Raw genomic sequence first — 255,538 nt, forward strand, 5'->3', positions numbered from 1 at the left:
TCCAGAGCAGCTTACATCGTGAGTGCATACAGAGCAACTTAAGTCGTGAGTGCATACAGAGCAACTTAAGTCGTGAGTGCATACAGAGCAACTTAAGTCGTGAGTGCATACAGAGCAACTTAAGTCGTGAGTGCATACAGAGCAACTTAAGTCGTGAGTGCATACAGAGCAACTTAAGTCGTGAGTGCATACAGAGCAACTTAAGTCGTGAGTGCATACAGAGCAACTTAAGTCGTGAGTGCATACAGAGCAACTTAAGTCGTGAGTGCATACAGAGCAACTTAAGTCGTGAGTGCATACAGAGCAACTTAAGTCGTGAGTGCATACAGAGCAACTTAAGTCGTGAGTGCATACATTTTCAAACTAGTCCTCCATGGGAATCTAACCCACAACCCTGGCATTGCAAGTGCCATGCTCTACCAACTGAGGCACAGTGGACATTATCAGTTATAGCAGTTGGTCAACGGGACAACATTAACAACAATAATCAAAGGTCAAAATAACCATACATATAACAATAATATACAGTGGCGCAAAAAAGTATTTAGTCAGCCACCAATTGTGCAAGTTTTCCCACTTAAAAAGAAGAGAGAGGCCTGTAATTTTCATCACAGGTACACTTCAACTATGACAGACAAAATGAGAAAAAAAATCCAGCAAATCACATTATAGGATTTTTAATTAATTAATTAGCTAATTATGGTGTAAAATAAATAAGCGATGGAATGTACTCCATGACTGGACATCTGAGTGTATTAAAGAGCCATCTGCAGTACAATCAGAAAGCTCCTGGAAGACAGATAAAGCAAACTAAAGGAATGCTACATTCAAGGAACATGCTGTGTTAGACCTTCACAATGTTCTATATGTGATGAGAAAGTGGCTGAATGTTAATGGTACTATATAAAGCTTAAATAAGACCTTAGCAAAGAGAAGGCCATTTCATGTACCTGTAGTTTCAGAGGGCTTGCATGTCTATTGAGACAGTACTTGTTTACGTGATGCCTCTAAATACTCCAAAGCTGTCCAATGCCCTGCCTCTCCTGGTAATGTGTAGAGGAAAAGGCCTCTACATTCATGTTCCCTCCTTTACCTTTGCCTCTCAAAAATATGGGATTGTTGTTTCTTATGGCGACGACTGCCGGACAGAGGAGATAGAATGTCTTAAGATGCTTCGTTTAATAAGAGGGCAATGCGAGGGGAGCAAGCGAAGGGACGACTAGTGTGAATAGGCGAATTAAGCCCACTATCGATTTGGGACAGCACTTTGTCTCCAGTGGACATTCCAGACCAGGAGCAGGGAAGATTTATCTTACGCCATCTGTTTCTAAATCCAACTCACAGAAGGCTAAACAAATGTAGACTGTGACTTAGCTCAGGTTTCCTCTCGTCCTAATGCTCTATTCTAGCTAGTAGCTAAATCCCTCCAGTCCTCCAGGTCCAGGGCATCGATAGGTGGTGGAGGCCCAGTCACCAGATCTCATGCAGAGCACACTGTGAATACCATGCACCATTCTGGTCTGGGTGAAAGCAGTGTCATATGGAAAGCTTTACATGTCTGAAACAAGCCCACTTGTTAGATGTCACATATCTGATATGTTGAAGAGATGAATCATCAGATCACCTGACTGGGTGTTCAGAAGAAGGTGTCTCCCTGATGACCGTACGGGTTTCCCTCCTGACGACAATCCTATCATGAGATCCAGTCTGTCTGTCGTTAAATGGAGCCTCTGTTTTAAGGGTCATATGCCACTCACACTAACAACCCCATCTCTCTGGAGTGTTGGGGTTACATCATGCACATGTCCATTTTCCTCCCAACTCTGTGACATGGTGGAGGCTTTTCTCGTTAGCCTATCTGCTTGTCCTGGTCAAATGTGATCTGGTACAATCAGTAAATGTCTCCGTGCTTGGCCAGGAAGAAGAAGTGCACGATGTCACAGGAAGGCCATAAAGATCATCAAGGACAACACCCCGCTATCATCCAGAAGGTGAGGTCAGTACAGGTGTATCAAAGCTGGGACCGAGAGACTGAAAAACAGCTTCTATCTCAAGGCCATCAGACTGTTAAACAGCCACCACTAACATTGAGTGGCTGCTGCCAACATACTGACTCAACTCCAGCCACTTTAATAATGGAAATTGATGTAAAAACGTGTCACTAGCCACTTTAAACAATGCCACTTAATATAATGTTCACATACCCTACATTACTCATCTCATATGTATATGTATATACAGTAATCTATATCATCTACTGCATATTTATGTAATACATGTATCACTAGCCACTAAACTATGCCACTTGTTTACATACCCTACATTACTCATCTCATATGTATATACTGTACTCGATACCATCTACTGCATCTTGCCTATGCCGTTCTGTACCATCACTCATTCATATATCTTTATGTACATATTCTTTATCCCTTTACACTTGTGTGTATAAGGTAGTAGTTGTGGAATTGTTAGGTTAGATTACTCGTTGGTTATTACTGCATTGTCGGAACTAGAAGCAAAGCATTTCGCTACACTCGCATTAACATCTGCAAACCATGTGTATGTGATAAATAAAATTTGATTTGATTTTGAAAAAGAAAAAAAGGTGTGTGTTAGTGTTTTTTGTGTGATGCTTGTCCTCCTCTTAGCAGTGTGATGTGTTGTTGTTTTCATGTGAAGCATTTAGAAGTCTCATGTTGCTACTCTGATGGAGTGTTGAACCTTCAACTAATGCTGTTGTATCGTGTGGGCGGGGGAGTTTGAGATGCTGGCAAACGCTGATGCATCTCCTGGCAAACACTGATGCATCTCCTGGCAGACACTGATGCATCTCCTGGCAAACGCTGATGCATCTCCTGGCAAACACTAATGCATCTCCTGGCAAACACTGACGCATCTCCTGGCAGACACTGATGCATCTCCTGGCAGACACTGATGCATCTCCTGGCAGACACTGATGCATCTCCTGGCAGACACTGATGCATCTCCTGGCAGACACTGATGCATCTCCTGGCAGACACTGATGCATCTCCTGGCAGACACTGATGCATCTCCTGGCAGACACTGATGCATCTCCTGGCAGACACTGATGCATCTCCTGGCAGACACTGATGCATCTCCTGGCAAACACTGATGCATCTCCTGGCAAACACTGACGCATCTCCTGGCAAACACTGATGCATCTCCTGGCAAACACTGATGCATCTCCTGGCAAACACTGATGCATCTCCTGGCAAACACTGATGCATCTCCTGGCAAACACTGATGCATCTCCTGGCAAACACTGATGCATCTCCTGGCAAACACTGATGCATCTCCTGGCAAACACTGATGCATCTCCTGGCAAACACTGACTCATCTCCTGGCAAACACTGATGCATCTCCTGGCAAACACTGACTCATCTCCTGGCAAACACTGATGCATCTCCTGGCAAACACTGACTCATCTCCTGGCAAACACTGACTCATCTCCTGGCAAACACTGATGCATCTCCTGGCAAACACTGACTCATCTCCTGGCAAACACTGATGCATCTCCTGGCAAACACTGACGCATCTCCTGGCAAACACTGATGCATCTCCTGGCAAACACTGACTCATCTCCTGGCAAACACTGACTCATCTCCTGGCAAACACTGATGCATCTCCTGGCAAACACTGACTCATCTCCTGGCAAACACTGATGCATCTCCTGGCAAACACTGATGCATCTCCTGGCAAACACTGATGCATCTCCTGGCAAACACTGATGCATCTCCAGATTGATACAGTTATATGAAATCCCATCAAATAGAATGGTTTTCTGTCTTTGTAACTAATTCTGATGAAGACCAGAATAAACTAATACATGGATTTTGTCTGTATTCCACAGGAATAACCTGCAGTACCATATTTCTGAGTTGGTTCAGTCAACAGCACATGATTTACATTGTTGTAGAGTCTTGGCCCCAAGCTGAGCTCCCTCTGTGGGCCAATGGGATCCCCTTTCTGTATAAATAGACAGAGGCTCATGCCAGTATCCATCAGCACGGTGATTGTGGGAGATTAAAGGAGATGAACAGTGCATTTCTGAGTCAAACAACATGATCCTTCAGATGAATAGATTGTTATGTAACTTTTACACACCATGATGATCACTCAGTCGTTGGCTTTTGACACAACACACACACAGGCAGTAAAAACTTGGCATGTCACATTAAGACAGGACCTCAAGGTGCAGTGTCCTTGGATGTTTCATTTGTAAGGTCACATAGGGAGTGTTTTTGTACTGAACAAAAATGCAACATGCAACAATTTCAAAGATTTTGCTGAGTTACAGTTCATATGAGGAAATCAGTCAATTGAAATTCATTCACTAGGCCCTAATCTATGTATTTCACATTACTGGGCAGGGGAGGAATAAGCATCTGCAGCTCATGCTCATTCTCCCTTCCCTCTGTACAGAAATCAGCAGCTATTGGACACAGTGACACTCCCCCTGGGAAGGCCTGAAACATGACACAGTAGGTTGAAAGGACATGAATGACTAGAATGAAACATTTTCAATGAAAACCAGTACATAATTTTCCGTAAGATATTGAGACATTGGAATGACATGGGGACAACTGTGTGATTGCACACCGTCTTGGGGTCGTGTGTGTGTGTGTGTGTGTGTGTGTGTGTGTGTGTGTGTGTGTGTGTGTGTGTGTGTGTGTGTGTGTGTGTGTGTGTGTGTGTGTGTGTGTGTGTGTGTGTGTGTGTGTGTGTGTGTGTGTGTGTGTGTGTGTGTGTGTGTGTGTGCAGCATCCAGAAGAAGACCAGCACCATGTCTCTGACCATCTCCAGCTCCTCCAAAGCAATCTCCTCTTCCTCATCCTCTTCCTCCACTGTGGTCCAGCAGCAGAGACACTCCAGCCTGGTGCAGCCCCTCTGCATCAGCCTCCAGAGGGTACCTAAACACACACATTCCACATACTCACCATACTCGTCACACGATATACACACTCAACAGCTTCAACTGCTCCTGATCAATATTGATGATGTCATGTACCCACAGACAGACAGCATATTGACAGTGCTACTTTGTATTTTGGTATCTACTGATTGTTGTTCCATCTTGTTTCTAGACACAGTCCATCCTACCCCAGACAGTATTCAGGAGGTGGTGGCGTGGCCCCAACTTTTGTCGAGGTAAATAAATACAGGATACATCTTTACCCCCATCTGGTGACTGAATATGGAACTGAAGGTTTAGGTTGGGTTGGCACTATATCCATTCCATGGAGGATCCTTCCTCCTTATATCAGTGTGTCCAGTGGCCTAATCCTTGCCATTCAAATGGATTTACACCTACTCTAGTTCCTTATGACGTCCTAGGCAGTTATCTGAATATGACATAGCTTTTCAGTCAAAATATGACAAAGACCATTGTCTTAATTGCTGTCAGAAGTCAAAAAATGTGTCAAAAGCATTCTTCTTGTCAGTTTGTTAACGATTGTTCCCTAAACAGCTATGAAAAAGTATGAAAATGTATGCACTCACTACAGTAAGTCTGGATAAGAGTGTCTATTAAATTACTAACAGCTGGGTACCCACTGTATGAGCAGTGGCTGAGATGAGGAGAGTGGTTGAGATTGGAGGAGCTTGGTGATGAAGGCATGTGGGTGTCAACAGCCATTAGCTTTGATCCACTTCTCTCCTGTGTCCAGCGTCTCCATAACATCAGCACGGTCAAGGGTCAGCTGGTGGCTCTTGAGTGCCGTATTCGTGGAACGCCACCACTGCAGATTCTGTGGTACCATGAGAACGAGCAGATAGTGGACTCAGCTGACTTCCACATCCTCAGAAAGAGTAAGTAGGAGTAGATCACAGTGTGAAATAGACCAAGAATGACCTTTGAGGCACTAAATAGAAATGCTCTTAACGTTCTTCTCCTTTTTCAGAGGCTACTTCTGCATCAGTGCCAGGTGAGTTGGAAAACATACCCAAGGCCCACTGTTGGCTATTGAAGGACACATTTACCCCAGTTTACCACTATAAGATGACCAATCAAACCTGATACATTGGTGCTGGTATGTCCTCCTCTCCTACCTCTACAGAGGAGCTGTGGACCCTTGTCATCACCGAGGCCTTCCCAGAGGACTCTGGGTTGTTCAAATGTATAGCTGGGAATCAGTTGGTGTACCTAAGTGAGCAGAGACTAGCTTCAGAACTGGTCAGACACAGGAGACTACTGTTGTGCTTCTGCACAGCTTTCTTCATCCACTGTAATCCAAATCAAATCAAATCAAATGTATTTATATAGCCCTTCGTACATCAGCTGATATCTCAAAGTGCTGTACAGAAACCCAGCCTAAAACCCCAAACAGCAAGCAATGCAGGTGCATACACATACAATCCTGAAATACATTCTGACATTGTGACCACGTCTGTGTCCAGACCTGGAAGAGCAGATGGAGAAAGAGACGCCCATGGATGAGCAGTCCTTAGAGTCTACTAGGCTGGAACCTTATGACTTTCCCTCTTTACTTCATGACATAGCAGGGATTCCCCCTCCAGAGTGGCCAGAGAGCCCAGTCTGTGAGATTGGTCACCCACTTGAAGAACAGTGAGTTCAACTATTCTAACATCCTGCAAAAACCCTCAAATTGAAAGATGAATGTCCAGTATGCTGTTCTGTGAGACAGTATTTTTTAAATTGTTTATCAAAATACCTATCAATAATGTAAATGTAAAATTTTGAGGAATTATTTTATAGGTCATCTTTGCTTTAGCAGGGATGAAGAGTTTAGAGAAATACAGTTTCCCTAATGTCATTTTGATTCAACTACCACAAGAGTGGGCTATTGCCTTGTTTGAAGTTGCTGGTAGGCTGCAACAGTTTTAAAAATTGTATGATCGAACTCTCTGTGTACATTAATTAATTAATTAGGACTTGATTAAGATAGGTATTACTTACAGCGCTGATAGTTTGGTTTTTGAAGATGGTTTATCATCTGATTATAATAACAGGGAGGGGATTATTTAGCCTATTTGTCCTTAAAAAAATCATGTTTATAAGTTTATACCATGTTATTAAATAGGAGATTATAAAGGATTGTGTGTATGCTAAAGGCACAACAAATGTGGGCGACTGTGACATGTAAATAAAAATAAATGCAGGTCAGGGGTCGCATTACAGCCGCGCTCTGAAATCACCTGTGAGTCGGCGCGCACGTCATTCTGCATACCCGATGTGGGTGTACACAAGTTACTACGGACCTGTTGCACTCCAACTCTTATCACAAACATTTAACTCTCCTCTGCGGTGAAGCCTTTATTGAAGTTGAAATAGCATACGATATTTAATCTAGGAACATTTATCCAGGTAAGCTTAATGCATTGTTTGATTAATTTGTCACAAGTGCAATTTATTATACACGTTTGTAATTGATTTATGTTTTTCTGTAATCAGTTGTGTGGTCGTGTTCTGAGTAAGTAAATGGAAATGACCTGTCCATGTTAGTGTTGACGTTCGTCTGCATATCATACCAGTGATTCAAGTGTTTAATTTACTAAGTGTCATGTCAAAGTGAGGTCTCTCTATCGGCAACTTGGATTACTATCATTTAATTTTGCATACCAAAGAGTTCAAGAAACGTTGGCTGCATGCACACAGGCAGCCCAATTCTGGTCTTTTTTACATTAATTGGTCTTTTGATCTATAGCATCAACTCTGAAAAAGATCTGCTGTAAAATAACTGATGTGATTGGTCAAAAGACCAATTAGTAGGAACAAAACATTAGAATTGGGATGCCTGTGTGTTGGTGCTGCTCTGTAGTGAATGTGTGATTTCTTTAGGGCATGGTATTTGAGGTAGTTTAACAATAAGGAAAATCCATGGTAACAGAAGGATGCTGACACTCACATTTGACAAAATCCCATTTACTTGAACAGTGCAGCAAAGTTTGGTAACAGAATGATGACAGAAAAAGCAGGAATTGTCACTCTGTTACCAAATGTTACACTGTTCAAGTAAATGGGCTTTAATTACATTTTAAGTGGAAGTTGTTAACAGTAGTCCTTGTGCGTAGAGTTGTGTGGTTTGTTTAACTTCGCAGTCCTTGTTTTTTGTTTGACATTTTAAAGTGAAAAATCTGAGTTGGCATCATTCTGTTACTGTGGAATTGCCTAATAGCTACAGTATTCTCAAATGCCTGTTTGTTTGACTAGGCAGGGACCGGACCCCTTTATACCCCCTGGTTTATTAAAAAATGGTACTTTCTGTCAGTGATGTGGTTCGCTAAGGTATAAGTCCCAAAATAGACCAATATTTCCCTAAGATTCTGAGTGCAGACTATTTGAGACTACTGTGATTACGTTTGTTTATGCCAACTTGTTAAAACAAAAAAAATAATGCAAAAAACCAGTCCACTCTTCTCCATTGGGCTCTCTACCTGTTCTGCTTAATAGGACAATATGTCTTTGAATAATGGCTTGCATCAATGGAATCAACAAAAACACTATTTACTTTTATTGATTTCCTTCAAACTGGAAAGATTGTTGGCCGCCACCCCTGCCCGGATTCAAATCAAATTGTATTGGTCACATGCACATGGTTAGCAGATGTTATTGCGAGTGTAGTGAAATACTCTTGAGTGGCCTGCCAGATTTCCACAAAAGGAAAACTGTCTGCATTCCAGGGAGAGGACCAAGAGCACTCCAATGGCATCTCTCGGTCTCCCCTGGATCACAGGTCATACCATTCCACTGTTCCCAAAGTACCCTGGCCCGTTACATAATGGAGAGAGACATCAGCTTGTGTGGTGTGCTGCTGCTCTCTCCATCTGTCAGAGATCGAGGGAATGTGTACTGACTATAAGGCTTGACACTAAAGAGCAGGGCTGTATTGAGTTGGAGCGATTAGAGTAAATCATGTGTAGAGGAGACAACTCCTTATTCTAAACCACAGATAATGATCTTGGTTTGATCATTTCTTTCTGAATGACCTTTTAGCATTGAGTAGAAATAAGTTGTGTTGTTTCTAGACCCTGCGTGATTCTGTTGATGATCGTTGGCGACGAAGTGTAGCCTGCTCTGCTCTTACCCACAATGCTCGTCACATGGGCCCGGGTGTCGGAGTTAGCTGAGCTGCACCTGCCAGCTAATGTCAGCCTCCTGATTTAGCCACTCACACGTTATTAGAAACATACAGCAACATGTGTCCACTTCTCTTGAAGGTCATGTGGACACTGTGTTCAATTAATGTTTATTTTACATGTGTAAGGCAAGACAAAAGGAATTGCACACAGATGAACTATTACTATGCAAAAAAGGGCAACTGAAAATGGACTTTCCACCTTTTTAAGAAGGCTGTGCATGGGTGGGTACTGGTGTAACAATTTTATTGTAGGGAGGAATGTTGCTTCTATGTAACAATTTTATTGTAGGAAGGAATGTTGCTTCTATGGTCACCACTTGTCCAGTTAACTTGAGTAATGCAGATGAAGTTACCAAAGTGTTTTCCCATTCAGGTGTCCAGATTCAGAGCTGCAGAGCTGCAGTGTGAGTGAAGAGGGTATCCACAGCTCAGAGAGTCAGAGGTCACATAAAGCCTGCAGAACCAAAAAAACAACCACCAAACTGTTCACTCCCAGCAAGCCCAGCTTCCAGAACTCAAGAGATTTTGGAGGCAGTAGCATGAGCAGCAGTGTGGCTGACCTGCCCACCTTCTCCCCCAGCCTTTTTGCCCCCAGTGCCTTCAACTATGCTCGGCCACGCCAGTTCATCCAGTCTCAGCCAGCCTTTCAGGCCGACAGCTACAATGTCGCCCAGGCTCTGCCTCAGCCCAGCGGGAACAGCAGCAAGGCCTCTCTTTCCTCTTCCAATCTGAGCTTCCCCATTTCCACCCCTGCATCCTCACAGCTGACGGTGTTCCCTCGTGATCCTCCTCCCTCCTCCGCTGCCCAGTCCATGTCCCCTCTTGCGCCCCCATGCGCTCCACTATCACCCTCACCCCCAGGGCCTACGCCAGTGTCCCAGCCCCACCTGAGCCCAAGTCCTCTCCAGCTGCCTTCCTCTGCTCTGTCCTGCCCTCTCAGTCCACCCCACATTACAAGCCTGCTCCCATGTCTATTCCTCAGCCTCTATCCCCAGCTCTCTCCCCAACCCCCCCCAACCCTCTGCCCAAGCCCAGGTTTGATGCCTCCCTGCACATGGGACAGGGACTGTCTCTCCCTACACAGAGCCTGCCTATGAGTCAGTTTCCCCACTCTCCACCCCCGCCCCCGGTTTCCATGCCACAGCCCCCCTTTCCTCCTCCCTCATGTGTGTCTCTGCCTTCTAGCTACAGAGGGACCCCAAACATGTGAGTTTCTATGTTTTTGAACAGTAAATAAAACGTCTAAATATTACTAGTATGTAATAGAATTACGTTTTTAGTGTTAATGGTTGTCTTCTGGCTATCCCGTTCTCGTTCCCTCCACAGCCTTCCCAAGCCCACCCTGAAGAAGGCTCCTGTTCCTAGGTCAGGGTCCCGCAACACGGATGAGGATATCCAGGGCTCCAAGGATGCCCTGATCCAGGATCTGGAGAAGAAGCTGCGTACCAAAGAGGCCCGTAGGCAAAACAGCCAGGTATCCCTTTTAACAAACTGACCTGGTGTCAGTGGGGAGGGAAATTGTTTTTGTGTGGATATACAGTATCAGTCAAGTTTGGACATACTCATTCATGGGTTTTTATTTATTTTTACTATTTTCTACATTTTAGAATAATAGTGAAGACATCAAAACTATGAAATAACACACATGAAATAAGGTAGTATATATTTTATATTTGAGATTCTTCAAAGTAGCCACCCTTTGCCTTGACAGCTTTGCACACTTGGCATTCTCTCAACCAGCTTCGCGAGGTAGTCACCTGGAATGCATTTCAATTAACAGGCATGCCATGTTAAAAGTTCATTTGTGGAATTTCTTTGTTGTGTTTGAGCCGATCAGTTGAGTTGTGACAAGGTAGGGGTGGTATACAGAAGATAGCCCTGTTTGGTAAAAGACCAAGTCCACATTATGGCAAGAATAGTTCAAATAAGCAGAGAGAAACTTTATTCCATCATTAATTTAAGACATGAAGCTCAGTTAAAATGGAACATTTCAAGGACTTTGAAGTTTCTTCAAGTTCTTCAAGGCAATCGCAAACACCATCAAGCGCTATGATGAAACTGGCTCTCATGAGGATCATCACAGGAAAGAAAGACCCAGAGTTACCTCTGCTGCAGAGGATAAGTTCACTAGAGTTACCAGCCTTAGAAATTGCAGCCCAAAGAAATGCTTCAGAGTTAAAGTAACAGACACATCTCAACATCAACTGTTCAGGGTAGGTGAACATATGATCTCCGCTTGTGTGGTTCCCACCGTGATGCATGTTGGGGTGTCTTTATTGGTGACACTGTTGGTGAGTTATTTAGAATTCAAGGCACACTTGACCAGCATGGATACCACAGCATTCTGCAGTGATATGCCATCCCATCTGGTTTGGGCTTAGTGGGACTATAATTTGTTTTTCAACAGGACAATGAACAAAAACACCTCCAGGCCTTGTAAGGGCTATTTGACCAAGAAAGAGAGCGATGGAGTGCTGTATCAGATGACCTGGTCTCCACAACTCAATTGAGATGATTTGGGATGAGTTGGACCTCGGTGAAGGAAAAGCAGGCAACAAGTCTCAGTATATGTGGGAACTCCTTCAAGATGGTTGGAAAAGCATTCCTCGTGAATGCTGGTTGAGAGAATACCAAGAGTGTGCAAAGCTGTCAAGGCAAAGGGTGGTTTCTTTTGAAGAATATAAAATATATTAGGATTTCTTTAACTTTTTTTTTTTGGTTACTACATGATTCCATATGTGTTATTTCACAGTTTTGATATCTTCACTATTATTCTACAATGTAAAAAATAAAGAAACCCTGGAATGAGTAGGTGTCAACTTCGGACTTGTATGTATGTGGATAGGGAAATGTAAAACATGTGAGTCAAGACAGATGCTACAATCTAAATGTTAGTTTATTCCCAAACCACATTAAATAAGTGTTTGTTTACTCCACTACCGTATGAATGCTGTACATGAAAATGTGTGGTTCCTATTTGATTTGAACCCATATCAGCGTACATCAGACCATTTAATACCACAATGTGGCCCTGGCAATTATGCAAGAGGAAAATATGGATTTAGTAATTTATCATTCTCTTGTAGCCTTCCTGTATTAATGTCATTCATGTCAAGGACACAATATCCTTGATGCCAGTTTCATTCTTCATTAGAAACCAACTTCCAATGAATGGAGGCTTCAGTGGAATCCCAGGGGCTTAGTGGACCAGTATAATATGATCAACACAAGGTAGCTGTTGTGTTGAAATAGACCCAATATCATTGGAGGCTGCTCTATGGACAGATTTACTGGCACAGCTGGTCCCAATTCACTCCCTACCCCTTCCATTTTTTGTAGATCTGAAGCATCTTAATAGGTAGAAAGATTTCAGTGGTGGAGTTTTCACCATATTGCTTCCAATTAACAAATTGGGACCTACTGGCATTTTGCAGTATACTGACTGAACAGTGGCTGGTTTCCTGTCTGTCTCTTGACAGAAGCTGTCCTATGAGGAGCGCATGGCTCGAAGGTTGCTGGGTCCAGATAACGCTGCCTCTGTCTTTGAGAATTCCTCTGACTCACAACCCGACCAGGTATAATCTACGCATATCACTTCTACATCATCCAGTACAGCCCATTTGGTTTGTAGGAAGGTTATTTAGGGAGGTACCTGCACTTAGACATTTACATTTGATATTTGAGTCATTTAGCAGACGCTGTTATCAGAGAGACTTCGTGCATTCATCTTAAGATAGCTAGGTGGGACAACCATATCACAGGCATAAAAGTACACTTTTCCTCAATACACTAGTTCACTTAGCTCAAGCCATTGTATATTTAAAAGATGCATCTTTTGCCATGCTACTGTATGTTTCCAGATGTTCTGATAATAGTTTGTCAGGCTGGGAGCCGTCGTTACTAATAGTATGTGGGTTTTAGGTTAGACTGGATGTTCCCTGTACCTTGTGTGTGACTAGTCCCCTGTCACTGTCCATCACCCTGAGTCCTCCTCACACAATGGGCCTGGCCTCTGTTGTCCTCTTCCGTCACAGGAGATAAGTCTACAGCCAATCCACAGCGCTCTTCAAAGAATGCAGCTAGAAATAGCAGGGGTGAAGATTGTGTGCCAAAGCAGCATTTTCCCAGGGATTTGTAGTGTAGGATGCTGGGAAGAGACCACCACACACACACACACACAGTAAAATACACGTGCCCACACCACAGGTATAGCCCTCTACATCCAACCATCCCCATTGTCCTAGGCAGAGTGGCAAGTACTTAGAAAGATTAGCAAGTCTCTGGTTATTTAAAAAGGTTTTTCAAAGTAATTCATTTCAGGAGAAGGTGCAGCCTTGAACCTAGACAACCTTTGCGGGTCAACTTTAGTGTTGGCTAGTTTAGAGGCAGAGATTAATTGCAGCCTATAAACAGTATAGGAATGGTTTTACACACAGATGGGTCCATTGCATACTTTTAATTCCCAAATCTCTGTCTTCTCTTGCAGCCAGAATCACCAGAGGGACGTAACACCGGAGGAATATGGTACCTTTTACCAACGGACGGCAAAAGCATGTGCATAAATTGATAGTACATTACATACTGGTATACAAATTTGCTGCTATGGAATGTGTACTGCATTACATAATGAAGCAGTAGGTGATGAGAGGAGACCTGAAAGAGGGGCGCAGTGCTCCACGTGAGGGTGAAGATGTGTGAATGAGGCTTGAGGTCTGGGATTGGGAGGCAGGTTGTCTGATCCGGGTTGGGTTTCCTGGCACTGCCGTGTGTTTGTGCCGTTTCCACCGTCTACCACGGGCTCCGGTTCCCCCCCTGGCCATGCCGTAATCAGGACAATTATAGACCATGTACTGAGCGTGCTGACATGTCTGTGTGGCTTCCTCACTGGGATTGCCTTGTCGTCCAATGATGATAAACTGTATGTAAAGGGCACATGCTGTGCTGCTTGAAGTGAGTTGGTTTAGGATCCATGGATGGACTTGTTGTTCATTTGCTTGTCAATGTTATGGGGTTTTCTGTACGGTTCAGCATGAATGGTGATGCAGCACAATTCATTAGTTCAATTAGCTCTCTGAAGCTGAAAAGATCTGTTTGCATGAGAACTCATTCAGCCATCAGAACAGTTATGAATGAAAGCACCTTTGTTCCTATCCTCTCTCCTTTTGCTTTCTCGCTCTTTCATTCTCTCTCGCTTTTTCTTATTTTTTTCAAGGGGCAAACACCACTCTGGTACTGATGTCAACGAGGGCTCAGCCATCCAGGAGAAGTGCTATGCCCCACGCTTCATCCAGGTCCCCCAGGACCTCACGGTGGAGGAGGGCAGGTTCTGTAGGATCCACTTCAAGGTACAGAACTGGATACGCTCTAATCAGTTTAGTAATGTATGTTGATAACTGGACTCATTCAACATTTATAGCTGGGATCCATTTCCTATGTAGGAACTTATTTCTGAGGGATCTTCTGTAAAGACCTTGTTGAACTATGACACTGACTCATGCAACACTTTTATTCAATCAAGTATAATGAAAGCCTCTAGTGACCAAACATGAAACCCAATAGCCCCTGTGACTAGAATAACCAGGTTGTAAAAGCTGCGCTATACTCCCTATCACCCCCCACTCTGGTCCCTTGCACTACGCCCCCTCATGACCCCCTAGTAGTCCACACTACAGTCCACACTCTCCCAGGGTCCTATTCATTGACACACACCGTAGCAATTTATTTTCTAATATGGCATTTCAGGTTGTCCCTCCCTGTTTGTCAGTTTTTTCCCCTAATGAATACACCTCTGGCTGTGCCTTCAGGTGGGGGGTCTGCCCACACCAGACGTGACCTGGTACCTGGATGGTAAAGTCATCCGTCCAGACGACTACCACAAGATGCTGGTGTGTGAGAAGGGCGTGCACTCCTTCATCATTGAGATCGTGACGGTGCATCACGCCGGAGTCTACGAGTGTATTGCCAGGAACCGTGCCGGGGAGAACCGCTTCTCCATGAAACTGGAGGTTATCGGTAAGGGCTGTTTTGACTACTGTCAAATAATTTCCCATCGCTTAGCATTGATGACACTGCTCCACCTTCACCCCAACCCCTCTCACCTCCTCTCCAGCCCAGGAGGTGCTTCGTCCCCCTACCTTCATCCAAAAGATGCTGAACTCTCGTGCCTTGGAGGGGGACACAGTGAGGTTAGAGTCTAAGGTGACTGCCTCCCCTCCACCAACGCTCTTCTGGAAGAAAGACAAAGACATGCTACGCATTGACCCCACCAGAATGAGGTGGGTGGAACTTCAATTCCATCACTTTCAGGGTGTTTGTATACCTTTTTAGAAGGAGAAATACTCACAGTAGAGATTGTCATTTCTTTCCCTTAGCTGAGTAGAATATATCTGAAGTGTACATGTGCTAATTAGCTGATATAGCTTTGCTAGGTAACGTGAACCTCTTAGCTGAAAGTGAAAGGTTCTATTGATTCCATAAGAGGTTAACCCAGGCCTGATGTTTGTCCCCCAGCCTGTACCAGGACAGCACAGGAAGTCAATGCCTGCTCATTGAGAGGCTGGTCAAATCTGATGCAGGCTGGTACACCCTGTCTGCCATCAATGAGGCCGGCATGTCCACCTGCAATGCCAGACTGGATGTAGGAAGTAAGTGGACCTTGTGCATTTGTGCATGGTTTGAAGTTAAGCACAGACTAGTGTTCAGTTCGGAGATAAATTGGCTGTTCCTTGTCCATGGTAGCTGTTTACAATTCACCTCATAAACACCACAAAGGCTTTGGCCATCAACCCCCTGTGGCCCTACACAGCTGTCCTCATGCTGACATCTGCACTAGTGGGACAAGTGGGGATTACAGCCGAGACAGACAGCGTTGTAACCTTGCACTCAGAATGTCTGCTTTGGCAGGGCAGTGAAATGGCAATGGCATACTGCACTATTGTACCATGAACTACCAGTGTTGTAGAATAACTTATGTACTGTAGCAGCAGGGGGAAATGTTCTGTTATTCAATATTCGTAGCACTTTCTCCTGTTAGAATGAAGCAGAGGGGCCTCTTTCTAGCTTGTGTTTCTCCAGTGTAAATGGAGGGTAATTCCCTGGAATGTATCCCTTGTCCTGCAAATGGTTGCCATGGCAGCGCAGGTTGTAAAGGCTGAATTAGAAACCCATAGTAGATATATTATTACTAGGGAAATGCGGGCCTGGCTGGCTATTGTATTTCCCCTTGATCACATAACATGCCATCTGTTACGCGGACTGAGAGCGGCCATGAGGTGAACCTCCATTCAGCCTAGCTCGCTGAAGTCGTCAAGTCTGTAATAGATCAGGTGAGAGTGCGTATTTTGCTCTGTCCACTCGGGCTTACTAAATGGAAAAACTGACGACTTTGCTCATATAATTGTCTCAGCTCTGTAATAATCAGGCTTCAACTGTGCAGTAACATTTGGCTGTGCACTCTGCTGACCAGAAGGAAAGCTTGTCTTTCGACCCCCAAGGGTTGAACCTGGAGCTGGGGCTTAATACATCTCTTATATAAGCTGTTATTTTAGGAAACTCTTAAGATAGCAACACATTCCTCCTGTGGATTAGGAGATCCAACCATTTCTCAGATTGTTTCAAATAATAGGTTGGTAACATTTATGACAATGACCGGCTTTATTTAAATGTTTTATTACCTGGCTCAAACACACTTCCTCTTATTGCATTAGAGGTTCAAGGGTTCTATTCTGAATATATCCTGACCTTTTCATTTCATTCTGTCTCTGCAGCACGCACCAACAAGCCTGCCCCCTACAGGCAAGCATTTTAAAGTCCCCCTACTCCGCCATCTCCCCATCCTGTTTCCAGACCCCCCCCAGCACACGGCCCCCCTGTACGAGAGTGAGGAGCTTTAGACGACACTAAACCAGCAGTATAATAACCTGTTGTACCGCTCTGCTCCACTTTATACTGGTCTGTCAGTCTGTCCACTGAGACTGTCATGTTGTCTGTGCCTGGGGGAGAAAATTAATCAAAGTTTTGAGGAAGCAGATATACCCACAGTGCCTCAGTCTCAAACAGGACACCTCACCAGTCCCCGCATTTGTCAAATGCACTTTTAGTTTGAGCCCTTCTGTAGTTTTCTTTAGGGTGGGCTGGTCAGATGGTTCTCAACATCATCCTCTAGTATGGTGAATCTTACCTGGCCTGAGCACAGACCTTTGTCAAATGCTGTCTCTGTGGTTTGCTGTTCTAGTTAGAGAATGAATCATGTATTGTCTCCAGATAACTCTTTTGAAGTTCCTTTACAAAAAGCAGCATTTATGACTGCAGCTTCAAGTGACTCTTTCTGGTTTTAAAAAGGTAACATTATTTTAATGTATAAAGTATTTATTGGACAATTCTGAAATGTAAATGGTTGCCTTCACACCCAAATGTACGACCTCTGTCTGATTCTGACCATAGAAAAACGTTTTGAAGTCTTATGTATGTGAATGAATGCGTAATAAAGTTTTACAATACAGGTAGTCTGATTTCACTTTCTAAATATCAAATTGAGTATTTATAGATTGGAAGCATTGTAGCCATGCAGTTTTCCTATTTATTTTATGAAAAAAAAGATCAAAACATTTGAACTTATTCAGATGACCGACCTCTGATCCCAGTGTGTGAAGTGAAAACTGGTAAATAAGTCAACGCCCTTTGGACCAAGGGAAAGTATTTTCCTCTTATCCTGTGCTGATGAATAAGGCCCAGATGTTTCATACACAATCATGCCCTCTGTTAATCTGGCTGTATTGGGCCCCTCTAGGCTGTCTTCAGGTGAATCAGAATGTGCCTTGACTCGCACTGCTGTTTATCCTGTTGCCTAGTCACATGTACACATCGACTGGGTACGGGTACCCTATGTATATAGCTGTTATCGTTACTCACTGTAAGTAAGCATTTCACTGTTAGTCTACACCTGTTTACGAAAAGTGAGGAATAACATTAAGTGCTTGACAATGTCCTCTACATACTCCATGATAGACATAGTAAAAAAAGGAATAAATGGTGGTCTCTCGCTGAGTATAGTATGGACATTGAATAGTCCATTTGTTGGGGAAAAGAAGTTTGGTCAACTGACTGCAGCCTTGATGGTTTCCCAATATCATGAGCAACCAGAGGGGAAAAGTCTGACATCTGAGCGTTCAAATCTCCACATCGCTCTCCTTGTCGTTGTCATGGTCACCATCGTAGAACTCATTGGCTGCTTCTGGCCTGTAAAGACAAGCTATTTAGTTCGAGACTATCACACACCATACCAATGTCAGTTGTTCACGCATACGATATACACGAAGGCTGGGATTCAATCCAATCGTGTTGCCGGTAATGTGCGTGCAGACACCACATCCACATCCACGGTAAATGCTGCATTTGTTGGCTCAATCAGAAATCAACTTTAAAAATGGCACATTTTCCAAATCTGCAATCAGATTGAATCCCGTCCTTAAACTGGTCCTATTGATTCCATTACCAACATGTATAATAGAACATATGCTCCTGTGTGTGTCAGAGCTGGGACGATAAAACAAATGACATTGACTTCTACTTACCGAGACATGTTGCTACACAACGCTCCTGTAGATTGTTCTAAAACAAATACTTGGTCAACCGTAATGGGCTTTGCATTATGTTGATTCCTGTTATGAAAGTATCTGCCTGTCCCTGTTTCGCTGCTGTGTGAGCGAGCCACTCCCTTCCCCCACTGTGACACCAAGGAGGGAGAGATGCATTCTGAGAAGCATGTGTAGGGTGTGTAGGCCATTGTAAATTAGAATTTGTTCTCAACTGACTTGCCGAGTTAAATAAAAATTAAGAAAATGACTGTTGCTCAAACTGCTATTGTGGGAAACATTTAAGCAACTACTGTTATAGCTACAGAGGAATTCTGTATAATTTCTCACCTCTTGATATCGAGTTCATGACACCACTTTAGAACCGCAGTAGACTAGTGTAATGGGCTGTGGTTTTGACGTGCCCGCAGAAAGTAATTTGCAGTGAATAGGCCTACAAATCAGCTGAGCAAGACAATCTGGACGCTCTTCCTAAAATTATCCGACGCCATTGTTGCAACCCCTATTACTAGTCTGTTCAACCTCTCGTATCGTCGAAGATCCCTAAAGATTGGAAAGCTGCCGCGGTCATTCCCCTCTTCAAAAGGGGGAGACACTCTAGACCCAAACTGTTACAGACCTATATCCATCCTGCCCTGCCTTTCTGGAGTCTTCGAAAGCCAAGTGAACAAACAGATCACTGACCATTTTGAATCCCACCGTACCTTCTCCGCTGTGCAATCTGGTTTCCGAGCTGGTCATGGGTGCACCTCAGCCACGTTCAAGGTCCTAAACGATATCATAACCGCCATCGATAAAAGACAGTACTGTGCAGACGTCTTCATCGACCTGGCAAAGGCTTTCGACTCTGTCAATCACCGTATTCTTATCGGCAGACTCAATAGCCTTGGTTTCTCAAATGACTGCCTCGCCTGGTTCAGTGTGTCAAATCGGAGGGCCTGTTGTCCGGACCTCTGGCAGTCTATGGGGGTACCACAGGGTTCAACATTCAGGCATATCTTATCTGTATATCTCAACGATGTCGCTCTTGCTGCGGGTGATTCCTTGATTCACCTCTAGGCAGACGACATCATTCTGTATACATCTGGCCCCTCTTTGGACACTGTGCCATACAACACTCCTTCTGTGGCCTCCAACTGCTCTTAAATGCTAATAAAACTAAGTGCATGCTCTTCAACCGATAGCCCAACTAGCATCACTACTCTGGACAGTTCTGACTTTGAAAATGTGGACAACTCCAAATACCTAGGCGTCTGGTTAGACTGTAAACTCTCCTTCCAGAATCGTATTAAGCATTTCCAATCCAGAAATTAAATCTAGAATCGGCTTCGTATTTCTCAAACAAAGCCTCTACTCATGCTGCCCAACATACCCTCATAAAACTGACTATCATACCGATCCTCGACTTTGGCGATGTCATTTACAAAATAGCCTCCAACACTCTACTCAGCAAACTGGATACAGTCTATCACAGTGCCATCTGTTTTGTCACCAAAGCCCCACTGCAACCTGTATGCTCTCGTCGACTGACCCTCGCTACAGGTGAAGTCGGAAGTTGATATATACCTTAGCCAAATACATTTAAACTCAATTTTTCACAATTCCTGATATTTAATCTTAGTAAAAATTCCCTGTCTTAGGTCAGTTAGGATCACCACTTTGTTTTAAGAATGTGAAATGTCAGAATAATAGTAGAGAATGATTTATTTCAGCTTTGATTTTTCATCACATTCCCGCTAGTATTTAGAGTTAGCAATCTAGTGTTTTGAGTTCCCACTTCCTCAGGTGGTGAATAATATTGTCAATATGCACAAAGATTTAGCAAATTCTCTGAAGTGTCATAAATAAAATCTAGATCATATTTTGACAGGTTGCACATCAATCATGCATTTCCTGTATTGTTTAGATTTTTTATAAAAAAATCAAACTTACTTTCTGAATCATAGGCTACCATCTCGGTTCTTACTTGGCACTGGAATTTTTTTTTTTGACTAGAGCCCTGCCGCTAATGCCAAGTAAATGCCAAGTCTGCTAAATGGCATATATATATATATATATAAGTAACTTTCTATTTTTAAAAAAATGTTATTTATTGCATAAACGTTAGATCTATCACAATTTGACGTTCATAACGCCTAGATCAAGCACCCCCCAAAAAATAATTTATTGCATATTCTTTTGTTAGCGCAAAAAATGTACATATGATGGACGATATGTACGATATGAATTCCCCCCCATATCGCCCAGCTCTAGCGTCACATAAGGCAGAGTGTGTTGACCTGGAATAGTTGTCCTCTGAACCCCTCTCATCTGGGTCTCCCTCGTCAGTGCGCTCGTAGCTCAGGATGTCCGAGGGCACATCGTGGATCTGGACACTGGGGGAATGGTTCAACATCTTCAAGTTCTCAAAGACCGTCGAACGGATCTGCTCCAGGTACTAAACAAGCACAAGATGGAGATAAATGACTTACACCATGGAGAGAATTATGTTTGAATTGTTAAAACAGTATGTAGACTGTGGTTCAGAAAGAGAGGGGGAGGACCGCATGCTGTTTGTCCTCAAACTGACCTGTCGGGAGTTCTGGTTCTCTATCCTGGTGCTGACATCTGGGTGGAGTGTGAAGTCTGGGGCAAAATACTCAAAGTACTCTGGAGGGGTGAGGAGAGAAAATTAGCAAATGGAAAAAAACAGTGGCAGAAGAGCTTAGGCTTGCTCGCTTACCGCTATAGGGCAGCTCATCACTAATTGGCTCATCAACCAGGAGGGAGGTCTCATAGGTCCTGGAATAGAAGAGCAACAGAGTTCATTCTTAAGTGGTTCCATATACACTGTGAGAATGTTCTCTTGGTCTCCATCAAAAACAACTGTCACCTAATCTCCCCACTATAGTCCAGTTACAGCACTGAGAGAAATGAGCCCTCACCAGCATCTGGCCACGTTGCGTACTGTGTACCCTCCTCCTCCCAGTACCAGCAGGGGAATCCTGAAGCTCTTCACAAACTCCACACACTCCCTATAGAAAGCATATACCCTGGGTGAGACAGTTTACCATAACCTGACTCCTGTGTTAACCAAATCCTGTACCAATTTCTCTATAATCCCTTAAATTTGCTCTCCTACCAACAGGTGGCAGTACATCCTCATAGAGTACATTGAATTCCATCCTCCAAACATGTATCCTTATCTCTATTAAGACACTTACCCATAAAGCTGTATTCAAAGGCCATTTAATACTGATGTAAGTGTTGGTGAGGGTTATAATGTATTATTTATTGAGCAAGACACCTACCCATGGCCTCGTATACTGAGGTTGAAGCACCCTAATCTGTCACAGCCCAGAGAGTCAGCCCCACACTGTCAATGACAAAAGGTGCATGTGAGTCCCATACTCAATACCACAATTCATGCAAAATACCGATCTCTGGCTGCCAAATTATCACCTGAAGAACGATACAGGTTGGCTGGTAGAAGTCCACCACTTGCTTGATGACTGGCTGAAAGAGTTGCCTGTAGCCTAAAACAAAGTGATATGTTAAGATATTGGACACATGGAAGAGAATTAATCCTTTCAATCATTTTAGATATTGACAAAGTGATATAATTGAACCCCTTTCAAACATAAGGAAACGTGTTGTTGGATATGATCCTGCATACTATCAGACCTTCTGAACTATAACAGCCATCAGATAGATGTAAATAGTTTAGAGTGCAGGTAAACTAACAGTCAGGCAGCATAACATCTGATAATAGCACTCCCCAGAGACATCTCAATGGCCTCAGTCTAATAGCATTATCAGAGTGGAGCACCAGAGAGCCAGCCTAAGTGGGAGATCCAGGAAGGACACTACTCACTCTGATCATCAATCCCATCCCGGAGAGGCACGTTCAGGCAATAGTACCGGCCACTCTCAGCCCCTACCTCATACATGTCACCTATGGGACAAAACAGACAAGATTTGTTTAACAAATAATAAGCTCATTAAGACAACCTCTATTGTCCCATAGAGATATTCAATCATTTAGTCATTAAGACAAACTCAAATCAAATTCTATTGGTCACATACACATGGTTAGCAGATGTTGATGTGTCTAGTTCAGACAGCGCAGTAATATCTAACAAGTAATCTAACAATTCCCCAACAACTACCTAATACACACAAATCTAAAGGGGTGAATGAGAATATGTACATATAAGTATATGGATGAGCGATGGCCAAGCGGCATAGGCAAGGTGCAATAGATGGTATAAAATACAGTATACACATGTGATATGAGTGATGTAAGATATGTAAACATGATTAAAGAGGCATTATTTAAAGCGGCATTGTTTAAAGTGACTAATGATCCATTTATTAAAGTGTCCAGTCATTGGGTCTCAATGTAGGCAGCAGTCTCTCTGAGTTAGAAATGGCTGTTTAGCAGTCTGGTGGCCTTGAGATACAGTGGGGCAAAAGAGTATTGAGTCAGCCACCAATTGTGCAAGTTCTCCCTCTTAAAAAGATGGGAGAGGCCTGTAAATTTCATCATAGGTACACTTCAACTATGACAGACAAAATGAGAAAAAAAAAAAGGTATGGCTAGGCCACTCCAGGACCTTGAAATGCTTCTTACGAAGCCACTCCTTCGTTGCCCAGGCGGTGTGTTTGGGATCATTGTCATGCTGAAAGACCCAGTCACGTTTCATCTTCAATGCCCTTGCTGATGGAAGGAGGTTTTCACTCAAAATCTCAAGATACATGGCCCCATTCATTCTTTCCTTTACACGGATCAGTCGTCCTGGTCCCTTTGCAGAAAAACAGCCCCAAAGCATGATGTTTCAACCCCCATACGTCACAGTAGGTATGGTGTTCTTTGGATGCAACTCAGCATTCTTTGTCCTCCAAACACGACGAGTTGACATTCTTCCAATCTTCTTCTGGATCATCCAAATGCTCTCTAGCAAACTTCAGACGGGCCTGGACCTGTACTGATTAGGCAGGGGGACACGTCTGGCACAGCAGGATTTGAGTCCCTGGCGGCGTAGTGTGTTACTGATGGTAGGCTTTGTTAATTTGGTCCCAGCTCTCTGCAGGTCATTCACTAGGTCCCCTCGTGTGGTTCTGGGATTTTTGCTCACCGTTCTTTTGACCCCACGGGGTGAGATCTTGCGTGGAGCCCCAGATCGAGGGAGATTATCAGTGGTCTTGTATGTCTTCCATTTCCTAATAATTGCTCCCACAGTTGATTTCTTCAAACCAAGCTGCTTACCTAATGCAGATTCAGTCTTCCCAGCCTGGTGCAGGTGTCTTTTATACTGATAACAAGTTCAAACAGGTGCCATTAATACAGGTAACGAGTGGAGGACAGAGGAGCCTCTTAAGAAGTTACAGGTCTGTGAGAGCCAGAAATCTTGCTTGTTTGTAGGTGACCAAATACTTATTTTCCACCATAATTTGCAAATAAATTCATTAAAAATCCTACAATGTGATTATCTTTATTTTTTTCTCTCTCATTTTGTCTGTCATAGTTGAAGTGTACCTATGATGAAAATTACAGGCCTCTCATCTTTTTAAGTGGGAGAACTTGCACAATTGGTGGCTGACTAAATACTTTTTTGCCCCACTGTAGAAGCTGTTTTTCAATCTCAACTGTATCTGTATTTCTGGTTTTAACAGATACTCATATGGCTTGTCTTACCTGTCCCTGGAAAGAAGTAGTTCCCGTACTTGTGGAAGGATACAGTCATGACCCGATCTGTCAGGTAGAAGGCTTCCTGCACCCCATCACCATGGTGAATGTCAATGTCTATGTACAACACACGCGGGTGGTACCTAAAGGGACATTTACATTATTAGTTGTTAGAGATCCTTAGCGGGACGTGAACCCCGAAATGGACAAAAACATAATAAAAGACTGTAGGGGTGCTTTGCTCTTACTTCAGAAGCTCCAGTATACTGATGACAATGTCATTCACATAGCAAAATCCAGAGGCCTGAAAACCAAAACAAATGAAATCATGATATCAAAGAGCTGTACATAAGCAGGTGACCAGAGGCCGTAGAAATAAATAGTCTTGACAAAGAAACAAATGTTGCATAATTCTTACCTCAAATTTCTTAGCATGATGAAGACCCCCGGCCCAGTTGATGGCGATGTCACATATCTGCAAAGCAACGGTCCCGATCATTGATCAAATATAAATCTGGTCAACAATTTACCTGGCTGTATAAATTGCTGAATGGGTCTTAATAAATATGTCCGATCCGTAAATAGAATACATTTAACAGAAAATAAGCTGACTGCTGGGGGGGGGGGCATACCTTGTGGTTTAGTTGTGTCGCTCCCTGTAGAGATGCTCCTGTATACCTGGAGCAGAACTCAAACAGGCCTGGGAATACAGGGCTGACAGAGGACACGTTACCTTTATACAGGCCACATAGATAGATCAACAGCTGCACATTACACTGATCATAATATTACATGAGTCAAAAGAACATCCTGCAGGGCCTCCTGGGTGGCGCAGTAGTCTAGGACACTGCATCGCAGTGCTAGCTGTGCCGCCAGAGACTCTGGGTTCGAGCCGGGAGGTCTATGGAGCGACGCATAATTGACCTAGTGTCGTCTGGGTTAGGGAGGGTTTGGTCGGTAGGGATATCCTTGTCTCATCGTGCACTAGCGACTCCTGTGGCGGGCCAGGCGCAGTGCACACTAACCAGGTCGCCAGGTGCATGGTGTTTTCTCCGACACATTGGTGCGAATGGCTTCCGCGTTTGGATGCGCGCTGTGTTAAGTAGCAGTGCGGCTTGGTTGGGTTTCGGAGGACATGGCTTTCAGCCTTCGTCTCTCCCGAGCCCATACGGGAGTTGTAGCGATGAGACAATTGGATACCACGAAAAGGGGGTAAAACATTTTTGAAAATAACATTCTGCACTTTGACAAATATATATTAAGCACAAAATATCTTATGAATCCAAATATACACCAGGCAGTAATGGAATACATTATAGAAGATAAGACATTCTCACCAGTCGTCCCCAACATTAAAGGTGTTGAGACTCTTTGTGAAACCCTGCATATTGTTGGGGCTGACCTTCTGCAGAAAGTCAATGTAATCTTCTGAGTGGAATCGGCACATGTCATGTTGTGAGGCTTTGTATGGTTTAAAAACCTGGGGAACAAGGACCAGTCAAATGAACATGGTGTCAAGAAGGACATGAACTTGTCTGGTTTAATCGGGGTGTATTCATTTAGCTGATTCTGTTGCAAAACGTTTCTTAAATGAAGCAAACAGACTTAAACAGGGAGGGACCAATAGAAACCCTTGTTTTAGTTGCAAAACTGTTTGGACTAATGATTACATCTCCAGCCTTCTCAGCATGTTGATCATCAGCAGGACTTACCTGCATCTTTTTGTAGAGGCCATAGTGCAAAACAAGGCTGTGCGTCAGCGAGAGACGATGGGGTTTCATAGGGTGACCAGCACCTTGATAAGGAAAGGAACACATGTGTCAGTGTGTTGTCATCTCATACGCAGTTATCAATGTCCGGATTTCTCCGTGGTTCTTCTGCGTGATGCTATCATTCATAACATGCCAGCTAAATATCTGTAGAATAAAGAAACTCTTGCAAACACACGACTAATAGCTTGTAACGTTAGCGAGATCAATTCACCTGATTGCTAGCAGAAATAAGAATCTAATACCAACGTTAGCTATCTAGATAATCACAAACTGAAGAGGAAACAGTAGGTAGACTAGCGGTTAAGAGCGTTGGGCCAGTTACCGAAAGGTCGTTGGTTCGAATCCCAGAGTTGACTAGCTGAAAAATCTGTTAATATGCCATTGAGCACTTAACTCTAATTACTTCTGTAAATCGCTCTGGATACGAGTGTCTACTAAATAACAACAATTTAAATAGTTAGCTAGCCGGCTTCTTAACATGCTAATCTGCTTCGTGCCTTTTGTAACCAAAATGAATCTTACCATAATGAAAGTTCCCCACATCCGGATCATAAAAATATGCTGTTCTGTTGGACATTGCAAAAGAGACTTCTTGGTTTTTCTACCGTTCGCTGGGTATTTGTTCGCTACTGTAAATGTATCTTTCCTTCATTTAGAAAGTGGTCGCCATTGTAAACAGCGAGTAAAACGTACGTCATTGTCCAGCGACAAGCGAAGTGGGCGGGCAAAGACAGTACCAAAGATTATGGATGGTGTACCCGATTTACCACCTATCACCCCATTAAAAAGGTGGAAACATTTTACCAATCACACAAATCATATATGGTGAATGTGGTACGCGTTACCTTTGAATAGTGATTCAGAACCACACATTGTACTGTGTGATACGCGACATTTTCAATGGTGATTTTAACTAAGTTAAGTGCGCATGTTCGTCATAGAAGCCAACCCCAAAACCTTTCCCGGGAGTTTGAATGGTGTGATTGGTAAAATGTTTCCACCTTTTTAATGGGGTGATTGGTGGCGAATCGGGTGAATATCCGCACTAACAATGGGAGTCGTTGACCACAAAGCGGTATGGCAGGCTGTCCTAGCGCCCATCTATGCATTCTTTGGATTGGTGGAATTGGATTTTTGTAACAAAGAATATAACCTTTATTTAGCCAGTTAGGCTAGTTGAGAACAAGTTCTCATTTACAACTGCGACCTGGCCAAGATAAAGCATAGCAGTATGAACAGACAACAACACAGAGTTACACATGGAGTAAACAATAAACAAGTCAATAACACAGTATAATTTTTTTTTAAGAGTCTATATACATTGTGTGCAAAAGGCATGAGGAGGTAGGTGAATAATTACGATTTTGCAGATTAACACTGGAGTGATAAATGATCAGATGGTCATGTTCAGGTAGAGATACTGGTGTGCAAAAGAGCAGAAAAGTAAATAAATAAAAACAGTATGGGGATGAGGTAGGTAAATTGGGTGGGCTATTTACCGATGGACTATGTACAGCTTCAGCGATCAGTTAGCTGCTCAGATAGCAGATGTTTAAAGTTGGTGAGGGAGATAGAAGTCTCCAACTTCAGAGATTTTTGCAATTCGTTCTGGGGAATGTCCTGGGAAATGTTCTTGTTACTTACAACCTCATGCTAATCACATTAGCCTACGTTAGCTCAACCTCAAGGGGGGAACCCACCAATCCTGTAGAGGTTAACTGACTTGCCTAGTTAAATAAAGGTGATTTTTAACATTTATTTTTATTAAATAGACATATGTCAGAAAGCTTTAATTCTTGTTAATCTAACTGCACTATCCAATTTACAGTAACTATTACAGTGAAAGACTACCATGCTATTGTTTGAGGAGAGTGAACTTAAACATGTATTAATAAACCAATTAGGCACATTTGGGCAGTCTTGATACAATATTTTGAACAGAAACTCAATGGTTTATTGGATCAGTCTAAAACTTTGCACATACACTGCTGCCATCTAGTGGCCAAAATCTAAATCGCGCATGGGCTGGAATAATACATTATGCCCTTTCTCTTGCATTTCAAAGATGATGGTACATATTTTATTATATTTTACCAGATCTAATGTGTTATATTCTCCTACATTCATTTCACATTTCCACAAACTTCAAAGTGTTTCCTTTCAAATGGTACCAATAATATGCATATCCTTGCTTCGGGGACTGAGCTACAGGCAGTTAGATTCAGGTATGTCATTTTAGGATAATTTTTTTTTAAAGGGGCTAATCCTTAAGAACAAATTCTTATTTAAGATGACAGCCTACACCAGCCAAACCCGGACGACGGGCCAATTGTACGCCGCCCTATGGGATTCCCAATCACGGCCGGTTGTGATACAGCCTGGATTCAAATCAGGGTGTCTTTAGTGACGCCTCTAGCACTGAGATGCCTTAGACCTCTGCGCCCCAAGGGAGCCAAATCAACCAATCAAATGTATTTATAAAGCAATTTTTACATCAGTAGATGTCACAGAGTGCTATACAGAAACCCAGCCTAAAACTACAAACAGCAAGCAATGTAGAAGCATAGTGGCTAGGAAAAACTCCCTAGAAAGGCAGGAACCTAGAGAGGAACCAGGCTGAGGGGTGGCCAGTCCTCTTCTGGCTGTGCTGGGTGGAGATTATAAGAGTATATGGCCATTAAGGCCAGATTGTTCTTCAAGATGTTCAAACATTCATAGATGACCAGCAGGGTCAAATAATAATCACAGGGGTTGTAGAGGATGCAACAGGTCAGTACCTCAGGATTAAATGTCAGTTGGTTTATCATAGCTGAGCATTCAGAGGTCGAAACAGCAGGTGTGGTAGAGAGAGAGAGTCGAAAACAGCAGGTCAGGTACAAGGTATCCCGTCCGGTGAAACAGGTCAGGGTTCCATAGCCGCAGGCAGAACAGTTGAAACTGGAGCAGCAGCACCAGCAGGTGGAATGGGGGCAGCCAGGAGTCATCAGGCCAGGTAGTCCTGAGGTTCAGATCCTCCGGGAGAGGAGAAAGAAAGGGAGAGTGAGAGAATTAGAGGGATCATACTTAAATTCACACAGGACACCAGATAAGACAGGAGAATTACACCAGATATAACAGACTGACCAAAGCCCCCCGGCACATAAACTATTGCAGCATAGATACTGAAGGCTGAGACAGGGTTGGGTCGGGGGACACAGTGGCCCCGGTTTGTTGCTCCAGTACCTTGCCGTTTACCTTCGCACCCCTGGGCCAGACTACACTCAATCATAGGACCTACTGAAGAGATGAGTCTTCAGTGAAGACTTAAAAATCAAGACCGAATATACGTCTCATAAAAATGTAGATCTGTAGGAGAAAGCTCTGCCTCCAGCTGTTTACTTAGAAATTCTAGGGACAATAAGGAGGCCTGAGTCTTGTGACCGTAGCGTACGTGTAGGTATGTGCGACAGGACCAAATTGGAGAGGTAGGTAGTAGCAAGCCCATGTAATGCTTTGTAGGTTAGCAGTAAAACCTTGAAATCAGCCCTAGCCTTAACAGGAAAACAGTGTAGAGAGGCTAGCACTGGAGTAATGTGATCAAATTTTGGGGTTCTAGTCAAGGTTCTAGCAGCCTGGTTTAGCACTAACTGAAGTTTATTTAGTGCTTTATCCTGGTATCCAGAGAGTAGAGCATTGCAGTAGTCTAATCAAGAAGTGACAAAGCATGGATTAGTTTATCTACTGTACATCAGTTTTGGACAAAAAGTTTCAGATTTTTGCAATGTTACGAAGATTGTAATCTAGTTTTAAATATTCAATTAGGGTTGTTGAGGTCAACCGCCTGTATTCAACGGAGACGCTATACTACTTGCCTCATGTCATGAATATGCATAGCCATCTCGAGAGAAGTCCGATATAACGTACTTTTTTCTCAAAGTTGCCGGGATGTCACGTGTACACTCAAAACAATTTAAGCATTACGAAACTTCTATTCGATCAAATAAACCTCACATAGCAAATAAGCCATTAATTGTTTTGTTTACCAAACTTGACACTCGCTTGGTGGTCGAAACAGCGAAAAAACGCCACCTGCTGGAGGGAGAAAGATTTTCTGCCGATTTGGGCCTCTCTCTTTCTCTTTTTTTAATATATATATTTTTTAAATTAACAACAAATCAATACATAAAGCACATAAGGGAACACAAGCATACATAGATTACAAACAATGGACAATCGAGCTAGGGGGTACAATATCACATTACAATTACACAAGGACCTTAAGGGACATGCATATACTTACAATTCTAACAGCTTTTTTGTTAGTAGAGCATTTAACCGTCTTAAAATACAGTTCAATTTCTTTCTGTAGGGTACGAAAATGTGGTTTTCTGTTTGTAAATTTACATTTGTGTATATGAAATTTGGCCAAAAGAATAATGAAATGAATTACATAAAAATGATTCCGCTTATTTCTATTGTATGTAACGCCAGGGTAGTGGGTTCGATTCCCGGGACCACCCATACGTAGAATGTATGCACACATGACTGTAAGTCGCTTTGGATAAAAGCGTCTGCTAAATGGCATATATTATTATTATTATATTATCTCTCCACAATAGTGTAAAATCTTCATAAATGTGTTCAATTATAAACCTACTGATGTCTTGCCACAGTTTTCTTACATGTATACAATGCCAAAAAAGATGCACAACTGTTTCTGGGTGGTCATTACAAATGGAGCAATTTGAGTTGATGTTTTCCTTAAACTTCTTCATATAGTGGTTGGCAGGATAATATTTATGAATAATTTTAAAGGAAACTTCCTTAATTTTGTTAACAAGTAGGTATGTGTGTGGCAACATCCAAACTTTTTTCCAACAGATATTATCAATAAATCCATTCCAATAAGGTATGACATAAGGTATAGATACAACATCCTGCTGAAACAAGGATCGTATCGCTCTGTTGTTGAATGGACCAAAAGAGAAACAAATCTTTCCTACTGATGAGTCAACAGAAGGTTGAAGGTTCAATAGAAGGTAGGCTCTGAGGGTCAGGTCTTGACATGTTCCTGAATAACATAGCAACACCTGAGGGAATGGCATCTAAAACAATTGCAAAATCTTTAGGTGTTACAGGGACCTTGTAAAGTGATAAGAATTCTTTATAACTGAGTAAAAGACCCTCTGCATTTACCAGTTGGCTCACCAATAGGATATTATTTCTGAACCAATATTCTAAAAACAGAGAGGTATTTTTATACAATATATCCCGATTATTCCATATATAATATCTGTGTGGAGAAAAATTGTGTTTATAAATTAAGGACCATGACAAGAAAACCTGCCGATGAAAAGCAGAACGTTTCACTGGAACTTTGTCAATATTATAATTGCAAAACAACATGAAGTTAAGGCCACCAAAAGTAGAGAAGACATGATGAAGCCTCTCTCTTTCTCTTCGTCTCTGGCAGTACCAAACAATACAGTCTGTGGGGCGGGGACAGAAAGAGGGGCTTGGGAAATGTACTACCAATCACAGCCGCTAGGAGCTAGGCTAATACTTTCTCCCTGGCTACGCATGGCAGTCCGGCTGTTTTTTAAATTATGGGTCAAATGTTGAGAAAGAAAAATGTCAGAGCTTAGTAACAAAAACTGTAGTTCACTTTTTATGATGAGTATGACTTATTGTAAGCAAATTTGATATAGATATTATGTGTTTACTAGCCTATATCCTTCACATAGCCTTCTGGTTATCCAAATTGTTTCCCCTTTATGTGGATAATGCATGGTGCTGACAAAACAAACTTGATATCACTTTAGTTTAATCATATCATGTGTAAACTTGTCCAGTTCCTCTTTAACTCTTCTGTTCTAAGGGGTGTGTTCTTCAAGAAACAACATATCACTGTAGTTATTGGATAAATGTCTAATGCACCCGTCTATGTAGATATTGTTGTTTATTTTTAACTGGACTACTAGAACAACTATTGAGTCAAACATCTTACAAATTTAAGCATTTGTAAGGATTGTGCAGGATTTTGAAATTAGTTAGTCAATGCTTCACTTTCAAATGTGGATTTTTTTTCAATTATCTACTTGTTAGCATCGATTAATTGGACCAATTGGATGAATTGTAAAAGTGTAACAGTCCATAAATCTGGCCTTAAAATAAAATAACGGCTACACAATATGTCGTTGCTCTTTTCCCTTTAAATAACTTGCAGAATCTCCTTCCCTCCGTTTGCTCCAGAGCAGCTCTCGTTTGGCCAGAAGAAAACTGTAGCGGATCTCAATGGATTTACTATATGAGATCACACACCTATCGGGATAGCATCCACATTTACTACGGGTTCATAATGTTTCTGAAAGAACGTAAGTAGGGTGCTTTGCAACTCGTTAAATAATGATAAAAGGGAACGGCTCATTATAGATGGGCGTATGGGCTGTTCAAGTCGGCAATTGAACCTGGGGAGCGTATGATGCAGCAAATGAATTGCTACAATGTTGTTTTTCACAGCGATTGGAACATTATTACTATGGGAATGATATTATAGGATTATAATTAATATATATATATATTTATAGTTTAGCGCAGCAGTGTGTCATTGATTAATTATGTAGACTGCTTGATTTAGTCACGATGATGGAGCTACAGTATCAGGCGCTCAAGTGCATCCTCGGTCAAGTTCCGACTCAGACAGATCCAGAGACTCAGCAAGAATATCTGGTTTTGTCATATTTGTCCTTGTCAAAATTCCATCACGTGTGCATGTCGTACAGTAGCTACTAGCGCATTTAAAATACCAAGGGCAGATGTGTCATCATGGGCCATGAGGCCGCCTGAAACTTGCAAAAGATGGAGTGCACTGCGGGGTGGTCACTCTGTTGTGGGTTTTCAATTTAGGCTACCGTTGTAGGTACGGGCCACCATGTCACGAATGTCACAATTCATTTTCGGACTTCACTAGTTTTTGTTAAAAGGATAGGCTTACAAAAGTAGAACTTGATCATTCCTACATGCTGTCCGACATAGGCACTATGATCAATGTATAAAGGTGTATTATAAACTGGGTGGTTCAAGCCCTGAATGCTGATTGGCTGATTGCCGTGGTATATCAGACCATATAACACAGGTATGACAAAACATTTATTTTTACTGCTCTAATTACGTTGGTAACGAGTTTATAATAGCAATAAGGCACCTCTGGTGTTTGTGATATATGGCTAATAGCCATGGTATATTGGCCATATACCACACCCCCTCGGGCTTTATTGCTTAAATAACTAAGGAATAGCCTAGTGAGCCTAAACTTTACAAAATCCAACTAAACTTGAAATAGCCTACAGTGTTTCCATATTTAACAAAGTATAGGAAGATAGATAGGTTAAGTATATCCTAAATAGAGTTTATGATTTTTTTTCAGGTGGCTCAACTGTCCCCTGCTTTACCAACAGGCTACAGTGGCCATTGTCCCATCGCCTAGAAGCTGTCTTGCCTGTCCACTGCTTGTCTTTAGTTTATAGTAGCCTAAATGGTGTACACCTGTAGCCTTCATGTAGGTCTAACTGTAATATGATTAGTAACATGTCAGGTAGTCATCACTGAGATCAAGGTCACTCATGTAGCCCTAAACTTGTACTTGAACTGAGACAATTAATGTTGATGCAGTTATGCAAATACTGTACAGCTGTACATTCTTCACAGTTGAAGATATAGTAAAGGTTATCTGAAAGGAAATGGCTATTCAAAACATAATGTATTTTTATGTCACTGAGGAGGGTCAGAATGTGGAAACAGTCAGCCATGGTGAGTAGAGGTCACGTATACAGCTGTGGGATCTTAATTTGATCACCCTGTTGAATGAGAACTTTTAATCTTGTAGTGTATTTGATGTTAAAAAGACTTCTGAAGTTTGTCATTTCCACTTTCTCTTACAAAAAATGTTTCAACCCCTACAAAAATGTCCATTAATTATAAAACACATAATAATTCACATTTTCTGTTGCTGCAGGATTATTTTCCTGCTGTAGCTAACTGTCTCAAATTAAGATCCTAAAACAGTATTTGATATGACAGACTACGAATTCAAATGGCCAGTTTGTAGTGAGTTTTGAAATGATCATATGTATCTCTAGGAAATAAAATGTGAAAAAGACAGCTGACAACTGCAGGCATCACATATAAAAATCAATGGCACAATTGAATCAAGTGACCCTTTCTATTCTTAGCAATGGATCACATTATTTTCCACTCTCTGAAAAACTCTGTTTGTAATGATATGAGTACAGAGCTTCCCGAAAATGACAGGGCCTTTAAAAACACAATCATCAATGTGTGTGTTCCTGATGGGGGGCATTATATTGCTGAGTCACCTCAATATTCTCTGTGCTTATGCTGATGCAGAGATATTCTGCTTCATATTTCAATTGGCTTGTGTCGATTCCTGACATTTTATTCTGCAAATACAATGTTAGCAAATTAGCTCATTGTAATTCAACAGATGTATTGATAATCTATATTATAAATTGATGTACTGTAAGTATGACAGAGCTGTATACAGGACTTGTCCTCTTGTGACAGTGACACTAGACCATTGACAACCATATTGGTGAGTGGCATAATTTAGAGGGACAGATAGACTGTACATTTCTGTTTCCTGAGACATTAGTTGCCATACATTTCCAATTCCACCCACATATTGTAAACATGTTAGGCTGAGAGAGTAGCCAGAATGGAATGTACTATATTTCTATGAGATACACAGGAAATATTATTTTACTGCTGCAAGGTGGATCTGCTTGGGAGTATATGTCTGAACTGCTGAGGTGAGGGGCTTTCTGGTTGTGGCTAGCCTAGAGGTCGACAGATTATAATTTTTCAACTCCGATACCGATAATTGGAGGACCAAAAATGCAGATACCGATTAATCAGACAATTTTTATTTATTTATTTTTAAAAATGACAATTGCAACAATACTGAATGAACACTTATTTTAACTTAATATAATACATCAATAAATCAATTTAGCCTCAAGTAAATAATAAAACATGTTCAATTTGGTTTAAATAATGCAAAAACAAAGTGTTGGAGAAGAAAGTAAAAGTGCAATATGTGCTATGTAAGAAAGCTAACGTTTCAGTTCCTTGCTCAGAACATGAGAACATATGAAAGCTGGTGGTTCCTTTTAACATGAGTCTTCAATATTCCCAGGTAAGAAGATTTAGGTTGTAGTTATTATAGGAATTATAGGACTATTTCCCTCTATACCATTTGTATTTCATTAACCTTTGACTATTGGATGTTCTTATAGGCACTTTAGTATTGCCAGTGTAACAGTATAGCTTCTGTCCCTCTCCCCGCTCCTCCCTGGGCTCGAACCAGGAACACAATGACAACAGCCACCATCGAAGCAGCGTTACCCATGCAGAGCCAGGGCAACAACTACTAGAAGGCTCAGAGCGAGTGACGTTTGAAATGCTATTAGCCCGCGCTAACTAGCTAGCCATTTCACTTCGGTTACACCAGCCTCATCTCGGGAGTTGATAGGCTTGAAGTCATAAACAGCGCAATGCTTGACGCACAACGAAGAGCTGCTGGCAAAACGCGCGAAAGTGCTGTTTGAATGAATGTTTACCAGCCTGCTTCTGCCTACCACCGCTCAGTCAGATCCTTAGATACTTGTATGCTTGTATGCTCAGTCAGATTATATGCAACGCAGAACACGCTAGATAATATCTAGTAATATGTGTAGTTAACTAGTGATTATGATTGATTGTTTTTTATAATATAAGTTTAATGCTAGCTAACAACTTACCTTGGCTTACTGCATTCGCGTAACAGGCAGTCTCCTTGTGGAGTGCAACGAGAGAGAGGCAAGTCGTTATTGCGTTGGACTAGTTAACTGTAAGGTTGCAAGATTGGGTCCCCCGGGCTGACAAGGTGAAAATCTGTTGTTCTGCCCCTGAACGAGGCAGTTAACCCACCGTTCCTAGGCCGTCATTGAAAATAAGAATGTACACAATCGGCACCCAAAAATACCAATTTGTAAGGTTGCAAGATTGAGTCCCCCGGGCTGACAAGGTGAAAATCTGTTGTTCTGCCCCTGAACGAGGCAGTTAACCCACCGTTCCTAGGCCGTCATTGAAAATAAGAATGTACACAATCGGCACCCAAAAATACCAATTTGTAAGGTTGCAAGATTGAGTCCCCCGGGCTGACAAGGTGAAAATCTCTTGTTCTGCCCCTGAACGAGGCAGTTAATCCACCGTTCCTAGGCCGTCATTGAAAATAAGAATGTGTTCTTAACTGACTTGCCCAGATAAATAAAGGTATAAATATATCTAAAAAATAATAATAATAATACAAATCGGCGCCCAAAAATACCGATTTCCGATTGTTATGAAAACTTGAAATCAGCCCTAATTAATCGGCCATTCCAATTAATCTGTTGACCTCAAGTCTAGGCCCTATACAGTTCATTCAGAAAGTATTTACACCCCTTGACTTTTTCCACATTTTGTTGTGTTACAGCCTGAATTTAAAATGTATTAAATTGAAATGTTGTATCACTGTCCAGTGGCCTACACACAATAATACCCCATAATGTCAAGGTGGAATTATGTTTTATTTGATGTATTCAACCCTTTTGTTATGGCCTAAATATGTTCAGGAGTAAAGATTTGCTTATCAAGTCACATAATAAATTGCATGGACTCTGTGTGCCTCGCAAAGAATGGCACCTAAGGGCCTCCCGGGTGGCGCAGTGGTCTAAGGCACCAGAGATTCTGGCTTCGCGGCTGGCTTCTGGGTTGGATGTGCATTGTGTCAAGAAGCAGTGCAGCTGGGCCTCCCGGGTGGCACAGTGGTTAAGGGCGCTGTACTGCAGCGCCAGCTGTGCCACCAGAGACCCTGGGTTCGCGCCCAGGCTCTGTCGTAACCGGCCGTGACCAGGAGGCACAATTGGCCTAGCGTCGTCCGGGTTAGCGAGGGCTTGGCCGGTAGGGATATCCTTGTCTCATCGCGCACCAGCGACTCCTGTGGCGGGCCGGGCGCAGTGCGCGCTAACCAAGGTTGCCAGGTGCACGCACTGTGTTTCCTCCGACACATTGGTGCAGGAGGATGCGCGCTGTATTATTAAGAAGCAGTGCGGCTTGGTTGGGTTGTGTATTGGAGGACGCATGACTTTCAACCTTCGTCTCTCCCGAGCCCGTATGGGAGTTGTAGCGATGAGACAAGATAGTAGCTACTAAAACAATTGGATGCCACAAAATTGGGGAGAAATTGGGGAGAAAGGGGTCAAATTCAAAAAACAAAACAAAAAAAAGAGGCAGTGCAGCTTGGTTGTGTTTGTGTTGTGTTGTGTTTCGGAGGACTCTCTGCCTCTTCCGAGGACCTTTGCCTCTCCTGAGTTGCGATCAATGCCGCTGAGTGGATCAAGAGTTGACATCTTCTGATAAGTGTGGGGGACCTCCTTCATGGTTACGTTACTGACCACAGGACATATGTGTGTACCCATTGGCTATACAGGACTACACTACAGATAGAGGGTGAGTGAAGACCCTTTTGAGGGATGACCGACCTGGAGGCATCGACAGTGGGGGAACCCCCTCCCCCGTATATGATCTTCCTCCTGGTTTTCTTCTTCTTCATCACTGGCCTCCTGGGCTTCCTGGTCTGCCACCTGCTGAAGAAGAAGGGCTACCGTTGCAGGACTGGGGAGGAGGAGGACGATGAGGAGTGTGAGCAGAAACTGGGACCAGACAAGAATGGTAGGTATCTACCAGGGTCTGTCAGAGTGTGTTTACATATACTGTATATTGGCTTTTGATCTATCCATTGATGTCAAATCAAATCAAATCTTATTGGTCACATACACACATTTAGCAGATGTTATGGCAGGTGTAGCGAAATGCTTGTGTTCTTAACTCCGACAGTGCTGTAGTATCTAACAATTCACAACAATACAAACATCTAAAATTATAAGAATGGAATTAAGAAATATATATATATATATATATATATATATATATATATATATATATATACAAAAAATGTTGGAGTTGCAATGATTAAAATACAGTAGAATAGAATACAGTATCCAGAGGTGGTATCATTGCCGACAACCTTCACACACACACACACACACACACACACACACACACACACACACACACACACACACACACACACACACACACACACACACACACACACACACACACACTGTGGTTACAGTAGGCTAACATATGTCAATGGCTTTAGGAACAGTAGTAACATCAGGCAGGATTTAGGCTACTAACTGCCTAGCCAGTTGTAGCTCAATCTTGGGTGCAATGATCACATTCCCACACTGACTGTGTGGAGGCTCATTGAATTAATGTTACGTTAGCCAACATGCTACACTAGCAAAGTTATGAATGATATAGCTGTCGGCTATATTAGCTACGACTTAGCGTTCTTTGTGCAGCTTCAAATGTCGAACAAAGTTGGAAGTTGTTGCGCCTCCGTCTGTCATTTTCTTCCCGCATGTTCTGCAAGTTGCAATATGTTTTTGTTATATCCAAAAATAATACTTTTTGGTGTCATCTTTCCAAGCGCTCCATCTGAATTCACCCGCCAACGTTCCTCTGCGCTGCCACGCGCAACTCTTTCTCAGCTGGCACAATTTGATTGGCTGCTGTCTGATTCAAACTGTAATCCGTTAAATGAAAAGTTGATGCGCTGCACTTTTTTTTAGTAGCATCATTTTTTATATTTGGGTTTGGGGAGGGTATCAAGTCAGTTCGAGTCAAAAGGCTCAAGTCCAAGTTAAGTCACGAGTCATTGGTGTTAAAGTCAAAGTCAAGTTGCAAGTCATGATATTTGTGACTTGAGTCTGACTCGAGTCCAAGTCATGTGACTCGATTCCACACCTCTGGTAATACATATGAAATGAGTAAAGCAGTATGTTAACATTATTAAAGTGACTAATATTCTAATATTAAAGTGACCAGTGATTCCATGTCAAAGTACATGGGGCAGCAGCCTCTAAGATGCAGGGTTGAGTAGCCAGGTGGTAGCCGTGAAGGCTATTTAACAGACTGATGGCCTTGAGATAGAAGCTGTCTTTCAGTCTCTAGGTCCCAGCTTTGATGCACCTGTACTGACCTCGCCTTCTAGATGGTAGTGGGGTGAACAGGCCTTGGCTCAGGTGGTTGTTGTCCTTGATTATCTTTTTGGCCTTCCTGTGACATCAGCTGCTGTAGGTGTCCTAGAGGGCAGGCAGTGTGCACACAGTGATGCGTTGTGCAGACCTCACTACCCTCTGGAAAGCCTTACAGTTGGGCGGTGCAGTTTGCGTACCAGGTGGTGATACAGCCTGACAGGATGCTCTCAATTGTGCATCTGTAAAAGTTTGTGAGGTTCTTAGGGGCCAAGACAAATTTCTTCAGCCTCCTGAGTTTGAAGAGCCGCTGTTGCGCCACCTTCACCACACTGTCTGTGTGGGTGGACCATTTCAGTTTGTCAGGGATGTGTATGCCGAGGAACTTGAAGCTTTCCACCTTCTCCACTGCGGTCCCGTCGATGTGGATAGGGGAGTGCTCCCTCTGCTGTTTCCTGAAGTCCACGATCAGCTCCTTCGTTTTGTTTACGTTGAGGGAGAAGATATTTTCCTGGCACCACTCCACCAGGGCCCTCACCTCCTCCCTGTAGGTTGTTTTGTCATTGTTGGTAATCAGGCCTGTCGTCTGCAAACTTGATGATTGAGTTGGAGGCGTGTGTGGCAATGCAGTCATAGGTGAACAGGGAGTACAGGAGGAGGCTTAGCATGCACCCTTGTGGGGCCCCTGTGTTGAGGATCTGCGAAGTGGAGGTGTTGTTTCCTTCCTTCACAACCTGGGGACAGGTCGTCAGGAAGTCCAGGACCCAGTTGCACAGGGCGGGGTTCAGACCCAGGGCCCCAAGCTTAATGATGAGCTTGGAGGGTACTATGGTGTTTAAGGCTAAGCTATAGTCAATGAACAGACCGAGAGCCCACAGTCCTTGGGACCAGTGGTACTGTGTTATCCTCAAAACGGGAAAATAAGGTGTTTAGCTTGTCCGGGGGCAAGACGTCAGGGTCCGCGACATGGCTGGTTTTCCCTTTGTAACCTGTGATTATCTATTGACCCTCACCACATACGTCTCGTGTCTGAGTCGTTGATTTGCGACTCTATGTACTAACGTTTTCCCTGTTTGATTGCCTTGTTTTTCGGACATGTCTGTCAGCAGGAAACTGTACTCTTTATGTTAGAGGATGTTATTTCAGCTTGAATTAAATTCAGTCCAATGTAACCACTGAACACTCACAAAGAAGTCATATTTCCCATATTGAATTAGTGTTTATTTAATGGGTACTTGAAAACCATTGGCCTCAGTGGAAGTAAACAACTTTAAAGGAAGTAGAATCTCGTGGAAGCATACAAACAAACAGAAATATGCTCCTTTCATTGAAGTAAGGAAAAACGGTCCAGGTCAATAACTTTGAGAATTTCCTTTAATAATCTTGAATGATGATGAAGCACGCTTGGGGGCAAGCTGCTTCGTCAGATAAGTTTTCATATATTACAGATGATGAAGAAGAGGAAAATCAAGACACCGTTGAACAAATCCTGAAGTGCATCATTGAAAATGAAGGCAATAACTTAATAGATACTACATTTTATCAATACCTTTGGCACTTAAATACTGCAATTTAAATTGTGCTTAGCAAAAGTGTGTAATGTTTGTGTTCTACCTTCTAGCTAACATGGAAGCCTTCAAGGATATGCTAGGAAAACAGGATATATGTCAACATCATGATCCTAGGTACGTATTGCTAAGATCAATTTTTATTTTACTTAGTTATAATGTATTTTTGTGTATGTAGATTTACATTCACCTTGTCTTACTCCAGCGTGTTATCACCTTTGGTGAAAGTATTTTAGTGCAGAGCTAAGGTTACTTCGTAACAGCACCAACTCCTCTCAAGTAATTATACTCCTACTTTATTTCTCTCTGGAACAAACCAGTATTTCTGTGGTACATAATGCATATGGTTTAAATGCAGGTCTCCTGTACTGTACTACAGGGATTCCACCTGCTTTAGGCTGTTGTGTTTTCAGAGAGGCCACAACAATGGGTGTAGCCTACATTTCTATGTGCCTGTGGCAGTCATGAAGTCAGTGTATTGTGTGGCTTGTATTTATGCTGGGACTAGCGGGTAGCTATGGAGTGGGGTGCCCAGCCCCTCTGTTCCTGCGCGATGCAGTGTGTCCTTGGGCTATCTGTCCCATGGGGTCACCTGGCTTAATGTTGTCTTGGTCTCAGCAGCTCTGTTATGGGATCTAGGCCCGTAACCACAAAGTGTCTCAGAGTAGGAGTGCTGATCTAGGATCTGTCCATACAATCTGATTTATTTTGAACTTAAACTCTTACTCTGAGACTCTTTGTGGATACAGGACCTGATCTTTACTGCCTTGTTGTGAGGCAAAGAGACAAATAGTCTCCCTCCATAGTATGCTGTTACTGCACTCAACCAACGTGCTTCTCCTTACATCCATATCAAGCATTCTAGGGAGAGCTGATCGAGGGCATTCTAGGTAGAGATGATCGAGGGCATTCTAGGTAGAGCTGATCGAGGGTATTCTAGAGAAACACACCCAGTGGTGTGCTGTGATAATATAACTGTGATGTGCTACTAGTATATTGGAGAGATTTATGCTTGTTAATTAGATCCATGTTCTTACTTGGCACCTCTAGGGTGAGGGTTTTAGTGTTCCTGTCTGTTTACCAAGATAGCGCTCTCAGACTGACAGCAGCCTACAGGGCCGTGGCGTTCGTTGGTATTCTTCCCACACTGTCCTCTCTCAGCCAGCTACAGCAGCAGTACAGCTACAGTACTCCCCAGAGATTCTGCAGTCCTGATGGGAGGGAGGTCACAGACAGAGGCGGCCAGAGAGGGGAACAGAGGGACTGATGGATCACACTAGAGACTCTTATTTCACAGGCAGACTACAACAAATATGCTACTATAAACCAGATGCTTAGAAATGACGTTTAGATGCTTAGAAAGATGTTTTTGGAAGTTTTTGCTTAGTCATGGTCTAGAGTGTTTCCCAGACACGCTCCTCGGGACCCCAAGGGGTGCATGGTTTTGTTTTTGCCCTAGCACTACACAGTTGATTCAAATAATCAACTAAACATTGAGCTTTGATTAATTGAATCAGCTGTGTAGCGCTAGGACAAAAACCTAGGACCCCTTGCGGTCTCCAGGACCGATTTTGGAAAAGGAATGGAAAATAAACATGCCTGACTGAATAGGTATTTCATTGTCTTTCCAAAAGATTACTGCGCAAAGAGAGCCTGGGGGGTATTCCACCTCATCACCACACAGTGCACTCTGGCGCCCAGCTCGACCATAAGTCCTGCACACTCTGTGTGCAAGGGCGGTCCAAGAAGGCCCGCCGCCTGAGCCGTGTGCCTCGGACCAATAAGCCCAGAACGCCAGGAGAGAGGAGAGAGTCCACAGTGTTCGCTGTGGGAAGGTGAGTCACACTGAACGGGTGTTTGACAACACAATACATTCATCTTTATTTATTTAATTAGTTTTTGCCTGGTAACCCATTAACACATTTGTAGTCTCTCTAGTTACACTACTTTGTGTTTTCTAATGTGATTTAGGATTCAGAGAATTCAGAGGCCTTTGTGTTTGTGTTTAAGTACTTTACATGTGTACGGTTATGCTATCTAGGGTTCTCATCGTGGTGATGTACAGTACTATCTGATGTCCGTATACCTACAGGTTCCGAGTCACCCACATGGACAAGAAGGATCAGGGGTCTGGCGACCAGTTGGACCAATCGGAGGCCCTGGATAGTGAGAAGGGGGATGAGGAGGACCCCCAGAGGAAGGAGGGGTACAACCTGCAGAGCATGTTCAAAGATGTCAAAACAGAGACCACAAATGGTGTGGTGGCCACCGCGGCCAAGCGGAAGAAGAGTCTAGTTCTGTTCTCGCTGCGCAGAGGCAGTGATCCAGTGGGGGTCAAAGTGTCACTGAGCCAGCCCGTGGTGGAAGAGGAACCCCTCTTCAATGATCCGTTGAAGACTGCTCCAGTGCAGACCTCCAGCCCTGTGAAGGCCCTGTCGTCCCAGCCCAGCATGGGCTCTGCTGCACCTGACGACACTGAGATGGCCCCTGTTAAGATGTCCCCCACTAGGGTCACTTTTATAGTGTCCCCCACAGAGGCTCCCGAACCGATCTCTCCCAACACGAGTCCAGCAGGAGTTTCCCCCCTAACGCCCCCGGTACAAGAATCCCCCATCACCACCCCAGTACAAGTCACCCCCGTGACCCCTGAAATATTCCCCCTTACCCCAGGCTCCCCTACTAACCTTGCCCCTAGCCCCTTAAATGTCTCCCCTGCCACTTCCCCTGTACAAGCCCACCCTACCCCTGTACAAGCCTCCCCTACCCCTGTAAAAGTCTCCCATACCCCTGTACAAGCCTCCCCTACCCCTGTACAAGCCTCCCCTACCCCTGTACAAGCCTCCCATACCCCTGTACAAGCCTCCCATACCCCTAACCCTGTACAAGCCTCCCCTAACCCTGTACAAGCCTCCCCTACCACTGCCCCCTTAAATCTCTCCCCTGCCCTGTCCTCCAGAATGGTGTCCCCCTCCCCTAACTCCTTAAATCTCTCCCCTTCCCTGTCCTCCAGAAAAGTGTCCTCCAATACTACTCCTTTAAATTTCTCCCCCACCCCTACCCCCACTCAAGTCTCCCCTGCCCTGTCCTCCAGAAAAGTGTCCTCCAATACTACTCCTTTAAATCTCTCCCCCACCCCTACCCCCACGCAAGTCTCCCCTGCCCTGTCCTCCAGAAAAGTGTCCTCCAATACTACTCCTTTAAATCTCTCCCCCACCCCTACCCCCACGCAAGTCTCCCCTGCCCTGTCCTCCAGAAAAGTGTCCTCCAATACTACTCCTTTAAATCTCTCCCCCACCCCTACCCCCACGCAAGTCTCCCCTGCCCTGTCCTCCAGAAAAGTGTCCTCTAATACTACTCCTTTAAATCTCTCCCCCACCCCTACCCCCACGCAAGTCTCCCCTGCCCTGTCCTCCAGAAAAGTGTCCTCCAATACTACTCCTTTAAATCTCTCCCCCACCCCTACCCCCATGCAAGTCTCCCTGCCCTGTCCTCCAGAAAAGTGTCCTCCAATACTACTCCTTTAAATCTCTCCCCCACCCCTACCCCCACGCAAGTCTCCCCTGCCCTGTCCTCCAGAAAAGTGTCCTCCAATACTACTCCTTTAAATCTCTCCCCCACCCCTACCCCCACGCAAGTCTCCCCTGCCCTGTCCTCCAGAAAAGTGTCCTCCAATACTACTCCTTTAAATCTCTCCCCCACCCCTACCCCCATGCAAGTATCCCCTGCCCTGTCCTCCAGAAATGCCTCCCCTGCCCTGTCCTCCAGAAAAGTCTCCCCTACCCCCTTAATGGTGTCCCCTATAGCTCCTCATAGCATTCTAAGTAATACTACTACTTTAGTCAAGGTGGAACAAACCTCACCCTCCTCCTCTCCGTTCACGACCTCAGCCACAGCCACCATGAAAGGGCCAGAACACAAGGCAGACAGCCTTGCTAGGTTTAAGGCCGACAAAGTCTCTCCCACTGTGGCCACTGTGAAAATCTCCCCCACCGTGGACCACATGAAAGTCTCCGCCACCATGACTCCAACAAAAGTCTGCCCCTCCAGTGGAAGCCCTCTCGAGAACAAGCTGGAGGTGGGTAGTGTTGCCATAGTCAACGCCAGTCCTGACAGTCAGCGGGAAGTCTCTGTGGTGTGTATGGCTGATGTGGTGAAGGGGGAGAAGGAGGACCCTGCTGTGGCCCAGAGCCCCCCAGAGGAGGAGAAGGAGGACGAGGTGGAGATGGAGGACATAAAGAACTGTCGGGTCAGCCAGGAGGAGGAGGGAGTGTCTCTGAAGGAGAAGAGGAGATCAGTACACAGTCAGCATAAGTGGTGAGAGAGAGAGAGAGAGAGAGAGAGAGAGAGAGAGAGAGAGAGAGAGAGAGAGAGAGAGAGAGAGAGAGAGAGAGAGAGAGAGAGAGAGAGAGAGAGAGAGAGAGAGAGAGAGAGAGAGAGAGAGAGAGAGAGAGAGAGAGAGAGAGAGAGAGAGAGAGAGAGAGAGAGAGAGAGAGACTGTCCACGCCCCACTGTGACAAGGACAAATGGATATATAGCAATACTACGGAGGTAAACCAACCAGGCCATGTCAAAACTCAACTGAGTACACCATGCCAGGCTGGCTGAGACTGTCTGGCACCAACTGTGAAGTGACATGGCTTCAAAATGACAAGGCTGTAATTCATCCAGATGGATTGATCTTAAACACTTGCATAATGTGACTAACAGCACGGCTATAATACTACTCCTTTTATAACCAGACAGTGCAAGCCCAGGCCTCACAGACTACACCAACAACAATCAACTATACCACCAACAACAATCAACTATACCCCCAACAACAATCAACTATACCCCCAACAACAATCAACTATATCCCCAACAACAATCAACTATATCCCCAACAACAATCAACTATATCCCCAACAACAATCAACTATATCCCCAACAACAATCAACTATACCGTATCGTAGAATGTATGCACACATGACTGTAAGTCGCTTTGGATAAAAGCGTCTGCTAAATGGCATATATATATATATACCCCCAACAACAATCAACTATATCCCCAACAACAATCAACTATATCCCCAACAACAATCAACTATATCCCCAACAACAATCAACTACACCCCCAACAACCATCAACTATACCCCCAACAACCATCAACTATACCACCAACAACAATCAACTATACCCCCAGCAACAATCAACTATACCCCCAACAACAATCAACTACACCCCCAGCAACAATCAACTATACCCCCAACAACAATCAACTACACCCCCAACAACCATCATCTATACCCCCAACAATCAACTACACCCCCAACAACCATCATCTATACCCCCAACAACAATCAACTATACCCCCAACAACAATCAACTATATCCCCAACAACAATCAACTATATCCCCAACAAGCATATATATATATATACCCCCCCAACAACAATCAACTATATCCCCAACAATCAACTATATCCCCAAAAACAATCAACTATATCCCCAACAACAATCAACTACACCCCCAACAACCATCAACTATACCAACAACCATCAACTATACCACCAACAATCAACTATACCCCCCCAACAACAATCAACAACACTACACCCCCAGCAACAATCAACTATACCCCCAACAACAATCAACTACACCCCCAACAACCATCATCTATACACCCCCAACAACCATCAATCTATACCCCCAACAACAATCAACTACACCCCCAACAACCATCATCTATACCCCCAACAACAATCAACTATACCCCCAACAACAATCAACTATACCCCCAACAACAATCAACTATACCCCCAACAACAATCAACTATATCCCCAACAACAATCAACTATATCCCCAACAACAATCAACTACACCCCCAACAACCATCAACTATACCCCCAGCAACAATCAACTATATCCCCAAAAACAATCAACTATATCCCCAACAACAATCAACTACACCCCCAACAACCATCAACTATATCCCCAACAACCATCAACTATACCCCCAACAACCATCATCTATACCCCCAACAACAATCAACTATACCCCCAACAACAATCAACTATACCCCCAACAACAATCAACTACACCCCCAACAACCATCAACTATATCCCCAACAACAATCAACTACACCCCCAACAACCATCAACTATACCCCCAACAACAATCAACTATACCCCCAACAACCATCATCTATACCCCCAACAACAATCAACTATACCCCCAGCAACAATCAACTATACCCCCAACAACAATCAACTACACCCCCAACAACAATCAGCTATACCCCCAACAACCATCAACTATACCCCTAACAACCATCAACTATACCCCCAACAACCATCAACTATACCCCCAACAACCATCAACTATACCCCCAACAACCACCGTGTAAGTCGACCAAGAGAAAACAATGGGTAATATCGGTGTAGCCTAGCTACTTGTCAGTCTGTTCTGTAACTCTACTACATACTATGGAATTAGAGGCAGAAACTGCCTCTGAGTAGGTTAACTCCAGGTTTTGATGTAGTCACCACTGGCTGTTTCTCTACCTATACAACCACATGCTTCCCAAGTCATCTTGCAAATCAGTGGACCCATTTTGGTCCGCTAAAATGTTACCAGGGGCTCGATTCAATCTATTTCAGCGAAGTTCAGGTAACAAAGTCGACAAATGCAGCCTTTACATTTAATTTGCGTTATAGCACTGAACTTCAGCAATACGGATTCAATTGAACCTTGTCCCAAGTGTCATTTAGGACATATTATCATCAAGGGTATTGATATAGCCCAAAATAATTAATCTATCTGAGCTTCTAGATTCTAGCATGTGGATACACTGTCTGTGTAGACTAATAGACTGAGAGACCAAAAGTCCGTCTTAGATCACTTTGAAACATCTATTCTTCCATTGACTCAGCTGTGTCCAATCTTATTAAGTTCTTCTGTGTACAGTGGGACAGAAGTTTCCCTGCCCTGAGAAATGTTGTGCTGGGTATGGTACAGTGGGACAGAAGTCTCCCTGCCCTGAGAAATGTTGTGCTGGGTATGGTACAGTGGGACAGAAGTCTCCCTGCCCTGAGAAATGTTGTGCTGGGTATGGTACAGTGGGACAGAAGTCTCCCTGCCCTGAGAAATGTTGTGCTGGGTATGGTACAGTGGGACAGAAGTCTCCCTGCCCTGAGAAATGTTGTGCTGGGTATGGTACAGTGGGACAGAAGTCTCCCTGCCCTGAGAAATGTTGTGCTGGGTATGGTACAGTAACGTGATACAGAGGATAGTTATGTCACTTTTCATATTCTCAGAGAAAACTAAAAAAACTAAAGCTAGTCCTTAACCAACCGTAAAAAATACTCCAAAATGTTACAGTCTGAATAGTGCTTTTAGCTACTGACTTTAGAATGTATGTTTACGGTACTGGAAAATGTTATGTTGTTTACTTGGAAGCATACAGTAGCAGCGTACACGCTTAAGTCTTATTCATATAGAAACCATAGGCCAGCACTGCAGTTAATAAATATACATCATTAGGATGGTATTTTATCTGTAGTGGTCATTTGTTTTGTGTCAGGATGGCTTCAATATACCCACTGGACTACATAATAATGTGTAGTCCTGGATAGAAACATATACTTCCAGGGTTGTATTTACTAGGAACCAAACAGAAGCAATTTGGTTGAAACAGGGAGGGACCTACCTGATTTGTCCAATAAGAAATGCTTGTTTTTGTTTTCTGTTGCAAAACATTTGCTATGGTGTATCATAATGAATAGGACCCTGATCCATAGTAGTGAACAGTGTTTCTCTCAAAGACATACAACACCTCTTCTCACTCGTTGACTCCAATTCATTATTGCTGCACTTCATCATTTTAACAAAGAACCAATGGGATTTCAGTGTGATATGATGTTCAATGTCAACAGGGCATTAAGGCTGTGTTAATTTTTTTGCACAACAGATATTTCCTTATTAGCCAGAGAATTCGGTTTTAGCCATACGATGACAATATTCCTGAGTTGAATTTGAATTATGGAAATGATGTGAAACTCTTGATACCAGATTATTTCATCTAGTTTTGCTTGAAACTGATCTGTTTTCATTTACTACAGATGCATAGCACTTTGAAAATGCTTTTTTATTTTTATTTAACTAGGCAGTTAAGAACAACTTATTATTTACAATGACGGCCTACTCCAGCCAAACCCTGACAACACTGGGCCAATTGTGCACCACCCTATGGGACTCCCAATTACGGCTGGATGTGATGTAGTCTGGATTCAAACCAGGTACTGCAGTGACATCTCTTGTACTGTGATGCAGTGTCTTAGACCACTGCGCCACTAGGGAGCCCCAACCTTGTAGAGATAGTATCAACATTGAAAATATTATAAAACGCAATAAAGAACAGCTAACAAAATGGCGTTTATATGCATTAGACATGTTTACTTTAATATACATCATAGATGTGAAATGGTCAAGAAATCAAAAGCTGACTACTGTATATATCTGACTGTATGTCACAGTCATAAATGTTTCACCAGCGAACAGTACTGTAACTCCATATGTGAATGGTACTATATCTGGTTATAGCTCTGCGAAGCACAGAATATGACTGATTTCAATGAAGATTTCATGTTTTCAAATTAACTGGCAAACAAAAGCACACCAAAGTATTCTTTTTGTGGATTCGAAGGAATCGTCACATACAGGAATCAAAGGAATCGTCACATACAGGAATCGAAGGAATCGTCACATACAGGAATCGAAGGAATCGTCACATACAGGAATCGAAGGAATCGTCACATACAGGAATCGAAGGAATCGTCACATACAGGAATCGAAGGAATCGTCACATACAGGAATCGAAGGAATCGTCACATACAGGAATCGAAGGAATCGTCACATACAGGAATCGAAGGAATCGTCACATACAGGAATCGAAGGAATCGTCACATACAGGAATCGAAGGAATCGTCACATACAGGAATTGTTTCCTGTATGTGTTACCAGGATGTGGTCTCCTCTGCTGGTCATGGCTGCTACATGCATTATCAGTTCACAGTAATGATCTAACTCCTTAGTCTTACACTGTGTCCATTGAGTGTAAAATATATTTAAATGTGTTTGTAATGGCCTTAGAATCATATATTGCATGTGTCTTCATTGACCGAAGCTGGAAATAACTCATGAGGAAAACATGTATATTATATGCATACTATTAATCAACAACCTGATGATTTGAGTCATCTCAAATGTGAAAATGCAGCTGTACAATGAACAATTCTTAAGGAATCAAACTAAGTATATATTAAAGCTATGCATTTGACCTTTGTTGTTCGTATGACTAATTGTTGAGGTGGACTTAACCCAATGTGGTACTGTTAGAGCATTTCGTTCTCATACTTCAACCATCCTGTCATTCTGAGGTAAGATATTAACAAGCACAAACACACCAGGAAGATTGTTTAATACATCTCAGTGTCCATGTTTGATTCTGGTTCTCATGGAAATAGAACATGACATGTAGAATATGGTTTACTACTGTATAATTAATACAGTGCATTATATGAGGTTTACTACTGTATAATTAATACAGTGCATTATATGAGGTTTACTACTGTATAATTAATACAGTGCATTATATGAGGTTTACTACTGTATAATTAATACAGTGCATTATATGAGGTTTACTACTGTATAATTAATACAGTGCATTATATGAGGTTTACTACTGTATAATTAATACAGTGCATTATATGAGGTTTTACTACTGCATTATATAGTTTACTACTGTATAATTAATACAGTGCTGTATAATTATACAGTGCATTATATGGTTTACTACTGTATAATTAATACAGTGCATTATATGAGGTTTACTACTGTATAATTAATACAGTGCATTATATGAGGTTTACTACTGTATAATTAATACAGTGCATTATATGAGGTTTACTACTCTAGAATTAATACAGTATATTATCATGCAAGCAAAAAAAAGCATCAGGCACAAGCTTATTTGAACTGCAATACTGAACATTTAATTCTACAGGATCTCAAATAACCCTGTATCTTATCATACGCAAATTATAAACATCACTTCCTACAAGATAGTTTAATACTTCTGGTGAATGATGTCCCTGAAGCTCAGAGACAGATGAATCCATGTTTTTTGACATATTATCACATAAACAATACAAGAATACTAACTTTCAAAAATAGTGTAGCCTGTCAGGAAGAGACAAAGCTCACCTGGTAGCTACATACTGTACAAGTCCCGGTGAGGGTGTGCACCACCAGACTCTCCTGTGGTGTCCACTCTGTCTCTTCTGAACACTCCCCCACACATGCTTCCTCAGGGCATGGGGGAGTGTCTCTGAGTCGGGGGAAGAGGGGGAGCCCTTGTCTGGGACAACAAAACAATGAATAAAGACAGACAAACAGATGAAACGCTTCAAAAGAGACTGAATGTGGTTATACAAAACATTCTAACTACAGTAATAGTGCATTTTGAGCTTTAGAGAGGGCATTCAGCAGATCAACTGAAAATATTTAAGAGCATGTTCACGCTTACGGAGCATAATATAATGGCTGAAAAACTGAGCCACCTCGCTTTATGCACCAAAATTCAATGAAGATGATAGGACACCACAAAAAAAGGATTTAAGAAAATGAGGAAGTGGCACAAACCCTGCCCAGCTCTACCCAGCCGTACCCAGCCCATCTCTACCCAGCCCTATCCAGCTCTGTCCTACCCAGCCACCCCACCCCTACCCATCTTTACCCATCCCTACCCCACCCAGCCCAGCACTGCCCTGCCACACCCCGCCCTGTCCTACCCAGCCCTGCCCAGACCTGCTCTACCCATCCCTACCCAGACCTACCTATATCTACCCAGCCCTAAGCATCTCTACCAAGCCCTGTCCAGACCTACACAGCCCTGTCCAGGCCTACACAGCCCTGTCCAGACCTACACAGCCCTGCCCAGGCCTACACAGCCCTGCCCATGCCTACACAGCCCTGCCCAGACCTACACAGCCCTGTCCAGACCTACACAGCCCTGTCCAGGCCTACACAGCCCTGCCCAGGCCTACACAGCCCTGCCCAGGCCTACACAGCCCTGCCCAGGCCTACACAGCCCTGCCCAGGCCTACACAGCCCTGTCCAGACCTACACAGCCCTGCCCAGGCCTACACAGCTCAGCCCCACCCAACCCTACCCAGCCCTGCCCAGCCCTACCCCGTCCTACCCAGTCCTACCCAACACTACCCAGTCCTACTCAAAACTACCCAGTCCTACCCAGTCTGACTCAAAACTACCCAGTACTACCCAAAACTACCCAGTCCTACCCCGCCCTAATCAACACTACCCAGTCCTACTAAACACTACCCAGTCCTACTAAACACTACCCAGTCCTACCCAGCCCTAATCAACACTACCCAGCCCTACTCAACACTACCCAGTCCTACCCAACACCACCCAGTCCTACCCAGCCCTACTCAAAACTACCCAGTCCTAATTAACACTACCCAGCCGAACCCATCCCTACCCAACACTACCCAGCCATACTCAACAGTACCCAGTCCTATCCATCCCTACCCAGTCCTACTCAACACTACCCAGTCCTAATCAACACTACCCAGTCCTAATCAACACTACCCAGCCGAACCCAGCCCTACCCAACCCTACCCCGTCCTACCCAGCCATACTCAACACTACCCAGACCTAACCAGCCCTACCCAGTCCTACTCAACACTAACCAGTCCTACTCAACACTGCCCAGCCCAACCTTACTCAGCCCTGCTCAACACTACCCAGTCCAACCCAGCCATACTCAACCCTACCCAGTCCTACCCAACACTACCCAGACCTACCGAGCCCTACTCAAAACTACCCAGTCCTAATCAACACTACCCAGCCCTACTCAACACTACCCAGTCCTACCCAGCCATACTCAACACTACCCATCCCTACCCAGCCCTACTCAACACTACCCAGTCCTACTCAACACTACCCAGCCCAACACTACCCAGCATTACTCAACACTACCAAGCCCTACCCAGCCCAACCCTACTCAAAGCTACCCAGTCCCACCCAGCCATACTCAAAACTACCCAGTCCTACCCAGCCATACTCAACACTACCCAGCCCAACCCTACTCAACCCTACCCAGCCCTACTCAACACTACCCAGCCCAACCCTACCCAGCCCTACTCAACACTACCCAGTCCTACCCAGCCATACTCAACACTACCCAGCCCTACTCAAAACTACCCAGTCCTAATTAACACTACCCAGCCAAACCCATACCTACCCAACACTACCCAGTCCTACCAAGCCCTACTCAACACTACCCAGTCCTACCCAGTCCAGTCCAACCCTACCCAGCCCTACTCAACACTACCCAGCCCTACTCAACACTACCCAGTCCTACCCAGCCCTACTCAACACTACCCAGTCCTACCCAGCCCTACTCAACACTACCCAGTCCTTCCCTACCCAGCCGTACCCAACACTACCCAGTCCCACCCAGCCCTACTCAACACTACCCAGTCCCACCCAGCCCTACTCAACACTACCCAGTCCTACCCAGCCTTACTCAACACTACCCAGCCCAACCCTACCCAGCCCTATCAAATCCTACTCAGCACTACCAATTCCTACACAGCCCTACCCAAACCTAACCAGACCTACCAGGTCTTACCCAGTTCTACCCATCCCTCCCCATCCCTGCCCTACCCACTCCTAACCAACCCTACCCAGCCCTATCCTGTCCTGCCCAGTCCTACCATTTCCTACACAGCCCTACCCAGCCCAAGCCAAATCTTCCCAGTCTTACCCAGTACTACCCATCCCTCCCCAGCTCTACCCTACTCACCCCTACCCAGCCCCTCCCTACCCATGCCTACCCACCCTACCCAGCCCAGCCCTACCCAGCCCAGACCTACCCAGCCCAGCCCTGACCTATCCAGCCCCTACCTAACCAGCCCTACCCAGCCCCTCCCTACCCACCCTACCCATTCCTACCCAGCCCCTCCCTACCCACCCTACCCAGCCCTGCCCTACCCAGCCCCTCCCTACCCACCCTACCCAGTCCTACCCTGCCCCTCCCTACCCAGTCCATCCCTACCCTGCCGAGCCCCTCCCTACCCACCCTGCCCAGCCCCTCCCTACCCAGCCCTGCCCTACCCAGCCCTAGTCCAGTCTACATACCGGTCGTATTCTTCCAGCTGAGAGGTCAGGTGAGCTGCGTGTGCTGCCTGCACTCTCTGAGAGGATGTGAGAGAAAACAAGGCCAGATACACAGTGTTCAGAGAAAAGAAAAGGAACAAAACAGTGCGTGTACTGTACATTGTTAATGAAGACTACTGTGTTTCTAACAGTGCGCTTACTGTACATTGTTAATGAAGACTACTGTGTTTCTAACAGTGTGTGTACTGTACATTGTTAATGAAGACTACTGTGTTTCTAACAGTGCGCTTACTGTACATTGTTAATGAAGACTACTGTGTTTCTAACAGTGTGTGTACTGTACATTGTTAATGAAGACTACTGTGTTTCTAACAGTGTGTGTACTGTACATTGTTAATGAATACTACTGTGTTTCTAACAGTGCGCTTACTGTACATTGTTAATGAAGACTACTGTGTTTCTAACAGTGCGCTTACTGTACATTGTTAATGAAGACTACTGTGTTTCTAACAGTGCGCTTACTGTACATTGTTAATGAAGACTACTGTGTTTCTAACAGTGCGTGTACTGTACATTGTTAATGAAGACTACTGTGTTTCTAACAGTGCGCTTACTGTACATTGTTAATGAAGACTACTGTGTTTCTAACAGTGCGTGTACTGTACATTGTTAATGAAGACTACTGTGTTTCTAACAGTGCGCTTACTGTACATTGTTAATGAAGACTACTGTGTTTCTAACAGTGCGTGTACTGTACATTGTTAATGAAGACTACTGTGTTTCTAACAGTGTGTGTACTGTACATTTTTTATGAAGACTACTGTGTTTCTAACAGTGAGTGTACTGTACATTGTTAATGAAGACTACTGTGTTTCTAACAGTGCGTGTACTGTACATTGGTTTTCTGTGATGACTGAGAGTTTATCCCCACCTGCCCTGCTGTCTGACAGGCTCTGTGATTTCAGTGAGAAAGAAGCCTGCAACCTGTCCTCCGGGTCCTTAGGGGGCGTACTGTTTACAGACCAGGACCCAGGGCCAGATGAGAAGCAGAGGAGACTGCAGGGGGTTCCAGAAATAGGGATGGGTGGAGAGAATGGAGGAAGAGTGGGGGTGGGAAGGCTCTGCAGAATTAAATGTAGAAACAATGGGAATTCAGATCATGAAAATAATAGTAATCCCCTTGAGAATGCAGAGTTTTTTTAACAGACTCCAAATTCTATCTGCAGAGTTGAATCTTCTATCACTTGACTAGTCTTATGGAATGTGTTGTACAGTATTATACCACAAGGTGGCACACTTCACAAATAGACCTCATCCATACTGTATGTTCAAAGCTTTCTTTCTCATCACTCCATGTATGTTTTGAGTCCAGGTACATTTGACAACAAAGTGTCATTCAGAGGGTAAACCAGATCTCTCACCTCCTCTTCCTCCTCTTTCTCCCCGTCCCCCAGCAGCTCCACCACCAGAGAAGGAAAGACCCCCAAGCGTCCGTCCAGCTCTCCCTCCCAGAAGCCGTCGTCAACCTCCCCCTGGCGGCAGCGCAGCAGCCTAATGACCGCCCCTTCTGGGAAGGACAGCTCCTCTGGACCCTGGCCCTGGTACTCAAACAGAGCCCGTGCCAGACCTACACCACAGAACAGACCAGACCAGAACCAAACACACAGACATCAGACTGGTATTCAAATAGAGCCCGTGCCAGACCTACACCACAGAACAGACCAGACCAGAACCAAACACACAGACATCAGACTGGTATTCAAATAGAGCCCGTGCCAGACATTCGTCACAGAACAGACTCAGACAAGTCAGTAATACATGGGTAAACATTGTCTACATTAATAATGATTAACAAGATGGCGACAGCATTACTAATAATTAACAAAATGGTGACACAGTTATATCAATGAGGGCTTGAACCTGGAATTTGGCCACTTGTCCAAATGGTATGAATCATGTCACAAACATTCAGAGGTGGGAGAGAAGCTTTCTGGTTAGTGATGATTCTTAAGACAGAAGAGCCCCTACTAACCCCCAGAGTGAGGGGAGCGGCCCTGCTGCCTCTTGGAATGTTCTGATGAGGAGCTGGAACTGTTGAAGGACCAGTCCAGCTGGGGACAAGGGAAGCCCTGCGCCAGGCAGACAGAGGAGCCCTCTCCTGGTGACCACAGGAACTGCAGGTACCTCTCAGGGACGTAGCCAACCTGGCCTGCTGCATTACGGGCCTGGAGTGGAGCACACAGTCAGTGAGTGTCAATAACATGGCTTTAGGGATGGTATATTCAGGGACAGTTGGACTTCATAGATGTGTTAAGAAGATAGCATTATAGCTATTCAATTATTGCGTCTCGTTGGGTCAATTATTGCGTCTCGTTGGGTCAATTATTGCGTCTCGTTGGGTCAATTATTGCGTCTCGTTGGGTCAATTATTGCGTCTCGTTGGGTCAATTATGGAGTCTCGTTGGGTCAATTATTGCGTCTCGTTGGGTCAATTATTGCGTCTCGTTGGGTCAATTATGGAGTCTCGTTGGGTCAATTACGGAGTCTAGTTAGGTAAATTATGGAGTCTCGTTGGGTCAATTATGGAGTCTCATTGGGTCAATTAAGGAGTCTCGTAACCAACAGGCTTAACGCGCAGCTGCAGGTTAGTGCTGGATTTCTTAAAAAGCTACTAACGGGAGATTACGTGCACCAGCGTGTTAAAACAAACTGCTTGCAACCAAAAAAACAATAATAAATCAGATCAGTTCATCTCCCGTTGTACTGTGTCAAATTAGTTAGATACCGCACAGCTGGGTTTAGCTTCACTACTCCAGGCCCCAATTAAATATCGATTATCAGGAACATTGAAAATAGCAAGGCTGGTAATTAATCAATATTTATTGTAAGAATATGCACTAGACAACACACATTATTGTTGTCTATCAACAATGACAAGCCACCGGGGTCTGACAATCTGGATGGAAAATTACTGAGGATAATAGCAGACGATATTGCTACTCCTATTTGCCACATCTTCAATTGAAGCCTACTAGAAAGTGTGTGCCCTCAGGCCTGGAGGGAAGCTAAAGTCATTCCGCTACCCAAGAATAGTAAAGACCCCTTTACTGGCTCAAATAGCTGACCAATCAGCCTGTTACCAACCCTTAGTAAACATCTGATTTTTTTTTGTTGACCAGATACAGTGCTATTTCACAGTAAATAAATTGACAACTGACTTTCAGCACACTTATAGGGAAGGACACTCAACAAGCACAGCACTTACACAAATGACTGATGAGAAATTGGCTGAGAGAAATTGATGATAAAATGATTGTGGGGGCTGTCTTGTTCGACTTCACTGCAGCTTTTGACATTATTGATCATTGTCTACTGCTGGAAAAACATGTGGATAAGTTACTTGTCTAACAGGTGTTCTTTAATAGAAGCCTCTCAAACATAATCCAGGTAGAATCAGGAATTCCCTAGTAGCGGTTTAGGCCCCTTGCTCTTTTACATTTTTACTAACGACATGCCACTGACTTTGAGTGAAGCCAGAGTGTCTACGTATGTGGATTACTTAACACTACACGTCAGCTACTACAGCAACTGAAATGAATGCAACACTTAACAAAGAGCTGCAGTAAGCTTCAGAGTGGGTGGCAAGGAATACATTAGCCCTAAATATTTCTAAAACTAAAAGCATTGTATTTGGGACAAATCATTCACTATACCCTAAATGTCAACTAAATATTGTAATAAATAATGTGGAAATGTATCAAGTTGAGATGACTAAACTGCTTGGAGTAACCCTGGATTGTAAACTGTCCTGATGACACTCTTCACACGGTGAGTACGAGGAGTTGGCAGAGGACATACTGGGCTGTGAAGGCGCACTGGAGACACGGTGCGTAGAACCGGCACACATTGTACCGGAATGATGACACTCTTCACATGGTGAGTACGAGGAGTTGACAGAGGACATACTGGGTGGTGAAGGCGCACTGGAGATCTTGTGCGTACTGCCGGCATCAATGGTACGGTTCGATAACACACTTCGCACAGCAAGTGCGAGGAGCAGGCACAGGTCGTACCGGGCTGTGGAAGCGCACTGGAGACACGGTCAATTGTTCCGGAACTTTAACACACTTCTCAGGATGAGTACGGGGAGCTGACTACGTAGTGCTCAAACACACTATACATAAACAATATCCCATAACCCAAAGGTGGAAAAAATGCTTAAGTATGATCCCCAATTAGAGACAACGATAACCAGAGGCCTCTAATTGGGAATCATACAAATCCCCAACATAGGAAATCAAACCTAGAACCCCACATAGAAGATATAAACTAGAACAAAAAACCCTAGTCACGCCCTGACCGACTCTACCATAGAAAATACAGGTTTTCAATATTCAGGTAGCTAAGATGGGAAGAAGTCCGTAATAAAGCGAGGCTTTGCCTTCTTTTTTAAAACTTTATTTAACTAGGCAAGTCAGTTAAGAACAAATTCTTATTTTCAATGACGGCCTAGGAACAGTGGGTTAACTGCCTTTTCAGGGGCAAAATGACAGATTTGTACTTTGTCAGCTCAGGGGTTTGAACTTGCAACCTTCCAGGTTACTAGTCCAACACTCTAACCACTAGGCTATGCTAACAACAATATCAATAAGGCAGGTCCTACACGCCCTAGTTTTGTTGCACCTTGACTACTGTTCAGTCGTGTGCTCAGGTGCCACAAAAAAATTGCAATTGATTCAGAACAGGTCAGCACGGCTGGCCTTTGGATGTACTCAGAGAGCTAATATCAATAACATGCATGTCAATCTCTCCTGGCTCAAAGTGGAGGAGAGATTGACTTCATCACTACTTGTATTTGTGAGAGGTATTGACATGTTGAACGCACCAATCTTTCTGTTTGAACTACTGGCACACAGCTCGGACACCCATGTATATCCCACAAGACATGTCACAAGAGGTCTCTTCACAGTCCCCAAGTCCAGAACAGACTATAGGAGACACACAGTACTACATAGAGCCATGACTACATTGAACTCTATTTCACATCAAGTAACTGATGCAAGCAGTAAAATTATATTTAAAAAACATATAATAAAACACCTTATGGAACAGCGGGGACTGTGAAGCAACACAAACATAGACACAGACTCATGCACACACACACACACACACACACACACACACACACACACACACACACACACACACACACACACACACACACACGATAACATACATACAGTACATAAAGCTAGCTGCCATTGGACTCTGGAGCAGTGGAAATGCATTCTCTGGAGTGATAAATCACGCTTCACCATCTGGCAGTCCGACGGACGAATCTGGGTTTGGCGGACGCCAGGAGAACACTTCCTGCCCGAATGCATGGTGCTGACTGTAAAGTTTGGTGAAGGAGGAATAATGGTCTGGGGCTGTTTTTCATGGTTCGGACTAGACCCCTCAGTTCCAGTGAAGGGAAATCTTAACGCTACAGCATACAATGACATTCTAGACGATTCTGTGCTTCTAACTTTGTGGCAACAGCTTGGGGGAAGGCCCTTTCCTTTTTCAGCATAACAATAACCGTGTGCACAAAACGGCCTTCCCCCAAGGCCAGTCAAGTTCTTCCACACCGATCTCGTCAAACCATTTCTGTACGAACCTCACTTTGTGCACAGGGGTACTGTAGAGTACAGTACAGTAAAGTACAATACAGTACATTATAGACATCTATGTTTGGGCAACATTATAATATAATTTGATTAGACTATAATTTTATGAAAACATATATTCTATTAACTCAATCATGATTGGCTTGATTTAGTTACCAATTTTAGAATGTGGATTGTTCAGGATACTTTATCTTCCGATAAAATGTGAATGTTAAATTGTCACAGTAAACGAGGAATGATTGTTAAATAGTCAAATCTGTGCTTAGTCTGCTCAAATAGAAGGTTTAATTTATTCTGAAGATAATACCCACCAGAGGGCTAAATAGTCTTGAAAAATGTTGCCAGTAACCATGACTTAAAGTTAACACTTTTAGGGAGCGGTAACATGGTGGCCAATAGTTGTTGCAGTTGAGATCAACTGTGTGGGATCTCATTAATGGTTTACAGAGAGCTCGCCTAATGTTGACAGTGCTTAATGTTGGTTGTAATTGACCCGTTATTTTTCACAACTGTTACGGATCAGTAAATATGAAGTTGAAGCGACATAAAGCCTCTCTTTCTCAAACAGGAAGACCGGCAGTTTGTTTACACTGTGCTTAGTAGAAACAGGAAGTGAGGAGACCGCAGGCATTTGGTAGAGTGGGCAAATGTGTGGGAACAACTGCCTGCTACAGTAAATAGCACTGTTCCATGAGACAAAAGTTGCATCCCAAATGGCACCCTATTCCCTACATAGTTCACTGCTTTTGACCAGAGCCCTATGGAGCCTAAATATGGAATAGGGTGCCATTTGGGATGCAGCCAGAGAGAAATCTGTCCTCATTTACCTTCAGCCAGTCCTCCATGTCTCCATCCTCTATCACCTGAAGCTCTTCTCCCTCTGTGATTGACAGCTCGTCTCCTTGGCAGGCCTGCAAGAAGATGGGCCAGAAAATTACACACAATAACACCTGAGAGGAAAATCCCATTCCTGTAATGTTGACATTTCTAAAATGTTAAGTCCTGATATTGTCACCTGATAGCTGTAGAGAACCATGCAAGCCAAGGGGTATCCACACGGCACCGAGCAGGAAGTTGAATCGATGAAAGTGTCACCATCTTCATCGTAGTCGTCGAAGTCTGTGAACTCAAACTCGTCCTCGGAGATATCTCCGTTGGACATGCGTGCCTCGCTCAGCCTCCTGTCCCTCTCCAGCTCCTCGTCTGCCTGGGTCATAGCACTGCTCACCCATGGCTCCACGTCCACCCCCGCCGACGCCAGCAGCGCCAGCCTGGACTCCGCCTTCACCCGGCTCACCTGGACACACACAAACACACACACACACCACTTACTACCTGTCACCCCTCCCACACGTCTCTCACAGGTACCTTGTACCAGATTACTTTTCCTCAATGTCATCCCTTTTACAGCCACAACTCAATGTAACACCTCAGACACTGCAACACCTCACACACTGTAACACCTCACACACTGTAACATCTCACACACTGTAACATCTCACACACTAACACCTCACACACTAACACCTCACACACTATAACACCTCACACACTGTAACACCTCAGACACTGTAACACCTCACACACTGTAACACCTCACACACTGTAACACCTCACACACTGTAACACCTCAGACACTGTAACAACTCAGACACTGTAACAACTCAGACACTGTAACATCTCAGACACTGTAACACCTCACACACTGTAACACCTCAGACACTAACACCTCACGCACTGTAACACCTCACGCATTGTAACACCTCACGCACTGTAACACCTCACGCACTGTAACACCTCACGCACTGTAACACCTCAGACACTGTAACACCTCACACACTGTAACACCTCACACACTGTAACACCTCACACACTGTAACACCTCAGACACTGTAGCACCTCAGACACTGTAACACCTCACACACTATAACACCTCAGACACTGCAACACCTCACACACTATAACACCTCACACACTGTAACACCTCACACACTGTAACAACTCACACACTGTAACACCTCACACACTGTAACACCTCACACTGCAACACCTCACACACTGTAACACCTCACACACTGTAACACCTCACATACTGTAACACCTCACACACTGTAACACCTCACACACTGTAACACCTCACACACTGTAACACATCACACACTGTAACACATCACACACTGTAACACCTCACGCACTGTAACACCTCACACTGCAACACCTCACACACTGTAACACCTCACACACTGTAACACCTCACATACTGTAACACCTCACACACTGTAACACCTCACACACTGTACCACCTCACACACTGTAACACCTCACACACTGTAACAACTCAGACACTGTAACACCTCAGACACTGTAACACCTCACACACTATAACAACTCAGACACTGTAACACCTCACACACTGTAACACCTCACACACTAACACCTCAGACACTGTAACACCTCACACACTAACACCTCACACACTGTAACACCTCACACACTGTAACACCTCACACACTGTAACAACTCACACACTAACACCTCAGACACTGTAACACCTCACACTCTGTAACACCTCACACACTGTAACACCTCACACACTGTAACACCTCACACACTGTAACACCTCACACACTGTAACACCTCAGATACTATAACACCTCAGACACTGTAACACCTCAGACACTGTAACACCTCAGACACTATAACACCTCACACACTAACACCTCACACACTAACACCTCAGACACTGTAACACCTCACACACTGTAACACCTCACACACTATAACAACTCAGACACTGTAACACCTCACACACTATAACAACTCACACACTGTAACACCTCAAACACTGTAACACCTCACACACTGTAACACCTCACACACTGTAACACCTCACACTCTGTAACACCTCAGACACTGTAACACCTCAGACACTGTAACACCTCACTCACTATAACACCTCACACACTATAACACCTCACACACTGTAACACCTCACACACTAACACCTCAGACACTGTAACACCTCAAACACTGTAACACCTCAGACACTGTAACACCTCAGACACTGTAACACCTCTGACACACTGTAACACCTTACACAGTAACACCTCAGACACTGTAACACCTCAGACACTGTAACACCTCAGACACTGTAACTCCTCAGACACTGTAACTCCTCAGACACTAACACCTCAGACACTGTAACACCTCAGACACTGTAACACCTCAGACACTGTAACACCTCAGACACTGTAACACCTCACGCACTGTAACACCTCAAGCACTGTAACACCTCACGCACTGTAACACCTCACACACTGTAACACCTCACACACTGTAACACCTCACACACTGTAACACCTCAGATACTATAACACCTCAGACACTGTAACAACTCAGACACTGCAACACCTCACACACTATAACACCTCACACACTATAACACCTCACACACTGTAACACCTCACACACTAACACCTCACACACTGTAACACCTCACACACTGTAACACCTCACACACTGTAACACCTCACACACTGTAACACCTCACACACTAACACCTCACACTGCAACACCTCAGACACTGTAACATCTCACACACTGTAACACCTCACACACTGTAACACCTCACACACTGTAACACCTCACACTGTCACGTAGAGTAGGCCAGAAGGCTAAACTGGATAACCTAACCTCTATCAAAATAAAAAGATGGCGGAACCGCAAAAGTTCTTCTGTGCAAAGGTGTTTATTTACAAGTGATTCCGGAACAAAAAAAACAACAGTACTGCCATCAACGTCTACCTTATGGGACAGCTTAAAAACAATGCTGCCCCATCCACAGCATAATCCAAAGTAACCCTTCTATGACTGAAAGAGAGGCTCCTTTTGTAGGGCTCGCCCCTCCCCTCAGAACAATTAACCCTAATTAATTCATCAATTAACAATACAAACCTACATTTTCCATGAACTAAACATACTAAAGGATATACATTGCAACACGGTTTTAAACAATATCACAACATAACATTTACAACATTACATCACTACTGACAATATCTTTCAATATGCCCATGGGACAGGCACTATAAAGCCAACCCAATTCCCTTAGCTCGGGTCCTTTTCCAGCATACCCGGAAGCTACAGAGATGGAGAGTAAGGAACAGAACAAACACACATTGCGCTCATCCACAACATTGATAAGTATAATAATTATTATATCTCTCAAATATGAACATTGACAAGTGTGAAATGCATGCACCAAGACAGAAGTTAATTTGTGTGTCGACCCACATTGTTAACTTATCTTACAATGGCGCAGGGAGGAGTGATGAATATGTGTGTGCGTTAGAAACCAAATGCTGCCCGCGGCCAGTGACGGACTTCTACGTCACAACACCTCACACTCTGTAACACCTCAGACACTGTAACACCTCAGACACGGTAACACCTCACACACTGTAACACCTCACACACTGTAACACCTCACACACTGTAACACCTCAGACACTGTAACACCTCAGACACTGTAACTCCTCAGACACTGTAACACCTCACGCACTGTAACACCTCACGCACTGTAACACCTCACACTGCAACACCTCACACACTGTAACACCTGACACACTGTAACACCTCACATACTGTAACACCTCACACACTGTAACACCTCACACACTGTACCACCTCACACACTGTAACACCTCACACACTGTAACAACTCAGACACTGTAACACCTCAGACACTGTAACACCTCACACACTATAACAACTCAGACACTGTAACACCTCACACACTGTAACACCTCACACACTAACACCTCAGACACTGTAACACCTCACACACTAACACCTCACACACTAACACCTAACACCTCACACACTGTAACACCTCACACACTGTAACACACTGTAACACCTCACACTGTAACAACTCACACACTAACACCTCAGACACTGTAACACCTCACACTCTGTCCAACAACACACTAACACTCACACTGTAACACCTCACACACTGTAACACCTCACACACTGTAACACCTCACACACTGTAACACCTCAGACACTGTAACACCTCAGACACTGTAACACCTCAGACACTGTAACACCTCAGACACTATAACACCTCACACACTAACACCTCACACACTAACACCTCAGACACTGTAACACACTGTAACACCTCACACACTGTAACACCTCAGACACTGTAACACCTACACTGTAACACCTCAGACACTGTAACACCTCACACTCTGTAACACCTCAGACACTGTAACACCTCACACACTGTAACACCTCACACACTACTGTAACACCTCACACACTATAACACCTCAGACACTGTAACACCTCACACACTAACACCTCAGACACTGTAACACCTCAAACACTGTAACACCTCACACACTGTAACACCTCAGACACTGTAACACCTCAGACACTGTAACACCTCACCTCAACACTGTAACACCTCAGACACTGTAACACCTCAGACACTGTAACACCTCAGACACTGTAACACCTCACACACTGTAACACCTCAGACACTGTAACACCTCAGACACTGTAACACCTCAGACACTGTAACACCTCAAACACTGACACTGTAACACCTCAGACACTGTAACACCTCAGACACTGTAACACCTCACACACTGTAACACCTCACACACTGTAACACCTAACACCTCACACACTGTAACACCTCACACACTGTAACACCTCAGACACTGTAACACCTCACACTGTAACACCTCAGACACTGTAACACCTCACACACTAACACCTCACACACTATAACACCTCAGACACTGTAACACCTCACACACTGTAACACCTCACACACTGTAACACCTCACACACTGTAACACCTCACACACTGTAACACCCTCACACTGTAACACCTCACACACTGTAACACCTCACACACTAACACCTCACACTGTAACACCTCAGACACTGTAACACCTCACACACTGTAACACCTCACACACTGTAACACCTCACACACTGTAACACCTCACACACACGTAACACCTCAGACTAAACTGTAACTAACACCTCACACATCAAAATAAACACTGTAACCTCAAACCTGTGCAAACACTGTAACACCGGAACAGACACTGTAACACCTCATGGGACACTGTAACACCTCACACTCTGTAAACCTCAGACACTGTAACAATTAACCTAATTAATTCACACTAACAAACAAACCTACATTTTCCATGAACTAAACATACTAAAGGATATCATTGCAACACTGTAACACAACATTACAGACACTGTAACACCTCAGACACTGTAACACTCACTGTAACACCTCAGACACTGTAACACCTCAGACACTGTAACACCTCAGACACTGTAACACCTCAGACACTGTAACACCTCACACACTGTAACACCTCACACACTGTAACACCTCACACACTGTAACACCTCACACACTGTAACACCTCAGACACTGTAACACCTCAGACACTATAACACCTCAGACACTGTAACACCTCAGACACTGTAACACCTCAGACACTGTAACAACTCACGCACTGTAACATCTCACGCACTGTAACACCTCAGATACTATAACACCTCAGACACTGTAACACCTCACGCACTGTAACACCTCACGCACTGTAACACGTCACGCACTGTAACACCTCAGATACTGTAACACCTCAGACACTGTAACACCTCAGACACTGTAACATCTCACACACTGTAACACCTCAGACACTATAACACCTCACACACTAACACCTCAGACACTGTAACACCTCACACACTATAACAACTCAGACACTGTAACACCTCAGACACTGTAACACCTCGCGCACTGTAACACCTCACGCACTGTAACACCTCAGACACTGTAACACCGCACGCACTGTAACACCTCACGCACTGTAACACCTCAAACACTGTAACACCTCAGACACTGTAACATCTCAGACACTGTAACATCTCAGACACTGTAACATCTCAGACACTGTAACATCTCAGACATAATAACTTAAACACACTACATATGAATAAGCAATAATACTAATAATATTCATTAAACAGCACAGCAAAATAAGCGTTGTTGTCATCAAGGACATCTGGGGTTGGCTGTAGCATCATATTAGGTTCATATTAACAGTACATTAACAGCATATTGGCTGCATTATGTTTCCTAAACCCAACTTCTTTCTTGTAAGTAAAGAAACATGGTTTTTCAGGCCAATACAATAGCTTGATTACATCACATAACACTTACTCTGAGCCCAAGACAACTGAATAAAGCAGGAGGAGGTCGTGGGTTGAATGAACAGTTCCAACTGACGCATGATGCCAGCAGCATTTGCATTTGTCCTTGTGGGAAGTAGGAAGTAGGCAGTGACACATATTCCATTCAGATCCAGATAGAGGGCATCCACCTGGCTCATCAATGAGCCAGGCAAAGTGGAGGAGAGAGCCCTGCCGTTAGCTCTACAAAGGCTCTAGTAGTAGAAAGCATCCTGCATCTGCAGAAGCATGGCTATAGGCCTAGAACACACGCAGCCTTGGTCTCATCACCCACCAGTAACTTAGCATTAAATAACTACATCCACCTCTACACTGCACCATAGGAGATACATTTGAAGATCCCTTTTTAGTTCCAGGTAGAACCCTTTGGGTTTCATGTAGAACCCTTTCCACAGAGGGGAACCAAAAAATATTATCTTATGGGGACAGCCAAAGAACCCTTTTGGAACCCTTTTTTCTAAGAGTGTAAAGAAGGCTAACACCAGCGTATCAAAGAGGAACTCTGATAAAGCCTGGTTAATGACTGCATGCCTTATCATTATCCATTTCCTGGTAGGGTGGAATAGTAGGAGGGTAATGTGAGGTCATTAACATTACGTTGGGCTTGTAGTAGCTAACAGTAACATTACGTTGGGCTAGTAGTAGTCCTACCTGTGCTTTCCTCACACTCTCCTTCACCCCCACCATCTTCTGTTCCACGCTGACTCCTGTGTCTCCTGACAGCAGTTTGAAACGCCTGTCCAGCATCTGCAGTGCCTATGAGGAAGGTAGACAGAGGTTACACAAGGTCAAGCTCCCGAACCAGAGGTAAACAGAGCTTTCGCCCACTACTCACCCTATCTCCGTGTGAGATGATCTTGTAGTCTTTGGCAGCCTTAGCAGACCACTTGCGGGCCTCCTTGTCCAAACAGCTCTCCCCCTCAGCACTGGAGATATGTTGCTTCAGAATGCACACCTTTTGAAAGAACAGGAGGTGAAGCTGGGATTATCTCACACACAAAATACTATATGGAAATTTCAACATTTTCACCTCAATCAGGGTTTTATTCAAACAGCTTTGTGGATATTAATTGTGATATAATGGTGTTTACATGGTAATCAAGAACAGTGGTACTACAGTGAGCCACACCTTGTCTTTAGGGGCAACCTGGAAGTGAAAGCCGGCTGTTCTGGTGAAGACCGGGAACTCCTGGAGGAAGATCTGGATGTTCCGTTCTCTAGACACCTATCAGAGAACCAAACAAACTGTCACGTCCTGACCTTAGTTCCTTTTTTATGTCTCTATTTTAGTTTGGTCAGGGCGTGAGTTGGGGTGGGCATTCTATGTTTTGTATTTCTGTTTTTTTTTTTTTTCACCTTTATTTAACCAGGTAGGCAAGTTGAGAACAAGTTCTCATTTACAATTGCGACCTGGCCAAGATAAAGCAAAGCAGTTCGACAGATACAACGACACAGAGTTACACATGGAGTAAAACAAACATACAATCAATAATACAGTATAAACAAGTCTATATACAATGTGAGCAAATTAGGTGAGAAGGGAGGTAAAGGCAAAAAAGGCCATGGTGGCAAAGTAAATACAATATAGCAAGTAATACACTGGAATGGTAGTTTTGCAATGGAAGAATGTGCAAAGTAGAAATAAAAATAATGGGGTGCAAAGGAGCAAAATAAATAAATTAATTAAATACAGTTGGGAAAGAGGTAGTTGTTTGGGCTAAATTATAGGTGGGCTATGTACAGGTGCAGTAATCTGTAAGATGCTCTGACAGTTGGTGCTTAAAGCTAGTGAGGGAGATAAGTGTTTCCAGTTTCAGAGATTTTTGTAGTTCGTTCCAGTCATTGGCAGCAGAGAACTGGAAGGAGAGGCGGCCAAAGAAAGAATTGGTTTTGGGGGTGACTAGAGAGATATACCTGCTGGAGCGTGTGCTACAGGTGGGAGATGCTATGGTGACCAGCGAGCTGAGATAAGGGGGACTTTACCTAGCAGGGTCTTGTAGATGACATGGAGCCAGTGGGTTTGGCGACGAGTATGAAGCGAGGGCCAGCCAACGAGAGCGTACAGGTCGCAATGGTGGGTAGTATATGGGGCTTTGGTGACAAAACGGATTGCACTGTGATAGACTGCATCCAATTTGTTGAGTAGGGTATTGGAGGCTATTTTGTAAATGACATCGCCAAAGTCGAGGATTGGTAGGATGGTCAGTTTTACAAGAGTATGTTTGGCAGCATGAGTGAAGGATGCTTTGTTGCGAAATAGGAAGCCAATTCTAGATTTAACTTTGGATTGGAGATGTTTGATATGGGTCTGGAAGGAGAGTTTACAGTCTAACCAGACACCTAAGTATTTGTAGTTGTCCACGTATTCTAAGTCAGAGCCGTCCAGAGTAGTGATGTTGGACAGGCGGGTAGGTGCAGGTAGCGATCGGTTGAAGAGCATGCATTTAGTTTTACTTGTATTTAAGAGCAATTGGAGGCCACGGAAGGAGAGTTGTATGTCATTGAAGCTTGCCTGGAGGGTTGTTAACACAGTGTCCAAAGAAGGGCCGGAAGTATACAGAATGGTGTCGTCTGCGTAGAGGTGGATCAGGGACTCACCAGCAGCAAGAGCGACCTCATTGATGTATACAGAGAAGAGAGACGGTCCAAGAATTGAACCCTGTGGCACCCCCATAGAGACTGCCAGAGGTCCGGACAGCAGACCCTCCGATTTGACACACTGAACTCTATGTTTTGGCCTAGTATGGTTCCCAATCAGAGGCAGCTGTCAATCGTTGTCTCTGATTGAGAACCATACTTAGGAAGCCTGTTTTCTCACTATGGGTTGTGGGTAGTTATTTTCTGTTTAGTGTGTTTTGCACCTGACAGAGCTGTTTTGGTTGTTTCTTTTATTCCTTGTTGTATTTAGTGTTCAGTTTATTAAAATAATGATGAACACTTACCACGCTGCATCTTGGTCCTCACCTTCTTCCATCAACGGTCATTACACAAACACTCATTACCTCCACATTGGCACATTATTTCTTACATAGTTCACTACTTTGGGCCAAAGCCCAAAGGTCAAAAGTAATGCAATATATTGTTATTTGGGACACAGACACTAGTTCACTTGTCTCCCATAGAACAGAACATCAGTCAGTGGTCTGTCTGGCCTCCATCAGCAATGCCCAGGTGAGGAATGTCACAGCTCTGGGTATTACAGTGGGGCTACTGTCTGTGGAAGGTTTTTACTGTGAAAAGGGCTTCAGTGGATCCCACGCACGGCCTCACCTTGGTGTAGTTCTCGCAGATCTTGCTAAAGTTACTATGCGTTGACCGGCAGGTGTCGATCTCTGTGCAGCACAAGAGAGTGAAGTGTTCTCGGATTTGCTCATACAGGTCACTGTCCAGTCTCTGTTGAGTAAACAACAGAGGTGAGAGCTGGGGTTATAGCCAAAGCCCTGATGCAAAACAAAATCAGAGGTGATTTGAGAAGGAAATGCCCTTTCCTTATTTTCCAATGTTTCAGTCATTCCAATGTTTCAGTCTGAGGGATTTGAATCAACTGATTCATAATGAATTACATGTGTTACTGCAATAACAAGAGTTGAGTCACTGAGTGATATTTCCCTTGATTGAGACATAGACACTTTCAGGAAGATTGTTGTGTTATGAATGTTCTGAGGGGGAAATATCCCTGAAATGAATGGTTTCTACTGAGCTGAACTTATGACTCACCTGATTACTTTGCAAAGGTAAAAAGACAAAAAGGAACATTTGAGGATTTCCTATTTGGATGAATTTCGGTGTAGTTTGTGCTCTCCACTCTACAGCTAAGACAACCACAATGGGACAGGAAATTATGTCAACTAGCAGTGACTCATCACAAACACAAAGGAAGTTTTTTTTCACTGACAGGAGGTACGTCTGAGGGGACGATGCAGTGTGTTCAGTCTTATGACAGACTCATGATGAGAATCCAGAGAGACAGTATGCCGTTAGGAGATGCCAGGTAGTCTTACCCTCATGATGGCAGGCAGCTCTGCAGTGTAGTAGTATTGGTGATGAGAGTTGACGGCAGACAGTGTTAGAAGGTACTCATTACGCACCTCTGTCAGTCTCTGGTCACACTCCCTCAGCCTGGTATTCAGCTGGACAATGGTTACAGGGAGGAGTGAGTTGAGGATAAAATATGTTTCATTATTACAATCAATTCTACTATCAAAATGTGTTTGATTTGATAGGTAATCAATAGGAAAAGTGCAAGGTGAATAAGAAGAGTAGAATATTCAATAGCGCAAATGCATTATTCCTACATGTTTTATTGAAGACATTTCTTCATAGTAAAGCATATAACGGATAAAACACGATTTGCCCTTTCAGAAATATGTATACTCTCTGTGTACTAACTAGCCAGGTAACACTTCTGTGTCGGTGGTGGGGTACTTCAGCCTATACAGACCTTCATGTGTGTCAGCCTACAGTAGCCTACCTTTGAACTCATTTTCTGCAAGCCTGTCCTAAAATGGAAAATTCCATGGTCACTCTTCTTGAATCTGAAAAAGGTCACATGGGCACATGATAGAAATAATCAAACCAAGACTCTTAATTACATTATTATAAATAATAATCGATAGACATAAAATATGCATCAACCACGTATCTGAACTAAAATGCAATGACTACAGGTTTACAGAACATTTAACATGCCACTCACTACCTGCTCTCTCTCAGATGATGAATAATTTAACTATGTTACAAGTAGCCTTAAAGGCCCACTTTCAGTCAAAAACTTGATATTCCTGTGTGTTCTATATATTTACATACTATGAGGTTGGAACAATACTATGAAATTGTGAAAATTATGATTATGCCCTTTTAGAGTAAGAGCTGTTTGAAAAGACCACCTGAAATTTCAGCCTGTTTTGGTGGGATGGAGTTTTGGTCTCCCATCGTGACATCACCAGGTGGTACAGTGCCTTGCAAAAGTATTCATCCCCCTTGGCATTTTTCCTATTTTGTTGCATTACAACCTGTAATTTAAATGGATTTAAATTGAACTCGTACAGAATTTCCACGTGGATGGGGATATTGGGGAAAAAAATGGTAGACTTTCAGGTACTCAACAAGAAGGTCTGATTTCAGTATTACTAAAACAGGAAGTAAGTAAGTAAGTATAAAGATCCAGTCCATTTAAAAAAATGGAGGCCTCTTACACTTCAATGTGGTGATGTGAAAATCCTGGCAAAATGCATAGCACATAGAATAAAAAAAGTTTGACCAGATATTGTTCATCCCGATACTAGTTTTTTACATGAACAATATATTGGAGATCATATACGACAATTACTTGAAACAACTGAATATTATGAAACATCAAAGATACCAGGTCTGGTCTACATAGCAGCTTTTGAAAAGGCGTTTGATAAAGTACAGCTACTTTAATTTCGGTGGATCTCTTACACAATAGGTTAAAGTTATGTACAGCAACCCCAGATGCAAAATAGTAAATAATTGTTTCTTCTCAGAAAGTATTGAGCTTTTAAGAGGAGTAAAACAAGGCTGTCCGTTGTCTCCATATCTATTTATATTGGCCATTGAATGCTAGCTATTAAAATTAGATCCAACAAAAACATCAAGGGGTTAGAAATCCAGGGGATAAAAACAAAAAAGTGTAAATTTATGCCGATGACTCAAGTTTTTTCTGAAGTCTGCAATCGGGATCCCTGCACATTGAAGATCTTGATCACTTTTTTAGCCTCTCTGGACTAAAACCTAATTATGACAAGTGTATAAAATGGGTGGATGGTGAAGTAGACATACTTTTCACATCTCAAAAAATATAAATGAACTTACCACAATCAATTTCAACAGAAAGTTCACAAAAATAGATAAGATTCTGCAGCCATGGAAAAATAGAAAAATATACCGGTTTCATTTGAGGACCAACATGTTGACAGCTGACCCATGCAGGTTGCAAAATAAATGGGAAGAGATTTTCGATTTACCGATTCCATGGCACATGGTTTATGAACTGGTACAAAAAAACAACACTTGATTCAACACTTAAGAGTTTTTCAATTTAAATTATTATACAAAATTCTTGCCGTCAACAGAAAGTATTAACTTTTTCCACATTTTGTTATGTTACAGCCTTCTTCTAAAATGGATTAAATGTAAATGCTTGGTCATTATGGGGTATGGTGTGTATATTGATGAGGGGGGAAAAAACTATTTAATCAATTTTAGAATAAGGCTGTAACCTAGGAAAATGTGGAAAAAGTCAAGGGTTCTGAATACTTTTCGGGGGCACTGAATATGGGGCATACAACAGTCTCAGCTTTGTAGATATTGCTGCGATGAGACAGAATCACTAGATCATTTATTCTAGTATTGCCCCTATGTAGCTTGTTGCTATTTTTGTTAATTATTCGCCATTTTAATAAAAAATGACCACATCTTCATTGTTACCCAGAAATAATTTGATATTGAGATAAAAAAACGTCTGCATTGGACCTTTAAGGCTGTCACATGGGAACAAAGCAGGGCTAGAGTAAAAGTATTACTGGACTTTTGTCTAACACAGGGATGGGCAACTTTGTTTGGGGTGGGAGCCACAAAAAAATGGAAGGGGCCACAGTGGCTGGTGGGTCTGCATACCCACATCCATAGCCCTTTACCAATCTAAAAGAAAGTTGCTGACATGGGCTAATTTAGTGACTGCTGATGCACAACCACATTTCGAAATTGCACCTTGAATATTATATTATTCTAACTCTCAACAGTAAGTTGAGACCCTGACTGTGTCCCCCCCTCCAAAAAAAAAATACATTTGACTTACTTCATCTTTTTAATTATCTACAAAAAGGGGGACCACGTGCCGCATGCCTCCAGTTGCCCATTCCTGGTATAACATACAGTAGTATATGGATGGATATTGCAGACTGATCGGAAAAACAGACAAACTCCATTCCAAATCAACCTATTTCCTACATAGTGCGCTACTTTTGACCAGGCTCACACTCACTTACTTGGCCTGTGCGTCAGCAGCTTTCTCCCTGGCCACGTTAGCCATGTGACTCAGCTGGTAGTATCTCTTCTTGACCTTGTGGAGCTCTCGTAGTGCATCCACTACCTCACCCTGTACTCTCTGCAGCTGCTCCAGACCCTGTAGGGCAACACAACGCATCATATTATTACAATGTAATAGAATAATATGCATGGGGCGGAACAGCATACAGGAGTGACTGAAGGAGGAACTCACTGCATTTAAACTACGTCAAACTGTCTCTAGATTGACAGATTTAACAAATCCAATAGATTCAATGCTGGTTACGTTGTGCAACAGGCAGGTTTTAAATGATAAATACTGTCCGTAGTTTAACAGTGCGTGTAGCATGTGGAGGTCAAGGCTGTACAAGTGTAAGGGTTTTTCCAGGGTTTTCCACTGCTTGAATAGTAACCTTTAGATCACAATATTTTCAACGCTAACAAGTGACTCACGTTCCTGCTTTGTTTGATTCTCTGTCATTAACAACAACTACCACAAAGTAGCATAAAAGTCGAGAGGAAGTCGTCAGTAAGTACTGGTGCCTTTCCTAATAAGGTATAGAGAAAATGAAAGGCTTTGGCTGTTTGTGTTAGATTGTCTTAGAATGTATTTCCCTCCTAAAAAAAAGTGAAAGTATGACGTGAGAAAACCTCTGGTGATGAGTTATGTGGTTTTGTGAATGGAAACATTGTGGGCTTCATGAAAACTCCACTCAAAAACTACCTAATATGTATTTTTTCATGATGATGTGGCAAGTGACGCTTCCTGAAAGACCAATCATCTAGAAAACTTGACTGCTGACATGCAAATCATTTTTAGTACTGTATCAAGAGAGGACTAATGGAGAACAAAAATATTGTTTTTGGAGTGGATTTCTTTCTTTAAAACAACATGCTCCGGTTACATAATTTAATCATTTTCATAAGGAGGAAGCTATCATAAGCTACACTCTCTTTTAACCTATATATGTGTCGGGGGGGGTAGGGTCAGTCTATTATATCTGGAGTATTTCTCCTGTCTTATCCAGCTGTCCTGTGTGAACTTAAGTATGCTCTCTCTAATTCTCTCTTTCCTTCTTTCTCACTCTTGGAGGACCTGAGCCCTAGGACCATGCCTCAGGACTACCTGGCATGATGACTCCTTGTTGTTCCCAGTCCACCTGGTCGTGCTGCTGCTCCAGTTTCAACTTTTCTTCTTTTCTTCCTTATGACCTGTTTGTTCACTGGGATTACTATTATTTGACCATGCTGGTCATTTATGAACATTTGAACATCTTGGCCATGTTCTGTTATAATCTCCACCCGGCACAGCCAGAAGAGAACTGGCCACCCCACATAGCCTGGTTCCTCTTTAGGTTTCTTCCTAGGTTTTGGCCTTTCTAGGGAGTTTTTCCTAGCCACCGTGCTTCTACACCTGCATTGTTTGCTGTTTGGGGTTTTAGGCTGGGTTTCTGTACAGCACTTTGATATATCAGCTGATGTAAGAAGGGCTATATAAATACATTTGATTTAGATTTATTTTAAATAAAGGCACCAAAAAAAAAAAAAAAATCTGAGTAGATTCATTCTAGTAGGCTTGATGTGAGTGTGTTCAAGCTGTAGATAAATCAAACAAGCTTTCACAGACTCCAAAACCATTTCTACACAATGGTCTCAGCTTAGTGAAGCCTGATGAAGAAAATGTACAGTTGTGAATAGATTATTTGTCTAAAAACATGCTTTTTCTTCTATCTGGTTACTCAGACTAGGCTGCACTGCAATGTGGATCATACATTATTTCAGTGCATCCTCCAATAAGCCACTGCACAGCTCAGCTCACCCTCTTGGCCTTCAGCTCCTTGGCTGCCCTCAGGCTCTTCAGAGCGTCGGCAGTGAGTGAGCGATATCCGTCGGCCGCCGTGAGACGACACACTCCACTCTGTGCCGTGGCCTCAATCAGAGACCTCCACACAGCAAACACACTCCTGGCAGTATACACACAGACAGAAAGAGAGCAGTGTTATTACACCAGCACTATGGCATCCCCCTGATGTTAGACTGTGTTATTAGGGACGGGAGCATCTTCAATCATGAATAATTACAGTATTTGACAGATATTTCCTTCATATATGTCTATGAAACTCTGAACGTAACTTGTTTTACAAAAATGGGGGTTGGAATGGCTGAGAGTAAAAAGGTCATTAACATGTAGCGGGATCAAACTATCAAGCTTATGATAGGTTACCCAGAGTTCAAAGAGTCTCCCTTGCCTCTTTGCCAGTCTTTCCTCTGGAACTGTATGGCCAGTCTCTGGAGGGCCTGAGAGAGAAGGATATGTTTTATTAAAGATGATAGGAAACACAATCAGGGTCCTTCTGTGGCTCAGTTGGTAGAGCATGGCGCTTGTAACGCCAGGGTAGTGGGTTCGATTCCCGGGACCACCCATACGTAGAATGTATGCACACATGACTGTAAGTCGCTTTGGATAAAAGCGTCAGCTAAATGGCATATATTATATTATTATATTATATATTATTTCATTACATTCACCTAATAAACCTTGTTGTAACCCATAAATATGAATTTGGTTGGAGTGCAAGTGCAGGACCCAGCCTAAAGTGAACACGTCTTGTTTTTCTGTACAGGATAACATGTAGATTTGGAGCGAAAAGCAGAGTTTTTTATCAATACTAAAAGCTCTGCACTCGAGGCTCCTGGTGGAACATCAACACCCCAGTGAAAACATCGCTATCCAGTGTTCACTTCCTGTTTCAGATTAACTCACTGCCGACTTCAGAGAAGTGATCCAGGAGCTTGGCTCAGAAACACACTAGCTCCTTCACACCAAGACATCAAATAGCAGAGCCGCTACGCGCCACCAGTAGTACTAAAGCCACAGACCACTTTTATTCTGAACTTTTCAGATGTGGAGGGATCGGCTCACAGGCCCTTATTTCACCATCGCCACCCTGCTACATTCCCCATGGTGCAAGGGTCTGAGGTGAAAACACTGGTCTGAGTGTGTAGGTTAGCATTATTACAACTGTTAGACCTACTCCATAGGTCCAATGTTAATGCATTGTTAACAACAAACAGAATCAAGGGACAGCACCACAGGACACTCATTTCACTACGGAAACTAACTAGAAACCACAATGGCCAGAGGCAAGTTCAAAGTCCACGGCAACAAGTGGATAGGAGACTCAATAGGAATGCTCTTATGTCAGACACTACAGGAAGTTACTACAGTAGATATAACCCAGGTAGGCATGTTAGAAAAGGAAAAGGGTCCGTTTAGTGTATCTAAAGCAGACATTTCCACAGCCATTTAATGAAGTTATCAGCTTATCAAACACCCTATTATGTAAATCTTCTCAGAATGACGTACACCATGGATAACTCCATCGGGAAACATCCAATGGGACATCAGCACTACAGTACAATATGGGACATAATTATCACTGTTGTTTCTGGTTCCTGTGACAGATGCATACTTTGTGTTGTATTCCCCTGCCTTGCTTATGGACAACACCAAGGTCCCTGAAATACTCACTAATATCTGAATCAATATCTGAATGCATTCCATTTCAAAACATTCAATATGAGTGCTTTGACTAATGCTTTTAATGTGGGGAGGAGGGTGGTAAGAGTGTTGCTTAAAATAGTTGTTGCGAGGATGCCACTAAAAACAGGTTAGTGTCCAAATACTCCAACCCCATTTCAGCTCAATGATACGCCACTCTACAAGATGTCCCAAGGTCGTATCACATGGTTTACTGCCCCCCATCACTGGAGAGGTGAACATAAGACACGGACATACACCCAACTGGGCACAGATGTCAATTCAACGTCAATTCCACGTTTCGCTGAAACAATGTTGACTCAACCAGTGTGTGCCCAGTGGGACCTGACCACGGCTTGTCAATCAGCATCAACATTATGGGAGGCCTCTCACCTGACTGTACTCTTGTTCTATGGCAGCACGCTGTTTACTGAAGGACCTGGACAGAGAAAAATAAACATCACATCTAGGATATGTCAGTGAACTGCATTTAGGCAGTAATTATATCATCTATCCATCTTTATATATATGTATATATCTCCGAGAGATAATTGTCAGAGAGCATTAGTCAGCATATACCTCTGTAAACACCCAGGAGGCCTGACCACATGCTAGACATCTGAAGATGTGTTCATAAATCATTCTGTCTCACTCAGCATCGTTAGTGTCTATTGGTTCTTGTTGTGATTACACTGGAGTCATACACACAATATTATCAAATATGTACAGTATGTATTATACAAACCCAGGCTTCTGTAGGATGGGGGGGACAAGCAGGAGCAGGGTAAAAACTTAGGGTAAATGGAGTAGGGGGTGGGACAGTGGGCCTTGGTGGGGTAGGGTGATGCAGGGTAAGTCAGGGTATAGCAGAAACAGGTAGGGAGGATGGGGCAGGGTTTGGACAGGATGGTCACACCTGATGTCCTCCAGCAGTTCTACCTCCTGCTGCTGTTTGCTCTGCAGCCGCCCCACTTGCTCCGCAAAGGCCATCTTCACCTGCTGGGTCTCCTTCACCTGTCAATCAAAACAGTGACACATACCTGTATCAGGACCGGCCAGCACCGGGACTAAATCAAATCTAAGTTTATTCGTCACGTGCACAGTGGATGTAAACAGTACAGTCTATCCAGTCAATAAAAATAAGTGATTATAATTTACAGTGAGGTCCAAAAGTATTGGGACAGATAAAATGTTTTTGTTGTTTTGTCTCTGTACTCCAGGACTTGGATTTGAAATTATACAATAACTATGAGGTAAAAGTGCAGACTGTCAGCTTTAATTTCAGGGTATTCTTATCCATATCTGGTGAACCGTTTAGAAATTACAGCACTTCTTCTATGTAGTATTAGACGGGGCAAGGACTCTTCAATGTGTCGAAATTGTTCCGCAGGGATGTTGGCCCATGTTGATTCCAATGCTTCCCACAGTTGTGTCAAGTTGGCTGAATGTCCCTTGGGTGGTGGACCATTTTTGATACACACAGGAAACTGTTGAGCATTAAAAACCTAGCGGCGTTGCAGTTCTTGACAGAAACCGGTGCACCTGGCACCTACTACCCTACCCCGTTCAAAGGCACTTCCATTGTTTTGTCTTGCCCATTGACCCTCTGAATGGCACACACACACAATCCATGTCTCAATTGTCTCAAGGCTTTAAAATATTTCTTTAACCCGTCTCCCCTGCATCTACACTGATTGAAGTGGATTTAACAAGTGATAATCCTGGTCAGTCTATGTCATGGAAAGTGTTCTTAATGTTTTGTATAATCAGTGTACAGTTGAAGTCGGAAGTTTACATACACTTAGTATACTTTTGTATATGCAGTGTACAGTTGAAGTTGGAAGTCTACATACACTTAGTCATTAAAACTTGTTTTTCAACCACTCTACAAATTTCTTGTTAACAAACTATAGTTTTGGCAAGTCTATTTTGTGCATGACACAAGTCATTTTTCCAACAATTGTTTACCAACAGATTATTTCACTTATAATTCACTGTATCATAATTCCAGTGGGTCAGGAGTTTACATACACTAAATATACTGTGCCTTTAAACAGCTTGAAAAATTCCAGAAAATGATGTCATGGCTTTAGAAGCTTCTGATAGGCTAATTGACATAATTTGAGTCAATTGGAGGTGTACCTGTGGATGTATTTCAAGGCCCACCTTCAAACTCAGTGCCTCTTTGCTTGACATCATGGGAAAATGCCAAGTTCTCAGAAAAAAAAATGTAGACCTCCACAAGTCTGGTTCATCTTTGGGAAAAATTTCCAAACGCCTGAAGGTACCACGTTCATTACATTTACATTTAAGTCATTTAGCAGACGCTCTTATCCAGAGCGACGTACAAATTGGTGCATTCACCTTATGACATCCAGTGGAACAGCCACTTTACAATAGTGCATCTAAATATTTTTGGGGGGGGTGAGAATGATTACTTATCCTATCCTAGGTATTCCAGCTGAACAAACAATAGTATGCAAGATAAAACACCATGGGACCACGTAGCCGTCATACCGCTCAGGAAAGAGACGCGTTCTGTCTCCTAGAGATGAACGTACTTTGGTGCGAAAAGTGCAAATCAATCCCGGAACAATAGCAAAGGACCTTGTGAAGATACTGGAGGAAACAGGTACGAGAGTATCTATTTCCACAGTAAAACGAGTCCTATATCGACATAACCTGAAAGGCTGCTCAGCAAGGAAGAAGCCACTGCTCCAAAACCGCCGTAAAAAAGCCAGACTATGGTTTGCAACTGCACATGGGGACAAAGATTGTACTTTTTGGAGAAATGTCCTCTGGTCTGATGAAACAAAAATATAACTGTTTGGCCATAATGACCATCGTTATGTTCGGAGGAAAAAGGGGGAGGCTTGCAAGCCGAAGAACACCATACCAACCATAAAGCACGAGGGTGGCAGCATCATGTTGTGGGGGTGCTTTGCTGCAGGAGGAACGAAAATTATGTGGATATATTAAAGCAACATCAGTCAGGAAGTTAAAGCTTGATCGCAAATGGGTCTTCCAAATGGACAATGACCCCAAGCATACTTCCAAAGTTGTGGCAAAATGGCTTAAGGACAGCAAAGTCAAGGTATTGGAGTAGCCATCACAAAGCCCTGACTCAACCCTGTAGAAAATGTGTGGGCAGAACTGAAAAAGTGTGTGGGAGCAAGGAGGCCTACAAACCTGACTCAGGTACACCAGCTCTGTCAGGAGGAATGGGACAAAATTCTAAAAACGTATTGTGGGAAACTTGTGGAACATTTTTACTAGGATTAAATGTCAGGAATTGTGAAAAACCGAGTTTAAATGTATTTGGCTAGGGTGTATGTAAACTTCCGACTTCAACTGAATATGTGTTTCAAAGTAGTCAAAAGTTGTATATCTGGTTCCATATTCATAGCATGAAATGACTACAACAAGCTTGTGACTCTACCAATGATGGGTCCATTTGCAGTTTGTTTTGGTTGTGTTTCAGATTATTTTGTGCCCAATAAAAATGAATGATACATAATGCACAGTGTTCTTTTGTAGTCACTTTTATTGTAAATAAGAATATGTTTCTAAACACTTCTACATTAATGTGGATGCTACCATGGTTAATGAATAATCATGACTGAAATGTGAATGATGAGTGAGAAAGTTACAGATGCACAAAGACCATTCCCCCAAGACATGCTAACCTCTCACCATTACCAATAACAGGGGAGGTTATAAAAAATGTTTTGGGGGGTATGATATTTATGGGGGTGAGTGCTGGATTTTTGTCCCAGTCCGCCTCTGGGTACATCAACTGAAGACTTCAGTCTGAAGGTCAGAGTCAGCAACATCAGCGAACTAGTTGCCACTTAGCTCCGACACGGTGCCTGTACATGCACTATGTTCATGAATTCATTAACTTTCTATCGCTCTCTCTATCGCTCTGTCTCTCTCACTTTCTCTCTGTGTTATTGTGAATTGTGGACATCAGAATATAAGCAATTGCAGAATGAATGGTGCAAAATGTGCGTTGAGCATCATAAGGATGCTGACATCATTACTTGGAACCTACGAAAATGCCACAAGTGAAAACGACCAAATTCAAATTAAGACTACTTCACAGGAGTATGACTTTTCTAAACATGTTCTACTAAACAGTTCACCTCTTGTGAAATAATTCGCAATAACAACTTGCATTTTCAGAATCTTTACAATTATGTCAAATGTACTGTGCCAAATGAAAATAGAATAGAGATGTCAGAGGTACTTTCAACGTATTTCAACCTCTCTATGGTATTGCCACTTGCCACAGTTAATTTCGTTTGACATAATTGTGAAGTTAAAAACATGTCAATTGTTATTGCAAATTCTTGTAAAATTCTTACCTTTCTGGGAGGAGGTTGCATTTTCGGATTATTTAGCGTCTCCTTTTTATTGAAGCGCAATAGCCTACTTCCCGAAAGCTTTTGACACACAAAAGCATCTCTCGGTAGGTGGAGCATTACTTTGGACTAGCTGTTTTACATGCTCCAAACCCCCCTAATGGAATAGTGCCACCTAGCGGGCACGTATAATGCTGTCCTCCAAGAGTTTCACTTTTGATCGCCAGGAGCCACATATACTGTTAAGTTTTTTTGTTGGAGAGCCTAGAAGAGCCCAGGAAGGTGGCATGAGAAGCTACCTAGGTATGAAGCCACATCAAACAACTCAAGTAGTCCAATGTCCAAAAACATCCAATGATTTCTTTATTGTTTATTACATTATTTGTATAATGTTGGTTTAGGATGAGATAGAAATTGTCTTTGTTTCTAACCACTAGAATTGAAAGATCAACACCAGAAAGTAAAGGTCAACCAACAATATGGCTCTAATATTCTTCAGACATTCAGACCTAGGCGATAGTATCTAATTTACTGGTCATTTCACAATCAGGTCAATACAGGGACAGCAAACGCAGTAGCAGATATGTCTTCCAGGTGTTAATCCAATTATTGGCAATACAATTTCAAATTGATAAATAGTTAATAAAGAAATGATAAAGAAAATAATATCGAATCAAATGTTGTTATAGTTGATCAGTTGGGTGTAGAGCGGAGGTGTTGATAAATTCGAACACTTGTTTCAGCTGCTGCAGGAACATCTTCGGAGACACCACTGGTTCACAGTGCAGGGCCAGTTGAAAGCCCTTCAATGACAGGGAATAACACATACACCTGGTAAGATCTTTGTAATTGTGAACAATGTAACAGTAATTTCATGGCTTTTCAGTTATCTCTGCCATGTCCAGAATGTCATTATAGTCTAAGAACAAATATTTTTTTAACCCCTTTTTTCAAGATATCCATTTGGTAGTTAGAGTCTTGTCCCATTGCTGCAACTCCCGTACGGATACGGGAGAGAGCCATGCGTCCTCCGAATCACGACCCTCTACACTGCTTCTTGACACAGTGCTCGCTTAACCCGGAAGCCAGCCACACCAATGTGTCAGAGGAAACACTGTACAACTGGTGACCATGTCAGCATGCATGCACCCAGCCCGCCACAGGAGTTGCTAGAGCGCATTGGGACAGGGACATCCCGGCCGGCCAAACCCTCCCCTAACCGCTAGGCCAATTGTGTGTCGTCTCATGGGTCTCCCAGTCGCGGCCAGCTGCGACACAGCCCGGGGTCGAACCCGGATCTGTAGTGACGTCTCAAGCACTGCAGTGCTTTAAACCGGTGCGCCACTCGGGGGGCCCATCTAAGAACAATTCATTGCATTTTGAACAATTCTGTGCATGTTGAGGGGAGATAACTTACCTTGGACCAATGAATCCCTAATCTTTTCTTCAGTAGGCCTGCGATACGATGCACACTCTGCAGTGACTCCAGTCCCTGTTTGAAGTAGTCTGCTGTGCATGTTCCCTATTCAAAGTAACAGAAGAAAAGGGTTACAAAGGTACACATTGCATGACATCCCACTGGGCACAGACGTCAATTCAATGTCTATTCCACGTTGGTTCAACGTAATTTCATTGAAATTGTGTGGAAGCCATGTTGATTCAACCAGTGTGTGCCCAGTGGGATGGCTCTACTTACTGTAACTCCAATTAACATTTTATGTTTCTCTTACCACTGATGTGATGGGGATTTGGAGACACTGGCATTTTAGATCCTACAGAGATAAGTAAATGTTAGAAAACACAGTTGACAGAATTGTTTAATATAACAATTGTACTGCAATACATACATCTAGGTTAACATTCCTTTGACAGAGACCAATCCATCACATGAGGAATTCATATACTGTGATATGTAGTGGCAGGTAGCCTAGTGATTAGAGCGTTGGACCAGTAATCAAAAGGTTGCTGGATCAAGCTGACAAGGTTGTTCCCCGGTAGACTGTCATTGTAAATAAGAATTTGTTCTTAACTGACTTGCCTCGTTCAATAAAGCCTTTTTTTTTTTACAAAAAATATAAATGAGACAACACAACCAGGTTTTGCGAATTGAAATGAGAAACCAAAGGAAGTTAGTGCAGCCTGTGGTAGGAGGCTATGTTGTATCTGTGTGTATTCTGATTGAGATAAGCAATGTCACAAGACAGATTAGAGATGCTCTAGCAGCTTTGCTTTTCAAAAAAAGTGTTTTATGAAGTGCACAGCGTACATAAGAATCAGACAGGCATGTCTAGCAGTGAGATGTGTTTAACCTAGAGTACATTGAAGTGAAGAATAGATTGAGACAATTATCCAAGATTGTTATGGACTCACCATTCCAGATGTGCTGCAGCCTTCAGGACAGTTCTGTGGTTCAGGACACAAAGGTAACATTGGTTACATTACTTTCATCTCTAAAAGTTGTCTGGACTTTTCAATTGTTGAAAATGTTTTTGTGCAATAATAACTGTCTTACCTTAAGTGCTCCATCAATATAAGATTTGATATCTTTAACATGCTCCAGAGATCTTCCTAGGCGTTGTACTGGAGATGAGGCGGCCAGGCAACTCATCATTGAGAGCAGCAGAAGTATTGTACCTTTGTGTATTGCCATTTTTCTATTGATGAACCCAAGTAGACGACTGGTACCTAATGACTTGGTTCTGGACCTGTGTGGCAGCATTTAAGACCCATTGTTGAAATTTCCAAGCTTTTGGGGAATCCCTGTTGCCAGTTTTCTCACTATAATTATTTGTCATACTATATTCTCCCACACAGGCAACTTTAGTTTGATGCCATGGCATGAGTCTATGTGCCACTGTTAACCACATATCACTGAAATCATTTGTGTCATTTCCTTGGGTGATCTTCCATCTTTCTGGCAGGAACTTAGTCATTATTTACTACTTAGTTTTATTATCTAAACTATTCATTCATTTACATAAAGAGCCTTTGTCAATCTTACAGACTAAGACAATCAGCACCCCATACATATTGACATATAATTTTAAATGGGCAATCAGCACCCCATACATATTGACATATCATTTTAAATGGGCAATCAGCGATTGGAACATCCATTTTTTTACTTAAAACTTAATTACACTACACGATCAATTTGATGTTATTTTAATGGACAATAAATGTTATTTTGTTTCAAAAACAAGGACATTTCTAAGTGACCCCAAACTTTCTAACGGTAGTGTATATAACAATATTATTGATATATTAATGATATATTCTTGTGTATTTTATTTTATTCCTCTTGTTACTATTTTATTTGTATTATTATTTGGGAAGGTCTCTAAAGCAAGCATTTCACGGTAAAGTCTACACAAGTTGTATTCAGCACATGTGACATATACAATTGGATTTGATTTGATATATACCCATTGATACTTGAATATTGTCAGAATGTGTGCATACTGGTAGCGAAGTCAGGTGCAGGAGAGCAGAGATTTGTGAACAGGTGCACACTTTATTTAGGCAAAGTGCAAAACAGTCACAAGAATTATGTTCAACAATAAACATCTTCGTGAAAAATAACACGGAAAAAACAAGCCAGTCTGGCGTGTCAACAACACAAACGTAACACAAATAATCTCACACAAAGAAATGGGGAACAGATGAATAAATACATGTAGATTGATTGGGGAATGAAAACCAGGTGTGCAGGGAAGAAGACAAAACAAATGGATACATGAAAAATGGAGCGGCGATAGCTAGAAAGCCGGTGACGTCGGCCGCCGAACGCCGCCCGAACAAGGAGAGGAGCCGACTTCAGCGGAAGTCGTGACAGTACCCCCCGACGCACGGCTCCAGCGGTGCGTCGACACCGGCCTTGGGGGACGACCCGGAGGGCGAGACGCAGGGCGATCCGGCCGGCGATGGTGGAATTCTCAGGGTAAAATACATCAGCCACCGGAAACCAGCACCTCTCCTCCGGACCGTACCCCTCCCACTCCACGAGGTACTGAAGGCCCCTTGCCCGATGCCTCGAATCCAGGATGGAATGGACGGAGTATGCCGGGGCCCCCTCGATGTCCAGAGGGGACGGAGGAACCTCCCGCACCTCAGACGCCTGGAGCGGACCAGCCAAGCTGTAACCTATAACATACCTTGTTCACTCTCCTCAGGACTTTGAATGGCCCCACAAACCGCGGGCCCAGCTTCCGGCAGGGCAGGCTTTGGGTCGAGAGCCAGACCCTGTCCCCCGGTGCAAACACCGGGGTCTCACTGCAGTGACGGTCAGCGCTGGTCTTTTGGCGCAGTGCAGCCTGCTGTAGGTGATCATGGGCGGCTTCCCAGGTCTCCTCCGCGCACCTGAACCAATCGTCCACCACAGGAGCCTCGGTCTGACTCTGATGCCACGGTGCCAGAACCGGCTGGACCAACCCAGCACCGACCAGCAGTGTGCCCTCTGCGGCCACAGATGGTGCACGTTAAGGCCCCTCCTCCAGCCTCCCTATGCGCAGCCCCTCCCAACTCCATGGGCACCGGAGCCGGAGTGCTGGGAGATGGAACTGACACAGCCCCCTCAGGATGTCCATGGATGACCAGGATGGACAGATCCACCAGTTGGTCAAAGGTGATGGTGGCATCCCAGCAGGCCAGCTCCCGTCGGACGTCCTCACGCAGGCTGCATCGATAGTGGTCAATGAGGGCCCTGTCGTTCCATCCTGCTCCAGCGGCCAAGGTCCGGAACTCCAGCGCTCCTCGTCTCCTGCCTTAAAGGGAAATGTCGTTCCCCCGCCGCTCTACCATTCGGACGCCGTGTCTTCCTCTCCCCACACGGCGTTAGCCTACTCCAGAGCTCCATGAGACGAGGGCGGATACTCTCTCCCTTCCTGAGTGAGCTGCTTGAATGGTGACCAGGTATAGGTCCAGTTATAAAAGGAACCCCTGGCACTGTGCAGCCGTCCCATCATACGCCCTGGGAAGGGAGAGACGCATCCCACTGGATCTGGATCCAGATGGGACGACTAGAGGTAACCCCGGTTGCGCTGGTCGAGGTGCTGGTGAAACTTCCTGCCTCTCCCAGCGGTCCATGGTCTGACAACGTGATCCATCATGGCACCGAGATGATTGCCGTGTGTTCCTGGAAGTGCTCCTCGACTCCTCTGACCGGGGTGCCTGCTCCTGTTGACTCCATGGTAGGTGTATGATTCTGGCAGGTGTGTGCATACTGGTAGCGAAGTCAGGTGCAGAAGAGCAGAGATTTGTGAACAGGCGCACACTTTATTTAGGCAAAGTGCAAAATGCGCAAAATAGTCACAAGAATGATGTTCAACAATAAACATCTTCATGAAAAATAACACAGAAAAAACAAGCCAGTCTGGCGCGTCAACAACACACACGTAACACAAACAATCTCACACAAAGACATGATGGGAAACAGAGGAATAAATACATGTAGATTGATTGGGGAATGAAAACCAGGTGTGCAGGGAACACGACCGCCAAACGTCGCCTGAACAAGGAGAGGAGCCTGGAGTCGTGGCAAATATAACTTACACATGCCTCATGACCTTAGTTCAACTGCAGCACCTCATCAGAACCCAAAAATAAAAGCTTGTTTTATTCCATTGTATTAAAAAAGTAAAACTCTCAACAGACACAATATAGCCTCAAAACATGGTAAAAAACTATATTTGTGATATCATTGTTGGTCAATCCTTGAATCCTTAGCTCTTTAAGAGTGGTTTGAGAGTGATTACATTTCTCCAATCCCATCCCCCAGCTATTTACTGAAACAGTGGTGGGGTGAACACTTGTATGAACTGCAGATTGCCCCTTGAACAAGAAATGCCAACCTTTGGTTATAAACAGATGCTATCTTTTACTATACAGCGATGCATGCTGATAGATGGTAAAATAGTTATCAATCAAACATTATTAACCACATCAAACACAACACTTGGCTTTCCCTGTGATGAGCCATTTACAGAAAATTCTGATGACCACACCAGCAACGTGCTTTTCAAAAAAGGTCACTCTACACCAGCAACGTGCTTTTCAAAAAAGGTCACTCTACACATCAACCTGAATTGCTGACATGCTAGGAAAAAGTGAAGATAAGAACTTGGGTTGAAGAGGTTATTTTCTTTGAAAGCAAATACCAACTGCTATGTCATTGTGCACAGACCAAATTTATTAAGGAACTGTCGTTGAAATAACGCTAAAAGGAGTCAAAAAATAACAATGAATTTAAAAACATCATAGCTGTTACAGTTATATCACAAATTGATATATTACACTGCATACAAGATGTTAATGGAATGGAATTGAACATACAGTAACATCAGTTAGTTTTCTTCCTCAGCTCAGTCTAGTTTAACAAAACACTGACCTTTTATTAAACAATAGTGAGCTATATTTTTTAGATCAGATAGTGAGCTATATTCTTTAGATTATACTATGGTGAGCTATATTCTTTAGATTAGACTATGGTGAGCTATATTCTTTAGATTAGATAGTGAGCTATATTCTTTAGATTAGATAGTGAGCTATATTCTTTAGATCAGATAGTGAGCTATATTCTTTAGATCAGATAGTGAGCTATATTCTTTAGATTAGACTATGGTGAGCTATATTCTTTAGATTAGACTATGGTGAGCTATATTCTTTAGATTAGATAGTGAGCTATATTCTTTAGATTAGATAGTGAGCTATTATTATATTATTTAGATAAGATTATGGTGAGCTATATTCTTTAGATCAGATAGTGAGCTATATTCTTTAGATTAGACTATGGTGAGCTATATACTTTAGATTAGACTATGGTGAGCTATATTCTTTAGATTAGACTATGGTGAGCTATATTCTTTAGATTAGACTATGGTGAGCTATATTCTTTAGATTAGACTATGGGGAGAGCAAAGAGTTAATTTCCTTAAATTCTACACATTTAGCCAAGAACGGAGACAAGATTTGGGCATTTTATAACTAACTGCATGCAATTCTACAAAATTTGCCATGAGATGAAGAGAAAAAAATGCAGTTTTATAGCTAACTCCCTGCAGTTCTACACATTTTGCCAAAGGGTGGAAAGAAAATGTTGCTGTTTTTAATATGAGACATGAGCAAGTGTGACTAACAAAATCAATGGGGGCCAGCCGGGCAATAATTGAACCATGATTAATACAAGTTCAGATAGCTGGCCGCTAGACTAATTTACCAATCTAAAAAATGTTCGCTGAAATGGGCTAATTGAGTGACTATCAGTGACTGACATAAACGAGAAAAAAAACTGCTTATGCACAACCAAAATGTTGAAATTTAACTTAATTGATCAGCGGGCCTACGAAAGGTGTGTCTGCGGGCCGCCAGTTGCCCATCCCTTCTATAGTGTAACATTTTATTTTACAAGATAGATCAAGTTGCCTGAATTCTAGGTCTAGTCCTGGACAATGTACCTCCACGAGGCACATAACACATAGCAGGGAATTGGTACTGGCTGAAGATCCAACATTGTTGACCATTATGACACAATATAGCTACTCCTCTACATCCTGTGTTGTGCTCTGTTGATGATGAAGGGGATCCAGAGTTGATATAGCTACTCCTCTACATCCTGTGTTGTGCTCTGTTGATGATGAAGGGGATCCAGAGTTGATATAGCTACTCCTCTACATCCTGTGTTGTGCTCTGTTGATGATGAAGGGGATCCAGAGTTGATATAGCTACTCCTCTACATCCTGTGTTGTGCTCTGTTGATGATGAAGGGGATCCAGAGTTGATATAGCTACTCCTCTACATCCTGTGTTGTGCTCTGTTGATGATGAAGGGGATCCAGAGTTGATATAGCTACTCCTCTACATCCTGTGTTGTGCTCTGTTGATGATGAAGGGGATCCAGAGTTGATATAGCTACTCCTCTACATCCTGTGTTGTGCTCTGTTGATGATGAGGGGATCCAGAGTTTTCCTTTTAACTGCGTGGTGCATGATGTCTGAGGGTTGAATGTTGATGTGCTGTAGATTTTTGACCCAATAAAGGAGATTTAAAACTGGTCTATTCATTCAAGGAACTCACTCTTCAGGCTCCCTTCACTGTCTGAGAAGTTCAGCAGCTCCTCCAGCTCATCCCCTGTGTCATCTTCCTCCTCCTCTGCCTCCCGGAACATCTGGGGCTTCCCCTCACCTTTCCCTCCCAACTCCAGGTAGCCCTTGGCTGTGGGGTTAGGCCCTCCGCTCCGTATACCAGCCTCTGCCTTAGCCTTGGTGCCTTGCATCGTAGACGTGTGCTCCTCCCAGACTGGTGTCCCCCCTGGACTGCCACCTCCTGGCCGGGTGCCTGCCTCTCCGCTGGGGGCTTCTGCACTGGGGGCCAGTGACACCGCAGACTTGCTGGTACACAGCCCCATGAAGGTCTGCTTTTCTTGTGCAAGCTTACCCTCACTATTTCTCTCACACACTCCCTAGACTAGTGATGCACTGTGCGTTCTTGATGAGACTGGCTAAAACTGGGCATTACTACTGGTGTCTGTGTTGCTTCCAAGAGAGGCAGAGGAGCACCCTATTCAGTATTTTCCATAACAGCCGTTTTGAACAGAAGCTTTTGTTCTTCGGGTTCAGCTGGGTTTCAGAGAGCCCTTGACTTAAGACTAGTATCAAGACAGCTTGCCAGGGAAGTCTGTTGGTCGCAGTTCACCTCAGCTCTCAGAGCACACACCTCATCTAAATCATAGCATCTCTATACTTATCATGCAGTGTTATTTAGACTATTTGTAAATGCTCTTTTTGAACAAAATTACTCTAAAAAGCTTCCAAAGGTGTGCTGTTAACATTTAATCCGTTTTAAATCAATAAATACATTGATAAAATTGAATAATAATTGTTGATGTAGAATTGAATTAATTACAATTATATGGATTAGGAGTCAGGTATAGTTTACAGCTATTAATGTCTCATGGACAAACACATGTAACAATTACATGAGATTATAATTCTGGGTTTCCAAGATTACACCACTACAAATGAGCTTTTTCTCTACTCATAATTATGTTTAAAAAGTGAATAATATACCTTTACCGTGTCATTTATTTTTCTCTGAAAGGAGAGAAGAGGTGCTTATCTAACAGGGGCATGACCACAGGTGAGCCTCGTTTACCAAATCACTTTGTTGAATTACCACCCTGTTTCAATCCCTCATTATATGGGGGGGAATCATTTCTCAAATATTATCTAGTGGGAAAGCCAAATCATCTTACTGTGATGTTAAAAGTTCTGGATCATTTACTATACAGGATAGTTATGTACAGTTGAGGTCGGAAGTCAGGTTGGAGTCATTAAAAGTCGTTTTTCAACCACTCCACAAATTTCTTGTTAACAAACTATAGTTTTGGCAAGTCGGTTAGGACATCTACTTCGTGCATAACACAAGTAATTTTTCCAACAATTGTTTACAGACACATTATTTCACTTATAATTCACTGTATCACAATTCCAGTGTGTCAGAAGTTTATGTAAACTAAGTTGACTGTGCCTTTAAACAGCTTGGAAAATTCCAGAAAATGACGCCATGGCTTTAGAAGCTTCTGATAGGCTAATTGACATCATTTGAGTCAATTGGAGGTGTACCTGTGGATGTATTTCAAGGCCTACCTTCAAACTCAGTGCCTCTTTGCTTGACATCATGGGAAAAATCAAAAGAAATCAGCCAAGTTCTCAGAAAAAAATTGTAGACCTCCACAAGTCTGGTCCAATACCTGAAGGTACCATGTTCCTCTGTACAAACAATAGTACGCAAGTATAATCACCATGGGACCACGCAGCCATCATACCGCTCAGGAAGAAGACGCGTTCTGTCTCCTAGAGATGAATGTACTTTGGTGCAAAAAGTGCAAATCAATCCCAGAACAACAGCAAAGGACATTGTGAAGATGCTGGAGGAAACCGGTACAAAATTATCTATATCCACAGGAAAACGAGTCCTATATTGGCGTAACCTGAAAGGCCGCTCAGCAAGGAAGAAGTTACTGCTCCAAAACCGCCATAAAAAACTGCACATGGGGACAAAGATCGTACTTTTTGGAGAAATGTCCTCTGGTCTGATGAAGCAAAAATAGAACTGTTTGGCCATAATGACCATCGTTATGTTTGGAGGGAAAAGGGGGAGGCTTGCAAGCCAAAGAACACCATCCCAACCGTGAAGCACGGGGGTGGCAGCATTATGTTGTGGGGGTGCTTTGCTGCAGGAGGGACTGGTGCACTTCACAAAATAGGTGACATCATGAGGAAGGGAAATTATTTGGATATATAGAAGCAGCATCTCAAGACATCAGTCAGGAAGTTAAAGCTTGGTCGCAAATGCGTCTTCCAAATGGACAATGACCCCAAGCATACTTCCAAAGTTGTGGCAAAAGTCCAGGTATTGGAGTGGCCATCACAAAGTCCTGACCTCAATCCCATAGAAATTTTGTTGGCAGAACTGAAAAAGTGTGTGCGAATAAGGAGACCCACATACCTGACTCAGTTACACCAGCTCTGTCAGGAGGAATGGGCCAACATTCACCCAACTTATTGTGGGAAGCTTGTGGAAGGCTACCCAAAACGTTTGACCCAAGTTAAACAATTTAAAGGCAATGCTACTAAATACTAATTGAGTGTACGTAAACTTCTGACCCACTGGGAATGTGATGAAAGAAATAAAAGCTGAAATAAATTATTTGCTCTACTATTATTCTGACATTTCACATTCTTAAAATAAAGTGGTGATCCTAACTGATCTAAGACAGGGAATTTTTACTTGGATTAAATGTCAGGAATTGTGAAAAACTGAGTTTAAATGTATTTGGCTAAGGTGTATGTAAACTTCTGACTTCAACTGTAGTTAGCCTACATAACGCCATCTCTTCAGGAAGCGTGTCCACACAAGACACATTGGTCACTTCCCTAGCTCCCTAGAATAGGGTGGTAATGTACCTCTAAACTAAACCACCGATACTGGGCCAGAGATTGTTTTAATCCACTTTGGGGCTAAGGTTAAGAATGGGGGTAGGCGATGGGAGTGTGATCCTAGATCTGTGGTTCGGGACAACTTCATTTGGTCTCACAGGTCTCATCGCATGCTGTTTGTGATTACAAAGTTTTGTCTGAGTTATAGCAGTCAGTGTGCAGGTTCCACCCTTTTCTCTGATGTTCTACAGGGGCAACCAAACGCCTGTGAGACTATGGAACACTTAGATACTGCTGAAAGGTGCAGTGTTTTTTCCCCTCATAGTATAAATGCTTAAAATCCTCAAATCTTTTAAAGGCAATGGTCAAGTAATACAGTAGATGTTTTCCTCTGCCCTAAGGACCCAATGCATTTAATCAGGAACAAGATTGAGAGAGAAGTTATCTCCCCTTGGATGCAGTGAATGGATGTGTCAATGACAGCCTAGGAACAGTGGGTTAACTGCCTTGTTCAGGGGCAGGACAACAGATTTGTACCTTGTCATCTCAGGGATTTAATCTTGCAACCTTTTGGTTACTAGTCCAACACTCTAACCACTAGGCTACACTGCCACCCCAATGATACTGGGGATCAGAAGTGTCCAGTGAGAGAAAGGGTCAGGGTCAGAGTAGTACAGAAGGTGTCATGTGCTGAGGCAGTGAAGAGAGTTGTAGAGGAGGAGGGATCCTAAGAGTGCTACAGTGCTTTTGTAAGGTTGGCTTCTCAGCGTTCATAGCCATGGTTATCAACTGTACTGCATAAATAGAACGTAAATCACAGAAAATAGATGTGATGGCAGCTGCAGAGAAGAACTTAGGTGAGACTTTACTGCAGAAGAGTTAGAAGGTGTGTTAAACTCTAGTGTCCCGTCTTCCCATGCTGCCAGTCTGGTATAGGACCAGACAGGGCCAAGTAGTGGAATGGGGTAGTGGGGTTTTAATAGGTAAAGAGTTGGTGTGGCAATTTTTTCTTCCATTTTCCCGGGCCTTTTGCCCCTTTTCATATCACAAAGTGCAAGAACTTCAAACTTACATACATGTTTAAATAATGTTTACATAATGCTTTACTAATTTCATGTGTATATACTGTTTTCTATGCCACTCCGACATTGCTTGACCTAATATATATATATATATTTTAATTACATTATTTTACTTTCAGATTAGTGTGTATTGTTGTGAACTATTAGATACTACTTCACTGTTGGAGCAAGCATCACAAGCATTTCGCTACACCCACAATAACGTCTGCTAAATTTGTGAACGTGACCAATAAAATTTGATTTGACCAATGCAGTAGATGGCGGTGTATGCACCTGTCAAATGGGTGCAATTCGCCAATACAAACAAGAAGAAGAACACCGCATGACGTGTGCATCATCTTGTGGTGTAAAAGTTGAACTACTAAAAAATGTCCAATGACGCTTTCTTGTAAGGGTTTAACATCTCTGGTTTCCGTAGGGTTTTTTGTTGCCAGTTGTGCCCACATCAGAGAGGGGGTAAATAATAGCCAGCTCTTCATTAATGCATGTTGATGAGCTGTGTTGTAAAGGGTGACACACATGAGAGTGTAAGGTAAAGTCCAATAGAGTCAAACAGATTAATAATATACAGAAATACAACATGTCGGCCGATCCCTTGATATGGTCATGCACTTTCATTAACGTTAAAAATGTAGTCACTTTATCCAAATGTGGTGATGTTTCATCAGACCAGACACCGGTAACCCTTTTTCAAAATGACCTTCATAAACCCCATGGTGTGTGATGGCCGCATCTGATCATGATTATGTTTTAGCAGAATGTATCATATAAAATAATCATACTGCACACTAAACATACATTCCTGGTGTTCTGTGAGTAGCTCGTCTGTGATAATTAAATATAATACATGGGGAAAGTATTTTTATTTCAAAATAAATAATTTGACTCAGGCAATCTTTGGGCTACTAAAAAGGGTCAGTTTCACAATGCATAGAGCGACCCATGTGTTGGATAATTCGAGATCGTAGTTTCAAGTCAACTGCGTTGCTGAATGAAGAGCAGTCGTGCTACCATACCGGGTCTGACAGGAGAAAGACAGTCCTCGTTTTACCTTGGGAATTGTATATTTCGTGATAAATAAGATATACAGAGAGCGGGGTTAATTTAAATTCAATATAAAGTCAACAACTTGGGTTTTAATTGGGGCTCCATTTTAAAGTCAGAATTGTCAAAATGTTGAGTGTTGCTTCAAGGTCTCTCCCCTCTCCAAACTGCTCAAGAAGTGTGTCCTCCTTGATAAAGAAGGTAAATCAGCCACAATTGACAAATAATGTTAATTTAAATGTTTCCAAGAGGTGTAATTGGACATGAAGGATGACTAATTCAAGGAGTAATGGCTAGTTCTAGCTAACGTTAGCTAACGTTAAATGTCGCAGCTAAAGTAGCTAGTTAACATCTTTTGCTACTAGCTGAGTACCATCTAATGGATAAAGCTGCCATCCCGAAAAAATACTAGTTAAATTAAACCTCTTAAGGATGGGCTCTTTTTTTTTCTTTTTCAATTTTTGCATAAAATGACACCCATACCCAAATCTAACTGCCTGTAGCAAGGACATGCATATTCTTGGTACAATTTGAATGGAAACACTGACGCTTGTGGAAATGTGAAAGGAATGTAGGATCATTTAACACATATCTGATAAAAGATAATACAAAGAACAAACCAAATGTTTTTCTTGTACCATCATCTTTGAAATGCAAAAGAAAGGCTATAATGTATTATTCCAGCCCAGGTGCAATTTAGAACGTTTAAGACTGATCCAATAAATTATTGCATTTTTGTTTAAAATGTTGTATCAAGACTGCCCAAATGTGCCTAATTTATTTATCAATAACTTTTCATTTTCAAAACTGTGCACTTTCCTCGAACAATAGCATGGCATTCTTTCACTGTAATAGCTACTGTAAATTGGACAGTTCAGTTAGATTAATCTTTCTGCCAATATCAGATATGTCTAAAGTCCTGGGAAATGTTCTTGTTACTTACAACTACATGCTAATCGCATTAGCCTCCGTTAGCTCAACCGTCCCGCAGGGGACCCACCAATGCTGAAGAAGTTTTAACAATAGTCATGTCGGAAAACTGTTAAAGAAGAGCTAGCCAGTTAATGTTAGCTTGGCAAGACGTGACTAGTTGTACTGTTAGTTAACTAGCTAACTTGCAGTAGCCAGCTTGCTAACTTTTCGCCAAGCCGGGGTTAGCCAGGATGCTTTCTTTAACTATATCATGTGTTGTTCTTCTGAATAGACATACCAAGTAATGTACATTAGCGACCATAGTGGGAGCTTACTAAGGGACAAGTAATGGCTCGCTAGTTAACGTTACCCGCTTGAAGTGATTGAATTGCAAGTGGTTTCAAACCCTTAAGCGGCTTGTTATTTTGTGTAAGATAAGTTAATGAAATGTGCAGGTCTTGTTATAAAGGGGGGCGTCATTAATCGTGAAAATAGCACCTGTGGCCATCACTGTGGTGTCCCAGGCATGATGTTCAAATGTCATAACCAAACATCATTTTAGACAAGCTATGGAGCTTTTTCATTCTTAACTGCCTTCATGTTGCTGGACCCCAGGAAGACACGGCAGTGGATAATGGGGTTCCTTAATAAATACAAGTACATTCATAGACAATGTTTTATACCACATTAGGATTATTGTGCATCCATGCCCTGTGTTTAATTTTAAAATATACCTGTTTGTTTTCATTTATTGGTTGAAAAGGGTTAAGGACAGATTTCACTAATAAGTAGTCATGATATGGTAGCTAACCAATATTTTCCCCATAGGCTTGCTGGAATGGATTTCAGCAAGATGCTCTCAGGTCTGTGGCCAGATGTAACTATTCGTGAGTATTCTTTCCTGGTGTTTCTTTCTTGAAGTTTCCCAAGTAAACTAATATGTAAACTAATTAATATCAATATAGCATCCAAGAACATCTCTGACCATTTGTGCTTACCTTGATTTACTTTGTTTTCCAGATCAGAGGCAATCAAAGGATCAGTGATTGGGATTGATCTGGGTACAACAAACTCCTGTGTGGCGGTTATGGAGGGAAAACAAGCAAAGGTCAGTTTATGTTTTGAGATGGCAGTGTTGTCACCCTCTGGCATGTTATCACATTTATTTATAAAGCCCTTATACGGAGTGCTAATACAGAAACCCAACCTAAAACCCTAAAGAGCAAGCAATGCAGATGTAGAAGCACAGGTTATCATTTCATCAGGGATTTAATTACGAATGTTTGACCTGTGTGATGAAGAGAATGTCTTTGAAATCATCTTTTGATAGTTGTTTTTTTAGACTGTTACTGACTAGTTTGTTGTGACAGGTACTGGAGAATGCAGAGGGAGCAAGGACAACACCTTCAGTGGTCGCCTTCACAGCTGATGGCGAGAGACTTGTTGGCATGCCAGCCAAAAGACAGGCAGTCACCAACCCTAACAACACCCTCTATGCCACCAAGCGTCTCATTGGTCGTCGTTACGACGATGCAGAGGTTCAGAAGGACATGTGAGTGTTTTACTATATATCTCTTATATACCTTACTAGCCATCGTAAGGCATCATTAGTTGGAAATGATTTTGAGGTGTAGATAAATTCATGACAGGTTTTTCTTTGTGGCTTCACAGGAAGAACGTGCCCTACAAGATTGTCCGTGCTTCCAATGGTGATGCCTGGGTCGAGGCCCATGGAAAGCTCTACTCCCCCAGCCAGGCTGGTGCCTTCGTGCTGATGAAGATGAAGGAGACAGCAGGTAATCTACCTATCAATTAGTGTTCATTGCCCCCGTAGGGGGAACTAGCATGCCAATTCTCTGTTACCAACTACCCCTGTCTGTGTGCTAAAAAAAAGCATGCACTCATTGTAACATTGTCCTGATTTTAGAGAACTACATGGGTCACAATGTGAAGAATGCAGTGGTCACCGTGCCAGCCTACTTCAATGACTCCCAGAGACAGGTATCAGCCTTACTTTATTTCTTCAACTTTGTCTGCTGAATCATTCATTACTGGCAAACACTGGTGACCGAAAGTCACTTTGTCACTAGCTATGTGGCATGGTAGCCTAGTGGTTAGGGCGTTGGACTAGTAACCGAAAGGTTGCAAGTTCAAATCCCTGAGCTGACAAGGTACAAATCTGTCGTTCTGCCCCTGAACAGGCATTTAACCCACTGTTCCTAGGCCGTCATTGAAAATAAGAATTTGTTCTTAACTGACTTGCCTAGTAAAATAAAGGTTTAAAAAAAAAATGCCTTTGCCATTGACTCACAGAATGGTGATCTATCAAGCCTCAACTTTGATCAGTGTATTTGTGTCTGGCTGCATTTACACAGGCAGCCCAATTCAGATTTTCTCTTTACAAATTGGGCTTCTTTTTTTTAAAGAGGTCAACCGATTAATTGGAATGGCAGATTTAACGTTTTCTTAAAAATAGGTAATCTGCATTTTTTGGATGCAGATTATATTGCAATCCACAAGGAGACTGGACCGGATTTGACCATATTAATGACCTACGGCTTGTATTTGTTTGTTTATTATAATTAAGTCTGATTTGATAGAGCAGTCTGACTGAGCGGTTATAGGCAGCAGCAGGCTCGTAAGCATTCATTCAAACTGCACTTTCCTCCGTTTGCCAGAAGCTTTTCGTAATGCTTCAAGCACAGCGCTGTTTATGACTTCAAACTCCCGAGATTAGGCTGGCAGTACTATAGTGCCTATAAGAACATCCAATAGTCAAAGGTATATGAAATACAAATGGTATAGAGAGAAATAGTCTTAGAATTCCTTCAACCTAAAACTTCTTAACTGGGAATATTGAAGACTCAAGTTAAAAGCAACCACCAGCTTTCTCATATTCTGAGAAAGGAACTTAAACATTAGTTTTTTTACATGGCACATATTGCACTTTTACTTTCTTCTCCAACACTGTTTTTGCATTATTTAAACCAAATTGAACATGTTTCATTATTTTTTTGAGACTAAATTGTTTTTATTGATGTATTATATTAAGTTAAAATAAGTGTTAATTCTTTATTGTTGTAATTGTCATTATTACAAATATATATAAAAACTGGCCTATTAATCGGTATCGGCTTTTTTCGGTCCTCCAATAATCGGTGTCTGTGTTGAAAAATCATAATCAGTCAGCCTCTACTTTTGACCAATCGGATCAGCTCTGAAAAAGATCTTTAACTCCCAGATTAGAAACATTTCTTGTGATATTGTGTAGAAAGACATGACTTTACAATTTCAATTACTAAAATGTCTTATTTTTTCATTTAACCTATTTTGACAGGAAAGACCTATTGAGACCTAGGTCTCTTTTCCAAAAGCGCCATGTATAATACAATATAAAATACATATTAAACACTATATACAGACCCAGTCAAAAGTTGACACACCTACTCATTCAAGGTTTTTACTTTATTTGTACGTTTTTCTACATGGTAGAATAATAGTGAAGATGTCAAAACTATGAAATAACACATGAAATCGTGAAGTAACCAAAAGAGTGTTAAACAAATCCAAATATATTTGAGATTCTTCAAAGTTGCCACCCTTTGCCTTGATGACAGCTTTGCTTTGCTTACAATGTCTCAAGTAGCTTCATGAAGAATACTTTTCCAACAGTCTTGAATTCCCACATATGCTGAGCACTTCTTGGCTGCAGTCCAACTCATCCCAAACCATCTCAACTGGGTTGAGGTTGGGTGATTTGTGGAGGCCAGGTCAACTGATGCAGCACTCCATCACTCTCCTTGGTCAAATAGCCCTTACACAGCCTTAAGTGTGTTGGGTCATTGTCCTGTTGAAAAACAAATGATAGTCCCACTAAGCACAAACCAGATGGCATGGCGTATTGCTGCAGAATGCTGTGGTAGCCATGCTGGTTAAGTGTGCCTTGAATTCTAAATAAATAACCAGGAAAGCACCATCACACCACCTCCTCCATGCTTCATGCTGGGAGCCACACATGCAGAGATCATCCGTTCACCTACTCTGCGTCGCAGAAAGACACGGTGGTTGGAACCAAAGATCTCACATTTGGACTCATCAGACCAAATGACCATCATATTTGGACCAGAATGCAACCACATCTGTATGTAATGTCAATATGCTTATGTCTCCGCCCTAACAATGGGAGCCGTTGTCCCAAAGGCAGGAAGGTAGGCGACAAGCTTAGGTCCAAAATAAGCCCATAGAAACGCAGTTAGCTTATTTTGGCAAGAGTGAAACTTCTCGCTTCGCCTCTAACTCTCTGCTGTGCTTCCCTGCCATCGTTCGCTTTGTGACTGACAGGCGCATGCCCTATCAATTGATCGCTAGAAGATGCATATGTTCATTCTAGCCGGAGGGGGCCCGACGGACTAACGAATTGAAACGTTAAATTAAAAGTAGCCTAAATAATATGAAGTGAAAAATAGCAGGCTTAAAATGAGTCTAACCGGCTGAATAGCCGACAGCCGGAACTAATGAAAAACGCTGTGTAATGAGTAGGTCATTTTGTTTACAGGCCACAAAGGATGCTGGTCAGATTGCTGGGCTGAATGTGCTGCGAGTCATCAATGAGCCCACTGCTGCTGCTCTGGCCTACGGTCTGGACAAGACTCAGGACAGAATGTAAGTATAACAACCCTACAAACTGCTGGAAAACCTCTACGACACCTAAGCAATGACCGTGACCTTATTTTTATCCGTGCTTTTAGCTCATGTTTCACACCTGTCCCTGACTTGCAGCATTGCCGTCTATGACCTGGGAGGTGGCACCTTTGACATCTCTGTCCTTGAGATCCAGAAGGGCGTGTTTGAGGTGAAGTCCACAAACGGAGACACCTTTTTGGGTGGAGAGGACTTTGACCAGCACCTACTGACCCACATTGTGAAGGAGTTCAAGAGGGAGGTGAGAAGGAGGAAGTATCCTGGATAAAGAACTATGTGATACCTTTATCTGACCAAGCACATCTGCCACATTCAAGCCAGCCATTTTTATCAAACCTTTGGTTTCTCCTTCCAGTCTGGAGTTGACCTGACCAAAGACAGCATGGCTCTGCAGAGAGTAAGGGAGGCAGCCGAGAAAGCCAAATGTGAACTGTCATCATCCCTGCAGGTGAGTTTCATCCCACAGCAGACATGTATTTCATTGCCAAGCTAATGATAAGATCTTGGTCAATAGAAACGACTTGCTTGTATTTTATACAGTCCCTTGACCCTCATGGTTTGTGTTGTAAGATCTGTAACCCCTAGCTGTACCCTCACACGGGGGCAGCTCTAGTAGAACAAACATCACTGCTCTGAGCTAGGCTGTCCATCCAAATGTAAGATAATTCAAGTATGGATGATGCAATATGTAAAACCTGTATATGTTACCTCCCTCTCAATCTTGATGTAAAACATTTTACGGAGACTTTTTCTCCCACAGACCGACATCAATCTGCCCTACCTGACCATGGATGCCTCTGGCCCCAAGCACTTGAACATGAAGTTGACCCGCTCCCAGTTTGAGGGCATTGTGTCTGACCTGATCCGCAGGACAGTGGCCCCCTGCCAGAAGGCCATGCAGGACGCTGAGGTCTCCAAGGGGGACATCGGAGAGGTGCTTCTGGTCGGTGGCATGTCCCGTATGCCCAAGGTGAGCAGATCTCCCAGTTTCTATCCCACCTCATCATGCTTTGCCCCTCTCTGACCCTCCATTCTACGGTCTCCTCCCAGGTCCAGCAGACAGTCCAAGACCTGTTTGGCCGTGCTCCCAGCAAGTCAGTCAACCCAGATGAGGCTGTGGCCATTGGAGCTGCCATCCAGGGAGGTGTTCTGGCTGGAGATGTTACTGATGTGCTCCTTCTGGATGTCACACCACTGTCTCTCGGTATCGAGACCCTCGGAGGGGTGTTCACCAAACTCATCAACAGGAACACAACCATTCCCACCAAGAAGGGCCAGGTGCGGGACAAAAATCCAAATTTGTTCTGGCTGGTGAAACCTAAATTAATTCTATATACTTCATTGTCTTACCTCATCAGTGGTACTGATGCATTCCTCCTCCTCGTTCAGGTGTTCTCAACAGCAGCTGATGGTCAGTCCCAGGTGGAGATCAAGGTGTGCCAAGGGGAGAGGGAGATGGCAGCAGACAACAAGATCCTGGGACAGTTCACTCTGGTAAGTGTCCTTCCTAGCTGATTCATACTAACTCAATTTAAATGGGATATCTTTAGATTCTCTGGTGTGTCTGATGTAAACAATGTCTTACTGATGTCTTGTTCATGCAGGTTGGAATCCCCCCTGCCCCACGTGGAGTACCCCAGATCGAGGTCTGCTTCGACATTGACGCCAATGGAATCGTCCACGTCTCTGCCAAAGACAAGGGCACAGGCCGCGAACAGCAGAGTAAGATCCTCAAACAACCTGCCCTTGAAATGCATGCTTTCTGTGTAGGGTGCTGTCTTTCGGATGGGACGTTAAACGGGTGTCCTGACTCTCTGAGGTCATTAAAGATCCCATGGCACTTATCGTAAGAGTAGGGGTGTTAACCCCGGTGTCCTGGCTAAACTCCCAATCTGGCCCTCAAACCATCACGGTCACCAAATAATCCCCAGTTTACAATTGGCTCATTCATCCCCTTCCTCTCCCCTGTAACTATTCCCCAGGTCGTGGCTGCAAATGAGAACGTGTTCTCAGTCAACTCACCTGGTAAAATAACTGATAAATAAAAGTAGGATTTCAGTAATGTATTTTTACTTTACACTGCTTCTCCTTCACTTCTCCAGTTGTTATCCAGTCCTCTGGTGGCCTCAGCAAGGACGACATTGAAAACATGGTTAAGAACGCAGAGAAGTACGCAGAGGAGGACCGGAGGCGAAAGGTAGGTTTGACATTCTCTTATCAGCTGTCCGTTTGAACTTTTATCAGTTACATCCCCAGCTGGAATTGGGCTGTGTTTTGAATAAGGTGTGACTGAATGCTGACAGTAATCCTTTGTGTCCTGTTTGTTTTTGCCTAGGACCGTGTTGAGGCTGTTAACCAGGCCGAGGGCATCGTCCATGACACTGAATCCAAGATGGAGGAGTTCAAGGATCAGCTCCCTACTGATGAGGTATGTGGGACATTTTATTATAATAATACATAGGATTTTTAAAGCTTTTTACAAAAACCCAAGGACACTGAACAGCAAAATGTACATAACTATGCCTCTGAAACATCCCAAACAATCCCAAATATCAGGAAATTCCAGTAGTCCTAGTATTTGAGTTTGTTTCCCATCTTTCAGTGCAACAAACTGAAGGAAGAGATTGCCAAAGTGAGAGACTTGCTGTCACGGAAGGATGAAGAGACTGGCGAAAACATCAAACAGGCTGCCACCACCCTTCAGCAGGCATCACTCAAACTCTTCGAAATGGCTTATAAGAAGGTAATTATTTCAGCACCCCAACATTGTCCAGTAGTTTTTTGTTTTTTTTTCACTTGCATTTGTAAAGGATTGTGGCCAGCCTGGAAGAAGCCTGGATTGGTTGCTTAGCTTGTCAATTAAGAGCCTAACATTCTATCACAATGGGTCAATTGATATATTGCTGTTATATTTATTAACCAGCTTTTCTCCATTTGGTCTCAGATGGCATCAGAGAGGGAAGGTAGCAACGGCGGCTCTGGATCGTCATCGTCAGAAGGTGGAACTGGAGAGAAGAAGGAAGGCCAGCAGTGAAACCTTTGCACTTGTGGTTGTCTGGAGACATGGACTGATGGGCTTGGAATTGTAGACCTGTTGTCCTGAGTGGCAGCTATGACTAGAATACAATTCTCACATGCTGTGTTTTTGCAGTAAAAAGTATACTGTATATGTCATTGAGTACATTTGCATGCACAGTAATAATTTGATATTAAACAGATTATGGCAGTAGGCAGATTACGCAATAGTCATGTAAACACCTTATTCTGCTTATCATAATCGGCGTAAGGTCAAAATCAAATTAAGCATACACTGATTAAAACACCAGGACATGTAAACATTTTGTAATCGGCGAAGTGAGAGTTCGGAAACAACTGAATGTATGCGTCATCGGAATCATATATGTGGTGGTAGAATGTTTTGATTGCCGATTTTCTGCATTTTTCAGAGTGCCATCGGGTAGCCTGATTTCATTTGTCCATGTAAACGTGATTATTAGGGAAATCGTTCTTCTTGCAAAGCTTGTAAATGTTAAAATTTAACTATTATATTAATCTGACTATCCAGAATAATCTCATTAGTGTGTGCATGTAACTATACTCAGTGTATGTTCCTCCACCCCTTTGTAATTTAATTGTGATAGACTATATATCCTGTCCATTTTAAGAAAAATTATTTGCATCTTGTGAAGTAGTGAACTGTTTATAGCAATTGTGTTAGTCTGACTGTGACGCCATTTTGGGTTTAATTTTTCAATGTTGCTCTGCTGGTCTAGACAACAGTGGAAATGCAATAGAAGAAGCTTGGCTTTTCTCTAGCTCCATCCTGTTTATCTGCTCTATGAAAACAGCATATGTACAGTGATATGAGTAGCGTGTGTGTGTGGTTAAAGATGTATAATACGACAATACAGCTGCAGGGTTTTATTTCTATTCTTTTGAATCTTTTTGTTATTCCATTCAGTACAGAAGAGCACTCATTCTTCTTGACTTTGTCATGGGTATAAGCTGAGAGAATGATTAGAAGCTACCATGCATACAAATAGATTTTGTTTTGCCAACTATTGTATGACGTTTGAGCTGCTGCCTATCTGACAGATATAATTGGCAGCAGTAGTCTGTGAAAATGAGAAAATAACCAGTCTGGTATGAGGTGGATTTATTGTCAAATTTTAGATTGATTTGGGTTCTCAATTACGGTTGCTAACTTTCCTAATAAAATTCTACATTTCAACAGTGGTTTTGGATATGAGAAATTGGCAATACATTCATTGTACTTTTGCTGGGACTGAGGCAGATGATGTGGAGTCAAGCCAAATGTATTTGTCACAGCCATTAACCAGGTTTCCATCCACCCTTTTTATGTGAATAAAATGTCAGATAAAAAATGTTTCCACCGAAATCGGTGAACTTTACAAAAATACACTCAATAATGTGGCAACTTTTTGTGGAGGTAAAATTCCCTATGCGAGAATTGTCGGTGGAAACCCTTTAATGCGCAAATATTTATTAATATTGATATAACAATCATATCCAGGCTATATTTTATTTATTTATTTCACCTTTATTTAACCAGGTAGGCAAGTTGAGAACAAGTTCTCATTTACAATTGCGACCTGGCCAAGATAAAGCAAAGCAGTTCGACAGATACAACAACACAGAGTTACACATGGAGTAAAACAAACATACAGTCAATAATACAGTATAAACAAGTCTATATACAATGTGAGCAAATTAGGTGAGAAGGGAGGTAAATGCAAAAAAGGCCATGGTGGCAAAGTAAATACAATATAGCAAGTAAAACACTGGAATGGTAGTTTTGCAATGGAAGAATGTGCAAAGTAGAAATAAAAATAATGGGGTGCAAAGGAGCAAAATAAATAAATAAATTAAATACAGTTGGGAAAGAGGTAGTTGTTTGGGCTAAATTATAGGTGGGCTATGTACAGGTGCAGTAATCTGTAAGATGCTCTGACAGTTGGTGCTTAAAGCTAGTGAGGGAGATAAGTGTTTCCAGTTTCAGAGATTTTTGTAGTTCGTTCCAGTCATTGGCAGCAGAGAACTGGAAGGAGAGGCGGCCAAAGAAAGAATTGGTTTTGGGGGTGACTAGAGAGATATCCCTGCTGGAGCGTGTGCTACAGGTGGGAGATGCTATGGTGACCAGCGAGCTGAGATAAGGGGGGACTTTACCTAGCAGGGTCTTGTAGATGACATGGAGCCAGTGGGTTTGGCGACGAGTATGAAGCGAGGGCCAGCCAACGAGAGCGTACAGGTCGCAATGGTGGGTAGTATATGGGGCTTTGGTGACAAAACGGATTGCACTGTGGTAGGCTGCATCCAATTTGTTGAGTAGGGTATTGGAGGCTATTTTGTAAATGACATAGCCAAAGTCGAGGATTGGTAGGATGGTCAGTTTTACAAGGGTATGTTTGGCAGCATGAGTGAAGGATGCTTTGCTGCGAAATAGGAAGCCAATTCTAAATTTAACTTTGGATTGGAGATGTTTGATATGGGTCTGGAAGGAGAGTTTACAGTCTAACCAGACACCTAAGTATTTGTAGTTGTCCACGTATTCTAAGTCAGAGCCGTCCAGAGTAGTGATGTTGGACAGGCGGGTAGGTGCAGGTAGCGATCGGTTGAAGAGCATGCATTTAGTTTTACTTGTATTTAAGAGCAATTGGAGGCCACGGAAGGAGAGTTGTATGTCATTGAAGCTTGCCTGGAGGGTTAACACAGTGTCCAAAGAAGGGCCGGAAGTATACAGAACGGTGTCGTCTGCGTAGAGGTGGATCAGGGACTCACCAGCAGCAAGAGCGACCTCATTGATGTATACAGAGAAGAGAGACGGTCCAAGAATTGAACCCTGTGGCACCCCCATAGAGACTGCCAGAGGTCCGGACAGCAGACCCTCCGATTTGACACACTGAACTCTATCAGAGAAGTAGTTGGTGAACCAGGCGAGGCAATCATTTGAGAAACCAAGGCTGTCGAGTCTGCCGATGAGGATGTGGTGGTTGACAGAGTCGAAAGCCTTGGCCAGATCAATGAATACGGCTGCACAGTCATGTTTCTTATCGATGGGGGTTAAGATATCATTTAGGACCTTGAGCGTGGCTGAGGTGCACCCATGACCAGCTCTGAAACCAGATTGCCTAGCAGAGAAGGTATGGTGAGATTCAAAATGGTCGGTAATCTGTTTGTTGACTTGGCTTTCGAAGACCTTAGAAAGGCATGGTAGGATAGATATAGGTCTGTAGCAGTTTGGGTCAAGAGTGCCCCCCCCTTTGAAGAGGGGGATGACCGCAGCTGCTTTCCCATCTTTGGGAATCTCAGACGACACGAAAGAGAGGTTGAACAGGCTAGTAATAGGGGTGGCAACAATTTCGGCAGATAATTTTAGAAAGAAAGGGTCCAGATTGTCTAGCCCGGCTGATTTGTAGGGGTCCAGATTGTTCAGCTCTTTCAGAACATCAGCTGAATGGATTTGGGAGAAGGAGAAATGGGGAAGGCTTGGGCGAGTTGCTGTTGGGGGTGCAGTGCTGGCCAGCCGTAGAAAAATGCTTCTTGAAATTCTCAATTATGGTGGATTTATCAGTGGTGACAGTGTTTCCTATCTTCAGTGCAGTGGGCAGCTGGGAGGAGGTGTTCTTATTCTCCATGGACTTTACAGTGTCCCAGAACTTTTTTGAGTTAGTGTTGCAGGAAGCAAATGTCTGCTTGAAAAAGCTAGCCTTGGCTTTTCTAACTGCCTGTGTATAAAGGTTTCTAGCTTCCCTGAACAGCTGCATATCACGGGGGCACAACCAGTCGTGAATATTTGTTAGCCCATAAGGCGGCGCACAATTGGTCGGGGTTTGGCCGGTGTAAATAAGAATTTGCTCTTAACGGACTTGCCTAGTTAAATAAAGGTTACGTTTAAAAAATAAATAATATCGCAGTAAACTGCGTCACGCGATTACGTGTGGTCCTCCCACTACCACTCGCCGGGAACGCGGGCAGTTTATTGCCGCGTTCAAGACAACTGGGAACTCGTAAATCTCCGATTTCAGTGTGTTCAAAACATCTCAGAACTCGGAAAAAAAATTTGAATGGTCATCCAACTCGGGCATTACCGCGTTCAAAACAACTGGGAAATTGGAAAAATAGATACCAGTGATCTTCAGGTCGGATAGTCGGCGCTCTAGGAGGCCCGAGATCCCGAGTTGGATGACTGTTACAATCGATTTCTCCCATTCGGACCCCCCTTCAATTAATACATTGAAGTCAGATATTCCTAAATTCCCAGTAGTTTTGAACGCGGCATAAGGTCACAGCGCCAACGTTTCTTTCTTGGAGGTATAGACCTATCCCACAATTCACAGCGGAACTGTAGTCTATGGTGCCAACAGGACTATAAATCTGCAAGGGGCTAGAGTTCAGTCCTTTTTTCTCTGACATGACAATGAAGGAGAGTCGTGTTTATTTTGTCGTCTGGTAAGCTTTTCCTGCTTTTAGGACAGTTTGAATGAAAATCCAGTTATTAATGACAACGTTGTAGCTAACTTTAGCTAAATAACACAATTGTGTGGAACTTACAGGGGCAAGGTAGGAATGTTAATTAAACAAACTGCTGGCTAAACGCTAAGTTAGCTAACCAACTTAAATATACGATTAACGTTACCTTGTTCAGGTAGTTACTAGTTTCAATGGCTGCCATTTTACTATTGACTGTTTGAGAGGCAAGTTGGTAAGGCTAACTAACGTTATCTAAATAATTGGCAAGTTTCACATGCAAGGCGATGACACGTGGTGCCACGCAAAATGTCGGCCAAGTTTGCTAAAACAGTCATTCACTACCATATGTTTCATAGTGCTTTGTCAGAAGTGATACTTTTTACCTAGACATGTTAGGAGATATGGAAGGGCTGCAAGTGGGAATAACTTGATCCCCTTCAAGGGAACTGTTTCCCACATCCTAACATTCTAGACTTAGCAAATCACGATTGGCTAATTCGTGACCCAGTAGTAGTCAGCTGTACAGGCCAGCCCCATGCCTGAGTTAGTGTTACACTGCTGGGAGAGAAAGGCTCAGCTAATGTAGCGTGGTCCAGCAGACACTGTTTTAGTGGCTGTTGGTGCCGAGCTGTAGCGGAGCTGTGCCCCTCTGAGTGGGCTGTACCCACACTGGGGCAACCCTAGTAGAAGGGCTAACAAATATTCTTATTTAATACAGCCACATCTAGTTACTAGTGAATTTATATTCTACTCATTTATTATTTCAGGAAATCCTGCTGAATGAATTCCAACTAGATTCCAACATGTTGGGTTCTTCTGTAGCTCAGTTGGTAGAGCATGACGCTTGTAACGCCAGGGTAGTGGGTTCGATCCCCGGGACCACCCATACGTAGAATGTATGCACACATGACTAAGTCGCTTTGGATAAAAGCGTCTGCTAAATGGCATATATTATTATTAACTATTGAGGGTGAGATTAAGAATATTGTTAATGGGAATGTTTTGTGCAGTGATTTAACACATTCTTGTGTATGTTGATGAACCTTTGACACAGCACAATTCTCTATGCTTGTCTACATATTACTTGCTTATATTTATATGGCTTGTAGTGCAATGTCTAAGCATTTGTTCTTTGCATTTCAGGAACTTTAATCTCTCAATTAAAGTCTCTTCAACTCTATACAATGTTTTGAAGGTGAGGACGTCTCAGTAGTGTTGGTGAAACTCCATGAACAAGTTCTTTAATGTGCAGTGATGTGAGCATTATAGCTTTAACCCAGCTTTCTTACTGGCGGTGACGACTTTTCAATTCTGAGCATGTTTTTAATGGCTGTTATGGCCGCTACATTGTGTTTGTGCTGTAAGGATCAACTATCAATTATTTTGTTTCAGGAGAGCCTAACTGAAATATTACTTTACAACTCCATTGAAGGTGAGGATGGATCAGACTTATAGCCAAAAGACATGTACTGTGCAGTGATATTTATCACCTACTTATTGTCTAGTGAAGAACCTTCGGAACCCTAAGCACATTTCGTTCCTGAATACCTCACGTCTACATTCTGTGTATATATTGTTTTCCTTCATCCTCCAGACAACACATCGGATTGCTTTGGCGGGATTTGATGGCTTTATTTAAAGGTAATGTACCTATACCATGTGGATTGTCTTTTGGCCCCAAGCTGTACTCATAATCATGGCAGAGGCTACTTCCTCGTTGGTGATCTCTTTTCCTTGGGAGAATAACCCAGGACTTTGGCACAGTTTGAAGTAGTCTCCATCTACAACAATCTGACTAGAAGACCTGAGACACTTTTACTTGTAATATGTTGAAACTAAACTAATGTGTTGCTGTGTAATGAGATTGGTTTGTGTACCTCAACAGGATTGTTCCTATCTGGACTCGAATGGGGGTATATAGACTTCCGCATCCTGCAGGTGACTCCCTAAACTCCAGGCCAGACCAAGTGCAAGGTAATGACCTTTGAACATGTTGATTTCTGAACCCAAATGGTACTGTCATAACTTAATGTGTGCTGATGAGAGCTTTATAGCTTTAACCCAGCTTTCTTACTGTTGGTGAAGACGAGTTAACTCTGAGCACAATTTTGTAAGTGCTGTTACTGTGTACAGTATTTATTATAACTAATTCAATATCTTTGCATTTCAGGACTACTTGCCAACTACGGAATGCTTCAACTATTCAAGGTGACGGTGGGCAATATTTTACTAAGACATGTACTGTGCAGTGATGACTTGTATCACCTACTTGATGTCTAGTGAAGAACCTTCGGAACCCTGAGCACAACTTCCTGAATGACTCTTACTGTTTGTTCTTGTATATATTGCTCATAGGCTTTCTCCTTTCCTCCTCAGGAATAATGTAGATGAGACTGGAGATGCTTCGGCTGTTTTGGTGGCTTATTTGGAGTCGATGCAAGGTAATGCACTCTAAACATCTGTGATTCTCCAACCCAAACGGTACTTCCATATACATGCTGTGCAGTGATGCAAGCATTATAGCTTTAACCCAGCTTTCTTACTGCTGGTGACGACTTTTCAATTCTGAGCACGTTTGTAATGGCTGTTATGGCCGCTACATTGTGTTTGTGCTTTAAGGATCATTCCTGACGCAATTGTTTTGGTCTTTCAGGGAAACCTGACTACGAACTATTACTTTACCACGCCATTGAAGGTGAGGCTGGATCAATTATACTAAAAGGCGTGGTGTGATATTTATCACCTAGTGAAGAACCTTTGGAACCCTGAACACAACTCTTCCTGAATGACTGACTCTTTTCCTCAGGAATAATGGAGATGCTTGGGCTGGATTGATAGTCGCTACAAGGTAATTACTTTTAAATAGGGGATTTCTGGACCCAAATGGTACAGTGCACTGATGAGAGCTTCATAACTTTAACCCAGCCTTACTGTTGAAGACTTGTCAATGCTGAGCACAGTTTGCAGTGACTGTTACTGTGCATAGTATTTTATAAGGACTTAATTTTACTTCAGGTAGATTTACACTTTAGTGGGATGCCACAGCTCCATTCAAGCTATGAATGGGTTAGAATGATTGTAGCTTAACATCACGAATGTACTGCATTTAACTTTACTGACTTGTGAAGAACCCGGAGCACAGTTCTTTCCTGACTGTCAGTCAACTTTCATCTGTATTGTTCATATCCTTCTCCTTCATCTTCCAGACAAAGCATTGTGTTACTTCGACAGGATTCGATGGCTTGATTTAAAGGTAATGTACCTACCTATACCATGTGGATTGTCTTTTGGACCCAAGCTGTACTCATAATCATGGCAGAGGCTACTTCCTCGTTGGTGATCTCTTTTCCTTGGGAGAATAGCCCAGGACTTTGGCACAGTTTGAAGTAGTCTCCATCTACAACAATCTGACTAGAAGACCTGAGACACTTTTACTTGTAATATGTTGAAACTAATCTGTCGCTGTGATAAGAGCTTTATAGCTTTAACCCAGCTTTCTTACTGTTGGCGAAGACTAACGCTGAGCACATTTTCTAATGGCTGTTACTGTGTGAAGTATTTATTATAACTAATTCGATTTCTTTGCATTTCAGGACAACTTGCCAGCTATGATTTCAAGGTGAGGATGGGTGAGGTTCTGTAGCTGAAAGACATGTACTGTGCAGTGATGATGACATTTATCACCTACTTATTGTCTAGTGAAGAACCTTCGGAACCCTGAGCACACTTCTTTCCTGAATACCTCAACGTCTACATTCTGTGTACATATAGTTAATATTTTCCTTCATCTTCGACAGACAAAGGGGCGGCAGGTAGCCTAGTGGTTAAAGCGTTGGACTTGTAACCATAAGGTTGCCAGATCGAATCCCTGAGCTGACAAGGTAAATATGTCAAAATAAGAATTTGTTTACTGACTTGCCTAGTTAAAGGTAAAATAAAACAGCATTGATTTGCTTGGACAGGATTGACAGCTTGATTAAAGATAATGTACCTAGAATATCTGGAGTGATTTAGTTTTGGACCCAAGCTTGTACTCATAATCATGACACAGGCTACGTCTCCTTTGATCTCTTTTCCTTGAGAATAACACTGGACTTTGGCACAGTTTGACTTCTCCATCTAAAATCTAACTGGAAGACCCAAGACATTTGTAATGTTGTATGTATTCTAATGTGTCTTTGTATGTAGCTCCACAGGTTTGTTCCTGTCTGGATTTGAATGGGGTATAGACTGATGCATCCTGCAGGTGATTGGCAACACCAGACCACTTGGCTTGACCACCACTGGCAGGGTTCAGTGACGTGTGGATCAATGGGCAATCCCTGTGGTTATATCTTTGGGTTTGGCATATTTAGGGTGGAATATTTTATGACTGGGTTTAATGATTTATAAGACACAATGCTTTTTCTTGAGCAAATCAGACAGGCTGAGATTATTTGGTATTTTGGTCGGGTGCAGTTTAATATAAATCCCCAGTCAGAGGGTTTAGTAATTGCGGGTGAACAAAAGCTGACCTGCACTAGTTCATATGACCAACTGTTCTATCCTGGGCAGTGGAGCATTGCATAATCCTGACATGTCAGTGTTTCTGAACAAATGTACCACAATGAAATGATTGTATTACCTCAATTGTGGGCCCAACTGTATGTGAAATGATTTTCCAATGGTGTAAAATAAAATTATCCTTATCAGTCATGTCATAAATCCATAACTGATTGTTTAACTTTTTAATAAAGACAATGGCACAACAGACATGACTCATTGTGGTTACCTCAAATGAATCCATGTACAATAAATTCGTTTTTGGCTCTGCAGACTAAGTGTTTAAAGGTCATATTTTGGGAGAATGTTTGGCCTTTGCGTGCCGATAATACTTTGCTGGATGTCTAATTGGACGGTTGATTTGAAAATTGCAGTGAATGTTTTACAATCTTTACGGTTTCGAGGGAAGATGCCACATTGCAAAGTAATTAAATGCACCAACCCGATGGGGGCGCCGGTGAGGAGCAGCGCTCGAGCCGGTCCAGCATTGGCCAATGGTATGCCACAGCTGTTTCTGGAAAAACTCGTGCATGTTCCTCATGGCGAAAGGGATTCAGAAGGGCACACCAGGAATGAAGAGAGCAGTGCGCCGCAAAACGGAACTTTTGCTTTTTGTGAGTGGCGTTTTGTACCCTTTTTTTTATCAGTTACTACGTGGGCAGGTCATTAATATATATGAATTCTTTTCAAACTGGAGGATAACCATACCGATGTAACTGATTGTACAATATATTGGATTATTACTTGTGACTTGACAGTCAACGAATTGTTTACATCAGTTCAGTGGAAAGCATCTGGCTGGCAGAGGAGACCCAACATGTGAGTGTGCCCACTGTGCTCTCTTCACTGAAATTGTCTGTACATTCAATTATGTCAATGTGGAGATGACATTTCAACGTAATTGGGTTAACCCAATCAGGGTTCTTACGTACATTTGTCATTGAATTCTATATTTTGCCCATTTTCTTTCAGAACCGAATTAAACCGCAGTTGCTGAAAATGTTCTCTAAGGATGGATGCCTGGCTGTGTGTACAGTGATATGTATTCTGTCATCAAGTGAGGCTAGAGGTAAGGGATCAACTTCTTGTTACCTTTGTGCAGTGCATTCAATGTCACAAATAATCTAAACGAAATATGGAAAGAATTATCAGCTTTCGTCTGTCCTCATTGTACAAATACATATCAAAATATATATCCATTTGAAAAGCTGAATAATATGTGGATGTGACACTGCACATTTTTGACATATATAATCTTTTACACTTTATATACGGCGAACGGTGCTGTTTAAGATGACGGAGGATTCTTTTTTTTCTTTAATGAGCATGGCCTAATTTCTATTACATCATATTGGATGACTGTCATTCATATTCCATTCACCCAGTTCAATGTAACATCGATAGGTGTAGGCTACTACGTGATACTCAAATTTTCCCTATACCCATCACGAGGTTGTTGCAACCTGGCCTATGAATGAAAGTTTACAATGTAGCTGCACACAGTTTGAGAGAAAATGTTGAGGTGACAGACCACATTGCACACACACTCTTACCTGCATCGAGCTGATCTAGGGTGTAGTCATTCGTCCAACAGTTTGCTTCCGTTTAAGAAACGTTTTTCAACAGATTCTGCAGTATAGCCGTTACACCGGTGAGCCCCAGTGGAAATAAATTAATAAAACCAAACATTTACCTTGACTTAAGAGTTCCAGTCTTGTGCTGGATAGTCATAACCATATAGCTAACATAGCATCCCTCTGTTTGAGCCGGTTGTTTCAAGTAGGCTAAACTAGCTAGCTAAATTAAACTGAAAGTTTAAAAAAAGAAATCTCTCTCTTGTTTCTTCTTCATCTTTGAAGAAAATATTTGGTAAGAACTGTTTTTCTCTCTCTTTGAGTCAACCACTCACCACATTTTATGCACGGCAATGCTAGCTAGCTGTAGCTTATGCTTTCAGTACTAGATTCATTCTCAGATCCTTTGATTGGATGGACAACATGTCAGTTCATGCTGCAAGAGCTCTGATAGGTTGGAGCACGTCCTCTGGAAATTGTCATAATTACTGTGTAAGTATGGAAGGGGGTGAGAACCACGAGCTTCCTAGTTTTTGTATTGAAGTCAATGTACCAAGCGGGGGATGGAAACTAGCTGTCCTCCAGCTAGATTATGCTGTTGAGGCCTCTGTATACATTAATTGCAGAACTGTGTTTTAAGAAATTATTTGGTGATGTGAATATATTTAGTAAAGTTCTTTCTAAAAAGTACAACTTTTTTTCATGTTTTACAATTTTTATGAAATTCACTGAGGAGGATGGTCCTCCCCTTCCTCCTCTGAGGAGCCTCTGCAGAATTAGCACCATAGATCATACTGTGTTTCCAAGCAGACACTAGTTGATTATTGTTTATATATACAGTACCAGTCAAAAGTTTGGACACCTACTCATTCAAGGGTTTTTCTTTATTTTTTTACTCTTTTCTACATTGTAGTGAAGACATCAGAACTATGAAATAACACGTATGGAATCATGTAGTGACCAAAAAAGTGTTAAACAAATCAAAATATATTTTAGATTCTTCAAAGGAGCCACCCTTTGCCTTGATGACAGCTTTGCACACTCTTGGCATTCTCTCAACCAGCTTCATGAGGAATGATTTTCCAACAGTCTTGAATGAGTTCCCACATATGCTGAGTACTTGTTGGCTACTTTTCCTTCACTCTGCAGTCCAACTCATCCCAAACCATCTCAACTGGGTTGAAGTTGGGTGAATGTGGAGGCCAGGTCATCTGAGGCAGCACTCCATCGCTCTCCTTGGTCAAATAACTCTTACACAGCCAACAGGTGTGTTTGGGGTCATTGTCCTGTTGACAAACAAATGATAGTCCCACTAAGCGCAAACCATATGGGATGGCGTGTCGATGCAGAATGTTGTGGAAGCCATGCTGGTGAAGTGTGCCTTGAATTCTAAATAAATCACATAAATCACCAAAGGACAGATTTCCACCGGTCTAATGTCCATTGCTATTGTTTCTTGGCCCAAGCAAGTCTGTTCTTCTTATTGGTGTCCTTTAGTAGTGTTTTTTTTTGCAGCAATTCGACCATGAAGGCCTGATTCACGCAGTCTCCTCTGAACAGTTGATGTTGAGATGTCTGTTACTTGAACTCTGTGAAGCATTTATTTGGGCTGCAATCTAAGGTGCAGTTAACTCTAATCAACTTATCCTCTGCAGCAGATGTACACTACTGTTCAAAAGTCACTTAGAAATGCCCTTGTTTTTTAAATAAATTTGTAAAAAAAATGGTCCATTAAAATAACATCAAATTGATCAGAAATACAGTGTAGACATCGTTAATGTTGTAAATGACTATTGTAGCTGGAAACGGCAGATTTTTTTATGTAATATCTACATAGGTGTACAGAGGCCCATTATCAGCAACCATCACTTCTGTGTTTCAATGGCACGTTGTTTTAGCTAATCCAAGTTTATCATTTTAAAAGGCTATTGATCATTAGAAAACCCTTTTGCAACCCTTTTATGTTAGCACAGCATATATATATATATATATAACGCAACATATAAAGTATTGGTCCCATGTTTCATGAGCTAACATAAAATATCCCAGAAATGTTCCATACTCACAAAATGTGTATTTCTCTCATGTTGTTTCATTAACTGTTAGTGAGCATTTCTTCTTTGCCAAGATAATCTAGCCACCTTACAGGTGTGGCATATCAAGAAGCTGATTAAACAACATGATCATTGCACCTTGTGCTGGGGACAATAAAAGGCCACACTAAAATGTGCAGTTATGTCACACAACACAATGCCACAGATGTTTCAGTTTTGAGGGAGCGTGCAATTGGCATGCTGTCCACAGGAATGTCCACCAGATCTGTTGCCAGATAATTGAATGTTCATTCCTCCAATGTCTTTTTAGAGAATTTGTCAGTACGTACAACCGGCCTCACAACCACAGACCAAGTGTATGGCTTTGTGTGGGTGAGTGGTTTGCTGATGTCGACATTGTATGCCCCATGGTGGAGGTGGGATTATGGTGTGGGCAGGCATACTACGGACAGCAAACACAATTGCATTTTATCGATGGCCATTTAAATGCACAGAAATACCGTGACGAGATCCTGAGGCCCATTGTTAGGCCCATATTCCGTAAGCTATCTTTGACCAACTGATGCATATCTGTATTCCCAGTAAACTGAAATCCATAGATTAGGGCCTAATGAATTTATTTCAATTGACTGATTTCCTCATATGAATTGTAACTCAGTAAAGTCTTTGAAATTGTTGCATGTTGCATTTATATTGTTTATATTATTTTTTTTATTATTATTATTCATTTGTTTAACCTACAGTTGAAGTCGGAAGTGTACATACACTTTGGTTGGAGTCATTAAAACTCGTTTAATGCACAAATTTCTTGTTAACAAACTATAGTTTTGGCAAGTCAGTTAGGACATCTACTTTGTGCATGACACAAGTCATTTTTCCAACAATTGTTTACAGACAGATTATTGCACTTATAATTCACTGTATCACAATTCCAGTGGGTCAGAAGTTTACATACACTAAATTGACTGTGCCTTTAAACAGCTTGGAAAATTCCAGAAAATGATGTCATGGCTTTAGAAGCTTCTGATAGGCTAATTGACATCATTTGAGTCAATTGGAGGTGTACCTGTGGATGTATTTCAAGGCCTATCTTCAAACTCCGTGCCTATTTGCTTGACATCATGGTAAAAACCACAAGAAATCAGCCAAGACCTCAGAAAAAAATTGTAGACCTCCACAAGTCTGGTTCATCCTTGGGGAGCAATTTCCAAACGCCTGGAGGTACCACGTTCATCTGTACAAACAATAAACACAATAGGACCATGCAGCCGTCAATACCGCTCAGGAAGGAGGGGCGTTTTTATTTTACCTTTATTTAACCAGGCAAGTCAGTTAAGAACAAATTCTTATTTTCAATGACGGCCTGGGAACAGTGGGTTAACTGCCTGTTCAGGGGCAGAACGACAGATTTGTACCTTGTCAGCTTAGGGATTTGAACTTGCAACCTACCGGTTACTAGTCCAACACCCTAACCACTAGGCTACCCTGCTGCCCTGTCTCTTAGAGATGACTATACTTTGGTGTGAAAAGTGTGTCACGTTCAACCTTAGTTCCTTTATTATGTCTTCGTGTTAGTTTGGTCAGGGCGTGAGTTGGGGTGGGTAGTCTATGTTCTTTTTTCTATGTTGTATTTCTGTGTTTGGCCTGGTATGGTTCTCAATTAGAGGCAGCTGTCGATCGTTGTCTCTGATTGAGAATCATACTTAGGTAGCCTGTTTTCCCCATGTTGGTTGTGGGTGATTATTTTCCCTGTCAGTGATTGCTCCATGCCGGACTGTGTAGGTTTCCATTTATTATCTTATTCTTTTGTTTTCTGTGTTCAGTTATATTTCATTAAAATTATATTATGGACACTTACAACGCTGCGTATTGCTCCGATCCTTCCTACTCCTCCTCAGAAGAGGAGGACGAAAACTGTTACAAAGTGCAAATCAATCCCAGAACAACAGCAAATTACCTTGTGAAGATGCTGAAAGAAACAGGTACAAAAGTATCTATATCCACAGTAAAACGAGTCCTATATCGACATAACCTGAAAGGCCGCTCAGCAAGGAAGAAGCCACTGCTCCAAAACCGCCATAAAAAAGCCCAACTACGGTTTGCAACTGCACATGGGGACAATAATTTTACTTTTTGGAGAAATGTCCTCTGGTCTGATGGAACAAAAATAGAACTGTTTGGCCATGATGGCCATCGTTATGTTTGGAGGAAAAAGGGGGAGGCTTGCAAGCTGTAGAACACCATCCCAACCGTGAAGCACGAGGGTGGCAGCATCATGTTGTGGTGGTGCTTTGATGTAGGAGGGACTGGTGCACTTCAGAAAATAGATGGAATCATGAGGCAGGAACATTGTGGATATGTTGAAGCAACCTCTCAAGACATTAATGATCTGTACATTAATGATCTGCCTTCTGTCTGTACTGGGTCTGAAGTTCAAATGTATGCAGATGATACAGTGATATATGTGCATGCAAAGAGCAAACAACAAGCTGCACAAGAACTCACTACTGTAATGGTCCAGGTTACAAAGTGGCTCAGTGACTCGTGTTTGCATCTCAATGTGAAAAAATCTGTTTGCATGTTCTTCACAAAGAGGGCAACAGATGCTACTGAGCCAGATGTCTATGTGTCAGGGGAGAAGCTCCAGGTGGTATCCGATTTTAAGTACCTTGGCATCATACTTGATTCCAACCTCTCTTTTAAAAAGCATGTGAAAAAGGTAATTCAAATAACTAAATTCAACCTAGCTAATTTCCGATTTATACGAAATTGTTTGACTACAGAGGTAGCAAAACTGTACTTCAAATCTATGATACTCCCCCACTTAACATACTGCTTGACTAGTTGGGCCCAAGCTTGCTGTACAACATTAAAACCTATTCAGTCTGTCTACAAACAGGCTCTCAAAGTGCTTGATAGGAAGCCCAATAGCCATCATCATTGTCACATCCTTAGAAAGCATGAGCTCTTGAGTTGGTAAAATCTTGTGCAATACACCGACGCATGTCTTGTATTCAAGATCCTTAATGGCCTGGCTCCCCCTCCACTCAATATTTTTTTGTTAAACAGAAAACCCAGACATATGGCAGCAGATCCACAAGGTCTGCCATGAGAGGTGACTGTATAGTTCCCCTAAGGAAAAACACCTTTAGTAAATCTGCATTCTCTGTGAGAGCTTCCCATGTCTGGAATACACTGCCATCAGACACACATAACTGCACCACATATCACACTTTCACAAAATGCTTGAAGACATGGCTAAAGGTCAATCAGATTTGTGAACATGGTCCCTAGCTGTGTGTTGCCGCTTTCCATGTTGTCTGTTGTCTGTAGCTTGTGAGGTGTGGAAACACTTTGTTGCTTTTATGAATTTTGTCTTGCTGCTTTTTGTTCTATGTTGCTCTGTCTGTATGCTACGTCTTGCTTGTCCTATGTTGCTCTGTCTGTATGCTATGTCTTGCTTGTCCTATGTTGCTATGTTTTGCTTGTTCTATGTTGCTATTGTCTATATTGTAATTGTTTTTAATAACCTGCCCAGGGACTGCGGTTGAAAATTAGCCGGCTGGCTAAAACCGGCACTTTTACTGAAACGTTGATTAATGTGCACTGTCCCTGTAAAAATAAAAAACCAACTTAAACTCAAACTCAAACATCGGTCAGGAAGGTAAAGCTTGGTCGCAAATGGGTCTTCCAAATGGACAATGACCCCAAGCATACTTCCAAAGTTGTGGCAAAATGGCTTAAGGACAACAAAGTCAAGGTATTGGAATGGCCATCACAAAGCCCTGACCTCAATCCTATAGAACATTTGTGGGTAGGACTGAAAAAGCGTCTGCGAGCAAGGAGACCTACAAACCTGACTCGGTTACACCAGCTCTGTCAGGAGAAATGGGCCAAAATCCGTCCAACTTATTGTGGGAAGCTTGTGGAAAGCTACCCAAAATGTTTGACCCAAGTTAAACAATTTAAAGGCAATGGTACCAAATACTTATTGAGTGTATGTAAACTTCTGACCCACTGGGAATGTGATGAAATAAATAAAAGCTGAAATCATTCTCTCTACTATTATTCTGACATTTCACATTCCTTAAATAAAGTGGTGATCCTAACTGACCTAAGACCAGGAATGTTTACTAGGATTAAATGTCGGGAATTGTGAAAAACCGAGTTTAAATGTATTTGGCTAAAGTGTATGTAAACTTCTGACTTCAACTGTAATTATTTTCAGCAAATAGTTTTTTTTATTAATAATTATGTTTACAATACTTCCAATTGCACATTGAAATTTACTGTAAGGTCCAGAAAAAATTGTCTCAGTGGTAAATCTGTTTAATGAATAACTGCTCACCCAGAGAGAGTGGCCTGCGCTGTGTTTACAGACCACGGGGCTGCACATAAATGTGGCTTTTGAAGCAACCCAGTTTTCATCAGTGGAGGAAGGAGGCTGTCCGAGAGCAAGCATGCCTTTTCTTGGAGTTGCTGTGGAAATATAGAGGTACCTAAGTTTGTATCTCCTGCCAAGTTGAAAGCTGTTAACGTATATCAAAGCAGGGCTGATGACATCTGCTGGGCTGTGTGGGTAAACCAGGGGAACAAGTGTTGCTTTATACGGAGCTGATGGTCTGGCCTCTGTGATCCTCTAGTCTACCCTGCTGACTCTAGTAGACTCAATGCCACTGGCACTGACATTTCAAATCAAATTTTATTTGTCACATGCACCGAATACTGTGAAATGCTTACTTACAATCCCTAAACTTACAATGTAATTAAAAAAATAATAAGAGTGAAGAAAAAATATTTACTAAATAAACTAAAGTAAAAAATAAAATAAAATATCAACAATTAACGAGGCTATATACAGGGGGTACCGGTACTGAGTCAATGTGCTGGGGTACAGGTTAGTCAAGGTAATTGAGGTAATATGTACATGTAGATAGGGGTAAAGTGACTATGCATAGATAATATATAATAAATAGCGAGTAGCAGAGGCATAAAAAAGGGGGGGGGTGATGCAAATATTCCGGGTAGCCATTTGATTGGAGGCTAGAAGCTGCTTAGAAGCTTTTTGGTGCTCCGGTACTGCTTCCCATGCGGTAGCTGAGAGAACAGTCTATGACTTGGGTGGCTGGAGTCTTTGGCTATTTTTAGGGCTATAGAGGTCCTGGATGGCAGGAAGCTTGGCCCCAGTGATGTACTGGGCCATACACACTACCCTCTGTAGCTCCTTGCGGTCGGGGCCGAGATTTTGCCATACCAGACAGTGATGCAACCAGTCAGGATGCTCTTGATGTTGCAGCTATATAACCTTTTGAGGATCTGAGGACCCATGCCAAATCTTTTCAGTCTCCTGAAGGAAAATAGGTGTTTTCGTGCCCTCTTCACGGCGTGTATGGACCATGATAGTTTGTTGGTGATGGGGACACCAAGGAACTTGAAACTCTCAACCTGCTCCACTACAATTGTTTGACTACAGAGGTAGCAAAACTGTACTTCAAATCTATGATACTCCCCCACTTAACATACTGCTTGACTAGTTGGGCCCAAGCTTGCTGTACAACATTAAAACCTATTCAGTCTGTCTACAAACAGGCTCTCAAAGTGCTTGATAGGAAGCCCAATAGCCATCATCATTGTCACATCCTTAGAAAACATGAGCTCTTGAGTTGGGAAAATCTTGTGCAATACACCGACGCATGTCTTGTATTCAAGATCCTTAATGGCCTGGTTCCCCCTCCACTCAATATTTTTGTTAAACAGAAAACCCAGACATATGGCAGCAGATCCACAAGGTCTGCCATGAGAGGTGACTGTATAGTTCCCCTAAGGAAAAGCACCTTTAGTAAATCTGCATTCTCTGTGAGAGCTTCCCATGTCTGGAATACACTGCCATCAGACACACATAACTGCACCACATATCACACTTTCACAAAGTGCTTGAAGACATGGCTAAAGGTCAATCAGATTTGTGAACATGGTCCCTAGCTGTGTGTTGCCACTTTCCATGTTGTCTGTAGCTTGTGAGGTGTGGAAACACTTTGTTGCTTTTATGAATTTTTGTCTTGCTGCTTTTTGTTCTATGTTGCTCTGTCTGTATGCTATGTCTTGCTTGTCCTATGTTGCTATGTTGCTATGTCTATGGTGCTATTGTCTATATTGTAATTGTTTTTAATAACCTGCCGAGGGACTGCGGTTGAAAATTAGCCGGCTGGCTAAAACCGGCACTTTTACTGAAACGTTGATTAATGTGCACTGTCCCTGTAAAAATAAAATAAACTAAAAAATAAACTAAACTACAGCTCCGTCGATGAGAATGGGGGCGGGCTCGGCCCTCCTTTTCCTGTCGTCCACGATATCCCCAGAATTGCGCTGTTGGTCTGGCCTCTGTGATCCTCTAGTCTACCCTGCTGACTCAGGGTCACTGGCACTGACATGTCACCAGTATGTCAGGAAATAAAATCTAAATTCAGGAAACAACAAGCACAGTCCAAAGTGAATGATTGTTTGTTTAATTTGAAGCAACATTACATTTTGTATTTCATTATACCTCATTGGATGGGTATGGCCTATTTGAATTCCCTTTGGATATTAATGTTGAAATTAATTGACTAAATGTTGATTTGAGTGTCAATATTAGGTATAAGGATTTGACTGTTTTTAAACCTTTTTATTCAGTTCAGTATGACACCTGTGATATGTTTCTGAAGTTGACATACCTTCCTTACTGTAGAATTCTCACTATTGCGTCTCAGTGTTTAAGTGTGACATCATCATCCAGGTGGGCTCTGACTAAAGCTACCTGATGACATTCAGAGAGAGACTGATGGGCTCTGACTAAAGCTACCTGATGACATTCAGAGAGAGACTGCTGGGCTGTGACTAAAGCTACCTGATGACATTCAGAGAGAGACTGCTGGGCTCTGACTAAAGCTACCTGATGACATCAGAGAGAGACTGCTGGGCTGTGACTAAAGCTACCTGATGACATTCAGAGAGAGACTGCTGGGCTCTGACTAAAGCTACCTGATGACATTCAGAGATAGACTGCTGGGCTCTGACTAAAGCTACCTGATGACATTCAGAGAGAGACTGCTGGGCTCTGACTAAAGCTACCTGATGACATTCAAAGAGAGACTGCTGGGCTCTGACTAAAGCTACCTGATGACATTCAGAGAGAGACTGCTGGGCTCTGACTAAAGCTACCTGATGACATTCAGAAAGAGACTGCTGGGCTCTGACTAAAGCTACCTGATGACATTCAGAGAGAGACTGCTGGGCTCTGACTAAAGCTACCTGATGACATTCAGAGAGAGACTGCTGGGCTCTGACTAAAGCTACCTGATGACATTCAGAGAGAGACTGCTGGGCTCTGATTAAAGCTACCTGATGACATTCAGAGAGAGACTGCTGGGCTCTGACTAAAGCTACCTGATGACATTCAGAGAGAGACTGCTGGGCTCTGACTAAAGCTACCTGATGACATTCAGAGAGAGACTGCTGGGCTCTGACTAAAGCTACCTGATGACATTCAGAGAGAGAGGCCACCACAAGACTGCTGGGCAAATCAGATCTTGACCTTATTCTGTGGATTAGTCAGTCCATTGTTATCTCTGTTGATCCTTGTGTCTGTTCACTGCACTCCTCTCACACTGTGTGTGTGTGTGTGCTGGAATGGGTGGGTGGGTGATAAAAGGGAAAACACTCTGTTGTCGTTGGATTGCTCCTTTCCTTTCTGCCTTGTGTGTGTGTGTGTGTGTGTGTGTGTGTGTGTGCGTGTGTGTGTGTGTGTGTGTGCTGGAATGGGTGGGTGGGTGGTAAAAGGGAAAACACTCTGTTGTCGTTGGATTGCTCCTTTCCTTTCTGCCTTGTGTGTGTGTGTGTGTGTGTGTGTGTGGGTGTGTGTGTGTGTGTGTTGTGCTCCTTTGTGTCTGTGTGTGTGTGTGCGTGTGCGTGTGTGTGTGTGTGTGTGCTGGAATGGGTGGGTGGGTGGTAAAAGGAAAACACTCTGTTGTCGTTGGATTGCTCCTTTCCTTTCTGCCTGTGTGTGTGTGTGTGTGTATATGTGTGTGTGTGTATATGTGTGTGTGTGCATGTGTGTGTGTGTGTGTGCTGGAATGGGTGGGTGGTAAAAGGGAAAACACTGTTGTCGTTGGATTGCTCCTTTTCTTTCTGCCTTTGTGTGTGTGTGTGTGTGTGTGTGTGTGTGTGTGTGTGTGTGTGTGTGTGTGTGTGTGTGTGTGTGTGTGTGTGTGTGTGTGTGTGTGTGTGTGTGTGTGTGTGTGTGTGTGTGTGGAATGGGTGTGTGTGAAAACACTGTGTCGTTGGTGTGTTCTGCCTTGTGTGTGTGTGTGTGTGCTGGAATGGGTGGGTGGGTGGTAAAAGGGAAAACACTCTGTTGTCGTTGGATTGCTCCTTTCCTTTCTGCTATGTCTGAGTCATCCTAGGAATGTCATGTCAGAGCCCAGGACGTTGGGAAACGTGTCTCTCTGGCAGTGTAGAGAGACGTGCTATGCGGGAGGTTTGGAACGGGAACAGGTTCATTGTAAAGTACTTGTTTTGATCCAGGTGAGGGATGCAGCCTATTGGGTTTTGTCTCCGTTATGTATTGTCCCTTGCTGGCCTGATATACAAATACCTCTTGTTATTCTGGTGGGTCAGATCAAGAGTTCACAATCCTCATTTCATTGACATTTTCTACAGTGTCAGTGTCATGCATTCAAGTATTTATTTTCCCACAAGAGAGAGTTTGGTGTTTTTGAAGGGCTTCTACTTTTGTGTATGAGTGTGCTTGACATAACTGTTATCATACAGTGTTCACAGTTTCACCATGTGGGCTTAATCCAAAATTCACTTTCCCCTTGTTCACAGTATGAATCCTCCACTAATCATAGTTATGACTCCCGAGACTGAGCAGGGCTCACGAAAGGAAGTCCAGGCAACATGTATGCCATTGACCGCTGAGAAATACCAAGTCCATGCTGGCTGGCCCTCAATGAATGAAGAATGATGCTGCAGGAACAGGCACATCACTGGGTGGGCTAGCATAGATACGCTCCACACACCAGCCAGCGAAGATAAAGTGAACACAGCCAGGTTGTGGAATGTTCTTGTTCCTCCTCTCCCTGGTGCGTCGAGAGAGTTCCTGTTTCTCACTGGCTCTTTGTGGTGTCTGGATTGGAAAGAAGTAGCCCACATTGACCCCCAGACACTAAGGCTCTAGCTAGTCTATCTGCCACTGCCAGCCCAACCCAGCTCAGTGCCCCTATGCTCAGCCACTCTCACCCAGCGTCCATGGCTCTGTGCCGGCTGTCACAGCTCCAGGACCGGCCAGCCATCTGCCGGACCGACATGTTCAGATGGGCTTGGAGATTGCTGGCACTGAGCTGATTTAAAGCTCCAAGTCAACCAGACCGTACCCAAAGCTAATAAATAGGAAGTTGTTTAATTAGTACTTCCACTCAGCGGTACAAAACTCTGAAGAAACGGTTTCTTTCTCCGACGCAGTGACAGTCATGTTTGTTCTTTTTCCTTTTTGTTGTCTTGGACATACATCAAAGAACCCACCTTGCGCTTTAGCCTCTCAATCTGAAAATAATTTAGTTGGTGTAGTGTAGTTGGTGTTAAATGAGACATAGTAACATGCTGCATACTGCACAGTGTCAGTGAGGGAGTGTTTGTGCCATGGCCTCTCCTCCCAGAGACCTCACAGCACAACAAGGCCTTCTGGCCAATCAAGGCCCCTAAACAACCTTGTAACAATGTAATGAATAAATAGGAGATCGGGTTCAGCTGATAGGCACACAGCCAGGCTGCTGATTATACAGGCTCTGCTGAGCTATGGGGACTGACTGGAGCCACGGGGACTGACTGGAGCCACGGGGACTGACTGGAGCAAGGGGACTGACTGGAGCAAGGGGACTGACTGGAGCAAGGGGACTGACTGGAGCAAGGGGACTGACTGGAGCCACGGGGACTGACTGGAGCCACGGGGACTGACTGGGGACTGAATGAGGCCATGGGGACTGACTGGCACCATGGGGACTGGGGATTGGACTGGCCTCTTCAGCCTCTGATGGCCAGCAGTGTAGTCTGGCACAAATCCACTTGTCAGGAGGGTGGAGGATGGATTGAACCCTGGACTTAAGTTTCTTTAAGTTTCCTGGTTACAACTTGTTTAGAAATAAACACTTAAGGCCTCATATCCCAGTATGTTTGAGGTACGTTAGAAGGATTGCAGGCGGCTGCAAACTTGTCTTTTATAACTGATTGTTGTAATACTATCTGTCTTGAGTCCACACTGTTCTGTCCATTCTCTTATGGTATTTCCCCTATCTTCAGAATACCTTCCATGTTCATCTCTTGCCTGATCCGTCTGAGTGCTATTTGCTAGTACCACTTCCAGCTCGCTGTCTGATTATGTGCAGGGTCCTGTTTGAAGGTGTGCACACAGTTAAACAGTATCAGGTTCCCCCTGGGCTTCGCATCGAGGACCTGACAGTGTCTGAAGACGCAAACAAGAGCTGTAGCCAGAGCTGGCTCTCCTCTGACTGCTGTCCTGCTGCCCTGTCTTGCTACTCTGTTCTGCTGCTCTGTCCCTAACAGAGCGGAGGTCCAGTCTCATCCTATAGACAGCCTGAAGACACAGGTAATGCGGAGGGATACCAGGAGGGCTTGGTGTGCCAGGAGAATGACTGATGTCAGCCAGGATATAATGTAGTGCTGTTACTGATGTTTTTAGATTATGACTCATGGGTCAAGCTTATAAGACAAGAGTTTTTGTCAATTGTGTAGATGAATGAAACTCAGACCATTACTGTGGACCTATTGAAGCCTGTTGTCCACCAAGATGACCCTGCTAAAGGCCAATATGTCAGGTATTATACACTTAACACACACATGATCCCATTCAGAGTTAACACAAGCCCACCTTTCTCATATTGTGGTTGTTTTTACATTCTCTCTTAATTTTTGGCCTGGAAACGGACAGCTTGGCTTATGCTCCTGACTGTATTCTCTGGCTCCATACAGTTAGTACTCCGTACAGTTAGTGCTCCGTACAGCTAGTGCTCCATACAGCTAGTGCTCCATACAGCTAGTGCTCCGTACAGTTAGTGCTCCATACAGCTAGTGCTCCATACAGCTAGTGCTCCGTACAGTTAGTGCTCCATACAGTTAGTGCTCCATACAGTTAGTGCTCCGTACAGTTAGTGCTCCGTACAGCTAGTGCTCCATACAGCTAGTGCTCCATACAGCTAGTGCTCCGTACAGTTAGTGCTCCGTACAGCTAGTGCTCCATACAGCTAGTGCTCCGTACAGTTAGTGCTCCGTACAGTTAGTGCTCCGTACAGTTAGTGCTCCGTACAGTTAGTGCTCCGTACAGTTAGTGCTCCGTACAGCTAGTGCTCCGTACAGTTAGTGCTCCGTACAGCTAGTGCTCCGTACAGCTAGTGCTCCGTACAGTTAGTGCTCCGTACAGTTAGTGCTCCGTACAGTTAGTGTTCCATACAGCTAGTGCTCCGTACAGTTAGTGCTCCATACAGTTAGTGCTCCGTACAGTTAGTGCTCCGTACAGTTAGTGCTCCGTACAGTTAGTGCTCCGTACAGCTAGTGCTCCATACAGTTAGTGCTCCGTAAATCTAGTGCTCCGTACAGTTAGTGCGCCGTACAGCTAGTGCTCCATACAGTTAGTGCTCCATACAGTTAGTGCTCCATACAGTTAGTGCTCCATACAGTTAGTGCTCCGTACAGTTAGTGCTCCATACAGTTAGTGCTCCGTACAGCTAGTGCTCCGTACAGTTAGTGCTCCGTACAGCTAGTGCTCCATACAGTTAGTGCTCCGTACAGCTAGTGCTCCGTACAGTTAGTGCTCCGTACAGTTAGTGCTCCGTACAGCTAGTGCTCCGTACAGTTAGTTCTCCGTACAGCTAGTGCTCCGTACAGTTAGTGCTCCGTACAGTTAGTGCTCCGTACAGCTAGTGCTCCGTACAGTTAGTGCTCCGTACAGTTAGTGCTCCGTACAGTTAGTGCTCCGTACAGCTAGTGCTCCGTACTGCTAGTGCTCCGTACAGCTAGTGCTCCGTACAGCTAGTGCTCCGTATAGCTAGTGCTCGTTAACCAACACATTTTCATTAGGGAGAAGCCTTCTTATTAGATTGGAACATGATGTTCATTGTGGCAGATCTCACAGTGAGTGAAGCACACACCAATGTGTTAACGTCCGGCTCTTACCAGTCCACATGAATTCAGCTTGCCAAACCCCATATTGTATATCTCACTCCATCTTTTTTCAATTCCACAGGAGAATTGTTTTGAAGTAGGTCCAAGTTGTCTTTGTTGTTGTGATCTCCGTTAAGCGTGCACACTTAAAACAAGTCTGTGGTGTTTCGCCTGAGGGGAAAGGAACTTAACGTAAACAAGCCAGTTAATGAGTTGCATTTGGTTTGAAGCATATTGCTCAAGCATGGCTATTTGAGAAGTGTTGGTATTTATAGAAGAGACATTAAAACACGAAGGAAGGAGAGCGGCTGGTGTTCAAACATTCCCTGGTTTAGATGAAGGCCCCCACTCTGCTGGAGGTCAGTGAGGTGTCAACCTGAGTGTGCCCTGGGTGTGCTCTTTACCTGCCTGAGCCCGAAGCTGCACTGTTTGCACAGGTGGGAGAGGGTACCTTGGAGTGAATGAGAGATTGGAAAGCCACTGTCATCCCTCCCTCCATTGTTCACTCCATTCCCGTGGATTTAGCTTGTCGGAGCAGCGCACTGGTACAAGACCAGGCCGAGTGTTCGTCACGACCAATTTGTTCTCATGTGGGGCCCCTCCTCCTAATGGAAGCTTGCTTTGTGGCAGTCTCTTTGTCCCATGGTAAAGGTGGGATTACACAGCATTTAACCAGGAGGATTACAGGAGCCTACCAACCAGCACCACTCCTCATAGCCCTACAATCTAGGCTTTTAAAATGTCACAGAACAGACGCTGTGAATATGCCCATTCTGTGCGTTTGTCCCATTGACTCAGGGCGGCTTCTCTGTAGAATCCTGTGGTTTTCTCAGAACACCAACATTCCAGGCATTTAGAACCTGTGGCTCAACGGAAGGGCCTCCTTAATGGCTTTCATCCCTACTCTGCTGCTTCACCCATTCAATGGCAGCTAGAGCCCACTACTGCCTGGCCCTGGTTCAATGCCGTAGGTCACACAATGTTATGGGACTAAGCAGCACAGTGCTAATGAAAGGCTCCCCTGATGAAAGAGAGAGAGAGGGAGTGCCCACCCGGCCCCCCTGATGAAAGAGAGCGGGGGAGCGCCCACCCGGCCCCCTGATGAGAGGGAGCGCCCACCCGGCCCCCCTGATGAAAGAGAGAGAGAGAGGGAGCGCCCACCCGGCCCCCCTGATGAGAGGGAGCGCCCACCCGCCCCCCCTGATGAAAGAGAGAGAGAGAGAGAGGAGCGCCCACCCGGCCCCCCTGATGAAACAGAGAGAGGGAGCGCCCACCCAGCTCCCCTGATGAGAGAGGGGGAGAGAGGGAGCGCCCACCCGGCTCCCCTGATGAGAGAGGGGGAGAGAGGGAGCGCCCACCCGGCTCCCCTGATGAGAGAGGGGGAGAGAGGGAGAGCCCACCTGGCTCCCCTGATGAGAGAGGGGGAGAGAGGGAACGCCCACCCGGCTCCCCTGATGAGAGAGGGGGAGAGAGGGAGCGCCCACCCGGCCCCCCTGATGAGGGAGCGCCCACCCGGCCCCCTGATGAAAGAGAGAGAGAGAGGGAGCGCCCACCCGGCCCCCCTGATGAAACAGAGAGAGGGAGCGCCCACCCAGCTCCCCTGATGAGAGAGGGGGAGAGAGGGAGAGCCCACCCGGCTCCCCTGATGAGAGAGGGGGAGAGAGGGAGCGCCCACCCGGCTCCCCTGATGAGAGAGGGGGAGAGAGGGAGAGCCCACCCGGCTCCCCTGATGAGAGAGGGGAGAGAGGGAGCACCCACCGGGCTCCCCTGATGAGAGAGGGGGAGAGAGGGAGAGCCCACCCGGCTCCCCTGATGAGAGAGGGGGAGAGAGGGATCGCACACCCGGCTCCGCTGATGAAAGAGAGAGAGAGGGAGCGCCCACCCGGCTCCCCTGATGAAAGAGAGAGAGGGGGAGTGCCCACCCGGCTCCCCTGATGAAAGAGAGATAGGGAGCGCCCACCCGGCTCCCCTGATGAAAGAGAGAGAGGGAGCGCCCACCCGGCTCCCCTGATGAAAGAGAGAGAGGGAGCGCCCACCCGGCTCCCCTGATGAGAGAGGGAGCGCCCACCCGGCCCCCATGATGAAAGAGAGAAAGGGAGCGCCCACCCGGCCCTCCTGATGAAAGAGAGAGAGAGGGAGTGCCCACCCGGCCCTCCTGATGAAAGAGAGAGAGAGAGAGAAGGGCCCATCCGGCCCCCCTGATGAGAGAGAGGGAGCGCCCACCCGTCTCCCCTGATGAAAGAGAGAGAGAGGGAGTGCCCATCCGGCCCCCCTGATGAAAGAGAGAGAGAGGGAGCGCCCATCCGGCCCCCCTGATGAAAGAGAGAGAGGGAGCGCCCACCCGGCTTCCCTGATGAAAGAGAGAGAGGGGTGGCGCCCATCCGGCCCCCCTGATGAAAGAGAGAGAGATGGAGTGCCCATCCGGCCCCCCTGATGAAAGAGAGAGAGAGGGAGTGCCCATCCGGCCCCCCTGATGAAAGAGAGAGAGAGGGAGTGCCCATCCGGCCCCCCTGATGAAAGAGAGAGAGAGGGAGTGCCCATCCGGCCCCCCTGATGAAAGAGAGAGAGAGGGCGTGCCCATCCGGCCCCCCTGATGAAAGAGAGAGAGGGGTGGCGCCCATCCGGCCCCCCTGATGAAAGAGAGAGAGAGGGAGTGCCCATCCGGCTCCCCTGATGAAAGAGAGAGAGAGGGAGTGCCCATCCGGCTCCCCTGATGAAAGAGAGAGAGAGGGAGAGCCCATCCGGCTCCCCTGATGAAAGAGAGAGAGAGGGAGCACCCATCCGGCCCCCCTGATGAAAGAGAGAGAGGGGTGGCGCCCACCCGGCCCCCCTGATGAAAGAGAGAGAGAGGGAGTGCCCATCCGGCCACACTGTGATCCTACAGCAGCAGCAGGTTTGTGTAAAGCAGTAGTGGTCTGGCCCTCCCTGGCCCTATGCTACACTTTCTTGTCTGGGTGAATATTATGCAGCCCTCCCTCCCTCCCTGCCCTGCCTTGCCCTCCCTCCCTGCCTGCCTACCTTGCCCTCCACCCTCTCTCCCTGCCTAGTCCTCCCTGCCCTCCATTCCCTGCCCTCCCTCCCTGCCTGCCTACCTTGCCCTCCCTGCCCTCCCCTCTCTCCCTGCCCTCCTCTCTCTCCCTGCCTAGTCCTCCCTGCCCTGACCTCTCTCCCTGCCTTCCATGCCCTGCCCTCCGTTCCTACCCTCCCTGCCTTGCCCTGTGCAACACACTCTTGTCTGGGTGATTGTTATCCAAGCTACCCTGCCCTTCCTCCCTCCCTGCCTTGCCCTCTCTCCCTGCCCTCTCTACCTAGTCTGCTCTGGCACGCACATCACGCAGTGACAGACAGACCAGCAGCCTCAGCGGTAGCAAGCTGTGTCTGTGAGACACAGCTGAACATGTAAACATTAAATACTGTCGAGCAAGAGCCAAACCAGGATTAGGAGCCTGGCATGAGACCCGAGCTGTCTGTCGGTGTGGACTGTTGACACAAAGGGTTGTGTTTAATAAGCAGGTGCTCATTACTTCTGATGGGGCCGGCGTTCTACAACATTACCCAGAATCCCTGTGGAGCTGTGGCTCTGTTTATGAGGGCAAAATTGGCGCATTGTTGGCCTTCCCTGTGGTCTGAGATGCTGGTGGTCCACCCTGTGTGTGAACAGATACATGTAGTCCCATACCACCTCCACTGGGTGACTACAGGCCAGGGCTGTGGGTTGGGTCCTCTTACCTTCATAACATTGTGCCCAGATCTGATAGGAAACAACACAACAATGGAACCTGAGCCTCCAGGCTTCAGACAGAGTGTGTAGATAGAGCGCCCAGTCCCCATCACTCCCTCCTCTGACTCACATGAATTCCATTCACGCTGAAAGGAGAGAAGGACATTTATATCTGCTCCAGTGAGTGTGTTAGGACCGGTGGTATGGAGAGGGGAGTCAGAGGTGGGTACATCATTGCCCCCATGCCCATACTACACAATCACCCACCCACCTCCGCACATGGGCCTGATGTCAGGGCGAACAGATCAGGCCTTGTGCCCTTGCCAGCTTCTGCCATGGTGGAGGTGGAGCGGGCATAGCATTTGCTCCAACATGCCAGAGCTAAAAAGAGGCAGACACTCGACGTCACCCTCCAGAAATGTAAAATGGTCTGAATTTAAGGAATGACCAGGTTTCTGTGTGTTTTTCTATGAAGGTAGGGGAGCGAGTGTTCTTCCAAGATTCCAAGACTGAGTTCTATGGTGTCTGTCTGAGAGACAGCTGGAGGGTTGGATGGGCTCTAGTGGGGTGAGATGGACGGAGAGGGAACCAAGGAAAGCCAGCGTAATGACAGACACACACTCTACTGTCCATTTATAGCCACGGTTGTAGCACTATAGTCAACTCCAGCTTGTCTCAAAACACCTCTAGGTGGAGTGTTGGAAGAGACTGAGTAAAATAACGCTGAAGTGACCTGCCCATGAAATCATCATGGGATTGAGATGTCTTGGATGTGCAGAGTTACACTGAACAAAAGCATAAACGCAACATGTAAAGTGTTGGTCCCATGTTTCATTAGCTGAAATAAAAGATCACAGAAATGTTCCATATGCACAAAAAGCTTATTGCTCTAAAATGTTGGGCACAAATGTATTTACATTCCTGTTAGTGAGCATTTCTCCTTTTGCCAAGACAATCCATCCACCTGACATGTGTGGTATATCAAGAAGCTTATTAAACAGCATGATCATTACACAGGTACACCTTGTGCCTGGGGTAATAAAAGGCCACTCTAAAATGTGCAGTTTTGTCACACAACACAATGCCACAGATGTTTCAAGTGTGAAATTGGTATGCTGACTGCAGGAATGTCCACCAGAGCTGTTGCCAGATAATTGAATGTTCATTTCTCTACCATAAGCCACCTCCAAAGTGGTTTTAGAGAATTTGGCAATATGTCCAACTGGCCTCACAACCCCAGACCACGTGTAACCACATCAGCCCAGGACCTCAACATCTGGCTTTTTCACCTGCGGGATCGTCTGAGACCAGCCACCTGAACAGCTGATGAAACTGTGGGTTTGCACAACCAAATAATTTCTGCACCAACTGCCAAAAACTGTCTCATCTGCATGCTCGTCGTCCTCACCAGGGTCGTGACCTGACTGCAGTTCAGCGTCGTAACCGACTTCAGTGGGCAAATGCTCACCTTCGATAGCCACTGGCAGGCTGGAGAAGTGTGCTCTTCACGGATGAATCCTGGTTTCAACTGTACTGGACAGATGGAAGACTGTGTGTATGGCGTCATGTGGGCGAGCGGTTTGCTGATGTCAACGTTGTGAACAGAGTGCCCCATGGTGGCGGTGGGGTTATGGTATGGGTAGGTATAAGCTATGGACCAAGAACACAGAACACAATTGCATTTTTATCGATGACAATTTGAATGCACAGAGATACCGTGACGAGATCCTGAGGCCCATTGTCCTGCCATTCATCCTCCACCATCACCTCATGTTTCAGCATGATACAACCCCATGTCGCAAGGATCTGTACACAGTTCTTCCACAGTTCTTCCATGGCCTACATACTCACAAGACATGTCACCCATTGAGCATGTTTCGGATGCTCTGGATTGACGTGTACGATAGCGTGTTCCAGTTCCCGCCAATATCCAGCAACTTTGCAAAGCCATTGAAGAGGAGTGGGACAACATTCCACAGGCCACAATCAACAGCACGATCAACTCTATGCGAAGGAGATGTGTTACGCTGCATGAGACAAATACTGACTGGTTTTCTGATCCACGCCCCTACTTTATTTTTAAGGTATCTGTGACCAATAGATGCATATCTGTATTCACGGTCATGTGAAATCCATAGATTAGGGCCTAATGAATTGATTTAAATGGACTTGATTTCCTTATATGGACCATAAAATCAGTCAAATCAGTCAAATGAAATTGTTGCATGTTGCGTTTATATTTTTGTTCAGTGTAATTGATGAAGTGTTGTGTGGCTCCTAGGATGACCGGATGGATTAGTACCTAGCTGCTCCTCTATAGACTAACAGCTGGACCTGGAACAGCACAGGAGAGGACAGGCGACCCCTTTTATAGACATAAACAAGATTTAAGGGAAGGCAGAAGACACAAGGATGAGGGTTTTCAGGATGTAGGGAGTATTCAGGTAGATGTCACTCAACTGAGAAAGGGATCAGAGTGAGGAATGGGAAGAAGAGATGGGACCCTACCATTATAAATAGCCTGACCAAGAATTTGCCTAAGTAATGGGCCAAAGTTATTAGATATGAAGGTAGCAGGCCTGCATGCAGGAATGACTACTAATGAGGAGTTGACTGACTGGGTGTTTGATTGAGGAGTGGGAGTGACAGACACCGGTGTGAACCAGAGGTAGACAGGGGGATTGTTTACCTAGCTCTGTTGACCAAGCCCTCTTATTGTTGTCTTTGACTTATTTCCCTATACATTACCATGTCACGCATCAGGCCAACGGTGTAATCTCTCACCGGTGATCTGGAACCTGATTTCCACACACTAGACCGAGACCTGGCTCTGTTTGGTCTAACCGTCCTATCAGTGAAGGCAAACATTACATTAGGCCTCTCTGCCTAGCCCCCATGCCAGGATATGGGCACAGAGATGAGCAGGGTTGCTCTCTGAATGAGAAGAGATCAAACTCAAGATGGATGGCACCTTGGCAGGAACTCGTTTAAAGGCTGCCTATCTTCTGCCTGATAACATTGTATCAGCACTGTGGTGTTTGACTTCTCTCCTCGCTTGCCGTTGAAAGCTGCTCATATACTTGCGATGTCTCTTCTTATGAATCTAGCTGTAATGGTATCGTCCACCAGCCTGTCTGGACACCACCCCAGAAGAGCTTCTCTCAACATGATCTTTTGATGCGCTGTCCTTTGGTGGAAGTTATTGCAGTGCTCTCCCTTGTTCTAGTCTGAAGGACACATGTTCAGTAGTCCTTCGCGATGAGCATGTGGCGATCTGCATGTGTCCATTCTACTCTACTCACAGCAACAAGCAGGTTCCTCCAATATCTTCCTTCCAATCTCTCTCTCTCTCTGTCTCTCCCTCTCTCTCCTTCCTCTCTTGCTCTCTCTAGCTCTCACTCTCTCGCTCTCTCTCTCTTTCTCTGTTTCTCTCTATCTCTCCCACTCATCTCAAAGCCCTGCTACTTCCTTAACCATAATAATTTATCCAGGCAGAGCGCTGTCGAGGTCCGTTTGAAGCTCTCCGTATGACACCAGCCCAGCTCCTTCCTCCTGACTCTGGTGAGGCCGCCCCAGCTTCAAAGCTCCTCTGGGGCTGCGGCTCGGGGGCGGCCTCCCTTTCCCATAAATCCTCCCTGAAATCAAAAACCCCTATCAAAATGTCTAAAACAGAGTGGGCCACGAGAGTACAAGCACAGTGGAGATTTAAAGTGATCCCTGGTTATCCATAGGTTAGGCGACCTCCTTCTGTCTTACACAGATTAAATGTCTTGGCTGGTTCCAGCTGTTTTGGATTCTGCTGCACTGAAATCCCTCTGACAACCAGACCAGTAACAGTTTCACCACTGCACTGAGGACGTCATGTCGTTCCTCTTTGTTGTTGTTGATGTCGTTACCTGTCTGGATCAATAGGATTCATCGGCCTTCATTCCTGATAAGAGCGTCTGCTAAATGACTTAAATGTAAATGTAAAAAAGTAGGAATGTTGTTTGCTGTAGGTTGTGGCACTGGGAGGTCTGTCTGTAAGGATGTCCCGTCTGCTGATGGAGTATCACTCTCAGCTCAACAGCAACTTGGATTTTAAAAAACACTGAATGGGGAAGACATTCAAACTTAACAAGACAAATTAGGAAAAAAGGCTGACATTAATTTCAGATCAATGCTGCTATACATCTGTGTGCGTGTGTGTGCGTATGTGTGTCTGTGTATGTATGATTGTGCACGTGTGTGTGTCTGTGTGTCACTCCCCGTTTCTACCGTTTCTACCACACTCCCTGTCATTGTTGGACAGAGAACAGAAGGCAGGTGTAGGGCTTGGTGGGATCTACCAGGCAGGGTGTTTATTACGCTTCAATAGGGAGTAGGAAGGCTGTTTATGTTGTTTCCAGAGCTGGAGCATGGGTCTAGGTGCATGGGTCTAGGAGCATGGGTCTAGGTGCATGGGTCTAGGAGCATGGGTCGAGGAGCATGGGTCTAGGTGCATGGGTCTAGGTGCATGGGTCTAGGTGCGTGGGTCTAGGTGCATGGGTCTAGGTGCATGGGTCTAGGTGCATGGGTCTAGGAGCATGGGTCGAGGAGCATGGGTCGAGGAGCATGGGTCTAGGAGCATGGGTCTAGGAGCATGGGTCTAGGTGCATGGGTCTAGGTGCATGGGTCTAGGTGCATGGGTCTAGGTGCATGGGTCTAGGTGCATGGGTCTAGGAGCATGGGTCGAGGGCATGGGTCTAGGGAGCAAGGGCATGGGTCTAGGTGCATGGGTCTAAGGGGTCGAGGCATGGGCAAGCATGGGTCGAGGGCATGGGTCAGGTGCGTGGGTCCGTGGGAGGAGCATGGGTCTAGGGCATGGGTCTAGGAGCATGGGTCGAGGAGCATGGGTCGAGGAGCATGGGTCTAGGAGCCTAGGAGCATGGGTCAGTCATGGGTAGGTGCATGGGTCTGTCATGGGTCAGTCCAGCTGGAGCATCTCAACAAGACTCGAGGACATCTCCTACTGCAGGGTTTGCATGGGTCAAGCAGGTGGTTAGGAGCAAGGGCCGAGGAGCAAGGGCCGAGGGACCTAGCTGAGCTGTGAGCAAGGGCCTAGGAGCAAGGGTAGGAGCAAGGGCCTAGGAGCAAGGGCCGAGGAGCAAGGGTCGAGGAGCATGCATGCATGTAGGAAAGAGCTGCCTCTATAGAGCCAATGGTCAGTCAGGTACCTCTCTGTCTCAGTCCAGCTGGAGCATCTCAACAGGTGGTTTTAGCTGTGTGTGTGTGTGTGTGTGTGTGTGTGTGTGTGTGTGTGTGTGTGTGTGTGTGTGTGTGTGTGTGTGTGTGTGTGTGTGTGTGTGTGTGTGTGTGTGTGTGTGTGTGTGTGTGTGTGTGTCCAACCAGACTGACTGACAGACTCCCTCTACTCTCCTCCTCCTCTTCTGTCTTTTATTCCACCTCTCCCCAGGTGTGTGTGATTGTGAGCAAGCTCTTGGATCAGATCGGGGAGAAGGAAGGCTCTTTACTTCAGCCTCTTGGTCTCACTCTCATCTGGTGCTGCCTGATTTATTGGCAGCCAGGCTGTTTCAATGAGGCCACCCAGATATTGCCAGGCTGTTTCAATATTTCAACTAACAATACTAAGTCATATCTTGCCATTTTCCCAGTAAGGTGAATTAGTGGTCAATGTAATGATTTGTTTATGACAGAATGCTGTGTTAACATTCAAACCTGCTGAAATAGGTCTTTATGGTGAACCTTTTGTTCTATTCGTGGAGACAGGGGAATTTTGATTCCATACTTGGTGCCGTGAAACCGTCTCGGTCTAACATTCTGGAATGTGCTGTAATTTAATTCCGTCTCCAAAACAATCTTTACTTTTTTCTGCTGCTTTTTCTGGCACTTTCCTGGATGGCAACCAGTAGACTCCAGGTGAAAACACTTCACTCCTACACAAAGATGTGTAGTGCAGAGAGAGAGAGAGAAATCATTTTTCAATTTCCATAATCTTGGCAGTTCTCACAGCAGCTGCTGGTACAGCTACAGGATGTGACGGTACCAGGCATGAATGAGCACTGCCGTCCAACACACACATAACCGGGCTCCAGTTCTGAGGCAGCGCAGGAGGGCCAGAGGAAATTGACCCCGGAGCTCTCATGGGAGTCTCAGAGCGCTGAACGAACAGGATGAAAAGAACGTTGTGCACGCAAGGACCGTACCGAAAGAAGGCAAGAAATTCCCCGTCAAATAGTTGACTTAACTTCCCCGAAGTTGCCCCTCGCTCTTCTTGAGAAGGGTTATGTTTTTGAGTGGACTTTGGGTGGACCCAAGTTGGTTTGTTTTGCTGATTGGAATGTTCCCTTGGGGTAGCCTGACCCAGTTCTATACAGGCCTTCTCACACAGGGCCTATCTGTGGGCCTGGACACGTACAGATTGTGGTGTGGAGTGGTGACACAGGGCCCCCTCAGAATCAGACAGACACGGCAGGCCAGTGTTAGTTAGGGGGAAGCAGGTCTCTGGTCTGCCTTTGTAATTCCATTTTATTTTCCATGGTTCGTCTGGTTCACCGGCCCAAGGTCAGTTGACCCTGTGTTGCCGCTGGCAACAGAATGAATCAAATGTTTCATGTGATAGCCGGAGTCAGTAAAACATCTTTATGTGTTTTGAATTAAGCAGCAAATGAAGTGTACAGTACTGGCTATTCTTGAATGGTGGAATTATATTCAGTTGATATAAATGACTTAGCCAGCAAATACACAAGGCCCATTGATACAATAACATGGAACAGGAATGAAAAGTTGTGTGAAATATGAAAGGAAACTATGCTATGAAACGTTGATTAATGTGCACTGTCCCTCTAAAAATAAAATCAACTCAAACAATCCCCAATGTATGAATAGAGCAGCTTGTCCAGCTTCATAGCAAATGGAGCATGATTCAACCATGGATCCTGTCCACTGCAGGCTACTGTATAATACCCATGAGCAGAACTTTACTACGTCTTACCAGATGCCCAGGTCTGGCGAATAACTGATGAATAAGTCCAAAAAGTATTAGCTGTAAACTGATAGGTAAATGATTTGTTTGTTTGATCAAGTTTGTTTGATCAAGTTGTTGTGGGGTATAATCACAATCAGCCAATCAATCAAATGTATTTTAAAAAGCCATTTTTTACATCAGCAGTTGTCAAAGTGCTTTACAGATACTCAGCCTAAAACCCCAGACAGCAAGCAATGCAGAGGCAGAAGCCCAGTGGATCCAATATGACACAGGGTTTATATTTAGAAAGGAAAGCTGTAGAGAAAAACATATTTTGTGGAACTGAACAATGACCGTACTCTGCCCATCTCTCTCTGCTCCTTCCAGGTCCACCGTGGGTGAGTCGTCAGGTGGAGGAGCGTCAGACGGCCAGGCTGGGGCGGACGGTGCGGCTTGCGTGCCCCGTAGAGGGTGACCCTCCTCCCCTGGTGCTGTGGGTGAAGGATGGGCGTAACGTCCACCCGGGCTGGAGCCGCTACCGGGTGCTAAAAAAGAGCCTGAAGATCAAAGAGGTGGAGCTGGGGGACGCGGGGGTTTACATGTGCCGCGTCACCAACGGCTTCGGAAGTATCGCTCTCAACTACACCATCATTGTCATGGGTAAGGCCAGGGAGGGACTGACTTGATCCATAGTCAGTGCACACCCTTGTACTGCATACACATACTGTAAATACAAATATTACATACACATTTCATGCTTTATTTCATGCTTTATGTTCCAATTATGTTCCATCATTTAACTCCTTTCATATCAAACCTCAGGAGAACATTACAGAACCCCAGCAGCTTCTCTGTCAGGTTTCATATCAAACCTCAGGAGAACATTACAGAACCCCAGCATATCCTCTGTCAGGTTTCATATCAAACCTCAGGAGAACATTACAGAACCCCAGCAGCTTCTCTGTCAGGTTTCATATCAAACCTCCAGGAGAACATTACAGAACCCCAGCAGATCCTCTGTCAGGTTTCATATCAAACATCAAGAGAACAAAGAGAGGCTTCTTTACGTGCTTCTCCTGTCACACTGCACCCAGGTACTTGTTTCTAGTGCCGGTAATTTCATCCAGTGTTCCTTATTTTATATGCACTGTTGGGGGTTTCACCCCCCTCTGACACAATGAGAAATTCATTTAAAAACGAATTCAGTAAGGGAGTATATGGCGTGTGTGTCAGTGTGTGAGGTTGTGTGGTAAAAGAGTGAACTCTGGAAGGTGATTGGAGGGGGTGGGGGAGGGTGTAGAGGGTTGTGGGAGGTGTAACACTAGATGACCTGTAACACTAGATGACCTGTAACACTAGATGACCTGCACCACTAGATGACCTGCACCACTAGATGACCTGCACCACTAGATGGATGACCTGCACCACTAGATGGATGACCTGCACCACTAGATGGATGACCTGTAACACTAGATGATCTGCACCACTAGATGACCTGCACCACTAGATGACCTGAAGCTTGCATCACTATAAATCTGCTCTGGTCCAGTGATGATGATAGGCTCTGAGTGAGGAGTTGTGACGAGCGGTGCGAGCACAGATAAGGATAGCAGCCACTGTGTGTGTGTGTGTGTGTGTGTGTGTGTGTGTGTGTGTGTGTGTGTGTGTGTGTGTGTGTGTGTGTGTGTGTGTGTGTGTGTGTGTGTGTGTGTGTGTGTGTGTGTGTGTGTGTGTGTGTGTGAACGTACAGTGGGGCAAAAAAGTATTTAGTCAGCCACCAATTGTGCAAGTTCTCCCACTTCAAAAGATGAGAGAGGCCTGTAATTTTCATCATAGGTACACTTCAACTATGACAGACAAAATGAAGGAAAGAAATCCAGAAAATCACATTGTAGGATTTTTCATGAATTCATTTGCAAATTATGGTGGAAAATAAGTATTTGGTCACCTTCAAACAAGCAAGATTTCTGGCTCTCACAGACCTGTAACTTCTTCTTTAACTTCTTGCGTCGAGCAATCCCGTATCCGGGAGCGTAATCATAGCCTCAAGCTCATTACCATAACGCAACTTTAACTATTCATGAAAATCGCAAATTAAATGAAATAAATATATTGCCTCACAAGCTTAGCCTTTTGTTAACAACACTGTCATCTCAGATTTTCAAAATATGCTTTTCAACCATAGCTACACAAGCATTTGTGTAAGAGTATTGATAGCTAGCATAGCATTAAGCCTAGCATTCAGCAGGCAACATTTTCACAAAAACAAGAAAAGCATTCAAATAAAATAATTTACCTTTGAAGAACTTCGGATGTTTTCAATGAGGAGACTCTAGATATATTATAATAAATATTATTTGTGTAGGAGAAATCGCTCCGTTTTGTTCATCACGTTTGGCTAAGAAAAAAACCTGAAAATTCAGTCATTACAACGCCAAACTTTTTTCCATATTAACTCCATAATATCGACAGAAACATGGCAAACGTTGTTTATAATCAATCCTCAAGGTGTTTTTCACATATCTATTCGATGCTAAGTCATTCGTGGCAGTTGGGTTTCTCCTCTGAAGCAATTGGAAAAATACACGCAGCTGGAGATTACGCAATAATTGCAACGGAGGACACCAAGCGAGCACCTGGTAAATGTAGTCTCTTATTGTCAATCTTCCAATGATATGCCTACAAATACGTCACAATGCTGCAGACACCTTGGGGAAACGACAGAACGTGTAGGCTCATTCCTTGCGCATTCACAGCCATATAAGGAGACATTGGAACACAGCGCCTTCAAAATCTGGGGCATTTCTTGTTTGAAATTTCATCTTGGTTTCGCCTGTAGCATCAGTTCTGTGGCACTCACAGATAATATCTTTGCAATTTTGGAAACGTCAGAGTTTTTTCTCTCCAAAGCTGTCAATTATATGCATAGTCGAGCATCTTTTCGTGACAAAATATCTTGTTTAAAACGGGAACGTTTTTTTATCCAAAAATTAAAAGAGCGCCCCCTATATCGAAGAAGTTAAGAGGCTCCTCTGTCCTCCACTCGTTACCTGTATTAATGGCACCTGTTTGAACTTGTTATCAGTATAAAAGACACCTGTGCACAACCTCAAACAGTCACACTCCAAACTTCACTATGGCCAAGAACAAAGAGCTGTCAAAGGACACCAGAAACAAAATTGTAGACCTGCACCAGGCTGGGAAGACTGAATCTGCAATAGGTAAGCAGCTTGGTTTGAAGAAATCAACCGTGGGAGCAATTATTAGGAAATGGAAGACATACAAGACCACTGATAATCTCCCCCGATCTGGGGCTCCACGCAAGATCTCACCCCGTGGGGTCAAAATGATCACAAGAACAGTGAGCAAAAATCCCAGAACCACACGGGAGGATCTAGTGAATGACCTGCAGAGAGCAGGGACCAAAGTAACAAAGCCTACCATCAGTAACACACTACGCCGCCAGGGACTCAAATCTTGCAGTGCCAGACGTGTCCCCCTGCTTAAGCCAGTACATGTCCAGGCCCGTCTGAAGTTTGCTAGAGAGCATTTGGATGATCCAGAAGAAGATTGGGAGAATGTCATATTTTCAGATGAAACCAAAATATAAATTTTTGGTAAAAACTCAACTCGTTGTGTTTGGAGGACAAAGAATGCTGAGTTGCATCCAAAGAACACCATACCTACTGTGAATGAAGCATGGGGGTGGAAACATCATGCTTTGGGGCTGTTTGTCTGCAAAGGGACCAGGACGACTGATCCGTGTAAAGGAAAGAATGAATGGGGCCATGTATCGTGAGATTTTGAGTGAAAACCTCCTTCCATCAGCAAGGGCATTGAAGAAACGTGGCTGGGTCTTTCAGCATGACAATGATCCCAAACACACCGCCTGGGCAACGAGGGAGTGGCTTCGTAAGAAGAATTTCAAGGTCCTGGAGTGGCCTAGCCAGTCTCCAGATCTCAACCCCATAGAAAATCTTTGGAGGGAGTTGAAAGTTTGTGTTGCCCAGCAACAGCCCCAAAACATCACTGCTCTAGAGGAGATCTGCATCAGTGTGTGAAAACCTTGTGAAGACTTACAGAAAACATTTGACCCCTGTCATTGCCAACAAAGGGTATATAACAAAGTATTGAGAAACTTTTGTTATTGACCAAATACTTATTTTCCACCATAATGTGCAAATAAATTCATAAAAAATCCTACAATGTGATTTTCTGGATTTTTTTCTCTCTAATTTTGTCTGTCATATCTTAAGCGTACCTATGATGAAAATTACAGGCCTCTCATCTTGTTAAGTGGGAGAACTTGCACAATTGGTGGCTGACTAAATACTTTTTGCCCCTGTGTGTGTGTGTGCGTGGAGGATGGAGGGTTAATGACTCAGTTAATGACTGAGATGGTTGAACTGGCCCTGGTCAACCTCTGTGGACCTCGTCCCCTGTGTCCACCTCATCATGTTGGAGCTCTGAGCAGGTTCTCCCTCCTCCCTCCCTCTAGCCTCCGAATGTCATCCCTCCAGCCTCTCTGCGTGGGGAGTGAAGGTAGCATGCTGCTTTCCTGTTTGGTCCCTGGGAGGGAGTAATGTGGAACTGAGTTATAGTGCCCTGGCTCCCCCTGGGACTGTGCTGAAGTCTTACTGAAGTCATTATTTAACAATGGCCTCAAAACAGCCCTTGAACAAAACAAGGGCTAAAACGCTGAATGCACAGGTTGCATCATTACATTGCCCTACAGTACATTTTACGTGGTCTTCACAATCCATGTGCCGCATCACAACAAAAAGAATCACGTTACATATTAGCAATTTCTTCGGTGGTTTGTCTTCCGTGTCTGATACCGCATGGCAAAGCAACGCACAAGTTGGAAAAGCCCAACGCACACGACACACTGCACACAGTGCCACGCACCGCAACCTAGTCCAGCTGATGAGTCGCAGCGGTGTAGATTGCCGGCCAATGAAATGAATGGACTTCTGCCAGAACACATACAGTTTGACGCAACAGGTGTGCACAAGGCTGAACTCAGAGGTAAACTATATGTAGAAGTACAGGAACTCAGGGACATTTATGAAGGGGCTGATGATGGCTTATACTGGTTGTGAGTATGTGAGACAAAGCAGAGGATGTGATGTTGCCAAATTGGATCTGTTGGATTAAGTTTAAACAGGGTATAAATATCTCTAGTGACCCCTCCGAGGCCCCTGACTTGATCCACTCAGGTCCTCCCCTGCAGCAGAAACACTATGCAGATGTACAGTACGAGTCGCTGTGTCTCCAAAAAATAGTGTGAAACTAATCAAAATATATTTAATATTTGAGATTCTTCAAAGTAGCCACCCTTTGCCTTGATGACAGCTTTGCACACTCTTGGCATTCCCTCAACCAGCTTCACCTGGAATGCTTTTCCAACAGTCTTGAAGGAGTTCCCATATATGCTGAGTACTTGTTGGCTGCTTTTCCTTCACTCTGCAGTCCAACTCATTCCAAACCACCTCAATTGGGTTGAGGTCGGGTAATTGTGGAGGCCAGGTCATCTGATGCAGCACTCCATCACTCTCCTTCTTGGTCAATTAGCCTTTAAATAGCCTAGAGGTGTGTTGGGTCATTGTCCTGTTGAAAAACAAATTATAGTCCCACTATGCGCAAACCAGATGGATGGTGTATCGCTGCAGATTGCTGTGGTAGCCATGCTGGTTAAGTGTGCCTTGAATTCTAAATAAATCACAGACAGTGTCACCAGCAAAGCACCATCACACCACCTCCTCCATGCTTCACAGTGGGAACCCCACATGCGGAGATAATAATTTACGTATGTCCCAACTACCAATAAAACATAACCATATACATTACCATCAAAACCTATTTATTTAACTGACTTGCTGTACTGATTTGTTGTTCACCTGTTCAGTCATTTCATTCTCAACTAGGATTGCTATGGAACGCCGTTTGGGTCTTTGCGTGCCAAAAAAGATACACATCAAATAACACTATTTGACATGTCAAATAAGCTTGTTGACCAATCAGGACCTGAATATGACTGCACGTCACATAATAGTTTAACACGTTCATACACTTTTACGTAGTTATTACACATTGATTAGACTATCACTCGTATTTCATATGTCACAAAGATTCATCAATACGTATGCTATGATGTTGTTAAAGTTGTCTCGCGCACCTACAGTGCTGGTCATAAAAAAAGCTAGCCAACTCATGGATGCAAAAAAAAATATTCCCCAAAAACATAGCAAACGACAATCTGTTTCAGTAACTATAGTTAGCTAGCTAACTATATAGCTAGGTGTCATCATATAAAATAACCCTAATTTATAAGACATTTCTTATTTGATTAATGGTGGTCGGACCCATCTATGTGAAGCTAGCCACAATAAGGATTAGCCACAATAGTGGACTTTGCGGTTAGCCTTCAAAATAAAAGTATGGAAATTCTACTGTTTGTATGCATTTGCATCACTGTCAATGACATACATTTATTTTGAAGGCAAACCGCAAATTCCACTATTGTACCTAATCCTTATTGTGGCTAGCTTCACAACACAAACCGTTCCAGTAGAGCCTCACTAGCCAGATGAAGCTCGCTGGCTGTGGAAAGCCGTTTGGGTATTTTCTTGTCAAAAAAGATACACGTCAAATAACACTATTTGACGTGTCAAATAAGCTTGTTGACCAATCAGGAGCTGAATATGACTGCACATCACATAATAATTTAATGTGTTCATACATTTTTTATGTAGTTATTACACATTGATTACACTATCACTTGTATTTCATATGTCACAACGATTAATCGATACGTATCGCTATGATGCTGGTAAAGTTGTCTCACGCACCTGCCCTTCCCCAAGCTCTGGACAGTAAAAAAGTTAGCTAGCTAATGGATTTGATCAAATCAAATCAAATGTATTTATATAGCCCTTCGTACATCAACTGATATCTCAAAGTGCTGTACAGAAACCCAGCCTAAAACCCCAAACAGCAAGCAATGCAGGTGTAGAAGCACGGTGGCTAGGAAAAACTCCCTAGAAAGGCCAAAACCTAGGAAGAAACCTAGAGAGGAACCAGGCTATGTGGGGTGGCCAGTCCTCTTCTGGCTGTGCCGGGTGGAGATTATAACAGAACATGGCCAAGATGTTCAAATGTTCATAAATGACCAGCATGGTCGTATAATAATAAGGCAGAACAGTTGAAACTGGAGCAGCAGCACGGCCAGGTGGACTGGGGACAGCAAGGAGTCATCATGTCAGGTAGGTCCTAGGGCTCAGGTCCTCCGAGAGAGAGCAAGAAAAAGAGAAGGAGAGAATTAGAGAACGCACACTTAGATTCACACAGGACACCGAATAGGACAGGAGAAGTACTCCAGATATAACAAACTGACCCTAGCCCCCCGACACAAACTACTGCAGCATAAATATTGGAGGCTGAGACAGGAGGGGTCAGGAGACACTGTGGCCCCATCCGATGCAAACAATGTTCTTCCCCAAAAACAGCAAAACGACAAGTTGTATTGGTGCTAGCTAGGCTAAAGCTAGCTAAATATCAAATAAGTTGTGGTAGGCTGGTTGTCAAGCTGGTTGTATTGGTGCTATCTAGGTACCAAGCTACAGCTAGCTACCCCAGAAGTTGCGGTTGAAAAAATGATGCTTTACCAACGCAGTATTCGTGGCCAGTGTTTGCTTGTTTGTTGACTTTTTTGTACAGCTTTGACAGTGCTACTGTATCTTTTTTGATACGCAAAGACCAAAACTGCATTCCATAGTATGTACAGTTGAAGTTTACATACTCAGTTTTCCTGACAATTCCTGACATTTAATCCAAGTAAAGATTCCCTGTCTTAGATCAGTTAGGATCACCACTTTTATTTTAAGAATGTGAAATGACAGAATAATAATAGAGAGAATGATTTATTTCAGCTTTTATTTCTTTCATCATATTCCCAGTGGGTCAGAAGTGTACATGCACTCAATTAGTATTTGGTATCATTGCTTTTAAATTGTTAAACTTGGGTCAAACGTTTCGGGTAGCCTTCCACAAGCGTTCCATAATAAGTTGGGCAAATTTTGTCCCATTCCTCCTGACAGAGCTGGTGTAACTGAGTCAGGTTTGTATGCCTCCTTGCTCGCACACTTTTTTGCAGTCCTGCCCACAAATTTTCTATAGGATTGAGATCAGGGCTTTGTGATGGCCTTTCCAATACCGTGACTTTGTTGTCCTTAAGCCATTTTGCCACAACTTTGGAAGTATGCTTGGGGTCATTGTCCTTTTGGAACACCCATCTGCGACCAAGCTTTACCTTCCTGACTGATGTCTTGAGATGTTGCTTCAATATATCCACATAATTTTCCCACCTCATGATGCCATCTATTTTGTGAAGTGCACTAGTCCCTCTTGCAGCAAAGCACCCCCACAACATGATGCTGCCACCCCTGTGCTTCACAGTTGGGGTGGTGTTCTTCGGCTTGCAAGCCTCCCCCTTTTTCCTCCAAACATACCAATGGTCATTATGGCCAAACAGTTCTATTTTTGTTTCATCAGACCAGAGGACATTTCTCCAAAAAGTATGATCTTTGTCTCCATGTGCAGTTGCAAACCGTAGTTGGGCTTTTTTATGGCGGTTTTGGAGCAGTCGCTTCTTCCTTGCTGATAGGCCTTTCAGGTTATGTCGATATAGGACTCGTTTTACTGTGGATATAGATACTTTTGTAACTTATTCTTCCAGCATCTTCACAAGGTCCTTTGCTGTTGTTCTGGGATTGATTTGCACATTTCGCACCAAAGTACGTTCATCTCTAGGAGACAGAATGCGTCTCCTTCCTGAGCGGTATGACGGCCGCGTGGTCCCATGGTGTTTATACTTGTGTACTATTGTTTGTACAGATGAACGTGGTACCTTCAGAAATTGTTCCCAAGGATCAACCAGACTTGTGGAGGTCTATCATTTTTTTCTGAGGTCTGATTTCTTTTGATTTTCCCATGATGTCAAGCAAAGAGGCACTGAGTTTGAAGGTAGGCCTTGAAATACATCCACAGGTACACCTCCAATTGACTCAAATGATGTCAATAAGCCAGAAGCTTCTAAAGCCATGACATCATTTTCTTGAATTTTCCAAGCTGTTTAAAGGCACAGTGAACTTAGTGTATATAAACTTCTGACCCACTGGAATTTTGATGCAGTGAATTATAAGTGAAATAATCTGTCTGTAAACAATTGTTGGAAAAATGTCTTGTGTTTTGCACAAAGTAGATGTCCTCACCGACTTGCCAAAACTATAGTTTGTTAATTAACAAGACATTTGTGGAGTGATTGAAAAACTAGTTTTAATGACTCCAACCTAAGTCTGTGTAAACTTCCTACTTCAACTGTATGTCGTGAAGCTAACAGCAGTGATGCTATTACTGTGTAACTCAGGTGGGGCAACATCTGAAAAATAGCGCACTTGGTAGTGTGTACCGTGCTTAACCAGTCGGCAAAAGCCAACATCACCCACGACAGAACGGTTGATTGTCAAGGGCAAGGAATTCCATTATCTTGGTTTTAATGGATTTTGCCTTTGAGTTGTCTCGCTGAAATGTTCTTACTCTTTTAAATGACTGCTCGACTTGTTGACTGCTAACAATTGTATGTGGCGCCATTACATCATGTACCTACGTTATATAGGTATGCACCTCAGCTTTGACATCGGTTTTTGCACATCAACATTAAACTAGACATCGGCCGATACCGATGTTTGACATTTTTAGCTAATATCGGCCAATCCCGATATGTTCACCGATATGTCATGCATCCCTACAGCAGTAGTTAAATAGGATAAGCCTTGACTAGAATACAGTATATACAAATACAATGGGTAAAACAGTATGTGACAAGTGTTCAATGACTGTGTACATATGGCAGCAGTCTCTAAGGTGCAGAATAGAATACCGGGTGGTAGCCGGCTAGAACAGTGACTAAGTTCTGGCCAGGGTACTGGGCGGAGGCAGGCGAGTGATGACTGTTTAACAGTCTGATGGCCTGGAAATAGGAGCTGTTTTTCAGTCTCTCGGTCCCAGCTGTGATGCACCTGTACTGTCTCCGCCTTCTAGATGGTAACGGGGGGAACAGGCCTAGGCTCTGCCACGAGGTCCTTGGCCAAAAGTTTTGAGAATGACACAAATATTAATTTGCACAAAGTTTGCTGCTTCAGTGTCTTTAGATATTTTTGTCAGATGTTACTATGGAATTCTGAAGTATAATTATGAGCATTTCATAAGTGTCAAAGGCTTTTATTGACAATTACATGAAGTTTATGCAAAGAGTCAATATTTGCAGTGTTGACCCTTCTTATTCAAGACCTCTGCAATCCGCCCTGCCATGCTGTCAATTACCTTCTGGGCCACATCCTGACTAATGGCAGCCCATTTTTGCATAATCAATGCTTGGAGTTTGTCAGAATTTGTGGGTTTTTGTTTGTCCACCCGCCTCTTGAGGATTGACCACAAGTTCTCAATGGGATTAAGGTCTGGGTAGTTTTCTGGCCATGGACCCAAAATATTGATGTTATGTTCCCTGAGCCATTTAGTTATCACTTTTGCCTTATGGCAGAGTGCTCCATCGTGGAAAAGGCATTGTTTGTCACCAAACTGCTTCTGGATGGTTGGGAGAAGTTGCTCTCAGAGGATGTGTTGGTACCATTCTTTATTCATGGCTGTGTTCTTAGGCAACATGGTGAGTGAGCCCATTCCTTTGGCTGAGAAGCAACCCCACAAATGAATGGGGTCAGGATGCTTTACTGTTGGCATGACACAGGACTGATGGTAGCGCTCACCTTGTCTTCTCCGGACAAGCTTTTTTCCGGATGCACCAAACAAGCAGAAAGGGGATTCATCAGAGAAAATGACTTTACCCCAGTCCTCAGCAGTCCAATCCCTTTACCTTTTGCAGAATATTAGTCTGACCCTGATGTTTTTCCTGAAGAGAAGTGGCTACTTTGCTGCCCTTCTTGACGCCAGACCATCCTCCAAAAGTATTCACCTCACTGTGCGTGCAGATGCACTCACACCTGCCTGCTGCCATTCCTGAGCAAGCTCTGTACTGGTGGTGCCCCGATCCCATAGCTGAATCAACTTTGGGAGACTGTCCTGGCACTTGCTGAACTTTCTTGGGCGCCCTGAAGCCTTCTTCACAACAATTGAACTGCTCTCCTTGAAGTTCTTGATGATCTGATAAAATGGTTGATTTAGGTGCAATCTTACTGGCAGCAATATCCTTGCATGTGAAGCCCTTTTTGTGCAAAGCAATGATGATGGTACGTGTTTCCTTCCAGGTAACCATGGTTTTACAGAGGAAGAACAATGATTCCAAGCACCACCCTCCTTTTGAAGCTTCCAGTCTGTTATTCGAACTCAATCAGCATGACAGAGTGATCTCCAGCCTTGTCCTCGCCAACACTGTGTTAACGAGAGAATCACTGGCATGATGTCAGCTGGTCTTTTTGTGGCAGGGCTGAAATTCAGTGGAAATGTTTTTGGGGATTCAGTTCAGTTCCATGGCAAAGAGGGACTTTGCAATTAATTGCAATTCATCTGATCATTCTTCATAACATTCTGGAGTATATACAAATTGCTATCATACAAACTGAGGCAGCAGACTTTGTGAAAATTAATATTTGTGTCATTCTCAAAACTTTTGGCCACAACTGTAGATGTCCTGGAGGGCAGGCAGTGGGCCCCTGATGATGCGTTGGGCTGACCGCACCACCCTTTGGAGAGCCATGTGGTTGCGGACAGTTCAATTGCCTTACCAGGGGGTGATACAACCGGACAGGATGCTCTCAATGGTGCATCTGTTGAAGTGTTTTAGGGTCTTAGGGGGCCAATCCAAATTTATTCAGCCTCCTGAGGTTGAAGAGGTGCAGTTGCATTTTCTTCACCACACTGTCTGTGTGGGTGAACCATTTCAGTTTGTCAGTGATGTGTACGCCGAGGAACTTCGATGTGGATGGGAGCGTGCTCCCTCTGCTGTCCACTGTAGGCCACGATCGGCTCCTTCGTCTTGTTGACGTTGAGAGAGAGGTTATTTTCCTGGCACCACTCTGCCAGGGCCCACACCTCCTCCCTGTAGGCTGTCTCGTTGTTGTTGGTAATCTGGTTTATCACTGTTGTGTCATCTGAAAACTTGATGACCGAGTTGGAGATGTGCATGGCCACGCAGTCATGGGTGAACATGGAGTACAGGAGGGGGCTGATCACGCACCCCTGTGGGCCCCCCGTGTTGTGGATCAGCGTGGTGGAGGTGTTGTTGCCCACCTTCAGCACTTGGGGTCGGTCCATCAGGACACAGTTGCACAGGGAGAGGTTCAGACCCAGGGCACTGAGCTTAGTTATGAGCTTGGAGGGCACATTGGTGTTGAAGGCTGAGCATAGGTATTTATCGTGGAAATAGGCCATTGAGCAGTGTAATGGTGATTGCGTAGTCCGTGGATCTGTTGGGGCGATATGCGAATTGTAGTGGGTCTTAGGGTGTCAGATATGGAGGTGATATGGTCCTTAACTAGCCTCTCAAAATGCCCCTCATGATGACAGAAGTAAATGCTATGGGCCGATAGTCGTTCAGTTACCTGCACTTTCTTGGGTTCAGGAACAATGGTGGACATCTTGGAGCAAGTGGGAACAACAGACAGCAATAGGGAGAGCTTGAATATGTCCGTAAACACTCCAGTCAGCTGGTCTGCACATGCTCTGAGGATGTGGCTTGGGACGCTTAAATTACTTACATCGGCCACAGAGAATGAGAGAACACAATCCTCATGAGCGTCGGGGCCTGCGTCGGCGGCTCGATGTTGTTTTTGTTGAAGTAGGCGAAGAAGGTGTTTAGCTCATCCTGGAGCAAGGCGTCGGTGTCCGCAAGGCGCCGGTGTCCGTGATGTGGCTGGCTTTCCCTTTATAATCCGTGATTGTCTGGAGTTCCTGCCACATACGCCTTGTGTCTTAACCGTTGAATTGCGACTTAACTTGGTCCCTGTACTGTCATTTTGCCTCTTCGATTGCCTTACCTCCGTAAGGCAATCGTGTAATTTCCTCTGGAGGTCATAGCTGGTCTGTTTGTACATGTCCATGTTCCCAGTCACCTTGCCATGGTTAAATACGGTGGTTCGCACTTTCAGATTAGCGTGAATGTTGCCATCTATCCACGTTTTTGGATTTGATAAATTCTAATTGTCACAGTGGGAACAACATCCTCTATGCACTTCCTGATGAACCTAGTCACAGTCAGTGTATACGTCAATACTATTCTGAGAGGCGACATCATTAACACAGGTTGTAATCTCACACTGCTGGGTGAGTACTGCTGCTTTATGTGCTGCTGCAAAAACAAGGCTTTAAAATGTCTCCCTCTTTTTACCTCCACGGCAGTACAAGTTATTTTGTCAGGGGATGAAACATTTGGAAGGTGTCAGAGTTCAGGAGAGAGAACACCTTGACCATTGACCTCTGGTGAGCCCACCCCTAATCCCCAGTGTCCCACACACTGTGCTCCAATGGCTCACATCTACACCACCATTACTGCTGCCCAAGGGCCTGGCTGTATATATCCCTGGCTCTAGCTCTAGCCCTACCAATCCCCAGCTGTGTAACTCTGCTGTTTTAGGGCCAGGCCGCATGCAGTCAACATTGTTAATGCGCAGCACTAGTGCTTCGCTTGGGAATTCAGAAGGAAAGGACTGTAGCTCTCCCTCAACCGTTGTACATAAGGGATGGAGTCAGGAATAGTTATTGCCCCTTTTCTGGGTCACATACCATGCCAATACAAGAGGCAAAGGAAGTCTACCAGACCCAGAACTGATACTGGAACAGAAATAGAAGATCATTCATGCATAGATTGATACTAGGCAGGTGAGTCTACTTGGCTTGCATGACCTTGCTGTTCTATATATGCCCGGTGTCAATGTTGACTCTGAACAACCACACAGGGTAGGCGAGAGACAGACATTCTTTCCTTGGAGAGTTCTCTCTGCTTGGGTTCCTTGTCTCTCCAGCAACACACCTATAGCAGCGCTCACAGCGGCGTCCCCGGACACCCACCCCACTGTCTGTCTGTCGTTATGGTGGAGACTGTGAGACCGTGGTCAGACGAGAGGCGGGCGCGGTCTGATGGTTGGTCGGTGAGTTAGGGCTGAAGGTTTTCTAGAGGGCCTGGTGGAGCAGCTCCAGCCCCAGACCTTTTGTTCTTTGTTTGCCGCTGTGAGGTACATGTGTTGCAGTTTAGCCCACGCCTCCCACACCTAAATGGATAATTGTATCAAAATTTCAATGGCAGGACCAGCTCTAGACCACTGCTGCGGCCACAGGGGAGTTACTCAGAAGTGCAGGCACACTTTGGATTGTGCCATGTTAAGGAAAGAGGGGGGTTAGTTGCCACCAGTGTTAATACATGACTCATGTGGTGAAAACTGAACACTCCTCTCCCAGTTTCCTCCTCCCGCCACCAAACTCATAATACTCCTGGAAATAGAGTGCCTCAACAGTTACCACCACAAACTCCTATCTGTTGCCTTGAGGGACAATGATTGACACTTACTTTCCAGACGGCTCACAGTTTCTTGTCTCTCTAATGGCCCGTGAACTATCGGTGAGGTAAGGTTTGTGAGTCTATAACATGTTGAGAGACGAAAAGCTGTTGACAGTGAGTAGCGTGAGTAGTGTTTACAGTGCTACAGTTGACACTGGAGATGACACATTAACACTTCTGAACAGTGAAATATACGTGTGAGGGAGAGAGTTGTCTCTTTTGATCACGTTTTCACCGACGTGACAATGATCTAATTCTGATTACTGCTTTTGTGACACAGAACCACAGAACTCCGTGACCCGACCCACCCAGGCATCCTAGGACATGTTTGTTTTTGTCCTCATTCATTGTAGTCAAATATGTTGCAGCAAGTTCAAAGCACAAGCACATATGGACACATGAATCCATGCTAGTGAGTAGTGGATGAAAGACAGAAAGATGAAAGGATGTTTGATGGAATTGAATCCATTCTGGTCTCAGATGAAATGAAGCTGAACAAGGAGAGAGACAGAAAGAGTTGTCCGTTGTAAGTATTAGGACAAGCAGTGAGGGAATCAGTTCTGTCTAGACGTTGATACCTAGGGCAACAGGAGGTTGGGGTTAAGTCTGTCTAGACTTTGATACCTAGGGTAAGAGGAGGTTGGGGTTAAGTCTGTCTAGACATTGATACCTAGGGAAACAGGAGGTTGGGGTTAAGTCTGTCTAGACTTTTATACCTAGGGCAAGAGGAGGTTGGGGTTAAGTCTGTCTAGACTTTGATACCTAGGGCAAGTGGAGGTTGGAGTTAAGTCTGTCTAGACATTGATACCTAGGGAAACAGGAGGTTGGGGTTAAGTCTGTCTAGACTTTTATACCTAGGGCAAGAGGAGGTTGGGGTTAAGTCTGTCTAGACTTTGATACCTAGGGCAAGTGGAGGTTGGAGTTAAGTCTGTCTAGACATTGATACCTAGGGCAAGAGGAGATTGGGGTTAAGTCTGTCTAGACATTGATACCTAGGGCAAGAGGAGGTTGGGGTTAAGTCTGTCTAGACTTTGATACCTAGGGCAAGAGGAGGTTGGGGTTAAGTCTGTCTAGACGTTGATACCTAGGGCAAGAGGAGGTTGAGGTTAAATCTGTCTAGACTTTGATACCTAGGGCAAGAGGAGGTTGAGGTTAAATCTGTCTAGACTTTGATACCTAGGGCAAGAGGAGTTTGGGGTTAAGTCTGTCTAGACTTTGATACCTAGGGCAAGAGGAGGTTGGGGTTAAGTCTGTCTAGACGTTGATACTTAGGGCAAGAGGAGGTTGAGGTTAAATCTGTCTAGACTTTGATACCTAGGGCAAGAGGAGTTTGGGGTTAAGTCTGTCTAGACTTTGATACCTAGGGCAAGAGGAGTTTGGGGTTAAGTCTGTCTAGACTTTGATACCTAGGGCAAGAGGAGTTTGGGGTTAAGTCTGTCTAGACGTTGATACCTAGGGCAAGAGGAGGTTGAGGTTAAATCTGTCTAGACTTTGATACCTAGGGCAAGAGGAGGTTGAGGTTAAATCTGTCTAGACTTTGATACCTAGGGCAAGAGGAGGTTGAGGTTAAATCTGTCTAGACTTTGATACCTAGGGCAAGAGGAGGTTGAGGTTAAATCTGTCTAGACGTTGATACTTAGGGCAAGAGGAGGTTGAGGTTAAATCTGTCTAGACTTTGATACCTAGGGCAAGAGGAGTTTGGGGTTAAGTCTGTCTAGACTTTGATACCTAGGGCAAGAGGAGTTTGGGGTTAAGTCTGTCTAGACTTTGATACCTAGGGCAAGAGGAGGTTGGGGTTAAAGGTAGTGGGTGAACTTAAATATGGAAATATGTTAAAGGATATAGTTAGTTGAGGAGAGGTTTTGGCTGGGAGCCAGAAAGGTTCATGGTCAAGGTTAGTGTCAGGATTAGCAATAAGTCATCTTCTAAACATGAGTACATTGTAATAACAATACAAGTAGGTGATGGAATTTTCATTGTGCTATAATTAATATGCTATCCGTACCAAAGACACCATTACGCTCGTCTATTCTCACGTAATGTTAGTGAGAACAGCTCAGAACAATGTTATCCTAAATAACCCCCCACTCCCCCCAGGCCCTGTGTGCCTAGCTAGGCCCTCCATGACCCAACAGAACCCTGCCAGCCTCTGCTAGGCTGCTGGTAGAAACAGGGGTTTGATCCAACTGAAAGGATGCAAATTAGCCACCTTGACCAGTTCACCACATTATAGTAGCTTTCATCCAGAGGCTCCTTGGAGTGGCCAGCAGGTAGCTGACTGACTAGAGGATTGGGCTGGGCCCTCAGCAGGCAGGATTCACCGTGGCCTGCCCACCCACCTTTCCTCCCCCTGCCACACCCTGCCTCGCCCCTCACAGCCAAGCACAACAGAGAAGAAAAGAAAATGCTGGGTGTAATTTCCTCTGGAGTCACCATGTGCCTGTTGCTGCAAACCGCTTATGGCTCTATAAAAGATACCAGAAGACTTCTAATTAGCATTTCCTCCAGCGCAGCGCTAGCCTCCCCTCTGTCTCTCATGCTGTGTGGAGGGACGCTGACGACAACGCTCTCTAATTTGCCTGACTGCCGTCCTGCCTGCTTGCCTCGCTCTGGCTTTAATTCATGTGAGGTACAACAGACACTCAGTCACTGCTGTAATTAGCCATCGGCAGGCAGTCATACAAAGAAACATGTCAATTTTACGTTGTGAAAAACATGGCTCCATGAGATTTGTAATGAGGTCTTGATAATTGATTAACTTGATAGTCACACAAAAAGCTTTAGTCTATTTTAAAAATGAACCTCAAATCCTCTGAACTTACGATCTCCTTCTGACGTTCTTGACATGTCAAGTTCTATGATTATCTTCTAGTCTGTGAATGTCTTTTCTCAAGTAGAACTCATATGTCATTCAGGTCCATATCACTGCTCAAATCTAATGACCTGTAAGAGGAAGGTAAAATAGCTCTGCTTCATTCTCTTCATGAACAGTATTGTTTTGGTAATAGTGGACCACCATCATGGAATGGAATTACCACATAACTCTATTCTATGTTTTCTAACATAAAAAGAACAACTCATCTTTCCATTATTTTGATGTTTTATTAAAGACTGTTATTTTGGCTTTTTGCTCCATTGCAGACACAGTGGCACGTGTTTGAACACAGGTACCCGGTATGAATGGAGAATGAGGCTTTTTGAGGGGGAGGCCCAAAAAGTTCTCCCAGTAGGAAAAAATAATATGGGACCTTATAAACACGGCCTAAACATTAAGAGTGTTTGTAAGGAAACCTGCAGAGTTCGAGCTCCCCCAGACTAACTGTCTCCACCCTTACCGCCGCCCTCTACCTTCCCCCTGCCCGTCTGTGTGTGCTCTGTGGGACTGGAGCAGAGGAAAAGTGGCCCCCTGTCCCCCAGCCTCGCGCTACAGCAGTCCAGCACCACTTTCCTCTCCACTACACACAGGAGCCAGAGCTGGAGCTGTCTGCTCAGCCGTGCTTTGCCTCCGTCATCGTGTCAGGCCATGCTACTGACGGCTGCCTGCCTGACGTACTTTCTTCAACAGGACAATCTTTTTCCACCACTCACTAAAAACTCCACCTGGTCACAGATGACATCAAATGTATTGAATGTATAAACATAGTATTATAAGAAAATAAATCAAATCCTTAGGAAAAAGTCCAATGATCTAATAGCGCTGCATCAGGGAAAACCTGTTCATTCCCTCCACACCTGTTTAGGGATAACATCCCCAAACATTAGCGTAGAGTGAAGGAATGAGCCCTGGCTGAAACCTCTTTAGACAAGATAATGCCCCCCTAATTCCACCTCAGTGCTGCTGAATAGCCCCCTCTCCCGTGCCAATGGAACCATTACTATACCCAGGCTTACTTTCCCAGAGCCCTGGGCCAATAGTAACAATGGGGGCTGGGCTAGAAAAAACACTTGGTGCTGGCTTTGGGCTCTCTGGACTCTCCTGTGCCTCACTACACTGTGTTGAGAAGCAAGGTGTGGCATTTGCGCTGTAGTAAGACCCTCTGGACCAGAACAGTGGGATGAAATCAGGACAAAGGACAGCACACACACACACACACACACACACACACAGGAACGCCCACGACACACCCACACCTGACCTGACCCTAACACATCTGGTGACTTGAGGTTCCATCAGACAACAGGGATGTTGATGCTATGTAGAGAAAACAGAGTGGACAATCAGCTTAGTCTCTACTCCTGTGGTGTTCAGTGCTAGTAGGAAACTTTTACATCTCAAATCAAATTTTATTAGTCACATGCGTGGTGTAGACCTTACAGCAAAATGCTTACTTACGAGCCCCTATTTTTTTTAAAATACAAATAAGAATAAGAAATAAAGTAACAAGTAATTAAAGAGCAGCAGTAAAATAACAATAGCGAGACTATATACAGGGGGGTACCGGTACAGAGTCAATGTGCAGGGGCACTGGTTAGTTGAGGTAATATGTACATGTGGGTAGAATTATTAAAGTGACTATGTATAGATGAGGATAACAGAAAGTAGCAATGCTGTAAAAGAGGGGGGGGGGCAATGCAAATAGTCTGGGTGGCCATTTGATGAGGTGTTCAGGAATCAATCTCACTATTGGTCATTTACAGATAAAAACTATATGTTCTTATTTAAAATGTAAATAGATCCAGTATGTTATTTTACACAGACTCTGTTGTCGCAATAAGGAGTTGTTACAATTCATCTGTGAATGTTTTAACAACGTGTGAATCATTATTTCCTGCGTACCACACACAGTTGTTGACACAAAGTTAATCAAAACACAGTTGGATAGTGAGTGAGTGAGTGAGTGAGTGAGTGAGTGAGTGAGTGAGTGAGTGAGTGAGTGAGTGAGTGAGTGAGTGAGTGAGTGAGTGAGTGAGTGAGTGTGTGTGTGTGTGTGTGTGTGTGTGTGTGTGTGTTTACAGTATATACAGTGCATTCGGAAAGTGGTCAGACCCCTTGACTTTTTCCACATTTTGTTACTTTACAGCCTTATTCTAAAATCTACACACAATACCCCATGACAAAGAGAACTGATTTTTAGAAATGTTTGAAAAACAGAAATACCTTATTTACATAAGTATTCAGACCCTTTGCTATGAAACTCGAAATTGAGATCATGTGCATCCTGTTTCCATTGATCATCCTTGAGATGTTTCTACAACTTGATTGGAGTCCACTTGTGGTAAATTCAATTGATTGGACATGATTTGGAAAGGCACACACTTCTCTATACAAGGTCCCACAGTTGACAGTGCATGTCAGAGCAAAAATCAAGCCATGAGGTTAAAGGAATTGACCATAGAACTCTGAGACAGGATTGTGTCGAGGTACAGATCTAGGGAAGGGTACCAAAACATTTCTGCAGTATTGAAGGTCTCCAAGAAAATAGTGGCCTCTATCATTTTTAAATGGAAGAAGTTTGGAACCACCAAGACTTCCTAGAGCTGGCTGCCCGGCCAAACTGAGCAATTGGGGGAGAAGAGCCTTGGTCAGGGAGGTGACCAAGAACCCGATGGTCACTCTGACAGAGCTTCAGAGTACCTCTGTGGAGATGGGAGAACCTTCCAGAAGGACAACCATCTCTGCAGCACTCCACCAATCAGGTCTTTATGGTAGAGTGGCCAGATGTAAGCCACTCCTCAGTAGAAGGCACATGACAGCCCGCTTGGAGTTTGCCAAATGGCACCGAAAGACTCTCAGACTATGAGAAACAAGATTATCTGGTCTGATTGAACTCTTTGGCCTGAATGCCAAGTGTCACATCTGGAGGAAACCAGGCACTGCTCATCACCTGGCCAATACCATCCCTACGGTGAAACATGGTGGTGGCAGCATCATGAAGTGGGAATGGTTTTCAGCAGCAGGGACTGGGAGACTAGTCAGGATCGAGGGAAAGATGAATGGAGCAAAGTACAGAGCGATCATTGATGAAAACCTGCTACAGAGCGCTCAGGACCTCAGACTGGGGCGAAGGTTCACCTTCAAAAGCACAATGACACTAAGCACACAGCCAAGACAACGCAGGAGTGGCTTCGGGACAAGTCTCTGAATGTCCTTGAGTGGCCCAGCCAGAGCCCGAAAATCTCTGGAGACCTGAAAATAGCTGTGCAGCGACGCTCCACATCCAACCTGAGAGAGCTTGAGAGGATCTGCAGAGAAGAATGGGAGAAACTCCCCAAATACAGGTCTGTCAAGCTTGTAGAATCATACCCAAGAATACTCGGGACTGTAATTGCTGCCAAAGGTGCTTCAACAAAATACCAGTTAAAGAGTCTGAATACTTAGGTAATTTTAACATTTAAAAAAGTATATATTAATATATATGCAAAAAAATCTAAACTTGTTTTTGCTTTGTCATTGTAGGGTATTGTGTGTAGATAGATGACGAAAAAAATGATTTAATACATTTTAGAATAAGGTTGTAACGAAACAAAATGTGGAAAAAGGGTTGTGAATACTTTCCGAAAGCACTGTATGTGTGTGTGTTAGCCCAGTCTGCAATGGACTCTGGGTTAGAATAGGTTCACTGTGTATTCCTGTGGGTCGTGCCAGAGGGTTGGCCCAAACACAGCAGCGCTCTCTCTCAGCCTTGTCCGTTTGACTGCCTGCCTGCGCAGTTTAGGTTAAAGGCAGTTAATTGGTTTCCTGCTCAGGGTTACGTCAACACGCTGTCTTGTTTTAAACATTGCAGAAACTTGAGAGAAGCAACAATATGGCACTGTTTGCTCACCCCTGCCTCACATAGCCAGTTAGAATAATACCAGAGTTTTGCCTGCTTATCATTCCTATAGATCTGTAGAACTTCCTACGCTCTGAAAGCCAAACACACGGTCATTTAGACACCTCACACTCCACTGATCTCCAAGCAGAATTATTCATCCTGTTTCACACAGAGCGGTCCTGAACACTGGTCACTTTCATTATTACATACTGTTTTATCCACTTCATATGTATGTACTATTTTATAGTCATGGCTCATCCTATATAACTTACTGCTGTAAACACCTTTTCTATTCATATACTGTCTATACTCACCATCCTATATAACTACTGCTGTAAACACCTTTTCTATTCATATACTGTCTATACTCACCATCCTATATAACTACTGCTGTACACACCTTTTCTATTCATATACTGTCTATACTCACCATCCTATATAACTACTGTTGTACACACCTTTTCTATTCATATACTGTCTATACTCACCATCCTATATAACCTACTGTTGTACACACCTTTTCTATTCATATACTGTCTATACTGTCTATACACACCATCCTATATAACTACTGCTGTAAACACCTTTTCTATTCATATACTGTCTATACTCACCATCCTATATAACTACTGTTGTACACACCTTTTCTATTCATATACTGTCTATACTCACCATCCTATATAACCTACTGTTGTACACACCTTTTCTATTCATATACTGTCTATACTCACCATCCTATATAACTACTGTTGTACACACCTTTTCTATTCATATACTGTCCATACTCACCATCCTATATAACTTACTGCTGTACAAACCTTTTCTATTCGTATACTGTCCATACACACCATCCTAATATATACAGTGGGGAGAACAAGTATTTGATACACTGCCGATCTTGCAGGTTTTCCTACTTACAAAGCATGTAGAGGTCTGTAATTTTTTATCATAGGTACACTTCAACTGTGAGAGACGGAATCGAAAACAAAAATCCAGAACATCACATTGTATCATTTTTAAGTAATTAATTTGCATTTTATTGCATGACATAAGTATTTGATCACCTACCAACCAGTAAGAATTCCGGATCTCACAGACCTGTTAGTTTTTCTTTAAGAAGCCCTCCTGTTCTCCACTCATTACCTGTATTAACTGCACCTGTTTGAACTCATTACCTGTATAAAAGACACCTGTCCACACACTTAATCAAACAGACTCCAACCTCTCCACAATGGCCAAGACCAGAGAGCTGTGTAAGGACATCAGGGATCAAATTGTAGACCTGCACAAGGCTGGGATGGGCTACAGGACAATAGGCATATTGTGTGTGTGTGTGTGTCATTTGTGTAATTTGTGTGTGTGTGTGTGTGTGTGTGTGTGTGTGTGTGTGTGTGTATGTGTGTATACAGACTCAACACAATGGCCAAGACCAGAGAGCTATATGTGTGTGTGTGTGTATATATATATATATATTGCTTTTACACACCTTTTCTATTCATATACTGTCTTTACACACACACACACACACATGCATATTCCAGTCTCTGATATTTCTTAATTTTGATTTTTCTGAATTGTGTGTATTTTTTTGTTTTTATTGTTAGATATTACTGCACTGTTGGAGCTAGAAACACAAGCATTTTGCTGCACCTGCGATAACATGTCCAAATCTGTGTACACGACCACAAAACTTTGATTGATCCGGTTGGAGCTCCAAAGCAAATAAATCAGAGATCCTCCAGCAGTTTGTACTCATCCTTAGACCCCATGTGATTTATGCCACGCCATTTGCAGACATTAGAACTTGGGTCCTAGATGAAATAGCTCACCTCACTGAAACAATAACTGACCACTAGATTTATGTGGCCATATCTGAAGGATACTTTGTGGTAATGGCAGGGGATAGGATAACTCTTGTCTTTGACCCATTGGTTTTATATTGGCTTCGTTTCCTCTGTAGAGTGACAAGTAGATCATTTTTCAGCAATATTTAAAAAAATTAAGACTACATAAACACCCAACTTTGATGTTTTTTAGATACTAGAGTAATGTGTTTTGTCTTCCACAGTCCTATGATCAGATTTATTCAGAATGGGAATTAATAGTCCTATGAATGTTATAAGCCCTTTCTTTTGCTATGAAATGATCTTCATACTCCATACATGGGTGTAAGTCACAGAGGCTAACCCTCAGTCAATGACTGACTGACTGTTTTTCAGATGACACAGCAGCGAGCCAGACAGACGCTCCACCTGCCGTAGTGGAATCCAATGCTGAGCTCACCCAGCTTGACCCTACAGGAGAGCCCTGGGGTGAGTAGCCGACTGCCTCCCTTCACTACATTACAGCCCTGCAGAATGTTATTGAAGTCTGTGTTAACCTTCATGATGTGTCTTCTCTGCAGTGAAGCCTCGGTTTAGTCAGCCCACTAAGATGCGCAGGCGGGTGCTGTACAAGCCGGTGGGCAGCTCAGTGAGGTTCAAGTGCCAGGCCAGCGGCACCCCTCCCCCCATCATCACCTGGTGGAAGGACCAGACCCCTCTGCCACCCCCGCGCCAGGGCAAGCGCCCCCAGTGGACCCTCACCCTAAAGAACCTGCAGCCCCAGGACAGTGCCAAGTACACCTGCTATGTCTCCAACTTAGCCGGGCACATCAACGCCACCTACAAGCTGGATGTCATCGGTAAGGACGGGTCACTGCACTGGCCAACACCACCACCACAAATCATTTTACAGCACACTCCAGTTGTATTTATACCCCAGGCCTCTCTTACGTTGCCAAGGTAATTGTACTGAGTGTGTTTGCATTATGATTCACATGCTTATGAATCCTGTCCATCTCCCTATAGAGCGCTCTCATTGCAAGCCTGTTCTGACCGGCACCCACCCGGTCAACACCACTGTGGAGTATGGTGGCACCGCCTCCTTCCAGTGTAAGGTCCACAGTGACGTGAAGCCTGTGGTCCAGTGGCTGAAGAGGGTTGACGCAGGCACAGAGGACCGCTATAACTCCACCCTGGAAGTCGGAGGGCAGCATTTTGTGGTTCTGCCCACGGGGGACGTGTGGTCCCGGCCTGACGGCTCCTACCTCAACAAGCTGGCTATCATCAAGGCCCGTGATGTGGATGCTGGGATGTACATTTGCCTGGGAGCGAACACAATGGGTTACAGCTTCCGCAGTGCTTACCTCACTGTGCTGCCAGGTGAGTACAGCCATTCACTAACTGTAGAATGGGACTTCACTGGGATGGAATGGCAGTGGGTTATTCTTGTTATATCTTGTCAGAAAGCTTAGATCTGTAGAGCTCACTGATCTCTCCACTGTTGTGTGTCCAGACCCTCAGGTGGAGAACACAGTGACTCCTCCACACCTGAGCTCCGGCCTGCCCTGGCCTCTGATTATCGGCATCCCTGCAGCAGCCCTCCTCATCGTAGGCACCATTGTACTCTGGCTGTGCCACAGCCGCCGACGCCACAACACCTTGCCACCCCGCCCCATGACCATGGTCCACCGAGACCAACACATCTCGGACAAAGAGCCCAGCACCAACACCCCCTGTAATGGCCTGAATAGCCCTGACTACCCCAGCCATAGACTGGTGGGCCTGGGAGCCCCAGTCCTTAGTGGGCCCCCTAAGATTTACTCCAACGTTTACACAGACATGCACTCGCACACACACTCCCACGCCCATATGGATGGTAAGGTCCATCAACACCAGCACTTCCACTACCAGTGCTAACCAGCCCCTTCTCATCCCACCCCACACCTACGGCCTTGTCTCCTAGCCACTGCTGCTATTCTCACCCAACAATGGACTATGAGCAAGGTAGATATAAACTAGGAAAGGCTTGTATATTGTTCATATGAACTACACCTCCCATGATAAGCAGTGCTAAAACCCTTACCTGGGATACACATATTACTAAGCTGCCTGCTTTGTAGGAATAGCGCTTCATTGAGAAGTCTCAGGGCAAGAAATACCCTCTCACATGTGTGCTAGAGTCATTTCTTTATTATGTGTTTGTTATACTAGACAACCAAGAGCAAACTCTAATTGTACTTTAAAGGATGAAAATTACTTACAAAAAATATTTAGATGTCTTTGGATGCATGTTGCCCTGGATAAATCATTAATTAGTTCATATGAGATATTACCAGGTTTAGGTTCAATTTAGGTCAACTGAAATTTGATTAAAGGTGTTCCAATTTACACAAATGAACATTTCTAATAGAATTAACCCCAACTCTGGAATGTACAATTGTATTTTTTTTAACATTCATCTAAACATGTACCGGTATCCAAACTCCCAAAGCATTAAGTAATATAAGGAACTTTTACGTTTGTGTAAATTGGAAAATGTAACTGTGACAATTTAAAATCTAGACAAAATGTTTACAAATGTGAAAGCTTTTCTATTCTCATTATAGCAACACAAACTATGCTGTTCTCGGTTCTGATTAGGTGGTATTATTTTTGTTTCATGTAGGGAAGTACAATTCATCAGGGAATTTAGATGGATTTGGTGATGAGGGCTTTTTTATTTTTGTATTCAGATATTGTATATGTATCCAACTAAAAAAAGCAGTATTATTAGTTGTATTATTCACCCTATATGTGTAAGATGCCAAATGATTTTACAGCGCTATAGATGTGTATTTGACTTACATTTCTTGTGAGGTATATTTTTATATAAGGTACATGAGGATGAGTATTGTACCTGTGTCTATTGGTTTTTAAAACTCACCAAAAAGCTATTTAGTTGTTTTTACTTTATTCTTCTATTTTTCTTTTGGTAACAACCATTATTCCAGATTGGATTGACCTATGGGTCATTTAGTGAAAAATGACAAGTGTTGATTGTATTGTTAAGTTGAATTACAACTTTATGCTGACCTAGTTGTCTCATATTTGATTAAGAATCTGACCATATGATGTATACTGTATATAAGATAACGATTACAAAGAAAATGTAACAGTCATTCCCCCTCATGATGTCATAGGTCTAGTCCCCAAGTGGTTTAGAATTGCCATGTTAATCTTATGCAATTCCTCTGTGAAACATTGCATGCTGCAACTCACCTCTGGTGCTCATGTACATTTAGTACTGTACAATAATATTTTTGTAATAAAATGTTTGTTTTTATAATACTGTTTTCTGTTTCGTGTAATGTTTGCGAAATGCATTTCAATTAAAACATTTTATTTTTTTACTTGTGAAATGTTTCTCTCTCTCAGAAAACAAAATGCTTACAAAACATTATCTTAAGAGGATTAACAGAGTAACAAATTGCATCGAAATATCTATTTACCATGAAAACGTCAGGGAGTTCAGATGTTTCTTACCATGTAAAATACTCAAGTTGTGTTGAGAATGTGTTTTATGCCATCTAGTGGCATTTTAGCGACAGCGTCATTCTTAGAAAAGACGTGTTGTTGAACAACAATTTATGTGTAATGATTTCTTAACAACATGTTGTGTTAGTTCCTGAATGAATTTGTTAAACGCTGAAAACGTCCGTTCTTCTGTATCTCAGGTCCAAAATAGTCTGAGTTGGTCAATCTGGACTGCATATCTGACTGGCTGACATATAATAAATAACCTGTTTGAGATGTTTCAAGAATGATCTTTTGCATGTACAAAAATGTATTTAATGTAAAAGTTTGGTATATAGAGCACTATATTAATTGAATAAATGGCTACTGTTTTTCTACACGTCTTTCCCATTTACAGAATTGTTAAGTAGAATGTAATGCAATATGTGAAGAATCGGCTGTGTTTACGCAGCCCAATTCTGATCTTTTTTTCGCTAATTGGTATTTTGACAAATCAGATGAGCTCTGTAAAATATCTGATGTGATTGGTCAAAAGACCAATTAGTGAAAAATATTTTTATAGCTAATCCAAGATAGGCCAGAGCCTGTCGTTTTCAATTGGAGCAAATTAATCATAGTGGGCAGAGCCAAGCATGAGCTAGGGAAATTCTATTGTCGCGTTTTAGCATTTATTTGCATATTTCCATTAGGGAGCGCCCACTCTGCAGCGCGTGTGTACAATAACTCAATTCGCCCTTGCACTTCTGAACAATGCATTTTTTAAACATTTTGGCAAAGCTAAAGTTTACAGAACGCATTCCATTCTGTTTTGTTACAGATTCTAGTTTTGGAAACAGTAAACTGTATGGAGATTAAATGTTTAATCTTCAGAAAATTTGCAGAATGTCAGCCAAAATCTGTCTCCCTCCATCTTCTCCCACTGCCATCATCTGGGATTCTTCTCATCACCATATTTGGTAGTGAGTGGACCGGGTAACTGGATGCTTCACGTTTATACATCTGGTGAAATATCTGACTCATTGTTCTGAGATGATAGGGTAGCTGTGAATATTTCTTCTCTTTTTAAAATGTATTTTCTATTTTATCTTTATTTTGACAGTCATGCTGAGACCAAGGTCTCTGTTTCATAGGATCCCTGTAATTACAAAAATATACATATCAATACATTAGTGTTGCACGGTATACTGAAACCTCAGTACTTTTTTAATACCAGATCATGAAAAACGTTGGGAAACTTACTTGTCAAATGTGTGTCACAGATCAAGTCTATCAGCGCAGCCGATGTAACCCTTATAGCATGAGCACACCGTGCCTGCTCCACATCTTTATGTAATACATGTATCACTAGCCACTTTAACTATGCCACTTTGTTTACATACTCATCTCATATGTATATACTGTACTCGATACCATCTACTGCATCTTGCCTATGCCGCGCTGTACCATCACTCATTCATATATCTTTATGTACATATTCTTTTTCCCCTTACACTTGTGTGTATAAAACAGTAGTTTTGGAATTGTTAGTTAGATTACTCGTTGGTTATTACTGCATTGTCGGAACTAGAAGCACAAGCATTTCGCTACACTCACATTAACATCTGCTAACCATGTGTATGTGACAAATAAAATTTGATTTGATTAGCCTGCACTGGGAGTCTGGGCATCATCATATTAGCTCCCCACTCATACTGCACAGAAGTTAACACACTTGAATAATGCAACATGGTATATAGAAATGTTGAAACTGTTATATACTGTTTGCTATGTCTATACAGGCTAGAACACGTTACATTGGAAGAAGATTCCAGGATCCTCCAGCTTTGGACGCTATCTTTCCTTGCTAGTTTACAGCTGAAGCAAACATAATTTCACTACCCAAATACTTAGTTTGTGATAAAATGCAAACCATAATGCAAAATATGCTGATTTCTAAGGTGATTGCCACCAATCGGGGGGGGGGGGGTTCTGACGGACCGCCCCTCTCTTGCCTCATAAATGACCTCATTACTGGTTAGAAACAGCAAAAAAATTAAATAAACTACTTTTATGAAAATGATGTTGATCAGTACAATAAAATAAGTCCCAAATGGAAGGGAAACATATTGACATCTGAAATCAGCCTAAACAAGCTCAAACTCAATGCATGCACACACTCCTATTGAATATGCATTCACCTGTTTTGTGAATAGGCCTAGGCTACATCGTGATTTACCCAGTTTATCAATAGATTTACCATTAAATTGTTACCGTTATGTAGTTAGGTTGGTAAAAAAAAAAATCATTAATTGTATAATTTATTCATTAATGCATACATTGCTGTTTCTGAAAAATGTTGACGTAATTTTTTTTATAATGTAATGATATTGAACTTGGCAGTAGCTGAGTTTATCTGCCTGGATCAAATGCCATTCTGTGACTTTGAAGATTATTCCACAAGTAATTTAAAAAAGTATATTTACCTAACTCAGTGGAGATAGAAGGGATCTCCAGAGTTAGCCGTCCCTGAGACCGGGTCTGGTTTCTTCTACGTCTATAGGCTAACAATGAAGTAAGGTATGGCGGAAGTTTGTGTAAGAGGGCTTTATAAACAAAAGTAGTGCAATGCATCGATCTATGAAACTTCAGAGAGTGCCAGCCGGTTTTCTGATACAGAATGCAGTGATGTGTACTGAACCTGTCGCCCGTAATTAAGCGTAGTGTGATGATAAACTGTGTCAAATGGTTTCAATACAGTGGCAGCTGCATATCCCCATAGTCTATAACTGGTAAGAATATTGACTGAATAATGTGTTTTCTTCTGTTTAATGAAATGCATCGGTGGAGGCTCCTGAGGGGAGGACAGCTCATAGTAATGGCTGGAACAGAGTGAATGGAATGGCATCAAACCTTGTGTTTGTTACTATTCCACTTCAGTCATTACCACAAGCCCATCCTCCCCAATTAAAGTGCCACCAACCCCCTGTGGAAGGCATGCCCTATTCCCATAAAGGAATCCCATTTTAATGATTGACTTAACTAACTCATCAATATGTTTTCTGAAAGATACCCAGATGTTTCTAAGCGGGCACATGATCAATGTAGGCACCATCCAGAAATCATCAGAAACTGTTGAACTAAGCTTAAAAAGCTTTTTGGAAAATAACATGTACTTAGTTTTACCTGCGTTAGGGACAAATTTCAGTTCAAGGGCTTTCCTCATCCATGCAGGACGTCGTGTATGAAGTGCCTGTCTCGGAAGCTCCGAGAGGCGGTAACACAGTACCTGTGGGGTGGTGAAGGTGCTTTGAGTGAAGCTACAGGGGATTGATTATAATATTGATCCTATGCAGAATAGTTTATACTTTTTTGAATGGTCAATTTTTTGGGTCTGTCAAACACAAATGAAAGATTAAAGCACTTAAGATTGCAGGTAATATGTATGTACTCTGTGATAGGGAACCTATACAGACTGCACTCTGTAGTTATCCCTTTGTAACTGTTCTGGCCTGGTGCAATGAAGCAGGATTCACGGACCCCAGTTTCCTCATGCTGCTGAAGAAGATGCCAGACCTGGAGCAGCTGTATGGGCTGCATCCCCGCTACCTGGAGCGCCACAGGGTCCGGGGATACCATGCTTTCAGCATCCCAGGAGTACTGGAGGCTCTTCAGGCCTGGCCCAATTTGCTAGGGTTCACGTGTACTGCACTACTTTTGACAAGGGCCCATAGGGCTCTGGTTGAAAGTAGTGCACTATATATATAGGGAATAGGGTGCAATTTGGGATCCGGCCTGTGACTTGTGTTCAATTCAGAAAACAACATTCATGTTGAGGTGATCTTGAAAGCCATTTAGATAGGTTTGCATAAAGATCTTTTATAGTGATGTGATACATTTTGAGCTATACCAGCTCTATGATACTGTATGCCTAGTAGAGATGTTGTATACACTAAGATGTCTTTGTCTGTCCGTGTACGCTAAGATGTCTTCGTCTGTCCGTGTACGCTAAGATGTCTTCGTCTGTCCGTGTACGCTAAGATGTCTTCGTCTGTCCGTGTACGCTAAGATGTCTTTGTCTGTCCGTGTACGCTAAGATGTCTTCGTCTGTCCGTGTACGCTAAGATGTCTTTGTCTGTCCGTGTACGCTAAGATGTCTTTGTCTGTCCGTGTACGCTAAGATGTCTTCGTCTGTCCGTGTACGCTAAGATGTCTTTGTCTGTCCGTGTACGCTAAGATGTCTTCGTCTGTCCGTACGCTAAGATGTCTTCGTCTGTCCTACGCTAAGATGTCTTCGTCTGTCCGTGTACGCTAAGATGTCTTTGTCTGTCCGTGTACGCTAAGATGTCTTCGTCTGTCCGTGTACGCTAAGATGTCTTCGTCTGTCCGTGTACGCTAAGATGTACGCTAAGATGTCTTTGTCTGTCCGTGTACGCTAAGATGTCTTTGTCTGTCCGTGTACGCTAAGATGTCTTCGTCTGTCCGTGTACGCTAAGATGTCTTTGTCTGTCCGTGTACGCTAAGATGTCTTCGTCTGTCCGTGTACGCTAAGATGTCTTCGTCTGTCCGTGTACGCTAAGATGTCTTCGTCTGTCCGTGTACGCTAAGATGTCTTCGTCTGTCCGTGTACGCTAAGATGTCTTCGTCTGTCCGTGTACGCTAAGATGTCTTTGTCTGTCCGTGTACGCTAAGATGTCTTTGTCTGTCCGTGTACGCTAAGATGTCTTTGTCTGTCCGTGTACGCTAAGATGTCTTCGTCTGTCCGTGTACGCTAAGATGTCTTTGTCTGTCCGTGTACGCTAAGATGTCTTCGTCTGTCCGTGTACGCTAAGATGTCTTTGTCTGTCCGTGTACGCTAAGATGTCTTTGTCTGTCCGTGTACGCTAAGATGTCTTTGTCTGTCCGTGTACGCTAAGATGTCTTTGTCTGTCCGTGTACGCTAAGATGTCTTCGTCTGTCCGTGTACGCTAAGATGTCTTTGTCTGTCCGTGTACGCTAAGATGTCTTCGTCTGTCCGTGTACGCTAAGATGTCTTCGTCTGTCTGCAGGGAGTGGAGACGTCTCATCTGGAGCTGGTGGAGGTGATCTGGCACTACATGCCTCAGGTCCACATCCTGGGGAAGTTCCGCAGTGGGGCGTTCCCCATTTCCCCCCGAAAACAAGCTCACCATCCCCATCGCAGCCAATATACAAACCCTGCATCTCGTCGGTGAGTGCATCAGGGAGTATAGCTACCTGTCTGTTTACGCCATGATACCCTAGCCTGGTAACAGTGCTGTGTGGGCTTTAGCTAACTCCTCTGTTGTGCTGTATTTACCAGGCTTAAGACACTCACCACAGTGTACTAAGTTATTGTACACATCTTATGTCCCAGGGGTGAATGTCCCAAAGATCCCTTGTGTGTTCATGCTGAGACACCTCTACCTAAAGTGGGTTTGCCTGACCAAGCCCCAGCCCTTCAAAGACTTCCTGTGTGTCAGCCTACGGACCTTTGTGATGAGGAACTGTGCGGGCCCCACCAAGTCCCTGAGTATGTTCCCCTGGTGACAGGCCTGACCTCTGTCCGCAACCTGGAGCAGCTGGAGTTTGTCAGAGTACCCTTCCTGGGGGGGCTCATCCAGCACGTGGTGGAGGACAGCTGGAAGTCAGGTAAGCTGAGGGACCATCTTAATGATATTCAATTCAGTACAGTTTGTGTGTTTCAATCACCCTCTGCATTTACATCCTACCTATTGTGCCCCAAAGGGATTTTGAAAATTTGCACACTATTGTATTTGGTGCCTGTAAGCATGCACTTGAAGTTGACCTGGGCTACCTCATCCTTACTGCTGCACGCAGGTAACAACGTACTGTTTAAGATCATTCAATAGATAAACATGATGAATGGGGAGATTTAGCGAGTGCTTTGGGTTTTCCTCAAGATTGCGTGAGGTTCGAATCCAGCCTTGCCTAGCCAAAGATGGGGTGTTCTCTGCACTGTAGATGGGTCTACCTTGGATATGTTGATGAGTTCCTATTGCAATGTGAGTCAGTCAAGGTCTAAGATGTTATACTGTATAGTTACTAGTGCTGAGCAATTAGTGCTTAATGAGGTCAGTTTCAATTTGATAAAAAATATATATCACGATTTAGGTTTCTATAATTAAAAAAAAACATTAAATGTATTATGTGGGTTGAATGCTTTAACAACACAGAATAAAACCATTAATTAAAGTCCTGTGATGGTAGTGACTGCCCAAGACTGCTTATCACCAATAAACCAACAATTATTCACATTACTTCACTTTAAAGAGGCAATCAGCAGTTGCTACTTTCATTTTTTGACTTATAAATTAATATGTACCCATTGATTCTTGAAGCACATAATTTATAAATGCCTCATGAGCTTAGTTCAACAGTTGTACCTCATCAGAACCCAAAATATAAGCTTGTTTTACTCCAATGTTTGTAAAAAAAATGTAAAAAAAGGAAATATAAACAAACACTACAGTATATAGCCTCAAAACATGGTTAAAACATGGTTATAATTTTGATATCATGGAAGGTCAGACCTTGCATCCATAGTTCTGACTGAGAGGTTACAATTCTCCATCCCTCAGCTGTTTACCAAAACAAAAATATGTAAGGAGTGTGATGCTCCAAAATAGTGTCACCTTAAACAGTTGGCAATGATTATGCTATTACATAGTATGTATTGATTGATGTGTTCTCCTGGTCAGGTAAAATGAGTCACTCTGAGCTAGTGAAGTATGGCCTGGCTTATGTAATTGAGAACCCAGGGGTCATCACAGACATTGGGATGAAGGCTGTCAACAAGGTGTTCTGCTCCATCTAATTTTAAAAATGTTATGGAATAGGTGTACAGAGGCATATTATCAGGAACCATCCCTCTGTGATCCAATGGCACTTTGTGTTAGCTATTCCAAGTTTATAATTTTGAAAGGCTAATTGATCATTAGAAAACACTTTTGCAATTGTTAGCACAGCTGAAAACTGTTGTTCTGATTAAAAGAACTGGCCTTCTTTAGACTCGTTGAGTATCTGGAGCATCAGCATTTGTGGGTTCTATTACAGGCTCAAAATGGCCAGAAACAAAGACTTTCTTCTGAAACACGTCAGTCTATTTTTGTTCTGAGAAATGAAGGCTATTTCATGTGAGAAATTGCCAAGAAACTGAAGATTTCGTACAACGCTGTGTACTACTCCCTTTACAGAACAGTGCAAACTGGCTCTAACAAGAATAGAAAGAGGAGTGGGAGGCCCCGGCGCACAACTGAGCAAGAGGACAAGTACATTAGTGTCTAGTTTGAGTCCTCAACTGGCAGCTTCATTAAATACTACCCGCAAACACAAGTCTCAACGTCAACAGTGAAGAGGCGACTCCAGGATACTGTCCTTCTTGGCAGAGTTCCTCTGTCCGGTGTCTGTTCTTTTGCCCATCTTAATCTTATTTTTTTATTGGCGAGTCTGAGATATGGCTTTTTCTTTGCAACTCTGCCTAGAAGGCCAGCATCCCAGAGTCTCCTTTTCATTGTTGATGTTGAGAATGGTATTATGCGGCTGCAATAGTCATTTACAACATTAACAATGTCTACACTGTATTTCTGATCCCAAACAGTAGGGTACATTACATGACCAAAAGTATGCTCGTCAAACATCACATTCCAAAATCATAAGCATTAATATGGAGTTGGTCGCCCTCATTTATTTTATACTGACCTCCACTCTTCTGTGAAGGCTTTCCACTAGATGTTGAAACATATCTGCTGGGACTTACTTCCATTCAGCCACAAGCATTAGTGATGTTGGGCGATTAGGCCTGGCTCGCAGTCAGCGTTCCAATTCAACTCAAAGGTGTTCGATGGGATTGAGGTCAGAGCTCTGTGCAGGCCAGTCAAGTTCTTCCACACCGATCTCGACAAACCAGTTTTGTATGGACCTCACTTTGTGCACAGGGGCATTGTCATGCTGAAACAGGAAAGGGCCTTCCCAAACTTTTCCCCCAAAGTTAGAAGCACAGAATTGTATGCAGTAGTGTTAAGATTTTCCATCACTGGAACTGAGGGGCCTAGCCTGAACCATGAAAAACGGCTCCAAACCATTATTCCTCCTCCACCAAAACTTTATAGTTGGCACTATGCATTCGGGCAGGTAGTGTTCTCCTGGCATCCGCTGAACCCAGATTCGTCCGTCAGACTGCCAGATGGTGACGCATGAGTCATCACTCCAGAGAACGTGTTTCCACAGCTCCAGAGTCCAATAGCGATGAGCTTTACACTACTTCAGCCGATGCCTGGCATTGCGCATGGGGATATTAGGCTTGTGTGCGGCTGCTCGACCATGGAAACATACTTCATGAAGCTGCTGACTAACAGTTCATTTGCTGACCTTGCTTCCAGAGGTAGTTTGGAATTCAATAGTGATTGTTGAAACCGAGAAGACGTATTTTGCACGCTAGGTTCTTCATCATTCATCGGACCCGTTCTGTGATCTTGTGTGATCTACCAGTTTGTGGCTGAGCCGTTGTTGCCCCTAGATGTTTCCTCTTCACAATAACAGCACTTAGAGTTGACCGGGGCATCTCTAGTAGGGCACACATTTTACCAGCTGACTTGTTGAAAAGGTGAAAAGGTGACGGTGCCACGTTGAAAGTAGAGGTCGACTGATTATGATTTTTCAACACCGATACCGATTATTGGAGGACCAAAAAAAGCCAATACTGATTTGTAATTTTTTTTAAATACTGAATGAACACTTCTTTTATTTTTAACTTAATATAATACATAAATAAAATCTATTTAACTCAAATAAATAATGAAACATGTTCAATTTGGTTTAAATAATGCAGAAACATAGTGTTGGATAAGAAAGTAAAAGTGCAATATGTGCCATGTAAAAAAGATAACGTTTTACGTTCCTTTCTCAGAACATGAGAACATATGAAAGCTGGTGGTTCCTTTTGACATGAGTCTTTAATATTCCCAGTTAAGAAGTTTTAGGTTATAGTTATTATAGGACTATTTCTCTCGATACCATTTGTATGTCATATACCTTTGACTATTGGATGTTCTTATAGGCACTATAGTATTGCCAGCCTAATCTCGGGAGTTGATAGTTGATAGTCATAAACAGCGCTGTGCTTGAAGCATTACGAAATACTGCTGGCAGACAGAGGAAAGTGCGGTTTGAATGAATGCTTATGATCCTGCTGCTGCCTACAACCGCTCAGTCAGACTGCTCTATCAAATCAGACTTAATTATAATAAACAAACAAATACAAGCCTTAGGTCATTAATATGGTCAAATCCGGAAACTATCATTTTGAAAACAAAACGTTTATTATTTCAATGAAATACGGAACCGTTCCGTATTTTATCGAACGGGTGACAACCCTAAGTCTAAATATTGCTGTTACATTGTACAACCTTCAATGTTATGTCATAATTATGTAAAATTCTGGCAAATTTAATTACGGTATTTGTTAGGAAGAAATGGTCTTCACACAGTTCACAACGAGCCAAGCGGCCCAAACTGCTGCATATACCCTGACTGTGCTTGCACTGAACGCAAGAGAAGTGACACAATTTCTCTAGTTAATATTGCCTGCTAACATGAATTTATTTGAACTAAATATGCAGGTTTAAATAAATGTACTTGTGTATTGATTTTAAGAAAGGCATGGATGTTTATGGTTACAACGATTGTGCTTTTTTTGTGAATGTGCTTTTGTTAAATCATCACCTGTTTGGAAAAGTTGAAGGCTGTGATTCAATGATAAATTAACAGGCACCACATTGATTATATGCACCGCAGAACAAGCTAGTTAAACCATTAATATCATCAACCATGTGTGATTATGTTAAGATTGATTGTTTTTTATAAGATAAATTTAATGCTAGCTAGCAACTTCCCTTGGCTCCTTGCTGCACTCGCGTAACAGGTGGTCAACCTGCCACTCAGTCTTCTCGTGGATTGCAATGTAATCGGCCATAATCGGCATCAAAAATGCTGATTACCCATTTATGAAAACTTGAAATCGGCCCTAATTAATCGGCCATGCCGGTTTTAATCAGTCAACCTCTAGTTGAAAGTCACTGAGCTCTTCAGTAAGACTATTTCACTGACAATGTTTGTCTATAGAAATTGCATGGCTGTGTGCTAAATTTATACACCTGTCAGCAAAGTGTGTGCCTGAAATAGCCAAATCCACTCATTTGAAAGGGTTTCCACATACTTTTGGATATATAGTGTATAACAATGTCATTTAGCAGATGCTTTTATCCAAAGCAACTTAGTCATGCATGCATACATTTCAGGTATGGGTGGCTCCCAGGAATCAAACCCGCAATTGTGGCATTGCAAGCGACATGCTCTACCAACTGGGCCATACAGGACCAGTATACAGTGGGGCAAAAAAATATTTAGTCAGCCACCAATTGTGCAAGTTCTCCCACTTAAAAAGATGAGAGGCCTCTAATTTTTATCATGGTGGAAAGTAAGTATTTGGTCACCTACTAACAAGCAAGATTTCTAGCTCTCACAGACCTGTAACTTCTTCTTTAAGAGGCTCCTCTGTCCTCCACTCGTTACCTGTATTAATGGCACCTGTTTGAACTTGTTATCAGTATAAAAGACACCTGTCCACAAAAAAAAGCAGAGTTGTTGTGATGGTTGAGGATCCCAGCTGCTATTATATGTATTTCTCAGGGGCTCACCTTTACAACAGCATGATTTAAACTGCAGGACTGCGGGAAAGCGGTCTCTGTGCATACAGATGAGGTCTTTTTTCCCCTGACCCTGTTCCTACCCATTTAATAATTGTCCATTTCTAAATCGAAACCAATTTTCCACATAAGACAAGATTTAAATTGAGAATAGTCTGATGGGTGACAATATATGATCACTTGATGAGAGAACAGGGTGTGCAGCCCGAGGCAAGGAACAGGGCGCAAGCTTTTTTTGCTACCTTTTTCAAATAGTCAATAGGATAGTGGCAGCATGCAGCCCATGTATATTAGATTTCTTGGGCATTCTAAGGTTTGTAATGCACAACTAAATTTGCCAAATAAATCTAGTGTATTAGACTTTTACGCTCGACATAGCCACTTCATATCCTTTTCTAGTTTATTCAGCTAAGATGCAAAACATATTTGTTAATTAATGGTCAATTACTGTAAGACCGGCCCCCATTTGCATTACAATAATCGTCTGACAATATTTCATGACTGCCATAGTCCTAGTAGTGAGTCTCTCAAATCTTTACTCCTCACATCGAAAGAGGCTTTTACAATTCTGGTAGAATATGAGACCATGAGCCAAAATGTTGATGATGAAAAGTTGTTTTCTATCCTTACCATGAGTCAAAATTATTTCCATGGCTTGTACTTACATTGTCACAGGTAGTCTCAGTATGTTCTGAGTCCTGTGCTGTGTGTGTTCCAGGTAAAGGGAAGAGGGTCGCCCCTGCTTCAGCCTCACAGGGGGCTGTGTATGCTCCTGTCCCTGTTGAGGAGAGCCCAGCCAAGGCGAGGGGTATGGCTGAGGGGCATGGTGGTGAGAGGATGTCGAGCCATAGCTTCAGGGAGGTCCACGGAGCAGAGCCCCAGCCCAGGGGGTTATGGGACAGCTTCCCCAGTAGACCTTTCACCCGTGCCCGCAGCAGACTGTCGTCTGTACCCCTGGTGTCTGAGTCGGGTAAGACGGGGATAAGAGATCGCTCTCTATCAGAGCATGGAACATTTGTAACACTCATCAGTTGAAATCCATGCCATCAAATTGTATTCAATATTGTAAGCTGAAGAAACACAGGTAGTCGAGTGTGTCTGTGGCATTAATAGTGAAGGAGGAAGCCTGTGGAAAATGTGAGTTCCTCATAGAGCTTCTGTTTCTTCTTATGCAGAGCTGTCCAAGCCTCGGGTCATGGTGAAGAGACCCACAGCAGACAAGTCCACCAGCACCAGCGACCCGGTCACTGAGGACGATCATGTACAGGTAGGGACACTACACCTACTAAGATGAGTCTCAGGCTGTGTCCCAATGGCCACTACATAGGGTGTCATTTCGGGGGGACCCTTCTCCCTGAGCAAAGCAGCACAGAACTTCATGGTGAAATGAAGGATATGAACTCCCTTCTAACTGCAGCGCCCTGTGACACGATACCTTCCTATGCCATGAAGGTGCTGAGGCTGAAATCCAAAAACCTGGTGGGAATCACCCTCACTAACTGTGGCATCACTGACCTGGTGCTGAAGGACTGCCCCCAGATGATGTTTGTTCACGGTAGGTTTCCCTTCTATGTATAATCAGGGCTTGATGAGGAACACAATTAGTGGGCCATTCTCTCATAAGGTTAAGTCCCAAATGGCACCGTACTTTTGAAAAGTATTGTACTATATAGAGAATAGGGTGCCATTTAAGAGGCATTTGGGCCCTGGTCAAAAGTAGTGTTCTATATAGGGAGTAGGGTGCCATTTGGGATGAACATTAACCCTCTGCTGTCCCCCGCTGTGTCCCTCTAGCCACGCAATGCAGAGTGCTGAAGCATCTGAAGGTGGAAAGGGCTCCCATAGTGAACCGTTTTGACTACGTACAGTGTAAGAAGCTGGACATGGAGCAGATCCTGGATCAGATCCTCCGCATGCCCCCTGAGAGGAACCGTATCATCTACATGCGCCCCATGCAGCAGCCTGGAACTCCTTCTGAAACCTTGGATTGTAACCTAGGTCAATATGTATATAATCTCAATTCAGTCTGTCTGCACAATAAATATGATTTATTCAAAAGTCAGTACATCACCAAAAGTCAGTACATGACCAAAAGTATGTGGACACCTGCTTGTCGAACATTCTAAAATCTTGGTCATTAATATGGAGTCGGTCCCCCCTTTGCTTCTATAACAGCCTCCACTCTTCTGGGAAGGCTTTCCACTAGATGTTGGAACATTGCTGCAGGGACTTTCATTCAGCCACGAGCCTTAGTGAGGTCGGGCGATTAGGCCTGGCTCGCAGTTCGCATTCCAATTCATCCCAAAGGTGTTTGATGGGATTGAGGTCAGGGTTCTGTGCAGGCCAGTCAAGTTCTTGCACACCGATCTCGACAAATCATTTCTTTATGGACTTGGCTTTGTGCTCGGGGGGCATTGTCATGCTGAAACAGGAAGGGCGTTCCCAAAATGTTGCCACAAAGTTAGAAGCACAGAATCGTCTAGACTGTCATTGTATGCTGTAGTGTTAAGATTTCCCTTCACTGGAACTACGGAGTCGAACCATGAAAAAACAGTCCTAGACAATTATTCTTCCTTCACCAAACTGTAGAGTTAGCACTATACATTTCCACATCACAATAACAACCCTTACAGTTGACCAAGGCAGACATTTTGACAAACTGACTTGTTTGGAAAGGTGGCATCCTATGACGGTGCCACGTTGAATGTCAGCGGGCTCTTCACTAAGGCCATTCTACTGCCGATGTTTGTCTATGACCATGTGCTCGATGTTATACACCTCTCAGCAACCGCTGTGGCTGAAATGGCCCAATCCCTCATTTGTTTTATTCTAACACTTTTCCCACCAGCAAAATAAAGTTCTGAACCTGTTAGTCAGTTTATATGGCTCCTCTCTGTTCCTTTTTAAACCTCTTATTTATTATTTTTCATTTAGCTTGACATTAAAATACTTCAATAGGTAGAGCAGCTTGCTATGGAGCGGGTATCTATGTACATGTAGGGTGCGGCATGCGACTGAAATATTGCGGGTGAGGAGAGCGCTGGGGATGAAGCGCTGGTCATCTTGTTATGACATGCATTGCCTGAATTAGGCCAACGGAGGAGCGGCTTTTATGGGGGAACTTTGTATTTGAACTTCAGAGAGTTGTTAACTAACATTGGACCAGAGCTAGCTCTTGACCATGACTCTCCGTTCCATTACATTACACAAAGTGCTGCAAAGTTTTAGAGAGCTCGACCAGAGCTAGCGAACAAACTAGCTAGCTAACACGCTTGTGTGTGCAAAGCGGCACCAGAATTAAAATAAACCCCCTTTTTTTGTCATTTAATAAATCCAATGATATATCTCATAACTGGAGTATACTTAACTAGCATTGAAAAAGTGAATCAACCTGTTCTCTAATAAAAAATCTTTCTCCCTAATTTGTGAATCACGCCTGTAGAGGCTGCTGCCCTATAGACATGGAATCACTGGCCACTTTTAATAATGGAACACTAGTCACTTTAATAATGTTTACTCATCTCATGTATATATATATATATACTGTATTATATTATACTGTATTTTAGTCAATGCCACTCCGACATTTATATATGTGTGTATTGTATAGTGTTAGATACTACTGTACTGCTGGAGCTAGGAACACAAGCATTTTGCCACACCCGCAATAACATTTGCTAAATAAGTGCATGTGACCAATAACATTTGTAATGTCACTATCTACAGTAGACTATGCAGGCTTTAGGGGAGGGGCAGGTAGCCTACACACACAAACTGGCAAAGATTTTCAGCTGGCAGGCAGGCAGACACTGGAATAAACCATGAGTGCTTTACCGAGACACTTTGTTTTTTTGTGGGACTGGAAAGAAATGCCCAGGACATTAAATAATGTTATTAACTGGTTCCCATGCTTTTAAAATAATGGATCTGTTCCGGAACTGTATAGATCACATTCGTTCTTGCATCTGGTTATTTTCCTCTAAAAAATGTTCTTCTTTCACAGTTTTCTGTTCCCTGAATGGTTTCCAACCCCTGAAATTTGGTGTGTTGCTGCCCTTCTGTTTCCTACAGTAGATTGCTTTCTTTATCATGGCCCTGGTGTCATTATAACTACAGCCAGCAGGTGGTGTTGTTGAGTCCCTTCTGACCTCAATCAGCCATATTGTACTGTACTGTTGACATGGTGGTCAAGAACCAGTTCCTTCCTTCCTCTATCTAAAAACCCGACATAAACAACCACTTTCATTTAATCAACAGGGAGCTCATTAAGTATGAGTTCTTCCCCGAAGCCATGCGGACGGAAGAGGATGTGGAGAAGTATCCCTACTACCCCTGGGGCCGAGACATCTACACCTTGGAGGGTGAGATGGAGAAAGTCCTGTTCAGCACTCTGAGACTGAGATTTGGTCTCTTCACAGCGGAGCTATGTCCTCCCGTAGGGTCACTATGCTACGTCCTCCCTTGGGGTCACTATGCTACGTCCTCCCATGGGGTCACTATGCTACGTCCTCCCGTAGGGTCACTATGCTACGTCCTTCCCTAGGGTCACTATGCTACGTCCTCCCCTAGGGTCACTATGCTACATCCTCCCCTAGGGTCACTGTGCTACGTCCTCCCGTAGTGTCACTATGCTACGTCCTACCCTAGGGTCACTATGCTACGTCCTACTGTAGGGTCACTATGCTACGTCCTCCCGTAGGTTCACTATGCTACGTCCTCCCTTAGGGTCACTATACTACATAGTGGGATTTAGTGTTTTTCCATGCTCCATTTATTGTCCCCCTCAGGTTTTTCAGTGATCTGGCTCTTTGTCTGTTGAGCCATTCACATGAATGTTTAGATCTTTTCAGGGCCTTCTTCTGTGATCGGTAGCACTGAGTCTGTGCCAGTCAATCATAAGGTGCAGCCACTCTCTTTGTCCTGCGGCCACTCTCTTTGTCCTGCGGCCACTCTCTTTGTCCTGCGGCCACTCTCTTTGTCCTGCGGCCACTCTCTTTGTCCTGCGGCCACTCTCTTTGTCTTGCGGCCACTCTCTTTGTCTTGCGGCCACTCTCTTTGTCTTGCGGCCACTCTCGTTGTCTTGCGGCCACTCTCGTTGTCTTGCGGCCACTCTCTTTGTCCTGCGGCCACTCTCTTTGTCCTGCGGCCACTCTCTTTGTCCTCCGGCCACTCTCTTTGTCTTGCGGCCACTCTCGTTGTCTTGCGGCCACTCTCTTTGTCCTCCGGCCACTCTCTTTGTCTTGCGGCCACTCTCGTTGTCTTGCGGCCACTCTCTTTGTCCTGCGGCCACTCTCTTTGTCTTGCGGCCACTCTCTTTGTCCTGCGGCCACTCTCTTTGTCCTGCGGCCACTCTCTTTGTCCTCCAGTCACTCTCTTTGCCCTGCGGCCACTCTCGTTGTCTTGCGGCCACTCTCGTTGTCTTGCGGCCACTCTCTTTGTCCTGCGGCCACTCTCTTTGTCCTCCGGCCACTCTCTTTGTCTTGCGGCCACTCTCGTTGTCTTGCGGCCATTCTCTTTGTCCTCCGGCCACTCTCTTTGTCTTGCGGCCACTCTCGTTGTCTTGCGGCCACTCTCTTTGTCCTGCGGCCACTCTCTTTGTCTTGCGGCCACTCTCTTTGTCCTGCGGCCACTCTCTTTGTCCTCCAGTCACTCTCTTTGCCCTGCGGCCACTCTCTTTGTCTTGCGGCCACTCTCGTTGTCTTGCGGCCACTCTCTTTGTCTTGCGGCCACTCTCTTTGTCTTGCGGCCACTCTCTTTGTCTTGCGGCTACTCTCGTTGTCTTGCGGCCACTCTCTTTGTCCTGCGGCCACTCTCTTTGTCCTGCGGCCACTCTCTTTGTCTTGCGGCCACTCTCTTTGTCTTGCGGCCACTCTCTTTGTCTTGCGGCCACTCTCGTTGTCTTGCGGCCACTCTCGTTGTCTTGCGGCCACTCTCTTTGTCCTGCGGCCACTCTCTTTGTCCTGCGGCCACTCTCTTTGTCCTCCGGCCACTTTCTTTGTCCTGCGGCCACTCTCTTTGTCTTGTAGTGCTCCTACTGTGACTTCTGCACCCACCCAACGTTGAGTGAGAACTAGTGCTTTACTGCCTGTCCTATGGCGCTCCAGGGAGTTGGCACTGGGGTGTCTGTCTCGAGTTGCCTTGTTTTTGTATTTGCTGACCTACATGAAGGGAGAAAGAGAAACCTATAAACACCTAAAAGAAGGCGATTCTCAAACCTTCCATAACAAAGCCATCACCTACAGAGAGATGAACCTGGAGAAGAGTCCCCTGAGCAAGCTGGTCCTGGGGCTCTGTTCACAAACACAAACACACCCTACAGGGCCCCCGGACAGCAGCACGATTAGACTCAACCAAATCATGAGAAAACAAAAAAAATTATTACTTGACACATTGGAAAGAATTAACAAAAAAACAGAGCAAACTAGAATGCTATTTGGCCCTACACAGGAAGTACACAGCGGCAGAATACCTGACCACTGTGACTGACCCAAAATTAAGGAAAGCTTTGACTATGTACAGACTCGGCAGCCTTTCTACGGCGGCCTTTCTGCTATTGAGAAAGGCCGCCGTAGGCAGACATGGCTCTCAAGAGAAGACAGGCTATGTGCTCACTGCCCACAAAATGAGGTGGAAACTGAGCTGCACTTCCTAACCTCCTGCCCAATGTATGACCATATTAGAGAGACATATTTCCCTCAGATTACACCGATCCACAAAGAATTTGAAAACAAATCCAATTTTGATAAACTGCCATATCTACTGGGTGAAATTCCACAGTGTGCCATCACAGCAGCAAGATTTGTGACCTGTTGCCACGAGAAAAGGGCTACCAGTGAAGAACACACACCATTGTAAATACAACCCATATTTATGCTTATTTATTTTATCTTGTGTCCTTTAACCATTTGTACATTGTTAAAACACTGTATATATATACATTTGTAATGTCATTATTGTTTTGAAACTTCTGTATGTGTAATGTTTACTGTTAATTTTTGTTTATTTCACTTTATATATTCACTTTATATATTATCTACCTCACTTGCTTTGGCAATGTTAACACATGTTTCCCATGCCAATAAAGCCCTTGAAATGAATTGAATTGAGAAAGGCTGCGCAGTGTGTTTGTTCTCTTCTTAGCCATGGTTTAGGGATTGTTTCTCTCAGTGGGGGAATGACAGCTGCTTGAACTTCGAGGAGTTAAGAGCTCTGCTCTGTTGCTACCATTCATACTCATAGATACGCCATCTTTCCATGCACTGCCTCTCAGAAAAGGTCATGTTGGAATTGTGTGGGGGCCGGTGTATGTGTGAAAGCACCCAGGGTAGGGTGTATGCCTATGTTATAGTATGAATTGGATATCTGCATTGAGAGAAAACAGCGTGCATTAGCTTGGTGGAGAATTGAAAGCGCAGGGCTTTGTATTCTGCTCTCACTGGGATGTTATTTTTCAGAGGTTTTGAAATCCCTTTTTGTGTTTCGGAGAGATTTCCACTGCCATGGAAGAATATCAGTGTTTGAGAGTTTGGTGTTCTCACCTCCTACCTCTGGTGCTGACAGAAACCAGCTTCAGAGAAGCACCCTCAAGCTAAACGCTGCAAGTGCCCTTAGATTTGTTTGTAAAGAACATTTAGCTTTTTAGTTTTTTCAAATTCTTATTTTTTTCCTATTTCTGCTTTGTTTTAATTAGTATTTTCTTCACCTCTTTTCCCGAGGTCTGTCATTTGGGGGGGTCGGTTGGTTTGGCGTGTATTATGAGTTATGGTCTATATTGCTCAGTTCTATTTACCTCATGACTTGGTAAAATGAGAGAGGACCGTGGAAGAATGCAAAGAAATGTGTTACCAAATCATTTCCAAAAATTATCCTGAAGAAGAAAAAGGGGGAACAATTAATTGAGTCTTTCATGCATACAAGCATTTCAGAATTCTCCCTGCCTCTAATTGAACCCTCATTTCAAGAGACTAAGAAGGGCGCTGGCTGCTTTGTTTAAGAGGCATGGCTAGTTAGGGTACTAAAAGCATCTCATTCATCTCTAGATGACTGCAGGCATGCGGACTGTGTCCAAGCAAGAGGACCTTCAACACATTTGCTCCACATTTTTTATGTGGAATAATAATACTTCTCTTTGGGAAGCACAACTAAGTTTTGTTCAAGCCAGCCTGAGTGACTCCCTCCACCCTCCTCTTCCAAAGCCAAGCCAGCCTGAGTGACTCCCTCCACCCTCCTCTTCCAAAGCCAAGCCAGCCTGGGTGACTCCCTCCACCCTCCTCTTGCCAAGCCAGCCTGGGTGACTCCCTCCACCCTCCTCTTCCAAAGCCAAGCCAGCCTGGGTGACTCCCTCCACCCTCCTCTTCCAAAGCCAAGCCAGCCTGGGTGACTCCCTCCACCCTCCTCTTCCAAAGCCAAGCCAGTCTGGGTGACTCCCTCCACCCTCCTCTTCCAAAGCCAAGCCAGTCTGGGTGACTCCCTCCACCCTCCTCTTCCAAAGCCAAGCCAGTCTGGGTGACTCCCTCCACCCTCCTCTTCCAAAGCCAAGCCAGCCTGGGTGACTCCCTCCACCCTCCTCTTCCAAAGCCAAGCCAGCCTGGGTGACTCCCTCCACCCTCCTCTTCCAAAGCCAAGCCAGTCTGGGTGACTCCCTCCACCCTCCTCTTCCAAAGCCAAGATAGTAATGCTTGTGGATTTAATCTAAATACGCTAATCACTGCAGAAAAAAGCCTGTACAGATACGCTGTATTTAATGGATCTTAGATTTGTTTTATATGTTTATATAAAAACAACTATTTCACATAATAAAAAGGGAGACCTGAATCAAGTGGAGCACCACTGTGTGTCATGAGTTGTCTGTTAGTGATTTAAATGTGAATTCTCTTTTTATTGAAACTGACCAGTTCACATTGAGCTCTATAGAGTCTTTATACTGAAAATGTGTGTCCCAAATGTCACCCTATTCCCTATATAGTGCTCTACTTTTTAATAGAGCCCTATGGACCCTGGTCAAGAGTAAGTGCACTGTATCGGCTCTAGAAAGCACCTGTGCATTATTCTAATCAAAATCGATTTAAGCTAGAGATATCTGATTGTCAGCCTTCCTCATCGTCGGCTGTTTAGAGACCAGGAGACATCCCGAAAATCACTGTTCTCACGCATGTCTTTAGCGTCTGAAAGGTTTGGCCTATAAACTAATATCACCACTCTATGGAAAGGTGAGACTCAAACACGATGGTGTTCTCCTTCGTTTTTGTAGCGGGTCGCCAAACGAGCTTTGGGAACTCCTTCCCCTTCACGTGATTGTAAATATCTTCGATATTAAGCATATCTGTCACGCCACACCCTTACTGTACCCATGTGACCTGTCTCTAAAAATGGCTGTGTGGCATGACATACTGTCTATTACGTCACTCACGTTTGTTTTACATTACGAGTTTGGCGTCCACATCCAAGTTTCGATTAACACAGTTCTTCAAAGACTGAGACGTCCATCCTGTTGTTCAAATACTTTGAGTGAGCTCCAATGCACGTGGAGCATGCCAAATGACCGAACCCCTGCCATGCCAAACATACACACTCGCTTAGCTACAGTTCCTGGTGCAGATGAGAATGATTTTGTCCATTTCTCCCGTGTGGACAAGTCATTTGCTTCACTTGTTCTGCCTGCTTCTCACAGTTAAGACCAAGAGCTGCCTAACAAATGATGCAGGACATCTGATCGCTTCCTACCCAGGACACACGACAGCACTGCTTCAGCCGCTAGGCTTAGAAATTCAGCAGGAACAAACTGTATACAGTTACAGACCTACTCATCCAATTCCTTCAGGGCAATGATCACGTTTGGCAATACTGTGTGTTGCACGGTGCCACCTATGGTTAACGCAGTCCAAGCTCCCTGACAAAGAAGGTTCCACTCCTAGGTGTACCCATATCACCAGGCCAGACATTTGGCCCAGGAGCGCCCTACCTCCAAGTGTCTTAAGGAGGACAGGGAAGCACAGATGGAGGTTCGGCGCCTCATCCCAAAGCCTGGAATGCTTCAGCAGAAAACCGTTAATCCCGTCGCAGGGCCCCAACTGGGATGCCAAGAAACCAGGCCCAGACTCACACTGCACCTGCTGTGGAGGAACAGACCCTCTCAGCCATACCGAAGAGGTGGAGCGCAGAAGCGACACCATATGCAGGCCGCATCCCCTCTGCACCATAGAACGCAGAGCCTGGACCAAGACTCAACACCGTTTCCTCTGGAGAAAGTCAACGGCCAACAAATGGGTGTTTTGTGAACTCTAACGCAAGGCTACGCAGTACAATTTGTCAGCAACCCCCACGCTTCAGGAGTGCCTTAAAAACAAAAGCAAATACTCTGCTCAGAAATCTCCTTGTTCCTGGAAAAGCATGTAGTCAGAGGTAGAACCAGCGCAACAAAACAGCAGGTTCTAATCAATCTATTTTATTGCGCCAAAAAAGGGGCGGAGGCCTCCGTCAGATCCTGGTTCTTATATGCCTGAATAGTCATCTTTCAGCACTTCAAAATGCTGCCAATCAAAACTGTCCTTCAGTCAATAAAACCAGGTGATTGGTTCATCACAGTGGCATACTTACATATCCCCATCACACAGAAAATACCTGATTTGCTATTGAAAAACATGTTTTTCAGTTTCCTGTTCTACCCTTATGCCTTTTGCTCACCCCTCGCACTTTCATAAAGTGCATGTTCGACACTATCCAGAAAGAGTAGTAATCTTTAACAAATTGTCTTTTAACATTCAAACTGAGAAAACAGGTGATGGCGCTAGAGAGTCAGAAGCTCCTAGCTCCACATGTGGTTAATACAGCACTGGTACAACAGACACAATCTATGTCCCAGAAAGGACCAAAACAAAAAGCTGGACATTTCAATAACTTGCTGGAAAGTAATACAATGGTGGTGCATAGCACTTCAATTCCCAGTGGAGTTCTCTCTCCTAGGTGCAGTTTGCAACCGGGTGACTTTGATCACAGACACTTCTGTACAGGGATGGGAAGTCTTGAAACATTCAGGGCTCCATGGTGTATGGTCGGCACCATGGACAACATGTCAATGTACTGGAGTTCACCTTGGACTCCGGCACATCCTCCCGGTACTGATACGGACAGACAACAGAACCATAGATGCACACATCAACCGCCAGGGCAGACAATATCTCCTAGATTTAGGACAGATACTTCAAAACCTGATTTCTTATGATACATTTTTTAACTTTGTTTTGCTATTTATGAATGTGTTATTCAATGTGTTTATTTGGGCTATAGCAGTTAAGACCAAATTCAATATATATATGTTTTTATACTTACAGGGATCCTAAAATTCACAAGCCAGAAACATTCATAGACTCGATTATGGATACTCTTACTGACAGTTGTGGCTGCTTTGTGTGATGTATTGTTGTCTCTACCTTCTTGCCCTTTGTGCTGTTGTATGTGCCCAATAATGTTTGTACCCTGTTGTGCTGCTTCCATGCTGTGTTGTCGTGTGTTACTGCCATGCTATGTTGTTGTCTTAGATCCCTCTTTATGTAGTGTTGTCTCTCTTGTCGTGATGTGTTTTTTTTGTCCTATGTTTTTATTTCATTTATTGGTATTTTTAATCCCAGCCCCCCTCCTCCCTGCAGGATGCCTTTTGCCTTTTTGTATGCCGTCATTGTAAATAAGTTAATAACTGACTTGACTATTAAATTAAACACTTATCCATATATTAGCTTAGTAGAACCCCTAAAAGACCTGGAGACGAGGAGAGGAGACTGCCAGCTTTCAAATTAGCCAGTGTACTATGTAATGCTGCCCTGCGTCTGGACAATCCATTTCCTTGCATGAGTTTAAGTGGACTCACAAGACAGGTACTGTAATATAGGTTGTGTGTCTGGTCTGGAGTAAGTCATTGTCACACTGTTTATACATTCTGACACATAATAGGTGTGTAATGTCCCCTTCTACTTAGTCTAAGCAGGAAGAAGAGAAGATTTGTGGAGATAGCATGTTGGACCTGCAGTATGTCTGTGTGACAGAGTTTGGCTAATCCCAGTAAGGGCTAGAATTAGTTTATCTTTCAACCTCAGAAAAAGGTTTAAGAATTTTTAACATCAAAATAATATGCCACTTAATATGTAATATCTAAGTATTGATGTGTTAGGTAATGTTGTGTATTAAGTCTGGTACGCAAAATGTTTAACAGAACACCTCGAACACCCTACTATTTAATTGTGCCAAAACTGCATATTAGAGGAGAGGGGAGGGGTGAACCTACAGATGAATTAAAGCACAGATTATCCATTATATTGACCAGATACTCAAGTGGCCACTCTAACAATGAAAATAAGTCTTCAAAAATGGAAGATAGATTGGAGAATGCTTGATCTGGTGGGACCGAGAGGGCAGATAGATATCCGTGTGACCAACGGTTGCCACTGGTTACCACAGCCACAAAGTCAGTTCGGAAGAATTCATGAAAAAGTAAAACCAAAAAGCACATTTTAGTTAAGGTTAAGATTAGGCTTAAGGTTACCAGTGTGGGTAGGGTTAGGTTTAAAATCACATTTTAAGAAGATGAATTGTAGAAATAAGCAGGGTGTTTGACTTTGTGGATGTGGTAACTAGTGACGATCAGGCACAAGTCAGAGAAAGTGTTTTTTTCTCAAAATTGCTCAAAATCGTCATATCAGTACACAACCTAAGCATTACAAAACTTCTATACGATCAAATAAGCCACATGTAGCACATAAACCCTAACATTTTGTGTTAACCAAATTTGACACTCATTGATGTCCATACAAAAACTCCTCGCTTGATGACCGAGAAACTAAAAAACGCCCCCTGCTGGAGAAGACAGATTTTGGGGCCCAGTTATCCCTCTTGCTTCGCCTCTTCCACTTTGATTAAAAGGAAAATCTGTCCCTGAGCAGGATCTGGTGCCTATGCCCACCCTCCTAATTACCAAGCCTCACAGCCTGACTCTTTCCTGTTGATGTTTCCAAAGCTGCCTGTGTCTGCGGAAAACTACATTCCCCACACACATGATTTGAATATTTACGTCCCAAAATGGCACCCTATTCCCCATAAGTAGTGCACTATGTAGCGAATAGGGTACCATTTCGGATGCAAAAACATCTGGCAAGACCCTCCTCCTTCTCAACCCTAGGCTGTTATTGTTATCTATGTTAGCGTGCTCAGCCCCAACATCCATATCTTGATTTCCACCAGAACAAATCTGTGTTTTATAATTGACCACAGTTGTGAAATGACTCCTAACTGTGTTCATGACGTATAAACATAATTTCCTATAGTTGGTACTTTGCAGACGTCTATAGACCGAGCCGAGTGTAGGACGCTAGATCTTTTCAATCAATATGACCAAAACAGGCAAGCTATGTCGGAGCCAGGCAAGGCTATATTTCAATTGAATGGCTAACAGGCTCACTATCTGTGTGATGTAGATTTTTGAAAGAGGGGGGATTCAGTGTGGGGACTCAAACCAGTAACGGTTCCAGCCTCTGTGACTGTCGTTTTATAGCTGAGACCCGTAGTTTCCCTTCTGAATCCCAGACCAGCTAATTAAACTGTTTTGTGCTCCCTGTTTGTTAGTTAGTAAAAACAATCTTCTCTCCCCAGATTGTTTCGCTGTAATTGGTCTGACTGGCTGCAAGAAAATCAAGCTAACTGTAATGAAATTATCTAATTCTCTTTTTCTTATATCTTTGGAACACACCGGTGGTTGTGCAATACAGCAGGCCGCTGAAGTGCTCGGCTGGCAAGAGAGCTAACGAACGAGGGCAGCCAGTGCTGATTCTGAAAGCCACTTCCTTATATAGCCCTGTCATCTATTTGTCCCAGCAGCAATGGGAAGACTCAAGACTCCTAAATTGAGGGATCCGTTCGGTTCCATAAATGGCTGCTAAGTTCACGACTCCACCCTTCACCCCCATCCATTTACCTTCCTATCCCTCTATTTGTCTCCCTCATACATCCAGAGTTCTGACTGTCAGCCAAATAGGATATGTGCTCCTCTCCTCTCCTCCTGCTACAGTTTATCCTGCTGCCAGGCTGTATGGTTTCTGTCATCCCTCTCCCGGTCAGTCAGGCAGGGAGTCAGGCTGGCAGGCACAGAGGCAGATAGGCTGGCAGGCAGGAGGGAGAGAGAGAGGTAAGCAGGTCCCCCAGGCATGCAGCCAGGGTGGCAGGAGTGAGGCAGGCAGGCAGGTCCCCCAGGCAGGCAGGCAGACAGGTCCCCCAGGTAGGCAGGCAGGCAGGTCCCCCAGGCAGGCAGGCAGACAGGTCCCCCAGGTAGGTCGGCAGGTCCCCCAGGCAAGTCCCCCAGGTAGGCAGGCAGGCCTCCCAAGTAGGCAGGCACCGCAGTCAGGGAGGCTAGGAGGCAGGTTGGCAGGTCCCCCAGGCAGGCAGGCAGGCACCCCAGTCATGCAGTCAGGGAGGCCTCCCTGCCTCTCTACCTCCCTGCCTATCTGCCTCCGTGCCTGCCAGCCTGACTCCTTGCCTGCCTGACCGGGAAAGGGATGACAGAAGCCAAGCCACTAGGCAGGTCCCCCAGGCTGGCAGGTAGGTCTCCCAAGCTGGTAGGGAGGGAGGCAGGCAGGGAGGAAGATGGAGTGAGGGAGGAGTTTGTCCCCCCATTCCTCCTATAACAGCCTCCACTCTTCTGGGAAGGCTTTCCAATAGATGTTGGAACATTGCTGCGGAGCATTAGTGAGGTCGAGCACTGACATTAGGCCTGGCTCGCAGTCAGCATTCCAATTCATCCCAAAGTGTTCGATGGGGTTGAGGTCAGGGCTCTGTGCAGGCCAGTCATGTTCTTTCACACAAAAATATTTCCCTTCGCTGGAACTAAGGAGCCTAGCCTGAACCATGAAAAACAGCCCCAGCCCGTTATTTCTCCTCCACCTAACTTTACAGTTGGCACTATACATTTGGGCAGGTAGACTTCTCCTGGCATCCGCCAAACCCAGATTCCCCCGCCGGACTGCCAGACGGTGAAGCATGATTCATCACTCCAGAGAACTCATTTCCACTGCTCCAGAGTCCAATGGTGGCGAGCTTTACACCAGTCCAACAGACGCTTGGCATTATGCAAGGTGATCTAAAGCTTGTGTGTGGCTGCTCCGCCACTGAAACCCATTTCATGAAGCTCCCTGATGAACAGTTATTGTGTTGATGTTGCTTCCAGAGGCAGTTTGGAACTTGGTAGTGAGTGTTGCAACTGAGGGCAAAAGATTTTTACAATCTACGGGCTTCAGCACTCGGCAGTCCCGTTCTGTGAGCTTATGTGGCCTACCACTTCGTGGCTTAGCCGTTGTTGCTCCTAGATGTTTCCACTTCACAATAACACCACTTACAGTTGACCAGGGCAGCTCTAGCAGGGCAGAAATTTGACAAACTGACTTGTTGGAAAGAGCATCCTATGACGGTCCACGTTAAAAGTTACTGAGCTCTTCAGTGAGGCCATTCTACTGCCAGTGTTTGTCTATGGAGATTGTATAGCTGTGTGCTCAATTTTATATACCTGTCAGCAACGGTTATGGCTAAAATAACCAAACCCACTATTTGAAGGTGTGGCCACATAGTTTTGTATATATATAGTGTATGTCTTTGAGAGCAGAGACACATCTGCCTCTTGTCAACCTATACTGTGCTATATAATAGTAAAGGAAAGGGGATACAACTGAAAGCATTCAACTGAAATGTGTCTTCTGCATTTAAGTTTCTTTCTCCCATTGCCCACATTGTTTAGCATCAGTCCCTCCAATAACAACAGACTGCTATTGCTTCTAGATGGGGTTGGTTGGTGACATCCATTGAGACAGTGAATGTAGGACTTGGTGGGAATTCCCATTGGTTTGTGTGTGTTTTACGCATTTGTGTTGCATGTGGAAAAACAACTCTAGACCCAGGGGTATTACATAATGCTGAAGGCATTCAAGTCATTAACAACTCTAGACCCAGGGGTATTACATAATGCTGAAGGCATTCAAGTCATTAACAACTCTAGACCTAGACGAATAGATAAGTCCCTATTAATGACCTAGAATCCCACTGCCACCAAATACTTCTCCAGGGAGTTCAAATGAAAGAGAACTGAGAAACATACTATTTGTTGTGTCTTGTCTTGTGCCTCTGCACCCTATCCTAGATTATCAGACTCCAATCTAGACACATAACTGAGTGTTGCAAAATAGCATTTTGAGAGATAGAAACGGGCGACTCACCACAAATCTGAGTTTAGAGGTGGTGGATGGACAACGGGGTCAAAAGACAGAGATTTTGCACATGTTTTGATAGGTGAATGTTTGTACACTGCTGCTTGTATTTATCTCTGTGTATTTATGCTGCCATAGAATCATTTCTCATCCAATCTAAACAAGCTGTATAATGTGAAGCCACAGTCTGAGTAAAGTTGATAATGTATCACCCCTTTGGTTTCTATAACAATTCATTTTCCATGGTGGGTCTCTATTTTAACAATGTTCTCTTAACATATCCATCAATTCTTGGTTCTTCGCTCAGGTCAGAGAAAGTACAAAAAAAGAACACAGGAGCACACATTTGGGGCTCTGGAGGAAGATGGATGCATAAAATATATTTAAACATAAAAATCATGTTTATTCTTGGGTAAAATCACTACGCTATAGAGCAAGACACAATATATACAACTACTTAGGGGGGGAAGCCCATAAGTCATGGGTCCTCTCCATATGAGGGAAAAAGTGTACACACATGAAGCCTGCAATTTACAAGAAGAAAAAAGGGCCCTATCGGCTGGGCTATTAGGGTTGGGAGCTGCCAAGCCATGAGGCACTGGTTGGCTGCAGTCTTTAATAGCCCTCGTTTCTCCAGATGTAAACAGAGGAGCTTCTCCTAACATTGCCTTTTTAAGGCCTCTCCGGGAGGGAGGGAACAGGGCTGGGGGTGACCCTAGATTTCTGCACAACCCTAATGAAGGTTCTGCCCCGCCCAGCCATGGTGCAAACCAACATTCCCTCATTTGTTTTACTCTTTTCACTTTTTCCCCGTCAATGCCGTCCCCTCTCTGTCTGAATGTAGTCTTTTCCAGCCAGGCAGTACCTCAGGAAGCAACAGCAGCATCTAGGCTTCGAGAGTCTGGAGGATGAGGGGTACGGGTCAAGGGGTGGGGGGTGGCTGACACAGAATGAGTGACATTTCACAGACATGGCAGGGCGCTCCCCCCACCCCCAGGAGATCCCAGTCCATTCTGTGTGTTGGATCCCCACAGCTGTAGGCGTACAGTATGAGCCGCAAGGTTATGACTTTGTGTCCCGTTTTTTTTAAATGCACTCTCAATCTTTTGTATAATTTCAGCCAGTAGTTTTGAAAGTGGTGCTCACGAGACAAAGTTATTCTAATTCATACTATATGTTACAAACATGTTATGCTTAAGATCCTGGAGTGCATTTTTAATGAATGAATACTCTGATGAATCTTCTTAGCTGACTCGGCTTGGTGAGCAGAATGTCTGATCACCGCAATATATGATATTGTTAAAGACATACAGTGCCTTCAAAGTAGTCATACCCCTTGACTTATTCCACATGTTGTGAGGAGAAAATAAATGAAAATGGATTTTAAAAATTATACCCAATAATGATGAAGTGAAAACACGTTTTTAGAAATGTTTGCTAATTTATTGAAGATGAAATACAGAAATATCTAATTTACTTAAATGTTGGTGATCATTGCTAGACAACCATTTTCAGGTCTTGCCATAGATTTTCAAGTAGATTTAAGTCAGAACTGTAATTCGGCCACTCAGGAACATTCACTGTCTTGGTTAGCAACTTCAGTGTAGATTTGGCCTTGTGATTTAGGTTATTGTCCTGCTGAAAGGTGAATTAATCTCCCAGTGACTGGTGGAAAGCAGACTGAACCAGGTTTTTTTCTAGGATTTTGCCTGTGCTTAGCTCCATACCGTTTCTTTTTTATCCTGAAAGACTCCCCAGTCCTTAAAGATTATAAGCATACCCATAACATGATGCAGCCACCAACATACTTGAAAATATGGAGAATGGTACTCAGTAGTGTGTTGTATTGGATTTGCCCCAAACATAAGACTTTGTATTCAGGCCAAAAAGTTAATTGGTTTGCAACATGTTTTGCAGCATTACTTTAGTGCCTTGTTGCAAACATGATGTATTTTCGGGAATATTTTTATTCTGTACAGGCTTTCTTCTTTTCACTTTGTCAATTAAGTTAGTTTTGTGGAGTAACAACAATGTTGTTGATGCATCCTCAGGAGAAAACTACCACAGCCATTAAACTCTATAACTGTTTTAAAGTCCTCATTGGCCTTATGGTGAAATCCCTGAGCGATTTCCTTCCTCTCCGGCAACTGAGTTAGGAAGGACGGCTGTATCTTTGTAGTGACTGGGTGTATTGATACACCATCCAAAGTGTGATTAATACATTTCACAAAGGGATATTCGATGTCTGCTTTTTATTTGAACCCATCTACCAATAGGTGCCCTTCTTTGTGAGGCATTGGAAAACCTACCTGGTCTTTGGTTGAATCTGTATTTAAAATGCACTGCTCGGCTGAGGGACCTTACAGATAATTGTTTGTGTGGGGTACAGAGATGAGGTAGTCATTCAAAGATGAGGTAGTCCATGTAACTTATTGTGACTTGTTCGGCTGATTTTTACTCCTGAACTTATTTAGGCTTACCATAACGAAGGGGTTGAATACTTATTGACTTAAGGCATTTCAGCTTTTCATTTTTAATGAATTTGTAAAAAAAAAAATGTAAAATGTCACTTTGACATTATGGGATATTGTGTGTAGGCCACTGGCAAACAAATCTCAATTGAATCCATTTTAAATTCAAAATGTGAAAGAGTCGAGGGGTGTGAATACTTTCTGAAGGCAGTGTATCTAAATGTTCCTGAGATGTAGGATTAAGTGTACGTCTGTGGTGAGGGCTAACGTCTGTGGTGAGGGCTAACATCTGTGGTGAGGGCTAACGTCTGTGGTGAGGGCTAACGTCTGTGGTGAGGGCTAACGTCTGTGGTGAGGGCTAACGTCTGGGCTGAGGGCTAACGTCTGGGCTGAGGGCTAACGTCTGGGCTGAGGGCTAACGTCTGGGCTGAGGGCTAACGTCACCCGTAGTTTCCTAACTTGCTCCTCACCACGGTCTCCCCTGCAAACTGTGACAGCAGTTGGAAGATGATTGCCAGTCTTCTCATGTTGGATTGGCACCAGCTGCTTTGGCATGTTTCTCTCTCTCGGCCACAGGATATGTAGCCAATTACCTTGATGAGCCGATCTGTTGGCCCGTCACACTTCCTGTTGCTCTCCCTCCCATAGTGCTCTGACTCCTTCCCATCATCATTTGACATGAGCCAGACCTAGCTGTGTTTTTCAGTGCATGTGGTTGGCTCTCATAAAATGTCTTCATCGAACACTTCCATGCTCTAGTGAGCTCTCTTTACAGTCACCCTGATGGTTAGCAATGAAAAATTCACTACCTCCATCCCCATTATTCTCCCTCCTTTCTAAAAGCAAACAAACTTATTTTCCCTCTGTTCTCTGGTATTCCCTCCTCTTTTTCCCCCTGACCTTTCAGTATATGATTCCCAGCTTACATTCAGCGAATGCTTTCCCATATGGGGCAGTCAGCCTTTTTGAAAGGAAGATAATTATTCCAAATAGCTGTGTCTGAGCGCTGTACTCATGTTCCCAGACCTGACTCGACCAGGCTAGAGCAGGCAGGAATGGCAGGGATCCCTCTCTCCTCCTTAATGGTTTCCACATGGAACTCTGGAGTGGGTGGCCAAGCCTACAGTACAGGCAGAAAACTCCAAATTTAGAAGAAATATGAAAATTGTCAAATGCGGCTTCCTTTGCAAGGGAGACAAGCCCAGCCCCCCCTCCACCTTGCCCCCTCCCTCCCCTGTAGATCTCCTTCTCAGACATTGCAGGTCATAGGCTGAGGTTACGGGACCCTCACGCTAGCAAATCACAGAGCTCTGGGGGCTTTCCCTCATAGGTGCCTGCCCCTCGCCTCATATAAGGTCAAAGAAAAGTCTGTGCTCCCCAAGCCTTGTACCGGGAACCCCCTTCAACCAGTTGGGCTCACACATCGGCCATGGTAGCAGTGTTGGGAAGCTCCCCAACACCTCCCACTTCCACCTCCCACCCCCACCCGGGCCTCACCACTCAGCGTCAGCCACCGGGCCAAGTCTAGGACAGACAGCAACACAGGAGCCACCGAGGACCAGGGCCACAGGCAAAAGACAGCAGCACAAAGGTAAGTCTGCCTCTGCTACACAGCCTTACACACACTCCCCTACGTACCGTATTTATTTGGAGAGTGAAGCTAACTTTTAATTTGGCTCTATACTCCAGCATTCTGGACTGGAGATGAATTGTTTTGTATGAGGAGAAAGTACAGAATGTCACCTTTTTATTTGAGAGTATTTTCATACATATCTATTATACCGTTTAGAAATTAAAGCACTTTGTATCTAATCCCCCCATTTGAATGTGTCTTAAGTATTTGGTTAAATTAATTTAAAGTATATTAAAGTAGTCAAATGTTTAGTATTTGGTCCCATATTCCTAGCACACAATTACTACATAAAGCTTGTGACTACACACTTGTTGGATGCATTCGCAGTTTGTATTAGATGCATTTCGGGTTATGTTGTGCTCAATATAAATGAATGGTAAATAATGTATTGTGTCATTTTGGAGTAACTTTTATTGTAAATAAGAATAGAATGTTTCTGAACACACACAAAGAGCATGCACCTCAAAGCATGCAAACCTCTCACCATTACCAATAACAGGAGAGGTTAGCATTTTGGGGGGTATGATCATTGTTCCTCTGTAACTTTCTCACTAAGCATTATTCACAATTCATTAATATAAGTGAATTTGTCCAAATACTTCATACATAAAGTGCTTTCATTTCTAAAACACATACTGTATGAAACAAACCTCAAATAAGATGTGACATTCTGTACTGTCACCTCATTTAAAACATTTGATCTCAAATCCAAAATGGTGGAGTATAGAGCCAAATGTACATATTTTAGCTTCACTGTCCAATTACATACTTAGGGGAGTGTACATCTTTAGAGACAGGGTTCACTCCCCCAAAGTGGAAAATAGTCCACAGTTGACTGGTATATGTGACATATTGTATGCTCAAGTGATACCCTGATAGATGCTCATAGGTAGAAGTCTTGATGTGGCAGACGGGTAGGCGATCAACAGAGTACAAGGTTGAAGGTGACTGATAGAGAGTTCTTTGTCACCTGTCATCTTCTCCTGTCTGTGCTGGAGGCTGAGGGCTGGATGACCTGGGGTCACGGTGTTTTTGTCTGCCAGGCGCGTCTGTGGTCGCGCCACGGTGACATATCTGTTGTAGCGCCACGGTGACATGTCTGTTGTGTCAGTGTGTCATGATGACAGAAAGCAGGTTAAACTGACACTGAGCTGATGAACAGCCAGGAGAAAGAGATGACTCTCACTGGGACACAGAATCAGTGTCACTCCAGTGTTACTCTTCGTACTGGTTGGTTTCAACCTTAAGGCTGCTGCCATTGTCAGCAAGACAATGGTTTACTGAGTTAGTGCGGGCGGGAGTGCATTAGGCTTCTTCAGTGAATACTTGACCTTGTGTTAGGTGACACAACAACTCATCTGAATGTGGTGGGGCCAGACGAGCACCACTAACAATGATCTCATTTCTATATTCTTGTGGTTTAATATAACAATCAATAAGAGTGTGGAGGTATAACCAAAGTTATAATCATTGTCAGGGTGGAGGTATAACTGAAGTTGTAATCCTGTCAGGGTGGAGGTATAACTGAAGTTGTAATCATGTCAGGGTGGAGGTATAACTGAAGTTGTAATCCTGTCAGGATGGAGGTATAACTGAAGTTGTAATCCTGTCAGGGTGGAGGTATAACTGAAGTTGTAATCATGTCAGGGTGGAGGTATAACTGAAGTTGTAATCCTGTCAGGGTGGAGGTATAACTGAAGTTGTAATCCTGTCAGGGTGGAGGTATAACTGAAGTTGTAATCCTGTCAGGGTGGAGGTATAACTGAAGTTGTAATCATGTCAGGGTGGAGGTATAACTGAAGTTGTAATCATGTCAGGGTGGAGGTATAACTGAAGTTGTAATCATGTCAGGGTGGAGGTATAACTGAAGTTTTAATCCTGTCAGGGTGGAGGTATAACTGAAGTTGTAATCATGTCAGGGTGGAGGTATAACTGAAGTTGTAATCATGTCAGGGTGGAGGTATAACTGAAGTTGTAATCATGTCAGGGTGGAGGTATAACTGAAGTTTTAATCCTGTCAGGGTGGAGGTATAACTGAAGTTGTAATCATGTCAGGGTGGAGGTATAACTGAAGTTTTAATCATGTCAGGGTGGAGGTATAACTGAAGTTGTAATCATGTCATGGTGGAGGTATAACTGAAGTTGTAATCCTGTCAGGATGGAGGTATAACTGAAGTTGTAATCCTGTCAGGGTGGAGGTATAACTGAAGTTGTAATCATGTCAGGGTGGAGGTATAACTGAAGTTGTAATCCTGTCAGGGTGGAGGTATAACTGAAGTTGTAATCCTGTCAGGGTGGAGGTATAACTGAAGTTGTAATCCTGTCAGGCTAGACAAGCAGCATTTACAGTCTCTGTTGTCCTTTTACTTATGTAATGGAAACAATGTGGTCGCTTTTCACCTCTGCTATTTCAATATGTGTGTGTTTACATGAAGGAGAGTGAAAGAGGTCAAGGTTGAGGGCTGATTAATATAATAAATAAATATAATAAAGTACTATTACCTGAACAATGGCAGACACTTTCTACTGGTGGGACTGTTCTATTACTCAGTTCCTTCACAACAAGTGGCTAGCAATACAGCCTGAATCTAATCACCATGGAAACTAAAAATAATGTGTTGTCTGCTTTATATTACCTCAACATGCCTAGCAATTCTAGTAACTGTCTAAATTTAGTTCAAGATGTATCTGTTGTTTTCCTCTTTTGCTGCTTTAACTTTGATACAGGCCTGGTGTTTATCTGTTTCCTATAAATCAGTGGTGTGATCCTGATTAATGCAGCACTTCATCGTGTCGGTTAGTTGGTTGATATTAGGCAGCTATGCAACAGAACGACCGATGCCTCCACACACCGCTTCAGTGTCATAAGCAGACGGTTCTATAAACAAGGATGATATTCATTAACATTGTGACAGTCTACAAAATGTGTACACAAATAAATGCAACGCTGTAGCGTCTTCCGACATGAAGTTATCTTTCATCAGGGTATGAAAAGGGAAATGTGAACACAACACCCCCCGCCCTTAACCTATTTATACAATCAGTCATTTCTGGTAGACTTGTCTTTGGAAAAACAATGGTATTTTCCACCATATCTGTGTATTAATGCAGAATGCCATATTAGTACATGGATGGATGGTATAGATAGATTGATTGATTAAAATGAGGGGATGGGAGATGGAGACTGTGAGGGAGGGAGAGGAAACCGTCTGGAAGCCATCAAACCACAGAGCCTTTTCACATGACCCTGTAATGACCCTGGCTCTTCCTCCCCAGGGGACCCCCGTTCCCAGGGTCCCTCTCACATGTACACCAGGGTGGGAGGGGAAACAAGGGGTTAAGTCCTCAGAGAATGACAAAGACCTCTTTCCAGATGCTCAAAGGAGGACAGACAGAAAACCCTGGCCTGATCATACACACACCTACATACTGTATTCTCTCCCTCCCTCTCACTCTCAGGAACACACACACAATACCACAGAGGTTGTTTGGTTCTCTTCTATACTGTCTATATGGGTGGGTGAGGTTATCTCCATACTTTGTCTTACCATCCTTTGGATGCTATAGCAGCTCAAGCAATTTTTCCATAGCTACACCCTCACATTCATGATTCCATCTCTCTCTCTCTCTCTCTATCTCTCTCTCTCTCTCTCTCTCTCTCCCTCTCTCTCAGCATTCTGGGAATGCTTCAGTCGTTTTATAACTTCCTCCCTGGGTTGTAAAATGCTTTTCCTGCTGGGCTTATGAAATCTCTGATTTATCTAGTCAATTTAATGCCCACTGTTCTTTGCCTCTTACATATTGCTAATTCCTTCTCTTATGTAATTGTGTGCATGTTTGATGCACATTCACAACCTTTGACACCTGACTGAAGAAATTGCCCAATTATTGCTCAATTCTGTTTATTCATGAGCCGTATGAGCGTAAGAAGGAACTTCACCCCCTGTGTAAGAAAGTCAGTCGTAAATCAGTAAGTTCATTATTCGTCTGTAGTGTTTTTAAGTCCATTATAGTTCTTGTTAATAGTGTATTATTCATCTGTAGTGTTTTAAGTCCATTATTGTTGTATTATTTTTCATTAACCTTTATCTAACTAGGCCGGTCAGTTTAGAACAAATTCTTAATTACAATGACGGCCTACCCTGGCCAAACCCTAACGACACTGGGCCAATTGTGCGCCGCCCTATGGGAATCCCAATCACAGCTGGTTGTGATACAGCCTGGAATCGAACCAGGGTCTGCAGTGACACCTCTAGCACTGAGATGCAGTGCCTTAGACCGTTGCACCACTCGGGAGCCCAAGATAGTGTATTATTCATCTGTAGTGTTTTTAAGTAAATTATAGTTCTTCATCATCTTTGTTTTATTTTCTGGCTATTCTAAAAAATAATTTACAATTCACTATCTAACCTACACACAAGCCAATGCGCAGACACACACACACACAACCTTCTTTGGCCCATTGTGATAGGATGAATCTCTTTTCTCAGAAATTCTCTTGAGAAATCCACCCAACCCAAATTACCAAAGTGCTGGGAATCCTGTGTTTATGGAAGGCATCTGAGGGAGCGTTGTGGGATCAGGCATGGGGGGGGGCTCTGCTGTCCTGGATCTGGGATAGGATGAGAAACACAGCACATTGACCTACCATGGTGAAGATGGGGCATGTACTTTCAAGTCCAAACAAGACGGGCCCCCAAAACTAGAAATATGCTTCAAGTAAACAGTTTATTATGTAAGAGACGCATTGACAGCCTTTGATTTCACAGCTTATTTGACTGTCGCGTAGGCATTAGCACAATCGATCACAGTAATAATTTATCCTCTGGATGGTTTAGTTAGACAGGGATGCACAAAGTTGCTTCCATAAGTTGTCAAATACTACTCTAATCATAATGTCTCAATGTATATGCATGTGTTACAAAGTAAGGCCCACGTGAATGTTTACCATGACTATTCAATTAGCCTCTACTGTGACATTCATTTGTTTCTTTGTTCTTTGCCTCTGAATTCTGAGAGAGAGAGAGAGAGAGAGAGAGAGAGAGAGAGAGAGAGAGAGAGAGAGAGAGAGAGAGAGAGAGAGCTCAGAGGTACTAGAGAGGGCTGAGCTTCATCAACATATGATTCATCCTCTGTGGTAGATACAGAGAGCAGGCAGAAGAGGGAGAAAGAAAAGAGGAGAGAGAGAGGGAGGCCCCCCCTCACCCTCCTCACGCTTCCTGCCTAGATGATTTAAGGAGATGGGGAGAAATGAGAGGGGACCTTAAAAGGCAATGTTTGGGCGTCCATTATCAGGCCATGGGTCTGTGTAAACACAGTGTCTGCCTGCACGTCTGTCTGTATATCTGTGGAGGTGAGCACTTTGGCACAAGCTTAGGCACTTCACAGTTAGAGACACTTGCACACACTCACTCACATACACACCAAAGTAAGCAAGTGCTGGCAATGTATTTTTCACCTTGTCACTTTCAAGTGATAGTTTCTTGACATCGGAGAAGCGTTGAAGTGAAAAGGTTTACAAATCATTTTGACAGATGTTTAGGCTGGAAAGGTCTTCAGTTATACGTTAAAATAGCCAGGTATTTAAACCAATGATATACAGAACATTACATTCATAACATCTAGCATATGCCATATACACGGCTCTTTCCATGACATACTGACCAGGTGAAAGCTATGGACCCTTATTGATGTCACTTGTTAAATCCACTTGAATCAGTGTAGATGAAGGGGAGGAGATAAATTATGGAAGGATTTTTAGGCCTTCAGACAATTGAGACACTGTGTATTATGTGTGCCATTCAGGGGGAGAATGGGCAAGACAAAAGATTGAAGTGCCTTTGAACGCAATATGGTAGTAGGTTGGGGGGGGATTGTTCATAATGAGTATAGCAAACTGTAGGCAAAGGTATATCCTTGCCTATACATGCATAGTAGTACAGACACCATTTAATACTCAAAAGAATGTGCACCCTTGCTGTTGTATATGGCTAGATAACATTGATGTCCTAACAACTACACTAGGTAAAACCGGATAAAACCGGATAAGTTCGAGCTACTCAAAACTTATGAGGAATCCCGAGTCTGTACGGGAGTTGCAGCGATGAGACAAGACAGTAACTGCTAACAAATGGATACCAAGAAATTGGGGAGAAAAAGGGGGTAAAAAATAATTTTAAAAATGAGGATCCTGATTTAATTATTTTGATTTCTCTATACATATAAACCACTGGTTCAAATAAATCAATATGGTGAAGTGGCGGCAAGGTAGCCGGAAGGTTGCAAGTTCAAACCCCCGAGCTGACAAGGTACAAATCTGTCGTTCTGCCTCTGAACAGGCAGTTAACCCGCTGTTCCTAGGCCGTCATTGAAATAAGAATTTGTTCTTAACTGACTTGCCTGGTTAAATAAAAAAATAAAAAAGTGAACACGACATCATCTTTATAAGTCAAAGTAATTTAATAAGTACTTGAAATGTTTGACTTTAGCAGTCCACCTTACTTAGAAACTATGAATTATCATTACTCACAAAGTTTCCTTTTACTCATAGCCAGTCAATAATATAACAATACTTTTAGCAAAAAAAATCATATTTAATTACAAATCCGTAGAAACTATGAGAATAAAAAACGTTCTGAACTTTTGTGAAACATCACAGCACAGTTTAATTCGGAAAGTATTCAGACCCCTGATTTTTTCCACATTTTGTTACGTTACAGCCTAACTCTAAAATTGATTATATCGTTTTTTCCCTCATCAGTCTACACACAATGCTCCATAATGACAAAGAAAAAACAGTTTTTGTTATAAAGAATAGAACATTTAAGTACATAAGTATTCCGACCCTTTTACTCAGGACTTTGATGAAGCACTTTTGGCAGTGATTACAGCCTCGAGTCTTCTTGGCTATGACCCTACAAGCTTGGCACACCTGTATTTGAGGAGTTTCTCCCATTCTTCTCTGCAGATCCTCTCAAGCGCTCAGGTTGGATGGGGAGCGTTGCTGCACAGCTATTTTCAGGTCTTTCCAGAGATGTTCGATTAGGTTCAAGTCCAGGCTCTGGCTGGTCCACTCAAGGACCTTCAGAGACCTGTCCCAAAGCCACTCCTGCATTGTCTTGGCTGTGTGCTTAGGGTTTTTGTCCTGTTGAAAGATGAACCTTCACCCCAGTCTGAGGTCCTGAGCGGGTTTTCATCAAGGATCTCTCTCTACTTTGCTCAGTTCTTCTTTTACTCAATCCTGACAAGTCTCCCAGTCCCTGCTGCTGAAAAACATGCCCTCAGCATGATGCTGCCACCACCATGCTTCACCGTAGGGATGTTGCCAGGTTTCCTCCAGACATGACACTTGGTATTAAGGCCAAAGAGTTCAATCTTGGTTTCATCAGACCGGAGAATCTTGTTCCTCACGGTCTGAAAGTCCTTTAGGTGCCTTTTGGCAAACTCCAAGAGGGCTGTCGTGCCTTTTTCTGAAGAGTGGCTTCCGTTTGGCCACTCTACCATAAAGGCCTGATTGGTGGTGCTGCAGAGATGGTTGTCCTTCTGGAAGGTTCTCCACAAAGGAACTCTGGAGCTCTGTCAGAGTGACCATCGGGTTCTTGGTCACCTCCCTGACCAAGGCCCTTCTCCTCCGATTGCTCAGTTTGGCCTGGCGGCTAGCTCTAGGAAGAGTCTTGGTGGTTACCATCTTCTTCCATTGTGCTGAAGCCATTGTGCTCTTGGGGACCTTCAATGCTGCAGAAATGTTTTGGTACCCTTCTATGGACCATTCCTTCAACATCATGGCTTGGTTTTTGCTCTGACATGCACTGTCAACTCTGGGGCCTTATATAGACAGGTGTCTGCCTTTCCAAATCATGTCCAATCAATTGAATTTACCACAGGTGGTAATCAAGTTGTAGAAACATCTCAAGGATGTTCAATGGACACAGGATGCACTTGAGCTCAATATTGAGTGTCATAGCAAAGAGTCTGAATACATATGTAAATAAGGTATTTTATGCTTTTATGAATTAGCAAAAATGTGCCTTTCCTCACTGTAAACGCCAATGTGCTGTCATTACTCACATTTTTTGAGGAAACCTGTTGCACTAAATATTTCTGAGTACAGTAACATAAAGTGGTTTTATATTCATTACTGAAACCGATAGTCACTGTGACCCTGTAGGCCAGGGGTCCAGATTTGAGTTGTATCAGCTTGATATTCTTTATTAACGCCCCCCAATAAGCCACCCCTCCAATATAATTTCCCAGTGGGCCTTGCCTTTTTGAGTGAATTGTGGAGTTACTACCCATGGCTGTATTTGTTAGTGACAGAGACATGGTTGTTGAATTTGTTAATGTTCAGTCCTGTGGCCTTCACCAAGTGAGTCCATAGGCAAATGTTATCATTATAATTCAACTCTTTATGACAATACATTACATATCTCATAAAGTCTTATTTTGAGGCTTAGCTTAACTTGATTACAGTGGTCTGAAATTCATGGTTTGCAGACCACATTAGGTCTGCAAGTAGGGTTGCTAAATTCCAGTAGCTTTCCCAAAATTCCCAGATTTTAAAAAAAGGAGGATTTCCAGGAATCTTACATTTCCCAGGTTTTCCAGAAATCTCGGTAGTAACAGAACTTTGCAACCCTACCTGCAAGTCACATTATTCTGCCTTGCAAAGTGATGTGTAATTCCTATTAGAATCCATCCAGAGTGGGGATATCCAACAGCTTAAATGTGTATCCACCAGCAGCTTGCATTCATAATGTCTGCCAGGGTCAGGACCAGTGGGAGGAGACTACCTAAACCATTTAAACTGGAATAACCATTTCAATAACAGTTGCAAAAATTCTAACTAAATGATTGGATTAGTTTAAAAATGTATGTTATTTATCTTTGGGTAACATAAAATCAATCACCACATGCAAAACGTGCAAAAACACAGATATACAGTATATCTTTTTTTCAAAGAATCTACCTGCAGTAGAGCATACTGGGAAAAAGTTAATTCGTTATCATAACTTTTTTTTAAATTGTTGGTGTGACTTCTCATTTAGTTTTGAGTCAGTATCACAAACATTTAAGTAACAGTGACTTTGAGTTCAACTTACTAGAAGTATTTGAGTTGGAAATAGCTTTGGGTTTACAGTGTAATAGTAAAATGTTTTTAACAAGGAGCATGGGAAACAGGAAATGAATACAGAATGTGATGTTTATTGTTTTGTGTTGGTTATTAAGTGTCTGTGGTATCAGTATCATTAGACACAGAGCATGGGAGAGTGTTGTGTTTGTTAGTAATGTTTTCCCGGCCTGTAGATATCTGTTTGGGTAAGACATCCGTGGTCCTGAGTGAGACCTGTATATACAGTGCATTCAGAAAGTTTTCACACACCCCTTGACTTTCTCCACATGTTGTTGTGTTATATGCAGCCTGAATTGAAAATTGATTAAAGTGAGATTTTCTGTCTCTGGCCTACACACAATACCCCATAATGTCAAAGTTGAATAATGGTTTTAGAAATGTATACAAATTACCCTGGCTGCTGCAATACTTCACTTTAGTCTCTGGTAGACTCCCAGCACGTTATTTAGGCAATACTTCACTTTAGTCTCTGGTAGACTCCCAGCACGTTATTTAGGCAATACTTCACTTTAGTCTCTGGTAGACTCCCAGCACGTTATTTAGGCAATACTTCACTTTAGTCTCTGGTAGACTCCCAGCACGTTATTTAGGCAATACTTCACTTTAGTCTCTGGTAGACTCCCAGCACGTTATTTAGGCAATACTTCACTTTAGTCTCTGGTAGACTCCCAGCACGTTATTTAGGCAATACTTCACTTTAGTCTCTGGTAGACTCCCAGCACGTTATTTAGGCAATACTTCACTTTAGTCTCTGGTAGACTCCCAGCACGTTATTTAGGCAATACTTCACTTTAGTCTCTGGTAGACTCCCAGCACGTTATTTAGGCAATACTTCACTTTAGTCTCTGGTAGACTCCCAGCACGTTATTTAGGCAATACTTCACTTTAGTCTCTGGTAGACTCCCAGCACGTTATTTAGACAATATGGCAGCCCTTCTTTGTGACTGCTCTTGGATTTGAATGGCTTCTCCTTCACCTTCGCGCCCTTTTCCCTTTTATGTCAGTCAGCAGCATTCTGTGACTAGAAAAGGGAATGTATGCAGCCAGCCTACAAGAGAATGAGAGGTGGAGGAGGGGCATGCACATTGAGCGCAGAGACAAACTATCTGCCTTCCTGCAAGAGCCTGAAAGAGTGAATGCTTATCGAAAGTTCAGCTACATTTTCCGGCTCAGAATTCCTTATAAGGGCAGAGGGAGGCTCCAGGAGAGGTTGGTTGAGACAACCTCGAGCTCTTTCGTCTTGGGGAGAGCTCAAAATTGCTCTGGAATTCTCCCCTTGTTTCTTCTTTATTTTCTTCACCTCTTTTTGGTTTTGCTTTCCCTCTTTGGACTAAACTGAAAACTCCTTCAGTTGAATTACAGGAGATTTATTGTACTCCTAAATAGACCTCATCATAGCAGCTTTTTGACACTTAGTTTGGACTCTTGTCTGTGAGAACAACGTAGAGCATGGCTCTGTATAGGTCATCTCACTAAGCTAGTCAGTATCTCTACAGGCCATGCCTTAGCCACAAAATGTGACACCGCTATCCATGAGCCCATACTGTTGAGTGTCCAGTTCCTGTGTGTGTCTGTGTGAAGTCTTGTGAGTCTGCTGTCTGTCTGCTGGAACTAGTGTTGAACTGTTCTCTTCTATATCTATCCTATTTCCTTGTGGGGTAAACAGCAGAGGTCTGCCGGGACACACTGAACTAAAGAGCAGGACATACACTGTATCCCATAGGTGAGAATCACATGCGGTCCCACAGTTACATCAACCTAATCCTCCTCAGAGTTCAGAAATCATAGTTGTGATAGACAGCTGATGTCACTTATTAGAAATGTTAATAATAATGCTTTCATGTAGAGTCTGGTGTGTCACTGTGAGTATCACAACTCCCATTTCTCATCCTGGGTCAACTCCCATCCCTCATCCTGGGTCAACTCCCATCCCTCATCCTGGGTCAACTCCCATCCCTCATCCTGGGTCAACTCCCATCCCTCATCCTGGGTCAACTCCCATCCCTCATCCTGGGTCAACTCCCATCCCTCATCCTGGGTCAACTCCCATCCCTCATCCTGGGTCAACTCCCATCCCTCATCCTGGGTCAACTCCCATCCCTCATCCTGGGTCAACTCCCATCCCTAATCCTGGGTCAACTCCCATCCCTCATCCTGGGTCAACTCCCATCCCTCATCCTGGGTCAACTCCCATCCCACATCCTGGGTCAACTCCCATCCCACATCCCGGGTCAACTCCCATCCCACATCCCAGGTCAACTCCCATCCCACATCCCGGGTGAACTCCCATCCCACACCCCGGGTCAACTCCCATCCCACATCCCAGGTCAACTCCCATCCCACATCCCGGGTCAACTCCCATCCCACATCCCGGGTCAACTCCCATCCCACATCCCGGGTCAACTCCCATCCCACATCCCGGGTCAACTCCCATCCCTCATCCCGGGTCAACTCCCATCCCTCATCCTGGGTCAACTCCCATCCCTCATCCTGGGTCAACTCCCATCCCCGAAGGGCACAGTCAGTATGTCTGTCTAAGTTGGCTGAAAGTCACAGAGGGGAAGGCTGTGTATCAGATGATATCAGATCCAAGGAAATTTGTTTGAAACCTTCCCATCCCCAGCGTCCCACAACATCACTTCCCCCCGCGATAGAATAAGCTGATAGTGTGTTCTTTACTCTAATTCCATTATGGGTGTTGTTGACTCAGAGTTGTATTTTTACAACCAAGCATAATCACTAAATAAGTTACTGTAACTAAAATCAGATATAGTCTCTGAGCTCCATGGGAGTTTCCTCCTCCCTCCTCCCCCTGTTTCTCCTCCTCCTTCTCCTCCTCGTGGTGGATAAGGTCTGATGTTGGGAGGCAGGGCACTGTGGTGTCCTGACCTTAGTGATTCCCAGAGGCCCATGGAGCTGGTAACCATGACACACAGTGACACACATTCTGCCCCTACAACTAGCAACTAGCATAAACTAGCATAAACACCAACTAGCAACTAGCATACATAAACTACCAACACATAAACTACCAACTAGCATAAACACACACATCTACAGTCAGTAAAATTGTTATTATAATGTTAAAATATTTAACTGGTTATCTTATCTAACGTATATGATTACACCTGTCTACATTCTAAATAAATAGCAATAAGAATCTACTGAGAAATGGTGCATGCCGACTTTAATTGAGAAAGGAGTGGGAGCAAGGCTAACGGGATGAGAAATGAGAAGTACCTATGCAGTGATTGAGCAAGAGATTTCAGAGTGGTATAGCTGAGGGAGGAATCCTGGATGTAGCATGAAGAGTAGAGGAAGTGTGTTTAGAACAGAGGGAGAGAGGGAGCTGGTTGGGGTTTGGCTGGGTGTCCTGCAGGTAGGGGCTTAGTTTGGGTGATGCTGCTGGCACTCTACCCCATCTGCAGTTGCTGTGAGGAGAACGTGCTGGAACAGGAGATGGCACCACACCCTTACAGTCATTATGGCAGCATCTCTTAACAACCTGCTGCTGATCAGAACTCTCTGTGGCCACAATCCAACATGGCTGAAGCTCCTGGAAAATCAGTGCCACGGGCATCCCAAAACATCCCCAGTACACCAATCCCTAGCAGTGAGGGACCGGGATATAGATAGGGGTAGGGTGGGATGGGCTAACAACTTGCACACAGGTGGGTGGGCTGTTGTGTGCAATGACGGGGGGTTGGGAAGCTACAGGGAGGAATGCTAGTGGGAGCAGGGAGCAAAGGGAACACGGACAGGATGGAGCAGCGTTTAAATATGCAGGCAGGAAGGCAAGCAGGGGTCAAAGTCGTTTCCTGTTCCCCAACAATAACGTTTACAACCCCCACATTCCCCAACATACAGCCAGCCAGCCTCACTCTTTATGGTACCACCTCTCTTACAGTTTCCAATTAGAAAAGAACTGTACAGACAAGATAACTTTCACAATTGAGTTCAGAATGTGTGCTTCATGTTGTTTGGTGAATGCCCTTAAGAATCCTTCCGTTGCTCTTTTTTCCCTACAGGTCAGTCTGAGCTGGGGTCTTAGACAAGAAACAAACCAGAGAGGTTCTAACACCATCCACTTTGCTAGTCAAAACAACCCTTTTCTTTAGTGATGTGAAGAGAAGACAGGTAAGGTATGATTGGGTGGGTGGGTGTGCCAGAACATTGGCATTGATATTTTACTGTGTAACTCTATTGCTTGGTCCTCAGGCCCCAGGTGCAGTGCTGCATCTCTGGTCAATTGGGAGTCTGAGATGAAGCACTGTAGCTCGGGAAGGAGGGTGCTGCTACAGCGGGGTGAGCAGTCTGGGACAGAGGGATAGCTCTTTCTATCTCTATGCCTTATAATCATGGAGACCATGCATGGAAGCTGTTATTGTGGCGATATGTGCCCAGAATATTAGAGAGGGAGGACCCCCGTGACTGGTTCTGCCTCTCTCTCTCTCTCTCTCGTCTGGACACATATCTGAGATACCAAATCATCATTCCACCCATGATGCTAACATGTTAATGGACCATTAAAGACTAGTTCCTGGTGTGTTTTCCATGCTATAATTGATCTCCTCCTCCTGAGTGCATTTACAGCATTACCCTGGGCTTTTCCTCGCCCCCGGGGTCCAGTTTTCCCAGGAATCCCTTGGGTAATCACAACGGGGATTCCTGGAAATACTGTTCTTGGGGGTGGGGCTTGACTACATGGATCTGGGATAGTAATACAATCTGCTTGTAAGATGTTCCACAGGCATGTGGTTGCATCGTAATGTCATGTGAAAATGATATGACTGGGGAAGGACGATAAATAAACAGATGGAACTAGCTACTGCATACGGTACAGAATATCTTGATGCAAGGCCATTCTGGGTGCATACTCTGATGTAAATTACGCTACACCATTTTATATGCATTTCACTGTCAGAGGATCTAAAGGCATATCATGTTATATAACAGCTATTTATAACTCCACTTTTTATTTTTATTTTTTATGGGCAATGTTGCCACTGTGCAAATGTTAAAACTCAATAAAAGTTAACAATTCCAACATGTCTATCTCAGTCTTTCAACTTTATTGCAACACTGCAATTTTGATCATCATGTAAACTTGCTGGAATGACCCAAATCTAATTCTGGACAAACTGCCAAATATGAACACAGTGCCCTCTACGTGTAGATATCAACACTACATATTGCTTGTCAAAATTTTCACCACAAGGGGTCAGAGTTGAGCCACTTCCTTACATGTACTAGAGGTAGGCCATCATCCTACATGTGCTACATCAGATTGCCATTATGGCAGACCAAAAATATTTGAGTCTTAACATATTTTAGTTCACATGGAGTAGCATTTAGACATAGAGGAAATGTGTATGAGTGTTTGTGGGCATTATTCTACAAACATCTTCAAGATGACAAGGAGCGTGTACCCCAAACGTGATGTTCTGTGTCCAATACAAGACGAGTTGAAACAATGTGTTAGTTTTAGACAAATAGATCTCCTTTGGTAGGAAAACCTAAATCACTTTTGTATGTGTCAATTTATTAAAATGGGTAACTTGGACAAAGCTCATATGACTACAGGCAGGGGACTGACTGTACAATGTTAATATAATATGTGAAACAATAAAAACCTTTATTTGGGCACTGGGAAAAGGGAGAAGAAAGTTTTTTGACATGAAATCATTTATGAAGAGATTTAGAAAATCTCTGGGAATGTAGCGTTCTTTTGGGCTCCAGAAACAGGTGCTATACAACCTTACACCTTCAGGCTTTCAGGAAGAACATGCGTCAAAGTAGGCGGGTAGATAGTCACATTCGTAATAGCTTCGCTACACAATATCATCTATTCATCCATTGACCGTCTACTAGACATAGAACATTGTGTGGGCTGCAGAAATCTGAGCTTTCTCCAGCCTGGTATAAGAAAGACGAGCACCCCCTCTGTAAATGTTCCCTAGCTCTGCTGTCGCCTGCCTGCAGTCAGTTGTAAGAGGGTCTTCACGGGAGGGGGAATGTAAACAGGCACAGCATATGAGTAGGAAGGCAGGTAACGAGATACAGGGAGAGGGTGGCCCTTTAAAACGCACTCCCTTCAAGGTTATCTGGAGACACCTCTGGGATCTCATCCAATCAACAGGAGACTCCTCAGGGACCTCATTCAACCATCTGGAGACTCCTCTGGGATCTCTTTCAACCATCTGGAGACTCCTCAGAGACCTCTTTCAACCATCTGGAGACTCCTCAGAGACCTCTTTCAACCATCTGGAGACTCCTCGGGGACCTCTTTCAATCATGTGGAGAATCCTCAGGGACCTCTTCCAACCAACTGTGGAAGCCCATTCCTCAAAGGAGGGTGGGGGAGGGGAGTGCACACACACAGACACACAAGGCACTTCTGGCATGCCTATATGCTGTAAGCTCTTGGTTATGTTTGGCTCTACTTGCCAACTGGAATCCACTACTGTGTTGATTTGAAATGTTAATGCTGTTCCCTACTGTTGTTCCCTACTGTGAGAAACAGTGGAGACACAGAGAAGGTAATGTAATTCACAGCAGTAAATAAACATATTCATACTTTGAATCTGTTGACTTCAATGGCTCTTTGTAAGACTGTGGGTGGCCGTATGTATCAGAGAGGACTTATATTTGCTGTGGAGATGAACTGCTGCATTCAAGATAGACAAAGATGTTAGCAATATGAATAAAACAATTATCAGCATCAAATGACAATACTTAAACCATTAATAGATACATAAGGAAGTTAACACTTTACTCTTAGTGGCATTCTTTCTGTCTGAACTTTGCCTCTTTGGACTAGGGTATTAGCATTTCCCAGATTCCATGTCAACCATGCTATGTCACAGCTCAGTTAACTCACTAGGCTCTAAATGTTATCCACGGTACACAAAAGGTTTCTAAAGTAACCTATGAAAGGTAGCATAGCATGTGTCCCACCAATGAATGAGAATTCAAATACAACAAACATATAACCTTGTAGATAAGTCCTCTGATTAAGTTGGTCTGGTTAATCTGCTCCTCCTGCTATCTGCTCCCTCCCGTTGAGTCATCAATGGGAGGGGCACACTTAGCGTTGAGGCACTTGAATACACACCCAAACTCCCTTACCTGCTGATAAAGCTGACTGCAACACACCTTGAATTGGGTTCGGCCCAGTTCAACCCCCTCGCTGAGTCACCAGCTGCTGTCAAGGCCTTGGAATCAGAGGCAGAACAAGCTGAGTCTAACTTTTTACATCCAGACTGAAGAGTGGATAAGGGAAGGGTGACTGACGCGGCTGCGCCAAAGTCAAACCATAGCGTTTGACCAGCACCTTGCCACGTCGACAGGTCACCACTCACTGCTAGTGTGAAAGGAAGACTCCCAGTGCTCTTCATGCAGTCAGACTTGTTGGGCCAGGTGCAGGACAGGTATTGGAGATAGAGGAATCTAGTGCCCAAAAGCCAGTTTTAGCATGGGAAACGCCATTGAGGATTTTTACTATTATTTAAAAGTAGTCAACCTGGTGGGACTTCCTAACAGTAGCGATGCGTGGATCAAATCGCTGGGGAAGCCGAGCCCCCCCACAGACACCTTTGTTTTATCACAAAAACCTCCGTCCAGTGAAGTCCACAAAGCATATTGTATGTACAGCAAGTTAAAGTTTCTAACATTTTTGGACAACTAAACAACTATTGATTTAGAACCACAGATATTTACCGGAAGTCGTAAAGAAAACAGGAGCTGCCTCCACTATTCCAAAACCATTTCAACTTCAACATCATCAAATCTCTTCTGCTTAGTCTAATAGAGTGACAACTGCAAGATAACAAAAACAATTTAGTCCAATCAATGTAAACTAAATATTATGTGTGTGCGTGCGTGTGTGTGTGCACATTCATGCAAGTAGAAAAACATGTTGACTCACCCTACTTGAACAGAAACGCCAATGCCAACATCTTCTCTTTCACGTTCACAAAACGGTCTTTCACTTATACGTACACGCTTCTATTTTTTGTTGTCCAGGGCTAACTGGCTAAAATGCTTGCTAGCCTAACTTCCATTCATGGGAAATGTTAGCTAGTTAACATTAGCCTTCTACATTTAGCTACACATTGAACTTCCATCATCTCAGGCCAGGGGCACAACAATGTATGAATTAATGGTTGGATCTGAATCACCATTATAATCATCGGCCAGTACAGAGAATTAAGTAAAACCACAAATTCAAATCTCCATCCATGGATAATTTAGGAAGGGGACAATTTTGGTCAGAGAGGTGACCAAGAACCCGATGGTCACTCTGTCAGAGCTCCAGAGTTCCTCTGTGGAGATGGGAAATCCTTTCAGAAGGACAACCATCTCTGCAGCACTCCACCAATCAGGCATTTATGTTAGAGTGGCCAGACAGAAGCCACTCCTCAGTAAAAGGCACATGACAGCCCACTTGGAGTTTGCGAAAAGGTACCTAAAGGTCTCTCAGACCATGAGAAACAAGATTCTCTGGTCTGATAAAACCAAGATTGAACTCTTTGGCCTGAATGCCCAGCATCACGTCTGGAGGAAACCTGGCACCATTCCTACGGTGAAGCATGGTGGTGGCAGCATCATGCTGTGGGGATGTTTTTCAGAGGCAGGGACTGGGAGACTTGTCAGGATTGAGGGAAAGATGAACAGAGAAAAGTACAGAGAGATCCTTGATCAAAACTTGCTCCAGAGCGCTCAGGACCTCAGACTGGGGCAAGAGTTTACATTCCAACAGGACAAGGACCCTAAGCACACAGCTAAGACAAGAGTGGCTTTGGGACAAGTCTCTGAATGTTCTTGAGTGGCCCAGCCAGAGCCCGGACTTGAACCCAATCAAACATCTCTGGAGAGGCCTGACAAAAGCTGTGCGATGCTCCCCATCCAACCTGAAAGAGTTTGAAAGGATCTGCAGAGAATGGAAGAAACTCCCCAAATACAGGTGTGCCAAGCTTGTAGCTTCATACTCAAGAAGACTCAAGGCTGTAATCGCTGCCAAAGGTGCTTCAATAAAGTACTTAGTAAAGAGTCTGAATAATTATGTAAATGTGATATTTCTTTTTTTATATATATACATTTGCAATAAATTCTAAAAACCTGTTTTTGCTTAATTTGGAAAAAGTCAAGGGGTCTGAATATTTTCTTACTGCACTGTACATATACACAAAGCAGTACCAGCAAGACTGAGCAAGACCCAGAGATTATGTTCCAAAGAAAATACATAGATTTAGTAAAACATAACGTTGTCCTCTCTGATGATGTGTTGAATGCTTCACACACAACTGTAGCAGAGAGAGTGGGCTTCCCCTAGGGGCAGCTCATCTTTTTATAGCCTCCCTCATTGATAAAAAGCCTTTCCAGCTACTGTGCCAGCTTTCTCCTCCCATCATCCATCTTTATCCCTACAAGGTTTCAGGGGAGAGATATACAGGAAGTGTGTGGGGTGGGGTCTCTCTACCCGCATGGACGACCTCATATTTTATCATGAAAGTGGTAGCATAGATTCTGTGTATTCCTACATGTATATGACCCACTTCAGGCCACATGTAAGATGATACAGTACCTGGGTACTGCAAGGCTTAGAAAGACACCCACACAGGAAACCTACAAAGAAGTGAAAAGGAAAATACAGGTCACACAAAGCCATCATATACCAAACAACTTGGCAAAAAACAATCTGAGGTGATTTGCTGCTTCATACCAGCACACAAATGAGCTGGTTTGAGATAAAGACAGGATTAGGTTATGTAGCAGGAAAGGTTTACCTAATATGTGGGACATAAAGAAAGCAACATTGTTGTGTTACTGTGCATGGGGGTATTTCACTGACCCAATCCTTTCACATTACTTAAGGAGGTAAACTACACCGCCTAGCTATTGGTAGGCTATACACAGTGGTGGAAAAAGTATCCAATTGTCATACTTAAGTAAAAGTAAAGACACTGTAATAGAAAATGTATCCAGTAAAAGTGAAAGTCACCCAGTAAAATCCTACTTGCGTAAAAGTCTAAAACTATTTGGTTTTAAATATACTTAAGTATCAAAAGTAAATGTAATTGCTCAAATGCACTTAAATATAAAAAGTACAAATTCCTTATATTAAGCAAACCAGACGGCACGGTTTTCTTGTTTTGTTTAATTTACGGATAGCCAGGGGAACAATACTCAGACATCATTTACAAACGAAGCATGTGTTTAGTGAGTCTGCCAGATCAGAGGCAGTAGCGATGACCAGGGAATATAACAATTTTCCTGTCCTACTAAGCATTCAAACTGTAACGAGTATGATAGGGTGTATGATAGTGAAAATGTATGGAGTAAAAAGTACATTCTTTTCTTTGGGAATGTACTGAAGTAAAAGTCTAAGTTGGCTATAAACTGGAAAATGAGGTGGGCAAGCATTTCTGAGGTGACTTTAAGCACTGGAAAATAACAGTAGCCCATTGTACCATCAACAGTAAACAACATAATTGAGAGACTATAAAAAGGGAAAACATTTTTTTATATTGATCAGGTTGGCTGACCGACAGAAACATCTGCATATGGTGGGGGGTGGTATTATTGGAGGGGGATATTTATTCGTGTTCACAAATAGACCATTCTGTAGGCCTATTTTGTTGCAACAAAAATGGCAAAGTTCTGCCAACCAGCTGAGGAATGGATATGACAGATAGAAATGTAATAATTGTGTTCATACATAATGCTGTCGCGCAGTTTCACATGGACGCTACATCTGTCATATTGTGGGGCATAGTACAATGTTCATGTAACGGATGTGAAACGGCTAGCTTCGTTAGCGGTGTGCGCTAAATAGCGTTTCAATCGGTTACGTCACTTGCTCTGAGACCTTGAAGTAATAGTTCCCCTTGCTCTGCAAGGGCCGCGGCTTTTGTGGAGCGATGGGTAACGATGCTTCGAGGGTGACTGTTGTCAATATGTGCAGAAGGTCCCTGGTTCACGCCCGGGTATGGGCGAGGGGACGGTTTAAAGTCATACATCGCAGATGATAACGTTTCTGTTTCACAGTGAACACAAACGTTACACCCTGCTGCTATAAATGTAGCATTCCGCACATCAATTGTACAATCAGCAGCTGAGATACAATGCGGCCTTGATAAAACGGGACACACTCTTTTCACGCCACTTCGATACAAAGTGATTTTCGTGGCAGGTTAGGGGAGCATTTTCGCTAACCCTAACCCTTTTCCCAACCTTAACCTCAATCTCCTAACCTTCTACATTTCCTAACCTGTCGTGTTTTCATAGCCTGCTACCAAAAAGTCACTTCGGTATGGAAGTGGCGTGAAAAGAGTGTTAGCCTTGTTAAAAGGTTACATTTTGTCCTAAAGAATTCCCCCTCCCATGTGGAATGCTGAAATCATGTTCTGAAATATGCACTGCAGACACAAATCCTTGGGGATCTGGTCCATATTATGTCTTCACTGTTCATGTATTTGCAGAAGCTGATGATGTACAAGATGTGGCTAAACAACATTACAAAGACAAATAAATTACTAGGATTAGGATAACAACATAGTTATCTTCAATTAAAATGTCTGTGAAATTAGATGTGTGGTGGTGCTGCTACTCAATTTTAACCTGGCAAGAGAGAGCTGAGCAGCAGAGCTTTTAACAATCCTTCAGCCCTTCCCCCACACCACACCAGCAGCCTAGGCTCAGTCTACTGTACAATAGCAACCAGGTCATGTCAATAGGGGATAAGTTGAGCCAAAGGGATAAGTTGAGCCACCCTTGTTTCTAAGAAACCATACACAAAATGAATCAATTGAACAAGGAAGGCTCTAAAAATAATCAAAGACTCCAGCCACCCAAGTCATAGACTGTTCTCTATGCTACCGAACGCAGCGGCACCGATGTACCAAGTCTGGAACTAACAGGACCCTGAACAGCTTCTACCCCAAAGCCATAAGCCATATTTATTCCTTGTGCTATTATTTTTCTATTATTTCTCATTTTTTCCCTCTGCATTGTTGTGAGGGGCCTGTAAGTAAGCATTAACACTCAGTGAAGGCTCATCAGAGGAGGAAGGGGAGGACCATCCTCCTCAGTGAATTTCAAAATATAAAAAATAGTGAAACATTTAAAAAGTTATCATATTTAGATAAAACTATTCTAAATATATTAATGTCACAAAATAATTGATTAAAACACTGTTTTGTAATGAAGGTCTACAGTAGCCTCCACGGCAATCTGTGGGGTAGCACCGTGGCGTAGCCGGAGGACAGCTAATTTCTGTTCTCCTCTGGGTACATTGACTTCAATACAAAACCTAGGAGGCTAGTGGTTCTCACCCCCTTCCATAGAGTTACACAGTAATTATGGCAACTTCCGGAGGACGTCCTACAACCTATCAGAGCTCTTGCAGCATGAACTGACATGTTGTCCACCCATTCAAAGGATCAGAGAATGAATCTAGTACTGAAAGTTTAAACTACAGCTCGCTAGCACTGCAGTGCATAAAATGTGGTGTGTAGTTGACTCAAACAGATAGAAAAACAACAGTTGTACAGTTTTTAACAAATTAATTTCTTAATAAATTAAGGAGAAGCAAGAATGCAGCCAGCTAGTTTAGCCTACTCAAACACCCAGCTCAAATAGATAGATGCTATGTTACCTAGCTGGCTATGGCTATCCAACACTGGAACTCTTCTAAGTCAAGGTTTTATTAATTTATTGCCACCGGGACCTGACGGTATAACTGCTAAACTGCTTGCTAATTGTACACTGTACTGCATGATTGTAGCGGGTCTACTAATGCGTTAGTTCTAGTAGATGTTGTTGACTTGGCATTAGCTAATATACTGACAACGACGTAGGCTGTGTGTAGCAGTTATGATATGAAGGTTTGGCTTGGAAAGTTTTTTTCACCTGGTCACTGACAGCTGATTTGTTGTGCAATGAAGTCCACAAGCGAAGGGAAGAGGTGAGAGGAGGAGAAGGCATAGATGCGAGAAGGAATTATGCAACAATCTGGTTGCTATGAAAGTGAACTGTGTTTGCGTGTGATCAGGGGTGTATTCATTCCCCCAATTCTGTTGAAAACATTTTCTTAAACGGAACAAAACTGGGATAAACATAACTAAATTTGTCCCATAGAAACTATTGTTTGGAAATGTTGGACTAATGATTACACCCTAGATCAGACGGCAATATTGTGCAAAGCGGTATTGAATGTGTCAATGTCTGTCACCTTGATTACTCAAATTCTTCTCAAATTTTTCATAGGTTAAGTTGTAGCAACCTCATGATGGGTATAGTAACATTTGAGTATGCTCGTAAAAAAAATGTGCATCCTCCCTCATCATTAACACCATTAGGATTATTTCCAGGGATACACATCATCCTGAAATATATGTACAGTTGAAGTCTGAAGTTTACAAACACTTAAGTTGTGGTCATTAAAACTCATTTTTCAACCAACAATAACTATATAACTATAACAAACTATAGTTTTGACAAGTCGGTTAGGACATCTACTTTGTGGATGACACAAGTAATTTTTCCAACAATTGTTTACAGATTATTTAACTTATAAATCACTGTATCACAATTCCAGTGGGTCAGAAGTGTACATACACTAAGTTGACTGCCTTTAAACAGCTTGGAAAATTCCAGAAAATGATGTCATGGCTTTAGAAGCTTCTGATAGGCTAATTGACATCATTTGAGAGTCAATTGGAGGTGTACCTGTGGATGTATTTCAAGGCCTACCTTCAAACTCTTTGCTTGACAGAATGGAAAATCAAAAGGAACCAGCCAAGACCTCAGAAAAAAAATTGTAGACCTCCACAAGTCTGGTTCATCCTTGGGAGCAATTTCCAAACGCGTGAAGGTACCACATTCATCTGTACAAACAATAGTATGCAAGCATAAACACCATGGGATCACGCAGCCGTCAGACCGCTCAGGAAGGAGAAGTGTTCTGTCTCCCAGAGATGAACGTACTTTGGTGTGAAAAGTGCAAATCAATCCCAGAACAATAGCAAAGGACCTTGTGAATATGCTGAAGGAAACAGGTACAAAAGTATCTATATCCACAGTAAAACGAGTCCTATATCGACATAACCTGAAAGGCTGCTCAGCAAGGAAAAAGCCACTGCTCCGAAACCGCCATAAAAAAAACAGATTATGGTTTGCAATTGCACATGGGGATAAAGATCATACTTTTTGGAGAAAAGTCTTCTGGTCTGATGAAACAAAAATAGAACTGTTTGGCCATAATGACCATTGTTATGTTTGGAGGAAAAAGGGGGAGGCTTGCAAGCCGAAGAACACCATCCCAACTGTGAAGCACGGGGGTGGCAGCATCATGTTGTGGGGGTGTTTTGCTGCAGGAAGGACTGGTGCACTTCACAAAATAGATGGGATCATGAGGAACAAAAATTATGTGGATATATTGAAGAAACATCTCAAGACATCAGTTAGGAAGTTAAAGCTTGGTTGCAAATGGGTCTTCCAAATGGATAATGACCCCAAGCATACTTCCAAAATTTGGACAAAAGGGCTTAAGGACAACAAAGTAAAGGTATTGGAATGGCCATCACAAAGCCCTGACCTCAATCCTATAGAAAATCTGTGGGCAGAACTTGAAAAGCATGTGCGAACAAGGAGGCCTACAAACCTGACTTAGTTTCACCATTTCTCCTAACCTGCTGCGTATGTTCTTAAAAGCTGTATCCCTTCGAGACAAAACCCAGCAACCAGGCTTCACCACCTCATACAATGGACCCTTCCCTCTCTAACACCTCCCAGCATTATACAACAGTTCTCTAATTCCACTTTCTAGTGCGCACATGCAACTGAAATTATTTGTTTTGTGGGTAGTGCCTGCCTGCTTTTTAGAGGGAGAAAATGTATAATGGAGGACAAGGCCAGAGAGAGAGAGCTAGGGTTTAGTTAGTATGGCATAGGTATTACATTACACCGCAGTAGCAGCTCTAGCAGGCAGTCATGTCTAGAAGGGATACATATTTTATTTTAGAGAACCGTAACCTAATTCTCCTAACCTGTTACGTTAATTCTCCTAGTCTGCTACGAAAATACAATTTTAGCATAAACAGTATCCCATCTAGACAAAACCCCATCAGGGAGAGGGAAAGGGGGGAGCCAGATCAGAATGTGATACCTCCCAACCACTCGATCTGCCTGTATCACGTCGAGGCCATTCCTCTGCTTCGGAGCCTTTTATGAAGAGGCGGCACCGAGGTAGTTATATAAATCCTCTATTACTGAGATGGTGAATTAATCTGGATCCTGAATGGGATTGGTCAATTAGCAAAATAATAATAATTATGAATACTGTTTTTCAAAATACTATCCTTTCCAAGACACTGGGGTACTGCTGTGGGTCAATAATGGTTGAATTGAACAGTTTGAAATGGTGGATGATATCGTACCTTTAAAACGTCAACAGTGACAAATTGTGAGATTCAAGTTTGACCTGTTTTTATTTACCTAGCTCACATACTAGCCTTATTTTTTTACTCTCTCCACAGTGCCACCCCTTTTGTCCAGCCAGAAGGCTGTCTGGGGCCTCTCTCTTTCTCTGCAAACAGCTGCTTTCTGCATGTGTTCACCTCACAATGGATAAAATGACAAACATGCCTCATTCACCCTGCCGCAACCCTTGTGCTGTTGTGTCTTCCTAGCCTGGAGAATGACGTCTCACAGACCTCTCTCTCTCTCTTGGTCTAAAAACCCTCCCATCCTCCACTCCATCCATTTCTCTAAGCAGTCTGGTGTCTAGTGAGCCATGGTAGACAAATCGCTGGCCACACACAAGGTCCCTTCTAGGACTCTGACTTTCCAAAGGCAGTTAGGTATTTACACAAAACCAGAAAACAAACTGGGTGATATATTGCCAGTGTGCTATTGAGAGATACAGCATCTTAGATCACTTCACTTTTGCTACATATCCTACCAGCTTTGGAAGTGACCATGCAGGATTGGCAATGCACTATGACTACGCTGACAGATCCTACAGAACAATGCAAACACCCCAACAATGTTGTTAGGGGAGGTTTAATCTAATAGATGTCAACTTTCCCTTGAAATAGTCCCATTTCCATGCTGTGTGTGTGGGGGGGGGGGTACCTTCTGTTGCATTGCACTTTGCTCCTAAACCTATTGTGTAGTTCTCACATTCCTTCACAGTTGTCCCACTAACCCTTGACACTACCATTGTCCTACAAGTGTATAATGAGGCATATGAGTCTCATACAGAGGACTTGCTGCTAGGCCAGATTCTTCTTTGCTTTGGCCAGTTTTATGTAGTTGATGAGGTGTAGATAATTAAACGATTTTCCACAACAGCCATTTGAAGCCATTTTAATATTTACAGATATAAATCCTGGAAGATTTTTTTTTCAAAACACCACCACAAGCACCTACAACTACCCATCAACATCATTTACCAGGAACTGCTTTTTCTAGATTACAGCAATACCTTTTTAGACCATTTCCACAAATGTGTCCCTTTTTCTAGAGCAATCAGTCTGATATCTTTGAAAGAAAGTCTTTCCCTATCTATCCCCAATCCTGCCGATGTCTCCAGTTTCCAAATGCTTACAATACTAAGGTTGTGTGGTAGTCAACAGGTAAATGTGTAAAGACAAGCAAATGGAAAGCAAAAAAAATGCCCCCCCCCCCCCTTTCTTCAACAGCCATCATCATCATCCAGGCATAAGGCATAAGAAGTCAGTGTGTTCTTCAAATTACAGACTGGGACAGTGGTGCTGACAAGTCATTTGAATTTATTCTGACATGCTAAAAGGGAATAAATTACACTTTTATAGAACGTCCAGCTGTAAAATAGCTAATGCTGGGTCAGGGGGAATAATGGGGGGGGGGGGGACAAACTGCCCCTGGTGTACATCTGTTGTGACTACAGGCTGACTGAAATCCAAATGGTACTTGCCTTACAAGACTCAAAGTATATAAAAAATAAAAAAAACCCTCCAACACTTTCTTCACAATAAAAAAAAAAGGAAAATTAGGAAACGGTTGCTACTCTATGCAGCAGCAATATGTAGTTGCAGAGAGAAAGTCCCAGAGTATTTTACAACAGGATCTGCTTCCCCTCAGAAAGTAACAAAAACACCCTTTCCCCAAAATGATCAATTCAATACAGGGAAAGACGACTATAAAACGGAAAGGAAAAAAAAGTTCTGATTTAAAAAAAAAAGTGTATATATATATATAAATTATAACAGGAAGGGCGGGTGGAGTGAGCACGTTTGTCTGTCTCAAAAACGGAACATTGAGGCCATCCATCATAGCAATTACATAAAACAAAAACATTTTCAAAATAAATTCATTGATGCGTCATTTTTTCTAAGCAATTTACAAATAGTTTTAGTCAAGTGGTGCCTAATTTATAATGAATATGCTTTTGTGGAGTTCATATTTTTTATTCGTTGTTTGAGACTTCAGAAGTACAATATTAATGCAGCTTTCTAAAGAGAAACCTAGTGTTTTCATCTTCACATTAGAAGCTCTTCTAGCACATATCTGCAGGCAGAATCTTAATTACCTTTTCATAAAGGAAACAGTTTCAGATTACATCTTTCATTTTGCTTGAGGATGAGGGAGAAAAGTTGAATAAGGAAGAGAAAATGGTTGTTTCAAATGTTCAATCTGACTGACGTGTGTCTGGGTCATCATGCCACACTCGGTGACAGAGGGAATGGGGGCAAAGCTGCTCTGACAGGCAGCCATGAGGTGAGGGAGGCACCCAAACAGCAACTCTCAGAGGGAGAAAGTATCAAGGGGAAAGTATTGGCAGGTGCACAAACATCCGCAGTGAGCCAACCATTTCTTAGTTTTCCGTTTTGAAGAAACAAAAAATCTTCAGGGACAGGACAATAGAGAAGGCTACAGCTTCGGAAAATTCCATACCAAGCCTGCTTTCTGTGTGGATATAGTATATACATACCAATATATAGATATATGCAGAGCATGTTATCTATATAGAGCAATTACATATATAGTATATGGAAGGAAAGTTCTTTAACAGGAAAAAAGGGTTGCCCACAATGCCTGGCAGGTTCTGGTGAATTTGATCCTAGATGCCGGGGTGTGATTGGAAGGCAAATCCTGCTACGGCCACTCTGCTCTGCTTCCTTTCATTGTCTTACTGCTCAGAAACCTGCAAGACAAACGAAGAGACAGAGGGGCCATTGGTTACACATCAAGTAGAACAGGTTATCAAACAGGGTTGAGCGACTGCTATAAACGAGGCCAACAAATCATTGCAATTTTCCATCCCTGTAACATAAAAGTGCCCAGTCACCAGTCCTGCTCTGCAGCAAAGCTGGGACCTGCTGCTGCAGTGCCTGAGATGGGGGAATCAAACATTTATGCAGCCTTTACTCTGAGCCTCCTGTAATGAAAACATTAACCACCGCTTCAGCTTAAGAGGTTCACAACTAGCACAGGTGACAACAGCAGCTGTATAGTGTACCGGGGAGTGAGTACAGACAGAAAGACACTAGTGGAACGGTGATGAAGGAAACAATGCGGCTTATCAATAAACCTATTTGAAAGGGCAACGTTACACAGAGATCAAACAAAAACACAGTTAAAAGACAAATAGGGATGTGGCCTGCTTATGTGAGCCACACTTCCTTCATACTTGTCTGCAGTGGAAGGTAACCTTTAAAGACAGCCATTAACCAATTACATGCAGCACACCCATGCAGCAGTTGGCCTGTAGAGAGGTGCCAATCCACAGGACACAAACATGGGCACAACAATCCCAAAAAATGTGAGGATTCCTTAATCTTTCTTATGGGCTCCTACAATCTTGTCTTCCTCAAGCAAGCCTTCGCCCATTGATGATGCATGCCGAGCCTCATCCAGTGGGTTTAACTTCTTGGTGACGGGGGCAGTATTGAGTACCTTGGATGAATAAGGTGCCCAGAGTAAACTGCCTGCTACTCTGTCCCAGATGCTAATATATGCATATTATTAGTCGTATTGGATAGAAAACACTCTGAAGTTTCTAAAACGGTTTGAATGATGTCTGAGTATAACAGAACTCATGGCAGGCAAAAACCTGAGAAGTGGGAAATCTGAGGTTTGTAATTTTTCAACTCTTTGCCATTCCAATATACAGTGTAAATGGGGTCATATTGCACTTCCTAAGGCTTCCACGAGATGTCAACAGTCTTTAGAACTTTGTTTGAGGCGTCTGCTGCGAAGTGGGGGCGAATGAGAGGGGATTGAGCCAGGTGTCTGGCAGAGAGCCACATGCGCGTGAGGCGCGGTCACGGGAGAGTTAGCTCTCATTCCATTGCTTTTCTACAGACAATGGAATTCTCCGGTTGGAACATTATTGTAGATGTATGATAAACACATCCTAAAGATTGATTCTATACTTAGTTTGACAAGTTTCTACGACCTGTAATATAACTTTTGGAACTTTTCGTCCGACGTTCAGCTGGACCTGAACACGCGTTTGGATTTGTTTACCGCCCTAACAAAATAAGTTATTTGGACATAAAGTTCATAATTTATCTAACAAATCAACCATTTATTGTGGAACTGGGATTCTTGGGAGTGCATTCTGATGAAGATCATCAAAGGTAAGTGAATATTTAGAATGCTATTTCTGACTAATGTTGACTACACAATATGGCGTATATCTTTTTGGCTGCTTTGTTGTCTGAACGCTGTACTCAGATTATTGCATGGTTTGCGTTTTCCGTAACTAAAAAAAAAAAAAATCTGACACAGCGGTTGCATTAACCTCTTAAGACTAGGCCTCAATACTGCCCCCTTTGTAGGAAGTGCGTGCCCATAGTAAACTGAAAATATTTTTTCCCAAAATTACTAATATATGCATATAATAATTATTGAATAGAAAACTCTAAAGTTTCTAAAACCGTTTAAATTATGTCTGTATGTAAAGCAGAACTCTCAGGGCAGCCTTTCTCCCAAACTCTCTCTTGTCAAGAGAAAAGTTGGGTCAACTTTGATGTCATCGCCCCCACCCTTCCCAGGCAGCTACCGATCTGGGTACAGTATGTATGTGTTCAGCACGATGCCTGCTTTCAAATGGCGCGTTCATTGTGAGAATCCCGCGAGCTCTCGTCGTTTGGCGGGCGAAAATGTTAGTGTCACTCTCAAATACATGCGCTCTATTTCCAAGTAACAGCAATTGAAGGCGGTTTGTCTGTTCGCGCTGATCATTGTTTTACATGTTAAAAACATCATAAAGCTCGATTCTGCACATAGTTTGACCAGTTTAGTCGACATATAATATGTAAATTTGAAGTTTTGATGCGCAAGAGTGCGGGACCAGAAGTCATTTTGGGTGCATTTCAGCTGAAGCTGTTAGCATATGCTAATACAGAGACACACAACGTGAAACCAAACGATGTATTGGGTAAGTATGACTCCTTCTACGTCTTCTGATCGAAGAACATCAAAGGTAAGAGAATATTTATGTGGTTATTTTGGGTTTCTGTGGACTCCAAACGTAGAGGAGACATACTGCTAATATCTGAGCGCCGTCTCATTGTATAGCCAGTGAACGAATTCTGTAACGTTAAAAATAAATGTAATACAGCGGTTGCATTAAGAAGAAGTGTATCTTTGTAACTATATGTAGAACATGTATATTTAGTCATGTTTATTGCTTGTTATCTGACGTTATCTGTCGGAGCTATCATCATTTCTCCGGACATTTGAGTAGCATTTTTTGAAATGTCGTCATTGTAAACAGAGATTTATGGATATAAATGGCATATTATTGAAAAAATATATATGCATTGTGTAACATGTACTATTACTGTCATCTGATGAAGATTTTCAAAAGGTTAGTGAATGATTTATTGTTTAATCCTGCTTTTATAATTTTATATTTTCTGGGACAAAATGGCTGCCCCTCGTCTTTTGTTTCGGTGGTGGTCTAATATAAATATGTGCTATGTTTTCGCCATAAAACATTTTAGAAATCTGACTTGCTGGGTAGATGAACAAGGTGTTAATCTTTCATTTGAGCTATTGGACTTGTTAATGTGTGGAGGTTAAATATTTCTAATAATATTTCTTTGCATTTTGCGTTATGGTAATGAGCTTGAGCCGTAGTCACGATACCGGATCCGGGATGGGTCGCCGCAAGAAGTTAAGGAGAAGTATATCTAATTCCATGTATAACACTTTCATTTTCATCAACATTTATGATGAGTATTTCTGTAAATTGATGTGGTTCTCAGCACAATCACTGGATGCTTTTGGAACTACTGACCGTAACGCGCCAATGTAAAAGTAGATTTTTTTAATATAAATATGCACTTTAGCAAACAAAACATACATGTATTGTGTTACATGAAGTCCTATGAGTGTCATTGATGAAGATCATCAAAGGTTAGTGATTAATTTTATCTCTATTTGTGCTTTTTGTGACTCCTCTCTTTGGCAGGAAAAATGGCTGTTTTTCTGTGACTTGGTGGTGACCTAACAATCGTTTGTGGTGCTTTCGCTGTAAAGCCTTTTTGAAAACAGACACTGTGGTTAGATTAATGAGAATTTTATCTTTAAAATGGTGTAAAATACTTGTATGCTTGAGGAATTTTAATTATGAGATTGTCGTTTTGAATTTGGCGCCCTGCACTTTCACTGGCTGTTGGCGAGGTGGGACGCTACCGTCCCATATATCCCAGGGAGGTTAAATGAGTGCAGCGCAAGTCAGGACATGATCTCATCAGATCTGAGTGATTTGAGAAGCATTTTTCACACGAGCTCTCACGAGTCACGTTCCTCGACAGCTGTACCCTCCAGTAGTTTTGCTGCAGGGATGACATGGGTGTCTACAGAGTCAGAGGATTATTCCACCATGCAAATAAGCAAAAGTAATGGGTCTTAATTACACATGAAATGGTCTGCAGCTTTCGCTCAATGTGAATTGTTGGTTCAATTCAAAACCTAACACGGATCTGACAGATGTTCCTGGCGTTTTAAGTGTCTGTAGGGGCCAGCTGATGCAACAGACATGTCTCACTCACAGGGGTGAAAGGGCAGCTCAATTCTCCATATGCAAACCATTAAAGGATCAAGCCTCTTCTAATATAGCAAATAGCCTTTAGGAGACTTCACAGCAACATGGTGATGATATTTATGCCTTACAGACACTAAAGACCAAGCGATCATCAAAATGTTTTGAGGGTATGGCTGGGTTAACGGAGTTTGCTTTGAGCTTTGGCTACTTGTATTTGCCTGATTGTCAACGTGGCTTGTTCTAAACAAATATCATATAATACAAGGCCATTGGGCAAAATAGGAGGGCTGAAATGCAAATTCACATTAACAACGTTTCCATTATTACAAGGCTAAGTGTGGCTAAGTCAAACTGGTATCCAAGAAACCAGCAAGTTCTTTCAAGCTTCAATAAGCCAGAGCTCAGCTATTTAAATTTCTGGCTGTGGGTACTCAGCACCTTCACTGGCAGTGTTATCTTAAATGGACAGCTTGCAGGAGAGAACACTAACCACCAGACCAGGAAATAACATGTCCTTTCTATACATCTTCATAACAAAAACATGAGATAAAAAGGCTGGGGGTCCATTTACAAAGGTAATTGTGTTTTTATCAGTTCCAGAGGAAAAACTTTGATTTCTCCACCCCTGCATGAAAGGCACATAAGCAGAGATCAACTGTGCTGCAGGCTACTGTGTGCATGGAGTCCACATACTAAAACAGACACCGTACCGTGTACACAATGGATTAGACCAATACCACGTCATCAACAAAATCATATTTATAACTAGTCCCTCACAGCACTTGTTCAGTGCCATCATGCGGGATGTTCCTTGAAAGAGGGGGGACATAGAGAGTCATCGTGCTTGGATTTCCTATTCATATTTAATGGATTTCAAAGCTCTTCTCGGCAGTGAAGACACAGCACTGGTATAATTCGGGCCAACAGAGGGGCCAAAAATGATTTGCCTGACGTCATCGAGAGAACATCTAATACAAAAAAAACTGTAACCCACAGTAAATATAAGCCACAGGAAGCCCTGTTCGAAACACGGTTTAACCAACAATACGTCACACAAACAAAGTGGTAGAGGAGCAGAAAATGTAATGTGCTAAGTCAGAGGGGCTGGAGTGCTGGGGAAGAGCAGGACCGATACACTGAGCCCTCTCAGCGGTGCCATCCAGGTCACATCACCCATTTACATGGGCATTCTTTCTCCCCAATCAACCTGCATTCAAACCCAAAACATTTTTGTCTAATAAATACTTAATCCGATTGCCTAAAATGTTGGAACCGGGCAGTTATGGACTAATACACATGGGAGCTTCATTTGAGTCCTCCATGCACTGTGTGTACAAACACATGGTGTGTGTGGAGCAGTGAGTTCTGGGCCAATGTGACAGCCATGGTTTAAAGGGCAACTACACTTCCTGATTTGGCCTCATTTTAGATTTGGTTCATTAAGAAATGCTAGCGGCCATAACTGAATTCAAACGTGAGTTAGTTTCATGTGGGTGTTCACAGGTGGGAAGAGTTAGCCAATTTATTTAGCCAATTCGATTCAGCCTGTTGTTGTGTGACCATGGCAAATTTTGTTAAACTTTGGATAGCTCATCTCTGGGGATAGTTAGGGACCGTCAATAAATTACACAATGCAAAATGGGACAATATTTTTATGTTGCACATCTTTTCTCATGAAATGCTTTCAATAAGTGTATATGAATTTCTGCAATTTAGTTGGTTTAAGGTTTACGTCATTGAAATTTGGAGTTCAACTTTTTAAAATATTGTCCCATTAACATTGTGTAATTTACTGATGGTCCTTAATTAACTAACCCCATTGGGATATCGAATGTCATTAAATTAACCATGTGCATTATGATCGGGTCGTGTGCCGCTGCGCTCTGAATTGATGATTACTTGGGTGCTGGCAGCTGTGGGTAGGATTAAAATAAACCCAACCCACAGAAAATGTTACGGTACCCTTCATTATTTAACATAATTCTTTCCTATCATCTCTCAAATCTCAATATTGGACAAGACTAAGACCAAAATGATCATATTTACACTTTGTAGTGAATTTTGACACTATAATCGATGTTTGACTCAAATCGATGCCACATACTCCATTTTGAAAATGATAAATTGCATCTTAGGCGAAGTCGCTGTTTAATTTGGGGTGGGGACAAATAAAACACCACCACTATGGTGGTTTTAAGTAAAAGGGGGTGAGGCATTGACTCGGTATAAGTGTTCCTTTTACTACCAATACAGGTCAAGTGGAAGGCTGCTCTGCAATTTCATGCCAGAGATTACACACCTAAATGGGCTATTGCCTAATCCCTTTGGAAATCCTAGTCATCACCTGATGAAAACTGCTTCAGGTTTTTTGAAAAATTGGGTTGACTCCTCTGCCATCAACCCTGGGCACCCGGGATACCCTCTACGAGAGGGAGGGGAGAGACTGGAATTAAAAGAGGTTATTCAAGAGTCACATCACATGAGCACTAAAATCCACATCAAAACAGGTGGCCATTTATTACCATGAACAATTGTATCATACATGTGTGTGCAGTGTGTGGCTAGAATCTCACTCCCACTGTATATGAGAGCATTACAATAACAATTAACAAGTGTTAGATCCAGGAACAATGATTGCGAGAAATCAAGAGTCAATCGTACATCATTTAGAGAAGGGGTTAATTCAAGAGGGAAATCAATTTTAACACCCACAGAAGATAATAAAGCCACAACCCTTTGTCCCAGAGAAGAATAAAATACATTGGGGTACAAAGTTAGTAGTCAAATTTCCCAAGGACGTCTTTGCATCTGCAAGACAGACCAATTGAATTTCTCTTTATCTTTCAGGGGCCTCCTCGAACTAACACTGTTGTGTTGTTTGTGGTCTCATTAATCCGCTGGGAGTTAATAATGTTCCAAATCCACTTTTTTTCCCCTTTTTCTCCCAAGCACTTTGAAGGGGGAACGAAAATGAAAGCAATTGGCGTCTCCATTTTTGCACTTGAAACGTCGCTTGGCTTTTTGCTACTAACCTTTCATGTTACTCTTGGGTTTGTCAGTTTGCTTGCCTGAGGGAGTTTGTGCCGGTTGCCCCTGTCCCCCTGAGGACGCAGCCTGCTGGGCTGCTTTCTGCTTCAGCATTGTCCAGTCAAACGTGTAGTCGTACTGGTGGTTCAAAGTCCTGGACAAACAGACACTTTCAGACATGCAGTCACACTGAGCTCACCTATATTCATCAACTCTACTGCTGCCAAAGGACAACTTGTTTTCAGCCTAAACATATATAAAAGCAGAAAGAGACTAAATGAAAAACACAGGTCTATAGAGGTTGCTCCTTTCACTGTTGTTTCATAAAGAACACTTCATTATTAACATCTAGTACACCTTAAGGACCCCATATGCTTTACATGCAATGCAACCAATTCATTTTTCCTGCCTCGTGGGTCTTGCCAGTGAGAGAAACATGTGATTTGGTGCACGCGCGTTTCAGCTCCCTTGGGGGCAGAGAGGTTCATGTTAGAGGTTGAGAAATGACAAGCACCTGAAGAGAATGCGGAACAGCTGACGCAGGTACATGTAGTCAGGTGCCTCCTCAAACCGCAGCCCACGGCAGTAGTTCAGGTACATGGCGAACTCTGCTGGGAAACCCTGGAAACAACCGCAGGAAAGTAAGAAGGTTATCTATCGATCCATGCCCAACTGTCTGGCTTACGGTCATGTATACATTATTTACCATGACAGTCGGTGCCAAAAAAAATACTCTTGAGATGCGTTCTGGTAAGGCAAGTTACCGAAAGAAAAGAGTGAGCGTGTTTCACAAGTTAGTCCACAGCCTAATGCAAGGCATCAGGTTTAGCAGCACACTCTCTCAGCCAGCTACTTTAAGTATTTTAATGAGCAATGGCCATCATGCTTTCAGGTCCAAGGTGATGGATGCATAACAGCCACTATTTAAAGACTGGATTAGATTAGTGACACCATCCAACATCTCTACTCTCGTACGCTACAAGACAGCCTTTAGAACTCCTTCAAACAGGCTCGCACTTCACTGGCAGATGTGGCTACTCAAGGACTTCCATAGAAAGCATCTACCTTTCTGACCCGGAGGCACCAAATAAAAATAGGATCAACTCAGTCCGCTGGTGGGCGTGCCAGGTCGATTCTTCTATGTTCACTCACCTTACACAAAACCTCGACTGGAGTGGACATCTTCTTCTCGCTAATCTTCTCGTACTTCTGTTTCTTTGTGGCAGCCTGTGGAACATGTGGGCGAGAAATGAAAATGTTGTGCACCACAGTTTAACACTACCCTTTGCAATTTCTCAACACACACAAGCTTGTCACTGCCGGTGAGGTCAGTGGTCCATACAGAATGTAATGTAATGTATTAGTTTGGCCTGATGTGACTTACAGCACCGTGAAAGAGCCACCTAAGGGAAATATTCAGGAAATATTGAGGAAGTTTTGTATTTTTCTCAGTAATACAAATATGTGTACATAGTGTTTTGTGACATAGCCTATCTTGATAGGCCGGGCAACTGGGGCTGTATGTATATGAAGAATGGCTTGGTTCTGTAGGTATGTACCTAACACCTTGCTGAGGACTTTAGTTTCTATCACCGTAAGCTGCTGTTCCATGCAATTACATTAACACACAGCACAGATCTCTCGTGTTTCCTATTTAACCCTTGTAGCGTCAGAAAAGGGGAAGGCGCATTATGCTGCAAATGCAAGTCTTGGTGACTTTACAAAAGCATATAACTGAGTACACTCAAGGCACCCCATATCTCTGGAGTATTTATTCATAAAAAATAAAAGGTATCTAGCTAAACCTTTGGGAAGTAGCTGACCTCAACACTACAACTTGAATGGAACATTAGGGGTTATCTACAAGACTAGCTAACATTCTGCATTGTACAAGGCATATTATGTCATGCTAAACAATTTAATTCCTGAAGTTGTCAGAGAATCCAACTATAAAATAAAACATGCAAATGTGAATAAATCATAGAAATGGTAAATAATCTGAAATCAAGTTATGGAGACAGCTGACAATCCGTTTATTTTATTGGGGGGAATCTAGTAGCAGAATCATGGAGGAAAAGCTGTGGCGAACGAGCAAGTTGGTTTCAATGTGAGTTGGTGAAATATGAACCACTTATATAGTGGACTGGGAGCCCTAGAGTACCTGCCTGGCCTACCTTTAGACCCTGCCAGGGCAGGCTGGTTCTGTTGAAGTACATCAGGACGTAGCCTAGCGACTCCATGTCATCTCGGCGACTGGAAACAAACAAGCAGACATTTAGCATTCAGCACGTAAAAAGGTAACATCACGGTTGGTTCAAGAGCAACACATTTGACATTAATCTCAAGGCCCTTTGTAATTGTAATGGCTAAACTGTACACTAACTTTCAGACCAGTAACATAGCATTTAACTGGTAAAGTGCAAGCAGGGACTGTCATTGAATAATTCACTTGAATTAGAGGGTGGGATGTCTATCCTGTTACAGTGTTTCAACAGAAGGCAATCGTTCTCCACTACTTCATATATTTTGTTTTTGGAGCACGGCTCAGTAGAGAAGCCACATACTGTTTTTTTATATCCCAACTGAATGCTTCAAATGACATGAAAACCAACATTCATAAAAAGCCTGTTTAGACAGGAACAAAAGGATTTCTAGAAATGTTGAATTCTATCTTATTACAAAAGTCAATGCTCACAACGTATCAAAGGTTTAAAGAAAATTACTGCACGCTTACGTTGCTGTAATATGCAATACAAATAAAATAAAAACATCTAGTCTTGGACTTCCAAGCCTACTGTACAGCTCAATGCAGAGTTTTGGTATATAATGGAAGCATGACTGGCTAAATCACACAGCCCTGTTTGTCAAAATTAGGATTCTGGGTCAGCCAAGCTGTTGGTGGAGGCTAGATTCTAACACGACCAATGAGTGCAGCTTGGTCATCATGAAGGCAAGTCCTTAGAGAGCCAGCTTGCAGACCCAGCTGGAACACAGTCTGAACATCAAAAGCTCCTTCATGCCACTCAAAAATGTGGCATAAAGTGCACAAAAGACATATTAACCTCTATATTAATCCCTAGGAATCCTATCACTCCGGCTGAAAGCGTGCAAACGATAAGGAGTGAGAAGAGAATATGCAGCGAAGGCTGAACTAGATTCCAGATGACTATAGTTACTGGGTGGTGATCTCTTACCTCTGCTCGATGCCCAGGTGCGCGTTGATGCTGGCATAGCGTGCTGTGCCGGTGAGATTCTTGTCTTCTCGGTAAGGTATGTGCTGTCGTGTCCTGTTGTCCCGGTATTTTTTGGCCAGACCAAAGTCGATGAGGAACAACTGAAAGGATGGGGGAAAGAAAAAAACATTGACATTTTAGAAATATCCTGATTCACAGGGAACGATTGACAAAATGGAGGCTGCCACTGTGCGAGATCATGGGTCTACTCTTCAAATATCCTGCTCCGTGTACCATTTTACTAGCGAGGCAGCCATCCTCAAGGCCCCTGCTTATTATCTATGAAAACTGTGCTGGCAGGATCAGGGAACACCCAGGGGTCAGAGTCAGATGGAATCTCTGCAGCAAACTCACGAAGATTTTCATTCACTAATAGCTAGCTCCCTGCCTGCTAACAGCTCTTTATGGTTGTTGAAAGCCCCGGCCATCACAGTCTTGTCTCAGATCAGAATGATCTCATTTGTTGACTGCCTGCCATACTTCTCCACTCTACTGCCCACACACACAACTGCAGATTGCAGTCCCTGAGTGCCTCACCCAACAGACGTTTTTCACTGAGGCAGCAGTGACCGGACTGGCAGATCCACTCAGCCGTGCCTATGCCTGCTTGGCTCAGCTGGGGATTCAAAACTTATTTCCTCCCGTCTACGCCTATCGGAACGTTATATTGTGACGCTTCGATCTGAAAAGTCAGGCCGGGAGGAAAGTCAGTTTCACACGCAACCGTCCACTTGCTGTAATCTAAGTAACACTCCCCTTTCCGCAGTATTCATTAACTTGCACCTTTGTCCTCTACCTTGATATACCTTCAGCTGGTGTTCAATAGCAACATTGCAGGCAGAATGAAACATTTCAGAGTCTATAAATACACAGCGTAGCGAGGACAATGGTCACTCTAAATAACATTTTCCAGTGTTCACAGAACAAAAGCAGGGGCTGGAGGAGCTTCCATTAAACCTGCAATAGAAAATCAAGGAAGTGTTAAGTTTAAGTAAGCTGCTATCTGGTAAGACATTTGAACATTCACTGACTTCACCTCGGTCTAGGTCCTTAAGAACTACATAAATGGTGAGTTTTTTTAAATGTGAAAATAAGCCAACCATTACACTACAGCACTTGCATGAGCAATGCGTACAGTCGAAGGATTGCTGAAACTTAGTTTCATAATTTAAACCATCAGTAGAAATGAGAATGTGGTCTAAATACACAATCTATCCAATGTGTGGAGGACAATTTCACCAAAAAAAAACACTTGTTCTGATGAAAAGCATCCCATTTCCTTCTCCATCTGCTAATATTCAAGGTCCCTGTGAATGGGTGGTCAGTTACCTTGTAAATGATACTTCAACATCAGAACTGTATCTGGCAAGCCAATGACTTTCAAAATAGGCTACATGTTGGTTTCAACTCTAACATGCCGAGTCACTCCATTTCTTTGAATTTTAGTTCTTAGTTCAATCTTCAACATCATACCATTTCCTGAACATTCACAACCGTTTCAAAAGCAACCAATGACTTCACAGGCCCACTCTAACCAAGCAAACTGTGAAACAAAGCAGCACAAACCTAGATATACTTTTAAAAGTCAAAGTATGTTTCATCAGAAGAGTTTCAGACTGAGGATTCTGGTTGCAAAGCCATACTAGTAATTAACCTTCAAGGAGTCAAGTTCTCTTCCCCTTTGAAAAACGTTGAACTCTAGGTCTGCTAATCTGCGAGCAAGCGTAAGCTAACCACACCCATCTGCCTGGCTGGTCCCCGATCTGGCCTTTCAGGTCCTACATTTTCCAAACATGATTTTTTCTCTTCTCATCATGGGTCAGCAGGTAGCCTAGTGGTTAGAGCGTTGGGCCAGTAACCGAAAGATCGCTGGATCGAATCCCCAAGCTGACATGGTAAAAATCTGTCTTTCTACCCCTGAACAAGGCAGTTAACCCACTATAATGCTACATGCAGGTCAAGTAGCTATAGTACTGCTGAGCCTACAACAATTCTGTAGGCATTTAAGAAAATTGCCCTCAACTCAATGTTGGCTCATTTTGGCCAACACACATTTTCTGTGATGACATATCCTGAAACCACAAGAGATAATAATTTGTGAAACCAAGAGAAATATAATCCTCTGTTTAACTGGCAAGTAAATCTCAAGAAACAGCGCCAAGGAAATGGAAAAGAAACCCAAATATAAAATTAGCCTAGTGGGCGCCGTGACGACTTCAAATGAGGAGCACGTCCTCCTCACAAAATCCGACAGCATCTTCCACTACTAGTCACCATATGTCCTTCATCCACCTAAACACAGATCCCTGCAATCTGGAGTAGGTGTTCATCTCTAGATTTGTTTAGCATGTGTGTCTGGTTTAATGCCAATATGGTGTTCACCAAATTAATGAAATAAAAAAGTAGTACTCCTAAATGGGTAAAATAAATCCCAAAAGCAAACAGAATTTGGGGGAGTATTAAGAGGCGGTTGTAGTTTCAGACCTGGTTTAATCCTGAGAAAGATGGGTCCTGAGAAGAACTAACAGCCAAGCTTCTTTTCCTCTTCCCCACTGGAGATTCCAAACACTGAACAAATAGAGGGTGCAGTGCATCAAACAGGATTGCTGACAATCCCACAAGGCCAGCGCAGACAGGCAACACCAAGGCTCAGAAAAAGAACGGGAGGAGAGGGAGGAGAAGGGGAAGAGAAAGCCAAAGGCCATCCTTCATCCACCAGCAAAGCATGAGCTAAAATCAGAGAGGAGTCTGTGGTAGGACTTCCTAGGAGTTAGCCTGGGCTTAGATGCAAGCCAGTATTTAGGCTTGGCAGATGGGGGCGGGAGGGAGATGTCCTGCAGGATATGCAGTCCACACTGCAATACCAATTTCAGAGGCAGAATTGAAGACAATATAACGGCCCAATCCAGATGTTATTCTTTCATGTAAAAAAAACGCCCAGTATTTCCAAGCCTGTTTTGCGTTTTTGACTTTGCATTGGCTTTTTGATATTGCAGCATTTAATGCTAGCATTGGCCACAGTATAATTGCTTTGTACCATAATCATCCTAAAAATTTGGACCAACAGTCTGCCTGAGTGCAGAACACAATACGCAGTTGACTGACTGGTACAACTAGGGTTAAAAGAGAACTCAAATAATGAAGGCCATTCCCTAACATGGGTACTCATTTAGCAATAAGGCGTGAAAAGGCTTTGAAAAATGCAGCCACCCAACCCACCACCTCCTTGAGATCTCACATGAAGCAATGGGTCCCCAAATTTTAAAAAATATATTTTTTTGTATTATCCTGAAACGACTTTGAAACAGTAGACACCTTCAGTAAGGAAGAGGGTAGAATACTTTTGGCAGACTTTGGAAAAGCCCAATCTGGAAATTAGCAGCTCTACAGCGCCAAATAGAGGAAAAGCGTGCAGTACAAGAAAGAAGCATGAACTAATCTGCATGTAGCCGTCAATACATAGAGTAGATTTAGTACAGCTGCGAGAAACGCGTGACAGGACAGCTTTTGTGATAGTGGCTCTTGATTAGAGGATTTCTATAGAGCAGCCCTGGACAAAGCAACAAAACAAGCGGAGTATCACTCTCCAAACCATAGAGAGGAAGCTAGTGTTGGTGCAGTGTTCACATGCAATCTATTAAGAGGGGGGATTAAGGTTAAGGTTTAACAATTGCTCTTTGGCAGAGATTTATTTTCACCAATGGAGCCATGTCCAAATGAAGACTATTTCAGAAACACACTTCCTAAATTAAAGGCGACCACCCTATTGGGCACAAGCTAAGGGGCATATAAGCACCATTGTAAAACAGCAGATAGGAAGCAGAATGCAAAGTGAGTTCAGGTGAAGAGAAAGGCAGTTGATTTACACATTAGGATAGAGTGGGGATCGCAGAAGCTACTGCTATGCCAGTCTTCCCATCCATTGAGTTCAGTGTCAGAACTTGCAATCCAAAAGGATTGTATGCGCACCCTTGATAATGTTGTTCAATTTCAGTAAATAAACAAAGTGAAAAATTTAATGTGTATGAAAAAAATAAAATACGCTTTAGGCTGGCATTCACACAGACACACAATGGTAAACACTTATTCCAGACAGCACTGCCAAAAATGGTAATACAGGCTTTAACCCTTGAATACCCAAAAGGTACCGTTGTTTCATTTTGATTAGACTAGTCTGATGAGTTCATATCAAGTAACACTAACGACAGCCACAGCTGGTGTGGATAGGTCCGTGTTAAAACACACATCATGCTTTAACTTTGCCAAATGTTGCCTGTCTGCAAGGGCTCAAAATAGTGAGTTATTTAAAAACAAAATACAAATCAGGCAACTTGAGATACAGTTTGTATATGAAAAAAGATTCACAAAAACGCCTTAACATTATTTTCTGCAAAGGGGAAAGAATTAATGGGATTACACATCATGCAGAAACCTTTTTGTTGTCCTGTCTAAGAACTCAAACAGATCCACACCTATGGTGCTGTCTAAGAGGGCCTGTATTACCTGATTGTAAAAGTACCTAAATGTGACTAACAATTCCATCCACATAACAAGTGGACTAAACCAACCACAAACAATTAGCCTTGAAAATGTCTATTACCAGGACATGAAGCCTATTCAAATATATATATATATATTTTTTTTTATCACATTGACCTCACTGAGGATTAGAGTCAATATTTCCACAAGAAAATACATGAAACCACCAAAAGAAGAGTTATATTAAAAATATGGGCTACTTGTATCACTTCACACAATGGTGTATAAAATAAAAGTGAAACTAGGTCAGAGATTCACTCCACTTACTGCATCTCAGGAGGGGGAAACTGCTGAAAGCTTACCTTGTTACAGTGACGGCCAATACCCATTAAAAAGTTGTCTGGCTTGATATCTCTGTGAATGAAGTTCTTTGTGTGCACATACTCGATTCTGCTGATCATCTGTGGGGAAAACGCCGGTCAATCAGCTAACGCAGAACTTCAAAATAGACTGGTCTTCTTAGTCCATTTTCAAACGTTTCATAAAAATGAGAAATGTACAAGTAATATTCTCCCTTTGGCAAATAAATAATTAATGTTTTATGTTGTTGTAACCAGACAAAGTTAAGCAAAGGGCCAAAGTGGAAGATAAAGAGCGTTGATTAAATTGAGTTTTACCTGGTCTGCGAGCATTAGTACAGTTTTCATTGTGAACCTGCGCGAGCAGAAGTTGAAGAGGTCTTCCAGACTAGGTCCCAGCAGGTCCATCACTAGGACATTGTAGTCCTTTTCTTGGCCATACCACCTACAAGACAGCACCAGCCATGCATCAATATTCATAATATCCATAAAATGTTATTTCAGTGTTTTCGGTATTTCGGTTGTAAAACTTTACATAGCAATTGCAGAGTTATTTATTAGGCCTATGTAAAATAACCGTTAATGCAACAGTTGTGTGGTCAAAGCTCATATTTCAAAACCAGAGGCAAAAATGTATGTGGAGGTTGAACTTTAGTCTTTAGGACAAAAACTGTTTGTATGGAGGTCATAATAACTCCATCCCAAACCCTAGGACTCCAGTGAGTTATTATAGGAGGCCTCAGCTATCATTAACAGATATGCCTGTTTTTTTTAGGCTGGCCTGACAATAGTTCAATCAGGGCTCTTCAACCCCGTTCCTGGAGAGCTACCATCCTGTAGGTTCACTCCAACCCCAATCTAGCACACCTGATTCTAATAATTAACTGGTTGATAAGTCAAATCAGGTTAGTTACAACTGGGGTTGGAGCAAAAACCTACATGAGGGTAGCTCTCTAGAAACAGGGTTAGAGAGCACAGAGTTAGAGTCGGTCTAATCCTCACAGCTCTGACATTCGAGGTCAAAGAGACTCCCAACACTTCTCCAGTACACTGCCAGGCCAGCAGTCGCCAGGCAACCATCTTGTCCAAGATTCCTCTAAACAAAGAGGTATTGTCTGGGAATGATGTACTGCAAGAGTCGACACAGCCATTTGGCTACTCTGACAGATCTTGTTTGCGGAATTAGTTACGGGTGTGGTTAGTCAATAACACTTTCACAAGACCGTCCATGATGGCAGCAAAGAAAATACACTTTGAATAAAGTAAACAGTTCCAAACTCTGCATTTCTATGAGCTTACACACTCCCAAGCACAAGCGTAACAGCCAACATGTGGCAGCCAAAAAGTATGGTACTAGAATTTGGTAGGTCTATGCAAAGCTCTTGAATGTTTGGTCAATAGGCTGATGGTCGGCCGAGATTTTTAGTCAAGCAGTGACAACTATATATTTAAAAAAATTGTATGGCACACGAGACACCTGTCTGATTCAGGTGTGTCTGAGTGGACTAATCCATTGCAGGGGCAGTGGGTATGGCACACCAGTAGTACATTTACAGTTACTTATCATAAATTATAATCCAGTGTTTGGTTATGGTCATTTCTGTTAATGCATTAAACACATTATTATTACAGTCCCACTGTTGTCATTGTAGGAGTGGACACATTTCTTATTTAAAAGCTCCAGTGATGGTGAGTAAAGAAAGTAATTTTTTCTTTGCCTCAAACAGCAAGTAAACAGTCTGTTTTTACATCCATTGAGAATGACCATAGTTCCTTAACATAGCCCATTTGAAAAATATTTCCAGCTCTCTACTTTTACATAACCACTCAGCATGAAAGTGTGTGTGGGGGGAGGAAACATGTCATATTTTGATCCGGGGGAAACGTCATAAAATAGACCTACCTGATTACTTCTTATGCATAGCGCAAATAGCCGACAGCTGTGTCTGTCTGGAGCTCACTGGCATGGGAAACTGAGGTCCCAGAATATTTTATACAATGTAAGTTTGCTAGCAGTAGCTTCTGACTGGACTAAGTTAGTTGATACAATGTTTCTAGTTCCTTGAAAATATTATTTTCCTACATTGATTCATTATTAAATCACAGTGCCTAAAGCATGCAGAACAATTTAAACCTGCCAATCTTTAGAATGCAAAACAAGAATTTTAAAAAATCAATATGCTAATGAAGCAAGTGGCGTGACGTCTTGAAGGTAGTAGCATCCTCCTACATTTGAGAATGTCAAATAGAGGGTTGACAGTCAAAAAATAGCTTGTGAATACAAAGATAATCCTGGCGGATCTGGGTAAACTCAATTCTTTACTCAAACTCACCATAGAAATATAATTGTACAGACAATGTACAGTTGCGGCCAAATGTATTGGCACCCGTGCACTTTTCTTAAATAGTTCCATAGTTCTAAAATAAGCAGATTATTTTTTAAACAGGAGAAATATGGGCATAATATATCAGTGGAAACTCGGGCTGCTTTAGAGACAATCCAAAATGTAACTACAAAGGAAACTAAATTAAGGAAAGAAACAAGTCATTAACTGATAGGTCTAGCACTTTTTAAAGGTGGAATTTTAAAAAGAGCAGAGTTTCATAATCTCAATGGACCCAAGAGAAAATGCACAAGACTTCCCTTTGTTGATTATGCTGCGTTCACGTCATGTCGGAAACGAGGAACCTCCGACTTAAAATGAACCAAAGTTATTTGCGTACGGCTTCCTATTGGTTGATTGTGGGGAGGCTTGTTCAGCAGGTTGTTCTGGCATTGACAAAGTTCCATGAGTTCTTTCACTCTCTCAGCTAGTTCCTACAGTAACCTTCACAAACAAACAGAGAAGTGAAGTCACCTGCCTGGGTAACACCCAGTATCTGCTGAAGGTACCAGCTGATAACCAGCTTTCAGTTGTGCAAATTAGAAGTCACCAACCCCCTCCTTACCTACCAACAGCCAATGGCTGGGCATATCCATGAATAGTTAACCAACACAAAATGGGTCTTATCTGTACACTGTATGTAGCTAAGTAACAGAATGCAGCTCTAGAGATTAGGTTACCAGTACCACCATGCCTTGGTCAACAAGCATCAACTTAGTTTGAATATACCAACACAGGCAGTTGGCTTGGTTTCAAGTGGACTTCATCTGTTGATGGTCTTCTTTACTAAAGAGGAAGTTGGGCTCTCTGAGGCAGCCTAGTGGTTAAGAGCAGTGTGTCCTTGAGCAAGGCACTTAAGTTTAAGCCAGTCTGGATAAGAGCATCTGCTACATAAATAAAAAGTTTGCACAAGCTTCCGAAGCAGGTAATAATGGAATTATTTTCATCTCAATAACTTGGCTCTACAACCCTTGAGTCAATTAAGTGGTACCATTTTTCCAGAATGTTTGCACTTAAGTTTAACCACTGGCTCTAGTCTAATATCCCTTTCATACACAGACCAAAATATGTCTAATATACCACGCCTGCATTTTTATACCAGCTTTTACCAACATCTGAAAGCAGTAAAAAAAAAAAATTAAAAAAAAAGGAAAAATAAAGGCCACCTAAAGACAAGTCATGATTCCTGCAATTTCACAGACCCTGTAACCAAAATACAAGTACTGGTCTGTGTGAATGGTTCTCTGCTTTTTAGCAGGTCAATTCATAAATTGTGTTGAACACCTCCCTAATTTTAAATGCAAAGAGCCGCATGGTTAACCAACACCCCCACTTTGCCAGTTACCCACGATATGTATGCAAGGGGTATGTATACCTGCAAATAAGCTAAACAAGGGGATGTTTGAAAGAGGGTCATAAACATGGCCTTGCATTGTTTACATGTAACATCACATATTTGGTCTGAAATGGGTATAAGTAGGTCTAATTAAAATGTGATGAACACAGGAGATGGGGAAAAGCATTGGAGAACTTTCCAGATAAGACCTTCCAACTCTCGTTGTGGAAAGAAAATGTCAGGTGAGTTGCATAACAGAAAGGTCCCTAGACAGGTGCACCAGCCAGATGCTGATGTACCTAAAAACAACTGGCTATGAGAGTACAGAACAGCAGATAAAATAGTGTGGCAGCGCCAACATTTCTAGTCTAAATTGTTCTAGTTGGGTAGTGCATAATATTCAACAATGTATACAGTGCATTCGGAAAGTATGTAGACCCCTTTGACTTTTTCCCCACATTGTGTTACGTGAGAGCCTTTTTCAAAAATGTATTTCATATTTTTTCCCCTCAAGCTACACACAATACTCTATAATGACAAAGGTTTAGAAATGTTTGCACATTTGTTAAAAATTAAAACCATAAATCACAACTATTCAGACCCTTTTTACTCAGTAGTTTGTTGAATCAATTACAGCTTCAAGTCTTCTTGGGTATGACGCTACAAGCTTGGCACACCTGTATTTGGGGAGTTACTCCCATTCCTCTCTGCAGGTCTTCTCAAGCTCTGTCAGGTTGGATGGAGAGCGTTGCTGCACATTAGGCCACTCAAGAACATTCCAAGACTTGTCCCAAAGCCTGCTTTGTGCTTAGGGTCGTTGTCCTCTTGGACGATGAGCCATCGCCCCAAGTTGGAGGTCCTGAGCGCTCTGGAGCAGGATTTCATCAAGGATCTCCCTATACTGGGCCTCCCGGGTGGCGCAGTGGTCCAAGGCACTGCATCGCAGTGCTAGCTGTGCCACCAGAGACTCTGGGTTAGAGCCCAGGCTCTGTAGCAGCTGGCCACGGCCGAGAGGCCCATAGGGCAGTGCGCAATTGGCCTAGCGTCGTCCGGGTTAGGGAGTGTTTGGCCGGCAGGGTTATCCTTGTCTCATCGCGCACTAGCGACTCCTGTGGCGGGCCGGGCGCAATGCACACTGACCAGGTCACTAGGTGTACGTTGTTTCCTCCCGACACATTGGTGCAGCTGGTTTCCGGGTTGGATGCACGCTGTGTTAAGAAGCAACGCGGCTCGGTTGGGTTGTTTCGGAGGACGCATGGCTCTCAACCTTCCCCTCTCCCGAGTCCGTGCGGGTGTTGCAGCGATGAGAAGACAGTAACTACCAAAAATTGGATACCACGAAATTGGGGAGAATTTTATTTTAAATTAAAAATACGGATCTCCCTATACTTTTCTCTGTTCATCTTTGACTCGATCAGGACTACTCCCAGCCCATGCCGCTGAAAAAAATCCCCATAGCATTTTGCTGACACCACACTTCTCCCATTTAAGAATGATGGAGGCCAGTGTTCTTGCGGTCCTTCAATAATGCATTTTTTGGTACCCTTCCCCAGATATGCCACAACACAATCCTGTCTAGGAGCTCTATTGACAATTCCTTCAACCTCATGGCTTGGGTTTTGCTGTGACATGCACTGTCAACTGTGGGACCTTAAATAGACAAGCGTGTGCCATCCAAATCATGTCCAATCAATTGAATTTACCACAGGTGGAGTCCAATCAAGTTGTAGGATCATCTCAAGGATGATCAATGGAAACAGGACGCACCTGTGCTCAATGTCGACTCTCATAGCAAAGGGTCCGAATACTTGTGTAAATAAAGGTATGTTTATTTTTAATACATTTGAAAACATGTCTAAAAAACTGTTTTCCTTTGTCATTATGGGGTATTGTGTGTAGGTTGCTGAGAATATTTACTTATTTAATCCAATTTAGAATAAGGCTGTAATGTAACAAAATGTGGACAAAGTCAAGGGGTCTGAAAACTTTCCAAAGGCACCGTAAATAGGCCTCGTTAGAAGGTGGGGAAAAAGTTATCCAGAAGGGTCATGGAGGGGCCAGTAGTCTTATCTTATCGTTCTATTAAATCATTCTAAATACCAGAGCCTAATGATCGAGGGCACCCAAGTGGTGCAGCGGTCTGAAGCACTGCATCTCAGTGCAACAGGCATCACTACAGCCCCTGGTTCGAAACCAGGCTGCATCACATCCGGCTGTGTTTGGAAGTTTTTTAGGGCGGCGTTCACAATCTCATATATGGTATGTTATCCATTCATGCTTTTATATGTTCTATTTACACTACCGGCCAAAAGTTTTAGAACACCTACTCATTCAAGGGTTTCTTTATTTTTACTATTTTCTACATTGTAGCATAATAATGAAGACATCAAAACTATGAAATAACACATTTGGAATCATGTAGTAACCAAAAAAGTGTTGAACAAATCCAAATATATTTGAGATTCTTCAAATAGCCACCCATTTGCCTTGAGCATTGCACACTCTTGGCATTCTCTCAACCAGCTTCATGGGAAAGACACCTGTAATGCCTTTCAATTAACAGGTGTGCCTTGTTAAAAGTTAATTTGTGGAATATCTTTCCTTCTTAATGCGTTTGAGTCAATCAGTTGTGTGGTGACAAGGTAGTGGGTACAAAAGATATCCCTATTTGGTAAAAGACCAAGTCCATATTATGACAAGAACAGCTCAAATAAACAAACAGAAATGACAGTCAGTCAACATGGTCAGTCAATACAGAAAATTAAGAACTTTGAAAGTTTCTTCAAGTGCAGTCACAAAAACCATCGAGCACCATGATGAAACTGGCTCTCATAAGGACCGCCACAGGAATGGAAGACCCGGAGTTCATTAGAGTTACCAGTCTCAGAAATTGTAGCCCAAATAAATGCTTCACAGAGTACAAGTAACAAACACATCTCAACATCAACTGTTCAGAGACTATGAATCAGGCCGTCATGGTCAAATTGCTGCAAAGAAACCACAACTAAAGGACACCGATAAGAAGAGACTTGCTTTGGCAAAGAAACGAGAAATGGACATTAGACTGGTGGAAAATTATCCTTTGGTCTAGAGTCCAAATCGGAGATTCTTGGTTCCAACCACCGTGTCTTTGTGAGAAGCACTGTGGGTGAACAGATTATCTCCACATGTTTATTTCCCACCGTAAAGCACGGAGGAGGTGGTGTGATGGTGCTCTGCTGGTGACACTGATTTATTTAAAATTCAAGGCACACTTAACCAGCAAGGCTACCACAGCATTCTGCAGTGAAACACCATCCCATCTGGTTTGGGCTTAGTGGGAGTATCATTTGTTTTTCAACAGGACAATGACCCAACACACCTACAGGCTGTGTAAGGGCTATTCTACCAAGGAGAGTGATGGAGTGCTGCGTCAGATGATCAGGCCTCCACAATCCCCCAAACAAATTGAGATGGTTTGGGATGAGTCGGACCGCAGAGTGAAGGAAAAGCAGCCAACAAGTGCTCAGCATATGTGGGAACTCCTTCAAGACTGTTGTAAAAGCATTCCTGGTGGAGCTGGTTGAGAGAATGCCAAGAGTGTGCAAAGTTAGGCTCAAACATTAAAATATTCCACAAATTAACATTTAAGAAGGCACACCTGTTAATTGAAATGCACTCCAGGTGACTATCCCATGAAGCTGGTTGAGAGAATGCCAAGCGTGTGCAAAGCTGTCATCAAGGCAAAGGGAGGCCATTTGAAGAATCTCAACTATAACATTGATTTATTTAACACTTTTTTGATTATGACATGATTCTATTTGTGTTATTTCATAGTTGTGATGTCTTCACTATTATTCTACAATGTAGAAAATAGTAAAAATAAGGAAAAACCCTTGAAGTTCTAAAACTTTTGACCAGTAGTGTTTCTGTAAATTACCCAATGAAATCAAGCCACACCCAGCCATGATTGCAGACACCTGTGTTTCCCTCAAAACTATATAAACTAGTGACCCGCAGTGTTTCTCATTATACCCTGATGAAGACAAGCTTGTCTGTTGAAATGTTGGTAATTAAATTATATATATTTTTTAAATTAAAAACCCATTGGAGGTTAAAAGCATATTTTACAAGGTGATCTGGCAAGAAAGCAAAAGGGAAATAGCAACGTGTACATAAATGACAGAAAATTACAGAATATACTCGTAAAAAAACAGTCACAAGTCGCAGATACAATTGAAGATTAGAAACAACTGCAGCTATCACAAACCGTGTTGCCTGTTTTTAGACTGATCGACAAGGGCACTAAATCTCCCAACTTGAATATATTTTGAAGCATGTTCCAGGATGAAGGGGCATTATTGCATCTGAGCTCCTAGTGTTCTACCCAAGCCAGCACCTCGCCAAAGCAGGTGTGCGTTTCTTTCGCCTCCACCCAATCTTAAAATAGCCACATACATATTCCACATTTCCCTACATTCAGTACTCTACTGAATATAGGAGAAATGTGCAATATGTATGTGGCTATTTGAGAAGTGCACAATGTGTACGTTGGGTAAGGTTTAATGCATGTATTATGCTGAATGTGTAATGTACAGTGTATTTTGTAAACGGCAGTACTGTGTCCAAGAATTTTCACCTTGGGGACATTAAAGTTGATCCTATCATCTTTGATGGCTTTAGTATCCTTATGCCCCTTATCCAAGTCAAATGCAAACAAGTGGTGTATCTTGTCACAACACCATAAAACAATTGTGTATCACTGATAATATCGATAAATTATAAGTCAACTGGGTAATTGAGCTTAATTTAGTTGTTTTAAACGTGCACAGCCAGTTTACAGCCTGCCTGGATTATTAATTTCACCAATGTGTCAGTGAACTAACCCATTACCCAAGTTATACTCTACATATCGCCCTATAACCCACGAAATCTAAAATAAACTAATTGTAGGTGTTTAATGAGAGCGAGATATGGTCCTACTTCAGCGTTGAAGTCACCTTGAGACAAAAGCAATTGGCCCAGAAAGCTAGTTGTTTTCGCTAGTGCTGAGCCGCCATTTCCTAACAGGGAAGGAAGACATGTTGGAACAAACAATAAAAGAGGAGCGGCCATTTCCAGCACACCGATTTTTTTTTCGTGGCCTGGCGATTTTTTTGCACGTTAAAACTAGAGCAGTGAACACACACTGTGAAAATATACATGGCTCATGAATGATGGGACATTATAATAATATTAACGTTAAAAGGGAATGTATAAGTGGAACGTTTACGTAAGCAAAGATCAAGGAAAATCAGGAAGCCTTGGTGATTAAAGCGAACTAATGCCAGCTAACTAGCTTAACTTACCAACTACAACTGGCATATGGAAGTAAACCAGACATGTTTGCATGAGAAATGTAACTACAAATATTGTACAATTAGCTATGACTTTTCTCCACATACATCTCCGATATTAAATTGTCCAAAATAATGAATACGTATATTACCTTATGTGTGGGATTCCAACTCCTCCTTGTAATATTTTGTACAGTTTGCTTTCATATAACAACTGTGGGTGTCTGGCTTTCTGAGATTCCAATTTTACAGCTACCTCCTGTAAAACAAAATTATCAGTAAGTTAGCTAACGTAGTAGTCCACCGAGTTAGTAACACTTTAGACTAGCCACGTTAGCTAGGCAGCGTTTAGTTATTAACGTCACAGATGCATAGTCTATCGTAATTTACTAACTAGGTACAACAAACGTGTTATTTCTAAGAAACGAACGTTATGTAGTCCGTTACGCGTTTTAGTGTGGCCAATATCGACAAGTATCTTAGATGACAGTTAGCTAGCTAGGCTAATGTTAGCTGGGTATTCATTGAGCATCGTTGGCAAATATTTCAGCTAACTTAGCTAGCTAACGTTAGGAAGGCTAACTAAGCAATCTTCTGTTCAATCTCGGAGTCGGCTTGGCTGTGGGTGAACACAGCGAACACTATGTTAAGCACTAGTTAAATGTTTATTACCTCTCCATTTGTGATGTTGATCGCCAGGTATATGTCACCAAATGATCCAGATCCAATTTTTCTGACAAGTTTGTATTTTCCACCAACAATGAATTCGGCTTTTGAGCCGCTGCTGCTTGCCATATCCTCAAAATCACGAGCAACCCCAATCAGTTTAAAATAGTATTCTCTGGGACTGCTCCTTCGGTTCCCCTACTCGGCCAGCTCGTTATCAGAACATATCGTGAACATACAATCCTGGTTGGTCGTGGGCTATGTACTTGAAACAACGTAATGTTAGCGAACTAGGACAGACTTTGTTTATTCTCATGCGATATTCACAAGCTAGCTAGTAAAAAAACATACAAAATAAACCCAACACTTATAACGAAAAAAGGCCAAACAATTATTCTGAAAACACTTCTAATGTGCCGTGTTAGTCCGTCGCCCAGTGCCTCGTCGCTAGCCTGCTAGCGTCGAGCGATCGAAATGACACCAGTGGTACTGAGAAGCCTGGTTCGATAATCTGTTTGTACCACCTCCGCGAGAGGGGCAATATTGTTCTTGTTTGTCAAATTTTCGATGAAAGTTACAGCTATTATGTGGTTCTCCTTTGTTCGTATTATATTTTACGGAAACCTAGGGTCGCTGCTTTCCTTCAAAGCGCAACCCACTCACTCCGCCATTTTCTTGTCACTACTCCACAAAAATGCACTGTCCGTCTCGAGGTGATTCTAGCTAGCTTAGCTTCAGAACAAGGCGCAGGCGGGCGCGAGGAACACTGGGGGGCGCGAGCGCAGAGGACGCCTTGTGACGTTTTGAATTTACGCTTACGAAAGAGAGCCTTGCCTGGTAAGTGCGCGTGAGAAAAATAAAGAAACAGTTTAGCATATTACAACGTTCAATGTATGCATTGTAATTAGTGTGCAAGATGTTTTCAGATCAAAAACCGCTCTACCTTTTCATTTAATGTTCGGGACACATTTCAAATCTAAGCAAATGTTATGCCATGGATCATATAGCCAAAGCCTATGCGTTTGGGACTTGGCATTAGAGAACCCATTTTTAACAAATGTCGGTTTAATTTTGGTGACAGTTATTTCTACATAGGCTACTATATTGACAGCGTAAATTGTAATAAGTGTCACCAGTGTTACAACGGTTCACTGGTGCCATCTATTGCCTCACTGATTCACAGATCTTTTTCGTGAAACAAATCCTAGCCTGTTTGACATTATCCTCCCTCTTAACACTTATTAGGTTGTATTCTCCTGCCCAGACATTGCTGACGCATACCATATTTTCCAACGCCTGGATAGGTATTTTACATATCAGCTAATCACATAAATTATAGCAATCTGGTGCCGTTGAGAAAGTTAAACAAGGAACAGTCATTTGTGTTGGTAATATTATTTCTAGTCAAGAGCACATCTAGAAAAGTAAAGAAGTGGAATTTATGGAAGCCCCCCCCAAAAAAAAAAAAATCTGACGAGGAGTTATGCAATAGTAAATCATAATTATGAGATAGTAAGTCATTATGGGATAGTCAGTCATAATAAGGAGATAGTAAGTCATTATGGGATAGTCAGTCATAATAAGGAGATAGTAAGTCATTATGGGATAGTCAGTCATAATAAGGAGATAGTAAGTCATTATGGGATAGTCAGTCATAATAAGGAGATAGTAAGTCATAATTATGAGATAGTAAGTCATTATGGGATAGTCAGTCATAATAAGGAAATAGTAAGTCATAATTATGAAATTGTAAGTCATTATTATGAGATATAAAGTAATTATGAGATAGCAAGTCATTATGAGAAAGTAAGTCATAATTATTAGATATGTAAGTCATAATAATGGATTACTAAGTCATAATTATGAGATACTAAGTTATTGTTGTGAGAAAGTAAGTCATTATTGTGAGATAGTAAGTCATAATTGATATATGTAAGTCATAATAATGAGATACTATGTCCTAATTAAGAAATACAAAGTCATTATTATGTGATATAAAGTCATAATTATAAGATAGTAAGTCATATTTATGAGCTAGTGATAATAATGAGATAGTAAGTCATAATTATGAGATTATAAATCCTATTATTAGAGATAAAGTCATAATTATGAGATAGTAAGTCATAATAATGAGATTGTAAGTCATTATTATGAGATTTAAAGTCATAATTATGAAATAGTAAGTCATATTTATGATATAGCGATAATAATGAGATACTATTTTTATTTATTTATTTCACCTTTATTTAACCAGGCAGGCAAGTTGAGAACAAGTTCTCATTTACAATTGCGACCTGGCCAACATAAAGCAAAGCAGTTCGACACATACAACAACACAGAGTTACACATGGAGTAAAACAAACATACAGTCAATAATACAGTAGAAAAATAAGTCTATATACAATGTGTGCAAGTGAGGTGAGATAAGGGAGGTAAAGGCAAAAAAAATTGCCATGGTAGCAAAGTAAATACAATATAGCAAGTAAAACACTGGAATGGTTGATTTGCAGTGGAAGAATGTGCAAAGTAGAGATAGAAATAATAGGGTGCAAAGGAGCTAAATAAATTAATAAAGTAGGGAAAGAGGTAGTTGTTTGGGCTAAATTATAGATGGGCTATGTACAGGTGCATTAATCTGTGAGCTACTGTGACAGCTGGTGCTTAAAGCTAGTGAGGGAGATAAGTGTTTCCAGTTTCAGAGATTTTTGTAGTTCGTTCCAGTCATGGGCAGCAGAGAACTGGAAGGAGAGGCGGCCAAAGGAAGAATTGGTTTTGGGGGTGACCAGAGAGATATACCCGCTGGAGCGCGTGCTACAGGTGGGTGCTGCTATGGTGACCAGCGAGCTGAGATAAGGGGGGACTTTACCTAGCAGGGTCTTGTAGATGACCTGGAGTCAGTGGGTTTGGCGACGAGTATGAAGCGAGTGCCAGCCAACGAGAGTGTACAGGTCACAGTGGTGGGTAGTATATGGGGCTTTGGTGACAAAACTGATGGCACTGTGATAGACTGCATCCAATTTATTGAGTAGAGTATTGGAGGCTATTTTGTAAATGACATCGCCAAAGTCGATGATTGGTAGGATGGTCAGTTTTACAAGGGTATGTTTGGTAGCATGAGTGAAGGATGCTTTGTTGCGAAATAGGAAGCCAATTCTAGATTTAACTTTGGATTAGATATGTTTGATGTGAGTCTGGAAGGAGAGTTTACAGTCTAACCAGACACCTAGGTATTTGTAGTTGTCCACATATTCTAAGTCAGAGCCGTCCAGGGTAGTGATGTTGGACAGGCGGGCAGGTGCAGGCAGCGATCGGTTGAAGAGCATGCATTTAGTTTGACATGTATTTTAGAGCAATTGGTGGCCACGGAAGGAGAGTTGTTTGGCATTGAAGCTCGTCTGGAGGGTTGTTAACACAGTGTCTAAAGAAGGGCCAGAAGTATACAGACGGGTGTCGTCTGTGTAGAGGTGGATCAGAGAATCACCAGCAGCAAGAGTGACATCATTGATGTATACAGAGAAGAGAGTCGGTCCAAGAATTGAACCCTGTGGCACCCCCGTAGAGACAGCCAGAGGCCCGAACGACAGACCCTCCGATTTGTTTGGCGTAAAAGCAACACAGCTCATCACCCTGAACACATTATCCCCACTGTCAAACATGGTGGTGGCAGCATCATGGTTTGGGCCTGCTTTTCTTCAGCAGGGACAGGGAAGATGGTTAAAATTGATGGGAAGATGGATGGAGCCAAATACAGGACCATTCTGGAAGAAAACCTGATGGAGTCTGCAAAAGACCTGAGACTGGGATGGAGATTTGTCTTCCAACAAGTCAATGATCCAAAACATAAAGCAAAATCTACAATGGAATGGTTCAAAAATAAACATATCCAGGTGTTAGAATGGCCAAGTCAAAGTCCAGACCTGAATCCAATCGAGAATCTGTGGAAAGAACTGAAAACTGCTGTTCACAAATGCTCTCCATCCAACCTCACTGAGCTCGAGCTGTTTTGCAAGGAGGAATGGGAAAAAACTGATAGAGACATACCCCAAGCGACTTACAGCTGTAATCGCAGCAAAAGGTGGCGCTACAAAGTATTAACTTAAGGGGGCTGAATAATTTTGCACGCCCAATTTTTCAGTTTTTGATTTGTTAAAAAAGTTTGAAATATCCAATAAATGTCGTTCCACTTCATGATTGTGTCCCACTTGTTGTTGATTCTTCACAAAAAAATACAGTTTTATATCTTTATGTTTGGGGTAAATCCAAGACAACACATCACTGAGTACCACTCTTCATATTTTCAAGCATGGTGGTGGCTGCATCATGTTATGGGTATGCTTGTCATTGGCAAGGATAGGAAATGGAATAGAGCTAAGTACAGGCAAAATCCTAGAGGAAAACCTGGTTGAGGCTGCTTTTCAACAGACACTGGGGGACAAAATCACAATTCAGCAGGACAATAACCTAAAACACAAGGCCAAAATTACACTGGAGTGGCTTACAATATCAAGACAACATTGAATGTTCCTGAGTGGCCAAGTTACAGTTTTGACATAAATTGGCTTGACAATCTATAGCAATACTTGGAAATGGCTGTGATCAACAAGCAACTTGACAAAGCTTGAAGAATAAAAAATAAATAATAATGAGCAAATATTGTATAATCCTGGTGTGCAAAGCCCTTACAGACTTACCCAGAAAGACTCACAGCTGTAATCGCTGCCAAAGGTGATTCTCACATGTATTCACTTAGGAGTGTAAATATTTAATTAAATTAGATATTTCTCTATTTAATTTAGAAAAAAAAATCAAAAAATGTCTGAAAACATGTTCTTAGACATTTTTTGATTTTCTTTCAAAATGATGTAGACAAATATATAATTTAATTAAGTATTTACACTTCTGGTATTATGGGGTATTGTGTGTTGATGGGTGAGACAAAAATGTAAGGAATTGGCAACTCTTTCTCATTCTGAGAAATAATCATCTTCCTATCCAGGCAGGCCACTTGATTTCAACATCTAAACAAAGTGAACAGGCTGTTGTTCAAACAGTTAGAGATAGACAGGAAGGTGTATTCATTGTTAGCAAGCAAATACATCCACGTTGGCTAGACTTTAAATATAAAGACTAACTGGCTACTCACTAGCAGTGGACTTCTGCCTGCTACCAGAAGTTGGTAATTTTTAGTGGATGTGCATTGTGCATGGTTCTGGTTAGATTTGTAACAAAAACTGCATTTTCATAGACAGACTTGAAAGCCAGATCAATGATTATTGCAAACAAATTAGGTTACACTATTTTGATAAAATAATACAATTATTAGTGGGTCTTATGGTTGAAGGCTTATGTTTAGCCTAGCTATAATTTTATAAGCCCTGAATTCATTAGATTATTCCTGACTGTTTGAAATGCAGTGTATTGACCTTCAATTGTGCAACAAAGCTTGTTTAGAGAAAAATATTTTAAAAATCAAGATATATATATTGTGAATCTCCATAAGTTAGATATGATTTATAGGCCACAGTGCCCAGCCCTACTTGGGTGGCTGGAGTCTTTGACAATTTTTAGGCCCTTCCTCTGACACCGCCTGGTATAGAGATCCTGGATGGCAGGGAGCTCAGCCCCAGTGATGCAATGGGCCGTACGTGCTACCCCCTGTAGCGCCTTGCGGTCGGATGCCAAGCAGTTCCCATACCAAGCAGTGATGCAGCCAGTCAAGATGCTCTCTGTGGTGCAGCAGTAAAACTTTCTGAGGATCTGAGGGCTCATGCCAAATCTTTTCAGCCTCCTGAGGGGAAAAAGGCGTTGTCGTGTCCTCTTCATGACAGTGTTGGTGTGTGTGGACCTTGATAATTCCTTAGTGATATGGACACAGAGGAACTTAAAGTGCTCGACATGCTCCACTACAGCCCTGTCAATGTGGATGGGGCCGTGCTCAGCCATTCTGTAGTCTACGATCAGCTCCTTTGTCTTGGAGTGCAATAGAGATTGCTTCATCTGTGGATCTGTTAGGGCGGTATGCAAATTGGAGTGGGTCCAGGGTGTCTGAGATTATGGGGTTGATGTGAGCCATGACCAGCCTTTCAAAGCATTTCATGGCTACAGATGTGAGTGCTACGGGGCAATAGTTATTTAAACAGGCTACCTTGATATTCTTAGGCACAGGGACTATGGTGGTCTGCTTAAAACATGTAGGTACTACAGACTGGTTCAAGGAGAGGATGAAAATGTCAGTGAAGACACTTGCCAGTTGGTCAGTGCATGCTCTGAGTACGCGTCCTGGTAATCAGTTTGGCTTTGTGGCCTTGTGAATGTTAACCTGTTTACAGGTCTTACTCACATCGGCTACGGAGAGCGTGATCACACAGTCGTCCGGAACAGCTGGTGCTCTCATGCATGGTTCAGTGTTGCTAGCCTCGTAGCAGCATAGAAGGTATTTAGCTTGTCTGGTAGACTCGCATTCCTGGACAGCTCTCCGGCTGAGTTTCCCTTTATAATCCATAATAGTTTGCAAGCCCTGTATTTGTATTTTATAGGGATCCCCATTAGTTCCTGCTAAGGCAGCAGCTACTCTTCCTGCGGTCCAAACTCATTAAGACACTTATATAACACATAAAACAAAACATAAAACAGTACATCATATAACACTGTCACACCACCACATATCTACAACACAAAATGTATGTGTGAGTATGTGTGTATCTGTACCTGTGTGTGT

At 43.2% G+C, this 255,538-nt stretch overlaps 7 protein-coding genes, 3 long non-coding RNA genes, 1 other non-coding gene and 1 pseudogene across 28 annotated transcripts; 9 read left to right on the forward strand and 3 right to left on the reverse strand.

Moving 5' to 3' along the window:
* Positions 1-7,157: 7,157 nt before the first annotated feature.
* Positions 7,158-17,622, forward strand: LOC118363329 (myotilin-like). 4 transcript variants are annotated; one of them, XM_035744060.2, is made up of 10 exons: positions 7,158-7,348; positions 9,496-10,328; positions 10,449-10,596; positions 12,605-12,697; positions 13,609-13,676; positions 14,335-14,467; positions 14,927-15,134; positions 15,232-15,397; positions 15,633-15,766; positions 16,889-17,622. In XM_035744060.2, the coding sequence occupies exons 2-10, from the start codon at positions 9,955-9,957 to the stop codon at positions 16,927-16,929; spliced, it is 1,365 nt and encodes a 454-aa protein (XP_035599953.2). In that variant the 5' UTR covers positions 7,158-7,348; positions 9,496-9,954; the 3' UTR covers positions 16,930-17,622. The 4 variants fall into 4 exon arrangements, with proteins under 4 accessions (XP_035599953.2, XP_035599952.2, XP_035599955.2 ...); XM_035744059.2 differs by having other exon boundaries at positions 7,159-7,348; positions 12,602-12,697; XM_035744062.2 differs by having other exon boundaries at positions 7,159-7,348; positions 13,609-13,646.
* A 7-nt stretch (positions 17,623-17,629) lies between these two features.
* LOC118363330 (histone deacetylase 3-like) lies at positions 17,630-27,114 on the reverse strand. Of its 3 annotated transcripts, XM_035744064.2 has the most exons (15): positions 26,678-27,107; positions 26,096-26,178; positions 25,721-25,863; positions 25,016-25,097; positions 24,802-24,858; positions 24,632-24,687; positions 24,393-24,526; positions 22,569-22,649; positions 22,157-22,230; positions 22,006-22,070; positions 21,640-21,729; positions 21,438-21,496; positions 21,285-21,364; positions 20,995-21,152; positions 17,630-18,359 (listed from the first exon to the last, which is right to left on the reverse strand). In XM_035744064.2, the coding sequence occupies exons 1-15, from the start codon at positions 26,730-26,732 to the stop codon at positions 18,290-18,292; spliced, it is 1,287 nt and encodes a 428-aa protein (XP_035599957.1). In that variant the 5' UTR covers positions 26,733-27,107; the 3' UTR covers positions 17,630-18,289. The 3 variants fall into 3 exon arrangements, with proteins under 3 accessions (XP_035599957.1, XP_035599958.1, XP_035599956.1); XM_035744065.2 differs by lacking the exon at positions 17,630-18,359 and having other exon boundaries at positions 18,371-21,152; positions 25,016-25,116; positions 26,678-27,114; XM_035744063.2 differs by lacking the exon at positions 17,630-18,359 and having other exon boundaries at positions 18,374-21,152; positions 26,678-27,112.
* Positions 27,115-32,366: 5,252 nt separating this feature from the next.
* LOC118363333 (uncharacterized protein DKFZp434B061-like) lies at positions 32,367-44,371 on the forward strand. The gene is made up of 6 exons (XM_035744069.2): positions 32,367-32,508; positions 37,665-37,906; positions 40,728-40,793; positions 40,901-40,964; positions 42,482-42,682; positions 42,940-44,371. Exons 2-6 carry the CDS (start codon positions 37,708-37,710, stop codon positions 44,369-44,371), a joined length of 1,962 nt encoding a protein of 653 aa, XP_035599962.2. The 5' UTR covers positions 32,367-32,508; positions 37,665-37,707.
* A 6,641-nt stretch (positions 44,372-51,012) lies between these two features.
* Positions 51,013-82,047, reverse strand: LOC118363334 (F-BAR and double SH3 domains protein 1-like). Of its 2 annotated transcripts, none has more exons than XR_008087406.1 (19): positions 81,941-82,047; positions 78,490-78,587; positions 77,967-78,012; positions 76,257-76,330; positions 75,852-75,996; positions 74,014-74,150; positions 71,475-71,538; positions 71,005-71,133; positions 70,274-70,396; positions 68,133-68,228; positions 67,839-67,958; positions 67,655-67,759; positions 60,720-61,001; positions 60,532-60,615; positions 56,068-56,260; positions 55,457-55,662; positions 54,967-55,091; positions 54,057-54,112; positions 51,013-51,249 (listed from the first exon to the last, which is right to left on the reverse strand). XR_008087406.1 is itself a non-coding variant. In XM_052488074.1 (19 exons), exons 1-19 carry the CDS (start codon positions 81,959-81,961, stop codon positions 51,199-51,201), a joined length of 2,220 nt encoding a protein of 739 aa, XP_052344034.1. In that variant the 5' UTR covers positions 81,962-82,047; the 3' UTR covers positions 51,013-51,198. The 2 variants fall into 2 exon arrangements, 1 of the variants encoding a protein (XP_052344034.1); XM_052488074.1 differs by having other exon boundaries at positions 54,967-55,156.
* Positions 82,048-94,884: 12,837 nt separating this feature from the next.
* On the forward strand, positions 94,885-104,845 carry LOC118363335 (stress-70 protein, mitochondrial-like). Its single transcript, XM_035744074.2, has 17 exons — positions 94,885-95,197; positions 96,737-96,795; positions 96,929-97,016; positions 97,279-97,460; positions 97,580-97,704; positions 97,836-97,909; positions 100,464-100,570; positions 100,688-100,850; positions 100,965-101,057; positions 101,370-101,579; positions 101,660-101,887; positions 101,999-102,103; positions 102,214-102,331; positions 102,712-102,806; positions 102,945-103,037; positions 103,212-103,352; positions 103,554-104,845. Exons 1-17 carry the CDS (start codon positions 95,126-95,128, stop codon positions 103,641-103,643), a joined length of 2,043 nt encoding a protein of 680 aa, XP_035599967.1. The 5' UTR covers positions 94,885-95,125; the 3' UTR covers positions 103,644-104,845.
* A 3,112-nt stretch (positions 104,846-107,957) lies between these two features.
* Positions 107,958-112,850, forward strand: LOC118363345 (uncharacterized). Of its 2 annotated transcripts, none has more exons than XR_008087407.1 (13): positions 107,958-108,079; positions 109,244-109,356; positions 109,493-109,532; positions 109,695-109,741; positions 109,986-110,074; positions 110,271-110,308; positions 110,477-110,541; positions 110,754-110,795; positions 110,907-110,948; positions 111,307-111,353; positions 111,694-111,719; positions 111,898-111,981; positions 112,289-112,850. It is a non-coding gene; the product is annotated as an uncharacterized LOC118363345 (long non-coding RNA). The 2 variants fall into 2 exon arrangements; XR_004821390.2 differs by having other exon boundaries at positions 107,964-108,079; positions 109,244-109,295.
* LOC118363999 (small nucleolar RNA SNORA74) lies at positions 108,604-108,800 on the forward strand. Its single transcript, XR_004821502.1, has one exon. It is a non-coding gene; the product is annotated as a small nucleolar RNA SNORA74 (small nucleolar RNA).
* Positions 112,851-113,196: 346 nt separating the features above from the next.
* LOC118363336 (fibroblast growth factor receptor-like 1) lies at positions 113,197-166,184 on the forward strand. The gene is made up of 7 exons (XM_035744075.1): positions 113,197-113,461; positions 113,615-113,711; positions 139,538-139,810; positions 162,691-162,783; positions 162,876-163,154; positions 163,321-163,674; positions 163,808-166,184. The coding sequence occupies exons 2-7, from the start codon at positions 113,642-113,644 to the stop codon at positions 164,209-164,211; spliced, it is 1,473 nt and encodes a 490-aa protein (XP_035599968.1). The 5' UTR covers positions 113,197-113,461; positions 113,615-113,641; the 3' UTR covers positions 164,212-166,184.
* Positions 166,185-169,027: 2,843 nt separating this feature from the next.
* Positions 169,028-181,050, forward strand: LOC118363943 (F-box only protein 38-like; annotated as a pseudogene).
* Positions 181,051-196,618: 15,568 nt separating this feature from the next.
* Positions 196,619-212,557, forward strand: LOC118363349 (uncharacterized). Its single transcript, XR_004821393.2, has 2 exons — positions 196,619-196,804; positions 210,005-212,557. It is a non-coding gene; the product is annotated as an uncharacterized LOC118363349 (long non-coding RNA).
* On the forward strand, positions 196,847-199,608 carry LOC127913958 (uncharacterized). 2 transcript variants are annotated; one of them, XR_008087409.1, is made up of 3 exons: positions 196,847-198,295; positions 198,331-198,840; positions 198,875-199,608. It is a non-coding gene; the product is annotated as an uncharacterized LOC127913958 (long non-coding RNA). The 2 variants fall into 2 exon arrangements; XR_008087408.1 differs by having other exon boundaries at positions 198,331-198,704; positions 198,739-199,608.
* A 9,774-nt stretch (positions 212,558-222,331) lies between the features above and the next one.
* LOC118363338 (casein kinase I-like) lies at positions 222,332-249,600 on the reverse strand. Of its 10 annotated transcripts, none has more exons than XR_004821383.2 (12): positions 248,827-249,600; positions 248,307-248,413; positions 239,438-239,564; positions 239,123-239,221; positions 236,766-236,849; positions 234,243-234,382; positions 233,214-233,301; positions 232,201-232,275; positions 231,563-231,669; positions 231,054-231,202; positions 230,366-230,464; positions 222,332-224,166 (listed from the first exon to the last, which is right to left on the reverse strand). XR_004821383.2 is itself a non-coding variant. In XM_035744080.2 (11 exons), the coding sequence occupies exons 1-11, from the start codon at positions 248,947-248,949 to the stop codon at positions 224,159-224,161; spliced, it is 1,071 nt and encodes a 356-aa protein (XP_035599973.1). In that variant the 5' UTR covers positions 248,950-249,598; the 3' UTR covers positions 222,332-224,158. The 10 variants fall into 10 exon arrangements, 5 of the variants coding, with proteins under 5 accessions (XP_035599973.1, XP_035599970.1, XP_035599974.1 ...); XR_008087410.1 differs by having other exon boundaries at positions 230,366-230,443; positions 248,827-249,599; XR_004821385.2 differs by having other exon boundaries at positions 233,223-233,301; positions 248,827-249,595.
* Positions 249,601-255,538: the final 5,938 nt, after the last annotated feature.

This window comes from Oncorhynchus keta, chromosome 30 (assembly GCF_023373465.1).
Source record: "Oncorhynchus keta strain PuntledgeMale-10-30-2019 chromosome 30, Oket_V2, whole genome shotgun sequence".
NCBI classification, from domain to species: domain Eukaryota; kingdom Metazoa; phylum Chordata; class Actinopteri; order Salmoniformes; family Salmonidae; genus Oncorhynchus; species Oncorhynchus keta.

Bases quoted from the DNA above. Each gene is read 5' to 3' on its own strand.
- LOC118363329 (XM_035744059.2), top strand. From the start codon at position 9,955: ATGCGCTCCACTATCACCCTCACCCCCAGGGCCTACGCCAGTGTCCCA. The intron at 12,698-13,608 runs GTATAATCTACG...CTTCTCTTGCAG, and splicing joins CTGACTCACAACCCGACCAG to CCAGAATCACCAGAGGGACG. The intron at 14,468-14,926 runs GTACAGAACTGG...CTGTGCCTTCAG, and splicing joins TCTGTAGGATCCACTTCAAG to GTGGGGGGTCTGCCCACACC.
- LOC118363330 (XM_035744063.2), bottom strand. From the start codon at position 26,732: ATGTCCAACAGAACAGCATATTTTTATGATCCGGATGTGGGGAACTTT. The intron at 25,864-26,095 runs GTAAGTCCTGCT...CTTGTTCCCCAG, and splicing joins GCCTCTACAAAAAGATGCAG to GTTTTTAAACCATACAAAGC. The intron at 24,859-25,015 runs GTATGCCCCCCC...GTTGCTTTGCAG, and splicing joins CGACACAACTAAACCACAAG to ATATGTGACATCGCCATCAA.
- LOC118363333 (XM_035744069.2), top strand. From the start codon at position 37,708: ATGACCGACCTGGAGGCATCGACAGTGGGGGAACCCCCTCCCCCGTAT. The intron at 40,794-40,900 runs GCAATAACTTAA...TCTACCTTCTAG, and splicing joins GTGCATCATTGAAAATGAAG to CTAACATGGAAGCCTTCAAG. The intron at 40,965-42,481 runs GTACGTATTGCT...TCTTTCCAAAAG, and splicing joins TGTCAACATCATGATCCTAG to ATTACTGCGCAAAGAGAGCC.
- LOC118363334 (XM_052488074.1), bottom strand. From the start codon at position 81,961: ATGCAACCTCCTCCCAGAAAG. The intron at 78,013-78,489 runs GTGTGACCATCC...TTCTCTGTCCAG, and splicing joins GAACTGCTGGAGGACATCAG to GTCCTTCAGTAAACAGCGTG. The intron at 75,997-76,256 runs GTAACCTATCAT...GTATACTGCCAG, and splicing joins GGAGACTCTTTGAACTCTGG to GAGTGTGTTTGCTGTGTGGA.
- LOC118363335 (XM_035744074.2), top strand. From the start codon at position 95,126: ATGTTGAGTGTTGCTTCAAGGTCTCTCCCCTCTCCAAACTGCTCAAGA. The intron at 95,198-96,736 runs GTAAATCAGCCA...TTTTCCCCATAG, and splicing joins TGTCCTCCTTGATAAAGAAG to GCTTGCTGGAATGGATTTCA. The intron at 101,580-101,659 runs GTGAGCAGATCT...GTCTCCTCCCAG, and splicing joins GCATGTCCCGTATGCCCAAG to GTCCAGCAGACAGTCCAAGA.
- LOC118363336 (XM_035744075.1), top strand. From the start codon at position 113,642: ATGTTCTCTAAGGATGGATGCCTGGCTGTGTGTACAGTGATATGTATT. The intron at 139,811-162,690 runs GTAAGGCCAGGG...ACTGTTTTTCAG, and splicing joins CTACACCATCATTGTCATGG to ATGACACAGCAGCGAGCCAG. The intron at 162,784-162,875 runs GTGAGTAGCCGA...TCTTCTCTGCAG, and splicing joins CCCTACAGGAGAGCCCTGGG to TGAAGCCTCGGTTTAGTCAG.
- LOC118363338 (XM_035744077.2), bottom strand. From the start codon at position 248,949: ATGGCAAGCAGCAGCGGCTCAAAAGCCGAATTCATTGTTGGTGGAAAA. The intron at 248,414-248,826 runs GTAATAAACATT...TTTGTTTTACAG, and splicing joins TCAACATCACAAATGGAGAG to GAGGTAGCTGTAAAATTGGA. The intron at 239,222-239,437 runs GTAAAACTCAAT...TTTTCCCCACAG, and splicing joins TACTAATGCTCGCAGACCAG to ATGATCAGCAGAATCGAGTA.